The following is a 288358-nucleotide window of genomic DNA, read 5'->3' as shown; positions in this document are numbered from 1 at the left end:
CAGCAACTCCTGATTTCCCCAGCAAGGACATTGGGTCCAAAAGCCAGTGGTTATCAGCGGCTGGCACTCCTTGATTCTCCATATTCCTATCCACAAAGCTGCTCTGTGTGTTTCTGCAAAGGCAGACCTCAGTGGAAGGGCTGGGTTGAGGGTAAATTCCTCACAATGATAACCACTCCGATTGTCATTTGTGTAGGATTTTGTATCCTCCAGATCCCTTACGCAGGGTCTCATTCAGTATTCATCACAGCTTCCTCTTCAGCTCCATTTTACAGATGAGGAAACTGAGGCCCAGAGAGGCAGAGCGACCAGCTCAAGGTCACACAGCAAGTAAGTGGCAGAGCCAGGGTAGGGACCCAGGGCTGTCTACCTGCATGCTCTTAACACTCTTAGGACTTTCTACCCGTTGACCTCTCTCTCTCAGGGGTGAAACTGCACTTAAATACAAGTTGGGGACCAGAGGGGAAACAAGGCCACAGGCTCAAGACGGAATGAGGCTGACATTCCTTTGAGTTAATACACATCACTTCACAGGGCTGACCTCATAAATATCATTAGATCCCGCAGCCTCCACCCAGCCCGACAGGCCCCTGGATGTGAGGAACTCTGTATCCTGTTCCCCACCACAGCAGGTGGAAATAGTGTGAACTAATGAAATATCACCACTGAAGCTGACAGCTGAATGCTTGTCTCCTGGCAGACGGCAGCTAGCAGACTGCTGACCCACACACACTGGCCTCCTTCTCTTCACCAGCTGGGAGGCCAGAGCGGGCTTTGGGAACAGCACAGGACAGGAGTGGAGGCAGACAGACCAGACTCTGGTCCCTGCCTGCTGTGTGACCTTGGGCAAGGGACTTGACCTCTCTGAACTTAAGCTTTTCCATCTGTAAAAGGAGGTTGTATGAGTGCATGCTGAGACACTTCAGTCATGTCTGACTCTTTGCAACTCTACGGACTGTAGCCCACCAGGTTCCTCTGTCCCTGGGATTCTCCAGGCAAGAATACTGGAATGGGTTGCCACGTTCTCCTCCAGGGGATCTTCTCGACCCAGGGATCAAACCCGAATTTCTCATATCTCCTGCACTGGCAGGAAGGTTCTTTAGCTTGGGAAGCCCAAAAGGAGGGTAATGGGATCCATTTCAGTAATGTGTAAGTGGAAGTGTTCAGCTGAAGGCCAGGCACAGTTTCAGAGATGAAGGGATGGAAGAGGTGAGGTCAATGTGGGAATGTGACATCCATATGTCCTACTCATCTACCTCATTACTGTTGAAAGAAACCCTAAAGCGAGGAGAAAATGCCATTGGGCTCTGCTGCTACCTTTAAGCATAGGCCCAAGGGGATGGGAGTAGCTGCTTGTTAGGCCTCACAAGGGTCAAGATGGAGATGGAGATCTCAAGTTCAGAAAGGCTGCTTTAGGCTCCAGAGTGAATCATTCTGGAGAAGTTCAAAAGTATACTGTCATCAAACTCACCAAGGACTTGGGGCATAAACCTCCCGAGTGCCTGGCACACTTGGGCATCCTCCCACTCCGAGACTCATGCAGCGAATGGTTCATGGCTTTGACCACCCAGAAGCCCCACCTCCTCCACGTGCAGTTCCCTTGGGTAGTCTTGAAGGTGCCTTGCAGTCCAGGCCTCTGCAACCTCTGCCACTGATAGTGACCTGTTTAAGGGTCGTGGGCAACCAGGCCAAGCTAATCGCAGTCGATGAAACTCAGTCCTGGGAATACTGATCAAGATTTTAGGGCAGTAGACTCCCTTTTCTCCATAGGGCTTGGTCCTGAAGGTTTACAGTGCTGCAGGGAAAGACCATCTTGTAACCTTCAAGGGACAGTCAGTCTGAGCAGGTATCCAGTGCAATACAAGGTATTTCTGAGAAATAGAAACAGCATTCTCATGGCAGTTGTTGAGTTCTGGGTCAAGATATATGTGAACCTTCTTGGATTTACCTGTCAAATGAGTCAGTATTCCCCCTTTTGCCATTTTTGGGCATAGAATGTTTCTTTCTTTTTTTTAAATTGAAATAAAATTAACATACATTATGTTAGTTTCTGGAAAAGGGCATGACAACCCACTCCAGTATTCTTTCCTGGAGAATTTCATGGACAGAGGAGCCTGGCGGGCTGCAGTCCATGGGATTGCTAAGAGTCAAACACCAGTGAGCAACTTCACTTTCACTTTTCACTTTCATGCATTGGAGAAGGAAATGGCAACCCACTCCAGTGTTCTTGCCTGGAGAATCCCAGGGACAGGGGAGCCTGGTGGGCTGCCATCTATGGGGTCGCACAGAGTCGGACATGACTGAAGCGACTTAGCAGCAGCAGCAACACCTTTTCTCTGTGGAATACGATGAGAGATGTTTTAGATCCCGCTTTTGAATCTGGAAAGGGACTCGCTAAAAAGGAAAATAAAAATGAAAAAATACCAGATAGAAAAGAAAGTGGGCCTGAAAGGTACCTGTTGAAAAAGGCAATGAAAATGAAACAGTACCTGATAAAAAAGAAAATGAAAATAAAGAGCCCATACATACCTATCAAGAACTAAGGACTATATTAGCTGCTATGAAAACCAGCAGTCATAAAGATGAAAAGAAAGATCAGCTTTCCCCTCAAGATGAAACAGCTTTAGAGGAGGCAGCAGCTCAATATCATTCTGATGAGGATCGGCCTCTCCTAGCAGAACACATCCCTTAAAAAGTAAGAGAAATATCCCCAGTCAGGCCATCCGCTCCTGAGAGCTTTGGAGAAACATTCCCAACTAGACCATCTGTAAGATCTGGGTATCAGACAGTCAGGGGATCTTCAGAACAGGAGAGGAGATGCTCCCACTCTCCCATTCCTCCCCACCCTTATGGGAATAAAAGGCCCCTATCAGGAATTCCCCAGAGGAGGGTCCTCTCGGGCCCTGACGAGGAGATTGATCTCCACATTGAAGCCTGTTTTCCGATAGTGTATGATGCACATGGTACGGGAAAACCCCTTTACTGGAAACCCATTCCAATGAAAATGATCAGATCAGATCAGTCGCTCAGTCGTGTCCGACTCTTTGCGACCCCATGAATTGCAGCACGCCAGGCCTCCCTGTCCATCACCAACTCCCGGAGTTCACTCAGACTCATGTCCATCGAGTCAGTGATGCCATCCAGCCATCTCATCCTTTGTCGTCCCCTTCTCCTCTTGCCCCCAATCCCTCCCAGCATCAGAGTCTTTTCCAATGAGTCAACTCTTCGCATGAGGTGGCCAACGTACTGGAGTTTCAGCTTTAGCATCATTCCTTCCAAAGAAATCCCAGGGCTGATCTTCTTCAGAATGGACTGGTTGGATCTCCTTGCAGTGCAAGGGACTCTCAAGAGTCTTCTCCAACACCACAGTTCAAAAGCATCAATTCTTCGGCACTCAGCCTTCTTCACAGTCCAACTCTCACATCCATACACGACCACAGGAAAAACCATAGCCTTGACTAGACGAACCTTTGTTGGCAAAGTAATGTCTCTGCTTTTGAATATGCTATCTAGGTTGGTCATAACTTTCCTTCCAAGGAGTAAGCATCTTTTAATTTCATGGCTGCAGTCACCATCTGCAGTGATTTTGGAGCCCCCAAAAATAAAGTCTGACACTGTTTCCAATGTTTCCCCATCTATTTCCCATGAAGTGATGGCACCAGATGCCATGATCTTCGTTTTCTGAATGTTGAGCTTTAAGCCAACTTTTTCACTCTCCTCTTTCACTTTCATCAAGAGGCTTTTGAGTTCCTCTTCACTTTCTGCCATAAGGGTGGTGTCATCTGCATATCTGAGGTTATTGATATTTCTCCCGGCAGTCTTGATTCCAGCTTGTGTTTCTTCCAGTCCAGTGTTTCTCTTGAGGTACTCTGCATGTAAGTTAAATAAACAGGGTGACAATATACAGCCTTGACGAACTCCTTTTCCTATTTGGAACCAGTCTGTTGTTTCATGTCCAATTCTAACTGTTGCTTCCTGACCTGCATACAAATTTCTCAAGAGGCAGATTAGGTGGTCTAGTATTCCCATCTCTTTCAGAATTTTCCACAGTTTATTGTGATCCACACAGTCAAAGGCTTTGACATAGTCAATAAAGCAGAAATAGATGCTTTTCTGGACCTCTCTTGCTTTTTCCATGATCCAGCGGATGTTGGCAATTTGATCTCTGGTTCCTCTGCCTTTTCTAAAACCAGCTTGAAATGATATGAAAGCTTAAAATGATATCATTTTATGAAAATGATAAAAGAGCTTAAACAAGCTTGTGCTACATATGGGCCTACAGCCCCTATACTATAACACTGTTAGAGGCCTTAGCGGCCACTGACACCTCATGATTGGAAATCAGTTGCTAAGGCTTGCCTATCTGGAGGGCAATTTATGCTTTGGATAGCTGAATAATCTGATGCTGCCCAACAGCAGGCTGATGCCAACCGCAGAGATGACCTGAGTCATATTACCAAAGATATGATAGCAGGAACTAATGCATTTGGAACACTGGGAGATCAAATGGCTCTAGACACAAGGATTCTAGATCAAGCGACAGGCTGTGCCCTTAAGGCCTGGCGATCACTGTATCAAGGAAAGGAATCAACATCTTCCTTTTCAAACATCACACAAAAACCAGAGGAGCCATATGAGGACTTTGTAGCATGGCTTATGGAAGGAATTCACAGAGTAATTTCTAGTAATGAGGCAGCTGACATATTGATAAAACAATTAGCATTCAAAAATGCTAACTCTACTTGCCAGGCTATCCTACGTCCTATAAAAAAATATGGAACACTGTCAGATTTCATCAAGCAATGTGCAGATGTAGGGCCAGCAATGATGCAGGGTGTTGCCATAGCAGCGGCCATAAAAGGAGATTCTTATCAGCAAGCAGTTCAATCGTTTCTTACAGGGAGGAATTCCAATAATCAAGGCCGGAATGCTGGCTCATCCAGAGCCTACTTTTCTTGGGGTCACAAGGGGCACTTTACACGCACCTGCCCCCAAAGAACAGCTAACTCTTCTCAGCCAAACCCTGCCTCCATGGCTATGATTCCTAATCTCCCTAAATCACTTTGTCCTCGTTGTCAGAAGGGATATCATTGGGCTAAAGACTGCAGATCAAGATTCCATAAAAACGGAACCTCGCTAGTTCCTGACCAGCAGTCGGGAAACGGGTTGAGGGGCCAGCCCCAGGCCCTGATAACGACTGGGGCAACGACAACAACAATGAACCCATTCATACCCTTCGTCCCATCACAGAGCTCATCAGAGCAACCCCAGGCAGCACAGGATTGGACCTCAGTTCCACCACCTCAACAATATTAACACCAGATAGTCCCACTATAAAAATCCCTACCGGGATTAGAGGCCCATTACCAACAGGCTTGGTGGGAATTGTATTAGGCAGAAGCTCTTTAGCCACGCAAGGACTTATAATTGTGCCTGGAGTAATTGATTCAGACTATACAGGAGAAATTCAAATAATGATTTCACCCCCAACTAAAACTATACAAATTCATAAAGGACAAAGAATAGCACAGCTTTTACTTTTACCTTATCACGCTGCCATAGGGCACGCTGCTACTCAAAGTGAGAGACAAGAAAGAGGGTTTGGGTCTAGTGATATGGTCTTTTGGGTAACAGAGATTACTCAGAAACGCCCTATGAAAACTATCTTGGTTTCTGGCAAGTCTGTTGTGGGGCTGTTAGATACAGGGGCAGATGTTTCCTGCATTGCTGGGAAAGATTGGCCTAGTTCCTGGCCAACGCATACAACTGAAAATGACTTGGTGGGAATAGGGAGAGTCCAGGCAGTAGCTGAAAGTGCAAAAATATTAGATTGGCAGTTTGAGAATACCTGCGGAACTTTCCAGCTTTATGTAGTTCCTTCACTCCCCTTTACTCTATGGGGAAGGGACATGTTATCTCAAATGGGAGTGCTACTTTTCAGTCCCAATGAAAAAGTGCCCTCTCAAATGCTCCATATGGGCTATGATCCATCCAAAGGATTAGGTAAACAACAGGAAGGAATAATTGAGCCAATTTGTCCAACCCCTTGACAGCTATGCACTGGATTGGGATATCCAAATTTATAATGGAGGCCATTGTTTTTGCTGCCGACCCCATTACATGGAAATCTCAAGACCCAGTGTGGGTAGAACAATGGCCTCTGCCTCAGGAAAAATTACTGGCAGCTAAAATGTTAATTTCTGAACAACTGCAATTGGGACATTTTGAGCCCTCCAGTAGTCCCTGGAACACTCCTATTTTTGTTATTAAGAAAAAATCTGGCAAGTGGCGACATTTACAAGATTTAAGAGCTATCAATGCCACTATGGAAGATATGGGGGCCTTACAACCCGGGCTTCCTTCCCCAGTAGCTGTCCCAGAAGGACATAATATTATTGTAATTGATTTGCAAGACTGTTTTTTCACCATCCCCTTAAATGCTGAGGATAAAAAGCGATTTGCCTTTTGTTTACCATCAGAAAATTTTAAACAGCCTCATTTAAGGTTTCAATGGAAAGTGTTGCCCCAGGGAATGAAAAATAGCCCTGCTGCTGCTGCTAAATCGCTTTAGTCGTGTCCGACTCTGTGCGACCCCATAGACGGCAGCCCACCAGACTCCCCCGTCCCTGGGATTCTCCAGGCAAGAACACTGGAGTGGGTTGCCATTTCCTTCTCCAAAAAATAGCCCTACTTTATGTCAAAAATTTGTTAATGCAGCTATAGAAGATATTAGGGCTTTAAATATGAACAACTGTATATGATTCACTATATGGATGATATTTTAATAGCTCATCCTGATAGAGCTCATTTACAAACTGTCCTCCAAGATTTGACTTAGGCATTGACAGCCAGAGGCTTAAAAATTGCCCCAGAAAAAATTCAGGTCAATCCGCCCAGAACTTACTTAGGAAGGGTTATCAACTCAGAAACCGTGACTCATGCTCCTTTACAATTAAGAAAAGATCACCTTGTTACTTTAAATGATTATCAAAAACTTTTAAGCGATATTAATTGGATTAGGCCCTATTTAAAATTAACCACTGCCGAATTAAAACCTCTTTTTAACATTTTACATGGGGATCCTGATCCAACTTCTAAAAGACAATTAACTGCTGAGGCACGGGAGGCCTTAGACAAAGTAGAAGCAGCTTTATCTGATAGCTATGTAAAAAGAATTGATTTACAAACAAACTGGCAACTCCTCTGCCTGGCTACTCCAACAGCGCCTACAGGAGTTTTATGGCAAAATGGCCCCCTAGAGTGGATCCATCTTCGCGCTCAAGCTAAAAAGGTAGTGGCTTCTTATGCAGGTTTAGTGGCTACTTTAATATTAAAGGGGAGAAAGCGGAGTATTGAATTATTTGGTAAAGAGCCAGCAGAAATTGTAATTCCATATAATAAAGAACAGCTTGATGCTCTTCTAATGTTTGATGAAAATTGGCAGATTGCTGTAGGAAATTATTTTGGCCAAATTCTGCATCATTTACCTTCACATGTTTTGCTAAATTTTATGTCTAAACATCCAGTTATTTTCCCTGTTAGATGTGAATACTCCCCCATCTCAGACGCTCTAATGGTTTTTACTGACCGGTCAGCTAATGGCAGAGCTTCTATAGTTACAAGAGATCAGTATAAAGTTTTACATATGCAGGAGACTTCGGCCCAGAGAGCTGAACTCACAGCTGTTATAGAGGCTTTTGTTATGCTTGCAGAGGAGGAATTTAACCTTGATGTCCTTTTCATTATAGGGGACTGGAATGCAAAAGTAGGAAATCAAGAAACACCTGGAGTAACAGGCAAATTTGGCCTTGGAATAGGGAATAAAGCAGGGCAAAGACTAATAGAGTTTTGCCAAGAAAATGCACTGGTCATAACAAACACCCTCTTCCAACAACATAAGAGAAGACTCTATACGTGGACATCACCAGATAGTCAACACCGAAATCAGATTGATTATATTTTTTGCAGCCAAAGATGGAGAAGCTCTATACAGTCAGCAAAAACAAGACCAGGAGCTGACTGTGGCTCAGACCATGAACTCCTTATTGCCAAATTCAGACTTAAATTGAAGAAAGTAGGGAAAACCACTAGACCATTCAGGTATGACCTAAATCAAATCCCTTATGATTCTACAGTGGAAGTGAGAAATAAACTTAAGGGCCTAGATCTGATAGATAGAGTGCCTGATGAACTATGGAATGAGGTTCGTGACATTGTACAGGAGACAGGGATCAAGACCATCCCCATGGAAAAGAAATGCAAAAAAGCAAAATGGCTGTCTGGGGAGGCCTTACAAATAGCTGTGAAAAGAACAGAAGTGAAAAGCAAATGAGAAAAGGAAAGATATAAACATCTGAATGCAGAGTTCCAAAGAATAGCAAGAAGAGATAAGAAAGCCTTCTTCAGCGATCAATGCAAAGAAATAGAGGAAAATAACAGAATGGGAAAGACTAGAGATTTCTTCAAGAAAATTAGAGATACCAAGGGAACATTTCATGCAAAGATGGGCTCGAAAAAGGACAGAAGTGGTATGGACCTAACAGAAGAAGAAGATATTAAGAAGAGATGGCAAGAATACACAGAAGAACTGTACAAAAAAGATCTTCATGACCCAGATAATCACGATGGTGTGATCACTCACCTAGAGCCAGACATCCTGGAATGTGAAGTCAAGTGGGCCTTAGAAAACATCACTACGAACAAAGCTAGTGGAAGTGATGGAATTCCAGTTGAGCTATTCCAAATCCTGAAAGATGATGCTGTGAAAGTGCTGCACTCAATATGCCAGCAAAATTGGAAAACTCAGCAGTGGCCACAGGACTGGAAAAGGTCAGTTTTCATTCCAATCCCAAAGAAAGGCAATGCCAAAGAATGCTCAAACTACCGCACAATTGCACTCATCTCACACGCTAGTAAAGTAATGCTCAAAATTCTCCAAGCCAGGCTTCAGCAATATGTGAACCATGAACTTCCTGATGTTCAAGCTGGTTTTAGAAAAGGCAGAGGAACCAGAGATCAAATTGCCAACATCCGCTGGATCATGGAAAAAGCAAGAGAGTTCCAGAAAAGCATCTATTTCTGCTTTATTGACTATGCCAAAGCCTTTGACTGTGTGGATCACAATAAACGGTGGAAAATTCTGAAAGAGATGGGAATACCAGACCACCTGACCTGCCTCTTGAGAAACCTATATGCAGGTCAGGAAGCAACAGTTAGAACTGGACATGGAACAACAGACTGGTTCCAAATAGGAAAAGGAGTTCGTCAAGGCTGTATATTGTCACCCTGTTTATTTAACTTACATGCAGAGTACATCTTGAGAAACGCTGGACTGGAAGAAACACAAGCTGGAATCAAGATTGCCGGGAGAAATATCAATAACCTCAGATATGCAGATGACACCACCCTTATGGCAGAAAGTGAAGAGGAACTCAAAAGCCTCTTGATGAAAGTGAAAGAGGAGAGTGAAAAAGTTGGCTTAAAGCTCAACATTCAGAAAACGAAGATCATGGCATCTGGTGCCATCACTTCATGGGAAATAGATGGGGAAACATTGGAAACAGTGTCAGACTTTATTTTTGGGGGCTCCAAAATCACTGCAGATGGTGACTGCAGCCATGAAATTAAAAGATGCTTACTCCTTGGAAGGAAAGTTATGACCAACCTAGATAGCATATTCAAAAGCAGAGACATTACTTTGCCAACAAAGGTTCGTCTAGTCAAGGCTATGGTTTTTCCTGTGGTCATGTATGGATGTGAGAGTTGGACTGTAAGGAAGGCTGAGAGCCGAAGAATTGGTGCTTTTGAACTGTGGTGTTGGAGAAGACTCTTGAGAGTCCCTTGCACTGCAAGGAGATCCAACCAGTCCATTCTGAAGAAGATCAGCCCTGGGATTTCTTTGGAAGGAATGATGCTAAAGCTGAAACTCCAGTACTTTGGCCACCTGATGCGAAGAGTTGACTCATTGGAAAAGACTCTGATGCTGGGAGGGATTGGGGGCAAGAGGAGAAGGGGACAACAGAGGATGAGATGGCTGGATGGCATCACTGACTCTATGGACATGAGTCTGAGTGAACTCCGGGAGTTGGTGATGGACAGGGAGGCCTGGCGTGCTGCGATTCATGGGGTCGCAAAGAGTCGGACACGACTGAGCGACTGATCTGATCTGATCTGATCTGACTCTCAGTATGGTGGTCAGACTGTTTCCACACATTGAGACTGCAGTTCTGCCTGAGAACAAAACTGCAATATTTCACTTGCTAACTAAACTGCAGCAGCAAATTTGGAAATGAAGCCGAGCATATTTTATCGGCCACATTCGGGCTCATTCTGGATTGCCTGGACCTTTAAATGCCCTAAATGACCTGGCAGATTCACTAACTAAGGTAACAGTGGCTTCTGCTTTTGAAGAAGCCCGGGCTTCTCATTCACTCCACCATCAAAATGCTACTGCACTAAGATATCAATTTCAGATTCCTCGAGAATCTGCTAGGGAAATTGTTCATTCCAGTTCTCATTGTCCCACTGCTGTAAATAGTTTACCTATGGGAGTTAACCCTCGCGGTCTCAAACCTAATGCACTCTGGCAGATGGATGTAACTCACATCTCTTCATTTGCAAAATTGTCTTTTGTTCATGTAACTGTGGATACCTTTTCTCATGTTATTATTGCAACTGCTCGTACAGGGGAAGCAGTTAGAGATGTAATACAACATCTCTTTACTTGTTTTTCATATTTGGGCTTGCCAAAAGCTTTGAAAACTGACAATGCTCCTGCTTACACTTCCAAGTCTTTTCAGGAATTTTGTCTAAAGTTTCAAATTAAACATAATACAGGCATCCCTTATAATCCACAAGGACAAGCCATTGTGGAAAGAGCACACCAAACGTTAAAAATCCAAATTCAAAAATTAAAAGAAGGGGAGTTTAAATATAGTTCTCCCCATCACATCTTGCAACATGCTCTTTTTGTAATAAATGTTTTAAATACTGATTCAGCCGGAATTACCGCAATGCTTCTCCATTGGTGCCCAGAGCAATTGAATACAAAACCATTAGTTAAATGGAAGGACCTCCTTTCCAGACAATGGAAAGGTCCCAACCCATTGTTAACCAGCGGTTGAAGATATGCTTGTGTTTTTCCACAGGACTCAGATTCTCCAATTTGGGTTCCAGATAGATTGATTTGCCATGTCTCAACCCCTTGGATACTGGATTCCACGGCCGCCGCGACCCCAAAAGAGGAAGGGGCCTCCTCTACCTCCACTCCCTCTGCCAACACGGGAAGGCCAGCTGGTCCTGAGACGAATGACGCCAGAGATCCTGGATGAACAGGAGGGGGAGCCACCCACCAGACAGATGTCACAACTCCGCATAAAGGATATTGTTCCCCCTAAGTCTTTGCCTTACAGGAGTCCACCAGGACGCCCAGCTCGTGCAACTCAACAAGCTCCCATACCTACCTGGGGACAGATTAAGGCGCTCTGTCACCAGGCACAAGGGATAGCTTCCCCGCAGGGCTCTCCTGCCTCCCCTGAGAAGGTGTTTATTGCTATGCTTGCCTTATTATCTTGCCAGGTAAGCGCCTACTCCCCCACTCCTGAAAAGAAATGGGCTTACTTTCTAGATCCTCCAACCTTTCAAGTAGTTACTTGGAACGTGACCCTGAAAGGTTGTTGTTGAATCACGCGAATACACCAGGATTCTTGGCCCCCGGAGGAGAAGAATTCAATCCAGGGCCAGAGACGAGGCTTGATCGCTCAGAGCTTTTGTGTAATAAAGTTTTATTAAAGTATAAAGGAGATAGAGAAAGCTTCTGACATAGGCATCAGAAGGGGACAGAAAGAGTACCCCCCTGCTAGTCTTTAGCTGGATGTTATATAGTCACTAGCAGTCTGTTAATGAAAGAAAGGAATGTCTTAAAATTCAGAATGGCACCAGGCCCCTCACCCATAAGATGCATTTTGGGATAATCTTGGCACCAAATGGTTTATCCTGGGCCATAAAATGATTAACTTGAATCTTGAAGAAGGGCAGACCACCAAACAAATAGTTTCATTTACATAGATTAGGGGAACAATATCCATACTGGTTTGTCAAGTAGGTTCTGGGCCAAGAGGACTTGGAGACAGAGTTTGGGGTAAAGGCATAGTACATTAGCATAGCTTAAGACAAACATTTCCATAAGAAAAAGGCATTGGTTATCTCTAGACTCGGGAATAGCTAACTTCAGGAGAAGCCGGGTGTCATTATGGCAACACAATATTTTAAGAGAAACCTCCCTTTAAATTTGTATAGAGAAGGAAAAAATATTGCTAGTTTGTTTCCTCCTGCCGCTTAAGAGAGATAAAAATGTCTGACACTTGCAGGCTATTTCCTCTATTTGGAGACCCCTGGCCTTCCTGCCTGTTACCCTCTCAACCCCTTATGGATCCACACAAACCAGCCTCAGTTACTGGGAGGGTCATATACTTCCCATACAACAGATAAATATCCTATTAATTTCAATTTTACCTTCAGGGGATTAACAGACGATCTTCCTGTTTGCTTCAACTTCCCCAACTATATAGAAAGCTTTATTACTACCCCTAAGGAAGGACGTATTGGAGCCTCTAAAAAAGCAATTCTGACCCGTTCTCCAGCCTCAAGTATTGAACTTAGAGAGCGTCTAGCGGTTTGGATGTTGCAGGCTCGTATGCCTGGGGCCCTTGATCCCCACAAAACTGTATTCCATAGACCCCCTCCTGGATATCCAAGTTGTTATAACACCAAGCCTTCAGATATCATATGGAACACCATAGATGATCGTACAGGATATCCGATTTGGAGATCTTGTACTTATGATTCGAGAATTGATTATAGAATACCAGGAGGAGGAAATTACATGATTCAAGACTGGAGTAACCCAGACCCAGGTACGAGCCCATTGTTCCTTGGTGACTTTCTCAGTAGATATTATAATTGGAAGAAAGACTTGGTTCCTTGGCCATTAAGTATCACTAGATGGCATAATAATGAATGTGCTCCTCCTATATTGTCTTATACAACTAAGAACAGAACCTTTCAGCAGCCAGAAATTTGGAGGGCCCTTGCTGCCACTGCTCCCATTTCCTTATTCCGTCCAGATAGCAATTCTAATTATTCTATTTTAGCTTGTCTACCCTCACCTTATGTTTTTCTCTTTACTAATGACTCCAAGAGACTAAATGTATACATGAATTATTCAGGTGGACCTAATATAGTAACTTGTGAACAATGTATGCTTTCATCTTGTTTGAACCCCCAATATAATGTTTATTCTCTTGTGGTATTGAAACGTCCACCCTATCTCATGATACCTGTAACTGTGCCTAATTACTGGTATGATAATTACAGTTTGGCTGTATTACAACAACTACAGGATTTGATGTGAACACGATGGTTTGTGGGCTTACTTATCTTGGGAATAGCAGCTTTAATAACTGCAATTACTTCTGTTACCGTGGCAGCAATATCATTGACTCAGCAAGTACATACTGCTCAATATGTTGATACTATGTCCAAAAACGTTTCTTTAACATTGGCAACCCAGGAAGCTATAGACAGGAAATTAGAAATGAGGGTAGATGCCCTAGAGGAAGCAGTAACACATATTGGGACTGAATTGCAGGCTTTAAAAGTGAAAATGGCATTGTCCTGTCATGCTGACTACCGGTGAATATGTGTAACACCCCTGAAAGTAAATGAGACAGATTATGATTGGGAAAAAATTAAAAACCATATTTCAGGTGTCTGGAACAGCTCTGACATTGGTTTAGATTTAGGGAAACTTCACGATCAAATAGCAACCATGGAATACTCCCGATTAGATTTTACTGCCGCTGGAGCAGCAAATGACTTCTTCCACACTTGCTCTAACTTCATTTCAGGAAAGAATATTCTGTCTACTGTTTTTAGCTATGTTGCTCTGGCTGCTTTAATTCTGCTTCTTATAATCATTCTTCCTTGTATTGTCAGAATTCTTCGACAGAGCACTCAGAAGCTCGCGACTGAACTGCATCTGGCTGTTTTAAGAAATAAAAAAGGGGGAGATGCCGGGAGCCAGCACGGGAGTCCCCACCCATAACAAGGTTATGTGGGAGAGTTCTGGTGGGCAAGGCAAGCCAGAACTCAAGGGGTGCCCCTCTGGGCCTGCCTGAGCATCTACCCCAAAACCAGAGTCTGCCTGCTTTACTGCTTTGTGCTCTCACCTACACCTCTGACTTTACGGGGGCCTGTCCCCCACCACCATCTCTCTCTCTGAAAAAGAGTTAACTTACAGCTCCAGTTAATAAAGTTCCTGGGCATAATAGGAGTATTTAACTCCAAACCCCTCAGATGGCTCTCTAACTTGTCTGACAAGTTTAGCCGGACTCCTACAGCTATGCATTCGATTGTTTACAGTCTCCCAGCCTCAAGAGGCACGGGAAGCTTAAGATATTCAAATAGTTTAGAGCCTCTCGGAGAGTTAGAAGCTGTCAGAATAAAACTAGAAGAAGATTTCATTGATGAGCCAATGCTTGCTGCCAAGTTTCCACATCCCCTGTATTGTATCCTTGGAAGTGTATTAATTAATATAGTTGGTATGTAGAAAAAATAAGTGGTGGCCTTGGTGTTAGCAACTTTAGACCCTTAAGGTAATAAATTCTTTCCTTTGTTGTAAACCCATTGCACCTCTGCCCTATAGGAATGCAACTTTATCTAACACCTTTGGAGGATGGTGCCAAACTTTAAAATAATTACTCTTAGAGAAAATAAGTCTTATGGTTGACAAACCTTTGTCAGAGTCATAAAATGTTAATAGCCTTCTGGCCAGAAGATGATGTAAACCACCTAAACCATTTGTACACGATAAGTTTGCAGAAAAGAAACCCTGGTTTCGATAAGGATCAAAGACTGCTGACTTTGCATGATTTCACACCCCCTATTATCCTCTATGTGCAACTTATGGTATAAAAGCCCCTGTTGAAAATAAAGCTATGGGCCTTGCTCACCGAAGCTTGGTCTCCCTGTGTCATTCTTTCTTGTTTCCTTTTCTTCCTTTTCTCTTCTGTTCTTCCTTCATGCCAAAATAATTTGGAGTGCAGGGGTCCTCTGCAACCACTTATTTGCCTGGGCTTCTAAGAACCACTTGAGAAGGTACCTAAGGTGGGGCACCTTCCGCTATTCGAGAGGGTGCCTGTGGCCTCCGTGGTCAGAGCAAGTTTGGTGTCACGAACTTTATTGATTTCCCGTGTAAACCAGTTATTATTGAGCATCTAATAAATCTCTCAGCCTTTGCTATCCCTTAATTGCCAATGCCATCATCCTGAGGGAATCCCTGGATCCAACCGGGGCTAGACCCTGGCACTCTGTAACCTTAGGCAAGTCACCTAACCTTGCTGAGCCTTGTTCCCTCATTAGCAAAATCCTGAAGGCAATACCTACCTTATAGGGAGAGTTATGAGGATGAAACCATGATGCAGTGTACACTATACCTGGTATAATATTCAGCAAACGAGTGTGATTACTTTCCCAGACCCCAGCCGGGGATCTTTCTCCATGGCTGGTCCTCAAGATGCTGCATCCCCCAACCCACTGCCCCAGGGCTCAGCCATGCCTGTGACTTCAACTCCTTGACCTCCCCAATGACCACCACAGCTCTATGTCCAGTCAGCCCTCTCCAAAGTTCAGAGCTCCTGGGCACATTCCACCAGAATGTCCTCCAAGCATCCCAAACCCAGCACAAAGTCCTGGTTCATTCACTACTCTCTACATGATTTGGGTCTGTCATCTTGGCCTTGGTTTCTTCACCTACAATGTGAGCAGGTTGTAGGAGGTCACTATGGAAGATCTCTGAGCTCATCTCCAACTATCATCTCCCCAGCTTGGTACCACTTCCTCCCCAGGCTTACCGCCTTCAAAAGCAGCACTGCCAATCTCTAGTGAACCCCAGCTTGAAAATTGAGAGTCAGCTAGGACTTGTCCAACTTGTTCCTCATAGCCCTCAAGCCTGCAAGAGTCTCCTCAGAGATGCTATCCTATGTCTACATCCTTCCTTGATACCATTACCATCACCCTAGTCCAGACCCTTAGCACAACACATTCAGGCTCCAGAACCAGCTTCCCCATCCAGTTCACCCTCTGCTCCTTCCATCCATGGAGTCAACTGATGGTCAATGAAGGACCAGTACAGCTTCCCTCCAATCTACCTCGCATGGAGACTGGGCCTCCTAACACCACCATCAGGAACTGGAACGTCCTGTTGACAATGTCAGCATCCTGGAAATTCTTTTTAAGGCTGGGGATGAGAAAAGGAAGCTTTCATGGTGTTCATACTAGACACTCAGTAAATATGTGTTACATTCATTCATGCTTTTCAAAGCACACCCCTTGGATGGTCATCTCCAATCCAAGACAGACCACCCCAGAGATGTCTTAGTGAATCTCCTGAAAGCTGTGGGCCCTTGCTTCACAAAAGAGCACTTGCATGTGATTTTGGGAATACAATTTCAGGGGGTTCTTCATCCCCTGGCCCATCTCTAGAGCCAAGTTTGCCTCTAATTGAACTCATTTTACAGACAGAGACTGAGATGCAAAGTGAGGAAGGAATTTGTCAGAGAACATGCAGAGCATGTGTTTCTAGGAGGCACTAGGTCATCTTATGAAAATGCTGGGTCCACTCCCTGCTCCAGTCCACAGCTTTGAGTAGTCAATCGCAGAACCCCTAGCCTGTCTGTTTGCCTCACTCATGCAAGAGCAAGAGGGAGACAGGCCTGTACTGCAAGGCTGGAGGGAGAAGACTGAGTAAAAATAGGAATCTAACCAGCCCCATGCATGGAAGACAGTTCCTATTCCATCCCTCTGCTCGAGTGCTGCCTTCCTTTCCTTGTGGAATTTTGGAGCCTGGCGATGTTACTGGCATCTAGAGTGTTCATGGAAGACTTCATGGAAGAGGAGAGCCCTGCTTGAGCCTCAGTTTTGGGTGCTGGAGGGAGGCAGGGACTAGGGGTTATTAATAGGCCTGGCTCGAGGGGCCCAGGGAGGGTGAATGTGATACAGACACCCAGCACCGTGGTTGGGAAGTACCTGACACCGGAAGGGGAGGGGGCTGGGAACAGAGGGGAGCGCCACCTCCCAAAATAGCCAGAGCGGAAGCCTATATAGGTGGCCATCCTCCCCCAGGCTCACTTCCTGACGGGATCTCCCACCAGCCAACCTTTCGGTCCAGGTTCCAGCCCTCCACCCCACACCTGAGGTGAGTGGCAGCCACCGGGGCTGGACGAGGATGGAGGGGAGGAGACGCGGGACGGCCAAATGTCCCCTTCCCTGCCAGAGACACAGGCTAGGCTGGTGACACAGGCTGAGGCAGACAGCCATGAAGTTCAGGGTTGAGAGTACAATTCCTGGGGTTTCCATCCTAACTCGTGGTGTGACCTGAGGCAAATTCCTCCCACTGGCTAAGCCCACCTTACAGAACAAGATGGGTGGAGTCAGACATCTATGGACTCAGGTGAGGTGGCCCTTGCCTGGGCAGAGGACACAGGAGAAAGGGATATGGAGGGCTGATGGGCTGACCTAAAGACATCATCTGATGCTCTGGCTGGGTGGACTATGGTGTCTAGTTAATGGGAAGCTTCTGCAGCAGGGAGAGTTGGAAGAAGCAGGGAGGGAAGGATGGGGCTGTTGAAGTCCAGCCTCTGCCACAGGGGTCAGTGTTCAGGGACTCCTCAGAAGCCGATCTGAGGCTGAGACATGTGGGACCTGATTGGTATGGTCCTGGGCGCTGGCAGAGCCCCATGCAGTGGATCGCTGGACTTGACGTTAGTAGAGCCAGGGGTGGATCCCTCTGAGCCACTGCCTTGCTGTGTGTTTTTATGCCACTCGTTGACTCTCTCTGGCCTCAGTTTCCCCACTAGTATAGCATAAGGATCCCTCAGCTGGGGAAGCAGATTTGCCAACAAGGCCCCTGAAGTGAGCTGAGCCTGGGGCTTGAGATGACAACACAGAAGCCCAGCATCTCTAAGTTAAAAGGCCAGTCAGAGCAGAAGCAACAGGGGCAGCTGAGGGGTCCACGGATGGCTTCACACGGTGAGAGATCAGGACAGGAGCTGCAGCATCAGTGCCTTGGAGACCAGCTGGCGGGCTGTCCCCTGAAGGAGCTGACTCACAGAGAAGGGGGCCCACTGGAGCCAGCAGCATCCTAAGGTTCCCAGGAAGGGCAGCCGTCCAACACCAAGCTGAAGGAGATAGTGTCAACAGTGAGTGCCAGGGAACCTGAGCTACAGGGTAGCCGGGCTGCTGCTGCTGCTGCTGCTAAGTCACTTCAGTTGCTAAGTCGCTTCAGTCGTGTCCGACTCTGTGCGACCCCACGGATGGCAGCCCACCAGGCTCCCCTGTCCCTGGGATTCTCCAGGCAAGAACACTGGAGTGGGTCGCCATTTCCTTCTCCAATGCAGGAAAATGAAAAGTGAAAGTGAAGTCGCTCAGTCGTGTCTGACTCTTAGCGACCCCATGGACTGCAACCTACCAGGCTCCTCCATCCATGGGATTTGCCAGGCAAGAGTACTGGAGTGGGGTACCATTGCCTTCTCCATAGCTCTCCCTAGCTCCTCCACCAAGGCACACTGTCTCAGCCCCGCCCACCTGCCCACACCTGAAGTCAGAGTGTTGAGAATCCACCACAAAGGACCACCCACATACCATCAACAAAGTGGAGGGAGACTGAGGCCCAGGGATGGCGAAGGTCACAACCCAAGGTGACATAAGGACTTACTGCAACCCCAGATCTTGAACCCAGGACTCTTGACTCCTTGTCCAGTGCTCTGCACACTTTGGAGACAGCTGGTTGCAGCCTGAACCCTCGGGGAACCCTGGGAAAGACAGCAACCAGTCTCTGGCTGCATAAAGATCAGGTAGTGTCATGTTTCCCAGAGATGAAGTTGGGGCCATAAAACCTGTGTCTCGGAAGTGTGGTCTGAGGGTGGCACCAGCTCCCCAAGCGTGAGCCTTGAAAGTGCAGAGGGCAAGTACCTTCTGCCACCCTCCCCTCCCCCATACGGTTTATAGGGGCAGGAGGAGTCCAGACCCGCATGATACTTTGGCTCAGGAGACCTGGAAAGCAAGTAGTTAGTGGGGATCCAAGAAGGGTTCTTTGAAAAGTCAGACTATGAAAAAAATAAAATAGGTTTCTGTATTCCGAGTTCCTGACCAGATGTGGGATGGGGCACCCGCAGAGGGCCCTAGCAGCACCGGCCTATCCCTGCCACCACCTCCCGGTGGGTCAGGTTTCCAGACCTCAGAGCTTAGATTTTGCAGCATAAATTTGCATCCAGGACAGACAGCGGAGGCAGAGGTAGGAGTGGAGAGAGAATGGGAGTAGGGCCAAGGGGCCCACGAGGATGTAGACCTGGCCCCTGTCGGTCCAGTATACTCCCCGAAGAGGCCGGACATCCTCGGAGGTGCGCGGATCCCAGACCCTGCGTCGCACCAGGCCGGCGCTTCCTGCTTGCCCTTGACGGCAGGAAAACCCTCCAACTGGGAACGCGGGAGCCCTTTAAATTCCAGGGTTTGCCCCTTCCCTTGGAGCCCTGGCTGCAGCCCCTGGAGTCCCAAGGACCCCCGGCAGGGCGGGGCGGGAGCGGCGGCGGGACCGTGCGCCCGCCGGCTAGCCCGGTCAGCACAGATCGGCGGCTCCGCTGGACTGAGCCGCTGTGGCTGCGCGCCGAGCCCCGCGCCCCCTGGCTCTGCGCCAGGCCGGCGGGCGTGCGCCCGGCGCGCGGCACTGCAGCGCAGGTCATATGAGCAGAAATGATGAGAAAAGCACTTTTTAATCTTTTCGCACTTGCTCTGCCCGCTCAAACAGTTGCAGGATGTCGATGACAGACTTGCTCCACGCTGAGGACATCAAGAAGGCAGTGGGGGCCTTTACCGGTGAGCAGCGCGCTCCCCTCCGCATCCCTGTCCCCTCATCCATCTCCCTGGCCCCTGCACCCCCGTGGGTCCCGCGGCTGGCCAGTCTTCCCGGCGCTTCTATGCTCACGCTTCCGCCGGGCGCTAGCGGAGCGTGGAAGAGGGTCCACGGCACTACCCAAACTTGGCCCCGCCAGGACCTGGCGCAGACAGCGAGCTAAGAGGCCGGGCGCCTGGCCTGACAACCGAAACTCTGGGGCGCCAAAGGCTGGGTAACCGCGCTGCGAGGACTCAGGTCCCGGACCAAGGGCGAAGACCGGGGTGGAAAGCGGGACCTCTGGGTCCTTGTGAGCGCTCGGGGCTTTTCAAGGCACTTGGAGGGGCCATAGGTGCGCATGCTTCTCTCCCCGCGACCCCTTTCCGGAGAGGGCTCTTTTCGCCTAGCTACTGCTTGCTGGTTTCCTGAATGTCCAAGCCCCTTCTCCGGGGCTCAGGGCCCACCCCGCTCAACGGATCTGCGAGGGAGCGAGATGACCTTCCCCAAGCTGGCGCTCTGCTTTGCTCAGCGCTGCGCGCAGAGCATCCTCCGCGCTTGCAACTTCCAGCCTCCTCAGGCACCGAGAGAGGGGAACGGACAGTCTCATGTCTCTGAGCTGCCCTGGACTTGAACGCTTAGCTGCTTAAGTTCCTCCTCCCTCCTGTCCCCGAGATGGGGAAACTGAGGGAGGCAGAGGGTTAGAAACTTGCCCAAGGTCACTTCGCAGGGCAGAAGGGGGATGAGCACGGGGGTCACCTCCAGGTGCTGTCCCCATCCCCCTCCATCTAGTGTCTGAGGTGGACAGAGCAACTTTCCTCCCCTCCAGCCAGGGAGGATACCTTGACTTTCCATGGGATTGCCCCTACACCACCCCACCACCCCCGACACACATGTTACTTGGTCTAAGGTCGTTTACTCTCCCAGATTGTCCTTAAAAAAGAGCTCAGGGTACAGAATATTGAAGGGGGGCTCCCTTCCTTTCTGCTTGGCACTCCATCCCCTGGGCATGAAGCCTCCCTCCCAGAGCCCTGCGATAGCCCACCCACTTCTCCTTGACCCGTCTTGTCCCTCTGAGAGGAAACCTAACTGGGAATTCTTGGGGAGACTTCCAGCACCCACCCCCACTCCCACCGGAATGGCTTTCTGCAGCAAAGCCAGGACTTCTGTGTCCTCCCCCCGCTCCTCCTACTAGGTGACCTTGAGAGAAACTTGTCCTCTCCGTGTTGATTTTCTGGCCACACAATCCATGGCCAAGAAAAAGGTCGACCCTCCTCCCCAACAACAGACACACATCATATTCACTCTTCCTTCAATTCCCGTGCCCACCCCCACTCAGCCACCACCCAAAAGGCTTCATGGAAACTTCTCTGCCTTCAAATGCTACCCCTACCCTTAGCGAAGGGTATAGTCGAAGGTGGAGGGAGTTGGGGAGCCAGGGAGATCTGGGTGCAATCCTCCCTCTGCCACCCATGGCTGTGCAACCTTGGTCCAAACCCCCTTGCCTGGCCTGGACTCCCTCAGCCCTGCCACGGAGGTGTATCTCCTCCATCCCCCAGGACTGGCCCAGCTGTGACACCCCCATTCTCCCACCTTTTCCCAGGACCCTTCTCTGTCCTCATTTTAACACCCTCCTCTCCATCTCCCAACAGCTGTCGACTCCTTCGACCACAAAAAGTTCTTCCAGATGGTTGGCCTAAAGAAAAAGAGCCCGGAAGACGTGAAGAAGGTATTCCATATCCTGGATAAAGACAAGAGCGGCTTCATCGAGGAGGAGGAGCTGGGGTAAACTGAGGCCTGCAGGGACTATCTTCTGTGGCTCTGGGGGAGGGAGCAGGGTGGGGGTTGGGACACTTGCTTCCAGGTTCTTTCTGCCTGCCCTGCTCTCTGCATCCGTCACAGAAAAGAACCATCTGCTGTTGCTTCTGGAAGAATAAAATCCTCTGCAGAAAGTGCAACTAACTAGGTTAAATTATAGCCATTTAATATTGCTAATGGAATGATGCTACTTAATAATTTAATACAAACTGAGAGGCACTTTTTCTCATTGCCTAACACCATAGCCAAGACAGAGAGCGCTCCCTTGAGTATTTCATTGATTTTCATTCCTCTAAAAGCCACTTTCCGCCATCCCACAGACCCTTGCCCTTCTGTACCATGATGGTTAGAACAGTTTCTGGGCATGTCATGGGGTGCGGAACCAGCTTTGAGGGGTCAAGAGTCCTGGGAGCAAGGCAGAGAAGGTTATGACTAGGAAAAGGCAAAAAAATGACATCAGCAAAAATCCTCCCACCATAACCCCCTCGGCCACCTGGCCCAAGTCTGCCAATCCAGCTGTGCTTTATGTAACTCTCTGGCCAAGACTGCCTCGAATTTTGTCAGGAAGAGAAGGGGGAGGGTGTGGAGAGGGGCCTTTCAAGTAGAGACTTCCCCATCCATCCTGTCTCTCCCCTAAACCATCTCACAAGGGTACCCTTTGTCTAGATCCTGCGCCTCTACCTTCCCATGCCCAGTGTGTATGCGCACGCGCACACACATGCAAAGTCTGACTTCTGTTTATCCTCTAGGCGTCACTTTCTCCAGGAAGCCTCCCCTGACTCTTCCCTCCCCTTCAGTGGGATGGATGCACCATTCAAGCAACCGCTTTCCACTTCCCACCATTGCTTCCATCACACTGTGTGGCATCTCTTGGAATACTTGACTTCCTCCCTGTTTTTCAACTTGGCTTCCAAAGACCAACTCTATGCCCCCATTTCTAGCATGTCCCTGGCACAGAGAAGATACCCTGGTATTTGTTTTGTTGACTGAATAAATAAACAAATTCAGGTGCCCTAGCAGAAGTGAGGGCAACCCTTTGCTGAGGACAGCCTGTCCTCTGCACACCCATCCGTGAAGCTTGGCCATGGTGGGGCTACCTGGCCCAGCACAATGGCATGCATGTTCCCTGCTCATCCTCCTCTTCGAGCCTCCTGCTTCCCCTGTGCAGACGTCAGCCCACCATCCACAAGGTGACCCTCACCTGATTCCCTCCCCCTTTTCTCCCTTTCCTCCTCCAGATTCATTCTGAAAGGCTTCTCCCCAGATGCCAGAGACTTGTCTGTTAAAGAAACCAAGACGCTGCTGGCTGCTGGAGACAAAGATGGAGATGGCAAGATTGGGGCTGATGGTGAGTACCCGTGACCTGGGCACATCGTGGGTCTGGGATGTTTGGATGCCAAAAACTCAGAGCTATGTCCCTCCATCATGAGCAGGGGAGGGGGGAGTCCCGCAGTCCCCAAGATACGAAGAAAAATGGCAATCCGTGAGGTCTAAGAGCTCTGTCATGTAAGCCAGGCAAAGAAAAAATTGCTATTTTTTCTAGATTTGAACAACCCCCAAGGAATAGATCCTCTCTTTCTCTCTCTCTCTCTCTCTCTCTCTGTTGTGTAAGGAATCCAGGAGAATTGGGGATATTTTCTGAACTTTGTCTGCACTTCTGCTTGGGTTCTGGTCGCAGCTCTGCCCAAATGGGCTCTGTGACCTTGGGCAGTCTCTCTCCTACTCTGGGCCTCAGCCTCCCATCTGTAACCCAAGGAGATGAGGCCAACTGATCCCCAAGGACCCTACTGGCTCTCACATTCTCAGATTCCAAGGATGGAAATTCTTTCTCTCCTCTCCTCAGCATCTTGTCTTGGGTATCCTGTAACTTCAAATTTCAAAACCTGTTTTGGCTTCACTCAGGTATACCATTCCAGCACTGTAGGAGAGCCAGAGAGGGAAAAAAAAAAAAAAAAAAACCAGCCAGGGATCAGCTGGGAATTAGGAAAAGAAACATCCAGCCTGACCTTGCTTTTTGAGCTTTGCTTTCAGGACAGGCAAGGGGTTGGTGGTCCACCATCCCACACCCTTCTCCATTCAGATCTATCCAGCATTCACATCCCAGCATCTTTATCTTTTGTAGCATCACAACATCCTTAAGAATCATCTCCATTTTGCAAATGGGCAAACTGAGGTTGAAGGTGCTTGACCTGCTCAGGGAGGTAGGACATAAGTGGGGAGTGAGGATTCAGAACCACGCAGCTCTTTCCAACATGCTACACCACATCTGTGCCAGTCCTAATGATGGTCCCTTCAGCCAGTTTAAAAGGAAACTGTATTAAATGCTTAGGCTCTGGGCCCGTGCTGTCTGGGTTCAAATCCCAGCCCAGCCACTTTCTCACTGTGTGATTTGGGGCAATTCAAGTAACTTCTTAGGCCTCAGTTTTCTCATCTCTGAACTAAGCATAATGATGCTTCCTATCTCATTGGATTGTCAGAGGATTACCTGTGTTAATGAGTGATGTGTACAGAACAGTGGTACAGAGAAGTGCTATATACATGCCTGTTTAATTTTTTTAATAGCAGCTAGGTTACATTCATCCTTTTATACTCAGTGTCTAGCCCACACCCAGCCCACACTTAATACACATTTGTTGCTTGAGTATGAAATCCAGCCCCCTATGCTCTCCTTGCTCTCTGCTCTTCACCAGTTGTGACCTTGACCATCAGCTCTCCACACCTAGGTTCCTGCATCTGACAAACGGAGTGCACAGTTTTATCCTAAGACCTGCCTGGGCTCATTGTAAAAATTAAGTGGCTGGAGACACAAAATTGCCTTCGGAAAGGTACAAGGATTCTGAACATGGACATAGTTTATTAAAGTTTTATGCCAGAAATGAGAATGGAGCAACTCTAACAAGGTCAGAAGCAATGAGTCGCCTGGCCTCCCGTTGGCAGCTGCCCTTCCTGGGTCTGGGAAAGAGGGAGGTGGTTTTAAAAGAACCAGAGCAGAGGGTGCTAGAGGGAAATGGGTGGCTGGTTCAGGTGATTGCAGTGAATGGCACATCTCCCCACACCCCCATCCTCACCGGGTCACTTATCAGACAGTTCCACCCAGAACCTGGTTCCTGTCATGACCCCAAGCCAGGCCTTTGGACCTCCTTCCCATTTTTATTTGCAGAAATATGCTACAGCTCAGAAGCCCTAGGCAGGGTCTTCATGGCTGGCTGCCCACAAGCAACCTACACAATGAAGAAAAACCAGGCCAGATCCTGGCCTCCCTCCTTTTCTCCCTCCCTCCTTCCCTGCCCAACTCAGATCTTAAAGCCCTAATTCAACTCTTCAATCAAACCAAAAAGATATTTACTAAGTAGCAAATATCTACAGTACCAGGCAGTGGAGGAGGCAAAGAGGAATTAGACCCACAACTTCCTGGCTGGGCACCTCTGAGCCCTGATTTCCTGACATGACACCACATAACTCACTGGGATTTTGTGAGGATTCTATGGCAGTGCGGAGTGCAGAGCACTGTAAGTGCTCAGTAAACAGTGGCTGTCATACTATTGCTATTCTATCTGTGCAAGGCTCACAGCTCTATGATACAGACACAAACACAGGGTAAATACCAGGCAGAGGCCGGGAGGTGCATACGAGCTCTGCAAGAGGGAGACAGCGGGCACTGGTGCAGACTAGAGACCATGGGCAGGTCTGCCACAGGCCAAGGGGCAAGTGGAGGGAGGTCGAGGCGAGGGCTGGGTATCAGTCAGCAAAGGCACTAAGGCTGGGAGGTTTAGGGCATGTTTAGAAAGGGACTAGAAGCTGATTTGCTGAGGGTGGGAGGCAAGAGAGAATGATTACCAGGGTGAACGATGTGTGTCCTGTCCGAAGCTGCACTCTGCACACACGTCACCTCACGTGACCTCGGGATGACAGAGGACACAGATGCAGATGCAGGAAGAGCGGCTCCAGGGCCCAAGGTGACACTGGGGCCAAACCCGGGTCTGTCTGCCAGCACAGTCCAGGCTCAGCCAACCTGGTGCAAGTGTGGGAGTCAGGGCAGAACAGAAGAGAGGGGCGAGAGATGAAATGGGCAACAAGAACAGGTCACCCTGAGGTGGGGGGCCACATCTGGTACTCTGGAGATGAGAGGATGAAGACACGCATCCCCGCTTCTGCCCCCGTGCACCATACTGTTTCTGGAGGGCGACGGGAAGGATGGGTGTGATGGAGCCCAGTAAGCAGCGGGATGGAAGAAAGAGCCCTCCGTGGGCCCAGAATTTTCTATTTTAGGCTCTCTGCTTTGCTGCCTACTCCCTCTCAAGGCCAAAGAATCTAAGCCCTGTCCACCAACTGGAGGACGCCTTCAGCTCCCGGTGGGACTTGGAACAATTTATGGAACTTGTCCCTGACCCTCAGGTGCCTGCTCTTAACATTAGCAGTCAGATGACTGGCCAATCCTGGGGTCTCTTCAATCCCTGGGACTCCCCAGGTGCCCCAGTGCATACACCCCTAGACAGAGGGCCAGGTTGCCAGCTAGCTCAGCTGTGTGACCTGGAGTAGGAACAGCAGTGACATCTAACTCCAATGTGCCCCCTTGCGCCACACACTGTGCTTAGCATTTTACTCATTTCATCTCCCCAGCTTCTTTTGAGGGTACTACTCCTATACCCATTTTACAGATGAGGACACTGAGACTCAGAGAGGCTAAGGGTTTGCCTAGGAAGAGACAAGGTCAAGATCTGAGTTCGGGTCTGTCTGGATCCAAAGCAAGTGCTCTGGGCTGCCTGCTTTATCCATTCATTCATTCCAAGTCAAAAGGCATCTACCATAGATGACTTTATTTATTGACTTATTGCGTCTCTCTTCCTCTGGGATGGATGTCAGCTCCACAAAAGCAGGAACTTTGTTTGGTTCAACTCTGACCCCAACACCTAGAACAGAGCACATAGTAGGGGTTAAAAAAAAAGTTCAATGAACGAGTGAATGAATGAATATGTGTCCAGCCTGGGGATACAATGACGAGGAAGTGTGGTATATAGGGAGCTGTCCTCAGGCTAAGGGTGGAGACCCGTTTTTGGCTGCGGGCTTGCATGTAGCAGGTGCCTGGGGTTTCCAGAACCAGGGGTACTGCCTCCATCTCTAGCTGCTTGCCCTTCTGCAGATGAGTGATACTTACCAGGTCCTTAAGTATCCCAGACTGATAAGAGTGGGTAGAAAGACAAAGTTCTAATTATAACCCTTTGCTTTCCTGTCTCTCAGGGAAAGAGATGGGAAAGTAAAGGAAGCTTCCTTACTTCCTGGAAGCTCTAAGACTTTTATAGATGTGGTCAATTGATACTCGACAGCCACCTTTGAAAGCCTGTTGCAGAGCTGGTAAAGGGGAGAGTTAAAGTAGGAAAGGAAGAAGAAGCTGACCAGAAGGTGGAAGGTGCCCCCAAACCCAGGCATCAGTAATAGGCAAGACTAGGAAGTGTCAGGTTCCTTCTCAAGTACTTGTCCTCCCCCACCGTGGGTCTCCAGCAGCACCCAGCCCACAACACAGATGGCTGGGCCCTGTCCTCAGGGTTTCTGCTTCCTTAGGTCCAGGGTAGAGCCCAAGCGTTTGCATTTCTACTGAGTTCCCACGTGGTGTTTATGGTCTGGGGACCACACTCTGAGTACCACTGTCTTATGATCATCCTAGAAAGTAGATGCCATCACTCTTCGGTTTACCGATGAGGAAACTGAGGCACCCAGCAGTTAAGGAGCATGCCCAGGCTCACTCAAGAGCAGAGTCAAAACTGAGACTCAGAGATCCCAGCAGAACCCTCTGCCACCCTGCATGTGTCCACAGTCTGGGTTCTCTGTACCCAATCCCTGCCCACATGGACGGGCAGGCTGATGAGAAGAGTAGGCACCATTCGTGGGCACTTCCTCAGGCCTCACAACAGCATCCCAAGACGTGCTCTCACTGTACAGACAGGGAAGGGAAGGGAGTACAAACCAAGGCCCAGGAAAGTGGGTGGCTTACCCACGATCACTCAGCTACTCAGGACTGGGGACCTGCTGCAAGCCTCCGCACTCTCACCAGCACTCCCCCACCCCACACTGTAAACAGGAACTGCACGCCCCATGTACACACACCCACACACAGCAATCCTTGTTAGTTTCCTGAAACCTGATCCCAGTGGCAGATCCCATTTCCTATGCCTCAGGCCTGGTCCAACTCAAGAGCCCATGGTTTGCTTTTTGCTTCCATGGCTGAGAAATTTAGTCACAACGATTGCCTGACCCTTGCAGTTGGTTCCATGTGCCTGAAGGCATTTGCCTTTTCTGCTTCCTTCTGGCAAAAATCTGTTCTCTTTTATCCTTAAGTAGCCTATTTAATGGGAGAAGGCAATGGCACCCCACTCCAGTACTCTTGCCTGGAAAATCCCATGGATGGAAGAGCCTGGTGGGCTGTAGTCCATGGGATCGCGAAGAGTCAGACACGACTGAGCGACTTCACTTTTACCTTTCACTCTCATGCATTGGAGAAGGAAATGGCAACCCACTCCAGTGTTCTTGCCTGGAGAATCCCAGGGTAGGCTGCCATCTCTGGGGTCCCACAGAGTCGGACACGACTGAAGCAACTTAGCAGCAGCAGCAGCCTATTTAATGTGGGAGGCGAGAGGGAAGGAGTAAGCCCTCAGGCTGGAACTCCTGAAGTCAGGCAAAAAACACAACCTGTAGAGTGCGAGTTATCGGCAGTGTGAATAGTCAAACCTTCTCCCCTCTCTGAGCATCCATGTCCTCATCCCAAAGTAGGGATAAAAATAACCACTTTCAAAAACCGTTGCGAGAGTTAAGTGAGTACTCTGGAAATGATTCTTTTCCTCGTTTCATGTGCTTTTTCTTGTGAGTGCTAAGTCGCTTCAGTCATGTCCGACTCTATGTGACCCTATGGACTGTAGCCCACCAGGCTCCTGTGTCCCTGGGATTCTCCAGGCAAGAATACTGGAGTGGGTCAGCATTCCGTCCTCTGGAGGATCTTCCCAACCCAGGGATCAAACCTGCATCTCTTATAAGCTACCTCAAAATCCTTTGCAAATAGTGGAATACCCACCCTCAAAGGAAATGAAACCAAGTCTAAGACAGGAAGACAGTGAGAAGGACAAAAGGAGAATCCTGCCGCCTCCCTGTAATTCCAGCCCTCCAGCCCCTATGGGGTTTGATTTCCAAGGCAGGCAGGAGGTGCACACCAGGGCCAATCCGCAGCCTTTATGGCAGAGCCCCGAGGCGTGCAGTGTTTTGTCCTATTTCATTGCCTCCTCATCCGGGCTCAATACAGTCTAGGGGACGGAGTCTGTGATCCCCAGTGAGAGATGTGAAAACAGGCCCCGCAGATGTGAAGTGTCAAAGTCACACAGCAAGCCCTTGGCCGAATGGAACCTGGGTGTCCTGACTCTGCCACTCCCTCCAACAGGCTGAGCTGGGACATTTGAGTTATAAATGGTTTCTGTGCTTAGCAAGATGCTTGCTTTTATTCCCGTGTGGACTCTCCCTAACTCCCAGCCTTATGCTGCACTAGATAAGATTTAGCCAAGGGAGGGCAGGCAGCACTTCTTATATAACCGCCCTCCTGCCAAAAGGAACAGCAGTGAGGGGAGAAAGAAAGATGTCCCCTCTTCTGGCCCTGGAGGTTACAGCTTAATTCAGCACTCAGGGCCTTTCATTTCCAACCTCTGAGAAAGAGACGCATCCTACCATGAGCCAGGCCTAAATTATAATCTTCCTGGCTGAGTGGCGCTTGGCCTCAGTTTCCCTGTAAGTAAAATGGGGATAAGAAGGCTGGTAAGGATGAAGTGGGACGGATCCTAGGGTGGTGCCTGGCTCAGAGGGCACCCCCATTACTGTTCACCGACTCTTCACTACCTTCCGCCTTGACCTCGAATGACCCAGCCTCCCCGTCCTCTGGGGTGGGAAAGTGATCCCTGTTTGCAATACCGATTTATAAGAAACCCAGCCCAGGAGCTATTTAGAGGCGAGGTGATAAACCAGAGGCCTGCCTTCATCCTGCTCCTCACGACAGAGGGGAGGAAAGCGTCTTCCAGGCGCTGACTCAAAGTTCGTTCGTCTCACTTTCCCCTCAGGCTATCAGCGGGTGCTGCGCTCACCTGTCAATAGCTTCTAATTTTGTCCAACCCCCACAGCGCAGGGACCTGGGACAGACCTAATTAGGCTAATTTCAGTTTCAGAAGGGAAAGGAGAGGACTGAACCCGCCCATCCTCTGACCCTTTGCCTGCTCCCTCCTCTGCTCACCCCCCACCTTTCCTCTCTTCCTGATCAGATGATGAGGACACCAGCCAGGTGGCCCCCAGGGGCCTCAGGTGAGGTTTCCTTGGCGAAGGTAGGGATGCACCTGAATCCCTCTGGGAGGAAGGGCTCTGAATGTCCCCCCGCCCAAGAACCACTGTACCTTGTGTAGTCCTCACTGTCACCCTACGAGGAGATACTCTCAGTGTCCCCATTTTACAGATGCAGAAACTGAGGAGCAGAGAATGAGTGTCTGTGGACAGGCACATGAGGGATGGGACCCTAACTCGGATGGGATAGACAGTGTCAGAAACATGCATCACATCAGTGATTTGCTCTTTGGGCTTCCTGTGTCTTCTGTCTGTTTCCATCTTCCTATCTTAGTCTCAGGATTTTTGTGATTACGGTTGTTATTTCAAAGCCCCAACCTGTCCCAGTGGTGCTGAGGAGATCCAAGGAACTAACATTTATTTATACACCATCTCCTATATGCCAGGCATCTATCTGTATTTTCTCATCGGGTCTTCCCAAGAGCTGTGTAAGTAGACGTTATCATACCCATTGTACACATGTGAAAACTGAGGCTCGGAGACGTCAGGTAGTGACCTACGGCCACCCAGCCCAGGCAGGATGCGATGGAGCAAGATTCAGACCCAGCTTCCAGGATTGTTGGAAGGTTGTCAGCAGGTGCCAGACAGGACAGGAAATGGCAGGGGCGGGGGAGGGGGGGGTGGGGCAAGAAATAAAGGTGATGGGGCCATCTGTGGTGTCACCCACCCCCACAACACCCCCTCGCCAGGCAGCAGCCAGGCATTTCATGGGTTTGGTGTTTTTTTTTTACGTTTTTTTTTTAATTAAGTATTTTATTTTTTTACAATATTGTATTGATTTAGCCATATATCAAAATGAATCCGCCACAGATATATACATGTGTTCCCCATCCTGAACCCTCCTCCCTCCTCCCTCCCCATACCATCCCTCTGGGTCGTCCCAGTGCACCAGCCCCAAGCATCCAGTATCATGCATCGAACCTGGACTGGCGACTCGTTTCATATATGATATAAAATGTTTCAATGCCATTATCCCAAATCATCCCACCCTCTCCCTCTCCCACAGAGTCCTGAAGCCATAGAAGGATACTTTTCTTTTTCCCCTCCGGGTATGTGGGATCTTTGTTCCCCAACCAGGGATTGAACCAGCACGCCCTGCGTTGGAAACCTGGAGTCTTAACCACTGGACCATCAGGGAAGTTCTTGAGCTATAGAAACATCTTGATAATAACAGCTACCAAATGCTGCATGCTAGCTACAGATCAAGCCAGTGATAAGGGCTTTAGAGCTGCTTCCTCTGAACAGCCCAAGGAGCCACACTTTACAGATGAGGAAACTGAGGCACAGTGAGGTGAAGCACCTAGTCCCAGGTCACAGAAGCAAGAAATGGGAGTTGAGGGTTGACTCCCAGCTCCTGTGCTCCACACTCTGGAGGGGAGCTGGAAAGGTGTCTTCTAGACCCAAGGCTGCACAAATAAGAAAACCCAGACCTGGCAGGGTGAGGTGTCTGTCCAGGGACATGAGTAAAGGCAGAACCAAAACCAGACCTCCATCCGCTGCTGTCCAACCCCCATGCCAGCCTCCTACTGCCAAATCACTCGACCTGGACTTTACAGAGTCTCTGTAGGTTTGCTTGTTTGTTTTTTTCTCAGGAGAGACCTAGACGTTTTAGAGGAGACATTTTGGTAGGAAGGCTATTAGTTAATTGGCTGGTTCCTAAGAGCTCTGCCCTGAGAGAGGCACAAAAGGAACAGAAGCGGTGACCCCTGCCCTCGATTTGTCTCCCAAGTGCCCTGCCGCCGGATCTGGGAGGACAAAATTAGAATCCTGTGTTTTCTGCAAAAAGCCAGGGCATGTACTATTGTGACACCCTGACTGCTTCATGGGGGATCCCAGAGGTCTGTTTTTAGAGGCTTGTGAAAACCTCACAGGTCGAAAACACCTCCATAGCTCCAGAATGTCAGACATTCTACTGCTGGAGGGTCCCATGGTCGGTGTCCCCTGGTCCCCTTCACGCTGACTGCCCCAAATGCCATCTGGTGTGAAGGTAATAGTCAGGCTCTTTGCTGAGGAGCAGCCAAGAACGTGTCATTTCTAGGGTGAAGGTTAGGGGTGGCGTGGATGGAGGTCAGGAAATGGAAAGGACCAATTACCCCTCTTGACAATTACCCCATGAGCAGGTGATGGTGGACAGACTCATGTCTCCTTTATCCCAGAAGAGAATGACTCAGTGCCCAAGGACAGTCTATGCGGGCTCCAGCCAGTTTTTCAGATCAAATGGCAGGTTGAAGCTAGAGAGATTTCATGTTTCCATCTGACGTGAGATACTAGCCTTCTCAGGAGCGGCCTCTCTACCTTCATGTAGGGGCTGTTCCTGAGACCACAGCCAAATCCCTGCTCCTGTCCCTTCTATGCTACATGACCTTGACACTTGACCTCTCCAGGCCTCCACTTTCCCCATCTATAAAATGGGAATCATCCCACTCGCCTCCTGGGGCTGTCGTGAGAATTATATGCAGAAAGTCAGTACTTGCTGAACACCTAAGGAGGACTCATGAGCCATGCCATCCATTCATCCATCTGTTCACCAATTTGGCATTTGTTTACAGGCATCTGCTGGGGGCCAGGTCTGTTCTGTTGCTTGAGAGTTGTGAGCAAGAGAGATAGTGCCCCCTGACCCCTGGGGTTTACAGTGTGGTAGGGGGAGACTGAAAGAAATAAGCAATTACACGAGTAAGATCATTTCAGAGAGTGATAAGTACCACGAAGTAAATAAAAAACGGCTAATATGACAGTCATGGGGTGGCAATATTTGAGCTGGTGCCTGTGTCACTCTAGACCCAGGTCAAAGTAGGTTGGAAACCTCCAGGGTAAAGAGGGAAGTTTGAATCATGTCCTCTGTGCGATCTTGGTCATGCAACTGGACTGCAGCCTCAGTTTCCCCCCTTATAAAATGCAGACAAAAGCCTCTCTCCCATGGAGGAAGTGAGAACTTAATGAGATGGTAAATGCAAAAATGCTTCCCACAGAGGCAATAAAAATAAGAATTTTTAAATTCTATAAAAATGGGCAATATTAATCAAAGTACTAATGGTAAAAGATATCTTGGGGCTTCCCTGGTGGTCCAGTGGTTAAGACACCTGCGCAGGGGGCACAGGTTCAATCCCTGGTCAGGGAACTAAAATCCCACAGGTCTCATTGTGCAGCCAAAAAAAAAAAAAAACCATTTCAAAAGAACCACCTGCCTTAGTGGGGTGCTGTAGGTTCAGAGGAGCCCCTGGTGAGAAAGCGGACGCTTTGATGCCTGGACTGTGGGAGGAATTTTTAGTGTTTGATGATGGGTTCCATTCCTGACATTCACTGTGATCCCTTAGCCCGCCACCCTGAGGGTTTTCAGGACGAGCAGGAGAACTCTCCCCTCTCTCACCTGGATTTGATCCCCAGTCCCCCACCTCCAGGCCACCTGACTTTCCTGGCCTCAGGGACTAGCTGGGGACAGGAAAGGGTGGCGTCCATCTCCCAGGTCAAATCCCGAAAAGATGAGGAGCCCTCCACCCGGCGGGGTCACTGGCAGGTCACTTCCATGATGATTCCATGTGTTGTTTAGGTGGTTTTGTTTCTTCACTTGGTGATTTCTTAAATCCTTCTAACTTCGTAGGTCCAACAATAGCCCAGCATCCCCACTGATAACATTTTACATAACCATGTGCATTGAAGAAATTACCCTGGGAGGTTTTCACAGTATGTATCATACCAAGCCTGGGGAGGACAGGATGAACCTCAGGGGAGCCCCAGATACTTCTTGTGGCCTTTGCGAAGCCACTTCACATTCAGTTTTTTGTTTGTCTCTGACTAGGAATTGTTACTGCCCTCTCCCTTCACTCCAGGGCCAGATTGGGGAGCGGACGCCCAGCAAACAGGGCCGGACTGAGCCTCGAAATCTAGTTCTCAGTCCCCCCCTGTGCTGTCCCCACATCACACCTGCGTTTCCAGAGGTGACGGGGCCTTACCTGAGGGTCCCGCAGTGTCTGGCAGGCTGGGGACATGGCATCTCAGAGACACATATTGGAGAGGGTGGCCGACTCCTTCTGTCTTCTCTCGTTTCTTGGAGAGAAAAACAACAGGGAAGACTCTCCTAAAGTAAATCTTCCAAATAAAGGTCTCAGAAGACCTGACTGCTGAGCAGAAACCCTACTGACCAGCACATGAGGACCCCACAGTTGAGAACACGTGGAGCGGGGAGGGTAGAGGAGCTGCCAGAAGGGGCTGAGGCCTCCTGTGCATCAGCACCTCTCTTCTGACGGCCCTGAGTCAGAAGCAGAGCTGTCTTTTACAGAGGATGCTAGTGGGGCTCAGGGAGGCTCAGCGCCTTGTCTAAGGTCACACAGCCCACAAGGGGAAGAGCCAGATTCGGGGGCCCAGGCCTCTCTAGCTGAGCTCATCTTACATGCAAGAGGCCAGCCCAGCACGACTACTGAGTCTTCCCCAAATACACACCGTTGCTTCCTGCCCTCTGAGACTGGACCTCTCCCTCTGCTTTCTCCTGTGGGAATCCTGCATCTGCCTATATGCCTATATCAAAAGCCACCTTTTCTTTGAGGGTTTTGTTGATGCCTTAAATAGAAGGTACCTCTTCTTGCTGGGAACACAGAGTCTCTGTGCCTCTCCCATCTTTTCACAAACACATGTGGTCCCCTCGGTGTCAGATGCAGAGCCAAGAGGTGGGACGGAGGAAACAAAGCCTGAGAGGGTCCAATGCAGGAAGCAGACAGCAAGTAAATAAGCAAGAATAGACTCAGAGGTATTCCGAGTGGGAGTGCTGTGAAGCTAATAAATAAATGGTGATAGCAAAAAGGGTCTCAGTAGGGGTGGGTCACTGCTTGTACCAGAGGGGTCAGAGAAGGCCCCTTGAGAGGTGGTATTTGAGCTGAGACCAGGTGAGTGAGAAGGAGCCGGCCATGAGGCAGCCTGGAGAATGTACCAGGCAACGAGAATGGCAGGTGCAAAGATCCTGGGGTGTGAATGCCCTCGGCACGCTTGAGATTCAGAGAAAAGGCCAGCAGCACAGAGCACTTCCTGATAGCATCTTCTTCCAGAAACTCCCATGGTGCGGGGACCATCTTGGACTCCCCTGCATCTCCCCTCACCTGGTTGCCCCATCCTTTGTTCATTTTAATGGAGTTGGATTCACTAGAAAGATGTCTGATTGCCCCCTGGTGCCAACACTGGTCTCTCTCTGACATCCTTAATATTAAGGCAAAGCAGGGCCAATGTACACGGCTGGGGAAGGGGGTGACCACCGTGGACTGGCAGGCAAGCCCACATGGAGGGTCTGGATCCCAGAGCTTGAATCCTCAGCCAATTACTACCTGAAGTCACTGAAAAGTCACTTCTGCTCTCTGGTCCTCAGTTTGCCTCTCTGTAAAATGGGGATAATAACTCCTGGTTCCCTAGTGTTTGTGATGATTAAATGAGGAGCTGTGTGAGACAGGGGCTTCCCAGGTGGAGCTAGTGGTTAAGAACCCACCTGCCAGTGCAGGAGACATAAAAGATGCAGGTTTGATCCTGGGTCAGGAAGATCCCCTGGAAGAGGGCATGGCAACCCACTCCAACATTCTTGCCTGGAGTATCCCAGAGGAGTCTGGCAGGCTACAGTCCAGGGGTTGTAAAGAGTGGAACATGACGGGAGCAACTTAGCATGCATGCATGTGAGACAGAGCCCAGCTCATTCTGAGCACCAGGACACACTCATCCCCCTGAGCTGTGTACAGAAGTCACATGGTCGGTCTCCTCTAGGGCCTGGCTCGGTCCCCCAGAGGAGGAGGAGCACACAGCTGTTTCTGAACTTGGCTGTTCACCAGAATCACCTTTTGACAAATAAAATAACTCATCCCTCCGCAGACCTTCTGAGTCAAAAATTCTGTAGCAAGGGCCTGGGGCTTTGTGTGTTCTCAAGATTCTGCTGGTGACCCTCATGAGTTAAACCAAGGGGCTAAGAAATAGCTCAGAAGAGGAGCTAAAAACCAAGCGCTAAAAGAAAGAGATGTGAAGCCTGGCTGTGCTTCTTCCTAGCTGTGTGACCTCATAGACCTTGCTGGACTCTGAGCCTCTGTTTCCTCTCTGTAGAATGGGAATAATGATAAAATGCACATCGTGGGATTTTTGTCAGTTAAATACGATGTTGTATATAAAGCACTTAGAAAACTGACTGGTATGTGATAAACATTCAGAAAACTATCAGGGCTGTTAGCATTGTAGTTAGTATTACTAATAATTTGTGGGTGACATGACATCATGACACAAAAAATATGGTGGGTGCATCATTTCCCATCTCACCTCATTCATTCACTCCTTCATTCACTCATCCCCATGCTCACTCCCTCCATCACTCTAGCTCTCTCTTCTGCAGCATATTTGAGAATCAAGAAAAAACACCATGCAGTGGAGCTGGAGGGGGGTGTCTCCCCACAGTCAGGTCCCAGCCAGTGTCCCAGGCCACGGTCCCCCTCTGACTCACCTCTGTCGTTTTCTTTTGCAGAATTTTCCACTCTGGTGGCTGAAAGCTAAGAGGCTCTGACTGCCCAGATCTGGCTCTTCTCTGCCCTGAACGACCCGATCTCAGCCCCTCTCGCTGCCTCCTGCCTTTCTGTTTGTTTATGTTATTTTTTACTCCCCCATTCCCTGTGGCCCTCTCATGACACCAATCTTCTGGAAAATGACAGAGAAACAATAAAAGCTGTACCAATCAGATTCTGCTGCTGAAGGAGCAAGGTCTGGTAGGGCGTGGATCCTCTTTTGACTTTCCAGGTGGGGGTGGGGCAGGATATAGACAGAAAAGATGAAATGGAAGTGAAATTTACTGAGACCCTCCTCTGCCTTTGGTACATGGCTTGCCCATTCATCGCTGAAACCATCCATCAAGTAATTGATGAAATTACCATTTTACAGATGTGGAAACTAAGTCCTGGAGAGGAAAGTGATGTGTTTAGACCACAGCTAGGACTTGTGGATGGATGGATGGATGGATGGACAGATGGATGCTCATTATGACATTTTTGGTTGCAAATGATAGAAACCCAACTCAAAACGATGCAAGCAAAAAAAGAAGAAAAAACAAAGACTTGGTTATGTTCCTGAATAGTTCAGAGGCACACTTTCAGGAACAGCTGAATCAAGGAACTCAAGTGATTTCATCAGGATTCATTCCTTCTTCCCCCATCTCTGAGCTCTGGTTTTCTTTGTGCTGAATTCATTATCAGGCAGGCTTTCCCTCCTGATGGCAAGATTCCTCCAGTAGCTCAAGGTGTACATTCATAATATCAGTTTTTAAAAAAGAGCTTCTCTTTTACAATCACTCCATCAGAAGGCCCCAAATTTAGTCCTATTAATCCCAGCAGCTCGTATTTACTGAGCACTGATTCTGTGCTGAGCCGTTTACATAATTCTATCTGTACAACAATTAAGTGGGGACCATTATTCTCTCCATTGTACAGGTGAGGAAACTGAGGCACAGGGAAGTTATTGGGTTGGCCAAAAAGTTCATTTGGGTTTCTTCTATGACATCTTATGGAAAAACCTGAGCAAAATTTCTGGCCAACCCAATACATGTTTGCCTAAGATCTCAGTGTGAGTAAGTGGTGGGGTCAGGACCCTAAACCGGCAGCCCCCTCCAGAGCCTGCATCCCTCCTTGGACCAATCATCACAACCCAAAGGATGGCAGCCCTGACTGGCCCATCCTGGATGGGCCTCCAGCTCATGGCTGGAGAAGAATCAGGAGAGAGGTACCAGTGGAAGTCAGAAGAAGGGAGGGAAGCTGGGTGAGCAGACATGGCGGTGGTCCTGCAGAGTGGCTCTGCTCTTCCCCGCAACAGCCTTGGGGTGGGAACCGCGGCCATGCTCTTGCCCGTGTCAGGTCTCCAGACCTGGTACCAGTGGCATCTGCTGACCCTTCCCCTGGGCCCTGCATTGTTGCCCTGGGCAGGGCTGTCAGGGAGGGCTCTCACTGAAGATGGGGCACAGGCAGGCCACCCATCAGGGTCCAGGCTGAGAGTCAGGGACGGGTGATGGTGAGCTGCCTTCCATAGTACCAGTGGGCAGAGGCAGCACACCCAGGCCTAGAAGAGGCCAGAACCAGGAACTGCGCCAAAGCAGTGGCAAGCTCCAAAGGGCCACCTTACCAGGGGCTCAGCCTGGGGCTGAGAAGGCGGACGCTGAGGTCAAATGGCTGGAAGTGGGCCTGGGTGAGCCAGAGTGTGTGAGAGTATGAGTGGGCAGCACATGTGCACACATGCTCATGACAATAGTCATGACCTGGGGGACCCAGGTTTCTATGTGAAGTCTGACGGGGCCCAATTTTGGAGCCTGAGGACAAGGCTGATGAAGAGGGGCCCCCCTATACATCACCCATGTGGAATGCAGGAGCGGGGGTTAGGGAGTGGAGCATCTCCACAGAAACCAGTGCAGGGCTCCATGAGAAAGACACTTGAGTCAGGAACAGTGACAGCTGCCGCTGCCCGCTGGCCTGGGTGGCCTTGAGCGCCTCTCACCCTGCACCCAGATGACTGCCCACACATCACAATGCCCCCGGGGTGTCACGTGGTGCAGCCGCCAAGCCTGTCTTTTTGACCCTCTTAGGGGACACAGGATTTTGGCTCCAGGGGCCTGTCTTGGAAACGATTTGCTTGGAGCCTGAGCAGGACAAGGTCAGGACAAGGTAAGGGTACCCTGCGGGGTCAGGAGGGAATGGTGTGGTCAGAGGTGTCATGACAAGTGACGCTGACCCCCATCACTCCTCTCCCTCCTGCTTCTGCATCCGTCTTGGTTTGGCCCGTATCCATTGCCCTGGCAGCCACCGCCTCAGTCCGGGCTTGATCACGGGCATGGCAGGACACGACTCCGTGGAGCCACGTGGCCTGATTCTCACACTTATGAAAAGCCTCTGGTCGGCACGTTAGGCATCTCTTCCAATGACGCCATTCTTCCAGTTGCTGTTGGTAACTCAGGTGTGGCATTTTTATAGCAGGGACCTTTACTGTACGAGCTGCTCTCAACAAGACTCTGAGAGATGCTGGTGGGAGCTGCTCTGGCCACTGGATCCCTGCACAGCCTCCTACCCACTCTCCTGACCTCCTCTCCCCCTCCCCAATCCATTCTCCACCCAGAGCCCCCAGGTGCCCTTACCAAGCCAGACCAGGTTACATAGTTCTGCTTAAAACTGTCCAGTGACTACTCCATCTATTTTATTTAGATTTTTGTAATATATTTATAATAAAATATTTCACAAGTCATTTTATAAAATAAGAAGCCCAGCCCAGCCATCTGTGCCCCCAGGGATGGCCCAGCCTCCCACTCCCCACCCCTGTCCTCCAACTTTGCCTCTCCCTCCAAACTGGTCCCTCAGCCTGGACCATTCTGCCCTCCTTGCCCCTCTTTCCCTGGCTTTCCCCTCTTCATCCTCAGGAACACCACCCAGACGATGCCCCCAGCTGGGATCAGAGCCCATAAACTGCCCGCATTACAGGTGTAGAGGGGGTGGGGGGAGTGTAACCACCTAATTCACAGCCAAGTGCCCCAGAGATTGTAAGATGTTGAGAGTATGTCTGTGGGGTTTCCTGCTGGATCCCAGGGCCTGGCACACAAAAGGTGGCATGATGTGGATATGGCCACGTGGCCAGTGACTCACTCAAGGCCTCACAGAAGTGCAGAGCAGAAAGAGGACTTGAACTCATCTCCCACCTTCCCACCCTTCCACGGTACCTCATCCACAAGGACCTTCCAAACGCAGCAGGGAGGGAGGAGCCAAGTGTAAGTCCTCCCTGCTCAGCATCCTCCCGGTCTAGGCTGAGTGTCACCAGCCTCCAACCACCCATCATCCATAGCCCCAACATCTCATCGTCACCCTCCGAGCTCCCTTTCTACTTTGTTCATCGGCTGAACACAACTCCTTTCCTTCATTGTTATGCTCAGAGGAGCCTCACTCATTATCTCTGTCTCCCTTCTGTCTGGGAGAAGCTGGGAACAGGTAGGGAAGGAGCTCGGGCTGGGAGGAGGAGCTGGCCAGTGGGTTCCTGAGTGCCTTTTGATAACAGCGGGAGCAGCCTGCACCTGGGCAGAAAGCTGAATGATGGATGGAATGTCCAAGTGCAGGGAAAGGATGCAGATGAGGGGTGAGGGAGTGAAGAAGGACCAGAGATGGGGAAGGATGCATAGGGAAAATTGGAAGTCAGGGCTCAGAACTCTTCTTTCAGTCACAAACCTGGAGAATATGACTGTGTTGGGCTCCAGTTCTGGGGCTGGACAAGGCCACATTTGCCTCTTCCTCTGTTGAGTACTTACTATGTATGCACCAGATGCTTGTATATAATATACGCTGCCGCTGCTAAGTCACTTCAGTTGTGTCCGACTCTTTGTGACCCCATGGACTGTAGCCCACCAGGCTCCTCTGTCCATGGGATTATCCAGACAAGAATACTGGAGTGAGATACCATTTCCTTCTCCAATATAATATATGAAAGTGAAAGTTGCTCAATCGTGTCAGACTCTTTGCCATCCCATGGACTACACAGTCCATGGGATTCTCCAGGCCAGAATACTGGAGTGGGTAGCCATTCCCTTCTCCAGGGGATCTTCCCAACCCAGGGATCGAACCCAGGTCTCCTGCATTGCAGGCAGATTCTTTACCAGCTGAGCTACAAGGGAAGCCCAAGAACACTGAAGTGGGTAGCCTATCCCTTCTCCAGCGGATGTTCCAGACCCAGGAATTGAACCGGGTCTCCTGCATTGCAGGTGGATTCTTTACCAACTGAGCTATCAGAGAAGCCCATATGTAATACATGCCATCTCTTAATCCACACCATGACCCCCCAAGGGTGACATGGATGAAAAACACTGAGGTTCAGAGAGGTTAGGTAATTTGTCCAAACCACACAGCCAATAAAAATGAACATAGAAAATGAAAATTAAAAGCATACTCATCTCCTCCACAAATGATTTTTGGATGATTACTTGCTCCTTATGCAGCTAAGCACTTCAGAAGCATCACCTTGTTGAGTCATCATAGTAACTCTGAGAGCTCTTCCCAAAGCCCTCAGTCTCCTTCCGACTCTGCCCCTAGAGTAAAGATGCCCCAGCCCCAGTGCCCCTGCTACCACTCTGCAGGACATTAGCCTGGGAAGATCTGAATCGGGTGAACCTGACATTCAGGCTTGTATAGGCATGAGGAGGTCGTTTGTGAGGGGCATCCTCCTCCATCAGTGCAGCCAGAGAAGGGCCTGAGCAGCCCGCCTGGACCCCAAACCGCATCTCAACCAGCTCTTTTCTGAATTACCTCCGTTCCCACTCTGCCTTCTCAGGGAAGTGGTAGAAGGTGTGTCTGCATTTGGGGCTTTATGGGGATCAGATCTGAGACTCCCAAGGGCCTAGGGCAGGCAGCCCCATGTTGGGGGAGGGGAGCGGTCACCGCGGCTCCTGCAGGGCCTCCATCCCTCACCCTGATGACCCAAGACTCTCTGTCCAGTGGGTTTTTGTTCCTGGCTGTGGACATCCTGCCCCCGCACAGGGCAAGGCGGACGTACGGAGGGTCGCAGCTGTGCAGCTCCAACCAGGGCCGGATGTTGGGGCGGATAAGTACCTGCCAGCTCCCTCCGTGGAGCTGGGGTGACTCCAGCTCCATGCAGTGTCCCCGAGTCTCCATGGGGCTAAGCTGCCCTCCGCAGCAGTTCGCTTAGTGCTGGGCCCTCCCAGAGGTCCCCTCCCCGCCCTATCTCATGTCTCCACCCCACTCCCCAAGTAGTACTTTCAGGAATTGGTTCACCCTAAAACACTGTGCTGACGTCCTTGGGCAGGGTCTCCTGGGCGAACTCCAAACTAAAACCGTGTAGGAGTCAGGCCCACCCCGGGTTTATCTGACCCCAGAGCCCATGCTGAGACCCACTACAGCTGTCTGTCCTACGGGGTAGGTAAATGATGTGCATCCCATATTTAGGAACACGAATTAAAAAGTGGCTAGTTGGGACTTCCCCGGTGTGGACCACCAGTGGTTAAGAATTTGCCTGCCAGTGCAGGGGACATGCGGTTCCATTCCTGACCAGGGATTTCACGTGTCACGGGAACAACTAAGCCCAAGAGCCACAACTACTGCGCCTGCGCAGAGCCTGGGAATCACAACTACTGAAGCTACGCTCCCTAGAGCCCACACTCGGCAACAAGGGAGGCAACAGCAATGAGCAGCCTGCTCTCTGTAACTAGACAAAGCCCATTTGCAGCAATGAAGACCCAGCAGCTATAAATAAATAAATAAATTTTTTAACTACCATTGAAGTCCCGTTTATTATTCTTTTTTAAATTGATTTATTTTTTATTGAAGCATAATTGCTTTACAGAATTTTGCTGTTTTCTGTCAAATCTTAACATGAATCAGCCATAGGTATACATATATCCCCTCCCCTTTTGAAACTCCCTTCCACCTCCCTCCCCATCCCCTGCTTCTAGGTTGATCCAGAGCCCCTGTTTGAGTTTCCTGAACCATACAGCAAATTCCCATTGGCTACCTATTTTATATATGGTAACGTAAATAAATTTTCAAAAAATAAGTTTCACAAAAAAAAATTTAAGTAGGTAACCATCTGCCACTGGGAGGAGAATGCAGCAGGGAAGCAGCAGCCAAGGGACCAGCGTGGAAGGTGCTCTGATAACGGAGGCCCCTGAGCGTGTGAAAGTGAAACTGTTAGTTGCTCAGCCACATCTGACTCTTTGCGACCCTGTGGATTGTAGCCTGCCAGACTCCTCTGTCCCTGGGGTTCTCTAGGCAAGAATACGGAGAGGGCTGCCATGCCCTTCCTCAGGGGATCTTTGCAACCCAGGGATCAGACCCAGGTCTCCTGCATTGCAGGCAAATTCATCACCATCTGAGTCACCAGGGAAGCCATGGAGGCCGTTAAACTTTCTAGCTTTTTCTATATTCACCACGATGCCAATTTGGATGTGCTCCAGTGAGAAGTGGCCCCTCTCACCACAACAGCTTCTCCAGGTCCCGGGCCACTTGTCACCCTCTCCTCTAAATCTCACATCTGTTAACTCTCAAGAAATGAGCAGAGGGCAATCGGTTAGGCAGAGCACTTCAGAGACAATTCTGAGATGGTTGTGAGACTTATGGGAGCCAGTGCCAGATGAGAAATTACTTTGCTCCAGCAGTTCTGCAAAATTCAAAGCTTCTTGCTGGAGCAGAGGGTCAGTTATTGAAAGGCTTCTTGCATAATCATCACAAAAGGCCCGCTTGTCAGCATCGCCAGAGAGATGGTCAGGGATGGTCTACACTGGGAGGGGCAGCCCTCAGAGAGAAGGTCAGGGATGGTCTACACTGGGGGGGGGGGGCGGGGCAGCTCTCAGAGAGATGGTCAGGGATGGTCTACACTGGTTGGGGGCAGCCCTCAGAGAGAAGGTTAGGGATGATCTACACTGGGGGTGGGGGCAGGCGGCCCTTTCTCTGCTTTAGGAAGGATCCTTCAAGAAGGTTAATGATCCAGAGGAAGTAACGGGCAATTCTGCCACCAGACATGACTCAGTTCAGTTGCTCAGTCGTGTCCAACTCTTTGCGACCCCATGAATCGCAGCACACCAGGCCTCCCTGTCCATCACCAACTCCCGGAGTTCACCCAGACTCACGTCCATCGAGTCAGTGATGCCATCCAGCCATCTCATCCTCTGTCGTCCCCTTCTCCTCCTGCCCCCAATCCCACCCAGCATCAGAGTCTTTTCCAATGAGTCAACTCTTTGCATGAGGTGGCCAAAGTACTGGAGTTTCAGCTTTAGCATCATTCCTTCCAAAGAAATCCCAGGGCTGATCTTCTTCAGAATGGACTGGTTGGATCTCCTTGCAGTCCAAGGGACTCTCAAGAGTCTTCTCCAACACCATAGTTCAAAAGCATCAATTCTTCGGCTCTCAGCCTTCTTCACAGTCCAACTCTCACATCCATACATGACCACAGGAAAAACCGTAGCCTTGACTAGCTGGACCTTTGTTGGCAAAGTAATGTCTCTGCTTTTGAATATGCTATCTAGGTTGGTCATAACTTTCCTTCCAAGGAGTAAGCATCTTTTAATTTCATGGCTGCAGTCACCATCTGCAGTGATTTTGGAGCCCCCAAAAATAAAGTCTGACACTGTTTCCACTGTTTCCCCATCTATTTCCCATGAAGTGATGGGACCGAATGCCATGATCTTCATTTTCTGAATGTTGAGCTTTAAGCCAACTTTTTCACTCGCCTCTTTCACTTTCATCAAGAGGCTTTTGAGTTCCTCTTCACTTTCTGCCATAAGGGTGGTGTCACCTGCATATCTGAGGTTATTGATATTTCTCCCGGCAATCTTGATTCCAGCTTGTGCTTCTTCCAGCCCAGCGTTTCTCATGATGTACTCTGCATATAAGTTAGGGCCTTTATTTCCATGCAAAGGAAACTGCCTTCATTTCTTTGGTTTCTAGAAAGGAAAGCTTCCTAGGCCCCAGCAGATGGCCAAGGTCCATTTAAGTTAATCATTCATTCATTAATAACAGCGTATCCTAGAGTAGTAAAAACCACTGGTATTTGTTGGGTGTTTATTCTGTGCCTGCATCAAATGGTTTACAGGAATTATCCTGTTTAATTCTCACAGCTCTCTCTCTCATAGGTCACTAGTCCCATTTTACAGATGATGAAACGGAGGCTCAGCTGAGGTCTTGAGCTCTCCCAAGGCCACCTGACCAGTAAGCAGTGGAGCTGGATGTGGAAACAGACGATATGAATTCTAATCCCACTCTACCTTCTCATTAACCATGTGATGTCAGACACGTCTTTCAAAGCATTTAACTGAGCCTCTGTTTTCTCCTCTGGAAAATGGATGCACTGTTAAAGTTTGAGAAAACAGGAAAGAGCTTTGAAATGTCAGCCCTTTGAGAGAAATCTCCACACGACTTGGTATCTATTCTTCATTTCAAATATCCCACAACTGTTTGCTTTTCCCTCTTGAGATCTTAAAAATCTTTCCCAGCAAGCGAGACATCAGAACTCTCTTTGGGGAAACAGAGGGGTGTCTCACCTACAGGGGGAAACAGAACCATCTTTATGTTAGATGAGACTCTGAATCCAGATCTGTTGACTTAAAAGTTTGTCCCCTTGTCCCTCTGGTGCCACCAGGCACACAGCCCCCCAGTGGGAGAAGTCAAGATGCTCTGGGCAGCTCATGTCCTGTCAGCTCCCTCAAGTAAATGTAGAGAGGGTTGCCAGGGTCTCCAGGCAATCACGCCTGTTTACAGGGACCAGAGGCTTGGCAAGCGGGCCTGGAGGCCTCCCTGTTGGGCAACATGCCCACCAGCCCCACTGCTTCCATCTGGAAAAGGCCCTTGACTCTGCATTCTAAAAGGTATTCCCAGTCTGTTCAAAGGCTGCCAGATGCCAGCCCACAGATGCCACATTCATGTGCTTATGACACGCCCCAAGAATCCTTGGAGCAAGAGATGGAGAACCAGTTTCAGAAAGAAGTCGATCTTGGTAAACCTGACAGCCTTAAACTTTGTCCAGCACTTTACAGCTTGCAAAGCATGCCTGAGGCAACAGGTGGTATCGGTTTTGAGCTTCACAGGAACTCTGAGAGGCTGGGGTGAAGAATTGTTCCTTCAAGTCCAGCCACATCAAGTGGCCTACAGTGGGAGTTAAGTCATGGCCAGAGCATACTCACCAGGGAGCGCCTGGAGGGCAGGCTGATAGCCCTGGGGGCTACCATCTCACTGCAGGGAGGACTCACTCCACCCATGCATTGGAGAAAGGCAGCCTGGGGGTAGGCGGGGAGCCAGGAGAAGAGGTGTCACTGAGCGAGTCGGAGTGAGGGCCAAGAGGCAGCAGAGGCCAGCCCTGCCTACTTGGCAGAGATGCTCCGTTGGAAACAGCACGGCAATGGCTCCTGACGCCAGCTGGCATGGGTTCGAATCCTACCTCACCCTGTTTCAAGTGTATAATCTAAGCACGTTGCTCAACTTCTGTGTGCCTCTTTTTTCTCATCTCAGTTTCAAAGATATCCTTCGCTGATAGATAGAAAACGCAAGGAAGCCGGTCAAGAACGGACTGAGGGAAATTATGAGAGAGAAATAGATTTAAGGGCCTAGATCTGATAGATAGAGTGCCTGATGAACTATGGAATGAGGTTCGTGACATTGTACAGGAGACAGGGATCAAGACCATCCCCATGGAAAAGAAATGCAAAAAAGCAAAATGGCTGTCTGGGGAGGCCTTACAAATAGCTGTGAAAAGAAGAGAAGCGAAAAGCAAAGGAGAAAAGGAAAGATATAAACATCTGAATGCAGAGTTCCAAAGAATAGCAAGAAGAGATAAGAAAGCCTTCTTCAGCGATCAATGCAAAGAAATAGAGGAAAACAACAGAATGGGAAAGACTAGGTATTTCTTCAAGAAAATCAGAGATACAAAAAAAAAAAAGAAAATCAGAGATACCAAAGGAACATTTCAGGCAAAGATGAGCTCTATAAAGGACAGAAATGGTATGGACCTAACAGAAGCAGAAGATATTAAGAAGAGATGGCAAGAATACACAGAAGAACTGTACAAAAAAGATCTTCACGACCCAGATAATCACGATGGTGTGATCACTCACCTAGAGCCAGACATCCTGGAATGTGAAGACAAGTGGGCCTTAGAAAGCATCACTACGAACAAAGCTAGTGGAGGTGATGGAATTCCAGTTGAGCTGTTCCAAATACTGAAAGACGATGCTGTGAAAGTGCTGCACTCAATATGCCAGCACATTTGGAAAACTCAGCAGTGGCCACAGGACTGGAAAAGGTCAGTTTTCATTCCAATCCCAAAGAAAGGCAATGCCAAAGAATGCTCAAACTACCGCACAATTGTACTCATCTCACACACTAGTAAAGTAATGCTCAAAATTCTCCAAGCTAGGCTTCAGCAATATGTGAACTGTGAACTTCCTGATGTTCAAGCTAGTTTTAGAAAAGGCAGAGGAACCAGAGATCAAATTGCCAACATCCGCTGGATCATGGAAAAGGCAAGAGAGTTCCAGAAAAACATCTACTTCTGCTTTATTGACTATGCCAAAGCCTTTGACTGTGTGGATCACAAGAAACTGTGGAAAATTCTGAAAGAGATGGGAATACCAGACCACCTGATCTGCCTCTTGAGAAATTTGTATGCAGGTCAGGAAGCAACAGTTAGAACTGGACATGGAACAACAGACTGGTTCCAAATAGGAAAAGGAGTTCGTCAAGGCTGTATATTGTCACCCTGTTTATTTAACTTATATGCAGAGTACATCATGAGAAACGCTGGGCTGGAAGAAACACAAGCTGGAATCAAGATTGCAGGGAGAAATATCAATAACCTCAGATATGCAGGTGACACCACCCTTATGGCAGAAAGTGAAGAGGAACTAAAAAGCTTCTTGATGAAAGTGAAAGTGGAGAATGAAAAAGTTGGCTTAGAACTCAACATTCAGAAAACGAAGATCATGGCATCCAGTCCCATCACTTCATGGGAAATAGATGGGGAAACAGTGGAAAACAGTGTCAGACTTTATTTTGGGGGGCTCCAAAATCACTGCAGATGGTGATTGCAGCCATGAAATTAAAAGACGCTTGCTCCTTGGAAGGAAAGTTATGACCAACCTAGATAGCATATTCAAAGGCAGAGACATTACTTTGCCAACAAAGGTCCGTCTAGTCAAGGCTATGGTTTTTCCTGTGGTCGTGTATGGATGTGAGAGTTGGACTGTGAAGAAGGCTGAGAGCCGAAGAATTGATGCTTTTGAACTATGGTGTTGGAGAAGACTCTTGAGAGTCCCTTGGACTGCAAGGAGATCCAACCAGTCCATTCTGAAGGAGATCAGCCCTGGGATTTCTTTGGAAGGAATGATGCTAAAGCTGAAACTCCAGTACGTTGGCCACCTCATGGGAAGAATTGACTCATTGGAAAAGACTCTGATGCTGGGTGGGATTGGGGGCAGGAGGAGAAGGGGACGACAGAGGATGAGATGGCTGGATGGCATCACTGACTCGATGGACGTGAGTCTGAGTGAACTCCCAGAGTTGGTGATGGATAGGAAGGCCTGGCGTGCTGCGATTCATGGGGTCGCAAAGAGTCGGACACGACTGAGCGACTGATCTGATCTGATCTGAAGACTCTGGACTGCAGAGTTTATATGGGGGTGGGGGTGGGGATGGAGAACAAGGTAATATTGGGCATGAGTGACAGGTACAGCTAGCTGCTTGGGGTGCTTTCTGGGACGGGCATTGTGTCACTCAGGTAAGCGACAGGATGGGGTGCGGTGAGCAGAGGGAAAAAGGAATTTAGAAAAACAGGAACCAGTTTAACTTTGCCACAGCACAATTTGCCCTAGGTTCAGACTGAGCCATCCGGAAATGGGCAGACATGGTAAACGTAGAATGTTCTAGAAAAGCATCTCTAGGCTCCTGCAGATAAGCTACCATGAGCTGTTAGAGGAAACCTCGGGTGGCTCTGGAAGGATGATTTGCTCAACTCGGAATACTTGCAGGCTTGAAAATTAAAACAGCAAGGTTTGGCTCCCTCCTGCAGCAGCCAGCATTTTCCCAGCTGCTACTGCCCCCTGCTGGTCGAATCAGGATATGGCAGTCTCTGTGCAACTCGGGCTCCAGCTCAGGGCTCCACTTTGCATTCCCTGCGCACAGAAGGTGAGTCAGTCACATTTCCTCTGCCCTTTACTGGGGTGGCCACGGCCAAGTACTGCATCAGCGAAGGCATAAACAACCAGGCCCACGTGAACAGTGAAGAACTCAACAGCAAAGGTCATTACCATGAGAAGGCAGTGTACCAGAGGCAGCTATGACACAGTGCATTATGCAAATAATTGTAAAACAGACGCCACCGCTGCTTTATAGATCATCCTTGGGGGCTTCACCGCCATCCCAATGGCTGTTAATGAGAGTGGTGTTCACTGAATCTTAGGACTTGTCAGGCCCCCAGTCTAGATCCTTTACTTGTTATGTGTAACAGCTGATCCTTGTCGCACCCAGAGATGCAGGAATGAGGAAACAGAGCTTAAAAGGCAAAGAAGGGTTCAAACTTACACAGTCTGAGTCCCGATCCTTGCAGATTTCCATTTTAAAATCAATATGCCCTACACATTGAGTTCATACATCAGTGGTCCTCATCCATGGATAATTTTGGCCCCCAGGGAACATCTGGCAATATCTAGAGGCATTTGGGCTTTCATAATGAGGGAGATGATTCTGGCATCTAGTGGGTAGAGGCCAGAGGTGCTGCAAACAGTCTACAATGCACAGGATGGCCCCCACAACCCAGAAATAGCCAATGCAAAATGTCAACAGTGCGGAGATGAAGAAATCCTAATCTAAATATGTAAGATTCCTACCAATCCACTGGCCCTCTCTTTTGCATTGTCCTCTGCCAGGAAGGCATTAGGGAGAATCTGCTTTAATGTACCAAAGGTATTCTTCCTGAGGATTCATGCTGGATAACTCTCAAGAGGCCTTTCCCCACTAATTTCTCTTAAAGCCTCTTATGTCCCCAGCAGGACTGTTTTGCATCCAACAACCCTGCTAATACACTCCACAAGCACTGGGCTCTAAGGAGTGGCCCAGGCAGAGCAGAAACCCCCTGGAACCACTGCAGTGGGCACGGTCATCCGGGGCACCGTGCGTGGAATACTGCGGCTGATGCTGGCACTCAGCCGCAGCTCAGATGAACGCTGCTTGTCAGAGCTGTCGGAAAGCATTCAACCCCAGGATGATTGAATGTTCCCTGAGAACAACTTGTCAGTAGCTGCCTCTCCACCTCCTTCTCACCCGAAGTCCTAGCTTCCTAATCAGCCCAGTCCTTGGTTTTGGGAAGCAGTGCTATTAACTCCTCCTTCTCCATAGAGCCCACAGAAATGGAGGTTCTGGTGCATCCAGAGGTTCTTTGTGTCTGGAGCTAGCTGAGTGTAGGGGGAAGGAGGGGCGTGAAAAACCAGGCATCAGGCTGCCCCTGTCCAAATGGCCATGGAACCCCTTCCAACAATAAGCCCATTACCTCCACAGGAATTGGTGCTTGTTGAACGAATGAATGACCCGAAGGGTAAACCCGAGGAGATTCATTCATTCATTCAAAAGTACTTCCTAAGTATCTCACCATGCTGGGCACGACCTGAGATGCTGGGAGGACAAAAAAGATCACATCCCTGTTCTCATGAAGCTTATCTTCTAGTGGATGGAGACTGATACAAGGCAAATAAATAAATAAACATGGAAAACAATACCAGGTAGTGTTGAATGCTAAGAAGAAAGCACAGTAAGACAAGGAGTTGAGTCTGATAGATTGGGAGTAATTCTTTAAACCAGCCACTTGGGAAGGCCTCTCCAAGGAGATAGGGAGGCCTTTATTTGCACAAAGAGCTAAAGGTACTGAGAAAGTCATGCAGCCATGGTGAGAACAGTCAGTGCAAAGGCCCTGAGGTAGGAAGGGTCTTGGGGAGTTTGAGAAGCCATAAAGCAATTGGAGAAGATGGATAAAAGTGGGTCCCGGCATGACCTAGGAGCAGTGGTTCCCAAATACAAGCAGGCACCAGAATCACCAGAAAGGCTTATGAGAACACAGACTGTGATTCCCACCCCCAGAGCTCAGTTGGTCTGAGTGGGGCCTGGGGATGTGCATTTCTGACAAGTCACTGTATGACGCTGATCCTGCTGATCCAGGGACCACAGAATACTTATTCTTAAAGCAACTAGTCTTTTCCTACTCAACACTGACCATAAGCAGTCACAGATAACTACTGTTGATTATCTGCTTCCCCACTGGGCTGGATGCTCCCTGAGAATAGTCACTATGGTGGTTTGGTCCCTGGTGCTTAGTAAGTATGGTTGTTTAGTCTCTCAGTGGTGTCCGACTCTTTTGTGACTTCATGGACTGTAGCCCACCAAGTGCCTCTCTCCATCAGATTTCCCAGGCAAGAATACTGGAGCAGTTGCCATTTCCTTCTCCAGGCAATTTTCCCAACCCAGGGATTGTACCTGCATCTCCTGTGTCTCCTGCACTGGCAGACAGATTTTTCACCACTGGGCCACCAGGGAAGCCCATTTAGTAAGTAGTACCCAATAAAAATATTTGTTGAATGAATCCCTCAGAGAAGGTTCTATGCCAGGCCTTGCCTCACTTTCTTTTGCCATCCTGCTGTACATCTGGCTTCAAGCAAAGGCCTGGGTCAGACTTATCTCTTACCAGTCTCCCATTCAGCCCTAAGCACAGCATGTCACCTGCCATCCTCCAAATGTTCAGCTCCTTCCCACGACTCCATGCCTTTGCATGTGCTGTTTCATCTGCCCAGGAAGTCCTTACCTCTATGTCCACCTTGTAAATTCCTACCCATTCTTCAAGGCTCTTCTTCCAGAATATCCTTCCCAACTCCACCTAACCAGGGTTAAGAGTGCTCCTTGGGGTCCTGTATCTACCCTTGTCATAAGATTTATTCACACATCTGTCTTTCTCAACTAAATGTCACAAACGGGCAGCCCCCAGAGAGAACCAGACAACAGACGTGTTCAACTGCAGCTGCTGCAGTGTTTTAAACTGAAGTTCATTGCCAAAATTTGAGAGTCAGGGGGAATACACACACAAAAGAAATCCAGATTCCTGGCTCCTCTAGAAAATGCAGGGTTCCATATGACTGGGCCAGTATTCCCCCATAGCCAACATTTGCCAGAGTTGCCTGGGTCTCTGGCACCTTCATTTCGTGACCCAGCAATCAGCACAGGACCTGGCCCAGAGCAGGCACTCAAGAAAAGCTTATTAATGAAAACAGAAAGAGTACACCAAGCAATGGAAAAAAAAATTGGTCCCAAGAGCAGGAGACCTGAGGTTGGTTCTGATTCTTCTTGCATGAGCCTGGGCTCTCTGTGGGCCTCAGTTTCCTTACCTGAGAAATGGAAGGAATGATCCCTTCCACTTCCCAGAGTCATTGCATCCTATAAGAGAGAAGATGTGACGTGTTTAGCACATGTCTGGAATATCTAATGCTCAATCAGTAGGAGCTATTAGTGCAAGGAACTCAATCAATATTTACTCTTTAGGATGGAAAGAACTGAGAGAGGATTAGAGGCAGGAGAGGTCCCAGTAAGGGCCAAGAGGTTGATGGTCTACCTGCCTTCAGTTCTGCCCTTCACCAGCTTTGTGACCTTGGGCATCTGATTTCACCTCATTTGGGCCTCAGTCTCCCTGTTTATCAAACAGAAATGATACACGCCTCACAGGGGTTATTGTCAATATCAAACAGGAACATGAATAGTAAGTTAATGAATTCTTTACAGCACTCAAACTGAGGCCAGCACTCAGTGTGGGCTTGGCAAATGCCAGCTCTGTTATAGTGGCTCAAAGAGGGGTTAGACTAGAATATCTCAAGCATCCTTATGGCTCCCAAACTCTCTGATCCCCTAAATCCCAGTGACAGTCATGTGGCTGTTGTTTGATCATCAGTAGTGTATAGAAGGCCCTTGGAATGCGGGAGTGAGGTGGGAGAATTCACCGTATGGGGTTTACCACCTCTGTGTGTGTGTGTTAGTTGCTCAGTCATGTCCAACTCTTTGCAACCCCATGGAGGCTCCTCTGTCCATGGAATTCTCCACACAAGAACACTGGAATGGGTTGCCATTTCCTTCTCCAGGGAACGTTCCCGATCCAGGGATTGAACGCAGATCTCCTGCATTGCAGGCAGATTCTTTACAGTCCTGAGCCACCAGGGAAGCCCCTCTGGGAAGATACAAAATGCTCTTACAACAGTATTGACCAAAATCACACCCAGGAGCAGGAAGGAAAGGGCCAGGGCAGATGTGGTGCTGAGGAGGACAACCCCATAAAGGAGGTGCAATTACTACCCCCCACCCCTTCACAAATGAGGAAACTGAGGTTCCCAGAGGTATCACCCCCAGATGGATCTCAGCATCTGAGCCCCACGGAGCTGCCTCAGGAGGCTGACTCACTCAAGAGGTCCTTTAAGGGATTAACAGGACAGTCTGGAGGCGGAGGCAGGAAGACCAGGAGAGGCTTTGTGACTCACCGAGACCTGGGGTGTCTGAGACAGACTGCATGATGTCTCCCAAGAAAACAAGTAAGGCGGAATGCAGGAGACAGGTCTTAACCATAATACCAGGAATGACAGGCAAGGAAAGATAATTCCAGACAACTTGCATTGTTTCAGTCCTGATTCAAGCCTGAAACATTTGCAGCAGTTTGTAGAACATGTGTGTGTTCATTGTCCTGCGAAAGATTGGCAGCCACAGTAAGACACCCGGCAGGTGAGAGAGGTTCCATGTAAATGAAAGGCATGTGTGTGTGCATGCTCAGTCATATCCAACTCTTTGCAACCTCATGGACTGTAGCCCACCAGGCTCCTCTGCCCATGGAATCTTCCAGGCAAGAATACTGGAGTAGGTTGCCATTTCCTATTCCAGGGGATCTTCTTTACCCAGGGATTGAAACCACGGCTCCTGTGTCTCCTGCATTGGCAGCCAAATTTTTTATCCCAGTGCCACCTGGGAAGCCCTAAATGAAGGGCATATGATAGCAAATTCTGGAGGCTGCATCTTCCCTGAGGGGCTGTTCTTCCCTTTTAGCATCAGCCATCCCAGAGGAACCGGCAGGAGTGAGAAAAGGGGTGCAGGCATCTGGCCAACATGACGGTGATGATAAACCCAATCTGTTCAGTAAATCTCTTCTCATTCATCCATTCATCACTGCTGAGCACCTACTGTGTCTCAGGCACTTACAGTCTCAGGACAACCGAAGAAGGTGGATTCCACGAGCCCCTTTTTAAAGTGAGGAAACAGACTCAGGGATGAGGCCACTTGCCCAGGTCAGGAAGACGACAGTGATTTCAGTCTGGGGTCCCTGACCGCAGAACGAGAGGGGCCTCCCGGGAAAGTCAGCCTCCTTGGGAGGTGGGTGGGGAGCGGGGAGGGGAAATATCCAGGATGCTGGCTTTCATTCCAGGTGTGGTATATAATACGTTCTCCACTTCACAAGAGGGGCTGGGCTCAGAGGAAAGTACAACTTCAAATTCCTGAGTCCAACCGCTCCTCCACATCCTCCACTTCTCCTTTGTCCATAGACATCACTTTTAACACTTTCGTGTTTAAAGCGCATAACATCCCTGGGCTTTAAGGAGCCAAAGACTGGATTTCTTGATGCACTTTATGTCCACGCTCCCTGGAATCTGGGACTTGGAAAGGCGAAAAGCGCTGCTTCAGCGCTGGCTCAAAGCTCGGCCTGAGCAAGCGCACCTCGTCCAGTGCGCCAGCGCCGCTCGTCTCCCGCGCTCGCGATCGGCCCCCTTCATGGGCGAACCCACTTCCAGAAGGGCAGGAGGGTACGGCGATTCACCATTCCTCCCAAAGATAGGCCTAGCCAGCCTCTGACCAATCAGAAAGCTTGTTTTATCGCCGCTTCTGGATATACAAGGTTGGAGCTGCTTTTCCCTGAACTTTCAAGCCGTGAGGGGGCGGGAGGCGGAAATGATTGACATCTTCTGCAATTATTAGTCAAGCGAGATAAACTTGAAGAGCAGTTGCTGCTACGAATTATCTGGGGGGGAAAGGCTGTTAGCCCTGCCCCCTTCTCTCACTGGTCTCCGTGAGCCCTGGGCGGGGGTGGGATTTTTGATGGCAGCCAATCGATGGCCAGCAAGGAGGAGGCGGGGGTGGGGGATGAGGAGGCGGGGCAGGCGGGCGGTGGTTGCTCGGACATCACAGCCACAGTGGGGCTGGGGGCCGGAGGATTTCTGGGTCACTGTTCCCGAACCACACTGCCGGGGGCTGGACTGGGTTCGGGAGCCGCATCGCCTCCCTGGGACCTTCCCGGCTGCCTTCTGAAGAACTTGACCCCTTCTGGCGCTCCTCCGCGCCCCACCGGGACCCTAGCGCCAAATACCGCCCCACGGGCTGCCCGAAGGGTCCAGGCCCCATTGTCCCGGTCCCCACTGTGGCCACTGGCCCCTTGAGCGCCAGTTCTCCCTACTCCCCTTCCCAGGCAGGACCACCAACGCCTCCAGCAGCCGCTCTTCTCTTGTCTGGTCCGTGGAGGTGGTTGGTTACCATGGTGAAGCTCGCAGCCAAATGCATCCTGGCAGGTGAGTCTGAAAACTTGCGGGCGAATACAGTGTCCGAAATCCAGAGACTTCATAAATTGTTGAGAGCTTTTGTTCACGTAAATTATCTACCGTCTTTCCCTTTCTCTCTCTCAAAGGCGAGTTAATGCAATTACTGATATAGTAAATTCCATCAGGCATGGGATAATTATCTTCCAGAGCACACTTGTAGCTGCGGCTGGTTTCCTTCGCTCCCTGTCATACTCTGAGACCACCGTTACCAATTGGAGCTGTATTCAAGAGGAGCAGACTGGTTTTTAAAAAAAGCAGGCTAAGCACACCATAAGTGCTTCAACTAAACCATGTGCTGTACTCCAAAGTTAGGCATCAGTGACTTAGGTGGTCCTTACTTACGGGAATTTTTTTCCTTGACCCTATTCTTCTGAAAACAGGGATAGGAGACAGTAATGTCCAGCTGACCAGTGTTTGCAAAAATACCATGTATGTTGTCTTTAAGACCCAAAGTTATGGTTGCTGCCCCATAAGTTTGAGGACATAAATGTTGAATCCCCCAAAAGTGGGTATCTGTTTTGCTGACTGATACATCCCAAGCACCCAGAACATACAACTGGAACATAGGAAGTATTCAGTAAACATTTGTAGAATGAATGCATATGTGGCATGCATATTTATGGTGTTACTGCTCAATGTTACTCCAGGTAACATTTGCCTGGATTATGGACCTGGGACCTCAGAGCACAGATGTACTTTCCTGAGTCTTTGCTACATTGCCAGGCACATATATTTCATTTAACCCTTTCACAGTAGGTAGCACCCTGGAGCGGAGAAGGCGATGGCACCCTACTCCAGTACTCTTGCCTGGAAAATCCCATGGATGGAGGAGCCTGGTGGGCTGCAGTCCATGGGGTCACTCAGAGTCGGACACGACTCAGCGGCTTCACTTTCACTTTTCACTTTCATGCATTGGAGAAGGAAATGGCAACCCACTCCAGTGTTCTTGCCTGGAGAATCCCAGGGGCAGGGGAGCCTGGTGGGCTGCTGTCTATGGGGTCGCACAGAGTCAGACACGACTGAAGTGACTTAGCAGCAGTAGCAGCAGCACCCTGGAGTAGGGCTTCCCTGGTAGCTCAGCTGGTAAAGAATCTGCCTGCAATGCAGGAGACCCGAGTTCAATCCCTGGGTCGGGAAGATCCCCTGGAGAAGGGAATAGCAACCCACTCCAGTATTCTTCCCTGGAGAATCCCCATGGGCAGAGGAGCCTAGCGGGCTACAGTGCATGAGGTTGCAGAATCTGACACAGCTGAGCAACTAAGCACAGCATGGCACCCTGGGTTAGATGCTGAATTGTTCTGACCTCATTGAGGACTGAGATGAAGTCTGTTGCCCAAGGTCCTAGCCGGATTCCCACCCCCCAGATCTGCTCACCTCCATAATTCTTAACTTGTGTTACTGTTGAAACCTGTGACCTTTCCAGGTTTTTCTGACCAATTCAGGAAAGAAGCAGTGAGAGATTATATAGAGGAAAAGGAGATTATTTTCCTTAAATTCTTCTCTTTCAGACTGAAAGGGGTGGTGTTTGTAATGACTTTTCCAGTTTGGAAGTAAAAGAGTCACACAGAAAGATGACTGATCGAAGTCACTCAGATCATGCTGGAGCAAAAGAAATGAATGGTCTTCAAAAGCAGTGTCTAGTTTCCAGAGCACCAGCGGGGGCAGTATTGTGCAACAAAAATAATTCCACAGATTGGCTGTGTCCTCTTGGACAAAGCACTTCTCTGAGCCTCAGTCTCCTCATGGATAAGATGGAGATGTTTTTCTCTGAAGTTAGATTTTTTTTTTTTTAATGGGCTTCTCTCTCTGACTGTTCTTTCTCCTATTTCTTTTTTAAATCAACTTCTATCACGAGGCAACTTACTGAGCATCATCTTTGTGCCTGCGCTGTGCTATACCCTCAGCACAGGTCATCTCAACAGCTCTGTGGGGTCAGGATTATCGTCATTCTCCTCTACAGATGGGGCAGCTGAGGCCCAGAGAGGTTGGGGCATTTGCCCTGGGTCACACAGCTGGATTTGGCTGAGCTGGTATCTAGACCCAGGTATATCTGATTTCCAGGGCTTGTTCTTAGCCCCACAGGCTACCATCTCAGGCCTTGATTCTAGACTCCTTGTCCTTTATACTCACACTCTCAAATACTAGTTTTACCTGATTTCATCCATGGCCTTACAAGTTGTTCCTAAACTCCAACCTAGCCCTCAATCTGTAGCCTCTTTTTGAGGCCTTAAGAATATCTATCTCATCTTGGAAGTTTCCAGGGACAACAGACCTCAGTGCAGTGAATCGCTATGCACAGCCCATCTCCACCCCACCCCCACCACACGCACCTCCTCCCGCACTGACCAGTTGTTTAAATGGAGTCAATCTACGTCTGTTCTCTCACAGAACTAGCTACCAAAGGTCCTGATGACTCAATTCAAGTGCTTATTCAGTCCTCATATTTATTGAACACCTACTATGTGTAAGTCACCACACAAGGTGCACTGGGAATCTCAGGATGAACCCAGCCCACTCCCACACTGAAGGAAACCCTGGGTTGCACACAAACACTTATAACGCAGCAAATACCCTTTGTGTGCCAGCTCCCAGAGGCATACCTCAAGGCACGGCTGCTAATTGTGCTGCCTCAGATGAAGAGAGAAAGCAACACTTAACATTTATCTGTGTTTTATGTGCTTCCAGATCACTTAAATATTACTTAATATATGTCAGGCACTGTAGATGTTAACTCCTTAAATCCTCATAATGATTCTCTGAGATGGATATTGTTATTCCCCATTTTGGAGATGTAGCAACTGAGGCCCAGAGAGATTACAGAACCAAGGTCACACAGCTCATAAGCCTTGGAGCTGGAATCTGTGCCCTGAGTACCATGTACTTAGTGCCTCCTGACAGACATGGGGGTGATAATTGTGCCTCCCTGGAAGGTTGCTCTGACAAGTCTCATGCCACCAGCAGTGAGCCACAGTAGCCAGGCAGGTAAAGACAGGACCGAGGGATGACCTTCAGAGGCTGGTCATCAGAAGGACATTCTTTGAGCTTTGCCTGGCAGAAAATTGAGCGGGATTAGGATTTGTATTAGGGAGACCTAGAAGAAGATTTTCTTCGAGGAATTTTCAGGGAGTAAGAGAATAGGAGGGTAGAGCCCAGATCTTGTGTAAGGGATAGTCAGAGACAGGGTTGGAAGGTGGAGAAGGGTACACAGTGGAAAGCATCTTTGGACAGGCTCTGTGAGCACATCACCAGGGGAAAGCTCTGCTTTATGAAGGCCTGTCTGTTGATGCCAAACTCAGGGTGAAAGAAAAGCAGCAAGGAAAAACAAAAAGGAAATAGGGCCAACTGGGAAGTTTTTGCAGTCCAGATCTAGTCAAGAAAACAGAAGATACATTAGGCATTTCAGCAGAGAGGTTTTAATGTATGGAATTGGTTCATCGGGTGTCAGAGACTGAAAAACCCAGGAGACAACATTGTCATGACACTGAAGGGGTAGGTAGAGATCAGCGTTGTCAGAAACTTAAAGAAGAACCTCCCCCACCCCCCGAGCCAGGATCCAGATTTCCAAGGAGGGGACACTGCCCGGCTGGGGTGGTACCCAGTGTGTGATGTCAGCACTTGTCATAGATCACTAGGACCCATTGCCCACTAGCCGGGAGCTCAGTCCTGGGTTTAGGGAAAGACAAGTCCAGCCCATCCCAAGGGGCTTTGTCTTAAGATCACTTCTGTTACTGAGTGCTGCATGAGGTAGGGTCCAGGCAAAAGCTGAAACTGCACTCAGTGTCTAGATAGTGAGGATTTAGCATGGGATGTTCATTAAACACCTACTGGAGGGCGGGGAAGACAAATGGGAACAGCGAGGCAGCACAGAGGAACTGCAGGAAGGAGCCTCACCCCAGGGCTGCAGGAACAGAGGGAAGATGGCTGGGTATCAGAACCCCGAAGCTCAGAAGGGCCTTGGAATTGAGCTGCAGATCTCTGAGAAGGGGACCCTACCCACCGATGCTAATGTCTCTGAGGGGGTATACTCAGGCCGGCCCAGAAGTGCAGAACCACAAACAACACAACTGAGGCAGCAGCCGACCTCTGCTGCTGGGGTGAAGGCCATCACTAGGAGACTGCTAGGAGAAACTGCAAAAGAGGAGAAGGAGCAAGTCCCTCTTCCTACCCCCGACCAGCCTTCCACATTGGAAGAGTTCTTGAACTCACATTGGCAGAGCCTGACAGGAAGCCCCTGAGTGTGACAGGAAGCCCCTGGGAGACAGAGAAATGTGAGTGCGGAGCCCCAGCCCCCAGCATCACAAGGCAGACCACGGATGGGTGAGTTTGGGGCTGAGACAAGAGACCCAGTTGAAGTTCAAGGTAACTAGGGCAGTGTCAGCCCTGACAACAAAGGAAATTCGGGCTGGAGACCCAGTGAAGGATGTAAGGAATAAAGAGGAGCTGCCTGGGCGTGGGAGGAAGGAGGTGAAGACTTCAGAGGCAACTGTGGGTGAAGTCTAGGGACAGTGAGAGTGAATGGTGAACAGAACAATGAGACGGGGGCAGGACCACTCTGGCCCCAGTGTGGCTGTGGACACACTTGAGACTGGGTGAAGGCCCCACGTTGCAGTGAAGACACCCGCAGGTTGTTGGAAATGCAAAGCTTGGGAGATGGATTGTGGCACGTGAAGTAACAGCAAAGGTAGCAGGAGTAAATGGGACAGAGTGGATGGGGACTAAGGATGGATGCACAAGAATGTCCACATGGGGGAGGGGGAGGAGCAGCGGGAAGACCAAGCCAGTGCAGGCTCACCAGGGCCAGAGGGCTGCTCTGACCCTGGTGGAGGAGAAGGGATGCTCCTTCACGCTGACATCTTTCAGAGACGTTAAGGAGCATGAGGACTGAGGGAAAACCACTGAACTTGGCAATTACGAGGTCACAGGTGACCTTGCAGATGGCACCCTCTCCATCAAGCAGTGCACCCGTCGTCCCCTGTCCCCACCATCACCCCTGGGTTCAGCTTCCTCCAGGGAAGTCCTCCCTGCTGACGAAAGCCCTCATCAGCTTCTCTCCTCCCTGCGCCCTCAGACATCTTGGCTCTCAGCTTGCATTATTTGAACTTGCACTTGTCATCTTGTTGCTCTGCAAACGTGTTTATCGGCTGGCTCCCCTTGCTGCTCATGCTCAGATCCTTCCTTAGCCGACACTGGAGGTTTTCCAGAAGTATGGGGAACTCTGACTGACAGTTGGAAGCAAGATATATGAAATTAACCAGAACAAATCTGTGGGGAATTTCACAAGCGGGAGGAGTCAATTTCCAACTGGATGCAGAAACAAAATTGAAGTCGGGAGGGTGGATACAGTCATCTCCTGAAAGGCTGCAGGGATGAGGACCCGCAAGGGCAGTTTAGAAATGGGCCAGAAGGGTCCCTGAGCTCTAGGAGAGGGGTGGACTGGCAGAAAGAGTATGCTACTGGAATCCTAGGCAGATTACTTAGCTCTCTGAGTTTCAGTATCTTCATCTGTCAAGTAAGGGGCCTGGGAAGGAGTGAATGAGTTTGTATCAATGGGTCCATAATGGAGGCTCAACCCATGTTGGTTCCCTTCTAAGAAGTGGTAGCAGATAGAAAAGCAAGACCTCACTAGCTCATTCAGACCCAGAGAAGTCAACGTGAAAGGAAATGTCACAAGTAGTCAAGTAGTTGTCTCACATGAGGTGACAGAAGTCAAAACTGAAAAGTGAACAGAGCAGCAGGCTATCCAGGAGTCAAGTAAAAGGAACGTTGAGCCACCCATGATGTGGATTAAGGTGAGGATATGACATCAAAGGATGCAACTAAGAAGGCTGTGAGCTTGATGGCGATTTTGCTGAGGATCAAAGGGGTGAGAAAGCAGGAGACAGGTGTTCCGCCAAGGTGCTGGGTGATGGAGGGAGAGTCAGTGTGAAGCTCAAGGTGGAAAAGATCTTGCAAATGAAAACAGCGTGGTATCAAAGGAGGCCACGCAGAGCCACCGGTGGGGGTGTTGGGAGGGCACAGGGGAGTGAAGGATGAGCCCTGAGAGTCTCTAGCACCCCTGGGGGCCCGGGAGGAACTCCAGAACAAATTGCCCCTGCCACCTTTTGAAAGGTCCAGGTCTCAGACTTGAAAATGTGACATTAACTTTTAGTTTGGAGGTACCAATTTATGGGGCTGTCCACTGACAAAGTTGAGGAGATGGACCCGGTAGGTATAAGATAGACTTAGAGGAACCAGTGGCTGTTGCTGGAGGAACCAGTGGCTGTTGCCAGTAGACTTGGAGGAGAGGCCCTGGGAAGATGGGTCCACAGTGGTTGCAAATGGGTACCAGGAGGTGGAAGTGGAAAATGTCCTTTGGAAATGGGTTTCAGGTGGCACATGTAGTCCCTGACTCTCTGTCATAAATATGGTCCCACCTAACTCTCACCCCCTCTGCCCCTCAGTAATTATGCAGGATTCTAAGGATGAATGCTCTAGCTCAAAGTGGTTTAGTCACCTGAACCCATAAGTCTGTGCCTGGTCATACCTCCTTGCCTTCAAGTGTGTTAAGTCACTTCAGTTGTGTCCAACTCTTTGTGACCCTTTGGACTGTAGCCCACTAGGCTCCTCTGTCCATGGGATTCTCCAGGCAAGAATACTGGAGAGGGTTGCCATGCCCTTCTCCAGGGAATCTTCCTGACCCAGGGATTGAACCCATGTCTGTTACATCTCCTGCATTGGCAGGTGGGTTCTTTACCAGTAGTGCCACCTGGGAAGCTTTTTACCTTCAAGACTTCAAAGTAAATTCAAGTTTGTAAGGAACAGGTTTCCCCCATCAGGTATGTTTCAGTGGAAGAGTCTCAGTTCTGTTTCCAGTGCTCAGAAGCTCTCCTTCGACTCTGTTACCTTCTGGGTCCGTTTTTGCAGATGAAGGGATTAGCCCGGAAGAAATGAGGCTGGTTTGGAAAATGGGTCTCACAGACCCATTGCCCTGCCAGCAACCCCAGGGCAATTTCCCATGAGAATCAGGCACGTTTTCTCTGAGAACTCATTGAAGTTTTTCGGTTTCCAGACTAAGTTTCTGGAGTGGGAGATCCTTGAGTCAAATCAGCGTGAAAGCAGTGTTTTTCTTCTACTCTGACCTCACAGGAGACCCCACCGTGGGCAAGACCGCCCTGGCACAGCTCTTCCGCAGCGACGGGGCCCATTTCCAGAAGAACTACACCCTGGTGAGATGTGGGTGTCGTAGGCCTGGCAGAGGCTTAAAGAGAAGTGATCAGATAACCCTAAGGGAGTGACTTTCCCAGTGTCCTTAAGAAACCCTCAGAGACCTGACGAATGGCCACAAGCCACAGGGTGCAGAGCCGTATGGAGCAGACTAGCCTGTGGTCAGCTGGTCACCACATACAGCTTGCTCGTGGGCAGGGGGTTGGACGAGACTAGGTCCTCTCTGACTTATGCACAAGAAGTGAGCCCAGAACACACACCGGAGCCAGGGACACGCCTCCCAGGGTGGGGTGCTCTTCCTGACAACACACCCCGTGGGGCCCCCTGACGTGTGTGTTCTTCCTTTTCCTCCGCAGACAACAGGGGTGGATCTGGTGGTGAAAACAGTGCCAGTCCCTGACACGGGGGACAGTGTGGTGAGTGGTCCCCTTGCTCCCCCTGAGGGAGCTCAGTGCTGCCCCAGCTCTGCCTGCGGACTCCGGGGGTCACTGTCCTCCACTCTGGGAGAGAAGCAGCGCTATCCCTGGGGAACAGTGATTTCCTAGCTCTCACCTTCTGAGGGAAGGACTTCAGTGGAGAGACATAGGGCAGCTTTTTTTTTTTTTTTTAATTGGATGTAGTTGATAAAGTTGTATTCGTTTCAGGTATACAGCAAAGTGAATCATATATATATATATATACACACACACACACACATATATATCTCAGTAGTTGCTCAGTTGTGTCCAAGTCTTTGCGACCCCATGGACTGTAGCCCTCCAGGCTCCTCTGTCCTTGGAATTCTTCAGGCAGGAATACTGGAGTGGGTTGCCATGCCCTTCTCCAAGGGATCTTCCTAACCCAGGGATCAAACCCAGGTCTCCTGCATTGCAGGCAGATTCTTTACCATCTGAGCCACCAGGGAAGCCCCCATATATATATGTGCGTGTGTGTGTGTGTTATATATATACACTCTTTCAGATTATTTTCCCAATGGGCCATTATCGACTATTGAGTGGAGTTCTCTGTGCTATACAGTAGGTCCTTATTAGTTATCTGTTTTATATATAGTAGTGTATATGTGTCAATCCCAATCTCCCAATTTATCCCTCCCCCTGCCTGTCCCCTGGTAGCCATAAATTTGTTTTCTATATCTGTAACTTGATTTCTGTTTTGAGGATAAGTTCATTTGTACCCATTTTTTATAATCCACATTTAAGCAATATCATATGATATTTGTCTTTGACATAGAACAGTTTTAAGTAGCAATAGTTTTATTAAGCAAAACAAGAGTATCCTCTTGAGAAAGAACAGGTTGTTTGGAAATCAGAAGCAGCCCCTCAGTGGTGTACAGTTGGGGTCTTTAGAGTGGTGGTCCCTCGCTATGCCCTGCATCATCTGACTGACAAGTTGATTGACAGCTTTAGGTTCTAAGAATTTTTCTCCTCATGCACAGTCACCCATAAGCACCCAAGTGTAACCCACAGCAGGGGAGGGGGCAGAAAGTGCAGTGCTAATTTATTACAAATACAGCATAATGAACCCCTGGTTACTTTGAGTCACCATTTAGGTCTTGGTGTGCCTGTGCCAACCTGTGCTGGAGGTTTTATCTTGCTTAATTTTGCTAAGGCTGGAAATTTAGCAGTAGTCCTTGACTAGGAGAGGTGGTCAAGGACTAGGAGAAGAAGGATCTCTGGGCATGCTCTGGTCACCAGCGTCCAGGTGGGAGAAGGAAAGAGGATCATGTCCAGGATGGAGCAGGACCTCCTCACATCTGACTAGCTACCCAATAGTGCCAGGACTTGGTCTAGACCTGTCTGAGCATTTGGGAACAGGATGAGAGGGACATGGGAAGCACTGTAGGGAAGGGATGAAGAAGAGGAGGTGAGGCCAACAATTGCCAAAAGAAAAGAAGACTAGGAGCTCAGAGGTACATATTTCAGCTGTGACGTTGCCATGGCCAGGTTCCCTCCTGAAACAGTTAATTGTTGTTGTTCAGTCACCCAGTCCTGTTCAACTCTTTGCAACCCCATGGACTGCAGCATGCCAGGCTTCCCTGTCCTTCACTATCTCCCAGAGTTTGCTCAAACTCATGTCCATTGAGTTAACAACCAGGACCTAATTATATGACTGTCTCTACCATACCATAGTTTTGTAATGATTTGAAGAAAAGAATAAAGCAATATCCTGATTTTCAGTTAGCAAAAGTGAGGGGATATTTTGTAACAGTATTTGGTGACTTGGGCTGCCATATATTACGTTATTAATAAATAGAAGTCTATATTCAGTTAATAAAATCTATAGAGAAAAAGAAGAGGAAGTGAGAAAGACTGGACTCTGGACCTCACCCTTAGAACTTCCTGAGTATCAAAGTTCCTAACCCACATCTCTCTGTGGTAAAGCTCAACCCTTGAAATTGAATTCCAAGCTGTTACGTTTGCCTGTGGGCTTCCCTGGTGGCTCAGTGCTAAAGAATCAGCCTGCCAATGTAGAAGATCCCTGGGTCAGAAATATCCCCTGGAGAAGGAAATGGCAACCCCCTCCAGTATTCTTGCCTGGGGAATCCCATGGACAGAGGAGCCTGGCGGGCTACAGTCCGTGGGGTCACAGAAGAGTCAGACACGACTTAGCAACCAAACAATAATGTTTGCATGTACTTTCCTGGAGAGAAGGTTTAAGAATCGCCAGATTGTCAAAGCAGTCCATGAGCAAAAAGCAATTTTAAGTACCCGAGATGCAGTGAGAAGGGATAAAATGAACGCAGCTATCGCCAATGTGCAAAGCAGAGGATGCTGCTGACCTTCAGACAGCGTGTGCTGGTCACCAGAGCCAGTGGGAAATTACAGGGACACTGGGGGAGACTTCCTGGATGGCAGCAACGGGGAGGGGCTCTCACCTGTGCCGGCGAAGGTTGGGACACGGGCAGGAAGGGTCATCCTGAGCCCTCCGCCAGCATCAAGCCTCAGCTGTCCAGAACCCTGACAGACTGTCCTACTTTAAATGCCTTCCCCAGGCCTCCTCCGTGACCTCCTTTAAACAGGATCGTTTTTCAAGATTTGAAAATCAATTTGGTTAACAAAGTGCAGAATGACCTTTCGGAAACCAGAGCACTTGTCAGCCTGTTTAGCATTCTGTTCTGCCAGGTGGGGAGTCAGCTTGTTCCTGGTATTTTTGCACTCGGGGTTAGAAGAGGTGAGACGCCACCCAGAAGGGGCTGCTTGGGGTGGGAAACAATTGTACCTGAGTTCGTTCCTCTTGCCATCCTCTTCTGCCTGCAGAGGGCAAGAGATAAATGTATGTGCACGTGTGCATGCATGGATCACCCTGAAGGTGAGCAGGAGTCCTATCCACGGGTGCAGCCAGGGCTTTCCTCAACTTTCTGAGACCTGCCTTTCTGATTCCAGGAACTCTTCATTTTTGACTCGGCCGGCAAAGAGCTGTTTTCTGAAATGCTGGATAAATTGGCAAGTATCAGTCTTTTTTCTAACCTCCACCTCCCTCCAAAGATTTGCCCCTTAACAATGCCACTGCACTCTAGTCGCCAGGAAAGGTGACCATGGCAACACTCTTTAAGGGTCATTCCTCCCAACCTTGGGGCTTGTGGCCCCTTGGCAGGTAAAGCAGCTTTTGCTTGTGATTTGTGTTTGCCCCTCCCCCCAACTCTGGACTAGCTGGGCTCCCAATGTGCAGAGTACCCTCCAACTTTGGTGACCCTCTTCTCTTAGGCAACCCCCTCCTACGGATGTTTTTTTCAGTCCTCCTCCTGCACTAGTAGTAAAGAAGCTGCCTGCCAATGCAGGAGACTTGAGAGACTCAGGTTCCATCCCTGGCTGGGGAAGATCCCCTGGAGGAGGGCACGGCAACCCACTACAATATTCTTGCCTGGAGAACCCCATGGACAGAGGAGCCTGGCATATAGTCTATGGGGTCACAGATTCGGACATGACTGAAGCAGCTTAGCATGCATGCTACCTCCTAGGCCTGGAGCAAAGATTTCCTTCCCCACTAGGGGGTGCCCTCGAGGTCCCATAGCGTGACTCCCCTTCCAGTTCAGTTCAGTTCATTCAGTCATGTCCGACTCTTAACAACCCCATGGACTGCAGCACACCAGGCCTCCCTGTCCATCGCCAACTCCCAGAGTTTACCCAAACTCATGTCCATCGAGTCGGTGATGCCATCCAACCATCTCATCCTCTGTCATCCCCTTCTCCTCCAGTCTTCAGTCTTTCCCAGCATCAGGGTCTTTTCAAATGAGTCAGTTCTTCACATCAGGTGGCCAAAGTATTGGAGTTTCAGCTTCAGCATCAATCCTTCCAATGAATATTCAGGACTGATTTCCTTTAGAAGGGACTGACTGGGTCTCCTTGCAGTCCAAGGGACTCTCAACAGTCTTCTCCAACACCACAGTTCAAAAGCATCAATTCTTCAGCACTCAGCTTTCCTTATAGTCCAGCTCTCACATCCATACATGACCACTGGAAAAACCATAGCTTTGACTAGACAGAACTTTGTTGGCAAAGTAATGTCTCTGCTTTTTAATATGCTGTAGGTTGGTCATAACTTTTCTTCCAAGGAGTAAGCGTCTTTTAATTTCATGGCTATAGTCACTGTCTACAGTGATTTTGGAGTCCAAAAAAGAAAGTCTGTCACGGTTTCCATTGTCTCCCTATTTGCCATGAAGTGATGGGACCAGATGCCATGATCTTCATTTTCTGAATGTTGAGTTTTAAGCCAACTTTTTCACTCTCCTCTTTCACTTTCATCAAGAGGCTCTTTTGTTCTTCTTCACTTTCTGCCATAAGGGTGGTGTCATCTGCATATCTGGGCTTATTGATATTTCTCCCAGCAATCTTGATTCTAGCTTGTGCTTCATCCAGCCCAGTATTTCTCATAATGTACTCTGCATATAAATTAAATAAGCAGGGTGACAATATACAGCCTTGACGAACTCCTTTTCCTATTTGGAACCAGTCTGTTGTTCCATGTCCAGTTCTAACTGTTGCTTCTTGACCTGCATACAGATTTCTCAGGATGCAGGTCAGGTGGTCTGGTATTCCCATCTCTTTCAGAATTTTCCACAGTTTTTTGTGGTTCACACAGTCAAAGGCTTTGGCATAGTCAGTAAAGCAGAAGTAGATGTTTTTCTGGGACTCTCTTGCTTTTTTGATGATCCAGCAGATGTTGGCAATCTGATCTCTGGTTCCTCTGCCTTTTCTTTTTTTTTTTGGTTTTCACGCATTTATTGGGGCCATCGGGGCGGGGGCTGCTCCCTGTCAACAGAGGCGTTCACAGTCTCTTCAGCCACTCCAGGCTTGGGCCCTGGGGGTCCTGGGGGTGGCTGGGCACGTCGGGCATGTTCCCGTCGTCTCGGAGGGGCACTGGGTAGTTGTAGGGTGTGGCCCGGTTGATCATGAGCGAGTACTTGGTGTAGGGGCTGAGTGTGGGCAGGATTACAGCGAGGCCCGCAATGGCAAAGGATGCCACTAGCACCGGTTCCTTGGCCCAGACATTCTTGAGGAAGGCTGCGACTCCTGTAAGGATGGGTGAGGAGGGTCACCCTCGAACTTGATGCCCCCGGTGACCTCTATTCCTCTTCCGTCAGCACCGCCCTGGAGGAGCCCCCTCGTAACCTCCGCACCCCTCTCCGGCCCAGACCCCACTGGCTCCACAGGGGCTCCGCGTTGCCCTAACCGCTGCACCACCCGGGGCTCCTAGAACCAGCTTCACGCGCCGGCCCTCTGCCTTTTCTAAAACCAGCTTGAACATCTGGAAGTTCACCTACTGTTGAAGCCTGGCTTGGAGAATTTTGAGCATTACTTTACTAGTGTGTGAGATGAGTGCAATTGTGCAATAGTTTGAATATTCTTTGGCATTGCCTTTCTTTGGGATTGGAATGAAAACTGGCCTTTTCCAGTCCTGTGGCCACTGTAGAGTTTTCCAAATGTGCTGGCATATTGAGTGCAGCACTTTCAGAGCATCATCTTTTAGGATTTGAAATAACTCAACTGGAATTCTATCACCTCCACTAGCTTTGTTCGTAGTGATGCTTCCTAAGACCCACTTGACTTTGCATTCCAGGATGTCTGGCTCTAGGTTGGTGATCACACCATCATGTTTATCTGGGTTGTGAAGATCTTTTTTGTACAGTTCTTCTGTGTATTCTTGCCACCTCTTCTTAATATCTTCTGCTTCTGTTAGGTTCATACCATTTCTGTCCTTTATTGTGCCCATATTTGCAAGCCCACCCCATCTAGGTTTGCTCTGGGACCCGCCCCTGCTGCCCAGGCTCCTCCAGCCCGAACAGCGTTCCTCTTAGGATCCAGTTTGCTGTACCTTCCAAGGTAACAGTTCTGCTAATCTGGGCCAGTGAGCTAATTAGAAGGTTTGAGATCTCCAGAGCCCCTGCCTTTCCAAGAAGAGCTACATTTTAATAGAAATTTTTGCTGCCCCCCTCCTTTTTTTTTTTTTTTTTTCTTTTTTTTTGTCTAAGAGAAATAGATCTAGTGATGGTAATTTCACACAGGGCTGGACTCACGCATGAGTTCTTGGTGTTTTACCACGTGCCTACGTAATGGCCAGCGCTGCCTGGCGGAGGGGATAAAGTGTCTGGGGACGTCAGGGCCACCTGCTGCCCATCCTGGGTCCACTCACTGAGGCCTGGAAGAAGAAGGTCTCTCCTGCATGCTCACAGAGGTGGTCAGTGTGGCTTCAGCTAGACTTCTTGAATTAGTCTGTGAAGTGAAGGTGCAAGGGCATCATCAATTTAGTCTAAGTTCCTCCCATCCTAGAGGCCTGCAGAGCCAATTCCAGGCTGACCTTCCAAGGACAGCTAAAAGGAAAAGGCTTCTCCCTCACACCTTTGGAGGTGATAACACCTTAGAAATAAACCGGTCTCTAATTGTGCATAATGGGGGTCCCCAGAGACCAGGACGAGTATCAGCGCGGTCCCATAGCCTGTGCCAGGCAGCAGGTTGGCCCAGGACTCTGAGCAGCCCCAGAAGGTGCCGGCTCCTGAGAGCTTAGCCTTGGTTCTTAATTGGGACCATGAACCCTGTACAGTGGCCGATCTGGTTTGGATTAGGGCTGACATACTGCTGGAGAAGCAGAACATACCCTTTGCATTTTAAAAAGCCGACCCTTATTAAGAAGATGTTAGCAAACCACCTTCCAGCAACTGGCTAATGAAAAAAAAGGATGCGCTTTCAGGCCTGCAGAGCAGAAAAGCACATCAACTTGCATAAGAGTGGGCCCTCGATGAGAACAAGTAGCAGAATGAGTTCATGGAACCGAGGCAGACAAAGCGTTTCTGGGTAGAGAAAGGCATCAGCTCCACCCTGGTGTTTGAATCCCATGTGACCTGGGCAAGTCAGTTACCCACTCTGAACTTACTACCTTCAGCTACATGATAGGGATCTTCAGACCAGCCCTGCAGAGTTGGGAGGTTTCATAGTGACACACAGAAAATGCCCAGCAGAGAGCCTGGCATGGATTCAAGCTCTCGCCATCATGGTCACTGCGCAGGCCTTCCCATTCATACCTGTGGATAAATCGTTTTCATCCATGGGTGTGGCTCAGTTTTCTGGCTCATATCCCCTTTTGGATTTTTCATTTCCCTGCACTCACGTGTCCCTTCCCTTAGAAGGCCACATTGCCTCCCCGCCTAGAAGTCACTTTCTCTGTCAGTGACGTGTTCGAATCCTGTCTGCCTTGCCTAGTGGGAGAGTCCCAATGTCTTGTGTCTTGTCTACGATGTGACCAACGAGCAGTCCTTCACCAACTGCAGCAAGTGGCTGGAGAAGGCTCGATCTCAGATTCCAGGGACCACCCTCCCAGGTAAGAGCTGCAGGCATCCAGGGTTTCCAGCAGCTCCTCTGTCCTTCAAATTCAAGGGCACAAGGTCACTGCAGAGGTACCTGTGGGTGCAAAAACAAGATGCTCTGGGCTTTGGGTGTAGCAGTCTGGACTATACCCTGGCTCTGCCCCTTTGGAGCCCTTGCAACCTCAGTAAGTTGCCACACCTCTGAGTCTGTAAAATGGACCTGGTGATGCCCATCTGGCAGGGTTGTGGAGCAACTCAAACATACTAAGGGGAAGGTGTTGGGATATGAATGCGAGTTGTTTCTGGAAGGCTCACCCCAGGGAAACAGCCCTCATTTTCTCCTGTATGTGGGGCACCAGGAAACATGCAAGGCCCGCTGTCACTTCTGAATGCTCTCAATCAGTTTATTTCTCATCCCTATGTGAGATCAACAAATTCTCCTCATTAGAGACCAAGGAAAGCAATCTCCAGAGGCAGGCTCAAAAATTAGCTGCAGCGGATACAGCTGGCAACAGAACTAAATTACCTCTGCATCCCTGACTCCAAGCCCAGCCCTCAGATTAGTATTAATGACCGTTTTGAAAGTTTGCTCCATGCGCTAGAAATGATCACAAATGCTCACATCGGTTTGGTCCTCGCCTTCACAGCACTCGGAGCCTTAAGGAGACAAGGCAGGCAGGTACCTTCAAGATCTAGAAAAGGGGTTGAACAAAAACTGCAGGTGGAAGGGCATGCTGCCCACTCTGCCTCGGCCCCTGGGGCCCAGCGCAGAGTCTGCTGGTGCTCACCACCTGGGGTCAGACGGCCTCTCTCAGATGACATTTCACACCCCTCAGAAGTAGGCTGCTTGCTGTTTTTTCTCTCTAGCTGTCCTCCCAGACAGCCATGGTTATAATGTGATGCTCTGATTGTCTCTTTCGAGTAGGTGTGCTGGTGGGGAACAAGACAGACCTGGCTGGCAGGCGAGTGGTGGATGTGGCCCAGGCCCAGGCGTGGGCACTGGGCCAAGGCCTGGAATGTTTTGAAACATCCGTGGTAAGTACCGCTGCTTGCGCCATAGCCCCAGTCTGCAGCAGGGCCTTGGCTGGAAGCAGTTTTTCACGTGACCTTGCGTGCATCAAGTTGTTACCACACCATACGCAGATTTGGAGCTGATGTTACATCCTTCGCCTGAGATCTCATCTCAATATAGCAAGAGTCACTCGTGTGTTACAATGAAGCAGATCAGCCAGCCAGCCCTGGGAAAAGCTGGATACCAGTTAGTAAGGAATACAAACGTGTTGTGTCCAGCCACAGTGCCGCCGGACGTCTGCAGGAGGCACGTGGTTATGGCGTTGTTGGCACATTATTTTATAGGCCCTCAGAATCAGTCCCCTGATCCAGGAGCTGTCCCACACTTCCTACTTCCTGATGGGGTGACGATGCACCAGGACTGGGACCCCTGACTTCTGGTTTCCCTCACTGCTCCCAGTCGCCACCTTGCTGCAGCCCCAGAGTGACTCCAAGCCACAGGAGCCCTCAGGAATTGGGACAGAGTGGTTTGTTCCCAGCACTTTCAATGCGAGATATCATGATTTTGGCGTGTTCACAGTGTCACGTGAAGCCCCTCCTGTATGGGGAGTTCTGAGTTCCCAGCCTCCCTGCAGCCAGGGTGCAGGCATGTGACCCAGGCTATACCAGTTGGATGAACGTTTGTGCGATGATGGCAGGGAATCAAGTGAACACTGCCCCCTGCAGGAGCCACCCAGAAACATCCACTTCAGAGCCAGTAGGGGCCAGGGGCCAACCCCTTCCTGGGGCTCCTGGGTAGACTCGCCACGCCTGGCACAGCCTGAAACATCCCTAGTGGTCATTTGGACCTCACTCCCGGCCCTGTGGCCTCCGGCCTTGATTCTTTGGTTCTCTCAGAGTCAGTGGGCTACTTAATAAATAGCCCTGAGGTCGTTTTCTGCTCAAACTCCACTTAAGTTACAGGTACTCTTGTTGCATCTACAAAACTCGATGAGTGCTGCTGTTCAATTCCTATATGGCGGTGAACTGTTTTTTTTATTTAGCTACATCGGGTCTTGGTTGTGGTACATGTTGCACTGTCATGCGGATCTTCCATGGTGGTACACAGACTCTCCAGTCGCAGCACTGCGGTACGTGGGGGTCTTTGTTGCACTGTCACGCGGGATCTTCCGTGGTGGTACACAGACTCTCCAGTCACAGCACGCAGGCTCGGTAGTTGCAGGGTGCAAATTTAGTTGCCCTGTGGCATATGGGATCTCAGATCCCCAACCAGGGGTCGAACCTGCATCCCCTGCATTGCAAGGTAGAGTCTTAGCCACTGGGCCACCGTGGAAGTCCCTGGATGTGAACTTCTTAAACACCCCAAAGCAGCATGCTTTCCTTAGGGAAAGTATAGCAAGTAAAATCGGGTGCTCTGTCCTCTGATGGTGAATAGAAGCCCTATCTGTGGGCCCCTTGAGTGTTATTTAACCTTTTGTGCCTCAGGTTCCTCACCTATTAAATAGGGATGATAAAATATATTCCTCATTGAGTAATAAATATGAGAATTAAGTCAGATGGTGAATATAAAAACACTTAGCACAAAATCTGGGGCACAGTAAACGCTCTGTCAATATTAGCTTTTTTTAAGTATAACTATTCCCCCCAGTAATCTCATTTATACTATTATTACTCACCAAATCTTTGTATTCCTAGACTGTACGGAGGTAAATGTCAGTCTTGCCTCTGGTCCAGTAATCATAAATGCTGCATTAATGAAGTTCCAGTTAGTGAGCTTTTACTGTATGGAGGGTTACCCATGTTGTACGCAGCACGCCTTTGAGCAAAGCAGTAACTCTTCCACCCACAGCAAACAATACTTCATTTTCCCTCCTCCTCCACTCACATTCATGAAATTGCCTCCTCACCCTAATATCCCACGTTCTCTGGAATTCTTGATAGAACTCAGAAATTAACCTTCACTCCTAGCTTTCATCACGAGAGGCCACTGGGCTGGACGTTCAAGCTCTGGTCAGGTGTTCGCCTCTGCACGATTGAAATGGGCGGGTGTAAATGATGTCTGGGGAGGCTGCGGCTCACACTTGATATTAACCGTGCAGGTTAACTAGTCCCCCCTGAGCTGATGCCAACGAAGCACCACCAGCAGCGCGGTTAAGAAAGCTGTAATTAAAAAGGAAATACAACCAAATGCCATTTGAGACTTAGCCAAGCCCATCTCTTCCTCTCTTCTTACTAAATGCAGCCACAGTTGTCTTACATGGCCATTTATTTTGTTTTATTTTTTATTGGAGTGTATTTGCTTTAAAATGTTGTGTTAGTTACTGCTGTTTGATTTTCTTTTTTCTTTATAGTTCCATCTTCACAACATACTCATTTTAAAACGGGGGGTTTTGTACCCTTTGATCACCTTCACCCCTTTCTCCTGCCCCCACCCTCACTGCCCCTGGCATCCACCAATCTGCTCTGTTTCTGAGTTGTCTTTTGTTAGATTCCACTTATAAGTGACAACATAGCAATATTTGTCTTTCTTGTCTGGCTTATCTCACTTAGCATAATGCCCTCAGGATTCATCCACGTTGTCACAAATGGCGGAATGTCCTTCTCTTTTGTGGCTGAATAATATTCCTCTGTGTGTGGCCCGCATTGCCTTTATCCACTCATCAGTGTACACTTATGTTATTTCTATGTTGTGACTGTTGTCGTGGATGAAGAAATCTCTCCAAGATAGTGCTTTCATTTCCTTGGTTACAGACTCAGAAGTGGGTCTGAGTCTGAATCACATGCAACTCTATTTTTAATTTTTGAGGAACCTCCATCCTGTTTTCCACACTGGCTGCACCAGTTTTCATACCCAGCAACAGTGCACACGGCTTCCCATTTCTCCACATCGCCACCAACACTTGTTATCTCTTGTCTTTTTGATGATGGTCATCTTCACAGGTGTGAGGTGACATAATGTGGTTAATTTGCATTTCCCCGATGGTTAATCATGTTGAGCGCCTTTTCATATACTTGGTGGTCCTTTGAATACCTTCTTTGGAAAAATATCTGTTGCTGATCCTTTGCCCATTTCTTTCCATCATAGTATTTATGTTTTTGCTGTTGAGTTGTACGAATTCTTGTGTGTTTTGGATGTTAATCCTTTATCCGATGTGTGGCTTGCAAGTACGTTCTTTCCTTCCGCAGGTTGCCTTTGCATCTGCTGATGGTTTCCTTGGCTGTGCACATGCTCGTTAGTCTGCTTTGGTCCCACTTACTGATTTGTGCCTTCGTCGCTTGTGCTTTTGCTGTCATATTCGTAAAACCATTGCCAAAGCCAGTGTCGAGGATCTTTTCCCCAGTGTTTTCTTCTAGGAATTTTATGATTTCATGTCTGTAATTCATTTTCAGTTAATTTCTGTGAGTGGTGCCAGTTAGGGTTCTAGTTTCATCCTTTTGCATGTGAATATCTGGTTTTCCCAGCACTGTTTACTGAAGGGACTGTCTTTTCCCCTTTGAGTATTCTTGACTCCCCTGTCAAATATTAGATGGCCATATCTGTATATGGTTATATCCAGGCTCTCAGTTCTGTTCCATTGCTCTTTGTATCTGTTTTTAATGTTAGTGTCATATTGTTTTGAATACTGTAGCTTTGCAGTATGGTTTGAACAGGAACTATGATGCCTCTAACTTTGTTCTTTCTCAGGATTGCTTTGGCTATTTGGGATCCTTTGTGGTTCCTCTTTGACTTCCTGACACCCCTCAATATTTGGCCTTTTCACACCAAAAAAACTTAAAGCATTTCTTTAAGCAGAAGTTAAAAAATTTTAATGCATTGTTTACTGCTCTAAGAAGTTGGGCAATACTAAATAAAAGAAAGTTCAAGAAAGATCCATAGGGATGGCTCCTCTTGCAGAAAGAAGAGAGGAGGGGAACTGGTGTTTGCACCGTGTACCAGGTGTTTTGCACACATTATCTATTTGGGCTTCCAGCAGCCCTGCTGCTCTCTTTATCTCACTGTTGACAGACTGAGAAAGACTGCGTAGCTTTCTCTGGTCACCCAGCTAACAAGCATAGAACCAGAACTAGAACACAGCCCTGCCCAGCTCGATAACCTTCTCGAAGGGGCTATGGCCTCCCACAGAGCCCACTCTGGGAGTCTCTAGGGGGAGAAGAAATGGCAACCCACTCCAGTGTTCTTGCCTGGAGAATCCCAGGGACGGGGGAGCCTGGTGGGCTGCCGTCTATGGGGTTGCACAGAGTCGGACACGACTGAAGTGACTTAGCAGCAGCAGCAGCAGCAGCAGGGGGAGAATTCTAGGTCAGATTAAGCACTAGTCTGACCCTGCTCTAAGGATTCTTCATGCAAAGCAGACCTACTCTACAGGTGTCCAAAGATGTCCGTGAGACTATGATTTGTCATTTAACAAAAGGACTCCTGTCATTGGCAAGCCCTCCTAGTGCATTTGGAAAATGGTTCCGTTTACATCTGCTACTTCAGGAGCACTCCATGTGTATAAAAAGGCTTGCCTCCATTGAATTCCCTACTTTTTATGTTGCGTTTTCCCTAAGATCTAGCTTTTAAGAGCTTTCAGGTTCATTTAGAAATCCTCGAGTGTGTGCTTTGCCGGCCTCATTCTCTTCCCATTTGACACTTAACTACATTTTCAACCGAGGTAATGTTTTGCTGTTTGACATGTCCTAGGATGTTACACTCTGTACAACCCAAAGCACCTTGCAGATACAACTGAGTTATTCCTCTTGGTCTTGCTGGAGAGTGACAGCCTTCCGGTCCTTGGTAGTTGTGAACTTAGTATCGACACTTGTCTGGGCCGCCAGCAGTCCTCTCATTCCTCAGCCCCCTCTCCACACTGACACCTCTGGTTCTTCTGCTGGTGACTTGTCTCTTCTACCTTGGGACTTGCCTTCCCGGAAAGTCCAGTAACTTTCTCTGCAGGATCTGGTTTCACATACCTGTTTCTGTCACCCTGTCTGGCAGAGTGGAAAGGCTGCTCTTCTCATACTTGGAGCCTCTGAATTATAGACTGGGCTCTGCCTAAGCCAGCTGGGCCACTGCACGCCTGGCACCCCAGACCACTGTAGAACAGAGGCTCTGAGCTTGATAACGTTGTTACATACTTTGGTTTGGAAATCCTTCCATTTTAGTGGGACTATTTCATTGTCTCTTCTCAAGACTGCACTTTTGCCAGCAGGCAAGGATTGTCTGAAAACAAGTACTCATGAATTCATAGTTTGAGCTACTGTCTTGAAAGTAGTGGGTGCTTTCTTCTGCCAACTTATTTCTTTAAAAAAAATTTTTTTTAAATACTCATGGGCACACACATAGAGAGTGACTGCTGCTGCTGCTGCTAAGTCACTTCAGTCATGTCCGACTCTGTGCGACCCCATAGATGGCAGCCCACCAGGCCCCGCCGTCCCTGGGATTCTCCAGGCAAGAACACTGGAGTGGGTTGCCATTTCCTCCTCCAATGCATGAAAGTGAAAAGTGAAGTGAAGTCGCTCAGTCGTGTCCGACTCTTAGCAACCCCATGGACTGCAGCTTACCAGGCTCCTCCGTCCATGGGATTTTCCAGGCAAGAATACTGGAGTGGGGTGCCATTGCCTTCTCCTATAGAGAGTGACAAATGATAGCTAAGTGGAGAGAGTATCATTTTCTTTCCCCCAGAGCTTGTCATGCTCACCCTATAGGGCAGGTTCTTCCCACAGGATGGAGAAAATCTAGGGCAAGTTCCAGAACTTTAATCTCTCAGATAATAAAAAATCCTTTGGGCACCTTTAGTCACAAAATTATTCATTGTTTCAGTTATAAAAGTAGCCAGTCCTGAGTGACTGTCAAAATTCTTGATTTAAAGTCAGCTCCACCCCCTGAGCCTGCTGTGGGAAGCAGGACTGGGCTTCTGCGTCTGTGTTTCTACACCTGTGCTTCCCCTCCAGCTCTCTTTGCTGGGACCTGTTCTGGCCCCTCTGGACTTGCCAGGTGTCTGAGATGCCCTCCCTACCCACATAGGGGGCGCTCGCTCACCTGCAGCTTCCGCCTCACAGGTGACACCTGCTCACCTTTCCTGCAACCTCCGTTCCAGGCCATCCATTGGTGGTGGAACCCATCACCCTCCTGGGGGCTGTCCCCGGGAGGTCCCTTTAGGACAGCTTCACACTGGGTTCTTGCAGGGCCTTCTGCTGGTCCAGGGAAGCACGGCTGCAACCCCAGTTTGACAGAGGAGGTAGTGCAGACAGTCTTTCCTGTCCTGCTCAGCCATCCAAACAGCCAGCCCCAGCCTCACCTCAGTGCTTTCCAAGCCTGGGCCCAGCACCTTCCTAAGTCCCTGGGCTGTAGGCTTCTCTTGGGACCCTCCCACTGACCTCAGGGTGAGGGAAAAGAGAAGCGCCCACATTCCATCCTTGGGGAAATACCACAGCACACACACACCCCCGCCTCCATCCTGCTTGGTCCTCCCTCCAGAGCATGCCATCTGTTGTTTTGCTTTGACCTCTGGGACCTCAGGCAAAGCTAAGTAAGAACGAGTCTCGTTTTGATGTCCTGTCACACAGAGTGAGACTAGCTAAAAGCACAGGCTCTGTGGGAACATGTCTAGGTTCAGACCCAGCTCCATCACAGGCAAGTGTGTGGCTTTCGGCAAGCCATCTTCATCTCTCTGCATTTCAGCTGCCTTCTTGTAAAACGGGCGGAACCGTAGTAGCTGCCCCGAGTGCTGGGAAGAAGAGGTTGGGTCACAGGTCGGAGCGCCTGATGGGAGGAGGGGATGGGGAATGCCAGCTGTCTGTGACATCCCTAAAGCCAGCCAACCCTTCTTCAACTTGTCTCTCCAGAAGGAGATGGAAAACTATGAAGCCCCCTTCCATTACCTGGCCAAGCAGTTTCACCACCTGTACCGGGAGAAGCTGGAGGTTTTCCAGGCGCTGGTGTGAGAGGCTGGCCATACCGTTCCCTGCGGTGGAACCCAGCCCTGGGCTCCGTCTCCTCAGAAGATGGGAGAAGGTGGAGCTGCCTGGCACTTCCAGTCTATTGTGACAGCTTTAAATAAAAGGAGAAAATGGAAAAGCAGCAGCTCGTTCCGTTCTTGGCCAGGGCAGCCCTGGAGCCATTTTACACATTGGCCGCTGCTCCCAGAGTAGCACCAGAGCCTCCAGTGGTGGCAGCTGGCCCTTGGGACAGTGGGCATCCTGCCCTCCCCGAAGGACACTCCCCAACAAGAGCCCACCCACAATTTGCCACAGTCGAGATGCTCAGCTTGGAAGTTGCCGCCTGGCCGCGAGGCTGATGGCCCTCTCCTTGTTCTAACAGACTCAGCTTTGCTGTCTGTCTGCCCGCTTTCCAGATGCCAGAGCTCCCTGGTGATGACTACTGTCCCTGGCAAAATAGTGCCCTCTGCCGGCCGCCCTGGGTGCCTCTTCTTGATAAAGACCCAGCCCCCTCCCAGCTGCCAGGAACCCTGAGCACCCAGGGAGCCAAGAATGAGGCCACTTTCCTTTAATGACCCCGCCTCTCAGCGAGCCGGGCAGCAGTCGTAATTCTTTGCACTGAGCTTGACTGTTTTCCATCCTATCTCTGCTGCCAGATTAATCTTCCTAAAACACCACTTTCATCATTTCACTCCCCTGATTAAAGACCCACGCAAATTCCTCAGTGCCTCTTACATCAGGGCTATGGGCCGAGGTCTGGTATCACAGCCCACCTCCGACTGTCACCCTCACACCGGAGTCTTGGCTTCTTTCTGTTCCAGTGCCCCAGAGGGTCATAGGCCTCCTTCAGTCCCCCACTGGGTGGGAGTGGAGATGTCCAAGCACTGGCTTTGCGGGTAAACAGACCTGGGTCTGTCCCAGGGATAGAGATGAGAATGGAAATTACTCTCATTCCTGTTTATGACCTGCCATGTCTCTACATGAGCTGAGCATGTTACACGTACTAGCTAATTTAAAATTCACAACGTGGAGTCTTTTTCCCACTTTTACAAATGAGGAACCGAAGTCAGGATCACAGACTCCAGAGCCCGGCGCACAGCGGCCACCCTCTCCTGAGTCCACCTGAGCTTGACCAGGAGTAGGAGGCGGTGATGGCTAGGCTGCCCCTGAAGGTTATTTCAGAATAGCATGTGAAGGGCATCTGACACAGTGCCCACCACCTCAGGCCCCTTCCTCCCCGTCCTGTTACCTCTCAGCACAAACTCACTGTAGCCACAACCGTCCTCCCACCAAGACATCCTTTCAGAGGGTAGGGGCCTGCGATGTGCCAGACATTTCTCTAGGCACTGGTCATTTCAAGCTGTTGGTCTTTTGGCCCATGTTGCAAGGATGGGAAGATCTACAATAAACAACCAAGGAGACATGGAGGGGACGTTTCCAGTTGCTCCAAAATTCATTACCCAGACCCACAGCTGTGGCCAAAGATGCTAAGAAACCCACTTCCTAAAGAGATCACAGAAGGTTGGAGCCAGGCAGCTTCCTCAGGGGTGTCCTGGAGGTGGCAGAACTGGCCCTGCTGCCAGGAGCCACTCCAGCCCCTCAGCTCCTCGTTCTTTCCTGTTTACATTAGAACCTCAAGTCGTTTAGAGGAGGAGGCAGTGAGAGTGGATGGTGTTGGTGAATGGGTACCACTCCCTCTCCAGCCCCACCCCCAGAACTAGGCAAAGGAGACCCCCCACCACCCAGGAGAATCCTAAATCCAGACAGAGGATGCTGCCCAGAAGAGGAGGCTGACATCTTGCTCCCCAGCTGCATGCTTGCGGAGCTGCAGGAGCCTGGTGCCAGCTGCAGGGATGGGCTGTTGAGGGCGTCCTTGGGGGAGTTTGGCACGCATCCTCTCAACTTGTGCAGGGCTCCCTCCAGGGAGACTGGGGAGAGGGGGAGAAACCTGCCGGCCAGCAGGGGAAACCAGTGCCCCACCTCCACCGCTCAGGGACCCCCAGGGCTCATGTAGGGAGCCACATGGAGGGTGGGACCCTCCATGTGGCAAAGGGCCCCTGCAGGAGAGGGGCTCTGGCTCCCCCCACCACCAAAGAAGTTGGCAGGGGGTGCCTGTTCCATTGGCAGGACTGACCCCTCCTGGGGAAAAGCCAGCCACAGAGGAGGCTCTGCCCCCAAGGAGCCAGACACCCCATCTCCAGAGGGATTTCAGCAGGTAGAACCCAACCAAGGGAGGGCCTGAGAGGAAAGAAGAGGACCCACCCTCTGCCCTTCTATTCAAGTTGCCCAAGAGAGACGGGGAAAATCTTGTGTTCCCCCCGGCATTCCAGAAAGGAGCTTTGAACCAAGACTTGGAGTTTTAAACTGGCCTGGTCTGAGTTTTAATAGCTAGGAGAGCCTGAAATGTGCTGGAATGCCCCCCCCCACCCGCATCATGAAGACCCAGTGGGAAGCAGGACTTGGCAGAGCGTGTCAGGATGAAGCAATTAGAAAAAGTAAGATGAGTTAGGCTTGGAGCCCACTGACTTGAGATTCCCCAATCCACTGTGCTGTGCTGTGCTTAGTTGCTCAGTTGTGTCTGGCTCTTCGTGGCCCCATGGACTGCAGCACTCTAGGCTCCCCGGTCCTTCACTGTCTCCCAGAGTTTGCCCAAACTCATGTGCACTGAGTCGGTGATGCCATCCAACCATCTCATTCTCTGTAGCCCCCTTCTCCCACCCTCATTCTTTCTCAGCATTTGGCTCTTCACATTAGGTGGCCAAAGTATTGGGGACTTTGAGGGTATAGCAAAAATTCCTCCCCTCAGGAAGCTTACATTCTAGTGGGATGATAAAAAGGTTCACTTGAACAGAGAAGTCCTGCAGTCTGACGGATGGTAACAGAGCAGGGGGCACAGAGGGTATGCCAGGGAGAGGGTGGCGATAGGAAAAGGAGTCTAGAAAAGATCCTCCGGAGAAGGGGATTTTTCAGCAAGATCTGAACGAGGGCAGAGCATCTGACCCCCTCTCAGTGTGGTTGGTTCATGGGCCCTTTAGAAGTGGAAAGCCCACTTTCCACTTTCTTTACCTGATGACTGACACTGGGACTCAGCTGTATGCATGGACTCCTGGGAGACCTGAAGATGAATGGGACTCAGCGTCTGCCCTGGGATCAACTACAAGCCATAGGAGAGAACCATGAGCCAGCGCTTCACTTCTGAACCCCAGTGGGGCCCCAAAGCACCAGCGCCAGCTCCCCCAGCAATGTGAAGGAGGCGCGCAGGAGCTGAGCACTTCTCCCAAGGTCTTTGAGACATCCCCTCCCCTCCACAGTTTCCTTCCTTCTGCAAGGAGTGGGCTGGGGGCAGGCACCCGGCCTCTTTCTATTCACTTCTGGCTCTGTGAGGCTGACCCCTCTATGGTAACTTTTGCTGACTGCTGCCATCGCTTGGGTTCCTACCAAGAGGGCAGAGAAGCCCAGGTGCCTGGAGGGTGGAAACACAGCGGGGCCTGTCGTGTTTTGGGGTGATCATTTATAAACATAGACCCCAGTTCCAACACGGGCTCTCAGGCACTTTGCCTGCCCAGTCCTTTGTTGGGGTCCCACCATGGACGGGTTCCCCATTCAGATATGGATGGGATGGGAGGCAGCTCCAGGGGGTGTCCCTGCGCCCAGTGGTTCACCCCCTGACACGGACACATGAGCACCAGCCCGTAGTTTCCTATGGTTAGGAAAATGGCCTTCGTTAGACGGTCTTCTGCAAAGAGACTCAGAGAGCAGGAGGCTACCTGCTGTAGCTAAAATACGTGCATTCTGATGCTAAAATGTGTCTTTTTTTTAGGTTTCTTCTGTTTAAAAAAAAAAAAAACAACACACATTTTGGCTACACCGAGGCTTGTGGGATGTTAGTTCCCTGACCAGGGGTCAAACTCCTGCCCCATGAGATGGAAGCGTGAAGTCTTAACCACTGGATCACTAGGGAAATCTCAGGACGTGTATTTTAAAATGATATATTGAAAATTTAAAATTTCCGGTCCCAAACAGAGATAAAAATCAGCACAAATTTAGTGGAGCCCAGGAGGGGAGCTGAGAATCATGCCAACCCAAATCTCTTGGGGGAGTTTTGTGCATCCTGAAGCTGCAGAGAGAAGCCTTTGGTTCTGCACCTGGATCCCTGGATCCATCTCAGTGTAGGGTCCAGGGTTGTGTACTGGGGATGTCTGAGGTTGTGCTTTCAAGGAGCTCAAGACTTATGGGCAAGAAGTGTTTCCAGGGACCTTGCAGGGAAACACTCGATGCTAGCCAGGGAAGAGCATTCTGGAAAAAGGGAAGCACACATGCAAAGGCACTGAGGCATGAAGCAGGGTCCCCCTTGTGGAATCGTGTGGGAAGCATGAGTGAGGAGCGAGGGGCACCCAGCAGGTGAGAGGCCGGAGAGAAGGACAGAGCAAGAGCATGGATCATTTATACACAGACCCAGAAGTGGGAAACTGGAAGGTTTTTAACACAGTTGAGTCACCTGGATTTCCACTTTAGAAAGATCAGCCTGGGGGAACTGGAAGAGGGAGTGGGAGAGGAAGTACTCTTAAGGAGACTGGGTCAGAGATGTCCCAGTACTCTGGCCAAGAACTGATGGTGAAGACATGGATACAAGGCTTTATCTACCTCCAGCATTAATAAAAACTTCATATTTTCAGCCCAACTTGGAGCTGTCTTCCCCCATGCCCGCCCCTTTTCCTCAGAACACCAATTGATTTTTTTTTAAATGTGTTATCCTTTATTTACTTTAGAGACAGAGAAAACGCAGAGAGAGTGACTTCTTTGGTTTGCAAATAGTTAGTGATGGAGCCAGGATTAAGAACTCAGTCTTGCCGGCCCTCAGTGGATTTTATGATATTTATGTATACGATGCCCGCTCACTCTTCCGCTCTGCCAGTAAACAGAGCTGATAAATATGAAGAGGACAGCAGCAGAGAGCTTACTTCCATCCTAAAAAGGCCAGAGGACTGGGAAGGCTCATTAGGAGAAAATATTGAACAGCCAGTGTTTGAGTTTTACCTGTGATGTGAAGGGGAAAATAGTGCATTTTTGTACTATTTTGTACAAAAAGCCATTATGTAACTGTTCTAGGGGTGGACGGGGTGCCTCCAGAATGGAGCATGGAGGCAAGTGACCAAGAGAACAAAGACAGTGTCGGTTCCTAGGGGGCAGGAAGCACATTGGATACTGCCGTGGGTCCTCTAGAAGCATCTGCGGTTTAGTGGAAAGGGCACTGGTTTCAGAAGAGCGGAATTAGAATTGCTGCTGTGTGTCTGTAGGCACGGCACTCACCCTCTCTGTTGGCTAGTTTCCCTATTATCAAATGGGGATGATAGCATCAACCTTACCTATTATTGTGTGCAGATTAAGATCTGTAAACCTCCTTCTACAAGGCATGATAAAAAAAGTACAGGTGATTTCCAAAGTTTCTTTAATGGCTTTTTTATGAGCATAAAAGTAATGTATGGAACTTACCTGGTGATCCAGTGGTTAAGACTTCACCTTACAATGCAGAGGATGCACATTCGATCCCTGGTCCGGGAGCTAAGATCCCACATTCCTTGAAGCTAAAAAACCAAACCATAAAACAGAAGCAATATTGTAACAAATTCAGTAAAGACTTGTTAAAAAAAAAAAGGAATGTATGGTTACTGCAAAAAAAAGTCCAAAACTACTAAAAAGTATAAAGAAGAAAATGGAAATTACTCCCAACTCCTTCTATCCAGAAATAGCCACCATTAACATTCTGGTGTGTGTACTTCCGTCCTCTTCCCTTTGCTTATAAAAATGCATACATTTTTTTTTAAACCAGAGATGTGATAATGCCGTATATGCTATTTGAAATGTTTCTCTTTTTGCTTAAAAATATCTTGTGGACATCATTAAAAAATACAGTTTTATGTGATCATTTTATTTCTTTTTAAATCATGAAAACGTTAGACACAAAAATAAAGAGAACAGTGTAATGGACACTCATCTACCCATCCACCAGATTCAGAACCTGTAAGATTTTGCCTCCATTGCTTCATCCTTATCCCCCCTTACAAGCCATTCTCTTATCCAGGGGATCTTCCTGACCCAGAGATCGAACCCAGGTCTCCTGCATTGTGGGCAGATTCTTTACCATCTGAACCACTAGGGAAGCCCCTTATTATTGCTGTTAACAGTTTAAACCAAATACCTACCCTCCTGCTGTGTGTCTCTAAACCAATCTCTAGGTCATTATCACACTTGACAGAATTAACGGTCGGTCATTCCTCACAAGCACCTAATGCCCAGTCAGGATTCAAATTTCTCCAATTAGCTCCAAAGGGTTCTTTGCCAGTTGGTTATCACATGATCCTTTGTAATGACCCCCTGTAGCTGGAGACCAGGTCTCCAAGTTGTCGCTCATGAAAAGCACGGAGGGCGACATCTTCTTGCACATATTCGTGGACCCCTGTCCAATTATTTCTACAGGACAAATTCCTAGAAGGGGACTTTCCAGGTCAAAGCCTTTGCGTTATTTTTAAGGTTTTTAATAGCATTTGACAAATTGCCCTCCAGAGAAATTGTACCAATTGACACTCCCACCAGCAGGAACTGGCACCCTGGAAGGCCTTGTGTTGTTAATGAAAGGAAATTAAGGGGGGAGAAAGCAGGTGGGGAGAAAAAGGGGGAAAGGAGGAGAGGGCTGGAGTGAGAGCTTGCAGACGGTGCTCTTGGCGGTCCCTGGGGACTAGCCCGCCTGCTCCTGAGAGCAGCGGAGGCAGGCAAGGGTCCCAGCCCACCAGTGACTCAGCAGATTAAGTCCTAAAGCAACGATTCCATCGAGACTGAGAACAAAGCTGGAGCAAAGACTCTTCGATCCATTCTAATTAGGAGCTGCCTTTCCAGAGAAATCGGGAACAGGCTGCCACGGCTGAAAGCAGAAAAAAAAAAAAAAAGGAAAAGGAAAAAAAGCAAAACTGCAGCCCAGCTGTGCTTGTCTATTTTCCGAAAATCCCAAGAAAGAGCTCCATCCGCTGTGCGCACAATCCAGGGACCCCGTTCTGAAGGTTATGGAATTCAGTTTGGGCCAAGGATCTCCATCCCCAAAGGGTGGAGGGGGAATACTTTCTATTCTTGCCCTTGCTAACGGCAGAGGAGGACAAGGAAGTGTAGGCTCTTACCCTGCTTCTCCTTCTTTTTTGCTGTTGCTTAAAACCTACAATCTATTTCAGGTTTGAGAAGAGGAACTAAAATTAAGATCACATTTGAGGCCTGGCTCTACGTGCAAAAATGGAGACCAGGCTGCTTCTGGCTCTTGCAGGCTGGGTTACACTGGAGGTTTGCTTTGTAGGCAGAGGTCATGATGCTCTGCTTGCCTTTTGCTCTCCCCTTCCTGTTTGCACTGTGCTCTTCCCACATGGAGTACACGCCCTCAAAGAAGGACTGGTTCAAGGGTCAGTGCTAGCCAAGCTCCAGTGACAAAGCCATTCCAACTGTCAGCATGGAGCATCCTAACATCAGGACTGCGGCAGGTTCATGGTTCAGAACTTCCTGGGGTGCTGTTTCATTTGTAAGATAGTGTTTATTTTATTTTTTCTAGTTTTTAAAGTATTTACTTATTTATTGGCTGTGTGAGGTCTTAGTTTGGGCATAAGAGAACTTTGTTGCATCTGTGACCTACTGGCTTAGTTGCCCCAGGGCATTTGGCCTCTTGGTTCCCTGGCCAGGGGTTGAACCGTGTCCCCTGAGGATGCTTAACCACTGAACCACCGGGGAAGTCCCAAGATGGTATTTAAATTAAGAGCACACGGGATCCAGACTATGGTGGATTCTTGCTGGTATCAAAGGATGTTTTCAAGCAAACATCGACAAGCAGCTTTATGAATAACATATCGGCAATTCACACACATCACCATCTTATTTTGTGTTCCCACTCTGTGAAGCGAATGCTTTGCACCCAACTTCACATGAATGTAACATGACTCCTGGCTGGTAGGAATCACGTCTTGAACCTGCCTTTCCTCCACTCAGGCCTCTTTCCATGGTCTTGGGCTGCCTTCTCAGAATCTGTGAGCCTTGTCTACCCCATGCCTCACCCCAGACTCCAACAGCAGCTCCCTTTCCCAAATGTGCCAGGGCTCAGGAGCCAAGAGGAGGGTCTGGCGGGGAGACAGCCCTGTGAGGCCCTCTTGGTGCCAGGACCCCCCAAGTCCCCTTCAAACCTGTTTCTTCTCACCCGACCTTCACACAAGGCAACCCAGGAGGACGAGGCAATCTTCCAGTTTCACCGCGGAGGACACAATAGGCCTGTGACCTTGGTTTTGAATGCAGCTTTCTAGGAACATCCATAGCTGCTTTCGGGGACCTGTGAATCTCAGAATACACCTTGGGGAAGCTCGGGTCCCTCCCAGCCAGCTCCCTTCAGCTGTTCTAACAGCTCCCTATTCTAACAGGCAGAAGGTGGTAACAACTCCCAGAAGCAGAGCACGGGGCCAGGCACCTGCCCACGGCATTCTAGGCTCTGGAGTCAAACGGCTCTGGGTTCAGGTCTCCACGCAGGCTGCTTGTCACAGAACAACCTTGAGCAAGTCACTTCACTGCTCCGGGCCCTATAACATCACCTCCCTTGAATGGTTGCTAAGGAATTTCTGAAATGCTTAGCCCATGTTGGGACAATCCCTGTTCAGGCTTTACTGTTATTGTGGCTGCATGGTCCCCATTCGGTGACACTAGTGGTAAAGAATCCACCTGCCAACGCAGGAGATATAAGAGATGCAAATTCGATCCCTGGGTTGGGAAGATCTCCTGGAGAAGGAAATGACAACCCACTCCAGTATTTTTGCCTGGGAAACCCCCTGGACAGAGGAGCCTGGAGGGATACAGTCCATGGGGTCACAAAGAGTCAGACACAACAGAAGTGACTTAGCATGCACACAAGGTCCCCATCCTGAGTCATCACAAGAAGTTGAGTCTGCTGCCCTCCACCCTTCATCCAAAGGAGCTCTGGGGCTGAGAAGCCTGGGTCCCCTGTAAATAACCCCTGGGAAGTGGTTTGCCATGGCCCAGAGAATAGTGGATAGAGAATGGATGAGGCAGCAGGAGACCCAGGTTCAAGTCCACCTCTTTCTCTCACTGAGAGGGCCTTTGCCCCAGAAACTTCTGTAATGACAAGATTGGACTAATGATCCCTAAGAGTCTTCACTGTTCTAACTTCTTTGGCTCTCCTTGTCCAGCAGGCAGAGAAGAAGGGCTCAACACACACTCTGGACACAGAGTGGATGCATCTCGATCAGCCCTGGTCTTTTGAGCACCAACCACATGCCAAGCCCTGTTTTAGGTGCAGGATCTTCAAGGCTGAACAGGAAGACTTCCCTGTGGTCCAGTGGCTAAGACTCCCAATGCAGAGGGCTGGGGTTCAATCCCTGGTCAGGGAACTAGATCCCACATGCCACAACTAAGAGTTCACATGCTGCGACCAAAGATCCCACATGCTGCAGCTAAGACCCTGTGTAGCCAAATAATTAAATAAAAATGCACATTTTTTAAAAAGTTTGAACAGGAAACATGAGGCTCACCTCATGAAGCATACGATCTAGTAGGGTAGAGAGAGACTAAGCAAATTAACAAACAAGTTGTAAAAGCTGCTTGAAGGAAAAGACTGGAGCCCTCTGAACAAGACTGCAAAGGAGGCTTATTTTAAATTGGGGAGAAGGTTGTCTGGCAAAAAACCCTCTGTTGAAATATGAAGAGATATGAAGGAGTAGGAGTTGTGTGTGAAACAGGGAAATTGCATGTCAACCAGCGGGAGCATGTTCAAATGTCCTGAGGCAGAGAGGAGTAGCAGTTCCAGTCCCTTAGCCCTTCTCAGCAGAGCTTCCTTCTTGGCCCTCACTCTCCCAAGGTTTCCACGTGAGGGGACTCTCACCCCTAAGAGAGTGGGAGGATACCAGATATAGGGGAACAGATGTTCAGGTATGGGCCTTGAGCTAAGGCAGGGGTGCCCACTCTTTCCTTTTGGCCTGGGCAGCCCTGGGGCTCTGCACAGGATGGACCCATCACCAGGCCCATCTACAGGCTGCAAAATCAGGCCTGAGAGAGGCCTCCTCCAGTGGGAATGAAAAACAGAGACAGAGAGAACCATGTGGAGCAGGAGAGGTTCCAAGACCCCCAGACTATAATTGGGCAGGGTGGAGAAGCACCTTCCTCTGCCTGAAGCTCCCACTGCATGGATGGAAAGATAATACAGGAACCGGATGTCCTGCCCCACAGCCGAGCAGTGCACAGCCACAGGCAGCCTACATACCATGTAGCCCCCCAGTGGGCAGAGTGTGCCCATTTGAGGGCTGAGGACACCAAGGCCCAGGGAGGTGAAATGCTCATCCCAGCCCCACTGTCAACCTGGGGTGGGGGAGGCAGAGGAGCCCCTCCCTAGCACCTCCCCTGTGCCTGGCCTCTCCTATTCTTCATCTCTCTTAACCCTCACCACCACCTTTTCAGGTGGGCGTGTTTTAGCTTATTTTTGTTGTTGTTGTTGTTCACTCAGTCATTCCCAACTCTTTGTGACTCCAAGGACTGCAGCATGCCAGGCTTCTCTGTCCTTCACTGTCTCCCGGAGCTTGCTCAAATTCATGCCCATTGAGTTGATGATGCTGTCCAACCATCTTATCCTCTGTCGTCCCCTTCTCCTCCTGCCTTCCATCTTTCCCAGCATCAGGATCTTTTCCAATGAGTCAGTTCTTTGCATCAGGTGGCCAAAGTATTGGAGCTTCAGTATCAGTCCTTCCGATGAGTATTCAGGATTGATTTCCTTTGGGATTGACTGGTTTGATTTCCTTGCTGTCCAAGGGAGTTGCTGTCAAGAGTCTTCTCACGTGGCTTATTTTACAGGTGAGAAAACAGGCTCAGAGAGGTAAAGCCAATGACTCAAGTTCAGTCAGAAAGTGGAACGCACCTAGAACCTGTGCTCTTTTGGTCACTAAGAAGCAGGCCAGGTGGGTAAGCAGGTACCCAGGAAGGACACCGTGGGCAGGAATGTTCGAGGACAGCCAGCAGGGAAGCTGCCTTGGAGAAATTGATCCACATAATAAACACTGCAGATTGTTAATCAGCTATACCCCAATACAGGCTTCCCTGGTGACACAGATGGTAAAGAATCTGCCTTCAGGAGACCCAGGTTCGATCCCTGGATCAGGACAATCTCCTGGAGAAGGGAATGGCCACCCACTTCCCCAATACAAAATAAAACCTTAAAAAAAATAAAAATAAACACTGTGGGCTTTGGGAGTTGGAGAAAGGCCCCCCAGGGAGGATGAGGTAGGGATTATGAAGTGGTAGGGGTGGGGGGACAGATAATAGCCCAAGGTCATATTGACAGGACCTGGCGCACAGAAAGCCTTCAAATGTGAGTTCCCTTGACCTCCCCGAGGGAGGTCCTGCTGCCACCACAGGCCACCCAGTGAGGGCCTCCCTGTGCGGTCAGGCACTCCCCTAGGGTGCCCTGCACCCCTCCCCCAGTCTCTCCTGATACCCTCCCACCCTCCAGTCCTGTGTCAGCTGCCCCAGAGCCCCCGGGATCCACGTCCCACACACCCAGCGCTCCTGCGAGCCTGGCCCATGTCGCCTCACACCTCACCCTGCTGTACGGCGCCCCTGGCCAGCCAAGCTTGTCGCCTTCTCTGAGACAGTAGCAAGGGCAGCGGGACCCAGGGGAGGCAAAGATGAACAAAATGGGACCGGCAGACCCTCCAACCCCGTTCAGACCATGCTCACCATCTGCTCAGCCAGGCTTGGGCCGCACAGGGCACTGGGGCAGAAACAGCCAGCACCAGGCTGGCCACGTGCTGGCCTCCGGGGCCTGCCCAGTCAGGAGGCCTGGCTGGCCTTTCCACTGCAGCTGCCAGCCCTGGCTGGGTTGTAGGGGTGCCAGGCTCCAGCCCCAACCCTCCCCAATGGATGTCCCGGGGGTGGGGGAAAAGAGTGACTCTGTGGCCTGAGTGGGTGGGAAAGGGAATGCAGAGGGTGGAGCTGAGACCGAGTGTGTTGTTCCCCCTGAGACGAACGCTGCAGACTAGGGGTAGGCAACAGAGCCCTCTCTGATGCCCCAATACTCCCTGGCCTTAAAGGGGTCCCCCAGAGCTCCAGAGACCCATGAGAGAACTCAGTGCCCCAGAATGACCACCAGAGCCCCCACCCTTGCCCCGGCATCCGCTGGAGCCCCTCTAAACCTGATTGGCCTCCAGCACCATGGTGATACAGTCCGTGCATCAATCAGAACATGTCACCAATCTGCATAAAGCCCTTTGAAGTCCTCCTATGTCCCTAAGTTAATGACCCAAATCCCTATCCTAGCCTACACACCTGTCTCACTTGTCCCATCATATCCCATCTCAGACACACACACACACACACACACACACACACACACATACACACCACGCTTTGTGTTTCAGTTTCAAAGACCTTCTTTCAGTTCTGTGTTTGCAACTCTTCTGTGCCTCAGTTTCTTCATCTATTAAATGGACTACTTAATAGTGTCTTAGTTTTGGTTAATCCAAAAACAGCCACGGAGACAAATGTTCAGGAGCAAGTACTTATTTTCGAGGTGAACTCAGAAACATGGTGTGGGGGAGGCAGTGAGAGAAGGAGGAGCAATGCTGAGGAAGTGCACACTGATGGGGGTACCCTGTGGCATGGGCCCTCCGAGTCGCCTGGGAGCCTCTGAGAGTCAGTCTCCAGCTGCCTCGGAAATGCCCGCCAAGGGAGAGGAGCGGGGATATTTATCCTCCAATTCCCATCAGTTGTTGGTGAGGGCAGTCCTGGGAAGTGCAGACTCTGGCACGTCCAGCCAGCAGAAGCTACCAGCAAGTATGTGAACTGTCCTCACGGGTCCCCTGGGGTAGGCAGAAGCTATCTGGGCAGGGCATTCATGGCTTCTGCAATTTGCGAATATCCCTCTCATGGTGTTGTGCAAACTAACTGACATAATACATGTAAAATGCTTAATACAGTGCCTGGCACATAGTGGGTACTGAGTCTGAGCTATAGTGATACTAATGTTATTTTGTTTTGTCTTGACTGACATAAAGCTCTCTCTGATCTCAGGGCCTTTGCCCAGGCTGTTTCCCCTGCCTGGCACACTCCTCTGCTCATCCTTCTTCTACCTGGTTATGTGTGCCTTTGCCTCAGGTTACAGCCCAAACGTCACCTCCTCAGGGAAGCCCTCCCTGACCACTGGATGATATCAAATCTATCCCTGAGATGTGCTCAGAGCTGCTACTTCACCTCTTCTTTCAGGGCATTTAATAATGGTGTCACCTTAAATTTAGTTGCATGATTGTAATTCTCTGACTCTCTGCTCATTTCTGGTCTCTTCCACTCAACTGCAAGCTCCCTGAGGACATAGGCTGGGTCTGTTTTGTTCACAGAGACATGTCCAGGGCCCAGCACAGGGTTCCTGTACAGGAGATGCTGGAAAATAAACTGGAGTAGAGAGAGGAATCTGAGTGGGGAAACAGGCTCAGAATGAGTAAAACACAGTGATGTCAGTGCCAGATCAGAGGTATTTACAAAGAGCTCTGGGAGCATGCAAGAAAGACAGGTTCATTCCTTTCTTCACTAACTGTCTCTAGAACATCTATTCTGTGCTATGCACAGACGCTGTCACAGCCCTCAGAGAACTTATCATCTCATGGGAGAATGGGGCCACGGAGAGAGATTCAAGCAGGGAACAAAGCCGAGGAGGAAAGGAGACACAAAGCTGTGTGCCAAACCCACCCTGCTTCATCTTCCTCCTGAGCACCAGAAAGACTACATTTTCCAGCCTCCTTGCAACTCGGAGGGGTCACGTGACTGTCACCAGTAGAAGGCGAGGTGCAGCACTTCCAGGCCCAGCCTGTTGAAACCTCCCCACAAATCTTCCCCATTCTCATCATAGGCCTACAGAACCCCAGAGCAAGAATCAGCAAACGTTCTCCATGAAGACTAGAGGACAAGCATTTTAAGTTTTGTGGGCCAACCAGTCTATGGCAGCTATGTAACTAATGGGTGTGGTTGTGTCCCAATAAAACTTTATTCACAAAAGCAGGTCCTAGTCTGCCAGCCTGTCTTCCAGGATGGTAGAACCACCAGACAGAGGAACTGAACTCCCCTGTAACCAAATAGAACAGAGCTCACCTACCTCACCCTTATCAGCGTGGATGCAATTGTGCTCTAACTGAAAACCTGCTTGCCCTCTTGTCAACCACTCTCCAGCCCTGAGATTTTGTGTACTCGTTCTGTTTCGTGTTCTCTGTTTCCATGTTCAACAAACAGCCAATTCGATTTCCCAGGTGGTCTATGTCATTCACTTTTTATTTCGTTGTCCCCTTCACCCCATTCTTCCTCTTTCACCAGCTTTCTTCCAGGACTTTCTCTCTTCTTTGTTCTATCCATTTACTGTTGTTTCTAAGACTTCCATTTGTTCTTTTCCACATTTTAGTCCCTCTAACCCTGTTACCTCCCCCGGATCTCTTTTGCTAATTTGTCTTCTCTGCCCTGTTTTGGCCTCTTTCCTTTTCCTTGCCCATTTCTCATCCATCTTTCTCATTTCATCCACTCTCACTCTTTCAAATGTGTGAACCTCTGTCTCCCTCTCTTCCCCTCCCAGCTCCTCCCTGCGTTTTCTCCTTTTTTTTCTCCCTCAAACTGGGTTGTAAATGCCGTTCGCCTTGGAGCAGGACACGCTGTAAAGCTGAGGTTCCCAGAGGACCAGGTTGTGATCATTTTATTTTTACAACGTCCTTGGATGGATCGAGGTGTTTGTGCAGGGTGGGGTCGCGTGCTGGGTGGGAGGGGACCAAGACAGCGAATAGCACTTGCAATTAATATAGGTCAGTTGCTGAGCAGTGTCCCAGGGGTCCCAGGAAGAAGAGAACCTCGTCATCTCGGACCGGCTCTGCAGAGGTGGCCATGGTGCTGTCTCCGGGAAGCTGCGAGAAGGGGACCTGGACCCATGGCATGAGAGGGAGACAGGAGGGTTGCTCTTTGGGAATCAAAGGGGCTCCTCCTGCTTCCTCTTGGGTCCTGGGAGCACAGGAGGGCCTTCTAGGGCCCAGCTCTTCAGACAGGAGGACCAGCCCCTGATGACTGCCTGGTGGAGGAAGCAGCCAGATTTCACACGACACACAGAGCATCCATCTCCTGCCCAGCTCCGCTGCTGTGCTCTTGGACCAACTGCTTAACTTCTTTGGTCCTCAGCATCCTCATCTGTGCAATAGGAGAACTGTCACCCCCAGAGCCATCAAGCACTTTTGTAAAAGGGGAAGAAGCAGCATTTCATTTATATCCTCACTCTTCCAGGTCCTTCCAAACTTTGCCACATCTCACCTCCAGCCTAAGAGGCAGCCCAAGTTACCCTGCTTTTTCACAGATGATGAAATCAAGGTTTAAATGTCCTGAGGGCTGAACTAAGTGAGATTAGAGATCTGAAAGGAGCTCTAGAACTCCTCCTGGTTGACAACTGCTTCAGGGGCAGATTGCTTCTCCTGGGCTCTTTCTAGCTCAGGCCTGGAAAGGGCGGATTCGGGCAGCCTGGGGACACGGCAGGAAACATCTTCATTTGTTTAACTGGAACTGTTGCATCAAGTGCCCTTTGTGTGCTGGGCACTGGGCAGGGAACCAGGGATATGATGGTGGGCAGAGCAGACAGGGTACCTGTCCTTACACAGCTGACATTCTCAGAGGGAGACAGACTCCCAGAAAAACCAAACTTCATACACACGTGAAATCACCACAGCAGATTGTGCAAGGTGGAGAAAACAGAGTGTTGCAAGACAGTAAAACCAAGGGACCTAATTTAGAGAGGAGGCAAAAAGGAGCATCCCAAGAAAGTGTGCGTTGCAGTCCCAAGGAGGGGTAGGTGTTGCCCTGCTCATTGCCCTGAGTGAAGAGCATGAGAAAAATATGTTCCAGGTTGAGGAGTGAGCATATGCAAAGAGGCAGGAAAGAACACAGGATGGTGAAGGAACTGAAAAATGGCCAGGGGCCTGAAGAGAGAAAGCTAAAGCAGGGGCAGCAGCAAAAGGGGGGCCTAGGGGCACAGGCGAGGCCATGTCACACAGCAGACTGGGGACCTAGTTTTAAGTAAGGACTTGACATGAACTGACTTCCATTTCAAAAAAAATCCCTCTGGTTTCTGTGCGGAGAAGATACCACAGAGGAAGGAGTAAGAGAAAACAGAAGACCCCTAATAAACATCTAAGCAAGAAATGATAGTAGCTTAAATAAAGAAAATACTCAGACCTTTACAGTGTGTAAATCTCTCTCACTTGTCCCTGGGAGATCAACATGATTGTGCCCATTTGACAGATGAAAAAATTGAGTCTTCAAGAGGTTAAAATGGTTCTATAACATGACTCATCTAGTGAGTGTTAGACTCTGGATTGTAGGCTCATGTATTCCCAGGCCCAACCCAAACCTCTTTCCTTTCTATCATATGGTCCTAGAAGAGTTAAAGATGTATGCCAAATGAGAGTTCAAAAAAATCAGTTGTGGGACCTCAGAAATGTGCCATCTGTGGGCATCCTCCTCATTATTTTCAGATGTTAAGCTTCCTAAGTCTTCCTAAATCTTGATTTAATCTGTGAGATGGGGACGATGACCTGCCCTTCCTTCCAGGGCTCTTATGACAATTCAGTGATAATGGAGATAAAGTATTTAGGAGAAACTCTGGCACACAGTAGGGACTCCATCACTGTCAGGTTGTCAGATCTCCTTCCCTTTGAAGAGGACAGAGGGTCCAGCCTACCCAGCTTCAAGAGCTGGTGGCATATGCCCACTGTCACGCCATTGACTGTGGGTGATGAATTTGACAATCAGGCACGCGGCATGCCCAGCACAGGCTCTGAGCACTGGCAAGAAGGCTGAGTCAGTCGTCTGGGTGAGTCCCCATGCTCTGGCCATGAATTTATAGAGGAAGAGCCAGTCACACAGCTGCCCTCTGGCCAGGATATCTCCGCACAGCTTCCAGAAGCAAGACACCCATGGCAGATTCCCGATTCCCATCTCCTTCTATCCACATGCCCAGTGCAGCCAACCGGCAGATCCTTCCTGGGCCCAAGAAATGTGAGCATATGAGAGCAGGAAGCTGTCCCTACCCAATGTGACTTCCTCATTATCACATGATGAATCCAGGCTTCCATGGAGCCTCACTCCCCTGGAGAAGGGAATGGCAACCCACTCCAGTATTCTTGCTTGCAGAATTCCATGGACAGAGGATCCTGGCAGGCTACAGTCCATGGGGTCACAGTGAGACACGACTAAGCAACTAACACACACACACACACCCACACACACATACACACGGAGCCTTACAACAGAGTCTAAGGCTACAGGCTAGGTCAAGGGCTCAAAGCCACTTGACTCGCCCTGCTTTCTACTTCATACTCCTCATCCATGACACCCTCCCTCTCTCTCCACCCCCACCCCTGTCCAGAAGAACACCCCCCCACCCCTAACACAGAGCCAGGGTCAGTGACAGCCAGGTGAAAGGAGCCTGTGTCCCTGGATGACCAGAGCGAGCAGAGGTCTCCTCCCCCAGTTACTGAATGGACCCTGTGCAAGTAAAAATGTTCTCTTCTGGGCCTCTGTAATAACCTAGAGGAGTAGGGAAAGCGGGGGGATGTGGGAGGAAGATTCAAGAGGGAGGGAACATATGAACGTCTATGGCTAATTCACGTTGCTGTACAGCAGAAATCCAACCAGTGTTGTAAAGCAATTATCTTTCAATTAAAAATAGAGAAATTTTCATAAATGTTCTCTGTGCTAAGTCACTGAAGTTTGGGGGGCTGTTTCTAGAGTTACAACCCCCCTCACTAATCCTAGTAGCAACTGCAATCAGAGGCTGCAGAGTCAAAGTTGGTCAAGGAAAGTGGGTAGGTGAACAGAAAGGGGGTCAGGGAGGGGATCCCGGGGAGCATGGGTGCTTATGGGATGTGCAGGAAGATGAGCTGCCTGCAAGGGAGGTTGGGAGGGAGGAACCCAGAGGTAGAAGGAAACTTCTAAGGGAAGCAAAAGGTTTTAGGAAGGAAGAAGCATCAGAAGGTCATGCTGCCCTGAGGCCAGGGATTGAGGTTTGAAAGTGTTTGTTGGAATTAGTGACACAGAAGTAGCCACTGTCCTGGCTGAGAGCAGGTTAGTGGAGGGATGAGGAAGTGGATCTGAACTGAGACAATCATTGAAAGCCTGGCTTGAAAGCACTAGCTGCCGAGGGAGACAGACTGGCAGGGGATTTGGGGGTGGTCTTGTGCTTTAACTGGGGCACATTTACACGCCAGTGAGCAAGAGTCAGCTGGAGAAAATGGAGGTGTCGTTTAAGACGCAGGCTTCATTTTTGCTGTATCTGTGCCTTTCATCTCAGGCTGCCTCAAATCCTATTTGAAAGTAGAGTATAAATAAATGATCAAATAATAAGACATTGTTCATCCCTCGCCAGCTGGTGACCTTGAAAGGGTCTTCAGAACTGTTTTTATCCTTATCTGGCTTGTTTTGCTCCATCGTTTGCAGCAAACAAACACTGACCGGGCCACCACCACATGCCAGCCCCTGGGCCAGCTTGGGATACAGGGCCAAGAGCTCAGCCTCTGCCCTCAAGGAGCACACAGTTTGATCGTGCAATGGCCATAACCCCAGGTGACAATGAAACATGAGCCTTGAGAAATGCACTGGAGGTACAGAAGTCATTCAGGAGAAGGAAGGAGTCTCTTAGGACTTAGGAGAGTAGGAGGATAATAGAGGACCTCAGGGAAGAGGCAACACCTAACGAGGACTTTGAATGACACCCAGGAGTCCATCAGGCTGAAAGAGGCGCCATATGTGCAAAGGCCCTGAGGTATGACACAGCAGAAGCATTACGAGGGCTTTGATATTGGAGGAGCCTAAAAATGAGAACCAGAGTAGTTGAGATGAGCTTGGAAGTGGAGGCATGAGCCAGATCAGCAATTTCCCCTGCAGGATCACTTATTTCCTGGAGATTTTAACAATACCTTGTCCAGTAGAATGAACTGATGCTCTCCAGTCTGCAGTTTCAGGGAGAAAGTTAAGGATCAGAGGAAAGGTATAGGGATTCATTTTTCCCTTCTATCCTCAATCTTTCCCAGCATCAGGAACTTTTCCAATGAGTTGGCTGTTCAGATCAGGTTACAAAAATCCTGGAGCTTCAGCTTCAGGATCAGTCTTTCCAATGAAGGTTCAGAGTTGGTTTCCTTTAAGATTAACTGGCTTGATCTCCTTGCTGTCCAAGAGACTCTCAGGAGAAGAGTGTATCAGAGGATGAGATGGCTGGATGGCATCACTGCTGCAATGGACATGAACTTGGGCCAACTTCAGGAGATGGTGAGGGACAGGGAAGCCTGGCGTACTGGAGTCCATGGGGTCACAAAGAGTCAGACATGACTGGGCAACTGAACAACATGGATTCATTCATAGAGGGGCCAGTCTGTGCTAAGCTGTGTTTCAGAAGCAAACAGGCAAGAAGCTTCACCCTGGAGGAGTCAACTTGCTGGTCTCAGGAGTCAGACATTAAGTGGCAATCCTAATTCACCTGAAGTAAATTGTATAAGATGTCAGAGGGTAATACTTGCAATGAAACCAAGAAAAAGTAGGACAAGGTGAGGAGGATTGGGAGTTAGGGGTGCAGATGTGAGTGATGCGATGGAGTATGGCCAGGGAGAAAGGGGGCTGTCCAGCAGAGATACAAAGGAGATGCGGGGTGAGCTATGTGGTATCCAGGGCAAGAAAAAGTGGCCAGTGCAAAGACCTTAAGGCAGGAGTAACCTACCCGTAGGGCTGAGTATGGAAGACAGCCGGGGACTGTGAGATGGGAGGGGAGGTCACTGGCCCTGGAGCCCACTTCAAATCTTTTATTTTACCTGGAGTGAAATGGGTAGTCACCACCCAAGCTCGAGCAGAGAGATGACACAGTCTAACTTATGTCTTCGAAGAAATCATTCCAGCTACTGTGTTGGGGATGATGGAGATAGAGGCACACTGGGAACAGGGAGATCAATCAGGAAGCTAATGGGATGATCCAAGCAGGAGAGGATGATGGTTCAACCAGGGTGAAAGCAGAGAGAAGCGATCGATTCTGAATATAGGATTTCCTAATGGATTCGATGTGGGGTCTAAGAGGCTGGACCAGCAGTGACTCCAGGGCTTATGGACAGAGCATGAGAGGATGGAGACATTAGGAATCAAGGTGAAGGAAGCTGCAGGAGAGGCAGAGTCGGGGATGGAGGACACCCAGGGTTACTGTATGGAGTTTGAGGTGTTGGCCAAGTAGCCCAGTGGGAAGATAAGCCTGTGGGAAGGAAGGGTCCAAAGTGCAGGAGACAGCTCCGACTGGAGGTGGCGTCATCCACAGATAGAGGGCATTGGTGAGGAGAACACTTTGTCCCCATAAGATTCAGATGTGATCCAGGGAGGAAATGAAGTCCCCGTTGGTATCACAGAGTCAGGATGATTTTTAACAAGAAACGGAATCAAAACTGTATTAATAGGAAGGTGTATTTCTAATATAGCTTAAACTGCTGTCTATAGACAGATGAAATACTTCCTTTGCCTTAAAGGAAATCAGAAGAAACCACTGCTGAGGGAGAGACCCAGGTGGGAATCAAGCACCATCACATCTCCCCAGCAACATCCCTCAGCGTCAACTTACTCATCTACAATATGGGCATACGCCTCCTCATAGGAGTTTCTAGGAAGAGTAACTATGACAATGTATGTTGCCATTAATTTTATGATTAGCACTGTCCTCTCATTAAGGGTCTGGCACATAGTAGGTGCTCAGAGCAGCAATAATCGCTGCTATTAATAACCACACTGAGGATAATGTTGGTGACGGGGAGAAGGGTGAGTCCCTGCCTTCTCAGCTGGGTCTGCCCCAGCAGAACTGGGGGACAAGACAGTCAGTCCACAGCCTGGGGCCCCTGGAACACAGCAGCAGAGCCAGCTTCCTACCAACATGCCCACCTGCCAACCACCTGAACCCACTGCTTCGCCGTAACCCGGTCCATTAATGCCAGCTGTGGTGAGCGGTCATCTGATGTGACACAAGCATCTGCCTGGTAGGAACCGAACCAAGATCTGTCAGCTGAGCCCGCGGGAGGCTCACCAACAGCCCCAAGGCCTGGGAGGGCCAGGCGTGGCCTCACACAGACCAGAACCCGAGAGAAGAACAGTAATAAAAATGCCAACGGGCATTTGCTGAGTGACAGCCTGCACCAGGCCCCGTCCTGAGCACTTTATAAGTCAGACCTCATTGAGACACAGAAAATAGAGGGGTTCAATCAGGCAAAGAGGGCTTTCCAGGTGGCTCAGAGATAAAGAATCTGCCTGCCAACACAGGAGATGCAGGTACGATCCCTGGATCAGGAAGATCCCCTGGTAAAGGAAATGGCAACCCACTCCAGTATTCTTGTCTGGGAAATCCCGTGGACAGAGGAGTCTGGTGAGGCTACAGTCCATAGGGTCGCAAAAAGAGTTGGACATGACTTAGCGACTAAAAGGCTTCCATGGTAGATCAGCTGGTAAAGAATCTACCTGCAAGGCAGGAGACCTCAATTCAATTCCTGGGTCAGGAAGATCCCCTGAAGAAGGGATCAGCTACCCACTCCAATATTCTTAGGCTTCCCTGGTGGCTCAGATGGTAAAGAATCTGCCTACAATGCAGGAGACCTAGGTTTGGTCCCTGGATTGGGAAGATCCCCTGGAGGAGGACATGGCAATCCACTCCAGTACTGTTGCCTGGAGAATTCCCATGGACAGAGGAGCCTGGCAGGCTCTATAGTCCATGGGATTGCAAAGAGTCGGACACAAATGTGACTTCCACTTTCACTTTCACTTTAACGACTAAAACCACATCGGCAATTAGGCAAAGAGTCAGACCCCTAACACCACAACACTTAGGGTATCAAACAGTATTATTTGATTGCAAGCAATGGAAACCAACTGCGGTTGAACGGAGCAAATAAAATGCGGAGTGGAGGGGATTTAGTGGAAGGCTAGATTGCTGAACTGTTAGGTTAACTAGGGGTCCAGAAAGGGCTGGAACTGCAAAGGTTTCAGCACCCAGGAAGACTGAGCTACTCAACAGCTCGTCAGACCAGTACTGGGATAAATAGACCCAGCTCTTCTATATCGTTTGTCTGCTTTTTTTTTTTTTTTAAGGCTGGAAGCTGTTTGTCACTGCACCTCTGTTCTAGCCTCAAGATCTGGACAGAGGATCCTACAGAGTTGAGTTTGAGTCATGTATCTAAAGGAGGGCAGCTGTTGTTGTTCAGTCACTCAGTCATGTCCGACTCTTTGTGACCCCATGGACTGCAGCATGCCAGGCTTCCCTGTCCTTCACTATCTCCCAGAGTTTACTCAAACTCACGTCCGTTGAGATGGTAATGCCATCCAAGCATCTCATCCTCTGCTGCCCCTTCTTTTCCATTCAGTCTTTCCCAGCATCAGGGTCTTTTCCAGTGAGTTGGCTCTTCGTATCAGGTGGCCAAAGTATTGGAGCTTCAGCATCAATCCTTCCAATGAATAAAGGCAGAGGGCACCTGAATTGATAGGGCCCCCAAAGAGTGTACCCAGTGGGAAAGAGTATATTGCTCTCAAAGAAATAAGTGTGCTGTGACCAGAGAATGGGGAGTTGATTCTGAGTGACTCTAAGTAACCAGCACCTACCCCTTCTGGGCTTTGAAGATGGGCAGACCTGGATTCAAATCTCGCTTCTCCCATATGCTGCCAATGGCAGTTCAGGCAAACCCTTTTGGTTTTGAGCCTTGGTCACCTCACCTGTAAAATGGGGATAATGAACCCACTGGGAGGGGTGTGAGCAGCATCAGCAGATAATGCTTAATCAAATACCTGAGAGTACCTGCCTCAGTCTGGGTGCTCCATGAATAGGACTGCGTGTAACAGGATACCATGAGTCTGGGGACCCCCCAGCCCACCTCTTCTCCTACTGGTGGGCTCCAAATGAACATATGACTAAATTCTCCAGGGCTGTCTCAAAAACGGTCTGATTCTTGGAGTCCTCAGACTTCCCATAGTCCCAGCGGCAAGAGACACCAACCTGGTAGGGTAGCATTTCCTAGTGAGAGATGAGAGGGAGAAGTCTGGGCTTGGCGTGCTGAGTGCAGGTGCCTGAAACTGATTCACCTGCCCCTCCCTGGGTAAGCAAGTCTCCTCCTCTTACTGTTATGAGCCATCGAACCTGCCACACATCTCGTGCCTCCAGGTTAGACAGCCCCCAGGTGCATGAAGAAAGGGACAGAGGAGATGGCAGAGAGGAGAGTGCCCAACACTGGGTGCAGCAAAGACTCTCAGGTATCTGTTGGCTTGAATGGACATCAGAGTGGGTGGGCAAGTCAATGTGCTAACCCACTCCCATGATCCAGAGCCCTGAGATTCTGAGCTCTAAGACAGAACCCCGGTTGCCGGGGAGAACAGAGACAAGGAGGGAAAGTCTTAGCCCGGGTTGCATCTGACCAGCACCTCCTCGCTAGAGAGCCTGCCCTTGGGTACCAGCCTCACAAAGGGAGCTGAGCTACTGTGCATTGGACAGAAATACATTTGAATCAGTTCTAATGAGGTGGATGAAACTGGAGCCTATTATACAGAGTGAAGTAAGCCAGAAAGAAAAACACCAATACAGTATACTAACACACATATATGGAATTTAGAAAGATGGTAACGACAATTCTGTATGCGAGACAGCAAAAGAGACACAGATGTATAGAACAGTCTTTTGGACTCTGTGGGAGAGGGAGGGGGGATGATTTGGGAGAATGGCATTGAAACACGTACAATATCATATAAAAAAATAAGAATTTACCTTTAAAAAATCATTAAATATATACTTTAAATGGGGGGAAAAAAAGAAATATAGGCAAAATCATGGTGTGTGTGTGAGTCTGTGTGTGACAAACTCACCATCTCTGGCACAGGGTTGTCTGCAGAGGGAGCAGCAGGTCTGAGCCACCCAAGCAGACACAGCCCACTCTCCATTTGCAATCATGCAATCACAAGATGAGGTGATGTTCAGACAATGCACACACACACATGCATATGCACGGGCACACAAACACATGCATGGGCATGCACACACACACACACATACGCATACACACATGACCCAAGGGGGAAGCACCAAATTTCATATGAGATTGACAGTTTAAAATGAACAAGATTGAGTCTTAATAACCAAAATTAAATTATTCTTTTTAATAATTCAAAGTGATTGGAAAGTTATGGAATGGGCCTGAAGTGTCTCCTGAAGGAAACCAGCAAGAAAGATGAAGCTCAATAGAGCACAGTGGGAGCAGTTATTAGAAAAAAAAAAAAAAGGGTATAACCTTTTCTGCTTATGTGGCAAGCCGAAGCTCCTCACACAAACCAGCTTTATTCATTACTATCACTCCATTTCAGGCCGGGAAGCTTTCTTGCAATCCTCCCAGTACACGGACAAAGCCTCCCTGAACTTGGGAAGCTGAAGTGTAGACCACAAAATTGGTGATTACGCTTTCTCGCTACAGTCTAGCTGTTTTCATATCGCAAAGCAAGTTTACCGAGAAGTTCACTTGTCTAAAAGGTCTAAAGAAACTTCTATAACCAAAGTACAATAGTCCTCTCTTTATTCCAATATGCAGTATAATATAATATTATTCCTCCACTATTCCCAGGCCTTTCCATTTCCTCCCAAATTAAGTGTAGCATGAGAAGGAACTGGGGACTTGGAGAAAGCAGATGCAGATTGGAGGCTTAGTTTTGCCACGTACAAGCTGTGTGACCTGGGAAAAATCACTGCCCCTCTCTGATCCCTGAGACCTCACCTGCCATGATCATAATGCCCAACTCAATGAGTCTTTATGAAAAGCAAATGAAAGACTGTTCAAGAAAGCCCCCGGTGCATGGTAACCTGTTAGACCTGTGAATTACCAACTTTAGAAACAGTTTCAGGACTCCAGTTTCTCACTCCCAACCAGAAATCAGATTTGATACTGTAGAAATCGACTCATTCATTCATTCAAGATCAGTGGAGGCAAATGACAGATTTTACCCCCATCTCCTAAAGAAACAAAATTCTGCCCATTCAACCCTAATAAAAGAATCTTTCAGTTTTTTTTATTTTGCAGGCCCCTCTTTTGTGCCTGGCTCCTACCAGCTGTTTAGACACCCTGTTCTGGGGACCCCTGTGATAACAAATACCCCACTTCCCAGTGAGTATCAGCAGGGTTGCTCCAACAGCATCTCTGGGATCTGAGCTCAGATCTGTCTGCTCTGAGCCCAGGAGCGCTCCCTCACCTCCCTGGTCTGGTTCCAGACGTTAATAGGAGGGCGGAGTTCTCCACTAGCATGATCGTGCTCTCTCTGAAACGGACTCTGCTCAAAGGACGTACCACTCAGACATTTCCTCCGGTTACTGCAGAATGAGTCTTCCCCATTCACTGATTCTCCTGTCCATGAATCAAAGGTAGACTTTTTTCCCCTGCTACCAGCCTGGAGTTTCCGATTTCACCACTAGCTCATTGAACGGTGGCAGCGTTCCCAAGTCTCATTCAGGAAGACTCCATCTTCTGCAGGACGCAGAGGGAGAGCAAGGAGGCAGAGCCCAGGGGACTAGAGCAGAGTCAGAATCAGACAGTCCCCCCAGGGCCACCCCAGACGCAGAGCCCAAGTGTGACTTGCTCAGCTTCCACATCCTCATCTATGAGTCGAGGGTCAGCATCCCCAAACCCCAGCAGACATTTCACGATGCATAGGCTGTAAAGCACTAGAGGAGAGTGTGGGATAGATATGTACCGAGTAGGATAAAGGACTTCATATGCTGTGAAGTACTATACCCATGTCAGACATTAGTGCTTTGGCAAACCCTGGGATACTACTGCATTCTGCCTTTCATGATGTCAAGAAAATGCCCCCAGTAAGGACCCAACCTGTGAGAGTGAGACAGCCGGGTGATGTAACTATTTCAATTTTGAGGTCAAAAATATCAGGGAGTGTCTCTGGAGGCCCTTGGATCCCCTACTGTAAGTGTTGTTACCAAATTAGGTAATAATAATGATTATGATTACCATTTGCCCTGCTAAACACTGTGTATGCTTTGTCTCATTCTGTTCCTACAGCAACACTGCTCTAGAGGAAGTGGCATCATCCTCTCCATTTGACAGATGGGCAAACTGAGACCCGGTGAGTGAGACAACTTGGCCAAGGTCACAAAACTAGGGCATGGTGACAGACTCAGAGCAGCTGGCTGGCTCCAGGGAAGCCCCCTTAACCTCTGCCTGGTGTTGCAGAACAGCCTAGAGAATGAGGTTCTCTCTGCTTCCTGTATCTTGGCTTGGGGGACCAGTGTACAGCTCAAGTGAAGTACAGGAGTTTTGGAATCCTGACTCTGCTGTGCCTGGGGCTGGGCTGCAGACAGGAACAGGGCTACAGTGACCACAACAGACGGTGGCAGTGGGCTGGAGAGGAAGATGCGTACTTGGGAGAGGTTAAGAAAGCCCCAGATGCTTCAACAGAAAGAGTCCAGTCACATGACACTAGACAGCCTAATTCCATGTCCCTCTCTTGGGCATCCTCAAGGCACATGGGCACAGGTAAAGCATAAAGTCCCACAGCCCTTGGAGCCTGTTGAGTGCCCTTTAACACAGGTTCCCAAACTTCATCTGCCACTGAACCCTCGTGTTGTCACTTTCATTTGGCACCCTAGTTAACGTGCAGTTCCACAGAACTTAACTATGAGGAAGTAAACTATGGGAATAGACTACTGAGCAGAGTGAACACATCGTTCCAGGCACATGCTAAGTGTTTGTATGAATGTTTGTTGGATGGACTGACGGGCACAGGTGAAGTCACTGATCACCTGCTGCTGGGTCCAGGGCCCTGTGAGAGGCTTTTTGCCACCTCCTCCCCTCTGGATCTTTTTCACGTGGCATTCATTCATGGTGTGCCATTAGATGTCTGACATTAAGGGTAGAAAAGTCATTTTTGCACCTGGGATCTATGTTCTGAGAGCTGGGGAAACAAACCCAGAAGGACCAGCGATTTGGCCAGAGACACAGGGCAGAGCCCACCAGGTTACTCTCTCCCTGAAATTCACTGTGATTTTTACTTCTAGGAATCTACCTAAGACAAAACCCAGAAACCATTTATGCATGAAGATGTTCATTGTTGTTGTTGTTCAGCGGCTAAGTCATGTCTAACTCTTTGCAACCCCATGGACTGCAGCATGCCAGGTTCCTCTGCCCTCCACTATCTCCCAGCAGTTTGCTCAAGTTCATGTCCATTGAATTGGTGATGCTATCTAACCATCTCATCCTCTGCCACCCCCTTCTCCGGTTGCCTTCAATCTTTCCCAGCATCAGGGTCTTTTCCCATGAGTCAGCTCTTCGCATCAGGTGGCCAAAGTATTACAGCTTCAGCTTCAGCACCCGTCCTTCCAGTGACTATTCAGGGTTTATTTCTTTTAGTATTGACTCCTCAGCATTAATTATAATCATTTAAAATGCAGACATCCTTCTTGTTTTGAGTCATTGAGAATTAATTTATTTTGGTTTCCTATCACTGTGATTTTAGAGATTTTCTAAGGTTATTTTAAGCTTTTAAAGATAAGACAATGGCTAATGAACTCCCTTGAACTCATGTTAAATGTTTGTAAACTTTACTGTGCACTCTCACTTATTATACACAACATTTTTCTAAGTTGATGTAGAAAATTATTAACAACACAAAAAAAGAAAAGAAAAAACTCAAACCTAAAAATTAAATAAATAAAATGGAGACATCCTTAATGCCAACAGTAGGGAAATTAATCACTTTTTTTTTTCATAACTACACATATCCTAGACTTCAGGTCCTTAACCTGCTCTCTTCATTTGGAAGACTCCTTGCCATTTTAAGGATCTATGTTTTTGCCTAACATTCCCTTCCCTTTTTCTCTGTCTGTAATCTCCTATCCACCTTTCAATGCACAGTTCGGGGACTTCCCTGGCAATCCAGTGGTTAAGACTTGGCACTTCCACTTGATCCCTCTTCAGGGAACTAAGATCCCACATCCCCCATAGCATGGCCAAAACACACACATACACACAGCTCAAAATTACCTACAAAGATGAATAGAATTACCTACAAAGATGAATACCTGCACCTAGCTCAGACTTGGCAGATAGACAGAACTGCTCACTCAACCATATATTGAGTGAAGGAAGGGACCATCTCATAAAGCAAAGCCTAATAAGTATGTCTCTTGACTCTATCTAGAACTGTTTTTTTCTGACTTTTTTGCCCAAGACCTAAAACCAAAAGAAAAATTCTAGTGTCTAAATTTATAGTTTGGCATAAACTTTCCACAAATTTTTGGCCAATTCACCATCTTTTCAGAGCAGCTTTCCCCAGTACCCACTCCTCTGAGCGCGGCAGCCTTGTTGAAACCATGACAGAGGTGGTCCAGGTCACAAAGAGGTGTTAGAGCCAAAGGATCAATCCAGCAACCAAAAACTCAAGATGACTCAATATGACTTAATTATGTTTCTTAAACACTATAAAAGGGACACATCATTTGCCATAATATTTCTTAAAATCCACTTTTCCACTCCCATCTGCCTCCCTCATGCCCCCTGAAGTTCATTCAACAAACTTTCCTCCAACATCAAGAAAAATTGCCTCAGAATCCCTAGTGGATGGCTCCTTGTCCATTTCCCTCCTCCCCTTTATTGCAGTGTGTGAAGTGCTGCATGCTGAGTCATTTAGTTATGTCTGACTCTTTGCGACCCCATAGACTGTAGCCCACCAAGCTCCTCTGTCCATGGAATTTTCCAGGCAAGAATACTGGAGTGAGTTGCAATTTCCTTCTCCAGGGAATCTTCCTGACCCAGGGATTGAACCCACATCTCCCGTATCTCCTCCACTGGCAGATGGGTTCTTCACCACCGCACCACCAGGGAAGTCCCACAGTGTGTGAAGGCTTCACTACAAATGTGTGTATCACCAGCATTTTTCAAGGGAAACATTGTGTTTGGGACATTTTATCTACAGAATCCTTTGAACTTGTTGTCAGATACCTGCAAATTCAAACTAGCAGAGATCATGCAAAATATTAAGTACACACAATATGAGTTTGATGCAAGCAGTTATCACCATCTGTACTCTGAGAATCTGCCTTATGGATGCTCTTCTGACATTTGAACTGTTGGGCCACAGGTAAATTCAACTTATCAGAGGTCATCAATGCCTGCTTCCCACCCTGGTCCCCAGAAAGCAAATAGTTTTCTGTCTACTCCAGCTATCAGAAGTCACTAACCACTTACTTCCTACGCTCCCTGTTGATCTGGCATTTTATGAGCAGCATGGATCCATTGGAAAAGTGAATTATCCCCAGTTAGCAACTAATAATAAGATAATAACGTTATAACCATCCAAAAAAGTGTGTAGGAGCTGGAGAAAATGTGGCAAGAGCAGAAAAAATTGAATCAAGTTATGGAAAAAAATATCAAAAGTGGGTGACTTTGGGAGAAGGCAAAGAGCGGTTAATTTGCCTTTGGAATTAAATTATCCTTCTGTTATAGATGAATTTAGCACTGCAAAATGTAGGAAAATGTATTTAAATGATCACTGTGCTAATAAATCCAATAAATCATTTTGATCTTACTGAGATATTTTAGCTCTTTTGTTTGAACCTATAAATAGTGTTTTACTACAGTCTGCAGTAAGATCTGGTCCTCCACTTGCTTTTCCAGTCCTTGTCCCCATGGGCTGGGCTCCAGCCCCACCAACTTTCCTATTTTGGTCTCAGATCTTTGCTTTTTCCAGTCCCTCTGCTTGAATGTAAGGCTTCCCTGGTGGCTCAGACAGTAAAGAATCTGCCTGCAATGCAGGAGAGCTGGGCTCGATCCCTGGGTTGGGAAGATCCCCTGGAGGAGGGCATGGCAACCCACTCCAGTATTCTTGCCTGGAGAATCCCTGTTGACAGGGGAGCCTGGCGGGCTACAGTCCTTGGGGTAGCAAATAGTCAGCCATGACTGAGTGACTAAGCACAGCACAATGGCTTGAATATCTGGCCCAGATCTCCACACAGCCTCCCCATCTTCATCCTCACTGAAGAAAGTCCCCACCCTCCGCATCCTCAGTCCCACCTTCTTCCACAAGCAGTCTTTCTCTCTCCCCAGTCTTATTTTATAACTTTCATAGCCCTTCCTGATACATGAAATAACTATATATATATATATATATATATATATATATATATATATATTCATTTAAAGGTTCATTGGAATGAACAGTAGATGTAGAAGATGTAAAAGTAGGACATAGAGTTTGAGAGCAGGGCCATGGGACCAGATGGCTCTACCACTTACTATGATCCTGGGAAAATTACTGAATCTTGTGGGGCTACATTTTTCTCATCTTGGATGATAATATCTACCTCATAAGGCTTAATATAGACTGAATTGTGGCTCCCCCCAAATTCATGTGTTGAAGCCCTAACCCCCAATGTGATAGTATTTGGCGAAGTCTCATGATGGAATTACTATCCTAATAAGAAGAGATCAGGGCTCTTTCTCCCCATCTTGACCCCCCCACCCCCTGTATGGTGAGGACACAGCAAGAAGATGACCATCTGTGAGGAAGATGCTTCTCACCAGAAACCAAATCTGCTGGCACCTTGATCTCAAACTTCCCAGCCTCCTGAATTATGAGAAATAAGTATCTGTTATTTCAGCCACCCAGTTCACGATATTTTGTTATAGCAGCTCAAACTGATCTAAGACAGGGCTATTTTGAAGATTTGATGAATTAATAGATGAAAGGCAATTAGAACAATGCCTGAAACGTAATAAGCTCTGAATGCATTTTTAAAGCATTTTTATTACGGAATATTTCAAATATAGATAAAAGTAGAGAGAATAGCATAATAAATCCTTATTAAACCATCACCGAGCTTCTGTAATTATCAATTCACAGCCAATCTTGTTTCATCTATATTTTCATCCATTTCTCCCACTCTGAGCTTACTTAGAAACAAATTCTAGACATTATATCTGTAAATATTTCAGTATCATCTTTAAAAGACAAGGACCCTTTATTTTGACATAATGAGATAATGACAGTATCTATCACACTGAAAAATAATGAACACAATACCATTGTCACAATCTAAAAATCAAACTTGTGTCTTGTCTTTGGTCACCAGTATATCCCCAAACCTAGAATAAGATCTGGTATACAGTAGGTGTTCAAGAAATAGCAGGGAGCTCAGCTCAGTGCTCCGTGATGACCTAGAGGGTGAGGTGGGTGGGCGGGAGGGAGTCACAAGAGTAAGAGGGCATATGTATACTTATAGCTGATTCACTCTGTTGTATGGCAGAAACCTTTTCATACTGTTCATGGGGTTCTTAAGAGTCCCTTAGACTTAAAGCAGATCCAACCAGTCCATCCTATAGGAAATCAGTCCTGAATATTCACTGAAAGGACTGATGCTGAAGCTGAAGTTCCAGTACTATAGCCACCTGATGCAAAGAACTGACTCATTGGAAAAAACTGATGCTGGGAAAGATTGAAGGCAGGAAGAGAAAGGGATGACAGAGGATGAGATGGTTGGATGGCATCACTGACTCAATGGACAGGAATTTGAGCAAGCTCTGGGAGTTGGTGATGGACAGAGAAGCCTGACGTGCTGCAGTCTTTGGGGTTGCAAAGATTGAACATGACTAAGTGACTGAACTGAACTGATGGCAGAAATCAATACAACATTGTAAAGCAATTATCTCCAAATTAAAGACATATTTTTAAAAAAGAAAAAGAAATAGGTGTTGAATATAGGAATGACATCTCTTTGCTTCATGGATCTCAAATTTGACAACCTTCCAAGTGTCTCAGTATCTCTGAAACTTTCTCTATTTAGTTAGGTTTGTCTACTCTGTACACATTTTCATGTTAACTACTTATGGACTAAATATTACTATCCAATACCTCTTCTAGTCCTGGTGGTGGATGAATAGGACACATTAGGGAAGGAAAAGATCAGCAACAACATTCAACAAATATCTCCTGTTCGCCAGTGGAATAGCTTGACTCCAAGTAAGTTGCTGAGATCCTGTGTTGACGACGACACCATTGAATAAAATTATTTCAAAGTTGGTGGAGAAGAATGAAGACACAGCAATAACCAGATCCTATGAAGGAGAAGAACATTGGGGAAGAATGTGGCTTCTTAGAGATCATCATTAGAACATAGTAAGGCCTCTATAATCAAATCCAAAAGCTGTCAGCGAGGAAGCAACACACAGCCCAGTGGAATAGGACAGAGATCAGAACTGGATCAACGCAGCCACGAGGACCTATTATGTGGAAGAGAAGGCATTTCCGTGCAATTGGGAAAAGGGAGTGATGGTTTAATTAGTGAAACCTACACAACCAGCTAGCTTTAAAACAAAATAACCATTCATCTAGCTGTACCATTGCACATTTAGACCCCTGGTCTAGTATCACGTAGAGGATGTTGCTCCATCATCTCTTTGCATCAGACTTTTATTTATTTACATATGTGGCTGTGCCAGGTCTTGGTTGTGGCATGCGGCATCTTAAGTTACAGCATGCAGACTCTTAGTTGCGGCGTGTGGGATCTAGTTCCCTGACTGGGAATCGAACCCAGGTCCCCTGCATTGGAAGCACAGAATCTTAGCCACTAGACCAACCCAGTCTGGGAATAGGCATATGGGTAGGTACGGCTGTGTGTTTACCTGTGAATATTATCTGCATGCATTTTGTTTATGATTGTATGAACATGTAGAAATCCACAAGTTGTTAACCTGGGGATCAAGGGGCTGGGAGAGTGATCTACATAGGTAGGGAGGAGGGAGACAAGCGAAAAAGAAAGGTCTGAAAGAGAGCTGACATGTACTACTTTATCCCAGTTATGCCCTTTTGCTGATTATTTCCAGGTGAATCCATGTAGAAAGACAAAGGAGAATGTGGGAGAATGGATAACATGAAGATCATGGCTTGTCCAGAGAGAGAAGGGGAGTGTGGTTGGAATAGCGAGTATGCGGAGATGGGGAGAGAGGGACAGAGGAGTGGGGTAGGTGAAAACAATGGAAGAGATTGGAGGACCAGGCATCAGGACTCACAAACTGTGTGTAGACTCCATTACAGGTTTGAAGCAGGGAGATGCTACCATCTCACACCTTTCCTGAGCATTTATGTACCACACAGTCTTGGGCGTGCGATATGAATTAGCCCATACTCTATTGAAGGCATTGGTATTAGTTTCCCCATTTACCAGATGAAGGAATCGAGGCTCCTAGAGCAAAGCATTTTCCGAGGGTCTCTGGGAGTCTAACCCATTCTTCTCACTCCAGACTCCATATTCTTTCCATTACCCCTTCCATTTGGCTCACTCCTAAATAGAACCCTCTTAGCAGAAGGGGTGCACCTAGATGTGAGCCCAGAAGACACCAGAAAAAAGAGCTTAGTAAACACCTACTTGTCACTGAGGCTCAAGCAAAAGGGAGGAGGCAGCTGACCCGCAGAGCCCCTCCCCATCCTAGGATCCTGATTACTTACTAGCTGAGGCTGTGTAGATAGGCAGAGCTGTGTGCCAGTCGTGAATCAGCTATTTGCTGGCTGGCTTGGCATGTTTACCTCCCGAAACTTCGGTTTCCCCAAGGTTTCTGCAGTTTTAAGGGAGAAAGGGGACCTGGCCCACGATAGGCAGTTAAGCACCCATGGTTTGTTGGAGAGGAGAATGTTCTGGGAGAACGTGACACTCTGCAGAACCAATCGGGGTCAGTAGACAGAGTCATCTTCCACCCCCATCGTGTATGCTAAGTCTATTCAGTTGTGTCTGATTCTGTGTGACCCCATGGACTGTAGCCCACCAGGCTCCTCTGTCCATAGGATTCTCCAGGCAAGAATACTGGCATGGGTTGCCATTTCCTCCTCCAGGGGATCTTCCCAACCCAGGGATTGAACCCAGGTCTCCTGTGGTTCCTGCATGGGCAGGAGGGTTCTTTACCATGGAGTCACCTGGGAGCCCTCATCAGGCCTGGCCAAAGCAGAGCACCGTGCTGGGCCCCATCCTGTAGGCATTCAGAATCTGGCTACCCCATCCATACCCCTACTCCCACCCCCACCCCCAAGGGGCCCACAGAGCCCCTTCAGCTGTTTTGATCACTTCAGTAAGGAACCAGTTCAGCCACACCTACAGAATTGGTGGTGCTCTTGCAGAACATAACAAATCACTCGTAATGAAAACGTACAAAAGGAGAGACTCCTTGCCCCCAACTCAGTCCTCACGACTTCAACAGCCACCATGACACCCATTTTATAGATGAGCAAATGGAGGCACAGAGTGGTAAGTAACCTGTCCCAAGCTCACATGGCTTGGGAAGAAGGGGTTAGGATTAGGGCCAGGATTCCTGGAGACCTTGGCCCCACGGCCAGCTTGTCAGTCCTCCTCACATTCAGGTCTTTTGATCTTTGGGTCTACACCTCCACATGATGCCAACTTCTTCACTTGTATCACAGACCTAGAGAAGGAATGATGCCAGGCTCAGAATCCTTTGCTATGGAGCCACCCTCAGGTGTGACTATGGGCTTCCCTGGTGGTTCAGACAAATTTGTCTGCAATGCAGGAGATCTGGGTTTGATCCCTGCATCAGGAAGATCCCCTGGAGAAGGGAATGGCAACCCACTCCAGTATTCTTGCCTGGAGAATCCCCATGGACAGAGGAGCCTGGTGGGCTTTTGTCCATGGGGGTCACAAAGAGTCGGAGTCAGACATGACTGAACAACTAACACTTTCACTTTGATAGGTAAAAGTGACTAATGCCCCTTTAAGCCTACAAGGTTGGGAAGTTTTAAAGCCAGGATGGTGAGCTTTGGGACTGCTATTCAATTGAAGGGGCAAAGGTCACCTCCCCCAGGAAGACTTCCCAGCCTTCCTTTTCCATGCTGTGCTCCTGTCACCCCATGGACTTGCCTCTATCACTCCGCATTCAGTCCTTGGTTCCTGCCAATAACAGACTTGGTTTTGTTCATCTTTGTATCCATTACACAGAGCTTGGCACACAGTAGGTAATGTGCTTGGTGCAGAGTTCTCCCTGACCTGGCCCACCTCTCTTTCCAGCTTGATCTCTGCCAGCGCCTCTGGGCACTTGAGCAAAACAGAATTACCTGTAGCTCCCAGAAGTGCACTGTGATTGCAATTAAGCAATCAATTGTGTAATCAATAACTTGATGTCTGCCTCTCGGGCATGTGTGATCCTGATGGCAGAGACTGCACCAGGTTGTATTCACTGAGGTGCCTTAACACATAATAGGTGCTCAACAAATTTCTGTTGATGGAATGTTCACATCTGCTCTACTGTTCCCTCTGCCTAAAAAGCCCTTCCTGGCCATCCATGTCTTCTGCTTCTCCTTCAAGACCCAGTTCAGCTGTCACCACCTCCTGGAAGCCCTTGCTTAATTCCCCAACACCTGGGGAGGGGGCATTCCCTGCCCTCCTGGAGGTGCCCTGAGTGCCTCCCTCCACTTGCAGGCCTTTCTTCACTCCTCTGATTGCTTCTGAGCAGGGCCCACATCTTTTTCATTTTGCAGTTTATTCAAAGCACATAACACTCAGTAGGTGCTCAGCATGTCACTAATATTTATTTACTAAATAAATAAACATTTATTTATTGAATATATTATGGAGGAGGCACTCTAAGTATTTTTTATTTCATTTCATGATCAGAAGAGTACCTTGAGGCTAGCCTGCTGCCCCATTTTCCAGACAGTGCAGCTGAGACTTGGGAGTGTTTGGTCACTTGCCCAAAGTCACACTGCTATGGCATCAGAGCTGGGACCAGATCCGCTGTGGTTCAGCCCTGCCACCTCAGTAGTGCCTCCTTCTCCATCCCCTGGAATCCACATGGGCACCCTTTTCTTTTCTATTTGTTACCTCTCTAGGTTCCATGTTGTCCAGGAACCTCTGAAATGCCACCCTATTTTTCTGAGAAACCTCCAGCATCTTCTTCTGAAGATATTGTCAGCATCCTTGTGTGGAGTTCCAAGCCAGCTCTCCCCAGATGTCCCAGCCAAGTGGTCCCCATTTCCTTCTTCCTCTTGCCTGCATGAACTTCCGTGTCCCTGACCCAGGGGTTTTACTGTACAGTCCATGCTTATTTAACGAGCACCTACTATGTGCCAGACCCCATGTGAGAGGCAGGGAATATAATAGCAACGCAACCAAACCCCTACCCATACACTATAAATAAGAAAATACATATGTGAGGGGAAGAGGGCTGTAAAGGGTTAAGGAGAGAAATTAAACAGGTAAGAAATGAGGATGATGGAGGAGGGGCAGGTGGGCCGTTTTGTATCCAGTGGTCAGTTGAGTAGACTCCTGCAGGAATAAAGGACTGAACCAGCTGCCAGGAGATGGGCATTCCAGGCAGAGGGATTATGATACAAAGGCCCTGGGGTAGGCGTGGGGCCGTGGAATCTGGCATAGGGGCCTGGTTGGAGGAGAGGGAAGTAGGGAAGAAGAGTGTGAGGTGAGGAGAGGCCGTAAGGTGGCTGAGCCTGGTCACATAAGACATTCAAGACCCGTTCTCTGGCGCCTCTCAAACTTACCCAAATGCACTGCCTTCGTCTCAACTTCTCCATCCACCACTGGATCCTTCCTCCCCTGAAAGCCACTGGAAATCCTTTTCTCCCTCCCCAAGCCTTTAACATTCTGTTTCCTGCTTCTCCTCTGCATCCTCATGTGTCCTCTTTATTTTATTCTGTGACATTATCAACTTTCTATCATGATTTTCCTTGCTGTAGCTCAGCTCCTGGTGAAACCCTACACCAGCCCCAGAGGTGGGGAGTAGGGGAAGAAGCATCAGACTGATTCAGAGCTCAAACTGGGGTTGGAGTCTCCATGAGAAAGCTACTTCTCTGTGGGAATTCTTGTCATGTGCACCTCTACACGTGGATTTTCAGCTTCTGGTTCTCACCAGGTTCAGAACTCACCATGCAGCTCTGCCCCACTCTCCCAGTCCCTCTGGCAGCAGACGCTGGAGGCTCCCTGAGGCTTCCTTGGCTGCTCTCTGCTCTGCAAGGAGTAAAACCTGCCACGTCTTCTAGCATCTCCTTTCGTCCCAGTCCCAGAGCCTGATGGCCCCATAGGAGCCTCTCTGCTGCTGATGCTCCAACCTGGAGCTAAATAGCTAGGTGGACTGGAAGCTTCTGGTGGTCCATGGTGGGCTGGATGTGGGGTCAAGAGAGCAGACGAGGCCTGGGAGGCGCAGCATGGGAAATGAGGCCAGTGCCTGCCTGCAGGTCTGACTCTGGTACTGCCCCACCCTCTGTCCACTCCCAGTCCTCCCACAGCATCTCAGGGGCCACCTTCACCTTTCCCAGCTGCCTCCTCACCCCACCCCACCTGCCAAGTGCCAGCGGCTTTCAGAGACCTGCCCTTACTATTTGCCAAATGCTTATATCTTATTTTATCCCCATGAAAGTGTTAGTCATTCGGTCGTGTCCAACTCTTTGCCACCCTATGGAATGCAGCCCACCAGGGTCCTCTGTCCATGGGACTTTCCAGGCAAGAGTACTGGAGCGGGTTGCCATTTCCTTCTCCAGGGGATCTTCCTGACCCAGGGATCAAATCCCAGTCTTTTGAACTGCAGGCAGATTCTTTACCATCTGAGCCACCAGGGAAACCCCATGACCCTAACCTTATTCATTCATTCAAAAACCATTCACTGAGCACCTACAATATTCCAGGCCCTTTAGGCATTGGGGATACTGCAATGAATGAGACATGTGTACTCTGACATCCCAGGAGGGTGGGGGGGTGGGGGAAAGATTTCAGATAATAAACAAGAGAATGTCAAGTTGTAACAAGCATGGTGATGAAAACAAAGCAGGTCAATGTCATATAGAGTGACATTTTAAATTATGTGACCAGCAGTGCCTCTCTGGGGGTGATATTTCAGCTAAGACCTGAATGATGAGATAGGGGTCTAGCCTTCAGAGAGGACAGCATCCAACAGAGGGGGCAGCAAGTGCAAAGGACTCCAGGCGGGAACAAACGAGGCATCTATCACCCCATTTACAGATGAAGAAGCTCAGAGGAAGGGGTTAAATAACAACCCGAGGTCACGAGGTCACAAGATCACGCAGCAAAAGTTGAGATCCAAACCCAGGTCCATCTGACTCCATGGCCTATTCTCTTCCCACTGCATTGCCCCTGCCAGGTGAGGACAGCGATTCCCACAGATGGCTCAGCACCCCACGCACAGCATCTCTCTGGACTCACCCCAGCCTCCCTGTCCATCCCCATCAGTCATCCCAGCCTCCTTGGGATTCCTGATCCTGCTTCAGATCTTTGCACTTGCTCATCCTGTTCCCCTGCTTGTAACACCCTCCTCTATTCCTTGACCAACTGTGACCTTTTCTCCTGGCCTTCAACCATGAGCTTGTCACCAAAGCCTTCTGGGACACTAAAAAGTGAAAGTGAAGTCTCTCAGTCGTGTCTGACTCTTTGTGACCCCATGGACTGTAGCCTACCAGGCTCCTCTGTCCATGGATTTTCCAGGCAATAGTACTGGAGTGGATTGCTATTTCCTTCTCCAGGGGATCTTCCTGACCCAGGGATCGAACCCGGGTCTCCTGCATTGTAGACAGACGCTTTACCATTTGAGCCATCAGGGAAGTCCAACAAGACAGAAATAAATGGTTTCTCATCCTGGGCTTTCACAGCACATGCCTGCTAAGTTGCTTCAGTCGTGTCGACTCTGTGCAACCCTATGGACTGTAGCCTGCGAGGCTCCTCTCTCCACAGGATTCTCCAGGCAAGAATACTGGAGTGGGTGGCCATGCCCTCCTCCAGGGGTTCCTCCCGACCTAGGGATCAATCCTGGGTCTCTTGTCTCCTGCACTGGCAGGGGGGTTCTTTACCACTAGCACCACCTGGGAAGCCCATAGCACATGTCTCCTTTTTGTTCATTCATTAATCAAATACATACTGTGAACTCACTATGTGCCAATCCTTAAACAGAAATTCCAAACCCAGAGAGAAGTGCCCAAGAGAAGAAGTGCGGGACCTGTCAGCACACATAGGAGAGAGTACCAGACACCCTTGATCTTCCGGGGCCTCGGTCACACTGCCTTGGAAATTCGCTGTCTGCTCGACAGTCTCCCTGATTTGGGTGTTTTGGCAGATGATGAAGTCGCTCATCTCATCTGCCTCCCTAGCACTTCAGCACATTGCCTGGCCAGAGCAGGCACGTGAAAAGAAGTAATTTGTTTTTATAAGACGGCTGCTCTGTGCTAGGCACTGTTCTACGTGTTGGAAATATCAATACAAGGAGACCCAGCAGACTGAAATTCCTGCCTTCCTGAGGCTTCGTTCTAGTGAGGGTAGAATGTAATTGAATGAATGATTTCCATTCCTGATTAATTCATTCACATGCTGAGAAGAGATAGAATGGGAGCAGGAGTGAAGAGGCGGTAGTATGAAGCGAAACTGTGCACGTGACCAAAGCAGAATTCTCAATCTCCCCTGCTCCCCGCAGCCCCCACAAGCTCCAACCTACTTTTTCCTCAAAGTAACGCATCTCAGTCGCGTACACCAATATTCATCAGTTTTCTCCCCAACACCCCCAAAACCCTCATTTCTTTTTTCCCCATTGCCACTTCCTGGTCCAGGCCACCATCATCTCTTGCTTGGATCCCAGCAATAGTGGCCCTGCTGTCTGCCTGCCTCCAGGTTTGCTTCTCACACTTCCTACCGCACCAGCCTCCTCAGAGTGGCTTCTTATGCTTCAGCCAAACTTCCATGGCCTCCAGTGAAAGTGAAACTGAAGTTGCTCAGTCCGTGGGACTCTTTGCAACCCCATGGACTGTAACCTACCAGGCTCCTCCCTCCATGGGATTTTCCAGGCAAGAGTACTGGAGTGGGTTGCCAGTTCCTTCGCCAGAGGATCTTCCCCACCCAGGGATGGAACCCAGATCTCGCGCATTGTAAGCAAGACGCTTTACCGTCTGAGCCACCAGGGAAGTCCTACAGGCTCTTAGCCTAAAACATTCCCCATCATGGTCTTTAAATCACTCGGCATCTTTTCTCTAAAACTAGCCAATCCTCTTTTCCCACTTGCACACACTTCTGCACCTTGGCGTATGCTGTTTCCTCCGTCTGGAATGCCCTTCCTCTTTTCAGCTCCCCCGCACCCTCCCACTCCCATCTCAGCCTAGCTGACTTTGAGTTAATCTCAATTTAAATATCCTGTCCTCCCAGGAGGATGTCCTGCACCCGCTAGGTTGGGTTAGTCTCCCTGCTCCATGGCCCCACAGCATCCCTCACCTAACTTCCTCTTCCCTTCAGTGTGGCTCTTCCTCCCCTGTCTGCTCCTTCTGCTTGTCTATAGGCACTTGGAGGGAGGGATCATGTCTATCCTACTCAACTTGTCCAGGAAATCTATTATACATACCTGACACATAGTAGGTACTTGATTTGTTGAATGAATAGATGAACAAATGAATAACTATGAGACTTGGATCTAGTAGAATTTGAAGCAATGCAAAATGTTCAAATCTCTACTCTTCCACTTAATTTGATATGTGACTTTGGGACTTGATTTATGAACTCTCTGACTTTCTGTTTCCTCGCCTGTAAGGTAAGATAGTGAGCGATAGGCATTTGCAGAGTTGTTGGAATTGCAAGTGTGAGAAATTGTGTGAAAACACCTGGCACCTAGAAGTTACTCCCTTAAATCCTTGCCAAATCTGTAGTTGAGAAGCAAATAACCTTGGTGTGATATCCTTATTCAGAAAGCTTATATCTTGAGTCCAGACACAGAAGTTAAGATCTAGGCCCCCTGTCTGGTACTAGGTTAGACTTTCAGCTCTGCCACTCACTCACTGTCACTCACAACCTCAGGCTAGATGCTTAAACCGTTATGTGACTCAGGTTCCTCATCTGTAAAATGGTTCCTTTATCATAGGATTGTTGTGGACCTCAGCTTAGAGCAGTGCCTGGCATGTTAGCTATGGTCATACTATTTACACACAACACTAACAACCACACTGTAAGGCCCCTGCCAGTGGTCCTCCTTGAGAGATGAAGAGAGATTTCCAGAGAGGTTAAATGTCTGCCCAAGGTCACACAATGAGGAAATAGCAGCCTTGTGCTTCAAGGCCAGGTCTGCTGTGCCCAAATCCCATGTTATTTCCACTCCATCAAAAAAGGAGCTCAAAATAGGCCTGTGGCATTTCAGCTAATTTCCTCTAAGCCCTCACCAAGTCACCAACTGCAGGCTTACAAAGCTGTTCCCCTAAGAGCATCCATTCAGCAGCTGCTAAGTGTGTGTGCCTGGTGGATCCAAAGCATCTACCGGGCTTTGCACCAAGCCAGTTCTTCCTGGGTAGCCTTGCCTTGTCTGCAGAAGGGACCTCCAAACTAGAACTAGGTTAAGGGGAGCGGGAGGGGAGTGGTACATGAGTTAGATGGAAAAAGAAGCTGGAGACCAATCTGGATGTAAATGGTGGGGAGGATAAATGAGAGTCAAGCCACATTTACTGAATGCCTACTAATTATCAGGTACACCATTTAAAACTCACTGGTATCACTTAGGCTTTATTTATCAAGTATGTATTAAGTATCAAGCCCTGCACTAGATGCCAAAGATATGATGGGGAACAAGACACAACTATTGACCTCAAAGTGTTCACAGGTCAGCACAGGCAGTAGGAGAGCTGACACAGGCACTAAATAAAGTGTTACAAACGGGATGGTAGAATCTGAGCAGGGTGGCAGCTGTAACTGGGAACAACTTAATGTGCTCATTTCACATATGTTAAAACTGAGGTTCTAGGAAGCTGACTTGTTTGGATCACGCAGTTATCAAGTAGCAGAGGCTAGCGTTGCTCCCAGGGTGTTCTGTCTCCAGAAGTGTCTGTTCCCTCCACACCATCAACCTACAGCTGTTCTGTCCCCTCTTTCACCTCCTGACTCAATGATTATCTGGCTAGAAGATTAATCAAATGTTTCTAAAGCTGCAGCCACTGTCAGTGGCTAAGATGTTAGCTCCTTCTGTGGATAAACAGAAGCTTTTGAGCCTCTGTTACTAATTCTGTTTGAGCAAAAGATTCAAGGCTTGATCTGAAAAGAATGGGGGAGCGGTAAGAAGGAGGGGTCTATTTCCAGTTTGAAGGGACTTCTTAGGTCAAAAGCAACCAAGATGAGAGACGTAAGTGAGAGCAAGCCTCTCAGGTTCCTGTGGCTACACCCACACCTCCCTCCGCTCCCCTCAAAAGGCCTAGCCTGTTGAAGAGGATTTCCTACTTGCCCCTCACTTTTTCCTGAAGGAAGGGAGCCAAGGAAATCACTCACTTGAACACACTGGCTGAACTTGCTAGAATCCCAGCTGAGTGAGGTCAGCATACCATTGCCTCTCCCATCCCAACTGCCATCCCCAACCAAAGGGCAAGAAAACAAATGGAGAATCCTCAGTTTGAAAAAGTAGTTCAGGCTATACCCTAAAGGTATCTTAGCAGAGGTAGCTGAAATCTTGGTCCTGTTCTCCAGACACCAGGACCCTCTTCAAGGTGACAGGAGCCCAGTGACTACCCATCATAGGAGTTCTTTCCTTCTGAGAAGGGAAGAGAGAGTGAGAGAAGGACATTTTATGGAGGATGGAGAAACAGGTAGTTTTTCTATACTGCCCCCCGCCTCTACAGTACTGGCCATATCTGCAGAACAATTCTGGGCAAAGGGAAAAACATTAGACAATACCCAAGAAAGTCTGTTTTGAGTTCAGTCATCTTTTGTATACTCTTTGATAATCACCAGATCACTGAGAAATTGTCAAGCAAATTATCTCCAGACAAAAACGGAAGAACAGAAAACAAAGTACAGAATAGGTGAGCTATGAAATGGAAACATCTCTAATCCTACTGACCCATCAGAGGCAGGCACAACTCTCTCTAGACTCCTCCCCCAACAAATTAAAACTGCATCTACATCATGCCTCATGTGCTTTCCCTCCCCTAACAGGGAAACTGATCAGAGAGAAACATAATCACTACCAGCAGGAATCTGATGAGCTTCTTTTTCCAGGGGTCACATTAAGGAAAACTTGCACATATAGAAACAAGAGATGATGCTGTAATTAACCCAAGATAACAGTTCTGCTGAGGAAAAGGGGAGAGTTATAATGTGTTTCCGTATTCACAGCAGGGAGATTTTATCTCTTTCCACCCAGCTTACGAATGACACGGGAAACTTAGAAGGACTCACATTTCACCCATTTCCCCTGCAAACATATTTATCCTTGAGATGAAAATCGTTGCCCAAGCTCTAGCCGCCAGTCACCCTTTTGCACCCTTTTCCATGAATATTCTTTCCAAAATGTCTGCTTGTAGGAGCAAGATCCAGGATTTCTACAGAAAACTACAGAGAGACACACACAGTGCACTGCACATCCCCTGTTAGCCAGAAAGAGACAGAGAAGAAAGAGAAACGACCAAAAGGCAACACAGCGAATAAAACAAAACAGATCCCCCAAACGGCAAAGTGCAAGCGACGATTTAAAAAACACATAGAGACCGTGTTTGTAATTACCCATCCAGGTTATATTTTCAGGGCTTCCAGGCAAAGAACCGGCTGGTTGAAGTTTTGTGCCCCTCTGATTGTGATGGGAGGATTGTATTTGAAGCTCTGGGCACGTAGAGATGGAATGAGAAGGAGGCTGAGCTGGAAGAAACACCGAGGGGGGAGGGAAAGGGAGAGAGTGTGAGAGAGAGAGAGAGGGAGCAGAGCTATCTCTAGCTACGCCTTCTCTAAGCTCCGGGAGCCCAGGAGAGCGCTCGTTTCAGGATTTTGGGAGAGGGGTGAAAAGAGGAAAAGACAGCCCCCGCTCTGCCCCAGCCTTGCTGCCCCCGAGGGCAGGGAGGATTCCGGCCCGCGCCCCCCTCCTGGCGGGCCGCCCTGGGAGCCTGGGAGCGCGCGAAGCCGGCGGCGCAAGGAGCTGTCCAGTTCAGCACCACCCGGTAATGCAGTAGGTGGGAGCGCCTCCTCCCGGGGCCGAGCCGGCCGGGAGTGGGGTGGGGGGGCAGGCGGGCGGCCCATCCTGCAGCAAGACGCCGGCACCCCAGTTTCCAGGAGCTTTGCAGATAGGGGGAGGGAAACCCGCCTCGATTCTCCGGGAGGAACCCCCTCCCTCCCCCACTTCGCCAACACTACCACCGCCACCAACAACAATAACCGCCGCCGCTGCTCGTCCTGCCGCCGCCGCCGCCGCCGCCGCCGCCGCGCCTGCCCGCCCTGCTGCTGCCGCTGCCGCTGCCGGGGCAAAACCATGGAAGGCGAGACCCCCGCACCTGTTCAGCTGAGATCAAGGGCTTACAGAATACTGGGAAGTCTGGTCTGAAACGAAAGCTCCCGAGACCCCCCAAGGAAGAGAACTGGCGAAGCAAAGGATTTTCATGGCGCAGGCCGCAGAGCCGAGAGCGAAGACGGAAGGTTGCATCTCGGCTTTTACAATCTCTAACTGTCTAGGTCCCGACCATGAGAGATTGTGTTGAGAATGCGGCTGTTCCCTGGTTCACTGTGGAAGCCATCTCCAAATTAGCTATCACATATGGAAACTGGAGACCAGAATTTTAGGAAAAGAGATTAAGGCATCTCACTTGGGGGGGTGGGGGGTGTCTTTTTATTTTTTCCTTTTTTTTTTTTTTAATCACTGCAACTGGAACAGTTTCTGATCTCAAAAGGCAAGCCTCTCTTCCCGTGTGATCTTTATAATTTACACTCTTTTCCGTGAGCTTTTCTTACCTCCCTTTTTTTATATCTCTCCACATCCTCTGTTCACACATATATCCATTATATTAGTAGTGGAATTATTTTTATTTTTTGCTTTAGTACTCGCACCTTCACACACACTCTCCCGAGAACCCGAAGTCGGTTGGGTGTTTATATAATGAAGAATTATGGGGCTGTTTGATCGAGGTGTTCAAATGCTTTTAACCACGGTTGGTGCTTTCGCTGCCTTCAGTCTGATGACCATTGCTGTGGGAACCGACTATTGGCTCTACTCCAGAGGGGTTTGCAAGACCAAAAGTGTCAGTGAGAATGAAACCAGCAAAAAGAACGAGGAAGTTATGACCCATTCTGGATTATGGAGAACCTGCTGCCTAGAAGGTATTTGATTTCCCATCTCCTCCCCCTCCCCACCCCCTCCCCTTCTCACTCCCCCTTCCCCACCCGCCTCCAAATAAGTCCCCTTTACATTCCACCATTTTCTTACTTCACTCCTTCCACCACAGATCAAGGCTGGTTGGGTGAGTTTCAGAGGAAAGAAAATCAATAAGCAAAAACCATACTCAACTCTCCAGCCTCCACCACCCCCCTTTCCTCAACCTTCTTCATTGGAATAATCTATGATATGATGAAAACAACAACAAGAGATTGTTTTTAAAAAGTCAAATGTGCTCCACCTGCTTTGGAATCATTAGGATTTGCCTTTTGATGTAGTATGCCCATCTATGAGGGTATAAAAAAACAATTGCCTCTCTCAACATTGCTCCTCTTTTCGTAATGAAGAATTCCAAAATGTTCTTCCTTTCCCCTTCTCCTCCCCTTACTCCCCAAAAGTCTAAGACACATCATCATCTGCAAATCTCCTTTTTTTTTTTTTTTTTTTTGGAAAAAATCTGTTGTTTCTAAGAAGCCTTATTTGGTAAATCCTAATTATTCCAGGATCGCAAGCTGAGTTCAAGAGCATTTCGTAACGTCTATGAGCCACACATATCATTCGAGGCGACTGGCTGAGTGTGTATGTGTGTTTTAACGTTTACAAAGTCTAAAAATACATACGTCTCTCACAGGAAACAAACCCAAGTTCTAATAAACAGCAATTCACTTGCAGGTTAGGCTGAGAACCAATTCACTTCCACGCAGAGTGACATGTCTGTTATTCAGAAGCGTGTAGAGTCAGCATTGCAGCCAGCTTGGGAATCAGACATTGTGCAGGGAGGCCGGGAGGGAGGCAAGAGCATGGGGAGGTTGTGAGGGGACAAGAGGGAGCTGTGGGGCGGGGGGAGGAGTGTCAGCTGTTTACCTTGATCTTGCAGGGTCATTGGGACATGTGTGCCCGTGTATGTGCTGTGGGCAAAGCGGTCCCACAGAGGATAAGCTGGGAGATCAGGGTATGGATGAAAGCATGTGCTTCTGAGACACATTAATAAACATTGGGAGGGGGGCAGGAAACTCCTGCAGGTCATACAACCTGCATTTAGCAACAGACTTTAATATAAGGGGCTGCATGTGAGTGGCTATCTGTGTCTGTGTGTATAAGCTACAGCCACCCATAGAAAGACATACACAGAGAGATACGTGTTTCTGGGTGGAAAGAAAAGCTGATGTGCTTTGCTTCTGATATGAACCAATACGGAGGCCGTTTGAGCAGCGCTGGGAAGCGGGGACTGCAGGACTGTTTGTTAAGCTCAACATGGGATGGTGGTGCAGGGAGTTGAAGCCAGGAGACAGGGGAGAAGAGAGGGAAATGGACTAAGAGGGAGAGAACTGATGTGGTCTCAGAGTCTAACCCAAACTGAGCTCTTTGGGAAATGAGTATGCCTGGGGAAAGAGCACCAATTCCGTGCCCCCCTCCCAACAATCTTGGTGCAAATCGTTGAGTGATGGCTGAACATGTTTTGAATAGCTAAGTGACTTCATTGAGCGATGGTCTATTTGACGCATACTGCATTTGGTGCCCTTTCTCAATCCAAACCGCTGCCTTGAACATAGTCTGCAGAGGAGCTCTATGCTGAATACTATATGCTCTTCCCCAGCCAGAGAATCAATATCAGGAAATTAATAGGCGCTGTTTTAAACACACCCCTCCTTTAAAAAATGAATAGCCTTTCATGCAGCTAGTCATTAACAGTGGAAAGACTTCCATTTAATTAAACATTTATGGCAGACTTTAATTCCAAAAGAGAAGAAAAGCAAAGTGAATGAGGGTTGCTTTAGGGAACACGATCATAGAAGCAATTTGCCTTGCTTGGATTTTAGTTAGACGGACGAAGATATACAGCCAAGAGATTAAAGACAGGACATGGTTTTAGAAGAAATATTCCCAGACATTAGTGACTTGGAATAGATATACTTTCTTATCAGGGTTTTGTTTGAAAATTCTTAATACTATGATCTTTTAAACATTTTTCTAATTCCTGTAAGGGAAAAGGACTAGAGGTGGCTTGGAATAACTTGTGTGTTAAAAGGCTTAAATATTTTCATTAAAATTCCATCTGTTTGGTGTCCACATCCCCAAATGTGCTGCCCACTCCCTTCAACTTTCCCTCCAAGCTGTAACCCCACCTCGCTCCCAGAATCATCCCTTAAAGGGTTAGTATTACAACATGTCCCAAGGATTGTGTGATGCTCCCAGAAGCCCTGGGTTTGGCTCTTCTCCCCAGGATTGAGGCCTCCAGACAGTGGCAGGTCGGGGGCTGGGCCAAGTTGCCTTGGGGATTGCTGTTCCATTTCCACTTGTAGCCCAGGCAGGAAGGGTTGGTACTCAGGGCTCCAGTTCAACCTGGCCTTTAATTTCCAAAACCTCTGTCCATATGGGGTTTCGTAGGCCTGAGATGCTGTACCCCCTCCCCTTAGGAAGCTGGGCCTTGGCCACTTAGGATGTGGTTTGAAGGTGTTAAAGATACATATTCTCAAAAACTGCACTGATTTCCGAAGATTATAAGTGCACTTATTTCTGCAGGTTGGCATAGATGGTTCTTGTGGGGCATTCCTGTGCTTGCTGTTTTGAACATTCCAAATAGGATCAGCCTTTATGGAAACCAAGTTGTCTGGTTTTCCCAACCTCTGTTTTTGGTGAGAAACTGTACTTTCAGAAAAGATTTCACATCACCCCTTTGTTATGTTTCCTACTTGTACCCAAAAAGTTGTGAACAGATTTCTAGTCTTCTCCCCAAGATGCTGCTAATGACTCCAGGTGAAAAACCGCCTCCTGTCTTCTGGTCTCTTTGGCTATCTGGTTTACGTTAAGGCTTTTTGTCCCCAGAGATGATTTTTTTCTGTTCACTTCTTGGTGAAAATAAGAATCAGAAGACATTTCCTTGCATCCATGACTGTTTTTGAAATGAATTCGTCTGTTGAGGCATGAGAAGGGGACAGGACCACCTGTTAGGGGCCGACACAGCAGGAGGGGGAGAGGAATCGAGAAGAAATCACAGCCTTTCTTCTCTCCCTCTGCAGAGTGAGCAGCAGGAGTGTCTCTGTGTGTGAACTTGAGACCCTTGGCAGGCTAGTGTCCTTACTGGGATTTGAGGATGTTGGGGGCAGGTCTGTCTGCTCATGGATCCCATGTAAATGGAGAGTGATAGGAGAAGTTCTTGAACTTTTCAGGAAAGCTACTTTAAGGGCCTCCAAATGGAGAGATGAATTGGCCCTTTCAGAGAAGAATTCAATAAAATCTACAACAGGACACTAAAACAGCTTGCTCCAAGCATGCTGTCTCTGGGCCACATGGTGGATATTAACCTCTGTTGTCACCAAAAGGAATCATCGTCTCCAGGGGCAGCAAGAAATTCAATCTTTGTGTTTGTTCTCTCCTGTACATTTCTCCCCTCTGTCTGGGCTCCATGTCTTCCCCAGAGGATTCCCAGCCCTGCAGAGGAGGAGCTAGCAACAGTACACTGTGGTCCTAACAGAAACGCCCCCTTCCTTCCCACTCCCTCTCTCACCCTTTTCCTTGCTGAGGCAGAGCAGTAATCTTTCTCTCCATCCAGACTGTTTGGTTCCCTCTGCTGAATTTCTGAGCTTCTCTTCTTCTTCTCTTCTCCTCCTCAAGCTGCTTTCTCACAGGGGCTCCGCCGTCCATTCTACATCCCCATTCTCTCTGCATAAGAAGTCGCTGGGTTTTCTTGAACTATTTTTTCCAAGTTCATAATTTCATAACATTTGCTTGGCCTGCAAGGTGGCGAGTGCCCCACACTGGGTTCAGCCACGGCTCTCTTGTTCCACAGAAGGAAAGTATATCTCTTTTATTTTAGGAATGCCAGCTGCCTTTCTTGGACACTTTTGCCTTTAAGGGTGGAAGAGTTGAGTTTAGAAGTTACTAATGGGCCTACATACTGTGTACATATCACTCCATAATTCCCAAGATATTTTGACCTTCTAGGTACTTTGCACACAGTCGGTACAGTAAAAATAGGTATCAATGGATTGATGCAGAAATTCTTAAAATTATTGAAATTAATTCAAAAATCATAAGGACATGTGTGGCAAGTTACTGAGAGAGAGGAAGAGAGGGGAAGGGGTGAGGAAACCAGAACGATTTGTTTGCTCTTCCTAGAATTTCTTTTCTGTTTAATTTTTATGTCATATTGGAGTGTAGTTGATTTACAATGCTGTATTAGTTTCAGGTATACAGCAAAGTGATTCAGTTATACATACACAGATATCCAGTCTTCTTCAGATTTTTTCCCATATAGGTCATGGGATTTCTTTTTTTAAAAGAATAATAATGAGTCATGAATTCATTGTTGTAAAATAAGAACATTCAAAAGGAGTCAGTCACCAGGTTGCCCAGCTACTAATTAGCTAAAGAAAAATTGTCAGTACACTCAGTCTCTACAGGGAAGAAAAAAATAATCCATTGATTTTCTTCCCTTTTCTGTTTAAGGTATGCAAAAGCCTAGTTTGATCCTAATACTCACCAGAACAGACACTTCAAGCAGAGAGCAGGCATCAGAGACCATCCCCATGTAGCTTCCCCAAAACCTTGCCCAAAATTCTTTATCAAACTTCTCCACCCAGTTCCCTAGACCTCAAGAACTTTGCCCAAGCTCTTAGCTTCTGACTGGCAGTTTTCCATAGAGGCAGGTCTCACGTTCCTATTCCTTCTCACCTTGTAAGACAAGTCTGACTCCTTTACTGAGGAACCAGCCCTGCAAATCCCAACCCATTCACGCTGCCCTCCTGCCTTCACTTTATAGGTGCTAGGTGTAACACTGCACCACGTAGGCAGAGCCAGAACTTGAATCCAGGCCTCTTGTTTTCATCCTGGAAACTCCAAAGAGCTCTATGCACGGATCCTGGCCTCTGTGGCCTTATGTTCACATTCATTGTCGGCAGCTGATTCTATTCTGTCTGCATCCCACTGAGTATCCTCATTGAGCGCCCGACCCAAGCATGTCAGGACACCGGAGTTCTGACCTGCTGACTCCCTGACATGCTACTCCTGCTGGCTGCCCACACCTTACAAGGTGACAGCCCTGTCCTAATCCCCTCACTCCCACGAGGCCAAGGAGACGCAACACTGAACTTCAGGCTGGACCCACCACATGCTTCTTTGGTTTCGCCCTTTTATTTTGGAAGTGTCTCAGTGTAAACTCTCCATGGGTTTTATGTTGGCCAGCATTTTTCAGAAACTAGCAGATTTATGTTCCCTGAAGTGACGGAAGTTTTCAGAGGCAGCTTTGTGGTGTGTGATGCAGTTGACACAATTTTGCAGCCACACAGACCTGGGTTCACTTCAAGTGCTGCAGCCTTCTGAGCTGTGCAACTTGAAGCAAGTCATTTTACCTCTCCAAGCCTCAGTTTCCCTTTCCACAGGGTAGCTGGTTGGAATGAAGCCTGCAAATGTCTCTCACCATCTTTCCTGACCACCTGGTATAAAATTACAGTCAACAACCTCATACATTGTACTGCTGGCTCTGTTTTATTTTACTTTTTTTACAGACTATGTCCCACCTTCTAGCACACTATGAAATTTTACTCATACTACTTGTTATCTATCTGCACCATTAGACAGTCAGCCCCACGAGGGCAGGGATCTTTGTTCTGCCTCTTGCTGTAACCACAGCAAGTATGATAGCACGAGACATCAACCTATCTTAGGTGGCAAATGAAGACGCAACCACCGCCTGCCACAGGATGGGCATTGAGGAAGGGTGGTCACTTCCCATCATCAAAGGATGGTTCTTTAAATTGGACACTAGTGGCGATGGCGGCTGAAACATCTTTTTTTTTTTTTTTTTTTGACATTCTGAAAATAAATAATAGAGTCAACACAGAAAGAAGAGGGAGAGAGGGAAGGAGAAGGAGTGGGAGAGAGTTTCAACACACAAGGGGCAATAACAAAGAAAGATAATAAAAAACAAAGTGCCTGAGAAGGAAGTGCTGGGGCGGGGTGGGGGTGGGGGAATCCTCTAAATAGACACTGGCCACGTTTTCCTCTCTGTTCATCATCCAGAGCGTTTGTCACACAGGTCCTCGGGGAGAGCTTCCCATGAGTGTTAGCTTTCAGGTCAGTGGGGGAGGAGGCTATATGTACTCAGACTGATCATGCAGGAGATTGTTAAATAGTTCAGAATTCAATGGTCACTTTTAGACTTGAATATTAAAAAAAAATCTCCCATATTCAGATGAAATACGTGTTTTAAGTTTCCAGGTTAGTTTTCAGTGACAAATTAAGCAATTCCTTCATTCATTTATTTTATTGGTTAAATCTTTGATGAGTCCCTGCAACTTGCCAGGTGCTGGGTCAAGGGTTGGGGTCATGGTGGGCAGCAGCTCCCTTCAGGGTCATTGCCCTCAGAGCCTTCTGGAAGAGACAGATGCTATTTCAAAGACTCTCCCAAATATATATATATATATACATATATTCATACATATATATATATACACACACACACACATATATACATATGCACATGTATGCTAAGTCACTTCAGCTGTGTCTGCCTCTTTGCAACTCTATGAACAGTAGCCCACCAGGCTCCTCTGTCCATGAGATTCTCCAGGCAAGAATACTGGAGTGGATTGTCATGCCTTCCTTCAGGGGATCTCCCCAACCAAGGGATAGAACCTGTGTCTCTTATATGTATGTATTTTACAACTATGATAGTGCTCTCAAGGGGAGTCACATGAGACTGTGAGTTTATGATATGAAGATAGATCTAATCAGAGAAGGCTCCCCTGAGGAAGTGAGATGTAAATGGCTATCTGAAGGATGCATCACTGGGTGAAAAGAGGAGGAAGGAACATTTCAGGTTGGAGGGCAGCAAGTACAGAGAGCAGTGAGGGAGAGAAGGGGCAAGTCCTGGACGGAGGCCAGGGTGGCTGGAGGGTGCAGATGGACTTGGGATGGGGGTGGTGATGGTGCTGGATGGAGTTGGGGGGTGCAGAAGGAGGACCCAACAGTGCGGAGCCTCGCTAGTCTCGTTAAAGACTTTTGCCTTTTGACTTCTGGCTTCTTGTTTAAAAGCTGTGTGACCTAGAGCTAGTTAATTCTGTCGGTACCTCCTTCACCCCGTCCATCTAAGGGAGCTGATGATGCCTGCCCTAAAGTTGTGAGGATTCGAGCGCCACTCCCTTCTCTTTGTCATGCTCTTCCCAGTGTGGCTTCCCTTGTGGCTCAACTGGTAAAGAATCTGTCTGCAATGTGTGGGACCTGGGTTCAATTCCTGGGTTGGGAAGATCCCCTGGAGAAGGGAACGGCTACCCACTCCAGTATTCTGGCCTGGAGAATCCCATGGACTGTACAGTCCATGGGGTCGCAAAGAGTTGGACACAACTGAGTGACTTTCACTTTCTTCACTTTCCCAATCCCACCCAGATCTGAGTGTGGTGGGCTCTTTGGCCTGAAAACTTATGACAGCCCAGAGAAGGGAAGAAATAGACTGATTCAACTCCAATCAAAGAAATTCAAAATATGCTTAGTGGAGGTGTTGATGGTAGGTGCCAATCCTGCAGTGGACCCAGGGAGGCAGAAGTGAACAAGACCCACCTCCTCCCCTCAGGAGCCTATGGGCAAGTCCCATCAGGAAATCCCAAAGAACAAGCATCTTACAAAATGACTCCATTTCACACAAGACATGTGACATAGCCTGCTGACACCTCAGCTTATCACCCTCCCACAAACTCAGAGAGATTCCCTGAGTTTCTCTGAGACGTCTCTAGCAATCAGTTAGGATCATCGAGGATTTGAGCTGGAATTGGAATGAGGCTCAGTTAAATCCTCCAGACTTTTTGAAAATAGGAATGAGACTAGAAAGATGCGAACTGTGCTCCCCAAGGCCAAGGAATGCATGTCAGCCCTTGTGGGATCGCCAGTGAGCTCTCTGCCTTCGCCAGGACCCTGGTCCTTTTTCCTGGGGGTATAAAGGGCTCTGATCTCCCAGTTCTGATGCCATTGGTTATAAAAAATGACCTAACTACTTAAACAGCTTTAAGGGCAGGGGAAAACAGATCTAATATAACACCAGTTGAAAACACACTTTAATTTCAGAAACCTTAAAATTTAAAATATGTGCCTTGGAATCAAAGGAAGATGGTATGGCTGCCTTGCTGGCAGAGAGAAATGCAGGCAAGGTGTTGGGAGAGCCCAAGGGACTTCTCCAGTGCCCTTAGTGCCTGTCCTGTGACTCAAGAAGCAGCTTGGAGAAGTGTGTGGTCTTACGAGCACATTTTTTGACAAGGAAAAGGGTGATTCTTGATCTCTGCTCTACAACTGCTCCCTGAGTCCTTGCCAGGTACTGTGTGAGCTGCTAGGACAGAGGCAATAGCACCATCTACCCTCAAGGAACTTCTAATCTAGAAGAGAAAACAGACCAGTGAACAGACAATGATGACGAAGCAGCATGAAGCCTAAGCTCAGAGCGTTCTGGGAGCACAGAGACTGGGAAGAAGGGGATCCAGGGATGACCGGGGTTCGGAAGGATGCATGGGAATGTGCTAGCTGGGGAGAGGAAGCGTACCTCAGAAGAAACGGCAAGTGCAGAAGCACAGACACCTGAGCAGCCAGTCCTGTGTGGCTGGAGTGTAGAAAGCTGGGACTGGGGAGTGTGGGGGGGGGGGGGGGTGGGCAGAGGAGATGGGACCCCACAGGGACAGAAATGGCTCTTGTGGAATAGTTTATGTTTCATCATGTAAGGAAAGGGGACCCAGAGAGATGGTAAGCGAGGGATGGTCACAGGTGGCTTTGCTCATTCGTGAGATCGCTGGCCGTTGTGACCCTAATGGATGGGATCCCAGTCCAGCGGAGCTGGTGAAATTTAACTGAGAAGGGCAAGCACAGCAGAAGGTCTTGGCAGAGTCCAGATGACGCACCCTAAGCTAGCTGTAGTGAACAGAGAGAAAGGGGGCACAGAGAGAAGATTGTAAATGATGTATTGAATACAATCAAGGTGCTTCAAGGCCCTGCCTTCCCAGCAGCAGCACAAGCTTTTACTGGGCTGGGCCCTGGGGCTACAGGGATGCAAAAAGTCTCTGATCAACATCACCTTCTCCCTCTAGGGGAGTCTTCCTGACCATCCCATCTAAGGTAGCCTACCATCCTGTTACCCGATTGTATTCCCTTCTTCGACAATTTAACATTGACTTTTCTTTTTAGCATTTACTTGCTTAGGGCTCTGTGTCCCTCTAGAAGCCTGTGAGCAATGTGAGGGCAGGGGGTGTGTCAGCCTTGGCACAAAGAGTGTTTAGGAGCTAAATGTTGAGTAAATGATTAAGGCAATAGTGTCTACCCTCAGGGACCTCCCATCAGGGGAGGCTGTGTATATATGTGTGTGTGTGTGTGTATGGTGTGCATGCACATACAATCAGTCCTTCCAATTCTTTGTGACCCCATGGATTGCAGCCCACCAGGTTCCTCTGTCCATGGGATTTCCCAGGCAAGAATACTGGAGTGGGTTGCCATGTCCTACTCCAGGGGCTCTTCCCCAACCCAAGAAGCGAACCTGTGTCCCTGCATTGGCAGGTAGATTCTTTACCACTGTGCCACCAGGGAAGGCCACAGGGGAGGGAGATGGACTTTTAGAAACTCCTCTTGACTCCTCCTCTTGACAGTCATCTCTCTGAGGTTTGGCTGAAAGGCCCTTGAGAACAGGCAGGGGATTCCCACACACCCCGCAACCTGGGATGCTCTTGGAGCACCTTCGGGGCCACAGCTATGCCACAAAGCTTCCGGAAGCTGACAAGCCACCACGAGCCTGTTCCCTCCTGGGCGAACAGGAGGGAACCTTTTCTCAATCCAAAATCACCTTTTCTCTCAATCCAAATCCTCATATGCTTATCGCCTGGCTCAGAGGTACCAACTTAGCAGCCCTGAGTTGGCCTCAGAAGAGCTGCCTCCCCCTTCTCCTTATGGACACGATATTCACTCTTTCCTGAACTTCCTTGACCTTGGGTAGTCTTCCAGCTGCTAACAAGAATGCTGCAGATTAGGTGCGAGATCGCAGGTGCGCTCTTGCCGTGGCCTCAGTGAACGGCTCAGCACCTTGTCTGCCAACCATCCGCTGTGCAGCGTACACACCCCAGCACCAGTCTCTCTCTCGGCCTTTCCATTGGGCAAAACTCGCTGGTGACCAGCTGTTGTTGATCCCTGGACCTTTCTTTATCTCAGTTTTGCCCCATTCTCTCTTCTTTCACTTTCCGGGCATAAAGGATCATTCCTGCTTTTCTGCCACATTTTCCCCTCAAACTGTTATCTCTGTCTGCACAAGTCCTTTTCTTTATCCTTCTTGAATTTTCCCTAAAGCTGAGACCTTTCTTCCTCAATTTTGCAGAAGAAAGTAATCCTGAAAAACAACTCCCTGGCATCATTTTCTCACTAATAACAACAATAATACTAACTAATCATTCCTGCAATGCTTCCTGTGTGCTCAGCATTATTCAGATGTTTCCCAGGGCTGCTGTTATTTAATCTTCACAATTCTGAAGATACATGTTATGATATCCACTATCTCCATCTTAAGAGAATCAGAGAAGTTAAGTGACTTGTCCAAGGTCACACAGCAAGTGGCAGAGCTGGGATTCCAACCCAAACCTGTCCAATCCAAAAACCTGTGCACAGCCTTCTATTACACTAATTATATTTACAATTTTCCCCTGGCCCCCAAATCTGTAAATAAATTACTTTGAGAAGTTGAAAACAAGGCTAAGCAGAAATTGCTATTTGTAATTCATGCATGATGAAGTGTTCAAAACTTTGAAGCTTAAATTAGCATATGCTTATTACCTGGGGCAGAGTGGGGAGAAGTGGAGGGCCTGCCAGGTTTTCCCACTGTTTAGAGTACAGAAGGATGCCTCAAAATGCATATACAACCCCGTTTCTAGTTCATAGAGGGGGAAGAGGTGAAGGCATACATATATTCTTTCTCCCCACCCTTCTGCCTAGAGGGCCATTTCCAACCACATCCCACTTGTCTTCCTTCAGGGCTTAGCTCTGCCACCTCCCACCTTGCTCCCACCTGGTTCACACTCCCTCCCTCTTTCCTTCTTAGGCAGCTCTGCATGTCTCCGATGCAGCATCTTCCATCTTTTCTGTTGCCTGTTTCCATTTCTACCTCCACCTCCAAACCATGAGTCCCCATGTCCGTTTCTTCAACAAAATGTACTCAGTCACGGCTGTGTGTCAGTTACCCGCTACGCTCTGGGTTTACAAAAGTGATCAGATACCGCCCCTGCCTTCAAGGGGCTTATGCCCCAGTGGGGGATTGGAGGACCCAAGCAAGAATACCCAGGAGTGGAGAGATTGTTTCAGGAAGAGATGTGAGAGAGCATGGGGTGTTTGGGGGACCACACGAAGATTCTACTATTGCTGGAGGAACAAGTGTGGGAGGGGAGGTAGGGGAAGGTATTAATACTGAGGTTTGACTTTAGACAGAGACCACATCATAAAGGGATGGTTCACTTGCAAAGAGGTCTAAGAGGAGAATTTTCCCAAGGGAATGATATAATTAGATGTGCATTTTAGGAGGATGGCTCAGGAAGTTGTGTGATGTAAAAATGGGAAGAAGAGGAGGATGGAACAGGGAGTCCAAAAGGAGAAGGCTGCACAGCCCAGCAAGTGATGACACGGGTGACCTCGGATGGGGAGGGCAGGGGTGGGCAGGGGGGCTGGCGAGCAAGGGAACAGACATCAGAGGATCCATAGGACTCAGGACTGTCACTTGCATTGAGTAAAGTGTGACAGTGAGTGACCTTCACTGAGATGGGGCGAACAGGAGACATTTGCCCCAGGAAGAAGGTGATACCTTTAATTTTGGGTAGACTGATTCCACACCTGTGCTTCCAGGGCCTGGCACATAGTAGGTGCTCGATTTTGTTATGTGTTGAATCTCAGATTCCCCCTAGCATCATCATAATGAACATGATCAGCATTATATTGTAACCAAGCCTGGAGTTTGTGCCAGTTCTGGCATCTGACAGCCTGGGTTCAAATCCCAACCTTGTCATTTACCAGTTCTGTGTGACCTTGAACAAGGAATGTCCCTTCTCAAGGTCAGTTTCTCATGTCTAAGTGGGGAAAATTGTATCTCACGCTTGGGCTGGTTGTGAAATTTTAGTAAGATGCTCCATGCAAAGTGCTTAACAGGCTGCTGGCACATAGTAAACACTCAATAAACCCCGGATGCTGTTATCACTAGGGTGTTTATTATTAATGATACCAACAGTTGCAAAGAGTGACCTGCAAGTGAGTTGTGTTTGGCCCTCAAAATGTTCTACAAATCAAGACTTTTCCTATAAAAACAAAAACAAAAACCTGTCTTTGGCCTTCCTTGAGGAAAACAAAGACAGAGTTTTGTAACCCTGGGCCCCCTTCCTGCTTGGCAACAAACAACAGGAGCAGGGCAGCTGATGTCTCTTCAGATTCAGCAGGTCCTCTGCGGTTCCCCAAAGTCCCTGCTGCTCCCAAGTATCTTCTGAGGCTACTGGGCTGCTTTGGCCCTCCTCTGGCCTCTGTAGGCATCCGAGTTTGTAAAGGCTCCTCTCTGCCAATGGGAAATTACAGGCGGAGTCTTTGTCTTCCAAAAATGTATACACAACACCACCAGCCTAGGCTGGGTATAGCAGCTAACAGAGTGAATAAAGCCATGCATCTGGAAATAAATGCATAAACACCCAACATTCCCGAGCAGGGCTTGCTGATAAAACTCAGATGGAAGGCGAGCCTCATCTACTTCCCTTTACTCAGCATCTCTAGAAGTTGTTGCTTAAAAAAAGAGATCCTCACCCAGTTCACACCACCCTTGGAGTTTCTGTTTCAGAGGCTGACATTTTCTGACCTTGACCCCAGTTCGGGAAATGCACCCCGTGTACCAACCACGTGGTGTGCTTTATTCAATAACTAAATGGCAGGCGCTGGGGAGACAGTCCCGTGGTCCACGCTGGCTGAGGAGAGAGGGGTGGTGGGGGCATTGCTGGAGGATGGGAGATTCTCTGCTTTAAATTTTTAGCTCAGAAGACTTTGTAGGGAAGGGAGGAATGTCACAAGTTTCTTGGTATGAAAAAGATGGTCTAGCAGTTGCTGGGAAGGGACATGAACTTAAAGACGTGCAGTTTGATCTGGGAGAATGCTCAGATCTGATCCTTTCTGACAGTTTTTGAGTGCTGGGCATGTCAGGCTCTGTGCTAATCTGTGGGGCACAGAAACAAGTCAGCTTCTATGGAGAGTGGTCTGCCCGGATTCCCCCTGGCTGACAGCATCCATCCACTTCCTAGTCTCCCTTTCTTCATGTTTTCTGAATTTGTCTACAGTGTATGTTACTTCTTTCCCAACTAGAATGTAAGCTTTGTGAAGCCAGGATCTTTTTCTGTCCTATTTTCTGCCATAACCCCAGGAATAAGATCAGCACCCAGCACTTAGTAGGTGCTTAGTTAGGGTTGGTTGGATGATAGAAAACATACCCCTTCTCTGAAGATCAGAAGAGACAAGCCGGTATTGAGACCATTACCAGTGAGCTCAGGCACTAGAAAGGCCTATGTGAGGGCCAGACATAAGAACAACTCTATTTGCCGAGATCTGGAAGGGATCCTAAGGAAGTGCCCTCTGCAGTGGGTTTTGGAGGATGAATAGGAGTTGGCCAAGTAGAACAGAAGAGAAAGGCACAAGGCAGATGAAGGAAATGAAATCACCTGAGGCTGCCTCCCAAAGAGTAAGGTCAAGGAGAGAATAGAGCACTACTGCAGGAGTCCCCAAACTCTAGGATCTAATGCCTGATCATCTGAGGTGGAGCTGATGTAACAATAATAAAATAAAGTCCACAATAAATGTAATGCACACAAACCATCCTCCCCAACCCCGGTCCATGGAAAAATTGCTTTCCACAAAACTGGTCCTGGTGCCAAAATGTTTGGGGACTGCTATACTACTGGGTCTAGAGCAGCACTCCTCAAACTCTGATGTGAACCTTGATCACCACAGATCTTAATGAAACACAAATCCTGATGCAGGGGCCCAGGTGGGAGCTAAGCCTGTGTTTCTAGATCCTAGGCAAGTCTCTGATGCCACACTTTAAGAAGCACAGCTTTGGAGCACGGCCAGTGGGGTCTGGTGAAAGTGAAAGTCACTCAGTCATGTCTGACTCTTTGCGACCCCGTGGACTATAGTCCATGGAATTCTCTAGGCCAGAATACTGGAGTGGGTAGCCTTTCCCTTCTCCAGGGGGCTCTAGTGAACATGGGCTAAATCCTACTTCTGCCACTGGCCAACTGGGCCTGTGTCCTCACCTCTGAAAGGTGGATGACAACCTTCCTACCAGGCACTGAGTCAATTCAGAGTGCCTGGAGTTGGTGAAGCTCTTAGCTCAGGCCTGAGCACTTCATATCAGTATGTTTCAGGTAGGATTGTCATTAATGGCTAAAGAAGATTGTATGGCAGTGTCAGAGGAAGGGATGATTTTCCTTGTGGGATAATGTTGTTTGAGAGCCGCCTGTGTGGTGGGCCCTGTCCTAAGGATCACTCAGAGGTCACCTTCCATAAGCTGCACAGCACTGTATAATATGGGTGCCATGTGATTCTTCCTTTGCCAGTAAGAAACCAGAGTAAGTGCATTCATTTCCTATTGCTCCTATAACAAATGACCACAAACTTAGTGGCTTAACATGACACAAACTTGTGTTGTGATTCTGTAGGTCTAAAGTCTGAAATTGGTCTCCCTGGGCTAAAATCAAGGTGTCAGCAGGGCTGTGTTCCTTCTGTAAGGGAAAAATCTGTTTCCCTGCCTTTTCCAGCTTCTAGAAACTGTCCACATTCCTTGGCCAGTGGCCCCTTCCTGCATCTTCAAAGCCAGCAGCATCACATAGTCTTTCTCATGTTGCAACCATCTGATGCTCTTTCTTCTGCCTCCCTCCTCCACTTCTAAGGATATTTGTGATTACATTGCCCAGGCCTGAATAATCCAGAATAATCTCTCTATTAAGGTCAGCTGATTAGCAACCTTAATTCCATCTGCAACTTTGACTGCCCTTTGTCATAATATATGAAACATATTCACAGGTTAGAGGAACTGGGATGTGGACATCTTTGGCAAGTCATTATTGTGCCTAGCACAGGGAGTGGGTGCTTAAAGAAGTCCCCTAGTATCACAAGCTCAGAATGGCTCCCCTGGAAAGAATTTTACTTGCTCTTTATTTTATCTATTTTTGGTTGTGTTGGATCTTCACTACTGCTCTGGGGAGCTACTCTTCATTGCAGTGCACGGGCTTCCATTTTGGCGGCTTCTCTCATTGCAGTGCACAGTCTCCAGGCACTTAGGCTTCAGTATTTGCAGCATACCGGCTCAGTAGTAGCTGCTTGTGGGCTCTAGAGCACAGGCTCAGTAGTTGTCACACACGAGCATGTGGAATCTTCTCAGACCAGAGACTGAACCCATTTTCCCTGCATTGGCAGGCAGATTCCTATCCACTGCTCCACCAGCAAAGTCCCTGGAAGGAATTTTAGAGCTTGTATCAAGAAGGATTGGATTTGACTACAGCAACAGGAAAAGAAAATTAACAGTGCCTTAAATAAGACCAAAAGTTCATTCTCTCTCAAGGAAACCAGTCTGGAGATATGAAATACAAGGCTGGTCTGGAGGCTCCACAAACGGGTTAGCAATGCAGGCTCCTACCAGCTCCCTGCCCCACCATCCAAAGTATGGCCTTTGACCCCACAGTCCAGTGTGGCTGCCAGAGATCCAGCCACTGCCTCCACATTCCAGGCATCAAGGTGGAGGATGACATCAAGATATAATGACAGAAGTCTCCTGTTACATGACTCATCAAGAGGTTTCCTGGAACATATCACACAACATTTTGGCTTTGGTATTATTGGCCAGAAGTTTGTCATGTGACTACATGTTAACTATAAAAAAGCTTGGAAAATAAATGTTTATTTCAGGTGGCCACATGCCTGTTGAAAAATGAGAGGTTCTGTTACCACCAAAAAAAAAAAAGGTAAGAAGGAAGGCAATTAGCGGTATATCCAGGGAGCTCACCCAGTCCAGACCCTCACCTCATGACCCAAGCATCTGAAGCCCCGACAGGGAAGGGACCTGGTGCAATGGAGCCAACTAGCAACAGTGCTGGGACTAAGACCCACACCGCCCAGTCCTGGTCCAGCATTTAGCCTCAAGCACCTGGTGGCACCAATGGTAAAGAGCCTGCCTGCCAATGCAGGAGACATCAGAGATGCAAGTTTGATCCCTGGGTCGGTAAGATTCTCTGGAGGAGGGCATGGCAACCCACTCCAGTGTTCTGGCCAGGAAAATCCCACGGACAAAGGAGCCTCATGGGCTATGGCCCATAGTGTCCCAAAGAATCGAACACAACTGAAGCGACTTAGCACACACGCACCTAGCACAGAGCCAGGCACATGGTAGGAGCTGAGTTATGCTTATGGAACTGAAGGGACTTTGCTATCCTCTGCACCAAACATTCCCCTCTGGACCACACAGTCTGCTGCCGATGCTTTAGAGCAGATGAAACTCTGCCTTTACAAGGCCCATCCGACCGCATTCCTGGGTCTCTTTATCCTCCTTTCTCCCAGCTTACATCCCTGCTTGTATCCTTGGATAAACTGTGGGCTTCTCTATCTATCCACAAAGTCACGTGAAAGGGCGGTAGGATTTGGCCGAAGAGAGGCCTCAGATAGCACTGAGACGTGGAGGGCTTTTTTCCTTTCCGGGATTTTCTCTATGACAGGGAGACATCTACTTAGAGATGGAGCTTTATATCTGTGGTGGATTGTGGCAGGAAACCGCTTCTATTGTCCTGGTATTTCAGAGTTTTCTTTTTGAACAGTGAAATGAGGGACGGGGGCTGGTCAAAGCCAGGAGACATGTGGCAACTCTTAACTTTTTCCACGGGCTGTAAACACCAGAAGAGCTCCACTGTCAGGCCCGTGCCACCCCGGCCAGTTCAGACAGACAAGATTTGATTCTCTCTTGTACTTTGTTTTCAAATCTTGGTCCCTCGAAACAGGCAGTAAGGGTCTTGAGACCAGTGTCGGGTTTGCCTCTGTGCACCTTGCCTGGCGTGGTGCCTGGCATGTGGTGGGCACTTGGATAAGAAGTGATTGGGGTTGGGGATTTCCCTGGCTGTCCAGTGGTGGAGACTTTGCCTTCCAGTATGGGGTATGTGGGTTCAATCCTTGGTCTGGGACCTAGGATCCCAGATACCTTGCAGTCAAGGAACCAAAACATAAAACTGAAGCAATATTGTGGTAAATTCAAAAACGACTTTAAAAAAAAAAATGGTCTACATCAAAAAGGAAAAAGAAATGAGGAGTTGGTCGATTAGTCGGAATGAAGCCGCTAAGGCAATGTCTGGCATTGGTGGGCTCTCAGCAAAATTTTTCAGGGAGAGAAGGAAGAAGAGGAAAGGAAGAAAGGACAAATGGAGGAAGGGAAAGAGGGAGAAAGAAATCGGTTTGAGTCTTGGCTGGCTGTGGAAGCAGCGGCTCAGAGAACAGGCGGCTCTCCCGGCCTCAGTCCTGGAATAGAGAATCCCTCCCGGCAGGATGGAGTTCACAGGAGAACCAGAGAACCTGGCCCGGAAGTTCTGTTTCAAAGGGCTTCCTCTCCAGCCCCAGAGCGCTGTGCCTTTCAGGCTTCCCAACGGGCCTCCGCTGCCACGGTACCTGGTGCCAGGGTTACAGAGATGTGGCCAGAGGCAGAATGGATGGGAGGGAGGGCTGGGGTGAGGGAAAGAGGGATGCAGAGCGAAAGAAACCCACCCCCACCCATGCCTGAGCCAATGGCTTTTCCAAGCCCCGGGAGAGCAGGAGACAGGCGTGGGAAGGATGACGGAGGCAGAAGCTCGGCATAACCAGGTTAGCAGGGGGGAGGGGTGAGAACTTGGAAGGGATGCGCCGAGGCTGCCTGGGCACTGGGGCTGCCGTCCCCTCTCGGAGCAGTTGGAAACAAAGGCCACAGAGACCATGGCAGTTGGGCAGAGGGAAAAGGAGCAGCAGCAGAAAGTGGGGAAGAGCCTACCCCTCCCAGGCAGAAACAGACACCCCTCGCAGCCCCAGAAACACTGTTGGAAGGATCACTCAATGCAGACCTGGAGACAGAAGGGAGCTGCCAGGCAGGGGAGTAAATTCTTGTGGACTGAGCGATGAAGCCATAGAGCCTGTGGCCAGGACTCGGGCTAAAATTACAGGCCAGACGACGGGACCATAGGTCGGAGCAGACGACAGGACCATAGGTCGGAGCAGCCTAGGACCATAGATTTTCCCTAGAACCCAACCACTCTCTGCCCTAGTTTCTTCCCCAGTTGACTGGGCAGCAGGATCCAGCAGAAAGGGCTCTGTTTGGACATAAGAAAGGTCTGGGTTTGAATTCCAACTAGCTCTGCATCCCCAGGCAGGATGCTTAATCTCACTAAATCACTGTTTCTTGTCTGCAACAGGAGTAACAATGCTCATCAAGAAATGTGTTGTAAAAACGCAAATAATCTGTATAAAGGATTTGCACACAGAACAGGGACTCCAAAGATGGTGGATGTTGTTTTAAACTGAGATTTCTCATCCTTCAGCACTGGGGGTACTATCTGTATTATTTTTGCCATACCCAGGGACTACCTACATTGTTATGAATCAAACACATATCTTTAAACTGATCCCATTTTAGCCTCATCATAAGCAATAATATCTAAGGAATCACTGGTTAAATACACTGGTTAAAATTTTGACACACATTGATAATACTCTGTTTAAATTCATTTAAACCTTCATCCTTACACCAATGAAATATAAATCCATCTCGATAGCACAAAAGCCCATCATTCACTTTGCAGAAGCACCATTGTGACTAATAAACCATCCACCGTGTTTGAAAGAGATGGAGAGACTGGTGTCCCTCCATCCCCATTACTCATCAGTTTCCTTCTTTAGATGATAAACGGGCAGTGGGATGAAAAGTGAAGTGAAGGTCAGGGGCCAATCCACAGAAACTACTTGGACTACAAGAGCTGTTCTGAGGCATCAGCAACCCTCAGTTCTTGGCTGCAATTTGACCGATTCTTCCATCTTGAAAGGACAATGGTGTGAACAATGGCCCAAGGAAAGAGAGATCTTGAGTGTGCCTCCCCAGTGGACATGCTGGTTTGAGCTGGAGGGTTTTCTCTTGATCTTCCTGCAGGGTTTTCAGGAGATGCCACTTCCCGAGACCACTCCAGTATTCTTGCCTGGAGAATCCCATGGACAGAGGAGCCTGGCAGGCTACAGTCCATGGGGTCACAAAGAATCAGACGTGACTGAGCAACTAACACTGTAACACTACAACTAAGACCACCAGAATGAACACAATTAGCTATTTCCTCTGCATCTACCAAAGGGGAAGGGATTTCTTTTTCTGTGCTAGATAGTTTTTCGAACATAGAAGGATTTGCCCCTGGTATGAAGTACTGTGAGATTTCTCAGTAATGATTATACCCCGGGGCAGAGGTGGTCGGGAGTGGGGAAGAAAAAAGAGCCTTTTAATAATAGTACAAACTATCTCCCATGACTGTAATGGCAGAAGGACTTGGGGAAATATAGGAAAGGTTTGAAATAAGGCAACACGCAAGCCCAAGAGTCTCAAAGGTTAGGAATCCAGGTGTTGGGTCAGAGCAGAGAGACATGACTATTTTCTTCCATATCTTTGGTCCTGACTTCATCACTGTGCTTTATGGGCTTCACATCCCTCATCTGCAAAGCGTACTCTGAACTGGAAGCCATATATTTCACCCCAAGCCTGTTTATTGTGAAGATCCAGCACTGTCTCGTTAGAGCCTCGACTGCTGAGAAGAGACATTTCTTAAACAGTCAAACGAATCAACACGTTATTAGAGATATAAACTAATTTCTGGGTATTAACGTGGGGAACTGGAAATGAATCACAGGGTCTGTGCAGCGAAGAATGGACAGCCCAGGAAAGGAAGGAAGGATGCCTCAAAGGAGGACTAGGGAGCAGCAGGCCTTCCCTTTGGAGGGGCCTGGGCCATCATGAACTCATTGGCTCTGAGAGCCCCCTTTGGGATGGCAGGCATGGGGGAAGTAAGCGTTCTCGCAATGAAGCTGATGGGATTTTAATAGCCAGACAGATGGTCTGAGAAAAAAAAAGGAAGATTTTTTTTAAAAAAAATAAGGGAAAACACTTCCATAGCCTCCCTTCAATGAAAATGAAGTGAGAGCCCTCCGTACTGGGAAGATGTATCACCATTATTAGTGTTGTCAGTTTGGAGGTCTTCTTTTTAATAATTGCATGATTGAGCATCAATAGTAAACTAGGGTAGTGTTTTCAAACAAATCAGAGAGTGAATCTGTCCACTGACTTTGAATACAATTAGTATTATTTTGGTTTCATTTGATCTCACAGTTTAATAATTATCCCCAATAATTGTGCTGTGCTTGTTTAGGTGATCAAACATTTATCACTTACTGGATTTTTTCAGTGCCCATTCTCTTAATGACTGCAGGTTCTATATAAGCGACCCATGAGTAGCCAGCATTTCTCAAAATCTGTACCACAGAACCTCAGAAGAAGAGGAAATAGATAAAAAAGGAAATCTTCAAAAAAAAGAGGGCAGAGAAGGAAGGAAAAGTAGAAAAACAGCATCTATTAAGCACCCTGTTGTGTGCCAAATGTTTTTATTTTATCCTCAGAACAACATGCAGAGTCTTTCTTAAGATCCCTATGAAGCCAGTGAGGAAACTTGGGAGCTGAGAGATTAATACCTTGTTCACAATCACAAAGCTACCAGGTGCAGAGGTGAGAGTCAGGTTCAGAACTTCTCTTTTGCCCTCTTCACTCCGGCATGGGGCTTCCTTCTCTGAGTACCACCAGGCTGTGGGAACCATCCCCATCCATGGAGACAGGCTGTCTCACAGGGCTCCTGCACTGAGTAAAAGGGCAGCAAATTCACTCGGGAATTTAGCCTCATGGTCTGCCTATGTCACTCGTCCTTCCTAAACCAATTATCAAATTCTCCTAATGGCTGAGCATTGTGTAGATAAACTGATTGTAGAGGGAGAGCTGATTCCCAGGAACATGTAACCCAGACATCCTTTTGCTGTACCAGAAATGGACGCCATAGGGAGAAGAGGAAGTGATATTTCTCATGAAATGTACACGTACCAAGCACACACCTCCCACGCGTTGAACACACTGGGAGCTACTGTATAGACCATATTTCATTCCATTTCCACAACATTTCCTGTATGGTGTGATTTACCATTGCACAGACGAGAAAACTAATACTAAAAGAAGTCACACCATTTTTTTCTGGCTAATTGTTGGTGGACTTGGGATTTAAACCCTAGTCCACCCAATGGATTCCAAATATTAATGGTCAATTTTACTTCAGCTAGATCATGAATTTTGATAAGACAAAAAGAGGTGGGAGAGATTAAGGATAGGGCCTGAAAGACTGAGAATAAAGGTGACCCAAGGGACCATGGATTTAATTCCTTTCCTGTCTGAAAGCTGACACTCAAATTCAATTCAACAAGCATTCTCACGATGTCACCAATGTGCTCATAACAGGGCTAAAGCAGCAGGAGCTGATCAAAGATTTGGATTTACTGTCTTCTTTCATTTTAGAAACCTTTTTTCTGAATAGAGTTGTACTCTTTCTCCCACATAAAGATAAAGTAATTTAGTTGCTCTTCACCATGGTGTTTTCAAATAGGAACAGTCTGGTATCTCTACTAGGGTGTTGTGAGGCATTTTCTATAGTCTCAGCCGCTGCAGCAATTACTTTAGGCTCTGAGAGCTAAACCAACTGCAAATGGTGGTGGAGAAATGAAGAAAAGGAAAAGCAGAGTCTCAGAAATACAACCAAAAGTAGAACGAAAATAAGATAGATGATAGACAGATAAATAGATAATTAGATAGATAAATAGAGGAAGGTTTTGAGCTTCTAACTAACTCATGAAGAAAGATAAAAATTCATAAAATAAAATAGTAAAGATAGGAATGATGCTTTTTATTTTTGACTCTTATTCTTTGTAAGGATAAATTCATAAGTAAGGAGGTTGCCAGGAGAAAAGAATTTAAGGGATAAAGATGAGGATCGGTTGTTCACATACGGTGGTGGTGATGGCTGTAGTAACAACGAAGGTGGTGGTGAAGATGGTGGTGGTGCTGGTGGTGCTGGTGGTGGTGATGACAAACGTGATTGTAATTGTCAGGAAACTGGTGGTTACGGAGCTGGTGGTGATGATGGTGATGGTAATAGGGATTGACATCATAACAATGGCTAACATTTGGAACATTCTTCACAGTACCCAAAGCCTTTCAACTTGCACTGCTTCATTTTAGAAGAAAAAACTGTTCACAAGAAGATGCTAGATTTTTCAAAATAATAGCTGTTTCTAATCTTAGTTCCACTCTGAGTGTCATCCCATCTCCACCAAGTCCAGAGAAAAAGGAGTGCAGTGGGCTTCCTCCATCAAATGTAAGTGGACAGTTAGACAAGGATAATCAGACAGTTATGGAAACTAGGGCAATGCTGCAAAAGCCCTCTCCAGTCTTCCCTCAACCAATCGCTGCTACCCCAAGGTTATTCATCCAAATTAGTGCCCAAAATTGATAGTACAAAATGCCCTTGTCACCTGATAGCTGCTTAGTAGCTTTTATAAAATGCATAAATGATTGTGGTCTGGTTCCAGTGGATAAGTAAAAATCATTTGCGATAATTGACACATATTTACTTTTTAATTAGGTAGCAGCTGAGAATGAGGAGTCCACAGAGAGCCATCTCCCGTAACCTCTTAAGGAGTTCTACTGACATAGCGAAGGGAGTATTCGGTGGCTGATGCATTTATTTGCTCTTTTCCACATTTTCCTACAAAGGCCTTTAGCCCCTGACTGTCAGTCCGCCCCACTTGACCGGAACTATTCACCCATCATAGTTTTGCAAAAAAGAAAATAGAAAATGCTGACAGATACGCTGTCAACAGAATGATTTCTTTAAAAATAACCTAATGACTGAATATCAGATTAAGGCACAGGCAGCTGTGTAATTTCCTCTGGCCATGCCAGGTGCCGCAGTAATTGCCGACTCTGGGTTGTGCTACAAACTTTCACTGGGGACATCGGCTGTGTCAGAGGGCTGGAAATCCCGGCAGTGCAATGACCACATGTCCTTGGGAAGAGGAGGTGCAAGGAAATAGGTGACCTGAGTAAGGTTTGAGAAGTGGGAGATCGGGTCACATCACATCCCTGCGAGGGTACCTGGGGAGAGAAAAGGTTGCTGTGCAGAACTGAGCTTGTGTCTTCAGTATTTTTAGAGAAGGGGCTGATGACCCATGTGCAGGAGGAGAAGGTAATGGGTCTGGCTTCAGTCCATTGGGGTGGCGGGTGGGGAACAGGTGTGAATGACTAGCATGGAGGTAGAAATTAGGTCAGATCTGTAGTGTGGGGAGGTGTGGGGGGAATGTTATCGCATGTGCATGGGGAAGGATGGAGGCAAATTGGGTCACGTCTTTGTGGAAATGATGAGCAAATTGGGTCAGAACTGTGGGGGAGAAGGCTCAAGAATTGGGTCGAGTCTTTGGATAGAAGGGGGAATTGGGTCAAGTGTGAATGTGTGTGGAGAGAGGGTAGTGGAAGGTGATATGGAGAACGGGCTGATTCTCCAGGACCCGAGGGGAAGGGGCATGAAGAAGCAGGTTGGACCTACATAGGGGTTAAATCTTGAACTTCTCTGAGTTACACTCATTGCCTCTCAGTTCCATTGACTTCCTTCAAGTAACACTAGACAAAGTAAAGCTTTCCTACTCCAACCCCAAACTGAGTGTCTTGAGTCTCCTCCAAGACAAGGTGTAACAACTCATTCTTCAGCACTTTGCAAGCCAACCCAGATTGGCATTTGGGAAGGCAGCAGTTCCATAACTTGATGTGGCCTCATTTTACCCAGGACGTAAGCCCAGTGAGCAGCCATCTTCCCTTTGGGTTTTCACTCAACAGACTCAACAGCAATTCTCTTTTTCCCAACCACTGGCATCATTGTATGATCACCCCATGACTCGGAGCCTCAAAATACATTTAATAAATAAGAGCTGAGTAATAAGTTCATTCGAGTGGCCTTCAAACTGGCCATTGTTCAAATCTATGCAGTCATGGGGCAGTCAAATCACAGCAATACTCAAAATTGTACTGAAAAGGAATGTACTTTTATTAATTAACTGTGCTCCCATTGGCTACTTGGTTGAATAGAACTATTCTCAAAGCCAAAACAGAATGTGCAATTCACAGCTCTATCTGCTGTGACACTCTACAGAGAAAATTGATTAAATCCACAGAACTTTATTATGATTGAACAGAGCCACAGGGCTAGCATACACCAGTGTATATTTCTCTGATCATTTTAGCTTCATTTATGCCCATGGGGGTTAAGCAGGGTTTCTACGGAAGCGCACAGTATACCCGTGACCTGCCATGTCCCCTGGGGACCTATGCAAGGAGTTATAATGAATCTGCTCAAGGCCACATTGGTTAAATCTGCATTTCAGCTTCTTCTGAGAATTCCCTTCTATTGATACGGATCACAGTGATTAATGGGATAAGCTTGTAATAGGCTTCTGTGGCATATGGACCACTCTGACCCATTGCAGAGGAAGATGCTCGTGTAGGCAGTACAGTGGTGGGGAGACCACATCATTCCCCATGGACCAGAGAAAGCCTCAAAGAGAGACTAAAACATCAATTCCTTCCTATCACCTTCCTATTCTTAAGGTGACATTGGTGGTATTTTGGAATTACCAGAATAGATACCTAACATACACACTTTTAGGTCAAATAATTTGACTCTGGTTTTTCTTGACTCTCAGAATCTTTGGATGTAGAAGGATCTAGTATATTCTGAAAGCCTTTGCCAGGAAATGAAGAAAAAGAAGAACTAAAAGGGAGTCATTCCCTCTGCAATTCAAATCAAACCTTCAGTTTCTTCAGCAGAGTTATTTTAAGTCATTCATTATTATTTTTGCTCTGAAGCGGAGGCTGTTTGATACTGTAAGATTGTTAGAACCAGGGAAAGTAAAGAGGACACTGAAGTATTATTCCTGCTGCAATTTCAGATGAATATGGTGCTGACAGAAGATTTTTTAAATACACACGTGTGTGCATGCACACACACACACACACACATACACTTTATATTACAAGAAGCGGAAAGAGAGACAAGTCTCCCAACAGGCTGTGGAGGGAAATGAGGTCCCTGCCATCTTTCCAGGGCGCTCACCCAGGCTGGCCCAGCAGATGTTCCCAGCAGTGGGATAGAAGAGGTGGCTCTGGAGGTGAGGGCAGAGAGTCTGGGCTAGAGGCGGCCTGTGTCTTCTACTTCTGAGGGTGATGATCTTGATCGAGGCTCTTCACCACTCCAAGTCTCCATTTCTTCCTCTGCAAAACAGAGGGAGTAGATCCACTTAACGTTTCAGATGTCAACACAAAGCTCTAAGACCTGGCCTCCACAAAGTGGATCTGAGAATCAAATGACTTAAAAGAGGGGCCAGCTGGTAACCTTAGGCCAGTGTTTTAGCCTTGCTGCCCCTCACATTTCTCATTTGCAAAATGAGTGCAGTTGCCGCTTCCTGAGATCCTGAACCAGGATGTATGTCTGTCACATAGTAGGGACTAATAAGTAGCAGTCATTTGTATTAGTTACAGGTGGCAGGTGCTCTTCTAAAGAGAGGGCCATGGTAGCCACCAGAGAAGAATCTGCTGCAGCCAAGACAGTTATCGTAAAAGGAGGTCAAGAGCAACTCTGTGAAAATGCATAAGGGGCGGCAAATATTCTGTCTGGCCTTCCCAAGAGCTAGCATGGGACAAAGGAGTAGAGATACATGGTGGCCTGGTGTCCCAGACGCCGAGTGTGACTGCTGAGCCCAGCCCTGTGGACACAAAGCTCTTTCACCCCTTTGACTCCTAAAATTAGGGGTGTGGCCACGCCGACCTCTTAGGGTCATTGTGAAGACTCAGCTTGATCTTGCCGATGGCGCACTTCCCCATAAGAGCAGGGGCTGCTCCTATCACCCTGCTATTATTGTTGATAGTCACTGTTGTTGATGGTAGTACCAGACTATTAAAACCAGCCTTTCTCAGCTTCCCTCTATCTCTTTCTCAAATATCTCCCTACAGGGAGAGAGGAACAGGATGCTATAACAACACAGGAACAGGTTGAAGGCGGGAGGGCGGCACAGCCATGAGGGAGCCGTAAGCTGGGCACTTTAGAGCCCTGACACCACTGTGACAGCTGTGTCTGCCCCTGGCAGGGTGATACCAGAAATTTAAGGTAGCCTTGCAGGTCCTGTGGTTGTTTGATGGGATGTAATTCCTACTACCATTATCCATACAGTGAGATTCACCATCTTGGAAGTACTCCCAGCTCTTTGAAAAGAGTCAATATAAAAAAGTGGAGTGTGTGTGTCATGGGATGAAATTCCCTCCTGCCTGGCTTCAGAATCTGACCAGAGGTGACTTTTAGGGTCTGAGAAGGAGGAGAGGGGAAAGGGCTATTAAATTTGATCACCCATCTCATAAATCTATCCCATCCTCCCACCAAGCCTATGAATAATGAGTGAGAATTTATTGAGCACTAATTCCAGGCACAATTCTAAAGGACTTACTTATGGCACCTCATTTTAATCCTCAGAACAACTTTTTGAGATGCCTATTTAATTAAACTTGTTTTAGAGATGAGGAAACTAAGGCTCAGAGAGATGAAGTAACTTGCTCAAGGTCACACAGCCAATTAGCAGGGAGCTGGGATTCAGGTCTGGCTCCAGAGGGCCCACTTGGGGCCTCTGTGGTCCCCTCTCCCCTGTAGCACAACGCAGCAGGTCAGAGCATGGTGCAATCCAGCTCTTTCTGTGTCCTGCACTAAGGTTTCATCACAGGCATGGTTTAAGAATTAAATGGAACGAATGAGTGTATGACAGGTTTACACTGAGGAAGCAGGAGCTGCAAGAGGTGAAGCTGGTTTTCCACAGTTGCCCCTCCCCCCACTCATAAGTGATGGACCCGGGAACACAGCCGGGCCCAAGCCCACCACTTGACACCATGAGCCAAGACCAACATTTGCTATCCGCGACATTTGCTATTTGCTAACTGGGGAACCAATCAGGCCATCTTTTCCATCACCAGGGCTGACTCAGCCAAACATGGGCACCACCAGCCTCTCTTCTACTTGATCCTGACGGAGGGATGGCCAGCAGCTGCCCCAAGCCCCAGGACCCACCAGCAACCAGGTGCAGTCTGGGAACTCACGTGGGACCCTGCCTGTTACCAGGTCACCCTGTCCCTCCTACTCCTGAGCATGTCCACCTTCTGAACGTGTCTCTGAATGCTGCCACCTGTCTCATTTGCCTGAGTGTTTTCATCTCCTGAAAATGAAAAGCAGAGAGGATATAGGCAAAAATTCTGTAAGCTGTAAGGTGTACCACTCATGTGCCGTCAGAGCCTGGAACCTCTGGATGAAGGCCATGCCCTTCTTCTGCTACCTACTCTCACCTTTCTCCAGTCTTTTCAGCAACAGTGTGGCAAAAAGACAGTCTCCCCCATCTGCCCTCTCCCCGGACTTGAGACCCAAACCTCTCTTCTCTCCCCTACTCCTGCCTTTCCATCTGCCTACTCTGCTCTGGGCTGTTCTTTCCAGGGGAATGACCCTTCCACGGAGACAGGTTTTTGCAACATTTAAGAATTTGTAAGAGAGATCAATATGTGTGTCCTGCAGGATGGCTTTCTCATAGACAGGCTACCATCCACATAAAAGTTTTACCAATAGTTCTGATTTTATTAGAGTTCAGAGAATCTGGCTTCTGGCCTTCTCTCTCCTCTCCTAATCCTTGCAGCGTACTCAAATTGATTGATCCCCTTCTTCTCTTCCCTACATCCCCTTCACCACCCCCGTCATCCTTGCTTCTGCAGAGATTCATGAGCTCAGGCCTTCAATGCACATCTCTTAAGGTCCCTTTGCATATCCAGCCTTATGTTCGGGACCAGAACAGTCAGCATGGTAGATGTCACTCTGCGCCCACACATCAAGCTTACAGTCCTCAAGTTTGCCTCTCAGACTTCGCTGTATCTGAGTTATTGCGGGGTTGGGTTCAAACACAGATTCAGGTTCATTGGGTCTGGGGCGGGGCCCTGCTGTAGGGAATCCAGTAATGTACAATGATGGTGAGGACATGGGAAGCAGAGAGTCTGGGAAAGGAGGACTGATCCTGAAAGCTGAAATTGCTTCCAGGTTCAAGGTCAGCCCAACAAGCTGGGGAATCCAACATCTTAAGATCCATCTAATTCGAATAGCCACAATCTGCACAAAGCCTGGCTGAAGCCAACCTGTGGAAGAACCCTCAGCCCCCTCCCGCCCTATGCAGAAGGTGGTCCCACGTGGTACCCCTTCCTGGTTTCCCTTCCACGCTTCCTTTTCAACAGGTGTTGCTTCACGGCCTGTTGTCACCTTGTATTTCTTACCTTGTTGTTGTTGTTCAGTCGCCAAGTTGTGTCTGACTCTGCAACCCCATGGACTGCAGCACACCAGGCTTCCCTGTCCCTCACCATCTCCCAGAGTTTGCCCAAGTTCATGTCCATTGAATCAGTGATACCATCCAACCATCTCATCTTCTGTCACCCTCTTATCCTTCCACCTTAAATCTTTCCCAGCGTCAGGGTCTTTTCCAATGAGTCAGCTCTTCGCATCAGGTGGCCAAAGTACTGGAGCTTCAGCTTCAGCATCAGTCCTTCCAATGAGTATTCAGGGTTGATTTCCTTTAGGATTGACTGGTTTGATCTCCTTGCTGTCCAAGGGGCTCTCAAGAGTCTACTTCAGCACCACAGCTGGAAAGCTTCAATTCTTCTGCACTCAGCCTCCTTTATGGTCCAACTCTTAGGTCTGAGGGAATTCTCCCTTTCTGAGAATTGGGTGTGTTTCTTTCTTCCGGGTTTTCCAGGAAGCCCAGTAGTAAAGAATCTGCCTTCCAAGCAGAAGATGCAAATTCAATCCCTGAGTCAGGAAGATCCCCTGGAGGAGAAAATGGCAGCCCACCCCAGTATTCTTGCCTGGAGAATCCCATGGACAAAGGAACCTGACGGGCTACAGCCCACAGGGCACAGAAGAGTTGGACACAACTGGAGTAACTGAATGGCAGCAGCAGAAGCTTTCTTCCCATCATTCCCCAGAGCCCTTCTTCATTCCTGTCTGCTGAGGTCACCACCATCTTACTCCCTCCTAGCCCCTCTTCCCATCCTTAACTTCTTATCTCCAGAAATATACCTCTTTTCTCTTATCTTCAAAACACCTGGCCACTTTGCCCACTAGTAGAATTTTCTATCCTCAGCAAGCGGCTGGGAGGAACTAGAGTCCCTCTCCTTAGTAGCAGGAGATCTGAGTCCCAGTGGGCCTGGAAAGGTGACAGGAGTCCTGTCCTTGAGGACAGGGAGGCAGGGGCTCCACGCAGACCCTTACAATCCACAGCTCCAGCCAGATCTGTAACTTAGAACACAGATGTCTTCAGGTGTCCCAGGAAACATGGTCCACCCTCTCCCTTGGTCACAGGAAGACTGAGAATACACATATATCCCAGAATATCCAAAATTTGTTTTACAGAAGGGTGAGATCTTAAGAGAGATTTGCCTTAAGATGCTGGGGAAGGTGACAGTTAGTGTCTGTCTCTGAAACACATCAGCCAGCAATCTCCCATCAGTCAGAACCCTCATCAAGCAAACGCCAACTCCAAGCGATAGGCCTCATGAAAGGCTGTGAGTTATTTAAATGAATCAGCTGCCAATGAGTGGAACAATTATGGGGGTTGACTCCGAGGGGAACAGAGGGGTATTTTTCAATCTGCTTAGAGATTGTCAGATTAATTTTCACTTATTTATTTCTGGCCTTACAGAAAATGTATGACTACAAGGTCAAAATATCTCTCTAGCCCTATAATTTTAGAACTTCAGAAGTTGAGAGATAGAAACCAATAAAGAATATAGATTTGGGGCCTAGCCTGCCATCTGGCTTCCCTGCCGCTTGGGCAAATGGTGTAAACTCACGCGAGCCTCAATTCCCCTTTCAGAGTGATGGGTAGCAGAAGACCTGCCTTGGGAGAGTGTTCTGGACATTAAACACATTGTATGTAAAGCCTATTTTAAAAGTTCAGTTATATGGCTAGTGTGATAATTATTCTTTGCCTCATAGCCCAGCAAGACTGTCCCGTTATAAAGATACAAGCTTAAGAATAGATCCCTCCTAACAAGCCAACTAATCAGAAAATGCTAAGCTGTATAATCTATATTTCTATTTCATATTTAATTTTATTTGTGACTGACTGACTGTATCCTTTGGTGTGTTAGGTAAAATTTGGGATTGTGAAGGTTTGGGTTGCAACAAATGCATTGGCACTAATATATTAGATTTTTCTTAATTCTCTTTTCACATTTGCTCATTCATCAATAGTCAATTAGAGTCTAGCCCAGCCCAACAATGCTGGTTGTGGTGTCTGGTATATAGTAGGTGTTTAATAAATGTTTGCTGTTGATTTTTTTAGTATTTATTTATTTGGCTGTGTTGGATCTTAGTTGCAGCATGAGGGATCTTTCACTGAGGCACGCAGATTTCTCTAGCTGTGGCTTGAGGGCTCAGTAGTTGTGATTCAAGGGCTTAGCTGCCCTCTGGCAAGTGGGATCTTAGTTCCCTAAGCAAGGATCAAACCCATATACCCTGCACTAGAAATTGGAAGGTGGATTCTGAACCACTGGACCACCAGAGAAGTCCCTTGTTTTTTTATTTTTAATGAATGAGATCCATAAGGAGTAAGATTAATGTTCTGTTAGATCTATGTTCTGTTGAGGCTAAGAGGCAGAGAGAAATTTGACCCCTACATTCTTATACTTTATAAACTCATATGAAAAGAAAGTGATCCTACAAACAAGCACACGTGCACGCTTATGCAGACCACCCGTGGGCCACCGAACATTAAAGCAGGTGATTTGGACCCCAAGGGCAAGGGGAGTATAGAGAAAATTTTCACGCAGAGTCTAGACAACGTCTTGGAGGCTGCATCGGGGGTACAGACCGGAAACAGGCAGGCATGGGGGCAGGGGTGGGGGGCGGGCAAGAGCATAGGGAGGCAGGAACCTGGATCACCATAACCCTGGAGCCGGGTCTTGTGCCTGGGAAGAAGCCACGTGCCCTGCCTGACCAGGACAAGGAGTCAGGGTGGGGCCTGGGAAACAAGGATGGGGAAGGAGGGGGTGGTCTGAGAGCCACGCAGAGGTGCCAATGGCCCCGAATCAGTGAGCCTAGGTGCCCCGCCTGTAAACTGGAGATAATGATATCACCTGCCTCCTAGATTGTGCAGAGATCAGAAGAGCCCCAGGGCTACTTAGAACAGACCCCCGGCACCAGGCAGGAGCTGGGGCACTGGCTGTTTGGTGGTACAACCCAGTTTCCTCCTTGAAGTTCTTGAGAAGTAACAGCGTGGATGAACTGTTTTAGGAAGCCGAGTCTGGCAAAGCAAAAAACCAAGATAATTACCAGATATTTAGGCCAGAGGAGAACTGATTAGCATAGCTCTGTAAGGCACACTTAACAACACCCAGTGACCTAATTTCTCGAAGGAGAAACACGAACCCTCGCTTTATTCCTCTGGGTTCCAGAGGCGATGTGCAGGCAAAGGCAGGCCTCCCTCCCTTCCCCAGCTCATTCGTCTCAAAGGGTTTCAACCAGGGAAATAATCTGAACAGCTTTTCAAGGTTCTGTGCGGACTCAACATTTCCCCGTCACTAAACATGTGCCTACTTTATAATAGCAGGTCACGGAGGCCCTTCTGGCCCTCACCCTCTCCTCTTTTAATGGCTAAATCCATTCAGCAGCCGCTGACTAAAGCATGGTGCTAAGCGCTAGGCAGAACAAGGAGTTCAGAATCAGCAGAGCCTGGGCCCTAACTGTTGAGTGGTGGGTGCAGTCATGTGAATGCAATCATGGGAGGACAGGCCAGAACCTTGGGAGGGCTTAGTACAGGCACAATAGAGACAGCGGTGAATTTCAGGGTGGGCGAAAGGTTCAGAAAGTTCTCTCCAAGGTGGAGTGTTAATATTAGTTGCTCAGTCATGTCTGACTCTTTGCCACCCCATGGACTATAGCACACCAGGCTCCTCTGTCCATGGAATTCTCCAGGCAAGAATACTGAAGTGGGTTGCCATGCCCTTCTCCAGAGGATGCTGCGTCTTAAAACTCATTCTGTATTGTATATGGCCAGGGTTAAGGGATCCTTGCAGAGGAAGAAGTACCAGTAAAACCCAAAGAGTGAAAAAGCAAGGTGTTGGCAGGAGCTATTGGTCATTGAGTCCAGTAGGAAAGCAGGGATGGACAGCGAGGATGTGATACAGAGAACTACATGGGCCAGCAAAGGCCAGATTGCAAAATCCCTCAAATGCCAGGGTTTTCTCTGAGGACAACCAAGAACTTCCACCCAAGGTCTCTGGAAAGGGTCTACTATACACAGATTTAAAGCAATGAGAGCTCCTCACGTTAATCGAGCATCTCCTGCATGCCAGGCACTGTTCTAAGTGTTTCGTGGTTCATTCAGGCTTCATGACAACCATGAGTCTGGCACTATTTCAGCCCTCACTTAGAGATGAGGAAATGAGAGTCCAGAGTGGGCAAGTAGTCTGTCCAGGGTCACACATCATCGGAAGGGACACACTGGGCTTCCGAACTAGGCAACTTAGCTCCAGGAGCCACATGCTCATTACCCCTCTCTACTGTTGCTAGAAAAACCACTCTGCCTACCTGTGAAGGTGGACACTTGCAGAACAAGCTGGAGGCGGCTTAGACTGAGTCAAGGAGGTGTTTGAAATAAATCCAGCAGGTCACCCAGATCCCCATTATTGCTTGCCTCCACCCACTCTCCTGCCTTTTAACAATTTTCTCCCCATCAGCCCCTCTGTTCCATCCTGGTGTGCTTCCAGGGGGACTTCCCTCCGGGCACCAGCCTGGCTTTTCATGGGGTGCCAGCCTCTCAAGTCACCTGCATCCTCTCATCAGAGCTGAGAGGTATAATCAGGAATCTATTTCTTCTGGGTCTTTTCTCTGTACATTTCAACCTCCAACACATGCTTTTCTCCCTGGAAATTCTGATCTTAATTTTGCTTTCTTGTTCTGTACACATGAGGAGTTGATGCTTATGAGAGAACTCTGTTTTATTACATTGCAGTCTTGCAAACATAATCGAATTAGGGGATGCCTTATTTGAGCACACTTCAGCCGCGTTCTGCCTCCCGGATGGCATCGTCCCTCTCAGCTCAGCTTTCTTAGTCGGCTTTGAGCAACGAGTAGAAAGAAAAGGTGTCTGGAATCTAGAATCAGATTCCAGGTCTACAAGCTTGAACAGGCTGACCTCCCTGAACTTAGAACCTTTGCTCAGAAAGTGGGGGTTCAGGTGGCCTCCACCTCTTTTGCATGGTAATGTGGCTTTCATGAGATTAACCCTGTGAAGTTCTGGCTCCTGGAGAGACTCTCCCTCTAGAACACTGGAATGAGTTTAAGTTCTAGGGCAAAAAGAACCTTGGCGATCCTGTCCATTGCTGGATCCCCAGTGCCCAAAACAGTGTCGAGTGCTGAGTGGGTAATTAATAAGCATTTAAAATGAATGAATGTCAAAATATACCTCTCCATTTCTCAGTATGTGTGTAGGGGGATTAGGGGGAGAGAAGTGACCTTGCCACATTCCTGGCTCTTGAGTCCTTATTGTAAACCTTTTCAAGATCGCCTGGAGGAGGGCATGGCAACTCATTCCACTATTCTTGCCTGAAAAATCCCATGGGCAGAGGAGTTTTGTGGGCTACAGTCCACAGGGTCACAAAGAGTTGGACACAACTGAGCATGGAAGTGACGGAGCTTGCAAATGTATGCTCTCCTGAAACTACCTTGCAATTCCAGGCTCACTAAGTCAGTAGAATGAGGTCCATGTGATATCAAGTTATTTTTTTGGCCACCCTCATGCCATGCCCAGCCATAGGGAAGGAGGCGTGGGAAGGAGCTTTTAGTCAGGCAGTGAGGAGCAGAGCTGTGGGTGGAGACGAGGGTATGCTCCATACTTAACTCAGGTGTGACCCCTTCTGGGCATGTTCTGTGCTTGCCCCTGCAAGTGACAGCCTGGTTCCTTCTGAGCCTCTTCAGGGCATTGGTTAGAAGCAGGCCCATGTGACCAAGACCCATGTCCTGAATTTCTCCTGTCTTCCAGCCCCCCACAGATGGGAGCTGGGTTAGAGCCGCCTTGTTCTTGCCCAGGACACAGCAGGTCCCCGTGACGTGGCCCTGCTAGACTCTGAACAGTATCAGACAGTCATCTAAAGCACCCAGGGATGCTGAGGACTGTGAGTGATGCAAACTCTTTGGATGTCTGCTTCCCACAGCTTGCGGGAGAGGCTCCCTTGTGACACATTAATAAAGATTAAAGGTCCCTCTAGTCCCTGTGATCTTCACCATGTCAAAGGGAAAGAGTCATTTTTCTAGCCTTCTCTCTGTCGTTTATTAATATTGCAGGGTTTTGCTCTAAAAAGGAAAAACTCAGGATGCCTGGAGAAGATGGGTATTCGGAGCACTGTAACTTTCGTATCACTTTGTCATTTCATTTCTTGCTTATGTGTGCAGCAGTCATTAGAACTCCAATTTCTCTGACTTTGGGGAAAGCAGGGTTCACCCAACATACCCCTTGGCATAAAACAAAGAACTTTGGGCTCAGGACCCTCAGAATAAACTGGGTCCACAGAGAGCAGAATTGTCTAAGGTCTCACGCACGAGGGAGAAATCCACCTGTCAACTCCATGGGCTTCCCTGGTGGCTCAGACAGTAAAGAATCTGCCTGCAATGCTGGAGACCCGGGTTCGACCCCTGGGTCAGAAAGATCCCTTAGAAAAAGGGAATGGCTGGTCTATGTTTTCTGAGCACTTCCTCTGTGCCAGGCACTGGAATAAGCCCCTTACAGGGCTTACCCTCCTCATGAGAACTTGTCTTAAACCAGCGAGGAGGTTGGGAACCAGGGATACTTAATTGAGATCTGCTTTTTAGAAAAACTATGATTATTCTAGAAATGCATCACGAGTGTTCAGGATTCATTCCATAACTACTGTGGGATTCATTCCATAACTACTCCATCTCTATGTGATGTCTCACAAAGATACCTCCTGGAGAAATATTGTTATGCCCATTTTCCAGACAAAGAAACTGAAGCTTGGAAAAGTTAAGGGTCTTGCATGAGGCTCCACAGGGAGTGAGGGCAGAAACTCTTCAAATTGAGTCACTCCAAGGTCCAAGCCCATCAAACCACTTTGAGTCCAAGCACAGAAGTTTCATCCTCTGATAAGTTCTGGACTAGGTCCTCCAGACCCAGGGGCCTTCAGTTTGGTGTCCCTTTCATCTGAGGGCATGAAATGGAGTTAGTTCCAAAACAGCTCTGCCTTCCCCTGGGGATGCCATCACCCTTCACGTAGGAGAATTCTGGAATGTCAAGATGAGAGCATCACTGGTTAAGGTATCAGCATCACTGGTTAAGGTAGCTGTATCACTGATTAAAGCAGTAGCATTTCTAGTTAAGGCAGTTGCATCACTGGTTAAGGCAGCCATATCACTAGTTTAGGCAGCTACTCTTAGGAACAGAATTCAATTTTAAGTTCCCCTCAGCCACTTTCTAAGCCCCTGACACAAAAGACCACGCCAAATCCCTCTGACTCCCTTGATGTAGGTGCAGTTTTCAACCCAATTCACAGATGAGGATGTAGGCATTAGAGAAGTTGAGTCCCCTGTCCCAGGTCATTCAGCTCAGAGGTGCAGAGGGGTGATATCAACACTACACTTTTCCTGCTTCATCTTGTAATTTCCAACTGAGTAGGCAATGTGTTTCCCTCTGAAATATGTTCTCAGAAGCCCAGCATTGAAATTATTCTTTCCCAATTTAATGGAAGGACAGGAGAGAGCCATGCCTAGGCCAGGAATGCATCCGGTCCACATTCTAGCCCAGCCTCTCGTGTCATTCCTTAACTCTGGAGACTTCATCCAACTTTGTTTTCCAACTGTGCACCTGGGAAGGTCCAAGCACGAGGGTGATTGATTGCACAGTCACGGGGCTTAGGACTGAGGAAGATAGTTCCCTATGAAGGCCTGAGTTCAGAGAACACGTGCTGATGCGGATACAGGCATCTCAGCCAACAGTTCCTGAAAGCTCACTGCCCACCCAGCACAGTGAGTGATGTCACCAGATCTCTTTGTGAGGAGGAGAGTATGAGGAAATTCCCTATAGTTTTATTTAAAAAATGAAAAAATGGAATAATAATCATTTAAAATCATGTACTTAACATTTAAGAATATGAAGAATAGGATCTACATAAATGGGGGTAAAAAGCAGCTTACAATATAGAACATACAGTATTGTTGTAAAGTATATAAACCATAAATATGCATACATTTTAAAGACTATAAGATAGAAAGCAAATATCAATAGTGATTCTCCCTGGGTTAAAAGTTGACAAATTTTATTTCTTTATGCTTTTCAGTATTTCGCATTTTTATCAATAAACATGCATTAATGTTATATCAAAAATAAATAAATGTTATACATTTTTTGAATCGACAGTTTATTTTATATTTACAGTGATGCGTGACCCCATTGCATTATAAATATCCATTACATTTCCATGCTTTCCTTTTGGTCAAGTAAAGTAATTTTTTGGCACCATCCTACCATCATGCTAGCCATATCTCATTCGGTCTTCATAACCATCTTGTGCTATGACATCTCCATTTTCCAGATGAGGAAATAGAGACACGAAGAGAGTAGGTTATTTGTTCCAAGCCACACGGTGAATGAGAAGCTAGAAAGAGGCCTCAGGGGGCACGAGTGGGAATCAGGATGTGGAATCAGGACACATTGTGATTGATGGGGATATTCCCACCGGGCAACTCACGTCCATGTTTATTTCACAGCCTGCACCTTCCAACCCTGAGTGTACCCACCATGGGGCACCATGTGGGTGAAAACTGGGCCAGCTGGGCACACAGGCCACCACCTCTCTTCAGAGCAAGGTGGCGGGGGTGGGGAGGGGGCCCAGGCTGGCAGAGGGAGGGAGGCCACAGAGCTGGAAGTGGCAATGTCTTTGTGCGGGAACTCGAGGCCATGTGCTCGAGTCTGTTTGAATCGTGTTGGCAAGAATTCCAGGAGCAGCGTGGAGTTTCCTTGTGATTTTCCAAGACAGAAAGTGAGAATGGGCTGGAATAAAACCAGCAATTGAAAGCATCAGAAGGAAAACAACGCTGAAATGTGGCGGATGCTGATGTGTGCTCTGCATGGAGTGCTGCATCCCCTGGGGTGAGCACAGCTCACAGACTGGGTGGTCAGGGAATGCTGTCTCCACCGGGATCGTCCCCACGCAAGGATGGGAGGGTTTCCTGTTCGATTCAGAAGGGAATTCAGCAAATACTTGCTGAGCAGCCCCTACGTTGAGCCAGGTCCTGTCATGGGCACTGGGGACAAACAACTCAGGTGCATTCCAACCCAGCAAGAGCTCACAGTCTAATGAGGGAGGGTGACACGTTAATATATGATCACATATGATCAAGTGGTACAGGTGTGTGCTGGGTGATGAGAGGAGACCTGGGAGGCTGAGGCTTCTGCAGGTACCAGGATCAGAGTCGTGATGCGATTGTCCCGGTCTGTCACCCAGAGGAGGCTGAGCGGTCAGACCAAGCTAGGAGGTACCGGGGCCACTGGACCACTGTCCTGCAGCTCCGGTGGCAGGGAGCCACAGTAAATGAGTCAGCCTCTTCTGGGGGACTGCAAACTCAGGCCTCCGAAGGCTAGAGGATCTGTGGGGGCCTCCTCTTGGGGTGGCAGCCTAAGGGAGCAGCAGCAGGAGAGTTGGGCTATTCCAGCTGCTCCCTTTACCTGCTAGATTCCAGCAGCTGACACAGGGGTGATTTGAACACGGGTCCATCTGATCATGAAAGCAAAGCCCACCCCAGTACACCAGAGTTGTCCCCTCACCACTCCCTCCCTGAGAATAACCCCAGGTTCTGCTTCTTCGGTTCCATCCTTCCCCCACCCAGCTGATCTGCTTGCTGCGCCCCAGCCTGATTCACAGGAAAGAACACGGGTTTGGAGTTTGAAAAACATATGTACTCTTACTAGCTGAGTGATCTCAGGCAAGTTACTTTACCCTCTGAGCCTCAGTTTCCCCACCTGTAAGGCAGAGCCAGGAGAGCCCTCTAGGAAGGAAGGCTCCTGAATCAGGTAACATGATGTTCAGGGTGGAGAGGCTTCAGCCATGTTACCTCCCCCTCCCCCACTCCTCTTCCAGTCCATGAGAAATGCCTTCAGCATCTCCACTGTAGGTGGGCTCCCAGCCACACATGGCCCCCATTCCCTACCCACTCCCTCATGGCTTCACCCAGCTTGTCTCTGATCTGGGGTCAGAGCTTGTGCTGTGGAAAGACAGGGGATGGCCCAGGATCATCCACCAGAGGACCTCGGTGGGCTACAGTCCATGGGGCCACAGAGTCCAACACACGGCCCCCACCCCCTACTGAGTACTGAGTACAGGACTTTTAAGTGCTCTCATGTGTGAAATTGTTAGTATGTACTGTGTGCTTCTTTCTTCTCATCTTCCCTCTCCCACGTCCCTTAACAGTGTCCAGCAGTCTGTCCCGTGATGCCAAAGATCCCTCCCTTATCCTTTCTGGTCAGGCAGCACGTTCCCTTAATGTCAAGGGAAGCTTCTGCCCTGATGTTGCTTCTTGTCCTGGTTTGAAATTCATAGCCCAGGGCCTGCCTTTCTCCCAATCCAGCTGAGACTGTTTTCCCTTTACCCTGCCCACCTCAAGTTCCCCAGCCATTTTTTCTTCCCTCACGTGGCTTTATGAGGACTTTGTTCATATTCGTTGCCCTGTATCCATTCGAACAACTTCGGGATTCCCACAAACCTTGCTGACAGCCCTGCTGCAAACCAGTACCTGCTGTAATACTCCGTGGCCATACACTTACCTATGACAATCCAGAAGAATGAGCTGGACAGCCCTCTAGAAATGACAAGTCTACAGATTCATCCTCTGAAACAAAAAGTCCCTGCCGGCCTGCTGTCTCACCAAACCTCTCTGGCCCTCTGCACGCAGAGCAGTTGGAAGTGGGCAAGGACTGGAGGATAGCTTTGTGCCCTCAGGCACCAAAACCATGCCATGATTGTGCCACCTGCCTGGTTCTCTAGGGTCCTGGAGCTCTCTGTGTCTGCTTTTATATGCTGGACTCAGAAGTTTCTACTCCCTGGGTTGTGGCAGAGGAAACACACAAACCTCAGGACCTCCTTCTTCATGACAGCCCTGCCTGTTCACAGGCCATTTTTACCACATCCAGTAAAAAAAAAAAAAAAAAAGTTTTAAGATTTATAAAAATAAAAACTTTATACATGTAAAAAAATTATAGGCAGAGTATAAACCCAGTGTCCAGCCCCATCCAACTTAGGAAACAGAATCTCCATCCAGGGATCTACTACACTCCTCATCCAAGTAGAGGTGATTCCAGCCTCAGGGTCCCCCAACCTGATTTCTAGAGCAGACTTCATACCCCTTCTCCTCCCTGCAGGCAGAGGCTTCCTGAGCCTACGCCAAGCTTCTCTGTCCTTGACATGTGAGCTATGTGTGTCTTCCAGGGCCAGTGTCTCTTTTCTTGTATACCACTGAGTCTAACCACAAAACATCACCTTCACTGGTCTTCATCTCCTACTGAACTGCAGACATGGAAGCCTGGGTTCCCTTTTGCTCAGCTCTCCTTCCATGCTCAGAGCTGCTTGGCCTTTCCAGAAGAAAGCAAAAAGGCAAGAATGAAACATTCATCCTCAATAATTAAGCCACAGGCATTCCACTCATATACACAATCATCTCTGCAGGATCATAGCAAACATCAGAAACCAAGGCACGTGCTGCATGGAAGCGACCACCCATTGCCTGGGAGAGCGCTTGGCATTTATTTCACAGACAGAGTCAGGCACTGCTTTGTGTCAGGCACCATGCCAGGTGGACAGAGTGGATAGAGCAAGCACAAGTCCTCACCCTCGTGAAGGGCCCTTGTTGTACTGAAGACAGATAGTCCATACACAAATCAAAAAGCCAAATGTAGGTCAGATGGAAGTAAGTGCTATGAGGAAGAATTCAACAAAGAAGGGGGCCAGGGAGGGTGGGCAGAGGGGCTGCAGTTTGACCTGGGGATGCCAAGGGAAGAAGTGAAGGGAAGAGCCACAGTGGTATCTAGACCATAGCCTTGCATGGAAGGAGGAAAAAGGAGGTGCTCAGTGCATCTGAAAAGTGGTTAGACCAGTGTTCCTGGAGTTGAAGTGGACAGGGAGGCTGCAGGGACAGATTGAAAAGACTTTCTTTGACTTTTGTTCTGAGCACATTGGAAGCCATTGGAGAATTTCGAATAGAGGAAGGTCATGATCTGGTTGTTGGGTGGGGAACAGACCCCAGGGGCCAGAGTACAAGTAGGAAAACCACTCAGGAGATCATTGCAACAGTTCAGGTCAGTGAGAATGTGGCTTGGGTTGGGGTGGTTGGGAAGGGGTGATGAGAAGTGGTTGGATTCTGGCTATGTATGGAAGGCAAGGCTCACAGGAATTGTTAGGGACTGTTGAGGTTTAGGAAGGAAGATAGGAGTCAAGGATGAATCTGTTTGGGGGCCAACTTAGTATCACTGGCAGACTGACCAATGCGTAGTCTCTCCTTTCCCTGAATCATTTATAAGAAATGTATTTACAAGGGCCCAACACTGGCCTGAGCAACTGGAGGGATGGAGCTGCTGTTTCCTGAGAGGTGGGAAGCTGAGGGAGGAACAGATGGGCAGTTGGAGTGGATCGGGAGCTCAGTTGAGGACATGTCAAGTTTGTGACCCCTGATGTGAGGATGTCCAGATGGAAAGGTCCCAAAATGGTGACCGTAATAAAATGAGAAAGACAAGAACCAACACACGTAGGGCTTGGGAGGTCCTGGAGGGGAATTTGAATATTTTTCTAGGTGAAATCAGAAACCACATAAGAGTTTCAAGTACCATCTAATTTACTTTCAGAAGACACACTGACCGTGGAGGGAAGAATGGAGAGGTGGGGTGGAGGCGAGAAGACCCAAGGGGAAACCTCTGCAGAGATGATGGGGGTAACAGTGAAGACTATGGAATTGGAGAAAAGGGACAGATTTGGGACAAGATTAGCTAGTGGATGATATATGACTGCTTCTGGAGAGAGAAGGAAGAGGTAAAGATGATTCCCAGAGGTCCATCTTGAGAAAACGCAGGGGAGATGGAGCCAGTTACTGAGATAGCAAAGGGGAAACTGAAACTTCAGCTGGATATGGAAATGTTTTAAGGTGTTACTTGGGTAGAAAATGATAAAAAGGATGTTCACCCAGGGGATCCTGGAGATTGAAGGGTAAAGAAGAGGAAGGAAAAGTGTAGATGATTTGAGGCAGAGGGAACAATGTGTTCCCAGTGTGGACTTGTTTGGGACCTCTGAACAGGCTATGCTAGAATATAAGATGTGAACAGTGGATGACAAGACAAGCTAGAGATGCCAGCAGGAGCCTGGCGAAAGAGAGTCATTTATTTCATGTTACCCAGAGCTATGGGCTTCCCAGTGGCTCAGTGGTAAAGAATCTGACTGTGAATGCAGAAGGAACAGGTTCGATCCCTGAGTCAGGAAGATCCCCTAGAGGAGGAAATGTCAATCCTCTCCAGTATTCTTGCCGGGGAAAATCCATTCATGGAAGAGCCTGGAGAGCTAGAGTCCATGGGGTCAAAAAGAATCAGACATGACTTAGCAACTAACAACAACACAGAGCTATGGGTTTCAAGGACACACTATACCAGTGGATTCTTTGTTATCTATTTCATTGATAAAAAAAATCATCATTGTTTGATTGTATAGTATTATATTTTTCTGTTGCTTGATTTGGAAATCATACGGTCTTTTCAAATTTTTTATTTGCATTTCATTATGGCATCCTGGACACTTGCCATAACTTAATGAAATTATATTATAAAGGGCTAAACTTACACTGGGAAAAGAATTGCATCATTTCTCAGGTTGATACCAAGGACTCACCAATAGTAGAGATGCTGTTACCTGGGTAATGCACACCTGCCTGGCAATTGGAAAATAGGCTTTTGAGTATATAGATTTCTCCTCTGGCTCTTGCTTTGTTAGATAAAGATCTCAAATTTATCCCAGAGTTATTCGTTTATTCATTCAACAAAAATATTGTAAACCCCTACTTTGCTCCAGGGGAGCCTGAGCTCTGAGGATAGAGTGAGGACCAAAAGACTGAACCAGTTCCTACTGTCGTGAAGCTTAGACACACACACACACACACACACACACACACACACACACACACACCTACAAACTGTGCTAAGTGCTGTGAAGGAAATGTACTGGGAGTTAAGACAGTGTGTAACCAGAGGTTTTGTTGGCCTGGGGAAAGCTGAGCTTTAAGGGCTGATATGGTAATTAGGTGAAAGGTAAGGAAGAAAAGAATGTTTCAGGCAGAAGTAACAGCATCTGCAAAGGTCCTGGGGCAGGAGAGCAAGTTGAGACAATTAAAGACCAAACCCTGATGCTGGGAAAGATTGAAGGCAAAAGGAGAAGAGGGTGGCAAAGGATTAGATGGTTAGATAGCATCACTGACTCAGTAGACATGAACTTGGGCAAACTCTGGGAGATAGTGAAGGACAGAGGAACCTGATGTAGGGAAAACTGGTTAGAATCCCAAATGGAATTTAAAAATCCCAACACTAGAATATCTAGGAGGACAGTGGTTTGACTGGGGCTCAAAGTGTGGAATAATAAGAAAATTATCATTATTCCAGATATGAGTTTTACATTTTATTCATAAAAAAGAGGTAATTATTTGCTCCACTTTCCAGACTAAAATTGGCCTCTGAAATTTTATGGGAGTTTTAAAAGCAAATATAACTGATTGCAAATCAATTTTTGTAAAGCTATGGATAAACTTGGCTGAGGAACTGCTAATATCAGCAATAATAGGATTCTTTTCTGATTCAGGTTTCATCGCCACTTGAACAGCTCCCAGACAAGATCTTACGTTCTTACCCTGTGTAGGGCTAAATTTTACTTCCAGTGAATTTTCTTTTTTCAGCATGCCAGAATTGATGTAATTATCTCAAACTTGAGTAAGGAAACAGATTCCTTAAAGTAAATGAATAAGTTTCATCTAACAGTGGCCAACTGTACCTATAAAATAGATATATCCCCATAAAACAGAGGGAAATAGATAATAAAGAAAAAAGCACGTATAACCATGGAAAGCTTTACCTGACATGTAAAACTTGCTATTAGTCATTTCACACTTTTTTTTTCCACAAAATCAAGCCCAAGTTAACATATTTTATTCTTTTCAGGATGAAAAATCCAACATATAATATTAATTGTTGGAGATTATATTTGTTTCTGCTTTATTTTTTTCAATCTAATGTTGCTCAAACTTAACCATAAATTAATGGGAGGAGTGTTCTATTGAAAAAAACTGATTATACAGGAAATTTTATGTAGAAATATGTATTTGGGCCTCTTAGGTTTGGATACACATGGTTGCTTCTTATAATGTTTCCTTTCACATTTGTTTTACTGTGAAAATAGGAGTTGAATAAGGGTTGGGGGTGTGAAAGTGAAAGAAGAAATGCTTTGTGTATTTCTCCCATTATGAGATTCCTGTAGCTCGAGAGATGCAACATCTCCATAAAGCGATTTAACATTCATAAATGCCGATTGACAAAATCTTATCCACTGCCATCAAGGAAGAAATATAATCTCCCTCTTTCCCTACCCAATAAGTAAACTTTGAAAACAATTACAAGTACATGGAATAATAACACGGCATCTTGCATTTCTATAGCAACTTTCACTAGAGTATTTCTCAGTATTTTGCAAACAGTAATTAATTAGACCCCCTAACATCCCTATGAGGGAGCCAAGAGATGTGGGTTCACATCGAACAACCCCCAACACTGACTCGCTGTCACCTCTGGGGTGGATGAACAGCTGTTGTTTAAAAATTCTGTAGCAAACAGAATTCAACATTTTAGAAAATTATTGGAGTCAGAATTCCAAGAGGCGACATAAAATTGGATTTGGTGCATGTTTTTTGTCTTGTCGTGTAAATGTGATAAGAGGGATGAGAGCAAGATACTGTTTTCTGTGTTATCTGCCAATGCTGCATCCCCGAAGGCTAGATTTACTTCTTGGCAGGAAGTAACCCTGCCAGGTTTATCATCCCAGAGATGACCCCATTACCAAGCAATTGTGCCTTAAGGAATGCAACAAACTTTCTTAACAAACACATATATAGGACTTTTTATTTGCCAGGCACTGTTCTAAGTGCTTAGTAACTTATAACTCATTTCATCCTCAGAGCAATTCTTTGGGGGATTGTTGTTGTTACCATTTTACAGGTGAGGAAACTGAGGCATAGAGGTTTAAGGAATTTGCCGAGTCACTCAGCATGCGAATAATTGAGCCAACATAGTCTGGTTCTGTGGGGACTGCCTTTACTCCAGCAGTCTCCAACCTTTTTAGCACCAGGTCTGGTTTCATGGGAGCTTCCCAGGTGGTGCTAGTGGTAAAGAACCTGCCTGCCAGTGCATGAAACATACGAGACTTGAGTTCAATCCCTCAGTAGGGAAGATCCCCCTGGAAAAGGGCATGGCAACCCACTCCAGTATTCTTGCCTGGAGAATCCCATGGACAGAGGAGCCTGATGGGCTACAGTTCACAGTCAGATCACAACGAGTCAGGTATGACTAAAGTGACTTAGCACAATCACATTGGTTTCATGGAAGACAATGTTTCCTCAGACCAGGGTTGGAGGGGTGGTGTGGGATGATTTCAGGTTGATTTTCATAAAGAGTGCACAACCTTGCATGCACAGTTCACAGTAGGACTCGAGCTCCTGTGAGAACCTAATGCCACCACTGATCTGAAAGAAGGCAGACCTCAGGCAGTAATGCGAGCAATGGGGAGCAGCTGTAAATACAGATGAAACTTGACTCACTCGCCCACCACTCTCTTCCCCAGTGTCCTGGTTCTTAACAGGCCATGGATTGGTACCAGTCTGTGGCCCAGGGATTGGGGACCTCTGCTTTACTCTATACTACCTCTCAAGTTTGGTATCACTGGAAGTAAACTTGAATTCTTGCAAACAGACACATTTTCTCAACTTGGTCATGCAAGTTGTATCTTTTTTCAAAAAAGTGTTTCTCTCCCCACTCCCCATCCCTACCCCAATCACTCATCTGGTTACCAGGCATAGTGATTCAGGCAAGAAACCAACATGAGAAAAAAGAAAAATAAGCTCAGCTTGCTTCAGAACCTTGGAGAGAACCTTCCAACTATTTCCCCTCCCATACAACAGCTCATGAAATCTGACAAGGTTCCGTGATAATAGGGTGAGCCTGAGTACAGGCAGGAGACAAGCTAATGGGTTTTTGTTTTGTTTTGTTTGTTTGTTTGTTTGAACTCTTTTCTCTTACTAAGATCATCATTTTAAGACCACAAGATTGCCAGGCCAGTTTAACCCAGGTCATTCTGACCCTGGGACCTGGGATCTCTGATTTTCCCATTCATGGACTATTGGGATGTTTTGAGCTTAAAAGCTGATGAATTTCATACTTAACATCCAATTCTCCCACTGCACATGGATTTACTTCTCTCCTCTTTATTTTTCATCCCCAATCCCTGGCAGGAGACTATCTCCCCGGACAGTTGGGCTTTTGCCCAAAGAACCTTTTATATACTCTTTCAGGTTACCCTGCAGAAAAGGCAGTGAAATATATGGTTAAGAGCACAGGCTCTGAATTTAGGCTGCCCAAAAATTCATTTCAGCCCTGCCACTCTCCAGTTGTGATTTCTGGCAAGATCCTTAACTTTTTTAAGCCCCAGTTTTCACAACTGTAGAATGGGGCCAATGGTGGTCACTGTCACACAAGATTGTTCTAAGGCTTAAATAAGGTAACCTGATTAGATAACGGAATTTATTTTGAGAAGAAATAGGGAAAGCAGCAATGTCCCTTTCTGCACAATGAGATTCATGTCACTGACATACTTTTCCTCTCCATCCTGGCTGTCAGAGAACGTTGAGCCAAAGTTCCCACTTAGCACGGACAACTTTTTAGGACTTTATGAGCCACCAATTGACATTTCTTTTCTTCTCCTCTGGTGCTGAAATTGCCTTCTGACTGACCTATCCTTTTATCCTGATTCTTTTTGCAATTTTATCGTCTGTGTCATTTCAGGTCACGGCATGAGATGGATAGATAGATGTGAATCATTTGACTATTAGCCCAAGTGAGCAACGAGTTTTGCCTGTTTTGTGAGTTGCTATACTAGAACAGTACAAGGCAATCACATTTGTGCATAATTAATGCTGAGAACAATCCTTTTACTTGGATTTACTACAATCACTAACCCAATAGCTTTGCAGTGGTGCTGGGTTAGCTAGCTGGTACAACTTCACTAATCATCCATGATTTCACAAGCCCTTGCCAGACAGACAAGCTGCAGGAGATGTTTTAGTGATGATGCTATTCATGGTACAGTCTGTCTTTCCCCAGTTGTATAAGGACATTAAATGAGGAAGCAGAGTTGGAGGCTGGTTATAGAAATTCCTCTTTATCAAGATAACTAATATTGAGATTTCAGCTGGAACAGGCCCCTCCCCTCAAAAGCTAACAAGATTTAACCAATGCAATAGAAACAACAGTAGTAAAATTAGTCGCAGCAAAAGCATGCCCTTCTGACTCAGAGACCCAGTGTGTGGGTGGAGATGTGCCGTGTCTGTGACGGGGAGATTCCCCTGGGAAGGGCTGGATCCTTCCTTGTGACATAGCCAATGGCTTCACTGCTGCTTCTATTTGGAACAGATTATTAGGCAACATGAATGTATGGCAGGGGTGGGAGCTGGGAGGGGAGAGACATGGCCAAATCCCCATCTACATCATAGCAGCTAACACAGCCTCCAAACCCTCACCAGCTAAATTCAACTCCAACTTGAGGGATGTTTCGTGAGTGCTTACTTTGAGCTGGGGTGGGCCTTCCCAGGTGGCTCAGTGACAAAGAATCCACCTGCCAAGCAGAAGATGCAGGTTCAATCCCTGGGCTGGGAACATCCCCTGGAGGAGGAAATGGCAACCCACTGCAGTATTCTTGCTCCGAGAATACCATGGACAGAGGAGCCTGGTGGACTACAGTCCATCAGCCCATGGGGTTGCAAAGAGTCAGATCCGACTGAGTGACTAAAAGCAGTGTGCTGGGGCTGGGAACTGCTGGATGTGGCACATGTCCAGGCATTTGGTTTCAACAGTAAGGACTGGGGAAAATGCTCACACACTTCCCTCTCGCTTCCACTTCCTCCCCTTGGTCTGTCGGCCTTGGTCTTAAGATATTAACACCCTTCCAAGTTGAAATCAGCTTCCCTTCTGATTTCTGGAAGGAATCCAGTCTACCCTCTTCTCTCTCTCAGCAGGTATTGTACACACAGCAATTCCAACCAGGCAGGGGATGGCTCCTCTTTCTCCTCCTTCAGGAAATCTTCCAGTTCTTGTCTTGTTATAAGAATCTCACATTTGAAGTCTTGCTGGGAATAAACACACATTTCTGATAACTCCAAAGATTAAGCCAATGAAATAAAAATTCATTTTTGAGACATCACTGTAAATGACCAGGATTATTCACGGAAATATTGGCAGTTTGGTAGAGGCACAGCGGCCCTCAAGTTGACAGTAATTTGCTGCAATGTGCCAGGCAGTCCTGAAGTCGTTCAATACACAAGACATCATCAAATACCACATCTGAATTCTGTTCATATTATTAGAATGAAAAGGGTAATGCAATTCAATTGCCTGGAGGATCATCGTACACACAGACATAAACAGAGCAGGCCGGAGGCAAAATTGCTTAGCGAGTGAAGTTGGTCTGCAGAGCCCCTGGCTTGCCTTCCTTTGCCCTCTTAACTCAGGCCTCCCTTTTGCAGGAATCCCCTGTGAATTTAAATCAGTGTGCTGCCCCTTCCATGGGTATTTGTTTTTTTAATGTTCTTTCTATTTTGATAAAGAAGGGAATTAAGAACTCTCATTTATCACAGCACCTACAATGGACCAGGCACCTTTCCACAAACAATGTTATTTTTGGTTGAATATTATGCAATCACTCATTCAAAAAATACTTATAGACTATCTACACCAAGCCAGGCACATGACTGATTACTGGAGATCCAGCAGAGATTGAAAAGTCACAGCCTTTCCCCATGAGCTCTACACCCTAATGGGAAGGAAGAAGCAATAAAATAATGAATGCACAAACATTTGTCAGAGGATGATAGGTGTTAGGCAGAAAAATAAAGAGTAGAGAATGTTGACACAAGTTCAGTTCAGTTGAGTTGCTCAGTCATGTTTGACTCTTTGTGACCCCATGGACTGCAGCAAGCCAGGCTTCCCTATCCATTATCAACTCCCAGAGCTTGCTCAAGTTCATCTCCATCAAATTGGTGATGCCATCCAATCACCTCCTCCTCTGTTGTCCCCTTCTACTCCTGCCTTCAATCTTTCCCAGCATCAAGATCTTTTCCAATGAGTCAGTCCTTTGCATCAGGTGACCAAAGTACTGGAGCTTCAGCTTCAGCATGAAAATTTAGGACTGATTTCCTTTCGGGTTGGCTGGTTTGATCTCCTTGCTGTCCAAGGGACTCTCAACAGTCTTCTCCAACACCACAGTTCAAAAGCATTAATTCTTCAGGGCTCAACTTTCTTTATAGTCCAATTCTCACATTCATACATGGGTACTGGAAAAAACATGGCTTTGACTAGATGGACCTTTGTCAGTAAAGTAATGTCTCTGCTTTTTAATATGCTATCTAAGTGTGTCATAGCTTTTCTTCCAAGGAGCAAGTGTCTTTTAATTTCATGGCTGCAGTCACCATCTGCAGTGATTTTGGAGTCCAACAAAATAGGTCTGTCACTGCTTCCATTGTTTCCCCATCTATTTGCCATGAAGTGATGGGACCGGATGCCATGATCTTAGTTTTTTGAATGTTGAGCTTTAAGCCAACTTTTTCACTCTCCTCTTTCACTTTCATCCAGAGGTTCATTAGTTCCTCTTCACTTTCTGTCGTAAGGTTGGTGTCATCTGGGTATCTGGGGTTATTGATATTTCTCCCTGCAGTCTTGATTCCATCTTGTGCTTCATCCAGCCTTGCATTTCACGTGATGTACTCTGCGTATAAGTTAAATAAGCAGGGTGACAATATACAGCCTTGACATACTCCTTTCCCAATTTGGAAGCAGTCTGTTGTTCCATATCCAGTTCTAGCTGTTGCTTCTTGACCTGCATACAGATTTCTCAAGAGGCAGATCAGGTGGTTTGGTATTCCCATCGCTTTCAGAATTTTCCACAGTTTATTGTGATCCACACAGTCAAAGGCTTTAGCGTAGTCAATGAAGCAGAAGTAGATGTTTTTCTGGAACTCTTGCTTTTTCGATGATCCAACAGATGTTGGCAATTTAATCTCTGATTTCTCTGCCTTTTCTAAATCCATCTCGAACATCTGGGAGTTCTCAGTTCACATACTGTTGAAGCCTCACTTGGAGAATTTTGAGCATTATTTTGCTAGCATGTGAGATGAGTGCAATTGTGCAGTAGCTTGAACATTCTTTGGCATTGCTTTTCTTTGGGATTGGAATGAAAACTGACCTCTTCCAGTCCTGTGGTCACTGCTGAGGTTTTCAAATTTACTGACATATTGAGTGCAGCACTTTCACAGCATCATCTTTTAGAATTTGAAATAGCTCAACTGGAATCCCATCACCTCCACTAGCTTTGTTCATAGTGATGCTCCCTAAGGCCCACTTGACTTTGCATTCCAGGGTGTCTATCTCTGGGTGAGTGATCACACCATCATGGTTATCTGGGTCATGAAGATCTTTTTTGTATACTTCTTCTGTGTATTCTTGCCACCTCTTCTTAATATCTTCTGCTTCTGTTAGATCCATACTATTTCTGTCCTTTATTGAGCCCATCTTTGCATGAAATGTTCCCTTGGTATCTCTAATTTTCTTGACGAAATCTCTAGTCTTTCCCATTCTATTGTTTTCCTCTATTTCTTTGCACTGATCACTTAGGAGGGCTTTGTTATCTCTCCTTGCTAAAGGAAATGCTAGATGAGATAGGGTGGCCCTGGAAGGCCTCTTAGAGGAGCTGACAATTGAGCAGAGTCCTCAAAGGAGATGAGTGAATGAGCCATGTTGGTACCTGGGCCAAACAGCTTCTGGGTTGAGGAAATGGCAAGTCCAAAGACACTGAGATCCTCCACATGTCCAAATGGAGGCAAGTGGAGAGAGCAGATTGAATATGGGGGAAATGAAGGGAAGCATGATGGAAAAGTGGAAAGAAGTGGATGCCAGACATGGAGGTGCTTGTGGACTAGAATGAGGATTTCACCTGGAAGATGTTGAAAGCCCTTGGAGGGTCCAAGGAAAGGGACGACATTAATTCTCTTGGGTTTTCAGAAGGCTGCTCTGGCTGCTGGGTGGAACACAGCCTATATGGGAACAAGCATAGAAACAGAGACCACTTAGGATGGAGTTGCAGTAACCAGAGGCCCCATCAGGATGAAGTTGCAGTAACCAAGGAAAGAAATGAAGGCAGCCTGGACAGGAATGAACCAGGGAGGTGATGCTAATCAGGCAGAACTTGTCATCTGATGTGTAACTTTTGGTTCCCATTCCTGCAGGTAAGGAGACGGAAGTACAGAAATATAGGTAATTACTTGTGGCCAGTTGGCTAATAGGCAGCCAAACCAAGTCCTATGGGCTGCCCGGCTGCAAAGGTTTGACTCCCTTTAGTCTCTCACAAACTTCTCTGTTACCAGGTGATGAAAGGCAATGATTCTTGGTGAAGACATTTTACTCAATATAGAACAGGAAGAAGAAGGATTTGGGGAAGCTGGGGATTCTTCTGGGCCCTTATAATCTCACTCTAGCCCTTGCTTTAAAAGGGTTCCACCAAAACCCTGATGCCAGGAAAGATTGAAGGCAGGAGGAGAAGGGGGTAACAGAGAATGAGGTGATTGGATGTCACCACCAACTCAATGGACATGAGTCTGAGCACACTCTGAGAGATAGTGAAGGACAAGGAAGCCTGGCATGCTGCTGTTCATGGGTGTCGCAAAGAGTCAGACATGACTGAGTGACTGAACAAAAGCAACAAAAAAGAGACAGTAATAATAGTTAACACTTATCAGGCTATTATGATGTACTCAGCAGTGTTCTCTGTGCATCCCTTGTTACTGCAAGTATTCCTCACAGCAGCTTGCACAGAGGAACAATTATCATTCCCATTTTACAGATGAGGAAACAGAGACTAAGCTATGTTAACTGATTCAAGGTGATAGGGTATGGATGTGAACCTTGGCAGCCTGGTTCCCAGAACCCTTACTCTTGAACATCATACTATTTCTTCCTCGAAGATATATTGACTTTCAAGTACTTTTGTACTGAAATTTGGACTTGGAGACTAAAATTCACACTGCTGCTGCTGCTAAGTCACTTCAGTCGTGTCCGACTCTGCGCGACCCCATGGATGGCAGCCTACCAGGCTCCCCCATCCCTGGGATTCTCCAGGCAAGAACACTGGAGTGGGTTGCCATTTCCTTCTCCAAAATTCACACTAGTGATACACATTTGAGCTGACTTCCACTGACATGGGCTTGGGGGTCATTGGAAAGTGTCCAGGCAGGGGTTGAATGCCCTTCCTCAGAAATGCTGCCAGGAGTTTCCTGTCCAGGGTGAATGCTGGATGAGATGGCCTCAAGGTCTCCATCCATCTCCAAGTTGCTGATAAATCTCCTCATGTATCACTGGCTTGTCCGTCCTGCGGCACATATCTTCCAGATGTTGGGAGAGAAGAATTGAGTAGTCATTAATAAAACCACAGCTGCCAACTCTCAGTTTTATTTGATGGATGACAGAGATATTTCCAACTCATCTTTCTTCCCAGTTTTAAGAGAAGAGGGATAATGAGGTACAGGCTAATGTGGGGAGGACAAAGATGGGAACAGGGTGAGAGCCAGGGAGGAGGAATGGACGGGTGAGTGGGGGATACCCAAAAGACAAGCAGAACAAATTCTGGGAAAAAGAGAGAGTGGCATGTGCCCTTCAGGGAGAGGGAGAAATGGAGAAATGCTAATTCTCACAATACCACAATCCCAGATCCCCCAAGAAGTCCTTCTTTGCTCTCACTCCAAAAAACCTTTCCTTCTTTATCTACCTTTCCTCAAGGACATTAACTCATTTATAAGAGCTTCCTTAATCACCCCGCTTTAGGTAGAATTGACCTAACTCCTCTTTATGCCCTATCCAAGTAATAAAAAACAAACAATAATAACAACATTTTCTCTGTATTTAGCTTTGCTTCTACATATTTATCTCATTCAATTTAGTATCAAAACAGCCCTGCAAGATGCATATGATTATCTCCATTGTACAACAAGATGCTCAGGGTTCAAAGATATGCAGTCACTTGCCCAAGGTCACACAATCAAGGAGCTAAAGGATCAGTGATCCAAACCTGGAGACTTGACTCAGACTTCACTCCAAACTTGACTCAGCCCTTTGACTGCCCATGTTTCCACATCTACAGCAGTCCACCCCCAACTGAGTTACTGAAGGGCTGGCACTTTTTCTCATTTACTTTTGCATCCTCAGCACCCAGTTGGTACCAAGTAAATACTAATGGAGATGACGCACGTATGAATAAATGGATGAAAACAGAGTTACAATGAACTGGCACCTATAAATATGCTCATATGCATTTACATTGTCAGAGACAATGCCAACAGTTTTTGAGAACCATTGATTCATTTGACAAATTTGAAAAGTGCTTATTGGAAATCCACTGCACACTGGGCTGATGAGATTGTGCGGAACAGAACCATCCAGGTCCCTAACCTTGAGTTGCCCATAAAATAAAGGAGGAGAAAGACCAAAAACAAGCTAACAGCCAATGATATCACAAAGGAAAAAAAATATTTGCAAATTGATAAAGAGAGAGTATGGGGGTACAAATGGGAGGGCTGTAGTTAGAACATTCTCTGAGTAAGAAGTACTTAAGGCTGAGTAAGAGTCATCCAGGAAAAAGTGAGGGGAGGCGGAGAGTTAGAAAGAAAATGAGGATAAGAGGACCAGCATCCCAGGAATACTGTCATTAAATGAGACATGTAACCATGAAGAATGTAGTGACCCTCCCCCAACAAATAAGCATCCCATTTGCCACCTCCAGACTTTGGAAGTCTGACTTCCCAACTGCCTTCATTGATTATTGAGCTTTACTGCCCTGCTAAACATGTTTAAGGAAGGAATGAATCCCCATATACTCCATGCCAAAGAGAAAATGCAGGATGGCCTTGCATTGGCCTGCCAGCCTCGTGCCACTAATACTTGTCATGACCACAGCCTCTCATCGCCTTAACAGTAACTCAATTACCAGTCCCTGGGCTCCTTCAGGCACAAAGCCTTTCCCATGGGTCCTCATTGTTTTCCAGAGAAGCCCAGGACACAAGTCAATTTCTTGGCCCTAATGAGAGCTTTTCAACACCTGTCAGTAGCTATCGAACATGTGCTAAGTGCAGCCCTAAGGCCACCCAAGCTGCCTCCCTAGACAGAGGTCCTGGCCAGCCAGGGGGTGCAACGGGGGTTCTGGCATCAGAGCCTCAAACAGCAGATGTTGCCACCTTCAGTGGTGGCCCAATTATGATGTTAGCACCCTGGACATTAATCCCTGGGTCCTTGCCAGCCAGAACCTGCTCAGCTCTCTGCTTTAGTAACACAAGTCCTCTGGTGGGGGCAGGGGGAGGGGGAAGGCATCAAGGAAAGGTCTTGGGAAAGCCACACTTTCAACTGCTCAGATTCAAAGCCCCACTTGTCCTCAGCATCACGTTCAAGGCCTGAAGATGCCCAAAGATTTTAGCAGCATGAATGCCAGCCCCAGTCACCACAAGGCAGTCATCAAGCATTGTTATTGCAACAGAGACCCAGAAAATTAAATGTCTTTCTCAAGGAAATAAAACACATTCACAAGAGTTCCCTGAATACAAATTTGCTTTCCTGAAATCCAGGTTTTTGAAATGTGTTAAATAAGTGGTAAGTTACACAAGAGTAGGGGATATAGCATAGAGTAGTGTGGGGTCTGGCACATCATAAATATTTTTGGCTTAAGTGACTCACCCTGATTCAAATTCAATATCAGAATTCTGCTCTATGGCTTGACACTGAGTTGTATAAAGGTAGGATATCCACTCTGTATTATCAGCAATAAGTGTTTTTTAGCATCTGGCTCCTCACCATCCAGAACTCCCCAAGCCACCTTTTCCTTTTCCCCATCTGTATAAGCTATGTAGTGGTGATGGTGCTCAGTCATGTCAAACTCTTTGTGACCCCATGGACAGTAGCCTGCCAGGTTCCTCTGTCCATGGAATTTTTTAGGCAAGAAGACTGCAGTGGGTTGCCATTTCTTTCTCCAGAGGATTGTCCTTACCCAGGGATTGAACCCGTGTTGCCTGCATCCCCTGCCTTGGCAGGCAGATTCTTTACCACTGCACCACCAGGGCAGCCCCATATAAGGTACATAGCAGGTCCCAAAGGAACCTGACCTAGATGCAGAACCATGTACAGCATTTTTGAAGTGACTGAGTCTATGAGATCTGGAAGATATGTACACATGACCTGCAAGAGTGCATTTGGAGGCGGAGGAGTGGGTTTGAAAAGTGAATTCTGAACAGAAAGTATAGCTACGCTGTATCCTATAGCAGGATTGCAGAGAAGGAGGTGGAGAAGAGTAGAAAGAGATGAGGATGGAGAGACAGGCAAGGCTCAGACAGTGAGGTATTCCATGGGCCATGTGAAGAACTTGACAGTCATTGTGGAGTTTTGGGGGGTGAGGAACAGCAGGAGTGAAATTATGAGATGTGACCTTGAAGATTGGAAAGGAACCTGGGTTGCAGATGAACAGCTAAGCCACAGTCTGGATGGAAGGAGATGGTGGTTTAGACCAAGGAGGCAACAGCAGAGATGAAGAGGCGAGCATGGATTTTAAAGATAGTTAGGACCTAATAGATTGGATTTGGAGATGAAAGAGAGAAAGATCCAGGATGATTCCCAGAGTCCTGACTCTCACAACAGGAGATAGTGAGGCAAGAGATGCTGGAAGAAGGCAGCTTGGAGGGATGGAGAAGGAGTGTGAATCATAAGCTCAGGTTTGGGAACACTGAGTATGAGATGTCTTTGAGACAACCAAATAAAGACATCCTGTAGGTAGTGAGAGATAGGGAGTGGAGTTTGGAGAAGTCAGGGCCAAAGTCACAATGTAGGAGTCATTCTGTGCAGGTGGTAATTTAAACTGTGAACTTTGATGGGATCCTGGAGACAGATTACTTCTGAAGAGTATACTGTGATTTACTTAAGCATTCTCCCCGTATTGAACATTTGTGTTGTTTCTGATCATTTGGCATTATAAATGTCCTAGTAATGAGCATCCGTGTCCTAATTTATCACTTTTTCCACATTCTGGGTTAATTTTCTAAATAGCTTTCATTGCTAACATGGTTAGCAATGGATAACTGCTAAGAGAATAAAAATATCATGTGTCCAAAATGAAACAGAAATTCTTCTTTGATTGCCCACTATTTGTGGCAGCCTACATAACTGCTTTCTTCCAATATTGATGATTTATTGTCTTCCCTAACTAGCCCAACCAAAAGTACCTTCTTCCTCTGAATTCTAATGATCCATCCTAGAGACACTTTGTCCATTCTTGTCCTTCAGAGGCTTGACATTCTAGGATACAGGTACACCTGAAGGGTAATTGTCTTCCACACTATAATTTTCTGTAACTGGAGACCTGGAACTATATTTTACATTTCTTGATATCTCCTTGGGGTCTAGCAAAACCATCTCAGGGTCGATGTGTAATGACTATTGTAGATTAACTAACAAGAGGATAGTAAGAACCAATATCTATTAAACCCTTGCTACATACCAATTTCATGCAGCCATGAAATTTTTCCATGGAAGGAAAACTATAACCAGTCTAAACAGCATATTAAAAAGCAGAGACATCACTTTGCCAACAAAGGTCCATATAGTCAAAGCTATGGTTTTTCTAGGAGTCATGTACAGATGTGAGAGTTGGACCATAAAGAAGGCTGAGCACTGAAGAATTGATGCTTTCAAATTGTGTTGTTGGAGAGGACTCAAGAGTCCCTAGGACAGCAGGGAGGTCAAACCAGCCAATCCTAATGGGAATCAACACTGAATATTTATCAGAAGGACTGATGCTGAAGCTCTAATACTTTGGCTGCCTGATGCCAATAGCCAACTCATTGGAAAAGACCCTGATGCTGGGAAAGATTGAAGGCAGAAGGAGAAGGGGGTGACAGAGGATGAGATGGTTGGATGGCATCATTTGACAGAGTAGTGGGGTCTGGCACATCAGACCAATCTCATCATGAGTTTGAGCAAACTCTGGGAGATAGTGAAGGACAGGGAAGCCTGGTGTGCTGCATTCCATGGTGTCTCAAAGAGTTGGACACAACTTAGCAATTAAACAACAACATACCAAGATATTCTGGGAGTTTTCAATTAAATATATATTAACCCTCCCCCCCAAAATCTTTATCTTCATATTTACAAAGGTATTAGGGTAATGATATCTGATATACCAACTAAATACTCAAATTCCAGTGGCTTAGTACATGGAAGTCTATTTCTCACTTGCATTTGTTTTTTTCACACTTAAAGTCCAAAAAAGGCAGCTTTCCTCCAAGCACTGATTGAGGGACACATGCCTTTCCACCTGTGGGTCCACCATCTTCAGCACACGGGACCAGGTTCCTCTGCCTCAAACCAGAAGGGGAAGGGGCATGGAAGATGGCCCAGGAGAGGTTCTAATGGTCTAGGAATGGAAGTGACACACATCACTTTCATCACATTTTACTGGCCAGAACACAGTCATGGGGCCATGCCTAACTGAAAGGAGGGCTGAGAAATGCTGTGAGATTGAGTACTAGACTACAGGGAAAGCAGGTTTGGGTGATCATTGCAGTCTCTGCCAAGCTGAAAGAAGTTAAAGTCCAGAGATGTTAAGTAACTTATCTGATGATGCCCAGGAGAGCTAGGTCTCCAACTCCAGCCTGTATAACTCCTAAGTTTATGCTTTTTCCACCACATCCTATTGACTGACAACAATCATTGTGTTCTGTACTTCCAGGGTCTCTGAGATGCATGTATTTGACTCACCTTAGCAATTTTTGATTTCACATATAACCCAACTTCAAATTGCAATGAGTGTGACAGATTCACGTTAAATCCAAGTTTCAGGTGTATCTTGCAGATGCAACCTCTTTTACTTCCAAACATCTTACCAGTGTTCTCCTTCAACGAGTCAATCAACTCATTGACATGCCCTCACATTAGGTAGGCACGTATTCCTCTTCCAAAGTCTCTGCCTTATAAACTTGACATATTCAGATGCTATGGCTTTTATCATGAGTAAATTAAAGCTCTTAAAATGTCAGAATGTTTTTGTTTCATTTGACATTCACCATAGGTCAAAACAGACGTGTCTAAATGGCTGTCTAACCATATTGCTCAGGATGGCTTTTTAGGAAGTCTAGGACATCCAGGAGTATGGTGATCTGAGGCTCTTTAGTATCAGTAATTTAGCATAGTAATTCTGTTTGTATCTGTTCCCATGTAAGCAATTTACAGAATATCCACTGTGCTACAGATCCTGGGGTAGGGAAGCTGAAAGGAATCTTGGGAAGTTTCCCTCTTCCTTTACAGGTATAAACCATAGTATCTTAAAGCTGGGGAAAATAATGACATTAGTGGTAACAGTAGCCATAACCCTCAATGAATATATTCATTCAATAAATATCTACTGAGAGCTGACTTTGTGCCAAATACAGTTACAGAAGCTGGAGATAGATCTGTGGTAAAACAACATCTCTGTTCTCTTGGGGCTGACATTCTAATGGGGGAAACGCATAGATAAACACATAATGCATTGAGTGGTGCTAAGAGCTATGAAGATAGATTAAGGAGAGAGAATGCAAACTGATAAGGTGGGGAGTCGTTGGATTATACAGAGTGGCTAATGATGGTGTCTCAGAAATGATGACATTTTGAAGAAAGACCTGAAAGAAGTGAGATAGTGAAAGGTTGTTGTTGAATCACGCGAATACACCGGGATTCTTGGCCCCCGGAGGAGGAGAATTCAATCCGGGGCCAGAGACGAGGCTTGATCGCTCAGAGCTTTTGTGTAGTAAAGTTTTATTAAAGTATAAAGGAGATAGAGAAAGCTTCTGACATAGGCATCAGAAGGGGGTAGAAAGAGTACCCGCTTGCTAGTGTTAACAATGAAGTTATATACTCTCCAGTGAATCCAAAGAATGTCTGGAGGTTGTAAAGACCTCATCAGACCTACTCCCATAATTTACATTTTAAGATAACACTGTCCTCAGGCAAGATACATCCTTGTAAAGACCAGGTCTACTCCCATAATTAACATTTTAAGATAACAGAAGGTTGAATCCAAAGACTGTCCTTAGGCAGGATACATCATTGGTATATAATCCTAAGGAATGTGGAGAAAGAAAAAAAGTTTGTCCTTTCTTCCTCCTTGAGAATTCCAGACCCCTCTCTCCTTGGGGACCCCTAGACTTCCTATCAACCTGCCTAGGAAATGACTCTCTCAATAGTGAGACTTTAGGAAGAGGGCATAGTAAGTGAAGAAGCTTGAAGGGAGAGTGTACTTGGCATTTTCCAGCAACAGTAAGGAGACCAGGTGACCTGGGAGAGTGGTAGGAGAGGTGGCAGAGAAGATTGGGGAAGGGGAGAGATTGGGTAAAGCTATATAGACCATGAAGAGGATGTTGAACTCTCTACTTGCGTTGGGGTAAGGAGACTTCAAGCATTCCACGGTTCATTTGGGGACGATAGGAAGAACCAACAAAGAGCCTGAGAAGGAGTAGCCAGTGAGTTAGGAAGACAGCCAAACAAGAGGGTGCCTGAAGGCAAGTGAAGAAGTTCAAGGAGAGAGTGCAGATCAAATGCCACTGATCGGTCAAGGAAGGTAGGACAGAGACCTAGCCATCAAATGTGACAAGCAGAGGTGCTGAAGAGGAAAACCTGAAGGTGGAGAGATGGAGAGAGAATGGAAGAAAGACGCTCTAGTGCTTCCTCTCTCTTTCCCACCTTTCCTCCCTCCCTTTCTCACCCTTACCATTTTCTGGGCACAGTACAGGATTTTTCTAAGCTCCCCAGTTTCACTCATAGGACCACTTTCCCCTCTGTTTTACAAAAGAGACTTGGGGAGACACTACAGCTCCAAAGTGTGGAAACTGGACTTGGCCTTTATGTATGCCAGATTCCAAAAGTGCCCATCCTTTGTCCTCTCGGCTAGCTACGTCTCTTAGAGGTCATCAGGGGCAACCAATACCAAATGAATTCCCACTTCTAAAAATCTCAGAAAATAGGTCATTCAGCTTCTCTCTGAACACTGTCTGAATCATTGCAATGATTAGCTTCTCTCCTTTAGATTTTTAATTAAAGAGCTTCCATAATCCATCCCTGTACACCACCACACCATGGAACGTGTTCTTCAAGTACATTCTTCCCTTCATTACTCCACCTCCTTGGTTTTTTTAAAAAATCTTATTTGAATAGAAAAGCAGTTCTATTAATAACAACTCTCAGAACAGTGGGAGCAGCGGGGTACTTTGTCCATCTCACATCACAGCCTGATCTCCAGGCCTAGACAGAAAGTCCATGTGCCTGCTGGAGATCTCCACCAGGGGGTCCCACTGGCCCTTCTATCAGTTTAGATGCTTTGAGCTGCAAGTAAGAGAAAATCCAATTGGCTTCACAATATGGAATGGGCTTCTCACATAACTAGGTGGTTCCAGCCTGTTTGCCTGTTTCTCTCAATATCCTCAGGATGGTAGTGAGACAGCTACAGTGATTTAGGGCTACTGCTGCTGCTGCTGCTAAGTCGCTTTAGTCGTGTCAGACTCTGTGCGACCCCATAGACATCAGCCCACCAGGCTCCACCGTCCCTGGGATTCTCCAGACAAGAATACTGGAGTGGGTTGCCATTTTCTTCTCCAATGCATGAAAGGGAAAAGTGACAGTGAAGTCGCTCAGTAAGTGTCCGACTCTTTGTGACCCCATGGACTGCATTTAGGGCTACACATCCTCAAAGGACAACACCCAGAGAAATCAAGAGGGTTATTTTCAGGTGCTCTTGGGTAAAAACAAGGAAATTGCTTTCCCAGAAGCACCCAAAAAACCTCTCCTCCTATCTCAGTGGTCCAAGTTAGTCATATGACTGCTCTCATGTTAATCATTAGCCAGTGATGGGTTACCTGCCCAGACACATGAACCATCCCTGGAGCTGGGGGTGTGATCAACTTCCCCTGAAGGACATGACTATATGGATGAAGGGGAGGAAGGCAACTGTGAACAAAATCAGTGTTCAGTGAAGCAGGAGGGAAGGGCTGATACCTGGGGAGCAGAACATGGTATCCATTACACTGGAGTCCATAACCACTCTCCTCTTTCTCAACCTTCCCCATGCTCTACACTGCACTGCAGGGAATGGAAACACCATCCACGAACTGAGAAACCTAGGAAATAAGCGCTCACCCTCTCCTTCATCTCACATGTAACAAATCTCTACATCCTGCATCTTCTACCCACCTAATAGCTCAAGAATCTGCCCACTTCTATTCAGTCCATCTTTCTTCAGGCTATCAACTCTGCCTGGGCTATTACAACAGCATCTTAAGTGGTCTCTCTGCTTCTGCCACATCCTTCCAAACAGACATCTGCTTTGGAAGCACATCTCTCAAAAGATGAAACCAGATAGTGTTGCCCTACTTTGTAAACCCTTCATCGACACACGAGGCTTCAGTGTTACATCTGACTCTCTCATGGGGCCAATAGGATCCTCCATGACCAAACCCTGCCCCTCCAGCTATCATTTGTCCCTTTCTATAAACTGGGGTTTATGTTACACTGAACCATCCATATAGATCCTCAAATGCTTGCCAACCACCCCCACCAAAACCCAAATAACACCAAGTTTCTCTCCCCCACCTCTATAAATGGCTACCATCTACTTGCTGCTTGGACAAAACTCTTAGGAGTTATCCTTGATTCTTCTCTTTCCTTCTTCCATCACAACTCGTGCTTCCATAGATAATGTTGATTCTACCTCCAGAATGTAATCTCAAACTATCATCTTCTGTCCATGTCCACAGCTACTGCCTTGGCCCAGGCCACCAGTAGCTGAGCAAGTGGTCTACTTACCCACTCTCATTCTTTACAAACAATTCTTAAGGTCTTCACCACAACCCACAGGCATTCTGTGATCTGCATCCTGCTTACCTTGACCACATCACCTGCCTCCGCTACCCCTCTCACTCACAGCCCTTTCTTCTGATCCTTGAAGACACCAAGCTTGTTCTCATCCCCAAACCCTAACACTTGCGGTATTCTCCACCTGGAGTGCTCTTCCTCAGGTCTTTGCACTGCTGACTCAGGGTGTGGCCCCCTACATGCCTACCACACTCTCAGGTCACATTATACTTTCATTCTTCACAGCACATCAGTAGTTGAAAGCCTCTTCTTTGTCGATTTGTTGGCTTACTTATTCATTATCTATTCCCCTAGAAGGTCAACTCTCTGAAGGCAGAGACATCATCTGTCTTTTTCACTTAGTTCTTGGGACAGTGCCTGGAACGCAGTAAGAGCTCAATATATGTGCTGAATGAATGAATGAACACATGGATATTCTATCTGACTTACAGTCTTATCCTTGGGCCCCCTTTACCTGCCTAATTCCTTCACATCCTTGAAACTCAAATCTGCCAATCATCAGCTTGTACACATGCACACACATACACACACACACAGAGTTGCCTTTCTTCTATCTCCCACAATAGTAACCAGCATTTACCTCTAGCACTATATGTAACACCCTGAATTATAGCTATAGCTCCTCCCTCAGTGCTACAAGCTCCTTGGGGATGAATCTATTTCCCTCCATTCTGCATCTCCATCACCCAACTCACAGCCATTTCAGAGAAGGCACTCAGTGACGGTCTAGTAAATGAAGAAAAGAAAGTATTCTTCACTAATGGTTAGGGCTTTGATTATTCCTTAAGAGATGAACTTAGACCCGTATAACTCATTTCTCTCAATCAGCCTCCAAGTTTGAGATTTGGAGGAGGAGGATAGCATTCTAAATCCCCTCCCAATGTCCCTTTAAGTCTTTACTCTTGCTGTAACAGGCCAACACTTCTCTGAGTTATTTGGGAACTGGAGTCTCCCTTGACGTTGTATTTCTGATCGGTTGCTATTTGTTTTGACAGCTGTGGGAATTTTTTATTTAGACCAAGCTCTCTCTGGGGTTTCGTTTACTGGATCTTCTCAATCTAACACCTAGAAAGAAGAGAAAATGACTTACCTGTAAATCTTTTTTTATTGAAGGTGTACCATAAAACAGACCTTCTTTCACCTCTCCACTCTCTCCTGAGATTCAAGGATTCTTGGTTTTTATTGTTGTCTTTACCACTCATTTGGAAAGGACAGAGCAGTGGGAGGCTGGAGAGGCATATCAGCTCTACCCAGGAGGGACTGGGGCTCCCAGTCTCTCTGCCAGTGGACCCAAACAGAGGGAGCTTTCAAGGGAGTTCTTGACAGTTTCACACTAGAAACACCAAGCTGAGGAAATTTACTAGATGACACACATCCACAGAGCCAAAATTACAAGCCATTTTTCCTACCTGTCCCTTTTGTTTTATCTCTGGCAGATGTTCATGGGCAAAGCCATCAGTTTTCAATGGGAAAGCAGAACCCTATCGATAAATGAAGACTTTCGGGGTTCCTACAGGGAGAAACTTTTGCTTGGTCATTTTAACTGATGTTACCACTCATAAGCAACAGTGCAGTTTTTAAGGCATTTGTAGGAAAGGAAACTCAAATGAACACCCCCTTTGCCCATTACTCCTGCCACCCACTCCCAACATCCATCCAGACTAGAATGTTGATTAAGGTCAGCAGGAAATTGCTTAATCCTAGCAGTGACTGCACAAGCTAGTCACCAAGTATCTCAAAAATATCTTAGTCCCAAACATCTATCTTTTTAAAAAATAGCAAGTATTATTCTTCGACTGTCTAAGCAGAACATGCTCATTATAAAACTTTAGCAAATACAGAAAAACATAAAGAAAGACAGTTAAAATAATTCACCCAGAATAAACATAGATAACATTTTAGGAAAAGCACTAAATTTCTATGTCTTTTTTTCTGTGAATGAAATATATAGCTTTTTTATTGAGGTATAGCTGATGTACAGTATTATGTAAGTTTCGGGTGTACAACATACTGCTTCACAGTTTTTGAAGGTTATATTCCATTATGGTTATGATAACATGTTGTCTATATTCTTTGTGTTATACAGTACATCACTATAGCTTTTTTTATATATGTAGTAGTTTGTACTTCTTGATTCCTTACCCCTATCTTACTGCTCCCACTCCCCTCTCCCCGCTGGTAACCACTAGTTTGTTCTCTATTGTAAATATATATCTTAATCAAGACTCAGATCACATTGGATACATAATTCTATGTTCTTTTTTTTCTTAATATCATAACAAAACTTTCCCCATCTCCTTCATCTTTGAAAACATGACGTTTAATGGGCTCATTTTCTTTTGCTAGCTTTATAATTCATCTTAGAGAAAATAAGCCCAAAGAAGTTATCAGGTGACAACAACCCAGCTACCTCAAAGTGACAAGTGAATCCAAAATTTGAAAATCAGAATTACTGTTGTTAACTGTTTTCTGGAGGTCTCCATGGCAACTTGCCAATAGGCAAGACCAAAGTGAGTTTGAGGTAGCTAAACCTTATTGTAGAATTCAAAGTCCAGCTGTGGGTCACAATTATCTCTAGATTAGGGGATAATAGGCTGTTTTCACATTCTTTTTTATTCGTTTCTGTACAGACTAAATCTGTTACCACAAGCATGCCTTGCTTTTAAAATCGGAAGTAAACCATAATGTTATTTTCATTTTGGAAATAAACACCACTTAATTGTATATTTACCCTGGTTCTCTCATCCTCATTCTCTCTCTCTCTCCACAAACACACAGCCAGGAGCCCCATTTCACCTCTCATTTTTCAGACACACAACCTCAAGCCCTCTCCCTCTCCCTCCTCCCTCTCTCCCACCCCTCTGGGATTCGGACAAGCAGTGGGAGTAAGGGGCTTCACTTGATCCCTCTGTCTTATCCGAGGGATAAAACCATGGCTCCAATCCACTCATCTGGAGCCTGATGCCAGGAGCCAGTATTGCTCAGCAGAAAGAAGACAAACTTTGATGGAAATAGGCTTTTGATGTCAGAGGGCTGTGTCACTTCCTGTCTGTATGGCCCTAATCAAGCCACTTAACCTCTCTGAACCTCAGTTCCCTCATCTGCAAAGTGAGGATAAGGATATCTAGTTTGGAAGATTATGCCACAATTTAATGATGCAATCTCTTTATCAAACTAAGTGCAGTAAGTCAGAGAAAGACATATATCATATGTTATCACTTCTGTGTGAAATCTAAAATATGACACGAATGAGTTTATCTACAAAACAGATTCAGAGACACAGAGAACAGACTTGGAGTTGCCAAGGAGAAGGGTGTGGAGGATGGATGAAGCTGGAGTTTGGGGTTAGCAGATACAAACTGATATGTACAGGATGGATAAACCAGGTCCTACTGTATAGTACAGGAACTATATTCAATATCCTGTGATAAACCATAATGGAAAAGAATATAAAAAAGAATGTATGAATATGTATAACTGAACCACTTTGCTGTGCAGCAGAAATTAACAACATATTAAATCCACTATGAAAGTGAAATTGTTAGTCACTCAGTCGTGTCCGACTATTTGTAACCCCATGGACGATAGCTCACCAGGCACCTCTGTCCATGAAATTCTCCAGGCAAGAATTCTGGAATGAGTAGCCATTCCCTTCTCCAGGAGATCATCCCAACCCGTGGATCAAACCCAGGTCTCTCACATTGCAGGCAGATTTTTAATCATCTGAGCCACCAGGGAAGCCCCAAGTCCACCATACTTAATTTTAAAAACCTCTGACAAAAGCTTGCAGCAAATAAATGCCCTCATCATAGGTTCACTGATCATCTCTTGGGCCTTAGTTTTACTCTAAACTTGTCCATCCTTCCTCTAGCCAAGGCTGAGCCCAAGACCACCTTAGCTAGAGCTCCTAATCAGTCAGGATTTTTCTGCTTGGAAAACCAGATACCTTTTTTTTAATTTAATATTTATTTTTATTATTTTACTTGGCTGTGCCAGGTCTTAGATGCAACATGCAGGATCTTTAGTTGGGGCATGTGGGATCTAGTTTCCTGACCAGGGATCGAACTTGGGCCCCTGTGTTGGGAGCTCAGAGTCTTAGCCACTGAATCACCAGGGAAATCCCAAAGGGATGTGTTTTAACATTGGAGCTGGAACTCTCACAAAGGGCTGGGAATCAGGTTTTAGAAGCAAAATATGACTTGACTCTTAAGAAAACTCTCTCTCGATTGGCTGAGGTTCTCAGCTTGCCTTTGCCATGAAATCCACGAAGCTCTTCCATAAATATTATCTTCATTGATAAAGAACAGAACAAATCAACAAAGCCCTGACATTTTATCCAGTTGAATAGTAAGAAAGAGGAAGAGAGGTAAAGGAGGAGAAAGAGGAAGGAAGGAGGAGGGGAAGCGAGGAAGAATGATACGGATTGGATGAGTCTTTAAAAAGACAAAAATGTAGAGAGAGAGAAGAGAAAGAAGCAGTGGCATGAGAAGGAAGTGGGTCGGTGCTGACATCCTTTGCCTAAAGAGCAAACTGGGGCGGCGCATTCACGCGACTGGTTCAGAGGCTAAAACAAGTCAAGATGAGAAATAGCATTAGAATTTGGAGCTTTTCGTTGGTCTGCAAGTGACACGGATTTTAAAGATGTCAATGAAAATATATAACCAGATTTTAAGACAGTGTGCTCACTCTGCTACATTTTTCCTGTCTGTGACTTTAAATTCCCAAGCAGCATTGCCTGTAACTGAGGAGCATTTGTTTTCATTGTTTGCTTTTCTCCAAGAAAAATGACTAGAGGTAGAAAACCCCAGATTGTCAAATTACTTTCAGAAGGTTTTACTAGAAATTATTTTTTTCAACTGTAGTTAAAGATAAACACAATGTCTCCGAAGCTGAGCTATTTTATCAAGTCAGACAAAACAGAATACAGTTCCTTTTTAAGAACCCAGATTAGCTGCTATCGTGGGTGATTATCTGGATGTAATATGCTACCATGTGCAGAGTGGAACAGCCTACTAGATACACTGAAGCACCACTCATTCGTTCTACAGTACTGACTGAACACAGAATTTGTGAGTAGCGCTGTCTGGCCCCTGGAAACACTGCCCAAGGCAGAGAAGGGGTACTGGTGTCCTCCTGGGGGGACCCTGTCCTCCAGCATGGGGGTGGGCAGGTATACAAGCAACTGGAAGGCAGGATGTGATCTCCAAATTATAGAGCCAAGAAGAATCATCTCATCCAAACTTCATTTAAAATGAGGCCCAGAGAGGGGGAGTGACTTGCCCAAGGTCGTACACAGTGAGTTGCTGGGGGAGTCAGAGTGAGTTTTCAGACTGAATAGCTAGTGTTTTTTCCTCTATATAAAGAACAAGTTTGAGTTTAATTTTTGAAATGTGCTACAGTTCCCACATCTGGGATTGTGCAAAGTCTAATGGAGTTGCAGGACCTCACTTCAAAGAATGTTAGATCCAGAAGGGACCCCAATGATCATCTGGCCCTGGGGTCCATGGTCAGGAGAGCAACTCAAACCAGAGCTACCAAATCAGTCTGGGGGTTGAGTGTCTTTGCTGCTTCTTAGTACCTTGAAGGTGCTTATCAGATCTTTCCTGGGACACTAAGAGCAAATTCAGAGAGGGACCGGCACAGTGAAGGGACAACTAGAAATCAGGAGAAAGAGGAAGAAATAAACACGGAGGGACGGTTTAGGGTGGTAGTCACTAACATGGGCTTCATACACAGACAAGCCTGAGTTCAAGTCCTGGCTCTGATCCTCATTCTGAGTGGCTTTGGATGAGCAGCTTGACTTCCCTGGGCCAGTTTTCTCATCTAAAGAAGGAAACCTTTCCATGCCCCTCCCTTATAGGCTCTCTACACAGGCTGAGAGAGCCTACAGGAATGCGTGTGTTACCCAGCAAGTGGGTAAGAAGGGTCATTGCTCCCACCACTGAGTGGGCTGAGAAGGTGCCAGAAACTTCTGCCTGTTTCACAGCTTCACCTTGGCCATCATGCCACCTCCCACACAGATGCCCAGCAATCAAAAGTACTACATGGTTTGGGAATGATTCATGAGGTGTCTTGAATTCCAAATCAGGAATTCTAGGGAACTTTTGATGCCTGAAGCTTGAGGGAGAGGAGCTCCCAGCTCTGGGGATCACAAAGCTGTAAGAACTGATGTGTCTTAATGATACAGGCTGAGGAGTCACCCGGCAGGAGCAGCACAGCCCTTAGAGACCATTGAGGCCACCCTCCGCCCCCCTGCCAGAGGCCGGAGAGGCCAGGCAACTCGCCCAAGATCACACAGCATGTTGACGAGGTCAGGTAGAGCCTCGGTCTCTTCCTCCTGAAAACAGAGGTAATAACTGGGATTACCAGGAGGACTCAGTGAAATTTTGCTGTAAACCATTTTGCTTATGTCTGGCCTACAAATATCTCAATAAGAAATACAAATATACTGTATTATCCATGATTATCATCAGATTATTGTTGCCATGTTTAGTTGGTTAGTTTGTTTTGTTTTCTGGGGATTTTTGTTTATGCGCTGGGTTTTTGTTGCACACAGGCTTTCTCTAGTTGCAGAAAGCAGTAGCTACTCTTTGGTGCAATGTGCAGGCTTCTCACTGTGGTGGCTTCTCTTGCTGTGGAGCACAGGCTCTAGGCTGGCGAGCTCAGTAGTTGTGGCTCAGAGGTTCCAGAGCTCAGGCTCGGTAGTTGTGGTGCATGGGCTTAGTTGCCCAGCGGCGTGTGTGATCTTCCCAGATCAGAGATCAAACCTGCATCCCCTGCATTTGCAGGCGGATTCTTAACCACTGGACCAGCAGGGAAGTTCTTCCCATGAGTTTTTAAGCAACTCCCCTAACTCTCAGTCCAATACCCTTTCTGTGGCTGGAGCCTCACTCTTTCAGTCTTTCTGTACTAACTAACAATTAGCAAAGTCAGTGACAAACTCTGGACCAGGCACTGCCATTCTAAGTCACTTGACTCTCACGGTGAACCCTGTAAGGTAGGTCCTCCTAGAACCCCATTTCTCAGACTGGAGACTGAGCACAAGGTGGTTACATCATCTGCCCAAAATGACTCGACCAGGAAGGGCACAGCTGTGATTTTTACTGAGTTGGTCCAGCCCCAGCATACAAATGCCAAATGCTATATCACTTACCACTTCAAAACCTTCTCCAAATTCATGCCTCTGTGACTTCTCCACATTGTAAAGACTGAATAAGGAAGATGCCTTGCCTTTGAAGTAGCTTAGTGTCAGAGCAGGGCTGGCACATAAGAAGGGTCTACAAATTGTTCATTCTCCCCACTTGAGTTCCAGAGATGAATTTCTGTTCTCACTGGGCATTTTTTTGGCACCAGCCCAGTTCTATAGCTTGTATCTCTATACATTGCTAACAGTGCTTTTCCTCGTTAGGGACAGGCCACCAGCATCTGAGATTTTCTGCCTTCATCCCAAACTCACTCAATCAGAAACTCTGGGACTGGGGTACAGCACCCTGTATGTTGACAAGCCCTCCAGGACATTCTGGGACACACAAAGGAGAGCCACTGATGGTGTGATTAGTACCATGCCTAGAGTGTACCCAGTGCATAGCAGGGGTTCAGGAAACATAGGCTGAGCCAGCCGGCAAGCTCTGAATCCCCGCCTCCATCCATTAGTTAAGCAACCGTGGGCAGGTCACTTCACTTCTCTATGTATCAGTTTCCCAGCTTCCAAACAGGGAATGGTAGTAGAGCCTGCTTTGTAATCATTGTTTGGAAGGTTAAATGAGATCACAGGCATAAAGTAAGAGTGAGCAGCAGATAGTGAGTCCTCAGTAAATGTCACCCGCTGTTTAATTGCTGTTGTCGTTGGCAAATACATGAACCAACATGCATATTTAACAGGATGGAAAACAGTGTAGCTTGCCTCGCAAACCTGCAAGTTTGTCTTAAATGGCTAGAGTACCAGTTGTCTCTTTAATTCAACTCCATTCAAGAAATAGTTACTGAGCATCTATTATTTGCCAGTATCTTTTTGTTTCTGTGATGCCTGGTTGAAGAAGACACTGTCCCAGGAGATAAATGCAGCTGCGCTGTGGGAAAAGCAGAGGGACAGGCATGTGTCCTAACACCCACAGTGCATGGAGCAAAAAGGGGAAGCTCCTGTGGGGCAGGAGGTGTGTGCATACGTGCACATGCCTGCACAAACTCTACTTAATCTTCGACATTTTCATTAAAAAGGACATGGGGCACTAGTGATAGAATTAATTCTCTTCTTACTTCCCCTTTGTCTATTTCAAGAATGATTTCAGTACCTATGCCATATCAGTATTCCTCATTAAGTTTAGTCCAAAAAAGTCATCTTTGCCCTCAAATTGCTCCTACCTCATAAGATGTGAGACTCTTAAAGATAGGGCTTCCCTGGTGCCTTAGTGGTAAGGAATCTGCCTGCCAGTGCAGGAGACGTGGGTTCAGTCCTTGGACCAGGAAGATCCTACATGCTGTGGAGCAACTAAGGCCAAGCGCCATAACTATTGCACCTGTGCTCTAGAGACTGGGAGCCACAACTACCGAAGCCAAGGCACCATAGAGCCTGTGCTCTGCAACCAGAGAACCATCGCAATGAGAACCCCGAGAAACTAAGGGAAGCCCCCACTCACCACAACTGGAGAAAAGCCTGTGCAGCAATGAAGACCCAGTGAAAAATAAAAACTTTTTTTTTTAGAAAAGTCTTAAAGATAAAATTTATGACCGGAACAAACAAGCACAGACTTGGTGGCAAATCCAGCAGCCAGGAGTGGACTTGATGAAGACATCTCTCCCTCTCTCTCTCTCTCAGCTTCTGGAAGTAGGGAAAACTTCCTAGAGGAGGTGCAACCCAATTCAGCCTTCTTGAAGGATAAGGACTGGAATAGCAAATACCATATTCCTCCTTTCTGGAGCTCTTACTGGCCTCTGGCCAGGTGCAAGGTGGTGAATGATGCAGTGTGATCCTGCACTGGCTCATGGACTCAACGATACAAGACCAAACACTGAGTATTTAATATAATGCCTCATATGAGTTCCATAACAAACCCTGTAGGTGGCCACACAGTACCAACGGCACCATTTTACAGATGAGCAGAAAGAGGCACAGAGAGGTTAAGTAACTTGCCCAAGGTCATACAGCCAGGAAACGATGTTGCTGGCATTCAGATCCGAGATGCCTCCCTCCTAAGTCTATATTACTTTCAAACAGTCCACCACATCATAGAACAAAGGAACGGGCAGAAGAAACCAGAATAGATTTTGTAGGTAGCAACTGAAGGAAAAGGGAAAAAAACTTCAGTATCTTTTCCCTCCGAGGGCATCCGTGGGAACACACTTCTTCCCATACTATAAGCCTCGCTTTGCAGCGAGAGTTGTGCCGTCACTTGGCTGAGAGTCATTCAATTGCCTCCCAGAGGACCACCTGCCTTAAGTTTTCCTGCCAGTAAGAGAATGCTTCTCTGAGCCACTTGCTTTCTGCAAACAGATTTGGAAGATTTGTGCTGAAAGGTGACTGTCCCATCGCTTGTCTTTGCTCATCTAATCTGAGGACAGTCACAGAGGGCAAGGGACGATTCCCCAGAGTGTAGTATTGCCTGGGCTCACGGTCCATGCTCTGTGTATGTGTGTGTGTATGTGTGTGTGTGTGGCCACATGCGTATGCATTTTCTAGTTGATGATAATCTTTTAAAATCCACTTATGCATAACTGGCTTATACGGATCTTTGAACACCATTCAGTGCTGGAGCTTGCCTTTGTGTTCACGCAGAGCAACCACCCCCAAGTGACAGCGTTTAACTTTTAACAGGTTGATAAACATGTCCAACTGCCACTGAGGTGGCAGGTATGTCCCACTTTCAAGTGACAACAATCGGCCCTTGGGTTGCAATCTTTTACACGACAAAGATTGAACTTCTCTCTTGCTGTGGTTGGTGGCAGTGGGAAGTCAGACTTGTAGAACACCACTTTCACTTCTTAAAATATTTGATAAATTTAATTTTACATCACAAAAGTAGTAGCATTCAGCAAGGAATTTACTGCCTTAATTGTCACAGGCTAAGGAGAAAACAAAGAAGCAAAAGTGGATGACAGGCTCCTGTAAACTGAGGTCAAATGACATGTTGGCAGGGTCTTTTTTTTAAGTATAGTTAACTTACAATGCTGTGTTAGTTTCAGGTTTACTGAAGCTAATTCTACTCAGTACTCCGCGGTTACCTAAATGGGAAGGAAACCTAAAAAAAGAGGGGATGTATGTAAACATATAGCTGATTCACTTTGCTGTACAGCAGAAACTAACACAGCATTACTTGGCTGTACACCCAAGTAATTCAGATAGTTATAATCAATGTATATATTTATATGTTTGCATACATATTCATATGTATCTTCCTTTTTAGTTAGTAGTGGTATTTATCTGTGAGGGTCTTGAGATAATTCAAAGTGAAAACATTGGTAGATAAACAGAGTAATCACTTGGCATGTATTGGCCAAAGCATAATGAACTCAAAAGAGGCTCCAGGAAAACAACATCACTCTTCACATTAAATCAATGTTGTTCATTTGAATTCGATTAATACTGCCCTTCTGTACTTCCTTGGTAATTTTGTTTATGGTTTATAATTGTATAAGAGCAATAAGCTCATATGCTGTGAGCATAAGACATTCGTTTTACATTTTAAACATCAGAATTTTTAAAAATCTGTCAACCTACAGAGCCATAAGAGTTATATTCATTTGACACAGACATAGAGAACAAATGTATAGACACCAAGGGGGAAAGGGAAGAGGATGAATTAGGAGATTGGGATTAACATATATACACTATTGATACTGTGTACAAAATAGACAACTAATGAGAACCTACTGTATAACACAGGGAACTCTACTCAGTACTCCGTGGTTACCTAAATGGGAAGGAAATCTACAAAAGAGGGGATGCATGTAAAAATAAAGCTGATTCACTTTGCTGTGCAGCAGAAACTAACACAACCTTGTAAAAGCAACTATACACCAATAAAAATCAATTTAAAATAAACAATAATTTTTTAAAAGAATTATATTCACTTAATACCCCCCTAAACACTACTCAAGTTTGAGAAATCATGATGCAGTGGGTTGAGCATAGAGCTGGGAGTTGGACAGGACTGGGTTTAAATCTTGGTTCTGGCCCATGGCTTCAGTGTAATCTTGGGCAATCCCTTATCAATCTTTCTGATTTCCGAATGTTTGGTTGCAAGACTTTTAAAAGATCTTTTATGGAAAGTGCCAGGCGTGTAGTAGGCACTCACTAGAAGCAAATTTCCATCCCTTTTCTCTAAGTTCTCTCTGCATGCCATTCTGTTGTTTCTCTCCTTCTTTCAAAACTGGAGGCTAGTTCTGGGTGAGCAGCCACATCCACTCTCAGAGACACCCCTTGCTTTTTCACGCCCACTTCACTCTTTCTGGCTCGTCAGGAGCAGGGCCAGGCACGCATCAGAGGCCAGCAGAATGGCAGAGAGGTGGAGGGGAACCAAGCACATATAGCCGCCACCTGTCTGCCCAGGAAGGGGAAAGCCAGTCACTCATGTGAGGGCAGAGAGAGACCTGGCAGCAGATCGGGGCAGCCTCCAGCCTGGGATGTGGGCAGGAGAGCAGCTGCCTCGGAGGGGCCCCTGCAGGCACGCTTGGCTGCTTTCCCCCGGGTTCCACCCAGGTTCCAGGCCAGCTGAAGTCACGGCCATATGGCAGCAGGCTCCTCTTTGGGAAGAAAGGGGAGGTCAGTGCTTCCAAGACCCAAGGGAGCAAAGTCACAGAGGAGAGGCTGGCAGTGTCCCGGACCCAAGTCCTGGAGCCCATTCAAAAACCACCAGGTGTCACCAGCACACAGCTCAGACTTCAGCATCCACCCCTCCCTTCTGCCCTCCCTCTCTGCCTAGGATGGAGTGTGTGTGCGGGTGTGCTCGGTCATGTCCGACTCTCTGTGACCCCAGGGACTTTAGCCCGCCAGGCTCCTCTGTCCATGGAATTTTCCAGGATACTGGATGATACCAGAGTGGGTTGTCATTTCCTACTCCAGGGGATCTTCCTGACCCAGAGATCGAATCCCTGTAGCCACATAAAATCAGAAGCAGTCGCTCAGCATGTGTTAATTTGTCAGCTACTATGATCAGGTGGACTCTGCAAGTCACGTTTATACTCTTGGCAAATGGCTAAAATGTGTTGGGCTTCTGAGTTTTGGATCGATGGCTAACTGAGTTACTAGACTCTAGAATGGGGCAGGTGTTAAACATAAATTATCTGGATGAATCTTCTCAGAAAGCCTCAAAAGCAGAAGCTATTAATCCATTTTACAGGTGAACAAACAGGCTCAGAGATGCGAGGAACACAGAGTTCAATCCTTATCTGATTCCCACGCCCAGCTCCTTCCCACCACACACATTGCTTTTTGAACTGAAGAGGGATGGGAGATGGATGTTCTGTGGAACACCTACTAGATAACAGAGATAGGGATTCTGCACAGATTTCTTCCTTTTACCTTCATAATGAGCCTATGAGGTAGATATGATTACACACCTTTTTTTGGATGAGGAAACTGGGCCTCAAATGAGTTGTGAGTGATAAAACCAAGATTCACACCAGATGTGTTCACTTCCAAAAGCCGTGAACTTCCATGCACTTATGGCTGTGAACACATTCATTCAATTCATTCATTCCACAGAACACCTGGTGTAAGCCAAGGCCCTTGCTGTGCACTGGGAATATATGGTGAATAAAACCTCTGCAATACCTGCTCCAAGGGTGGGCATCATTTAATGAGGGAGACAGGAAGTAAACCAAATCACAGTGCCTGGCGACAAAGACCCTTGCTGCCAATCTGGCATCGATCCAGGAATAAGAGAAGGCACAAGAGAAGTTGGGAATGGAGAAATCAGTTCTGCCCCCAGGCACCAGAGCCCGCTCCCTCCCTTGCAGTAGACCCAGGCCATATGTCAGTGCTGCCAATTCCACATCACAACTGGTAATGGGCAAATGGATTGTTGCAAACCACAGAAAATCCCCAAACCTCATTTGAGTCAATAGTTGCAATCTCTTCTCCACAAGCCTTTCACTGGCTCCACTAACTCAGCAAAATTGATTGTGGCTTCACAGTCTCCACTACCTGTTATCCTCAATACCCTGCTGGCTCCCTGGGGAGAGCTGACATGGTGCGTGGGCATATCTGGGGATTCAGGAAGGAAGGTGGGCAGGCAACCTTTCACCTAAGGACATGAGGGTAAGCACAGCAGTTTTTTAAGAGGCAAGGAAATAGGCCAAAGCAGCGTGTCAAGATAGTGTGGGAAATGCTACCAAATGGATGAGCATGGAAGGCTGTAGGAAAGGAAAGAGGGGTCAGCCCATTCTCTGGGGTGGTGTGTAAGGAGGAGCAGACTTCAAGGAAACCTTCCTAGAGGAATTGATGAGTAAATTGAGAGCTGAAGCACAGATAGGAGGCATGGAGATAGGGCAGAGAAGAGGGAATTGTAGGGAAGAGAAGGGATGCAGAAAGGATTTGGGGAAGTTCAAGATAGGAGCAGGACAAGGAGTGGCTCACAGGAGGCAGGGCAGCTCAGGGTGGCTGGGCTATGGCTTCTGGAGAGAGGTGAGGCTAGAGATTTAAGAGGCAGTCAGACTGTGCTGAATCAGGGAGGCCTTGACAAAAAGACCCATCCTGTAGGAATAGGGAGCTGAAGGTCTTCAAGCAGAGAAGGGAAAGCCCAGATTTCACCTTTGCAAATCACAGTGGCTACAGAGTGGAGAGTAGATTGGAAGTGGTTGGATGTGAGCAAGGTGGAGGGTGCTGTGATAATGCACAAAAGTCAGGAGTGGTCTGGACTGAGATATGAATGATTCAAGATGTTTTAAAGAATTGGCAATTAGGTGAGAGTGAGGGTGGAGAGGTAGAAATCAAGGATGACTGATATTTGCAGCTTGGGAAAACAGCTGGATGAAGGGCATGGTTTATCCAGAGAGAGCCTCTGAGAAGAGGGTTCAAGTTGATGTGTAGATATCTGTGGGATGCTTGTCAGAGGGGAGAAGCCAGTGCACCATTAAGTCAGAGGTAAAAAGACAGTTTTGGGTTAGACATAGAGATTCATGGATCATCAGTATGCAGATGAAAATTGAAGCTGTGAAATGAGATTCTTATAAGAACTTACATAGAATGAAAAGAGAAGAGGGTCAAGGGGAGAGCCCCAAGGACACCAAATGAATGAGATAATCAGCGGAAAAGGAGCTTGCAAACGAGTCTGAAGATGAGCAGGAAGAAAACCAGGCAACTCTGGGGTCTGAGGCATGAAGGGAAGAGGATGTATCAGGGGACAGGAGCACTCAGCTGGCTCAAATGATGCCAACAGGGCACAGTGGAGGCAGGTGGGTAGTGTAGGGACATGTGTAAAAATTCCTCCCACGCTAGTGCTTAAGGAAAAAAAAAGGTGTTGGAAACCTTTGTACTCTACTTTTTTCATTACCCTCTGCTCTGCATAAAAGTACAGGTGTAAAATACAAGATTAATTTAGTGCAGTGTTTCCCAAAGGACAATGCAAAGAATCTGCACCCGAGATGAAACACACACACAATTTTTGGAAAGGTTGTGCACTGTGTTCCCACAGGTGAGTCTGACAATGCAATTAGCATAGTAAAGGCTCAGAAAAGCCCTACAGTAAAGAAACCTATTTAACCTCATTTAGCCCAGAATTGCTCCAGCTTAATGGAACCATCATGGTGTATCCCTTACTAGCATCTCTTGGGCTGGCAACAGCAAAACACACTTTGGAAATCACAATATTCATGCATTTCTAGCTGATGAAATGTCTGCCATCAGTAAACCACAGGTTAAAAACTTCGTCTCTCATGAAATAATGCCATTTGCAGCAAACATGGATGGACCCAGAGATTGTCATCTTGGGTGAAGTAAGTCAGAGAAGAAGTATCATATGACATCTGTGATATGTGGAACCTAAACAGAAATGATACAAATGAACTTACAAAACAGAAAGAGACTCACAGACTTAGAGAACCAACGTATAGTTGCCAGGGGGAAGGATGAAGGGAAAGGATAGTTAGGGAGTTTGGAATGGACAGGTACACCCTGCTGTATATTAAATGGGTAACCAACAAGAACCTAGTGCATAGCACATGGGACTCTGCTCAGAGTTATGTGGCAGCCTGGATGGGAGGGGAATTTGGGGGCAAATGGATACATGTTTATGTAGGGTTGAGTCCTTTTGTTGCCCACCTGAAACTATCACAATATTGTTAATCAGCCATACCCCAGTGCAAAATAAAAAGCTTGAGAAAAAAAATCCTCTCCCAAGTTTAGGATGAAAAACTTCCTTGATCTGAATTCCTTCAGTATTCATTGATCTGAAATTTATTGGATGCCCACTAAGTTGCAGCATAGCCTGAAGGATAATGGACATGGTACATTTGGGGAAATGAAGATTGGGGAGACATGGGGGAGGGCATTCTTTCAGCCTGCATGCTTGTGCTGATTATATCACAAGCCAAATAAACAGGCAGATGCAGACCAGTTGGAAAGGATGAGAAAAGAAGCATCACCATGAGGTGGCCTTCCCTTCTCTTAAAAGTTGTGAGGTTTGGAGGACCAAAACCAGGATAAACCATTGATAAATATGATGAAGTATACTAATAAAGACCATTTTCAAAAGTGGTTGTAAGCTGCTACCATTTATTCAGCACCCATTCTGTGCCGTGTATTTACATAATAATAATATAGTAACATTTACTGAGTTCCTACTCTGCACTAGATGTTCTCCTCAGTCTATTAGCTTATTTATACTTCTAACAATTCCACAGATATTCATAAAATCATTTACCAGATAAGGAAATTCACTGAGAGGTAACATTTCTTGCCCAAGGTCATCATGGTTAGTAAGTGGCAGAGCTGAGATTTGAACCTAGACAATCTGCTCCAGATATTATACTCTACACTCTACATCCTTTAAAAACATCCCATTGATACTTGAACTTAGATTGCTGGAGTATGAATCTAAAGTGCTAACCATTACACCCACCCACATTGTTTACATTCTTTGATTTTTTTACAACAATGTTTTGATGTAGGTGTTATTAACCCCCTTCACAGAAGAGGCTCAGAGTGCTAACACAGCTCATAGCTGGCAGTGCAGAAGCGACAGAATTCACTGAGGTCTGACTCTGAATCTCCTACTACTAGGTCTATAACCTCTTGCCACCAAGACTGCTGCCACTTTTAAGGCTAGAATTGGAGGGAGGGGCAGCATGTTGCATGGCTACCGACTATGGTGCTGGAACAGCATCTTGGTGACACCCTGCGTCAGGCTCCCTCACTTTAGTAGCTGGTTGCAGGAGCAGTACAGGAGATCCTGAAGGACGGGCCAATGTGGCCATGGCAGTGGAGAAAGGGGGAGTTGGGGGTGCTTAGACAGCATTTGGGGAAGGCAATGGCACCCCACTCCAGTACTCTTGCCTGGAAAATCACATGGATGGAGGAGCCTGGTGGGCTGCAGTCCATGGGGTCACTAAGAGTCAGACACGACTGAGCGACATCACTTCCACTTTCACTTTCATGCATTGGAGAAGGAAATGGCAACCCACTCCAGTGTTCTTGCCTGGAGAATCTCAGGAACTGGGGAGCCTGGTGGGCTGCCATCTATGGGGTCGCACAGAGTCGGACATGACTGAAGCGACTTAGCAGCAGCAGCAGCAGACAGTGTTCACGTTACTAACTCACATTCAGTTCAGTTCAGTCGCTCAGTCATGTCCGACTCTTTGCGACCCCATGAATCGCAGCACACCAGGCTTCCCTGTCCATCACCAACTCCCGGAGTCCACCCAAACCCATGTCCATTGAGTCAGTGATGCCATCCAACTATCTCATCCTCTGTCGTCCCCTTCTCCTCCTGCCCTCAGTCTTTCCCAGCATCAGGGTTTTTTCCAAATGAGTCAGCTCTTCGCATCAGGTAGCCAAAGTATTGGAGTTTCAGCTTCAACATCAGTCCCTCCAGTGAACACCCAGGACTGATCTCCTTTAGGATGGACTGGTTGGATCTCCTTGCAGTCCAAGGGACTCTCAAGAGTCTTCTCCAACACCACAGTTCAAAAGCATCAATTATTCTGTGCTCAGTTTTCTTTATAGTCCAACTCTCACATTCATATATGACTACTGGGAAAACCATGAAGTGAAGTGAAGTCCAGTCGTGTCTGACTCTTTGCGACCCCGTGGACTGTAGCCTGCCAGGCTCCTCTGTCCATGGGATTCTCCAGGCAAGAATACTGGAGTGGGCTACCATTTCCTTCTCCAGGGGATCTTCCCGACCCAGGGATCGAACCCAGGTCTCCCACATTGGAGGCAGATGCTTTAACCTCTGAGCCACCAGGGAAGCCATAGCCTTGACTAGATGGACCTTTGCTGGCAAAGTAATGTCTCTGCTTTTTAATATGCTGTCTAGGTTGATCATAACTTTCCTTTCAAGGAGTAAGCGTCTTTTAATTTCATGGCTGCAATCACCATCTAAAGTGATTTTGGAGCCCAGAAAAACAAAGTCAGCCACTGTTTCCACTGTTTTCCCATCTATTTGACATGAAGTGAGACCACAAGTATAGCTGTATCAGTGTGTGCATGCTAAGTCGCTCAGTCGTGTCTGACTCTTTGCAACCCTATGGACTATAGCCCAGCAGGCTCCTCTGTCCACGGGATTCTCCCAGCAAGAGTACAGGAATGGGTCACCATGCCCTCCTCCAGGGGATCTTCCTGACCTAGGGATCTAACCCACATCTCTTACGTCTCCTGAATTGGCAGGTGGGTTCTATACCACTAGCACCACCTGGGAAGCCCAGCTGTATCAGTACGTATCTGCAAAATGTGAGCCCTGGCTAGGATCAAAAACATGATTGTCAACCAGTGTCCAGCAGCTGCGACCTTCTCTGCCCCTAGGGTCAGGGGCCAAGTGGACTTGAAGGCAGCTCCCCTGTTTAAGGACTCCTCATTTGACTTGGGGTTATAGCCTTGAGGTTCACACAGGTTAGGGATCCTTTGCATCATTCTATGGTTATGCATTCCAACCCCAACCCTAGAAGATGTAGATTTCCACCCACTGAGTGAGCTAAGACCCTACATTAGCTCTCCTAGAGCTGCAGAAAGCAGTGCCCTTGAACTAGAATCTGCAGACAGCAGGCCTCAGGCTCAGAGGAGCCATTGCAGCCCATGCAGCCCCTCCATAGTGCCAGAGATTTATCAGACCAGACCCTGAAATGGGTCCTAATTAAAGGCCCTGCAAAGCCCTCTGTGCACTGTGGCTCTAATTAAGTTTTGACATTATATCAAATTGAATCCTTTTATTAAACATTTATCTTCAGATTCCAGAGTGTCACAACACCACATTGTTTTAAGTGACAGAAAGGCAAACAGCGTTTGCCTTCCCAACAGCAATAAAAGTGCTCCTTTAGCAGCCAACTGTGGTCAGAGGCACTGGCAGGCAGGGCAGGTCTTTCCAGAGTCTGTTCTTGTTCAGCTGGGGGGAGGGGAACAGAGGTTTTGGTGGTCCCCCAAAAAACTTGCTCCATTTCTTCAGCTCACACCTGGCAACTGGTACAACCATCTCCACCTCCCTCCTGATCTCCCTCCTCGCTGAGCTGTGTGGATCAGCTGCAATTCCTCGCAGTAATTTTCCTTGTCCCTCAAGAACCCCTTCCCTCTCTGGGATTGTAGTGAAGAGGCAGAAGGCAGCCTGGCTGTCTCTCAACTCCCCTTTGAGCACAGCCTGGCTTTGTGGGGCTGGTCCACCAATCCCCCAGACTATGAAGGCTTCACAGCAAAGATTCTGATTTTTCCATCCTCATCTGCTAGCAGAGTGCCTAGCTCACAGAAACCTGACAACATGTTTTTAATCAATTAATTAATGAATGAATGAAGACAAAGACTCGCCCTCAGCTTTGTAGTTTTGAAAATGCTTTTTTGAAGTTTCCCCAAAGGTGAGCGAGTTCTGTGGCAGTGAATCTTGTCAGTTAGACTCATAAGAGATCCACATCTCTATGTCTACAAATGGCTCCTGGCAGGATTCTCTCCTGGGGAGAGGGACAATTCTGAGAAAATTCACCAGCGCTGTCGGTGACTGGCCTGTCTTCCTATCTGGATGACTGGTCCAGATCTATGCATGCATCTGGAAATACTAAGACTCACATTCTACTCATTCTCTTTCCTGTTATTATGAATAACGATGACAATAATAATAACAGGTAATGTGCGTGGAAAGCTCAGGAAATGCACTATTCTAAGAGTTTTATGTGTATGTTCACTTATTCAACTCTCATAAGAACCTGTGAAATCAATGATGTTATTATCCCATTTTAAGGTGAGGAGACAGAGGCACAAAGCCCTTAGGCAATTTGCCCAAAGCTCCACACCCAAACAGTCTGATACCTTCAGTCTTGCATTTCCATTTTAAACAGTAGCTAATATCCGAATCTGAATATTAATTAATGAACTAATATTACTAATAACTCAGCAAGCCTCCAGTTTCTCATCTATAGAATAGGCTCATTAATAAGATCTACCCAAGGGGTTGATGTGATCATTGAATTAGGTGAGATATAAAGTATCGGCACAGAGGGGATTTTAAATAAACATTAGAGAGGCTCTCATATCCACTCAGAGAGAACGGAAAGTGTGAAGTTAATCCTCGTCCTCAGTGCGTGTGGAACGCTATTCAGAAAATGACACATACACTCGTGAAATTTGAAATGAAAAGACAGCAATACAAGAGCTGTCACGAGGCAGCCTGTGGTTAATTGCCAGATGAGTGATCTTGGAGGTAAATGCAGAGTTGAAAAGAAGGATAGACAGCCCTAAGCTGTGGGATCAGGGAGGGCTCCATAAATCCTAACTTCCAAAAGATGGAAGACCTCAGAAGCGCCTACTCCACCTCCCAGCTAATACACAAGTGCCCCCTTCAACAACCCTAAGAGGCAGCTGACCACCTTCTGCTTGAACCCCTCCAATGACAAGGAGCTCACTACCTTGGGAAGCAGTTCTGAAAACATAACACCCACCCAGGTACCGATCTGACATCTCCCCTTTATTGGGCCAGGCTAAGGGCAAGCTGAAAAACTGAAGAAGATGCTCCCTGAACCCGCACCACCCTGAAGGTGAGCACATCCTGAAATTTGGACCCTAGGCACTTGATCTTAGTCCTGGTCCTACTTGTATACTGCTACCCTCTGGAGTAAAACAGACATTGTTTCAGACAGGGAAGAGAGGAGAGTTTGATTCTGTGAGGAAGGAAAGTGTAAGTAATGAGGAGGAAAGAAGAAGGGGCAGATGCTTTTCTTTTTTAATTTGTTTATTTATTTGGCTGTGCCGGATCTTACTGATAGTTACACCAAATGGGATCTAGTTCCTTGACCAGGGATGGAACCCAGGCCCCCTGCATTGGGAGCACAGAGTCTTAGCCACTGGACCACCAGGGAAGTCCCCATATGCTTTTCTGAGTCCAGCATAGCTGGGAGACAAGAGTCAAAGCAGATAAGGTGGGAAGCTCTGGTTCCAACTGGGCATGGGTGGGAATCTGGTCCTAAAGATATCCGCCCTTTGTGCTGTAGGCAATGGAAGACAAGATTTCCAAGTTTTGTGTTTGGCTTGGAAACAAGAATGAAGTTAGATAAGCATTTCCAGGTATACAGATCCTCGTCCCATGAAACATGTCCATCCTTGTGGGTCAGTGGCTTGGGTGGCATTTAACCACTTTGGACTGGATCTCTGCCATGAAATTGAATGTACTTAAGCAGATGAAAATGAACCAAAGCAGACTCAGGGAAATTGGTGGTCAAAAATTTAAGGCAGATTCTGCAAAGCAGGAAAGGCCATTGACGTCTTCTCGTTCCTTGGAGGCATCTAGACAATATGTCGGTGACTTCCTGAGATGCTGGCAGGAATGAGGGTCCCTCAAGTGACAGTGCCTGTGGGACACCTCCTGGCAGCCAGGCCCCATGATCTTTGTACACAGAGTAGTGCAAGAGACGCTAGCCCTGTAAAGATTTTTATTTCCTAGCACTTCCTTGGTGGCACAATGTCAAGTACTCTGCATATTATTTTATTCATATTTGCAACAACATAAGGAGAAGATATGAGTTTGAGTGATCTCCAGGAGTTGGTGATGGACAGGGAGGCCTGGCGTGCTGCAATTCATGGGGTCCCAAAGAGTCGGGCACGACTGAGCGACTGAACTGACTGACTGACTGAAGAAGATAGAAGCTTAGAGAAGCGGAAGTGACTAACCCAAGGAGGCACAACTAATGAATGTTAGAGCAGCAGTTTGTCCAGAGAGTAGGAAGCGTATCTGGAGGGAGAGTTGCATCTGGCCCCGTCTCATCCCCAGTGGCTGCCTGGGCTAAACAGCCTGCACCCCTGCACAGGGCTCTGCAGCTTACCAAGTGAGTTTATTAGCTCTCAATTTTATCTCATTTCATCTATTCAATCACACCCTCAGGGAAACAGGACTGGCCCATTTCCCCATATTACAGATAAATAAATCTCAGCTGACTTCATACACACGCAGGTCTCTCCATCGTCACTGTCCCCACCCTGCCTGAGCCACCTCCATCTCTCACCTGGACTACTCCTGTTGCAATGGTCCAGGCAAGAGATGCTGGTGGCTTGGACTGGGCTCATGGCTTCCAGGCTTGTCTCTCCAGTCCACGCCCCATGCAGCCACCAGGACTATCATCCTAAATCACAAGTCTGGCCACACCAACCACCTGCTTAAAAAATCCTTGGTTGCTCTCCACTGCTCTAAGTTTATACTTCTAATGGCTTATTAGGTCCTGAATAATCTAACCACAACTACTATCTCTCAAGACTGGTTACACACACACATGCTTATATCCAGCCCAACCATCTGTCCTTCAGACAGACCAAAACTCTTGGTGGCAGGATCCCATCTTCTTTCTTTGGTTAACCTTTGCTCTTCCCCCCAGCACCTCCCTGCCCTTCCATTCAACTGACAATTTCTACTTATCCCTCGTGGCTCATCTGAGATGGAGCTTCTTCCAGGAAGCCTTCCTGACAATTCACCACCACTCAGATGAAATGATGCACCCTCCACCATCTTGTCCTCTGCAGTAACAGTATCACTTAGTGGTTCACCAGAACCCCACTGTTGTTCAGTCACTCAGTCGTGTCTGACTCTTTACAACCCCATGGACTGCAGCACACCAGGCTTCCCTGTCCTTCACCATCTCCTAAAGTTTGCTCAAATTCATGTCCATTGAGTCAGTGATGCCGTCCAATCATCTCATCTTCTGTCGCCCCCTTCTCCTCCTGCCCTCAATCTTTCTCAGCATCAGGGTCTTTTCCAATGAATCAGCTCTTTGCATAAGGTGGCCAAAGTATTGGAGTTTCAACTTCAGCATCAGTCCTTCCAGTGAATATTCAGGGTTGACTTCCTTTAGCATTGACTGGTTTGATCTCCTTGCAGTCCAAGGGACTCTCAAGAGTCTTCTCCAGCACCACTGTTTGAAAGTATCCGCTCTTTGGCCCCACTGCCTGGGGTCAAATCCCAGCTATTTGGCTCACACTGTGAATCCTTCAGTGCATGTCTTCATCTCTCGGTGCCTCTATTTCCACACCTCTAAAGTGGAGAAAATAATAGAGGCATTTTTTTTTAGGATTGATTTTACCTTCGTTTACCTTCATTTACCTCCCCATTGATGTACAGTGTTTAACCCAGCACCTCGCTCCTGACAGTTTCTCCAAGGGGCCCACGTGACCACCCTGCCCTTGCTGTTGTTTTCACCCGGGGCCAGGTACATTGACTCTGTGTCTCAGTGCCTCCTAGACACTGTTCCAGGGGTTTAGGGAGTCCTGCTGTACTGACCCCCTCTCTACCACGGTGCCCAGCTCAATCACTACAATTAATGGGCATTCAGTAGAAATGAGGACTGGCTGAAGCCCTGAATGAATCCTGAAGTCAGTGACTTGCCCAAGATCACATGGTTAAGACACGGCAGAAAGACGGTGCAAGCACCCACTGTCTCACCAAGCAGCCCGGCCATCTTTCCACTGCGCCGCCAGGCTCTCAAGATGAATGTAGAGCTGTTGGCACACAACAGTGCTTATTCATTGCCTGCCCACTCCTGGGGTTGACAGAGCCATTTGATCAATCCTGTTCCAGAGGGTCTATGCCTATCAGCTTCCCGTCCTCCCTAGGCCTGCCTCCCCCTGGGAGCAATCCTGACATGGAAAGTAACCACTACTCTCCCCGACTAGTCCCGCAGCTTCTTGAGAGCAGGGACTGGGTGATCCATCTGCACCCCCAGCATGGGCCCCAGACAGTAGCACCTGACACTTTTTGAGAACCTACTGTGTGCCAGGCACTGTGCTAAACCCTCTCAGTGTAGGGTTTTATGCAATTCTCACAGCCCCAGTGAGATAGGTCTACTGTCTCCCCACGTTACAGATGAAAAGACTGAGGTTCAGAGGGGCTTTGTGGTACAACTGGGCTATGAACCCAGGTTTCCCACCTCCAGACTCTGAGACTAACCACTGACCTTCCCTGCCTCTCTAGCAGCAGGAGCTGAACTAAGAATTGTTTTTGAGGAAGGTTTCACGGCTTTTGACAACACTCAAACATAAAGGCCTGCTTTATGGAGTACATTTTAGGTTGACTCGTTACCTCTGCGGAGGGTCTTAACCTCATTGCGCAGGGCTTTCAATCACATGGTGGTACTTGAGGGCATGACGTTTTCCTGTCCCTGGGAGCCTGCTCCAGCGTCAACACTGTGGAGTGAGGGGGACAGAGATACAAGGTTATGATGAAGGGGCATTGAAGTTCAGAACCTAGATCCTCCCAAGTTCTCATTCTTGGTCAGGTCCACATAATCCACCAGCAAGAGTACCCCTGCCTGCGACACACAGAGCTCCCAGTGTAGGGCCCTGACCACCACCTTGGGGGCCTGTCCACAGTCTCTAAGCACTGAGGATCCTGGTTCACTTATCTCCACCAGGATCCATTCACTCCTCCTGTGTGAGGTCAAACCCACTCTCTTCACCTCCTTCCTGGCTCCCTTGTCTAAGGCTGACTTGCACCCCAATTCTCAGCAATGCCCCTGCCCATGTCTTCCCTTAGTCATGGCCACAGCCGGCACTGAACTGGAGAAAAGTGTATCCTGAACAAAGAGGTTGTGAAGAAGACTGAGACAATTTCTAATTCATCCTTTTGCTCAATTATTCTGTAGATACTTAGTGAGAACCTGCTCGACGCAAGCACTAAGTGTTCTTTCAGTTCAGCTGCTCAGTCGTGTTCAACCCTTTGCGACCCCATGGTCTGCAGCACGCCAGGCTTCCCTGTGCATCACCAATTCCCAGAGCCTGTTCAAACTCATGTCCATCGAGTTGGTGATACCATCCAACCGTCTCATCCTCTGTCATCCCCATCTCATCCTGTCATCCCCTTCTCCTTCTGCCTTCAATCTTTCCCAGCGTCAGGGTTCTTTAAGCTAAGCTAAGTCACTTCAGTCGTGTCCGACTCTGTGTGACCCCATATACGGCAGCCCACCTGGCTCCCCCATCCCTGGGATTCTCCAGGCAAGAACACTGGAGTGGACTGCCATTTCCTTCTCCAATGCAGGAAAGTGAAAAGTGAAAGTGAAGTCGCTCAGTCGTATCTGACTTTCAGCGACCCCATGGACTGCAGCCTACCAGGCTCCTCCATCTGTGGGATTTTCCAGGCAAGAGTACTGGAGTGGGATGCCATTGTCTTCTCCGCAGGGTTCTTTAAAAAGTATCTAATACTAAATACATATAAAAGACTATTTCAACATGCATGATTACACTGATTACAATTAGGTTTGGCAACAAGGGTTGTTTTTTAGCTAAAAAAGATAGCTTATTTCTCTCTCATCACCCAACTTTGGAGATATGACATCTGGGAGATAAGACTCTCCATTGATGACATGGCCCAGATGTCTTTGATTCTTCCATCATGCAGCTCTCCATCCTCAAGGTTGCATCACAGTCCAAGATGGCAACTGGAGCTCTCTATTCCATGTGCCCAGAGGAAGGGGCTGAGAAGGGCACATGCCATCCCTTGAAGGATGTCGCTCCCTCCACTTCCACTTCCATCCCATTGGTCAGAGCTTGGTCACACGGTCACCTCTAGCTTCAAGAGCAGCTGGTAACTAAAGTCTATATTCTGGGAAGCCACCTGTCCAAGCAAAACATGGGAAGATGGAAAAGATGGGACATTAGGAAACAGCCAGTAGTCTCTGCCATAGTGAGGCACAGAGAACAGCAATAGAATGAAGACCTGTGAACTGACCACCAGGTTAAGAAATGGAGCATCCCAGCACACTGAAGCTGACCTGTCCCCTCCCTTACCCCTTCTCCCTCGGGTCTGGTCGACACCCTCTTGAATTCTGTGTTTATCACTGCTTGCTTGACTTTACAGTTTCACCACAACCACGTGTTTCCTTTGTCTTTCCTTTTTCATTATTTATCTATGTATGGCCGTGCTGGGTCTTCGTTGCTGCACTCAGGCTTTCTCTACTTGCAGCGAGTGCAGGCTACTCTTCTTTGTGGTGCTCAGGCTTCTTACTCTGGTGGCTACTCTTGCTTGGAGCACAGGCTCTAGGCACACGGGCTTCAGCAGTTGCAGTTCAGGGGCTCTAGCACGCTGGCTCAATACCTGTGATGCCTGGATTTAGTTGCCATGTGGCATGTGGGATTTTCCTGGAGCAGGGATTGAACCCATGTCCTTAAAAATCTATTGTCCAGTTGTACATGTTTAACTTTGTGTAAATGGAATCATACCATATGTATTTATCCATGGCTTGATTTCTGTGTTCAGTATTTTTAAAATTTTTGTTGAAATATAGTTGACTTACAATGTTGTGCCCATTTCAGATATACAACAAAGTAATTCAGTTGTATATTTATATGTATGTGTGTGTGTGTGTGTGTGTATATATATATATATATATACACATACACACTCTTTTTTACATTCTCTTCCACTATAGGTTATTATAAGATATTGCATATAGTTCCTTATGATACATAGTAGGTCCTTGTTGGTAATCCATTTTCTATACAGTAGTGTGTATATTTTAATCCCAAACTCCTGATTTATCCCTGCCCCCTTCCCCTTTGGTAACCATAAGTTTGTGTTCTATGCCTGTGAGTCTGTTTTTGTGTGTGTGCTGTACAGTATCATGTGTGTGGAATTCACCGGTGTTGACAAGTGTAGCTGTAATCTACTCCCATTCATTGCTGAGTCATATCTCATTATATTAATATGCTCCAAGTTCTTATCATTCTTCTGATGAGAAAAATGCAAGTTGTTCCCAGGGTTGTGTTGTTTCAAGCACTGCTGTTAGGAACATTCTCATATACACCTCCTTATGTATACAGGCAAGGGCTTCCCAAGGCGAATTTCTAAGGGAAATTGCTGGGGTTTGGGATATACACATACTTTGAGACTGTCAAATAGGCTTTTAAAATATTTATTTATTTATTTGGCTGTGCCAAGTCTTAGTTGTAGCACATGGGATCGATCTTCGATACTCATTGTTTCAGGTGGGATCTAATTACCCAACCAGGGATCAAACCCAGGCACTCTGCATTGGGAAGCATGGAGTCTTAGCCTCTGGACCACCAGGGAAGTCCCTCAAATAGGCTTTTAATAAGAGAGCTACAAAAGATCCTGGTGCTCCAGGGATTCTAATAGTTGGCATAATGTTCATCTGTTCAGGAGAATGGAAATGTATAGAATACTCTCCGCGCACATAGACACACGCACACAGATTCATTTGTTTATTTGTCCATTCGTTCAATAAACACTTGTTGTGTAGCTATTATCATTAATTGTAAGACACACCATCAATGTAATAATGATTTTTCGGGGAAAGAGAGACACACAGCAGTAAATGAACCCATCAATTGTAAGACACATCCCAATTTCACTGAAATGTGCATGGAAGTTCTTAGAATCAAGGAAATTCTGCCCTTGAGGAACTTACAGATTTGAAGCCATTTTTTCCCTGAACAATGATACCAGAGCACAAAATACGATTAAAGCAGATACAAAGTATTCAAAATCAACCCAAAATATAGTCCACCAGGGACCCTGAATCACAACACTGCCTTTGAGCTTGCAAGAAATACCAAGTTTCAGGGTCTTCTCCAGACCCACCGAGTCAGCAACTGGTTTAACATGATCCCCTAGTGACTCCTATGCCCATTAAAACCTAGTCGCACTTCAGAGGGGCATAGAGGAGAAAAAGAGTCTTTCCAACTAAGGCCAATCAAGAAAGGCTTCTTGAAAGAGGTGGCATTTGAAGAAGAGAGAGAAGGAAGGATTACATTGGTTGAGTGCTGCTCTGAGTTAGGGACTGTACAAGGGGCTTTCTCACTGAGTCCTCAGAATCACCCCCACAGGGCAAGAATTTCCTTTTTACAAAGAAGGAAATAGGCACAGAGAGGTCACATGACTTGCTCAGGGCGGCATAGCTGATAGCTAGCAGAGCTGGGCTTTGAGGCTGGGACTCTCTGAGTCTGGGGTCCAGTCTCTTCCCCATATCACACTGAAAGAACTAAAGAAGCAGCTGACAAGAATCAAGACAGGATAGTCTCTGATGGCTCAGATGGTAAAGAATCCGCCTACAATGTAAGAGACCCAGGTTCCATTCCTGGGTCAGGAAAAGCCCCTGGAGAAGGGAAAGGCAACCCACTTCAGTATTTTTGCCTGGAGAATCCCATGGACAGGGGAGCCTGGCAGGTTGCAGTCCCTGGGGTCGCAAAGAGTCGAACACGACTGAGCAACTAATACTTTCACTTTTTCTTCCTCCCAGAGATGTGTGCAAAAGTGCACAGTGCTATACCCAGGACTTCCGAAAGGTGGGCTCTCAGGGCACACCTGGAGACGGATTCAGGAAAGCAGGCAGGCAGGGCAGTCTTCTTACTCCACTCTAACCCCAGCCAACACCTGCATAAGACCTAGCATGCAGCAGCTGTTGAAAACAATTCAATGAATGAATGAATGAATGGGGAGAGAGTTTTTTTTCAAACCTTCCAGCAGCCGCCAGTGCCAGCACTGCTTAGGGGCTGAGGTTCCCAGAGAGGTGGGCGAGGCCGACCTCGCCCACCCGCCCCAGGGTCTCGTTAATCCCTGCCATCAGGGAGGGCCCTCCCAGCACAGCAAAAAGCCAGGAGCAGAAAAGGTTTAAAACACAGCGCCAGCAGCTCCCACCAAACCCTTCATTTGCTTTACTTAAAAAATTACTTCACCGACTTCCTACCCGTGCGTCAGCCAGCTCCCTCAGCGTGGCCTCCAGGTTCTGAGCTACTCTTTCAGCCTCTCCTGAATATGTGGAAGAATAAAACAGCGCTTGTTCAACACTTAATGACCAGGTTTCTGAAGAGGTTATTGTATCTCAAAGAAACAAGACAGCAGTTGGTGTTGTGAGATATTAATGTGCTTTTTACAAAGCTGATGAAACCTCCTTTTAAATTACTTAATACCTGCAAGCTGAAATTCTCAGACTGAAGCGGGGAATTCCTGGAGGCGGAGCTGTGGCAGCCTAAGACTCAGCCCTTGGCCTTCCCTCTAAGGCTTGGCTTGAGGTCTCTGGGCTCTGGGGTTGGCGCGACATCGTTGGCCCTTCTGGAGTGGGGGTTCAGTAGAGATTTCACAGTTGTTGGTCCCCTTGGCAGAAAAATCCTTTACAGTTCATGGTGGGAGTGTGTGTGTGCTAAGTTGCTTCAGTCGTGTCCTACTCTTTGCGACCCCATGGACTGTAGCCCACCTGGTTTCTCTGTCCATGGGATTCTTCAGACAAGAATACTGGAGTGGGTTGCCCTACCTTCCTCCAGGGGATTCTCCCAAGCCAGGGATCAAACTCCAAGTCTCTTATGTCTCCTGCATTGGCAAGTGGATTCTTTACCACTAGAACTACCTGAGAAGCCCTCATGGTGGAAGAATCTCCCCCATCTCCTCATCCTCCAGAAGCTCAAAGCCACTGCTTGTGGGGGGAGTGGGCGCTGAGATGCCCCCTCCTCACTTCAGCCTGGAACACAAGCCCAGCAGGATCAGATCCCTGCCTACTCCCCAGCCATCTCCTGCCCTCACCCTCACCCATCCAACCTTCTTGTTGGGATCAATCTTTCTGTAAATCTCCACTCCCATGAAGATGTCGTGTCTTTGCACCAGCCAACCCCTCATATGAGACTGCCCTGCATCTGGGGGTTTGCTGGTAAATGTTTACCAGCTGGCTCTCTGTGCAGGGATACAGGACCTTGATTTGTAGTGTTTTCCAATGTCCGTGGTGCAAACACTTGCACTGTGGCTGATTTCAAGCTCCTCATGTGAGTTATGAAGAGACACTAACAATCAGCTCCCAAGATGTAAGCCAGCCCCAGCACAGTGCGGCCTCCAGATTTCCCTCTTACCCCCAGCTCTGCCCTGGAGGACTGGCCTGGCGCCCTGAGACACTCTGCCCCTTCCTGTGTGCCCAGCACTCCCCTGACCTTGCTCTTCCCTGACTTGCCTCTTCCTAGAATCCCTTCTCACCCTCCACTGCTTCCTCACATGCCCCAACACACACACACACACACACACACACACACACACACACACACCCTTACCTACCTGCTTCACCTGGCTGACTCCTCCACCTTCTGAGTCAGGAAGCCTGTGTCAACACTCACGCACGCCCACATCTGAATCTGCAATCCTCTGTGTATTCTCAGACACACCCTGCTTCGTCAGAACACACATCCTGCTACCCCACAGCACCTCCTCCCTGTCTCCCATAGATGGCAAGCTCTGTGGGGACAGAAAGTTGATTTTTTTCCTTTGTGTCCTCAGCAGATCACACAGAACATGGCATACAGTCTGTGCAACATACACTTTAGCTGAACAACTATGATCCCATAAGGCTTTGTGTTCTTACTGTTGTTGTTTAGTCACTAAGTCATGTCCAATTCCTTTGTGACTCCAGAGACTATGGCCCACCAGGCTTCTCTGTCAGTGGAATTTTCCAGGCAAGAATACTTGGGTTGCCATTTCCTCCTCCAGGGTATCTTCCCCACTCAGGGATCAAACTCACATCTTCTGCATTGGCAGACGGGTTCTTTACCACTGAGCCACCAGGGAAGCCCATAAGGCCTTGTTGCTATTGTTCAGTCATTCAGTCGTGTCTGACCCTTTGTGACCCCATGGACTCCAGCACACCAGATTTGCCTGTGCTTCACTGTCTCCTGGCGTTTGCTCAAACTCATGTCCATTGAACTAGTGTTGCCATCCAACCATCTCATCCTCTGTTGTCCCTGCCTTCTCCTCCTGCCTTCAATCTTTCCCAGCATCAGGGTCTTTTCCAATGAGTCTGCTCTTCCCATCAGGTGGCCAAAGTATTGGAGCTTCAGCATCAGTTCTTCCAATGAATATTCAGAGTTAATTTCCTTCCAGATTGACTGATTTGCTCTCCTTGCTGTACAAGGGACTCTCAAGAGTCTTCTCCCACACCACAGTTCAAAAGCATCAATTCTTCAGAGCTCAGCTTTCTTTATGGTCCAACTCTCACATCCATACATAACTACTGGAAAAGCCACAGCTTTGACTAGAGGGATCTTTGTCGGCAAAGTGATGTCTCTGCTTTTTAATATGCTATCTAGGTTTGTCATAGCTTTTCTTCCAAGGAGCAAGCGTTTTTTAATTTCATGGTTGCAGTCACCATCTGCAGTCATTTTGGAGCCCAAGAAAATAAAGTCTCTCACTGTTTCCATTGTTTCCCTATCTATTCATCATGAAGTAATGGGATCAGATGCCTTATATCTCTCTAATATAGGATGTGAGATATTACATTCTAGTAAATTCTGTGCTATCTATTTTCCCCCAAAAACTATGCATCCCTGAAAGGCAAGGATCAGGTCAGGTTTCCCTCCACCACCCCAGAGCCAGGCACTTAGTCATCCCTTAATGTCTACCCTGGGGAGAGAGGAAAGATGAACAGAGATGGTGAGAGACACCAGATATTTGAGCACTTGGATCTATCTGTGCCTGAAGCTGAATCAATCCCTGGACTTGATGGCCACCAACCAGAAAGAAATACACCAGAACTCAAGGCTGGCACCCAGAAAACAAGATGATACCCCTCTTCACTATTAGTAGTAATGTCTGCAGACATAGATGTTCTACCAAACTTAAATTCTACCAATAACAGTGTGGTACCACCAGGGTACTGCTTCATGAGCCTAAGCACCGCCTTAGTCAGTCAGACTGAGTCCTAGGCCACAGAGCCCCCAGTGCTCCTGGAGACCCCTATGCTCCAACCAATGTTCACAGCCTCATCATCACCATCAACCTCAGAGACCACTGGGATCAATCCCACTACAGCCTGGGTCCCAGTTTACCTCAGTCATTCCTCACCACTAATCTTCTGTCTCTCAGTTCAGTTCAGTTCAGTCACTCAGTCATGTCTGACTCTTTGTAACCCCATGGACTGTAGCACGCCAGGTCTCCCTGTCCATCACCAACTCCTGGAGCTTGCTCAAACTCATGTCCATTGAGTCGGTGATGACATCCAACCATCTCATCCTCTATAATCCCCTTCTCTTTCTGCCTTCAATCTTTCCCAGCATCAGGGTCTCTTCCAGTGAGTTAGTTCTTCACATCAGATGACCAAAGTATTGGAGCTTCAGCTTCAGCATCAGTCCTTCCAATGAATATTCAGGACTGATTTCCTTTAGGATGGACTGGCTTGATCTCCTTGCTATCTAAGGGACTCTCAAGAGTCTTCTCCAACACCACAGTTCAAAAGCATCAATTCTTCAGAGCTCAGCTTTCTTTACAGTCTAACTCTCACATCCATACATGACTACTGGAAAAACCATAGCTTGGACTAGATGGAACTTTGTTGGCAAAGTAATGTCTCTGCTTTTTAATATGCTGTCTAGGTTGTTCATAGCTTTTCTTCCAAGGAGCAAGCGTCTTTTAATTTCATGGCTGCAGTTACCACCTGCAGTCATTTTGGAGCCCAAGAAAATAAAGTCTGTCACTGTTTCCATTGTTTCTCCATCTGTTTGCCATGAAATGATGGGACCAGATGCCATGATCTTAGTTTTCTGTCCCTCAGAGGTTAGTAGAAAACTCTCTACACTGAGACAGAATGACTCTTACTCTAACAGAGAAGGGCGAGAAGCATCTGGTGTGGTTCCCTGTGTCAAATCTCCATCCAGACAGGGCCATCATTTAGCTTGTAAAAGACTCATCATCAAAAGATCACACCAATAATTTCTAAAAACCAACCATTGATTTGGGGCCTATTAGAATAATTGGATGAATCATTTGCACGTCAATGTTTAACTTGGTAAGCAGTTTTATAATATGTATTTGATGTATATAGGAAATAAAAGTGAACATTTAGTTTTGTCTTTATATAGAAGTTATTTGGTTTTATCTTGTATATTATAGGCTAGTATTATCTTGTATATTATAGTTTGGTGAAAAAGTAATTGCAGTTTTAGACTGTGAATTTTAAATCATTTTAACTAGGCTCAAGCACATCTTTATTAATCAAAATAGGAACCATTAAAATCAGCACATTTTTGCCAATGAGAAATAAGTTTGTTTATTCCTGTAGCATAAAAATCCATGCTTCGGGATTCGACCGACTTCTGGAAAGCAGTTTCTGCCTCCTGCTGGTTGTGGGAGCATTTTCACTTCAAAAAGCTGAGATGCTTGAAGAAGTGGCAGTCAGTTTGTGAGAGGTCAGGTGAATATAGAGAAAGAAGCAAAACTTGTAGCCCAGATCATTCAACTTTTGACGGCTTGGTTGTGTGATGTGTGATCGGGCATTGTGTGAAGAACTGGGCTCTTTCTGTTGATCAATGCCAGCTGTAGATGCTGAAGTTTTCAGTGCATCTTATGGATTTGCTGAGCATACTTCTCAGATGTAATCATGTCATCAGGACTCAGAAAACTGTAGTAGATGACACAGGCAGCAAACCACCAAACAGTGACCATGACCTTTTTTTGGTACAAGTTTAACTTTAGGAAGTACTTGGAGCTTTTTCTCCATCCAACCACTGAGCTGGTTGTCACTGATCATTGTATGAAATCCACTTTTCATTGCACATCACAATCCAATATAGAAACGGTGCATTGTTGTTGCATAGAATAAGAGAAGATGATTTTTTTGATTTACAATCAGCTCATGAGGCACCCACCTTCCCAATTCGTTTCAAATGCTGAACAACCATAGAATGGTCAGTGCTGAGCTCTCCAGCAACTTCTCTTATAGTTGTAAGAGGATCAGCTTTGACGATGCTCTCATTTGGTCATTGTCAACTTCCAATGGCTGGCCACTGCACTCATCTTCCAGGCTCTAATCTCCCCTGAAAAACTTCTTTATCACCACTGCACTGTACATTTGTTATCAGTTCCTGGGCCTAATGTGTTGTTGATCTTGCAAGTTGTCTCCACTGCTTTACAACCCAATTTGAACTCAAATAAGATAATCACTCAAATTTTCTTTTTGTCTAACATCACTTCCCTGGTCTAAAATAAATATAAAATAAACAGCAAGTAATAAGTCATTAGCAAAAAAAAAAAAGCAAGAAATGTGCATTAAAATGATGTAGGCATGTGTGCGTGCTAAGTCACACACAGTCATGCCCAACTGTTTGTGACACTATGGACTATAGTCCGCCAGGCTCCCCTATCCATGGGATTATCTAGGCAAGAATACTGGAGTGGGTTGGCATTTCCTTATCCAGGTAATCTTCCCATCCCAGGGATCGAACCCACATCTCTTAAGTCTTCTGCACCGGCAGGCAGGCTTTTTACCACTAGCACCACAAATGAAACAACAAAGTCCAACAAACTGCAGTTACTTTTGCACCAACCTAAATAATTTGTCTGAGCTTTGCTAAATATTTTCAATGGCTTCCCAACCTCCACCTGACCCGAGCCACCCAGTTCATGGTCTTATCCTTCACCCTGAAGTTACCAACAACCATGCCCTTCCACAATCTCAGCCTCTCTGACTCCCTCGCCCCACCCTTCCAGCTTACTCCCCAGAGCATCTCCCCACCCCCTCACCCCCACCAGCAATTCCTTGACCCTCACCTTATGCTTTCAATGCACTGATCCCACCTTCTTTTCACTGGTCCCTTTACCAGCTTACAGTCTGATCCGTCTTCATAATCTGGAACAATTGGGTTCATCAGCCCTATTGTTCCCCCTGTGTTGATGTCGAGCCTCCTTCCTCATGACCTTTGCCATGGGCAGAGCTCCTCACGCTGGCTCCTGGCAATAATCTACTCCCTTTCCGCCTCCCCTTCTTGCATTCATCTCACAGACCTTCATCCTGGTTAAAGGCAACCCTCCAGCTGGACTGTCCCATATCCTAAATGTGTTCAGAAAAAAGTACAGAACCTCAGGAGGAACTGTCAGGCCACCAACACATATACTTCATGTCTCAAGCCTAGCCCATTCCTTCTTCACTCTCATGGAGAAAATTTTCACTTCCTTCCTCCCTTTCCTCTCAGTTGACAATTCTGTTTCCCATTTCATTCAGAAAGTAGAAGCAACCAGAAGAGAAGTGTCACAAGCTTCCACCATGCCCACCCATCGCCTGCATCCGCCTCCACACTGCCAGCTCCCCACAGTGCCGTGGATGGACCAGCATCCACGTGAGGCTGGCCTTGCACTTGTGTCCCAGGCCTCCTCCCCCTCACAGTGCTCCTGTATTGTCCCACCCCTCCCCGGGTTATCAAGCATTCCCTCTCCGCTAGAACATTCCCACCGGCATCACTCATGCCTTGAGCCCTCCCCTGACCACAGAGCAGCCAGAGGAGTGGTAGATCCCACACTAGCACAGTGCGGGAGGACATAGAGACATCGAGGGAGGGACAACAAAGGAGACGGTGGGGGCACAGGAGGCTAGACCAGCATATGCAAAGGCCCCATAGAAGGAGGGAGCATGGCGGGAAGGGAGCTGGGACTGCAGGTGCGATGAGACAGAGGTTAGACCAGACGGCGGTTGGGCCCTGTTAAAGATGTTGAAATTTTCCCTAAGAACATCAAGAAGCTGTTGAGCACTTCAAACTGAAGATGGCTTGAACAGATCTGCATTGTCAAAGCTTCACTATGATCATTCTGTAAAGATGGATAAGAGTGAGTACAAAATGGCCAGTGGGGAGGCTACCACAGTCATCTAGGGAAGCAAGGAGGGTGGCCTGGCAGTGGGTATTGCTCTTGTTGGGGAAAAAAAATCGATGGGTTTGAAAGATTCTGAGAGCCGATACAGACAGGATGTCGTGATGGATGGAGCCTGCAGGGAAGAGGCAGAAATGTTGGCAATGATGGCTGGGCTCAGGCTTGCATGAGGCAGCAACAGAGAGGCCTTGGCTGACCTAATTGTTGCCTCCAGAAGACCAGGCTTCAGGGATAGATCATGAGTTCCGGTTTGGACCTGCTGAGTGTACAATGCTTTTAAAATATCCACCAAGAGACATCAAATAGGCAGTTGGATCCCCAGGTCTGGACCTCACAGGAGAGGTCTGGGCTGTTGATACTTTGACACAGCCTCTCTACAAACATCTCTGGAGCCCTTCTCCTGTGCAAGGCACTGTGCTGGGATCCAGTGGTCCAAAGATGATGGAGGCAGGGGCTGGGGCCAGGGTGCGTGGGGAGCAGCTGCACTAGAGGTCCAAGCCTGAAGGGTGGGGCCCTTAAAAGAGAGACGTGGAGGCACCACCTGTGGTTGGGGGTTGAGCACAGTCCCCAATTTGTCAGGAGCCATGGGGCACTTCAGTACCATTCTCAGCGCCTCACCTCCTGCACAGATTCCTTATAAAGATGCCTGGCACCAAGTTGGTGCTGACGAAATACTTGTCAGACTGAATTGAGAGAAAAGGAAAGTGCTTTGCAAAGTGGTTTTCAAATACACTGATTTGTAATTTTACCAATGGGGAGGTAAATGTTATCCTCTTAGAAGCAGAAATGAAGACTCTTCTCCGGAAAAAAGTCTGTGGTTGGATGGGGGATAAGTCAGGAGAGGTAGGGGAAGCCTCTGGTTAATGCATCAAGATGCTGAGAGCAGGGTGGGCACATGTTCATGACCACAGAGGAGGGGGAGACAGCAAGGTATGAGGTGGGGAGGGTGCCAAGCAAGACAAGACATGGTCCAGCACACACAGAGAAGATACCTGCCCCACTGGGAGCATTCTGAGCCAAATTCTGTCTACCTGGAGTCCTCATATGCTCTGGGGAATCTCTCTTCTTGCAGAAGTTGGGAAAGGAAGTGAATTTGGCAGAGATACAGTTAAGGGGAGGTGAGGGTTGTAAGGTAAGGATCAACCATCTTCTCTGTTATATGTAGTACAGAACTACCTATGCATGCATGCTAAGTCACGTCAGTCATGTCCAACTCTGCAATCCTATTGTAGCCCGCCACGATCCTCTGTCCATGGGATGCTCCAGGCAAGAATGTTGGAGTGGGTTGTCATGCCCTCCTCTAGGGGATCTTCCTGACCCAGGGATTGAACCCATGTCTCCTTTGTCTCCTGCCTTGGCAGGCGGGTTCTTTACCACTAGCACCACCTAGGATCCCCAGTGTTACCTATACATATTATAATAGCTAGAAACACAATTATGTAAGCATACCTGTACCGCCCACAATGCAGGAGACCTGGGTTCGATCTCTGGGTTAGGAAAACCCCCTGGAGGAGGCATGGCAACCCACTCCAGTGTTCTTGCCTGGAGAATCCCTGTAGACAGAGGAGCCTGATGGGCTGCAGTCCGTGGGGTTGCAAAGAGTCAGACATGACTGAGCAACTGAGCACATTCTGTATATCCAGCTGTATGATATATCCGGCTGTGTATATGTGTAATAATGACTTAATATTCCTAAATAATACCTATGGTGCATAATAAAACCTACTTTATGGGCTACAAGGCTCAGGATCTTACAAGAAAATAAATTGTTCACACATATTAAGGACTGTATTAATTAGGTGGCATTATCTTCTATCACAGGAAAATCCTGAATGTCAGGGTCTAAATGTAGCAAGGTTCATTTCTCTCTCACTCAATACCCTCAGCACATTTACTAATGTGCCAGGCACTGCTCTGAGTGCTTTAGACGTGTTACCTTATGTCATCCCCACAACAATCGACAAAGGAAGAATCGCTATGATCTCTGCTTTCTGATGAGGAAGCTGAGGCATCTCCGTGAGGCTGAACGAAACCCAGGCAGGCCAGCTGCAGAACCTGCCTCTCACCCACTGTCGCCGTATCTCCCTGCACAGTTTCGAGTGTCCAGTCATTCAGAGAAAGTCAGGCAACATCCATCGTGCCTGTGCTGGTGCTCGGGACACAATGGTGAATGAAACAGACAAAAGTCTCTGTTGTCATGAAGCAGCCATGCTTGTAAATTCTATTCTCCACATAAGTGTTTATGAAGATCGCATTCAGTAGTTCACTCATTCATTTAGGGATCACTGCTGGGGATCTGCTAGACACTGGGCTAGGGGTTCTCATCTGAGCTGGCTCTCACCTTCTCAGCAATCACCAAGGAAAGTTTTAAAACCAAAAGGTCTTTGTTTGAGCCCAGATTCCATCATTTCCTGGCCATGAGGACTTATTCAGTTATTTGAATTGGCACAGAGACAGTTAAGGGAGGTTTGTAGGGTAAGGATCAACCATCTTCTCTGTAATATGTAGTACAGAATTACTTAGCTTGTATTAGCTTGAAATACCTAAAATAGTTATATAAGCACACTTGTATCCAGTCTCCCTGAGCCTCAGTTTCTTCATTTATAAAATGAAGATGCTATTACTCCTCTCACAGGTTGAGTCATACTCCACAAGTCTGGCCAGTGACCCAGGCCTGGGTGGGGTGTTCAACCCTAGGAGTATTGCAGAACTTTCATAGGCTCCATATAGTGAATTCCATGCAATTGCAGATGGGAAAATGCTTTGCAAACTCATCTAAAGGGCTGTGGGAATGTTTGTCAGCCTCGGTCTGGGGTCTGCCCTCTTTGGAAAGCGATCAACTTTCTCGCATGTAAAACACGAGGTGACTCCCAGCCGAGCTGGGGCACAGAGGCAGGCACGCTGGTATTCACCAGTCTCCTCCGTGGCAGTCCCCAGCCCAGATTCAAACCTCCACCGCCCGCCAAGCCTCAGCTAATCCTCAGAAGCCTCGATGCAGAGATGGAAGGCTGGGTTTTGAAGTCTTAAGCCTTAGATCCTCTCTGCAGCACTGCGGGTGTGTGTGTTTTGATTCACTGGGCAGATGTCCAAACAGACAAAGCGATACCTTCCTTGAGGGGGGAGGGGGGAAGTGAGGGAGAGGACTGAGCCAGCTTCAGAAGAACAAGAAGTCAGGAAGAGGCCAGTGGGCACTGAGTCCCTGGAGATTTGGATGTCTCACAAGCACTTTCTTCCCTTGTTTTCCAGGGAACTTCAAAGGTCTCTGCAAGCAAATCGATCACTTCCCAGAGGATGCAGATTATGAAGCTGACACAGCAGAATATTTCCTCCGTGAGTGGATGCAATTTTTTTCTCTCTCTCCTGGTGATGGGTCTTGCCCTTCCATCCTTTAAGCGCCAAAGGCCAGAACTATCTAGAGGTCTCTGTCACTGCAGAGGGCAGGAAAAAGCTGAGCCTTCTGTCTTCCCCCCTTTCCATGGCCAAACCTTCAGGTGTGCTATTTCCCTCTACCCGCAACGCCCTTCCTCCCCTCTTTGTTGGCAAGATCCTACACATTTTCCAGGTTTCCGGTGAAACAACACCTCCTCCAAGAAGTCCTCTATGCCCCTGAAGGGGTTCCCAGAGCCTAGCATCTTTATCATGCTGCTGGGTCCATGTCTGTTTGAGCAACCAGCTCCCTGACAGTGTTGCCAATTCCACTAGAACTCTGATAGAACTCTACCTATCTCATTCATCATTATATTCCCAGCCCAGTGCCCGGCACATAGAAAGTACTCCGTAGATATTTCTTGAACAATCCAATGAGGAGACTCACCAGGCAGTGCCAGACTGGAACTTCTACTGAAACAATGAGATTTTTTTTTTCTTTCCCCACAAATCAAGTCAAAGTTAAATCCTGATGTAATAGCTGTGATCTTAAATCCACCTGAGACATAGTATCAAGAGAAAGCATTTTGAGACCCAAGGAAAATCTCTCAAGAAGCAGCAAAAACTAACAAGGTAAAATGTTCCAGGAGAAAAGGATTTCCAGAAGAGAGGCTGAGGGTCCTTAATGCATGGGACCGCAAAGCCACCCCAGCAGAAGTAGCTGAAAGCTCTGTACGAAGCTCTCAGACAGCACTTCTGAAAGCAGTTTGCTCTCCTCCCAGGAGCACCCCTCCCTGCCCCCGCCCCCATCCGCTCTGCTCCCAAGTGCCCTTCCCCAGCCAAAGCCTCCCTCCCATCCCCCACAGCAGTGGTTAGTATTGGATCATTTCTTTGAAAAATGTAGGAAGCATTTTATTATATGGATCACCCCTGTCACTTTCAATAATTACTCCTCGCGTCAAACCCAACTCTCAGGTCAGCCTGAAATCTGGGTTTCATTTCAAAGCCCGTGGAACATGAAGCCACCCAGGCAGCAAGAAAAAAGAAGGGGACATCAGATCACTCATAGGTCTCTTTTTAAAGGAGAAGGGGCAATATCTTACTAGGCTCGTCCTTTCCCTTTATGAATTCCTAAACGACACTGCTCTCAGATGGAATTCCTGAAGGATCGTTTGTTCTTCCTCTGCATTATGAGGTCCGAAAGTGAAAGTGTCAGTTGCTCAGTCTTGGCCGATTCTTTTCGACCCCATCAACCACTCCATCAACCATAGCCCACCAGGCTCCTGTGTCCACGGGATTCTCCAGGCAAGAATACTGGAGTGGGTTGCCATGCCCTCCTCCAGGGGTCTTCCCAACCCGGGGATTGAATCTGGGTCTCTCTCATTGCAGGCAGATTCTTTACCATCTGAGCCACCAGGGAAACCCCTATTACCTGGTCTAGGGCTCTCAAAGGAGCCTGGCGAGGGCATAGAAACAAATTGAGCACCTTCTGTATGTCAGAGTCTGCACTGAGTGCTGGAGAGTTCCAGAGGAATGAATGAGGCACCGTCCGTGGCTGCAGGCAGAGCACAGCCTAGTAGGTGGATCCTCAGAGAAACAGCAGGACTTGGGAGGCAGGGGCCTGCAGAGACGCCCCCAAGAGAGAAGATAGAAAGGGGAGCCACGTGGGGGTCTGCGCACAAAGCCACACTGGCTGAGCCCAGTGAGGGGGCGATACTTTATCAGTCAGATGCCCAGTGTTGGGGCAGGACCCTTGTCTCATTCATTATTCTACCAAGAACAGTTCCTGGAAGACAGAAGGTGCCCAATAAACACTATTTTGAAAGGAAAGACAGGATTCTTCAGCAGCTATTCCTACCTACTGTATACCTTCATTTCCTGAATTTTAAAGAAAGAATTGTTTAGTGTTTGGTTCATTTTGGTGTCTCTAGACAGAAGACTTGAATGCAAATTAGCAGCACAGGTTTCTGGGAGTCTGACTTGAGTTGACTTAATCCAAAAATATTTTTTAATCATCTATAACAAATTCGCAAACCTTTTCTGAAAAGAGACATTCCAAGCTTTGTGGGCCATAAAGTTTCTGTCTCAACTACTCAACCTTGACCTTGTAGCACAAAAGCAAACCCGGAAGCAACTGAGTATGGCTGTGTTTGCTCCCGTGCAACTTAACTTCACTTGCAAAAATAGGCAACAGGCCTCATTTGGCAGTTTGTTGACCTCTGATCTGTAATATGCTAGTCTGGGGTTAGACAACAAAAGTAATTATTTAAAGCTGGAAGATGTGAATTCCCATCATTCTCTGTCAACCTCTAACCTGACTGGCTAGAGAAACTAGAAGACAGAAGTCATTCTTCTAGAAAGACTGCCTGCCCTAGTGTGGTGGGCAGAGCTGGTGCCCAGGAAGGTGGGCGGAGCTTCTCCTGAAGATGGGCTTTTGGTCCAGGGAGATGGGCGGGGCTGCATTTGGGTGGGTGGGGCCTGAGTCAACTTACCCCGCCCCCCCCGACCCCCGCCCCGTTCTGGTCTGTTAAACCTTCAGCTCACCTACTACGTGGGTTGACAGGCCCAAGAACCTAACCTAGATGCCTCAAGCAGGGAAAGAATGTGATCCGGGGTGCTGAGGAAGCCTGGTGCCTAACCCAGCCTGGAGGCCATCATTCCAAAGTGTTCCCTAGAGAAGGTGGCACCAATGCAGAGCCTTGGACTCTAGAAGCATTCATCCATTCATTCATTCGCTCAGGAGATATTCACTACCACTATGTATAGGGCACTGTTGATGGTATGGGGACTCAGTGTGGACAAAATAAAGAAAGTTAGCGCCTTCATGAAAGTTACACCCTGATGGAGAAAACAAGCAAAAAACAAGGAGCCTGTTATGATCAATCATCTAGACAAGAGATGACAGCAGCTTGAACGCAGGTGGTGGCAGTGAAGGAGGTGGGAAGGGGTCAGAGCCTCAAAATATTCCCAAGGGTCTGCATATAGGATCTTCTGAAAGGTTGCATATGGATTTCCAGGGACAGGAAAGGATAAAGGATGACTCCAAGGTTTGTGCCCATGGAGGGGGCAGGTTGGGATGGGGAAGGATGGATGCTCAGTATCGGCCACAATAAGTAAAAGAGGCCCACGGACTCCCTGGGGAGGTGACATGGAGTCTGAGACTCACAGGGTGGGACCTGGCCGGAGTCAGGACTCTGAGAGAGGTCAGAATGGGGACGATATTTAGCACCATGAGACTTGATGACAGCACCAAGAAAGTGGTGCAGAGAAAGAAGAGGTCAGGATCTGAGCCCCAGGGTTCGGAGGCCAGGCAGAGGAGGAGCCCCAGGGAAGGAGCTGAGGATGGGTGGCCGGTGAGGTGGCCTGGGTAACCCCTGCCATCCTTGATCCACCAGTTGGATGGAGGATCTGGAGCAGAGAGGGAGGCGGAAGATGCCAGGAGGGCATGACTGGCCAGGGGCACAGAGCTCATCTCCTGGACTGGCAGAAAAGGTGGGACTCACTTGTTTTCAAGCCAGCAGACCAAGCTTCAGGCAAGCTCAACACCACTTGAAGGACGGGGCAGAAGGAAAGCACTGAATTAATATCTGATGGGACAAATGAATGAGTGAATGAATGAATGCTTTTACTGCCCAGTCTCCGTGGGTATTCAACGGGATCCCCAGCTTCTCCACGGCCACAGAGTCCAAGGAGGGACAGACTTAACTGGTCCCAGTCATCATCCCGAGTCATTGGACTTCTGGGCCCCACAAAGGTGCGGCTAATACAGGCCTTGCCCACCTATCACTAACTTACCCACAAAGTCATGGTAACCAGTCTGTTTTTTCCAAGCAGCTCCATGGGGCTGTCAGCTGGGTCTGCTGTGTGGCACCTCCTTAGCCCTCTCTCTTCTTCTTTTTTAAATATATATATATATATTTTATTGAAGTCTAGTTCAGGTGCACAACAAAGTGATTCAGTTATACATATACACATATATTATTTTTGAAATTATTTTCCATTATAGGTTATTATAAGATATCAACTATAGTTCCCTGTACTATACAGTAAACCTTTTTTGTTTGTTACATATCTATTTTTTAATTAGAAATCTAGCATTCTATTCACACATAAGTCAAACAAGTAGAATCAAAATGTCATAAATTTTTTAGTTAGGCAAAAATTCATATATTTTCTAAAATATATATATTTTTATATATGTATACAAAAGTTTTTCTACTATGCTTGATAAAGGCTTGAGAAAGAACATCAAAAAAAAAAAAACAGAAGAGATGGAGAAATTGGAAAACACAAACTAAATGAAATGGGAGCACTGAATATGAAATAGAAAAAGTGAAACAAACTAGGTAAAAGTAGATCATCATATAGTCCAGTTGTCCTTAAAATATTAGCCCTCTCTCTTCTTGCCAAAGCTGCCTACCTCAAGCTGGTGAAGAAGAGGTGGTGGTGACCAGGTGTGACTTCCTGTGACTCTTACTGTGTGTTGGTGTGTCCACGTGTCTGTCCTGTGCCCAGGGGCATGAGTGTGTGCTGTGCGCTGTGTCTTTTGATGCCTTCGTGTCTGTGCATCTGAGCATCTATCAGTTTGAATATAAGTGCCTGTGTGTATGCGTGGGTCTGCTTGTGTGCACATGGGTCTCTTCATGGTGTGTGTGTGTGAGTGTGAGTGTGTGTGTGTTGTGTCCAGGAGATGGGAGGTGGCCACACAATGAGGCTGAGGGTGTGAGCTGTGGATGGGAAGCCAGACTAGGGCTTGGGGGCCTCAGCTTCACTCTGAGATGAGACCGTGAAAAGGTTCTGAGCAGAAAGGACTGAGGTCCAGGCTAATGGCACTGTTCCGCTTCTCCTGGAGAACTGACTCCGGGGTCTCAGCAGGAACAGGGAGACCAGTAAGAAATGACAGCCATGACCTAGGCTTGAAATACATGGGGCTTGGATCAGGGAGGAGGTGAGGGAGGTGGATGAGAAGGGGGACTAGTTCTGGAACCAGCAGGAATTACTGGCATCCTGCATCGGGGTGGAGTGGGGAGGTGAAAGAGAGAAGACTCAGGTGACATCTAGGTGTCCCGTCTGGGAGATGGTGGACAGTGCAGCCCTCCTCTGAGGCTGGGGATGTGGAGGAGGCTGGGTCGCAGGAAGGTGACCACTCTGTTACAGTCTTCTTTCCCACTGGATGCTGAAACAGCTTGAGGACACTGAAGGGAGTAGCTGCAAATAGAGTTCGCTCCCACCCACCCCGCCCAGTGCAGGGCCTGCCCTCAGTCAGGCCCGGGAGAGATTTGCTGAATGAATATACAAGGAACCACTCTCCCTAGAGCCGCCTAACACATTCCTCCTCTTCCCAGAATGAGGCTGGAGGGGCTCCAGCTGAGCCAAAGCCACCCATCCCAGCCTCAGAAAAGCCCGTGCTCTCCCCTGTTCCCCCTTCTCCATGTCCCTCTGCCAGTCCCAGCAGGCCCTGAGGACCAGGGGGCGGGGGGTGGGGGGCACGTCGTTGTGGGGGATACCAGGTGTCAAGGCTTGAGCTTGGGACTTGGAATGAAAGGGCCTGAATTTAAGGTGAGCTCTGCTCTGTGACCTTGGACCAGATACTCACCTTCTCTGAACCTCAATGTATACCAGTCCAGGTGAGGGTGAGGGGCAATTCTGAGGATACCATGAGACAAGGGTTAGGGCGGTGCTTTGTTTGGGCTCCCCAGCTACCCCAGGGGAGTGCTGAGGGAAGTGCACTGCCCCTCCTTGCCCCCTAGAGCTTCGAAGTTCGGGGAGACAGCCTTCCATCTCCAGAAATGCTGAAAGTAGACATGCTGTGAGGGTCACCAACCCCACTCTCCCATTTTACAGAAGAGGAAGACACTGAGGCCCAGAGAGGGACAGTGACCGGCCCCAGCCCAGTACAATTCCTGGGACACCACCTGTGTGTTCAGTCACTCAGTCATGTCTGACTCTTTGTGACCCCATCGACTATAGCCTGCTAGTCTCCTTTGTCCATGGGATTCTCCACTTTCTTGTCTGTAAAATGGGACTGAAAATCAGAACGCCGTCTACCATAAAGGGTGCCTGCTAAGTCACTTCAGCTGTGAAGTGACTCTTTTGCCTCCCCATGGACTGTAGCAGCCTGCCAGACTCCTCTGTCCATGGGATTCTCCAGGCAAGAATACTGGAGTGGGTTGCCATTTCCTCCTCCAGGGGATCTTCCTGACCCAGGGATCGAACCTGGGTCTCCTGCATTGCAGGCAGATTCTTTACCATCTGAACCACCTGGGAAGCCCTGGGACACCACCTGCCTCCCTGGTTATCCAGGCCACATGTTCCTGTCCACTGCCCGGGAACTGCAGCCCTTTTCAGCAAAATTGTCATGAGGGACGTCCCTTTCAGAGGTCACTGGGGTGGGGTGACCACATCCTGCAGTCAGGAATATCTAAATTAGAGCCCCTACTAACTCACATCCAGGCAGCCAGAGCGAATGCTTCATGATCAGCACCTCCGCCTCGCACCCTCCGCCCATGGGGATAGCTTCTGTTCTGTCCTGGTTCACTTATTAAAGTACCCAATGCCACCCTCACCACACTGACTTCACGACCTGTACTTTAATAAACATCAGTCTAGGTAACCCCAGGCCCGTGAGAAACAGCAATAATACTCTCTGCCATGTAAGAACTAACATTTCCTGGCGCTTGTGGGTACCAGACACGGTTCTCATTTCTTCAGACGCGTTGACTCATTGCCCCTTATTGTGGCCCTGGGAGCTGGGTGTGTCCTGCAGCAGAGGAGGCCACTGAGCCTCGTGGGGTGGGGGCAACATGGGATGCGCTCAGGCCATCTCTCCTGAGCCAATCACCGACCCCAGAGACCACAGAAAGTCAGAAAGCCTCCATCACCTGCACAGCTGGCCCTCCCAGAGGAAGCTCGCTGGGGTCTGAAATTCCTTTCCTATGTCAGTAGATAGAGCAAACTTTCATGGAACACTTGGCCTGACACACCATACGTTACCCTCATTCATCTCACAACAACCCTAAGAAGTAGGTACCGTTGGTGTCTCCATTACACAGATGAGAAAACTGAGACAGAGAAGCCACACCGCCAGTGGGAGACCAGGGGAGTGCAGGATGGGACCCCAAGCAGCCCACATCAGGAGCCCACGCTCCTAACCACCGCTCTGAGTGGCTTTCCCTCCATCCCTCCCTCCCCCTGCCTCTTCCCTCCTCTCCTCCTCTCTCCTGTCACTCTTTCTCACACACTCACTCTCTCACGCTCACTCTCACCTGCATTTACAGCAGCTCATCCCCTTTCACAGTCACTGGCTCCTCATCCAGCACAGCATGCAGGAGGAGATGGCGAGAGATGCCCCGGAGCCCAGAAGCTCCACCCAACCCAGCACATCTGTGTCCTGTTAGAACACATCAAATTCCAAAGGGAATAACAGGCATAAAGAGTTTAACACCATGCCAAGAAAATAAGGAGCCCCGGCTTCCCCTATACCTGATCATGATGACTATTTTGATGAAAGGCATGACCAGCACCTGGCCAGCCTGGCTGAATGGTCTCTGATGGAGGTCTGCGGGGCACAGGACCACCAGGGATGTATGAAACCTTACAAGTCATCTGGTCCCACCTAATCAGAGCCAGACCTGAGACCCAGAGAAGGGAAAACCCACAATCAGGCCTCAGGACAAGCCAGGCAAAGAGTGGGCACTAGGCAGAGGTCCGCCCACCTCCCTCCACCCTACACACCACTCCCCTCCTCCTCTGCCAGACTGAGTATGGAAGCAGGATCCCCAAGTGCAGCCATCTACTTGTCCTCCAGCTGTGCCCACCACAGGACACCATGGGTGCCAGGCTCACAGGGCACTAGATTGGAGATGATCTGTCTACAGAACGTGGCCAAAGAAAGGGTGAGTGAGGGATTTATGGCTGAGCCTACCTGCTCCCAAAGGCTAGATGATATTCCCTTCTGGGTGCTTATGACACTCTTCATTTTCATCACTAGCATAGAAAACAATAATACACTGTTCCTAGTTTACCCAAGGCTCTGTATTTTCAAAAGCTTCCACAGTCTTCTTCCGATTTAATTACTGTCACCCTGTAAGGTGGGGCTTCCCAGGTGGTGCTAGTGGTAAAGAACCCATCTGCCACTGCAGGAGATGTAAGAGAGGAGGGTTCGATCCCTGGGTTGGGAAGATCCCCTGAAAGAGGAAATGGCAACCCACCCAGTATTCTTGCCTGGAAAATTCCATAGACAGAGCCTGGTGGGCTACAGTCCATAGGGTCACACAGAGTCGGACATTACTGAAGTGACTTAGCAGGCACCCTATAAGGTAGACAGATTTCCAGTTTTCAGTCCCATTTTACAGACAAGGAAGTGGAGGCCTCAGCAACACCAAGAGATTGGCCCAAGGTCTTCCCAAGCCAGTCACTAAATACTGGGGCTCCCCAAGCCTCAAGGTAAACCCCCTACTCTTCCATGCTCAAGCTCTGCTGTGCTCACCTCGGAGTCTGACTCCCCATTTACAGCTTCAGCCTACACTGCGCCTCTGTGCCCCAGTCTTACACATCCATCTCCCCGCTCCATGCTCCCCATGCATGTCCTCAGAGCACCTCAGCCTTCACGTGTCCCAAACAAACCTTGATTTCCCTCCTTACCCCTTGATCCTCTCCAAGCCCCATAAGTGGTTTTATCTAACCAGCCAGCAAACTCGAGACCCAGAAGTTATCCTTAACGCCACCCTCTTCTCCACACATATCCATTCATCACCAAGCTTTACTTCACCTCCTAAACACCCCTCAAATGCACCCTCCCCTGCTAGACTCTTTGCATCTGCCCTGGTCCAAGCACCACTATCACTTATGCGGTGAGAAACAGTCCTCCTCCTGATGCCCTATAGCAACCCTGGACCCCTTCTTAATTCATTTGCTTCTGAAAATGCAAATCAGGACTTCCCTAGTGGTCCAATGATTAAGACTCTGTGCTCCCAATGCTGGAGGCACAGGTTCGATCTCTGGTTGGGGAAGTAGGATCCCACATGCCCTGGGTGTAGCCAAAAAAAATATTTTTAATTAAAATCCAAATCAGATTGTGATGGCCCTGCTAGCTTTAAGACCTTTAAAGGCTACCTGTGAGTCCCCGGGTGGCCTGGGCCCGGTTGCTTCAACTCCCTTAGAGCTCCCCAAGGCCCCGCTCTAGGTCTCTGTGACCAGCCCCTTCAAGTTCCCAGACGAGCCATGCGTCTTCCAGCCCTTGCTCATGTTGCATCCTCTCCCTAGAACGCCCTGCCTCTATTCTGCCCACTTAGCTTCCCCTTGTCCATCAATCTCAGGAAAGCCCTCTCCAATGCCCATGTGAGCCATGAGGATGCTCTGAGAGCCGGGGTGCAGTGGTTTGGTGCACAGCCTAGAGTCAGACTCCCTAGGTTCACAAACCCAGCTCCTCCATTTCCTCCCTGAGTGGGCTTGAACAAAAGGCTTAATCTCTCTGTGCCTCAGTTTTAGTCTGTGTGTGATGGGAGTAATTATGGAGTTGTAAATGAGAACTAAGGGTTCACACAGATCCACAGTGTGTGTGTCCCCAGCACACACTGATCCTTCAGTCAGCATCAGCCATCTACAGATGACACTCAGTTCAGCTCAGTCGTGTCCAACTCTCTGCGACCCCATGGACTGCAGCATGCCAGGCTTCCCTGTCCATCACCAATGCCCAGAGCTTGCTCAAACTCTTGTCCATTGAGTCAGTGATGCCATCCAACCATCTCATCCTCTGTTGTCCCCTTCTCCTCCTGCCTTCAATCTTTTCCAGCATCAGGGTCTTTTCCAAGGAGTCAGTTCTTCATATCAGGTGGCCAAAGTATTGGAGTTTCGGCTTCAGCATCAGCCCTTCCAATGAAGGGCTGATTTCCTTGAGGACTGACTGGTTTGATCTCCTTGCAGTACGTTAGACTACCACTTGCCTTCATGGTGCCATATGGGTAATTTTCTGGCATAGCACTTCATCCTAATTGTTAATTACATGTTCATCTGTGCCATATGTCCTTCATGAGAACTTAAACTCAATGAAGGCATGGACCAGGCCTGATTTTGCACCCATAAACCTTCTATGCTCAGCCTGGAACCAAGCATGGTGACGGCCACATAGTCAAAAGAAAAACATCCCTCCACTCTGGACCACACAGCTTTTCCCTAGTACAGGGCACTATGTGGGCCAAATTGTAATAGGCAGACCAAATCTGGCCCACCATTTTTCTAAATAAAGTTTTATTGGAACACATCCACACTCATTGCTGATGGCTATTCTCATGCTACAAGGGCAGAGTTGAGTAGTTACAGCAGGGACCTTACGGCTGCAAAGCCAGAAACCTTGATTACGTGTCCCTTTACCGAAATATGTTGCCAATTCCTCGAGATTATTTGTAATATGCAACCAAGACTCATACCGTCATGGGGTTGGTAGAAGGTTTAAGTGGGTTCACCCATGGGAAGTACTTAGTGGGGCCTGGCATGTAGGAAGAAACCCAGAAATGGTGTTGTGCAGTTTCATACGCTTACTTGTAGATCAATAAATACCTGTGCATTGAATAAATAAGATATTCTCTTATCCTCATGATAAGTTTTAGCATTAATAGTAATGCTATTCTTTGGCATTGCCTTTCTTTGGGACTGGAATGAAAACTGACCTTTTCCAGTCCTGTGGCCACTGCTGAGTTTTCCAAATTTGCTGGCAAACTGAGTGCAGCACTTTCACAGCATCATCTTTTAGGATTTGAAATAGCTCAACTGGAATTCTATCACTTCCACTAGCTTTGTTCATAGTGATGCTTTCTAAGGCCCACTTGACTTCACATTCCAGGACGTCTGTCTCTAGGTGAGTGATCACACCATCGTGATTATCTGGGTCATGAAGACCTTTTTTGTACAGTTCTGTGTATTCTTGCCACCTGTTCTTAATATCTTCTGCTTCTGTTAGGTCCCTACCATTTCTGTCCTTTATTGAGCCCATCTTTGCATAAATTGTTCCCTTGGTATCTCTGATTTTCTTGAAGAGATCTCTAGTCTTTCCAATTCTATTGTTTTCCTCTATTTCTTTGCATTGATCACGGAGGAAGGCTTTATCTCTCCTGGCTATTCTTTGGAACTCTGCATTCAGATGCTTATATCTTTCTTTTTTTTTTTTAATCTCAGAGAACATTTATGTTTCATATTAGAAAAATTAAAGTAATATAAATTTTATTCTTCTTTGGTTTCTTTTCTGGATTACATTTTTTAATATAAATTTATTTTAATTGGAGGTTAATTACTTTACAATATCGCATTTAGATGCTTATATCTTTCCTTTTCTCCTTTGCTTTTTGCTTCTCTTCTTTTCACAGCTATTTGTAAGGCCTCCTCAGACAGCCATTTTCCTTTTTTGCATTTGTTTTTCTTGGGGATGGTCTTGATTCCTGTCTCCTGTACAGTGTCACATACTTCCATCCATAGTACATCACGCACTCTGTCTATCAGATCTAGTCCCTTCAATCTATTTCTCACTTCCACTGTATAGTCATAAGGGATTTGATTTAGGTCATACCTGAATGGTCTAGTGGTTTTCTCCACTTTCTTCAATTTCGGTCTGAATTTTGCAATAAGGAGTTCATGATCTGAGCCACAGTCAGCTCCCGGTCTTGTTTTTGTTGACTGTATAGAGCTTCTCCATCTTTGGCTACAAAGAATATAATCAATGCGAATTTGACGTTGACCATCTGGTGATGTCCATGTGTAGAGTCTTCTCTTGTGTTGTTGGAAGAGGGTGTTTGCTATGACTAGAGTGTTCTCTTGGAAGAACTCTATTAGCCTTTGCCCTGCTTCATTCTGTATTCCAAGGCCAAATTTGCCTGTTACTCGAGGTGTTTCTTGACTTCCTACTTTTGCATTCCAGTCCCGTATAATGAAAAGGACATCTTTTTTGGGTGTTAGTTCTAGAAGGTCTTGTAGGTATTCATAGAACTGTACAACTTCAGCTTCTTCAGCATTACTGGTCAGAGCATAGACTTGGATTACCATGATGTTGAATGGTTTGCCTTGGAAATGAACAGAGATCATTGTAGTTTTTGAGGTTGCATCCAAGTACTGCATTTCGGACTCTTTTGTTGACTATGATGGCCACTCCATTTCTTCTAAGGGATTCCTGCCCACAGTACTAGATATAATGGTCATCTGAGTTAAATTCACCCATTCCAGTCCATCTTAGTTCACTGACTCCTAGAATGTCGATGTTCACTCTTGTCATCTCCTGTTTGACCACTTCCAGTTTGCCTTGATTCATGGACCTGACATTCCAGGTTCCTCTGCAATATTGCTCTTTACAGCATCGAACTCTGTTTCCATCACTAGTCCTATTCACAACTGGGTGTTGTTTTTGCTTTGGCTCCATCCCTTCATTCTTTCTGGAGTTATTTCTCCACTGATCTCCAGTAGCATATTGGGCACCTACCAACCTGAGGAGTTCATCTTTCAGTGTCCTATCTTTTTGCTTTTCATACTGTTCATGGAGTTCTCAAGGCAAGAATACTGAAGTGGTTTGCCATTCCCTTCTCCAGTGGACCACATTCTGTCAGACCTCTCCACCACGACCCAGCCATCTTGGGTGGCCCCACATGGCATGGCTTAGTTTCATTGAGTTAGACAAGGCTGTGGTCTGTGTGATCAGATTGGCTAGTTGTCTGTGATTGTAGTTTCAGTCTGTCTGTCCTCTGATCCCCTCTCTCAGTGCCTACCATCTTACTTGGGTTTCTCTTACCTTGGACATAGGGTCTCTCTTCACGGCTGCTCCAGCAAACCACAGCCTCTGCTCCTTACCTTTGATGTGGTCAGCTCCTCTCGGCCACCGCCCCTGACCTCGGGCCTGGGGTAGCGCCTCTCAGTCATGCTCGTGCACCTTCACAGCCCCCCCCCACGCTCGTGCGCCGTTGCAGCCACAGTGCACAATTGCACTCATCTCACACGCTAGTAAAGTAATGCTTAAAATTCTCCAAGCCAGGCTTCAACAGTACATGAACCATGAACTTCCAGATGTTCAAGCTGGTTTTAGAAAAGGCAGAGGAACCAGAGATCAAATTGCCAACATACACTGGATCATCGGAAAAGCAAGAGAGTTCCACAAAAACATCTGTTTCTGCTTTATTGACTATGCAAAAGCCTTTGACTGTGTGGACCACAATAAACCGTGGAAAATGCTGAAAGAGATGGGAATACCAGGCCACCTGACCTGCATCTTGAGAAACCTGTATGCAGGTCAGGAAGCAACAGTTAAAACTGGACATGGAACAACAGACTGGTTCCAAATAGGAAAAGGAGGACGTCAAGGCTGTATATTGTCACCCTGCTTATCTAACTTATATGCAGAGTACATCATGAGAAACGCTGGGCTGGAAGAAGCACAAACTGGAATCAAGATTGCCGGGAGAAATATCAATAACCTCAGATATGCAGATGACACCACCCTTATGGCAGAAAGTGAAGAACTAAAGAGCCTCTTGATGAAAGTGAAAGAAGAGAGTGAAAAAGTTGGCTTAAAGCTCAACATTCAGAAAACTAAGATCATAGCATCCAGTCCCATCACTTCATGGGAAATAAATGGGGAAACACTGGAAACAGTGGCTGACTTTATTTTTCTGGACTCCAAGATTGCTGCAGATGGTGATTGCAGCCATGAAATTAAAAGACGCTTACTCCTTGGAAGTAAAGTTATGACCAACCTAGAGAGCATATTAAAAAGCAGAGACATTACTTTGCCAACAAAGGTCAGCTAGTCAAGGCTATGGTTTTTCCAGTGGTCATGTATGGATGTAAGAGTTTGACTATAAAGAAAGCTGAGCGCCGAAGAATTGATGCTTTTGAACTGTGGTGTTAGAGAAGACTCGTGAGTCCCTTGGACTGCAAGGAAATCCAACCAGTCCATCCTAAAAGAGATCAGTCCTGGGTGTTCATTGGAAGGACTGACGTTGAAGCTGAAACTCCAATATTTTGGCCACCTGGTGCAAAGAGCTGACTCATTTGAAAAGACCCTGATGCTGGGAAAGATTGAGGGCAGGAGGAGAAGGGGATGACAGAGGATGAGATGGTTGGATGGCATCACTGACTTGATGGACATGGGTTTGGGTGGACTCCGTGAGTTGGTGATGGACAGGGAGGCCTGGCATGCTGCAGTCCATGGGGTCGCAAAGAGTCAGACACGACCGAGTGACTGAACTGAACTGAGTAATGCTATTACTATTAATACCGTAATACAGGTTAGTAGGAAGTCAGGATAATTCATAAGGAAACTGTGTCTGGCATGAAAGAAAAAGGACATTAAAAATAACAAAAATCACTATCCTTTACTGCCCTCCCAGTATCAGAAACAAAACAGTTATTATCCAATTTAGTTCTTGCAATAGCACGTCTCAAACATTCAGGCACATACTAGTCTTGTTACAAAGATATTGTTAAAATGTGGATTCTTTTCTTATGTATTTTTATTGAAGTATAGTTTATTTACAACACTGTTAATTTCTGTACAGCAAAGTGACTCAGTTATATATATATATGCTTTTTCATGTCCTTTTCTCTTTTTTGGCCATGCTGTACATCTTACGGGATCTTAGTCTGACAACCAGGGATCAAACCTGGGCACTGGCAGTGAGAGCACTTGAGTCTTAACCTCTCGAGAACTAGAGAATTCCCCATATTCTTTTCCATTATGGTTTGTCACAGGGTATCAGATATAGATCCCTGTGCTCTACAGTAAGACCCTGTTGTTTATCCAAAATGCAGACTCTAATTCAGCACAGTTTAACTAGATGGGGTGGGGCCTGAGAATCTGCATTTCTGCTAAGCTCCTCTCATGATGCCCTCACTGCTGGTACTCGACTGCCATTTGAGCAGCAAGGCCTTACAACACTCCTATGAACAGGAGATTATTATGACTCTTCCCGTTTACAGGACAAGGAAACTGAGGCTCTAGAGAGGTAAAGACCCTTGCCCAAGATCACAGTTATTAAGTGGCAAAGCCAGGCTCTGAACTTAGGTGTGCTAACTTCAAAATCCCTCTGTGACATTGCCCAGCCAGAATGACCTCCTTCAGAAGACTGTTTCAGTGTGGGGGTCCCTGCCAGCTCGAAACCAGCTTTCTACCAGCCTGGATCTATGTCTTGAGGACTTCAGCCTTCCTAGGCTGGTACTGTTTCCCAGCTGCCCCATCACCTTTTTTCTGCGTAAAGAGGCCTCTTCCAAGGGAGGCTGGTGTCTGAGCTGGCTCTGCTGGAGTAAAGAGGCTTCTGTTTGTTGCCTGCTTGCTTTTTTGTTACCTTGTGAAGTGGTCCTGTTTTCTCCACATTGGCTGCAACATAGCAAACGTCTCCTTCCAGCCGGCCCACTCCCCTAACCCAGTTCACACACACATACACACACGCGCGCACACACGTGCATGCAGACACACACAGCATCTCATCTCCCTTCACAGCTGGTGCTCTCTCTGCTGGCAGAAAAACGGAGTTGGGGCATCCAGGCTCCCACAGCAGACTGGCTGAACCGGAAACGTCAGGCCCAGGGCTGCCGTGAGGCATGAGCTCTGAGGATGCAGACCTAGCCTGCCAAATGCAGCACACTGCGGGCAGGAAGAGCCTGCTTCCTTGCAGAGAGAAGGCCAGAGATCTTCCTCCATCCTGCTCATCTGAGCAGCCGCTGCTGCCCCTTGGAAGTCACCCCAACCTCTCTATCTTTCTTTATACTGTCGTCCCCATTTCCAGCTGGTCAGAAATCATATCCACACAGATAAGGAAAAGCATTAGAAATCATCTAATGGTCCACACCCATGTTAAACATGGAGAAACCAGAGGGGGCAAGGTACCTGCCTCAGCCACACAGCAAGGAGGGGCAGAGCTGGGACCAGAACCCAGATCTCTGAACCCTGCAGGGTGCTTCCTGGGCTCTTTAAAAACCCCAGAGGAAGAGTCCAGGGTATCCAAAAGTTGGACTGATCTGGGCTTGAATCCTGACTTACTAACTGGGTAGTTTTGAGCAAGCTACATCACTTCTCTGAAATTCAGTTTTCTCATCTATAAATTGGGGCAAAAAATACACCCTGCAGAGGTATTATGAGGATTAAATTGTACCATGTATGTCAGACGCAACGCGGTGTGGTTGTTTAATCCATCCTACCTCTTGTGAGCTGGGTCTTCGATATACTCTCGCCATCCTCATGTACTTATGGAGATGGGCCTCCAGGTAGCTGTGAATGGGCGCATCTGGCCATGCATTCCTGTATGGTGGGGGTGGCATGTGTCAATCCAATTGGGGATAGAGATATCATCTCAGAAAAGACCTGCAGGAAGAAAGCGTCCACTCAGGTTTGGAGAGGAGGCAGCCCAGTCCTTGCCCGCCAGGGGAGAGGGCTACTGGATTGCAGAGTAACCCAGCTGCCCCTCACCCTCTTGCCCCTGCTTCAAAATGAGCAGCTCAGGTGTCTCCAGCTTGCAATACAGAACTCCACCCTTCTTCAAGTCCCCCCAGAATAATCCATTCATTCAATAGCATCATGAGCAGTGTAGACTGAAGATCCACCAGGGAAAGAAGGGTTTTATATCACATGTCACAGTAAATGGCCTAAAACTCTTCTTAGAAAAATTCCTAAAGTTCTATATAGAAAAATTCTCTTCTTCACAGATCCTTTGTGGTCATGCTGCCACCAGAAGGAACAGGGATGGGCCAGTAGGGCAGGCACTTCCCCTCCAAAGCATACACCCCAACCACCCTCTGGACCGAGCTAAAGGGTTCTCAGTCTAAAAGGACTTAACTTCCTAGGTTGCCATTCAAGCCACCCCAACGTGTCAGGAAGACATCGTTTTCCTTATAATAGCCACCAGATACCTCTGCCTCCTGCCTGGTCCACACAGGCCGGGACATGGAGTCGGAGATCCTGAGGTCACTCTCTGCCATTTGAATCTGGATAGAAAACAAATATTTTAGTTTCCAGACACACTGCCAAAGACTCCACACCTCTGGGGCATCTTTCAGACACAGTCCCCCTCATATACCTCCAACCACCTTCCTTCCCCTGCCCCAGCCATCTGTGCCTCTCTCTCATCCTCCTCCATGCTGGGGTAAAATATTCACAAAAATATTCTTTTCTTCTCCTGCCTGTTTGTTCATCCTTCCTTCTTGTCTTGAGAGGTTTTTTAAATTTGCTTTTGCTTTTATTCTCTTCTGTTTTCTTTGCAATGTGTCAGTTTCTTCCTCTTTCCGGACCACCTCTCCACATTGATTCACAAGGCGAGCTTGTATCGGGGGCTTTCTGTATCTCTGGCTTTGAATTAGGTATTGAGGACAGAATGAATGAAGAGAGAGAACTAAAAAAAAAAAAAACAACTACAATCTTGTCTCTCATGGGATCCCATGACCTATGGTGGATGCATATATATAAACAACTATTTACTATAATAACTATCTGAACAAGTGTTTACTATATGGCTTCAGAGACCTATCTTAAGTACATTATCAGAATTAACTCATTTAGTCCTCACAATAATGTTAAGAGGCAAGAACTATCACCACACCCATTTTACAGGTAAGGAAATTGAGGCATGAAGAGATGAGATGACTTACCCAAACTTTTACAGCTAATAAATGCTAAAGCCAGAGTCCAACCACCCAGCTCTAACCACTATAACACACTGCCTTTCTCTGTGCCCCAAGTGCCCCAAAGTGCCGAGGAGAAAGCTAATAAGTTTGCCTAAAGAAATCAGGAAAGGCATCATGGAGGAGGGGACTTTGAGCTGGGCTTTGATGGATGAATAGAAGTTGGCTGAGTGAAAAAGAGCAAGAAAGACATTCTAGGAAGAAAGCTCAGTAAGGCAAAAGTCAGAAACGTGCAATAATATGTCATGGGAAGTTTGTTGTGGCTGGACAGAAGGGAAGGTGGGGCTGGGGAGAGACCAAGTCTCACAGGGCCATGTGAGTCTCATGAAGTGCTGGGGTTTGATCCTTGAAGAAGTGGGGAGCCCCTGTGAATTGAGCGGTGGCATGCTCCCTCTCTCTCCCTCCCTAGTATTTCTAAGCAACCTCCACTCTGGTCCTGTGTCCATAAAACTCACCCAGCCCCCACTCCCGTGAGCTCCTCCCTCTCCTCCCTCTGACACACCACCTCTCATCTCACAGCCATGGCATTCTCTCTCCCCACCCACTGTGTTCTCCAGGGGCTGTGAGGGCCTCGAGCATCTTCCCGATCCTGAGTGTGATTCTGCTCTTCATGGGTGGACTCTGCATCGCAGCCAGCGAGTTCTATAAGACTCGACACAACATCATCCTGAGTGCCGGCATCTTCTTCGTGTCTGCAGGTAAGAGCTGCTGCGCCAGGCGGCCCGAGGCCAGGCCCACCAGCAGGGAGGAGGCTGAGGTTGCGGGGCCTGGTGACTGGAGGGGCCTGGCAGAGAAAGGAGGGGAGAGAGGAGAGGGATTTCTGGACCTTCCAACAGGCCAAGTCGCACAGAAGGCAGGCTGTGCTGGGCTCCCGCGCCATAGCCAGGCCTGAGCCCTCCACTGAGTCCACCGGGATTGCCCCCACACCTGACCTTTAGCCCAGTGACTCACCTTTCCCCCACCTCCTGAGAGAAGGCCCCACTCCCAGTGCTGGGTCTATCCTCATCACCCGCTTCCCTCCCTGTCCTACCCAGGTGGGAGCAGGCAGGCATTCAAAACCACATTTCTCAGCACAGCTACGTGACAAGTCACACTGGCTTCAGATGCCAGAAGAACATGGGTTGTAGCATAAGCCATTTAATAACGACAACTAACGTTTAAGCAGCACTTACCACATGCAGACTCTTAACAGCTTTCATGTGTATTAACTCACATGTAGTAGTAACTCATACGTATTCATGTGTATTAATCTTCCCCCAACCTAAAAGAAGCAAGCACTATTATTATATCCACATCACAGATATGGAAACTCAGATGATGGTTACCTTGCCAAAGGCTTTGCATATAGGCAGTCTGGCTCCAGGAACCAGACTTAACCCCTTGCCTGTGGTTCTTATTTAGACTCTAAGTTGTGTCCGACTCTTTCATACCCTATGGACTGTAGCCCATCAGGTCCAGGCAAGAATACTAGAATGGGTTGCCATTTCCTTCTCCAAGGGATCTTCCTGACCCAGGGATTGAACTGCAGTGGCAGGCATTGGCAGGCAGATTCTTTACAACTGAGCCACCAGGGAAGCCCTAACCCCCTGCTACAGCAGCTTCAAATCCCAATGCAGCCTTAAGCAACTTACTTAACCTCTCTGCAATCTGTTTTCTCATCTGCAAACCCTTTGCAAAGCACTCAGCTGTGAAAGCAGGTAGTAAATGCTCAATAACTAATATTATTATTACTCAGTATATTGTAGAATGCCCCGTTGTTCTCTCCCTTCTTCCCGTATCTGTGATTCTGTTAGCTCTTCCCTTTCTGGCTCTCTCCAAACAGAATGATAGGATAGTAAGGTGATGCTTAACTTCCCCCTATATCAGCCCATCCATTCTCCACAAAAACGGCTGGACCAGGGAAAGTACATCCAGGTGTCCGCCTACCGCCATCCTGCCCAGGGCCTGGCATCCTCCTTGGATACTAACCATCATTATTTCTGCTTTCCCCTCCACCCTGCCTCCTCTCCACACCCATCCCGCCCGCAGGTCTGAGTAACATCATTGGCATTATAGTGTACATATCTGCCAATGCCGGAGACCCCTCCAAGAGCGACTCCAAAAAGAATAGTTACTCCTACGGCTGGTCCTTCTACTTCGGGGCCCTGTCCTTCATCATCGCCGAGATGGTCGGGGTGCTGGCCGTGCACATGTTTATCGACCGGCACAAACAGCTGCGGGCCACAGCCCGCGCCACGGACTACCTCCAGGCCTCCGCCATCACCCGCATCCCCAGTTACCGCTACCGCTACCAGCGCCGCAGCCGCTCCAGCTCGCGCTCCACCGAGCCCTCACACTCCAGGGACGCCTCCCCCGTGGGCATCAAGGGCTTCAACACCTTGCCGTCCACGGAGATCTCCATGTACACCCTCAGCAGGGACCCCCTGAAGGCCGCTACCACGCCCACCGCCACCTACAACTCCGACAGGGATAACAGCTTCCTCCAAGTTCACAACTGTATCCAGAAGGAGAACAAAGACTCTCTCCACTCCAACACAGCCAACCGCAGGACCACCCCTGTATGAAGCCCACGGGGGCCTCGCCGGCGCCGCCCAGAGCCGGGAGGAGGGGCGCGGCCCGCGGGATGGGCCGGGGGGTGAAGGGAGGGTGGGGGGCGGGGACACCAAACCATACCAGGGGGGACAAACCTTTCAAAAGGCAAGCAAAAAAACAAAAACAAAAAAACAACAAAAAAAGAGAAAAACATAACAAGTAAATTAAAAAAAAAAAGAACAACATATAAGAGGAACAAAGGCAAAACAATAAATGTGCAAAAATATAAACGAGGGAAGGAAAAACAAACTTTAAAAAAAAGCGAGAGGATAAAAATTAAAAATAGAAAATAAATCTAAATGAAAATGCATGATTTCCCATGTACCATTATTTTAACATTTAATAAAAACTAATTTAAATGAAAACATACAAGGGAACCAAGATAATATTAAAGCAAAAAAAAAAAAAATGAGAAGGAGCAGAAAGGAAGGGAAACGTTCTTTGCATTTATCAGGGGTTTATGTTACTTTTTTTTTTTTTTTAACGCAGGGAGAGTTACTTTTCTGTTCCCTTTAACCCCAAGCGGGCTCCGCCTCCCTGGGAGAGTGGGGGAGGTGGAGACTCAGGGGCCCCGGGGCCAGGTTAGCCTCTTGGTCACTGCCAGGTCCCTGGAGCCTCAGGATGGGTGCCCCAGGAACGCTGGGCAAGCTCGGTGGCTTGCGAGCTGGCTCCACCCAGCATTGATGGGGCAATTGTAGGCCTCCAGGTGACCCAAGAGTCCTTGGTCCCTCCTGTCCGAAAGGTGCCTGGAGGGGGGTGCATCTGGGGCTTGCCCAGCCCTGGGGTTCCCAGTCCTTATGGTCCTTAACCCACTGTGATGACTTCCTAGGCCTTGAGGGAAGGGAAGGAGAGGGGATGGCTGCTAGTGGCTTGCTGAGATGCCCGGAAAACCCCGGAATCCTCAGGGTGAGCCTCTTGGGGTCACCACCCCAAGCTCCTGTCCTTGTGGGCAGGAGATGCCCACCCCCCGGGGGGATATAAAGCATCTCTCCCTCCTCACCCCTCACCTCAGGGCCATGTGATGACCCTGGGGCGATGGCGGACCCCCAGACTCATCGGCCCCCAACCCCTTGGGAAGGGGGCTCACTGACCCTTTGGGGGTCCTTGGACTCGCTGAAGCCCCCTCAGGGCCCAGCGGGTCCAACAATGACACTGCAAAAAGGTTTCTTTTTACAAAAGAAAAAGGAAAAACAAGTGGTGATTTTTTTTTAATAAAAAAACCACAGACTATAAATAAATGTAAATATATAATAAGTGGATTTACTTGCAAGAAAATCAGATAGTATTTTTCTTTTAATTCTTTTCCAGCTTTAAACTGTGAAAACAAACAAAAAAAATGGGGTGGGGTGGGGGACTTAAAATTTAGCAGGGAACTTGTAAAGAGAAAACAGAAAACAAACATACAAATCCATTTTAAAAAACCAACAAGCTGTTGTGAGAGATGAGAGCTGGGCTTCAAGCAGGAGGGGAAAGGGAGAGGCCCCAGGGAGCCACAGGGGCTGTGACAAAAGATGTCTTTCCTTCCTCCGGGAAAGTGCTGCTCATATGAAAGAGAGAGAACCATCATTGAGAATCTGCTCCACACAAGGGAGATAGCACACCCATTCCCACACTCACACACACACACACACTCACAGTCCTCGAAGCCCAGCAGTGGAATCACTCATGGGGACACACACTCAGTCCAAACCCTTCCATCCAGTTCCCCAGCCAGTAGCAGGATTCAGAGAAGACTGGCTCATGCCCTCCAAAGCCATTGACGACACAGCTCCATACTGGCCTTTTTGTTCATGCACACCCTTTCACCACACCACATGCACACACACACACACAACACACACTCACACAGTTTGCATGCATGGAAAGGGCACTAGTCTGGAATCCCGTTCTGGATTCTGGAATCCCCGGCTTTGAGGCTTCCCTGGGCCTCAGTTTCTCCCTGTATAAACATGTGGATTGGCCCAGATGAGCTCTGAAGGCACATTCTCATGCTTGGTGTCCATGACTCTTAAGATCTGCCACCTGCCCAGAGGAGGATGCCAAGGGATGACCAGAATGGCTGCCATCCAGCCCCCAGACATTCCCAAATCATCAGTCAGCCACTCAGATGCTCAGCCACACACACACACACACACACACACACACACACACGCACGCACCATATGCCTCCTCACTGTGCTCCCAACCCCCTGCCCCTACATCCAATGTCAAAGCAAAAATACACACGTGAGCAAATGTATTCTGCCGTTCAGACAGAGAGGGAAAGGTCCCAGAGGGCCCCAAAGCCACTCTTTGTTTTGTGTCCCCTTTCTTGACTTCCATAACCCGGTCACAGAGAGCAGAGGGGACTTCCTTGGAGGAAGATCAGCCACCAGGCTTCCCCCATAGTGTTTGGGGGTCAGGGGAAAGGAGTTTCCCCTGAGGTTTGCTGGGACAGGTGAAGGCTGAGAGATGGAGAGCAGAGCTTTACACAGTTGGTCCCAGCGTGAGGAACAACCCCAAAGCTAACCTTAGACTACAGACTAAAGTTTGAGGGTGTCCCATGTTGCTCCCCTTTCTCCCCAGAGCAGCAAGGCCCATTCAGAAGGAAAGAAAACCAATCGCTTTCCCAAGCTTGAATTTCAGCCCAGCCTGCCAGTTACTGTGCTGAAGGCAGGGGCCCCTCCTGCCCCCATCAGCATGGCTTGGTTCGTCTCTTTCTGGACATTGGCCTGGCCTTCTCTTAAGTTGAGCTCTGGGGGGTTGGGGGAATGGCTGGAAAAGCTTCAGGGGCTTGCCCACTCCCAGCTGCCCTTCCCATCCTTTGTCTGGGGAAGGAAAGCTCTTTTCTCAGATCAGTAGCAGCTGGAACCCTAAACCCAGCCTGAGCCACAAGACAGAATATCTGCCCGCCAACCTGGAAGTTCCCTGGAGGCCACGGGGGCTCCAGGACAGAATCATGGCAGCCAAAGCCAGGGGTGGGGGCCACCCAGTATTTCTCAGTCTGAGCAGAAGTCATAATCGCTCCCTTCCCACCTCAGCCTTGCCCACTGCCCCCCCAGATTCCAAACCTGAAAGGATCAAGTAGGAGAGATAAGGGAGAAGCCCCAAGAAAACAACAAGTGGGCACTGTCCAAAGAGGAAACTTGACCCCAGTTCTCTGAGTCCTGGCAGAGTGTCTGGGATGGCAATCAGCACTTTTTCCTGGGCCATGAGGCCTGGGGCCTGGGTCCCCTTGAAGAAGGCCATGCAGGTATAGGGTGAAAGGGCTAGGGGGCCTGGAGGGAAGGAGCTGGGTTCAGGACCGTGAAGGCGCCACTTGCCAGGGTGGACAATTGCTCATGTCCAGCTCAAACCAGTTCAAGAAACCAACCTCCATTTTATTTTCTTGGTGGGTCCTTTTTTTTTTTCAGACTGTTAACAGAAAAAAATTTTAAAAAGCTGAAAACTGAAAAAAGAAAAAAAAAATCCTGGTACATGAAATAAAGATTTTTTTTTATAGCTTGGTCCTCATGTCAGTGGATTTCTTTCATTGCTTTCCCAGCTCCTAGCATCCCATTTAAGATCATTCTAAAGCTGAAATCTGAGAACTCAGATTGTCAGACCTGAGTTGAGGAAGAGGAGGCTTAGAAGCCACACAGTAGAATAGCCCTACTCCCCAGGTCATGCGATTCCTCCGAAATATCCTTTACTGATATTTACACACCTCCAGCAACAGGAGGCCCACCTACTTCATAGGCAGCCCCAGCCCATGCTCATTGGTAAAAGTCTCCTCCCCACATGCATTTCAACCCACCTCTTCCATTGACCAGCAGCAATGAATGAATCCCTTCCCTTTGCAGCACAATAGTCCCTCAGATATTTGAAGGCCGTGAACATAACATCCTTGAGTATTCAGCTTTAGAATAAATCAGCCTCCATCAACATCCCAACATCACTCCAGGGTTTCAATTTTCCCAGTGAAAGTGTGCAGCCTGGAATGGGCATGACCCTGCCAGTGTACTTAGAGGGTCCGCTGTACAGGGGTGCTCTTCAGAGGGGACTGTGGATTGGGAGACAAGTAGGGAAGGTCTAGCAGGGGGACCTGGGACTCTCCAAATGTGAAAGGCAAGACGAGATGTGTCTTAGTCTTCTCAGGCTGGTATAACAAAGTACCATAAACGGGATGGCTATTTCTCACTGTTCTGGAGTCCAGAATGTCTAAAATCAAAGTGTCAGCAGATTCGATTCCTGATGAAAACAATCTTCCTGCTTGCGGACGGCCACATTCTCACTGTCCTCACACAGCACAGCCAGCCTCTGGTCTTCTTTTATGATAAGGACACTAATCACATCATGTGGGCCCCACCCTTATGACCTAATCTAAGCCTCATTGTCTTTCCCAAGCCCTGCCCCCAATACCATCATGTCGTGGGTTAGGGTTTAAATACATACATTTTGCGAGGGACACAAACATTCAGCCTGGGGCTTCCCAGGTGGCTTAGCAATAAAAATCTACCTGCCAGAGCAGGAGACGTGGCTTCGATCCCTCTGTCAGGAAGATCCCCTGGAGAAGGAAATGGCAACCTACTCTAGTATTCTTGCCTGGAATAGGCAGGAAGCGACAGAAGAGTCTGGCGGGCTACAGTCCATGGGGTCACAAAGAGTTGGTCACAACTCAATAACTAAACAACAACAGCAACAAAATGTTTGGCCTATCAAGGCTAACCTAACGGGAAAATTTGACCCTTGACATTAGAGAAAGGCCCCGTTTGAAGGCAGCTCAAAAACTAGTCCACCAACGTCTGGCTCTATTCTAGTTAAACTGCCAGGGTCAATTATTTGAAGGAAGGATGTAAGCACTTCTCCAAATGCATTAAATACATTTCATTTTAGTTCATTTGGACTTTAAAAAGACTGTCGTGTGGAATAGGATGGAAAGAAGTTATTTCAAAATCAAACCAAGATTTTAAACACAGACCAAAAAAGTCCTCTTCTGTTGGCAAATTGTAAAATGGTTCTTCCCCTCCCCCTCCTTACAGGGGTTTCCTGTGCCCACCTTTCTACCACCACCCTTACTGAATTATTATCCTTGACTCAGAAAAATAATAAATGCCATGAAAAACAGGGGGAAAAAAAGCTGACCAAAGCTTGTTTAAAATAAAACATTATGATACATTGCTCCAAAAGGAGAAAAAAGCTTCATTCTGTCCTACTAACATCTACAGTGGCAGACCAGAAAAAAAAAAAATGGTGGTCTCTTTCATTATAATGGCTGGGATTCACTAGCCTGGTCATCTTAATATTTTCATGTGGAGAGCCAGAAGGGTGATCTATGAGGGGTCACCAGGTCAACCTGGAGACAGCTGTAACAGGATCTTCCCTGGCAGTCCAGTGGCTAAGACTCTGCACTCCCGGTGCAGGAGACTTGGATTCAATCTCTGATTGGAGAACTAAGATCCTGCATGACATGCAGCGTGACCAAAAAATAAAAGAAAAAGAAACCATTATAACAACGAACAGTGATGAGGACCAGGGAGTTCCAGACATCAAATCCCCAGTTTGGACACAGACCAGGACTTCTTCATGAGCTTCAGGAGGTAGGGTCTCTGAGAGGCAAGACACTGTCTGAGATGCAAGGGAGGAAGCTTAGTCATTGTACAGCTCTTCTTAAGGCTCAAGAGAAAAGAGATGGCATGCAGAGGTCCTCTGAGTCACACAGACTTAAGAGAAAGGCAGCCCCATAACCTGGGGCCCCGGAAAACTCCCCTTAAGAATTGGTCAAGACTCATGACTCCACTTGGGCCTGGCTGCCAAGCTTCCCACCCATCTCAAGCATCTCCTCCTCCAAGCTCACCCCTGACATTCACTGGTCCCAGGGCAGGAGTACAAATGGCCTCCATACTGTCAGTCAAAATGTTTAACAGCTACAAATCTGACTAACTTTAAAATATGTTCTATCCTTCTATCCTGACAAGTCAATCTTCACAATGACCTAAAATACAAAGTTTGAATTTAGAATTCTAAACCTCCTCTGAATTCTGCTCCCCAAAGTGGTACAGGGCAAGCCCACCCTGGGTCTGAGCCCACTGCCTGCCCCACTCCCTTCCCTTCCAATCTCCAGCTCCACTTAGCATGCCCGGGGCCTCTAAGGGGGTGCCTACCCCAGCCTGCCCATCCAAGTTCCAGCTACAGTCACCTGAAACATCGACTCCTTGGGCACTGCTCAGGCCAGTTTTACCTCAAGACAGATAGTGGCCAACCATGGAAGCTGACTCTGGAGACTTTGGATAGAAATTCTAAAAAGCAGGCACCAGAGAAAGAGGGCTTCAAGAGAGGTGTGGGCTCAGGGTGAGCACATGGCCTTGGTCTGTGGACTCTTCCCCACCATGGGAGGGGTGGGGTGGGGGAGGGCCAGAGCAAGGTCCCCTAACGCCCCGCACCCCTCACGCCCAGGTCTCGGGGCAGCTCAGCCTCTCTCCGGCTTGTGAATAAGATCTCATGGTCCAATACAAGGGTTCTGAATCCGGGCAGGGCAGGGAGGTGGGGGCCAGGTAAGAGGCCATATAGGTCAGAAGACCTATCCCCTGGTGGGGAGGAAAGGCGTTTTAGAGTCCAGAGAAAGCAAGCAATTTCCAAACCAGACCTGCAGAGTGAATTGGCTTCAAGCAGGCTGCCTGCCCTAGAACCTGACTTCTGACATCCCCAGCCAACAGTTCCTGTTTTATTTTTTTTAAAGGGTATTTATTTGTTTTTTAGGTCACATCCTGCAGCACACAGGATCTCAGTTCCCCAAGCAGGGATCGAACTTGTGTCCCCCGCATTGGGAGCTCAGAGTCTTAACCACTGGACCCGTAGGGAAGTCATCCCAGCCACCCCTTCTGATGGATGGTTGAAGCTTTTTTTCTCCCTTCTCCACTCATACTCCAAGCTTAGAGAACCCTCCCTGGAGAAGTGCTGAGCTCACCAAACTCCAAAAGCCCTGAGAGTGTCTGCAGGGGTGAGAGAAAGCTGCTGTCTCCGCGAGTGTCTAGCCCTACATCACAAGGAGCAGCAGTTTGGACCGGCTTCCAAGCCGATGCTGAGAAAGCTGCCTGGTAGCCAAAGACTGCCCCACTCCCCGGCACACAGGCTCTGGAAAGAAGTTGTCTGTGAGCCAGCTTGAAGGGACTCCTCCCAGTCCAGGCTGGAGGAACTGGGCCCTTCCTTTCCCTCCCCCTCACGCTGTCACAGATGGAAATTCCCAGTGTATGCCAGGGCTACCTCCTACAGACTCAGGCAAACCCACCATGTGCATCTCCTCTCTGCTCTGCATTCACTGACACCACACTGGCACCCTGAGATTGGCTGTGCTGGAAGTATTTACAGCACAGAAATGGGCAGATGCTATCAATACAGACCAGGCAACTTTTTAAAATAGAGAGCTGATTGTCAAACATCACTGTACCACTGCATAAAGCTGTAGCCATGATGTGTGTTTATAAGTTCACTCAAGCACGCCTCTGAGGCACATTCATAGCCCTGACAGTGCACGTGCCTATGAGCATGTGTGCATGTACATATTCTTATGTGCAGGCCTGTATGAGCACACACGAGCGCACAAACAAACACTCACACTTATGGAATTAGATCCACTCACACAAACATATCCATTTAGTCTGCCGCCTTTTCTTAACCACACCTGCCCCGGCAGGTCTTGGCCTTGGTCTCAAGTGTGCAGACACGACCCAGACACAGACTCCCCTGTGGGAAGCACTCAGGAGAGACAGGATCATGGACAGGAAAAGAGAGGCTTGCACCAAGGCGTGGCAAGGGGGGTGAGCTAACACGGGGCGGGCACACAGAGTAGCTGGCGCTCCAGTGAGACGTGCTGCCCACTGCACACACTTCTCTACAGACCTAAGCTTCACACACTTGTAGCCCCACCTGTGCATCTACAGGCACAGGGAAGCATGGAGGTATATGACGTCACAGGAGCCCGCCCCTGTAGGGACTCATGGAGCATATGTGTATGGGAGTGTGTGCACAGGCTCAGAGCATCAGTTGGAACCAGGGAACACCCTACTAGGTGAGATGGCCCCTTTGTGTCACCAGGAGGACCCACCCCTGAAGCAATAAGCCCAGCTTTCCTCTTCTCTCTTTCTCTGTCAATCTCTCTTTTGACCTCCCTCTCACCTTCTCTCTTTCTCTGGCTCTCCTTCCCTATCTCTCCCTCGCTTTCTCTCCTTCCTTCATCTCCAGCCGAGTTACCAGTCTGGCTCACCTCACCCACATGGCTATGAAAAGGACCCCAAAGGAAATAAGAAGCAAATGGGAAGATCGCCCCAGGCACCTCTCTCCACCTCGACTGCTCAAACCAGAGAAGGAAAGAGGCCCTCAGATGGGCTCTCTGAGGCAGCCCTCTTCAGTGAGCCCAACAAGAACAAGAATGTCTGGCATGAGGGGGAAAAGGAGAATGGCTCTTCCCATTCCATTCAAGTCAGAAGTCTGGGATGGCCTATCCTGATGCTTACACAGTTCAGGATCTCACAGGCTAAATGTGTTTCTTTATGTTCCTCTCTCACTTAAAACCTTCAATGCCTCTCCAGTGCCATCACAGAAAAGCCTTTGATGCCCTCTTTGGCCAGCCTCCTGATTGTCTGTCTTGCCACAGCAAACTGGAACTTGGGGGAGCCTACAAGGGGCCAGGTGGATTTTCCTGATGGCTCAGTGGCAAAGAACCCGCCTGCGATACAGGAGATGTGGGTTCAATCCCTGTTTCAGGAGGATCCCCTGGAGAATGAAATGACAATCCACTCCAGTATTCTTGCCTGGGAAATTCCATGGACAGAGAAACCTGGTGGGCGACAAGTCCAAGGGGGTCACAAAAAAGTTAGACACAACTTAGCAACTAAACAACAACAACACTGGGCCAGGCACTAGCAAATCACATTTTATTACAGCTTAACAATACTTTGGCCACCTGATGTGAGGAGCCGACACATTAGAAAAGACCCTGATGCTGGGAAAGATTGAAGGCAGGAGGAGAAGGCAATGACAGAGGATGAGATGGTTGGATGGCATCACTGACTCAATGGACATGAGTTTAAGCAAACTCCAGGAGACGGTGAAGGACAGGGAAGCATGGTGTGCTACAGTCCATGGGGTCACAGAGAGTTGGACATGACTGAGTGACTGAACAACGACAAGCAAGTGTTATCACCCCCTTTACAGACGTGGAAACTGAGGCTCAGAGAGGCAGAAAGTTCTGGCGTTTAAGAGGATGAGCTCTGGAGTCACACTGCCAGGGTCCCATCCGGGCTCAGGCCACTTATTGCCAGCACAGCTTTGGGCAAGGTCTCTATGCCTGTTTCCTAATCTGCAAAAGGGAAACAATAATAATGGAACCCAACGCATAAGGTTGTTACATGGAGTTAATGAAAAAAGAGTATTAGAGGGCTGTGTGCCAGAGCCTCCGACCAGCCCACCCTGAGTTCTGGCTTAACTTCTAATGGCCACACTGTGGCTGCTTTACTCTTGGGCCTGAGGCCTCCTGCAGCCAAGTGCTCCATTCACAAAACCAAATCTGAGTGGTTTAGAGGCCAGAACTGTGCCCCCTGAGTTTTGGGGGGTGAGAGGTCAGGAACCCAGGATAACAGCAGAGGCCACCCCTTTGTGGGGTCAGGCCAGGACCCTGGGGTGAGCAGGAACCCCCCCTTGTGGGGCATGAGGTCAAAAGCCTTTTTCCCAGTCTTCCCCGAGATCCCATCTCCCTCCAAGCCCTCTTGAGGCAAGCAGGGGTCCCTGGTGTTCCAGCAGTGTCCCAGGAGGCAGGTGCCTGGCCACCAAGGGCTCGAGCAGGGGCGAGGCGCAACACTATGCAATTCCTGGAGTGCCAGTCAGGATGGAAGCCATGCCCCGGGCCGAGGTTGGGGCAGCAGGTCAGGTGGGCCCGGGCCCAGCCCTGCGTTTGGTGAAGTGATTTGTCCTCAGTACCACCTGACCTCTGCTGGGAGGAGCAGAGTCCAGGAGGAATCCTTGGGCCCCCTCTATGTTCCTCCTTTTACTCTGAGCTGTATTTTTAAACCTGTACACACAGCAGTTCTTCTGAAACAGAGCCGATTTCATCAATTGTCAGTACCGACCCTGTAGAGTGATTCTCCACTGGTGTCCAGACTCAGGCTCTGGTGGATCAAATAAAAACATTTTGTTTTGTTAAAAAAAAAAAATTAAAAAAGGAGGAAGGGAGGCATTAGAACAATGTCTGGTGCATGACAACAACTATGGAGCACTTCCTATTTAAGTGAACTCAAGAAACAAAGCCATGACTCCAAGGTGTACTTAGGATGTGGCAGAGCTGGGGTTCAAACATAGGGGTCTCTGAGTCCAGAGTCCTCATTGGCACCCACTGCTCTGCCGCACCTCCATCACCTACACACGCAAATGCACACAAACGCACGCAGAGTCACAGGAAACTTCCCAGAGGGCTGTACAGGGCACAGAAGAGCAAGAAGAAGGGAGGGGGCAATTCTCCCTGGCAAGGGCCTGGGGTCTGGGGTGCAAGGATGATGCCTAGAGAGGCTTCACAGTTCTGAGTTAGGACATCCCTTGGGCTCTGAGGCTGAGCCATAACCACCTCCTTCCTGGCTCTGGCCAGCCCAGTTCTCAGGAACACTGCAGGACTCTCTGATGTTTTTCATTCACTCATTCATTCAGCCCCTCTCACAGGCTGTTCTATGCACTATGCTGGGGGTAGAAGTGATCAAAAAAGACCGTTTCAGCCTCCTGCAACTCATGTTCCAACGGGGAAGAGGAAAAATTAGCAAGTTAAGAATCAAATAATAATCACAAATCTCTCTGAGACACTGACTTGCAGCTGAAATTTCAAGGGTAAAGAGGGAGGGCCAGGAAAACAGAGGATGGGAGAGAGGGAGAAGTTCTGGGCAGAGGAAAAAAGCATGTGCAAAGCCTCGTGTCTTGAGGCAGGAAAGAACTTCGCCTGTAAGCAGATCTAAAAGATGATCCAATTGTTATCCCAGGTGAGCAAGGGACAAGGAGGAGGTGGAAGAGGGGGGCAGGGGTCAGTCCTCATGGAGCAGAGTTTTAAATTTTATTCCAGGGGCAGTCTTTGAACTGAGCTTTCCATGCAAGATTCACTGAGCCAGAGCCATTGCTAGACACAGTGGGAGGGACAAATATAAGTAAAACAAGTCCCTTTCCTGAAGTTCACAGTTTCATTTGAATTATTTACTTGTGATTTGCAATTTGCCCTTTTCCATTCAATTAACATCTATTTATAAAGCTCTTCCCAAGAGCGGAAGACCTTACACCAAAAGCTCCATTAAAAAAAAAAAAAAAGGATGTTAGGAACTTCCCTGGCTGTCCAGTGGTTAAGACTTCGTACTTCCACTACAGGAAGCATGGGTTTGATCCCTTTGGGAACTAAGATCTCGGATACCATACAGTGCAGCCAAAAGAACAAAAAGAAAAAGAATGTTAAAGGTAGAGATCCAACCCATACAAAGGAGAAGGAAGCCATATGACAAAAGTTCAAGCTTCCTGGCAAGCAAGGCGAAAAGGGAAACATAAATTCTGTCATTTTCATAGTCAAAGTCAACACTTCAGTTGCTATAGAGAAGAAAAATTGCTCTCATACTGTCTGGAAAAGAGAGAAAACACACATGAGACAATAAGCAACAACTCTAGGTTAAAAGCACAGAAGGTCAAAAGATGCTCCACACAGAAACTGAGATGAAAGTCTTCCAATCCTTGCATCTCAGAGCATGCACCCCTTGGAAGGCAGCAGAAGGGCAGGAAGGAGAGCATGGTGAGTAGAGTTCAGTTAAGTCACTCAGTAATGTCTGACTCTTTGTGACCCCATGGACTGCAGCACACCAGGCCTCCTGTCCATCAGCAACTCCCGGAGCTTGCTCAGACCCATGTCCATCAAGTTGGTGATGCCATCAAACCATCTCATCCTCTGTCTCCCCCTTTTCCTTCTGCCTTCAATCTTTCCCAGCACCAGGGTCTCTTCCAATGAGTCAGTTCTTCGCATCAGGTGACCATAGTATTGGAGCTTCAGCTTCAGCATCAGTCCTTCCAGTGAATATTCAGGACTGATTCCCTTTAGGATTGACTGATTTGATCTCCTTTAGAAATGCCTATACTTGAAGCCGAGCTCCATCCTTCACCAGCTGTGTGATGTGAACAAGAGACAGCCTCCCAGGACTTTCCTAGAGGTCCAGTGGTTAAGAAGCCACCTTGCACAGCCTGGATGGGAGGGCAGTTTGGGGGAGAATGGATACATGTATATGTATGGTTGAGTCCCTTCACTGTTCACCTGAAACCATCACAACATTATTAATCCACTATGTTGCTGTTGTTCATTGGCTAAGTTGTGTCCAACTCTTTGCAACCCCATGACTGCAGCACACCAGGCTTCCCTGTCCTTCACCATCTCCCAAAGTTTGCTCAAACTCATGTCCATTGAATCAGTGATGTCATCCAACCATCTCAACCTCTGTCACTCCCTTTTCCTCCTGCCTTCAATCTTTCCCAGCATCAGGGTCTTTCCAATGAGTTGGCTCTTTGCATCAGGTGGCCAAGGTATTGGAGCTTCAGCTTCAGCATCAGTTCTTCCAATGAATATTCAGGATTGATTTCCTTTAGGATTGACTGATTTGATCTTGCAGTCCAAGGGACTCTCAAGAGTCTTCTCCAGCACCACAATTCGAAAGCATCAGTTCTTCAGTGCTCAGCCCAATGCAAAGTAAAAAGTTTAAAAACAAACAAACAAAAAGAATCCACCTTGCAGTGTAGGGAACTCGCGTTTGATCCCTGGTTGGGGAACTAAGATCTCACATTCACAGAGCCCACGTGTCACAACTGGAGAGGCCATGTGCTGCAAGAAAGAGCCCACATGCCACTACAACACAGGCAATTGTTTTTAATTAATAATAACAAGCCTTCATTTCCTCATCTGCAAAATGAGTTCAATAATCTCTACATAATAGTGACTAGAACGCTCTGAGAAGACACTGAATGTGAAAGCTCCTAGCACAGGGTTGAGACAGCTGGTACTCAGCGAAGAAGAAAAATCATCATAGCCAGAGTCTGTGGAGCTTTCCCTTGGTGCCAGGCATTCACTGAAGTATTTTCCGTGCTAATGATAAGAGCTTCATGATGAGATGGATCCTATTATTATCTCCATTTTACAAACGAGGACGATGAAGCTCAGAGAGACTAAGGTGTGTGCCCAAGGTCACACAGTGGGAATAGGTAGAGCCCAGACCATAAGCCCAGCAGTCTGTTGGCTCCAGAGCTTCCATGTTCACCATTTACTTTTCCAGCTGCGATCACCTTGCCCTCTTCTCCTTACCTCCATCCCCCAACACACACTCACTCACTCACTACTGGAGTGCTCAGGGCTGAATGGAAGCCCCTCCCTCCATGATAATCCCTGCCCCACTGGCTCACCTCCCTCTCACTTCCTGCCCACACTCTGCCTCTCCCCTTGCCTTAGTGCTGGTCTGTGGAGCTTGTGAAAACCAGACTAAACTTTCTACCACAGACCAGCCCTTTAGCGTCAACTGCTTCTGCTCAGGGGACTGGCAAAGGGTTAACGGAAGTGAGACTCAAAACTGGCCATGAAGGGTGAAGACTCTTGCCTGGGCTCCTTGACAACAGAGACATGACTCACATTTCACTTGCTTGGCACATGGCGAAACCTAGGAATCTTATAAATCGAATAAAGGCAGAATGAATTGAACTGAGTCGAGCTGAACTGGACTGAAGTGAATTGCAAAGGTGAGTGGATGGAGGGTGGGTGGTAGCTAGAAGGATGGATAGATAGATAGATTAATGGATAGGTGGACAGATGGATGATTGAATGGGTTGATAGATGGAGAGTTGTTTCAAGAAATGGAAAAATTGTCAGATTTTTAGATACTAAAATGATAGATAGATAGATGAATGGATGGGTGGGTGAAAGAAAATTCAGTGACCATAGCTGGTAGGGACAGCTGGTAACTGAGGTAGGAATGCCCCAGGAATGTCTTGGAAACACTGAATGAATCTTTGTGACTGGGGCAGAGGGATCATGCCAGGGAGAAACAGAAGAAGAACACACACCCACATTGCCCTCCTCCAGGACGAGAAGGAGGCACCTGGGAGGTGGCTGTGCGAGCTGTGTGCTCCGCGGCGGCAGGACAGTGAGGAGTTAACAGCAGGACGGCTCCCCGGCCAGCTGCGGCCAGGGTGACACTGACAGATTACAGCGTGTCCTCCGCACCAACACTGCAGCGTCCTCCCCCCGCCCCAACAGCCTAGCTCCAGTGGATCAATACCAAAAGGCACACGCTGGAAATCCACAGCCAGCTCCCTACAAGGCCTAGACACTCTAAAGGACTGAACCGCAGAGTCGAAGGGACCTTCGAGACTGGCTCATTCCCTGGACTGGGCCAGGGGTGCTGTCCCATTCACCTGGGGACTCCCCATCCCATCATAGGGCCAGACAAGCTCAGCCCTCTCCAAAAGTTTGCTGAGTGGATGAGCCAGCCTCCTGGCCAGTGCAGGAGCCCTCACAGGATCCTTTCTGTGACCCACGGCCTCTCAGCTTCTATTTGCTTACCTCCAGCAACAGGAGGTTCACCATCTCCCCCAAGCAACGAGAGCCTTCTGTGTGGGTCAAATTTGACAATGAATCATCTTCCCCATCTTGAGTTAACCTTCCCTCCTCTTTATTTGTCCCTGAACTGCTATTTCCTACCTCTTCTTCCTCCCTAGTTTCCTCTCTTCCCCTCTCCCAAACCATCCACTTCCTGGGGTGCTGAAGCCACATGATTAAAGAGGGAGGAAAAAAGGAATCTACACGCACCGAGCACCTGCTGTAGGTGAGAGATGTCAGAACCTACACGTGTCGTCTCTCATAATCCCTGTGGATGCCGTGCCAGGTAAGTGCTCTTATCCCCATGTCACAGACAAGGACCCTGAGGTTCAAAGAGGTTAAGTAACACACCCAGAGTCACCCAGACACCTGGCAGCAGAGCTGCGGCCTGAATCCAGGTCCGTGGGCTTCCGCTGTGTACTGCAGCAGCCCAGGGGCACACAGTGTGAACGTTTCCCACATCTCGTTCTCGGCCTCAGTTGAGTCTGGAAAGGATTGAACTGGTCCTCTAAACTACTCTCCCTGCACGAGGGAAGGAGAGGGACTCGTCCAGAGTCATAAGAGCTAAGGGGCTCTGCCCAGATCAAGGACTCTCCCCGAGATCATCACTTCCCTCTATCTGGCCACCACCCAGGACCAAAACCTCCAAACAGCCCTTCTCAAAGAGGGAACCAGGCTCCTTGGAGAAAAGGCTGATGCCAGGACTGGGGAAGGGACAGCACAAGATGAGTCTGGAACATCTTGTTCTAACAGAAAGCCAGGAAGTTACCAGAGATTCCAAGCGCTGGGTCACAAGGCTCCATGCCCGACTAGATGGGGCTCCCAAACAGGAGAGGTGACGATCAAACAGGATTAGTGTCCACATGTGCTACATGTTATTAACATATTACATGCATATTCGTATAACATGTAACATTCTCTCTATATGCTGGCTTCCTACCCTACCCTATCCCCTGCTCTGGGCATGGGGGACACTCATTCAGGTGCAGCCTGGAAACCTCCAGAAAAGGGTCCTGAGCCTCCAGCACATCCCAGCCTGAAAGTAAAAGTGAAGGTTGCTCAGTCGTGTCCAACTCTTTGGGACCCCATGGACTTCCATGGAATTCTCCAGGCCAGAATACTGGAGTGGGTAGCCTTTCCCTTCTCCAGGGGATCTTCCCAACCCAGGGATCGAACCCAGGTCTCGCACACTGCAGGTGGATTCTTTACCAGCTGAGCCACAAGGGAAGCCCAAGAATACTGGAGAGGTAGCCTATCCCTTCTCCAGTGGATCTTCCTGACCCAGGAATCGAGCCAGGGTCTCCCACATTGCAGGCAGATTCTTTACCAACTGAGCTATGAGGGAAGCCCCATCCCAGGCTGAGCTTCTCCCAAACCTTTCCATTCCCCATCCCTGACCCCGCCTTTCCCTCCATGGTGGAGAACAGCGGGGGCAACAAACTTCTGTGAAGTGCTGACTGGCACTGACTCCTGGGGAGAGAAAGGATTTGCCCAGAGTCCCCTGTGGGCCACTCAGGCCAGGCCTCCCAGGCTCCAGAGCCCAGGGCCTCCCAGGCAGCCCATTGCCAGCGTCTCAACTCTGGTGTGTGACTTGATGGGCTGGAACTGTTCAGGAGTCCACCCGAGGCCTCACATGGGGACCGTCCTGGCCCCAGGGCCACCTCTGTCCCTCTCAGTGCACATCCAGCCCTTGTGACCACCCCTCCACAGCCTCTCTTCCCCTCCTTGACCCCTATTCAGTCTCTCTTCAGCCCCAGCGGGTTCTCCCTCCCTCATCTCCGTGCCATCACCACATCCTCCCCTCAATTCCAGCCCTGCACCATCACACACACACACACTGCCATCCCTGCCCGCCCTCCTGCCCCCTGCTCAAACTATAATTATTGGGAATGCTCTTCAAGCTCAGATGAAAAAGGATTCAATCCCCTGCAGGCTATTCCCAAGCCCACGCTGGTGATTCACCTGCACTTGTCTTTTCTTACCTTTCATGCTTGAGTCTGGATAGAACATCTCTAGAAGAAAACATCAGAAACTAGTAAGAGTGGTCATCTCTGGGGAGGGAGAACCGGAAGCAAGGATTTAAGTGAGACCAACTTCACTGAGCATCTTTTGAGTTTTGAACCATATGCATAAACCATATAACACGAATGAATTAACTTTAGTAAAGGTAACCATTCAAAGGCCAAAAAGACAAACCATGACTCCACCATGACTAGCCCCCTGACCTTGGACAACTGTACTTAAGCACTCCAAGCCTCGGTTTACTCACCTATTAAATGGGAGAGATGATAATATCTGTCTTGCAAGGTAGGTGATAAACCAGTGCTCAGGAAGCACCTAGTACCATGCACAGCAAGCAGGCAGGACTCAGGAAACATGAGTGAAGGTCTTCTTTTTGTCCACCTTCTCCATGAAACTCTTTATTTTTTTTGACTGTGTCACAGGACCCTCAGGATCCTCGTTTACCAACCAGGAATCAAACCAAGGCCCCCAGCTGGATCGCCAGGGAATTCCCTGAAACTCTGAGCTCCTCAAAGTTGGGAACCACAATGCTGCATTTTGGATCCCAGAGTTCAGCACAGCTCTTGGCATGATGGTTAAAAGCCTTGAAATGTTCCCTGACAGCGACGAGACACAGTTCACTGTCCTCAGGATGGGTTTCATGGTCTCTCTCTGGGCGCACCTCTTACCCATCCTCAAATGCAGTGGTCGATGTAAAATAGATACCTAGAGGGAGCCTGCTGTACAGCACAGGGAGCTCAGCTCAGCTCTGTGATGACCTAGAGGCATGAGATGAGGGGGGTGGAAGGGAGGTTCAAGAGGGAGGGGATCTATGTATACAAATAGCTGATTCACATTATACAGCAGAAGCCAGCACAATATTGTAAAGCAACTATACTCCAATTTTTAGAAATAGATCAAAAATAATAATTAAAATGATAAGTTAAAAAATGCTCACTGGTCTTTGACAGTTCTTGCTCCCATGCGCTATCACCCCTGATTCTTGCCTTCCCTCCACCTCCGCACTCCCTCTGCCTGATAATCTACAGACTCATCTCATCCTTCCAGATCCTGCAAAAGAATCCCCGCTCTATGTAGCTTGTCCCCCTGCCCCTGGTGGACTCAGTCACCACCCCCCACCCATGGCACTTGGACCTCTGAGCAGCACCTATCAATCTGTATTGTTCATTTTCTACCCTCTGTCTAGGCTGCTGCCCTTAAAGTTCCAAGAGGACAGGGGCCGTGTTTTTCTTTTTAAATGTATGATAAATTTTCTGTATCCCTAATGTTTAGCAGGATCTTAGGAAATGTTTGTTGAATGGATAAATGAATGAATGAATGAATGAGCCATTCCTGTCCCCTCGGCCACCTGGCAGCTTCAGGGACCCAATTATGGTGAGTCACTCACATCCTGCCCATGGCTCGTGGTGGATGCAGTGACCTCTCTTTGCAGTCTCTTCTACCAGCTCCAGCCTAGAGGCTGCATCTCTCAGCCTGAGAGCATCCAGAGAGCCTTCCGGGCCTGGCCTGGGAGCTGCAGTTGGCCGGCTGTTCGGCACTGCAGCTTCAAGGAGGCTGAGTGGCCTGCAGGAGCCCCCTGCCTCTCCTCTCCCTGCCCCAGAGGTGTGCTGAAGCCCTTGACCAGGCAAAGTCCTAGGAGAGGGGAAAGAAAGGCAGATAAGATAGTCCCTGCCCTCCCAGACAAATGATGGCAAGGAAGAGAAGAATGCCTGGTCCACCCCATTCAACCTGCCACCTATGATTCATCAAGTGCCTGCCACGTGCTACCCTGTGCCTTTATGCCAGCCCTGCCACCTCTCTGTGCCTCAGTTTCCTCCCCAAACTGAGGGGTGGAGAGGCCACCTCATCCAATACAACAGGATTATTCGGCAAATGCAACGTATGTCAACTGCTCGGTGAACTCTGAAAATCTGTACTCATGCTCAGTCGTTCATCTGTGTCTGATTCTTTGCAACTCCGTGGATTATGGCCTGCCAGGTTCCTCTGTTCCTGGCATTTCCCAGAGAAGAATACTGGAGTAGGTTGCCATTTCTTCCTTCAGAGGATCTTCCCAGCCCAGGGAGCGAACCGGCGTCTCCAGTACCAAACTGAAGCTCTCTCCTTAGCAGCCACAGTGACTTGCACACAGTAGGTGTTTAATTAATAGCTGATGCATTGAGATGCAATCCAAGAGCTGGGCAGGACTTTTCATGCCTTGGGGAGGAGCGCCATCCTGTGGCCAGAATTCAGAACACATGGACTTCCTGGTGGTCCGCGGGGATCAGGCTGAAACGGGACCCCTGGAGGTTCAGTTAGGACAAACACAAGGAAAAGTCAGTCTGACGCCACCGAACAAAGAGAAATTTCTTCATCCCCGGAAGTGGTATAGGCTCAGAGTACAATAAACAGGGGCGACGAGAGTCTGAAGCAACACTGGACTATTTCTCTATGAAGAGGTCGTTGGGACAAGCCTAGTCACATTTGCAGGCGGGCTGGCCTGGCCCAGTGAACACTAACCATCTTCCATCTGAGAAGACTTGAACTTGGCTCTGCCACTCACAAGCTGTGTGACCTTCAGCAGATTTCTGCCGTCTCTGGGTTCCAGTTTTCTCATCTGTACAGTGAGATCATAATCCTTGCGCAGGCCAGCTCAAAGAGTTCTTGGGAAGGTCAGATGGGATAAGAAAGAAAAGCACAACTAGTTCATAAGTGGTAAAATCCTATACAAGTATGATAGATGGTTATGACTATTTCTAATGATTTAACAACTGGCAGTTTATTGAACTTCTCACTGTGCTTAACCCTTTACCATACAATCTCATTTAACTTCCACATAACTCTATAAAATAGCTACTTCTAAGAATCCCATTTGGGGATGCAACTAGAGATGGTCATACTAAGTGAAGTGACTCAGAAAGAGAAAGACAATACCATATGATATCACTTACATGTGGAATCCAAGACATTAAAATGACACAGATGAACCTATCTATGAAGCAGCAGCAGCAGCAGACTCCCCAACGTAGAGAACAGACGAGTGGTTGCCAAGGAGGAGGGGGCTGGAGGAGGGACGGAGTTGGAGGCCGGGATTAGCAGATGCCAGCTTTTATATATGGAATGGATAGACAATAAGGCCCTACTTGTCTTTCTTGTATAGAGAACTATATTCAATGTCTTATGATATTTTTAAAAGAATGTATATGTATATATTTGTGTGTCTATAACTGAATCACTTTGCTGTACAGCAGTAATTAACACACTATATCAACCATACTTCAATGAAAATAAATAAAAAGAATCCCATTTTGCAGGTGAGAACACTGAGGTTTGGGAAAGCTTGCAATTTTGCCAAAAGACACACTCAACTAGTATGGAGAAAAGCCAAGATTTGAACTCAGCACAAGGTGACCCCCAAATCGAGGTCATTAGTGCTGTTCTCTCCTAATAGTTTCAGCCACTGACCAGCAATTTCAAGGTTCCCCCAGCTGGCAGTCTTAAAGAAAATTAAGGAATTATTGACATTTCTCCTCTTTTCCCCACAAAATTCTGCTTCATTCCCATCTCTAGCTCAGTACCTCCTTAGACTTTGGCAGCTCCTGGAAGAGGGGAGCCCTGGAGCTCTGCACCCAGAGTCCTGCTCACATTCAAGGTCCGAGAATTCCAAAAGACTCCCATCCTAGGTCTACAGCTGGAAGAAGGCCATGCATGCTGCCACAAGGAACTGGACAAGGCAGATAGGGGATGGGTCCCCTTCAAGGTCTCTGCCGAACAGATGGTGGCAGACCTGTAGGGGGGATGGTGGCTAATTTGCAATAATCGTGATGACCCTCACATGTCAAGAGTCCTCTTGACTTTACAACTGTCTCCCTATTCAGTTTCTCATTATTTGGCCCTCAGGATGCTCCTTTGAGGTCAGAATCCTTAGCCCTTTTTACAGATGAAGAAACCGAGGTTTAAGGAGATGAAACAACTTAGTCAAGGTCATATTGCAAGTAAGTGGCAGAGATAGGCCTTCAGTTCAAGACGTCAGAGTACAAATTCACCTGACTGTCAAGGCCCACAACTATTTTTGGTTGGCAGTCCTGATTCTAGCCCTAGTTGTGCCATCTGCTGGCTGAATGACCTCAAACAGGCCACTTAGCTTTGGTGGCTTTATGTCAGAGATCCCTGCCGGCTCTGCCTGTGTCTGCCTATGCCTGTCCTTGAACCATAAAGATGAGGGTGTTCGGCAGCTTCCGCAGCTTTCAGAGAAAAGCAGCTGTGACTTTGCCTCCCCTGGGAAACTCTTCCTGACTGCCCAAGGCTGAGTTATTGCTCATCCTATTCCCACAACACTCACAGCTTTGCACTGTAATTTATCTGCAAATTCCCATGGGGGGCAGGCAACAAACACACATGAACAGGAAGTAGGTCAGATATGATGCAATGGAGAATAGTAAGGAGTGTGGCAAAGCAGAGAATCCCTGGTCTGGGGGCAGCCCCTACTCAGCACCAGCTTCTTAGCTGAAATCTGCTTTATAAATGTTGGTTCAAAACCCATTTTGTTAAGCATTTCATAGGCAATGTAGCCCCTGAAGCAGTCCCACTTACTTCCTCACTAGACTTTGGGCCACTTGAGAGGAAGGCTAGGTCACTGAACTCTGAGTGACCAGCTCAGGACCTGGATCGCTACCAGTGACAAGCTATTGCTTTTGAAATGTTGAAAGTACTTGCCCAGTCAAACCCCTGCTGGTTTCTGGTGACTATGCCAGTCCAGCCAACATAGATTAAGTGTTTACTGCATGCTGGGCACTGTTTAAGCACTTTCCATGTTATCTGACTTAATTCTCATGACCTACTTACTATGATTCTGTCCTTTCTACAGATGAGGACGCTGAGGCTCAGATAATCCCATGACTTGCCCAAGGTCATGTGGCTAGCAATAACCTAGGATTCAAATTCAGGCAGTCTATCTCCACCAATGCCTGTGTTGCTGTGATACCATCTTGCCCCATGAGACCCCCCACCTTCATTAAATATATCTTGCAGTTACATAGCCCTGATAATGCTCTCTGGGAAGCTGCCAGGCATGGTTTCCAGTTTTAAGGACAGTGGGAACCACAACAAGTGGCACAGAAAACAATGCAAGCACTGCAGAAACCAAACCTTAGCTTCGCAGAGAGATGCTATCCAACACTACACAGGTAGATCAAGCCAGAACTGGTGTTTATCTCTTTTCCCAGAACACCAAATCCCAGTTCCCAACAAGGGAAAATGTATAGGGCAGAGAGGAGCCAGGAGAAGCCTGGTTCTTGATCATCTCATTGAAACAGTCAAGCACTCTCTCAAGTAGCTAAATGGTTCCAAAGGAAATGGGAGTCTATTTTGTCTCCCGTCACCAGGGCTGCAAATCCTGATATATCTCAGGCCACAGCAGAGAAGTGGATGGCTCAGCACTTGGAGATATGCCCGCACTGGCAGGAAGTGGGGTGGGCGAGTCAACAGGCACCTCTCTATTCTGAGAACTGATCCTGTGATGGGTGAGTGTACATCCAGCTGAGATTTTTAAAAAATAAATAAATTTGAATGCCAGCCAACAGAACCTATAGCGAACCTCCCTTTCTTCCGGTGGACCTGAAACATCCTTTGGGATGTTTTAATCCTTCCAGGTTTTCTATTTTTAAAATTTTGCTGGGGCGACAAGGCTCTTAGGAGGCTGAGGTGGGCTGGTGATTCAAAGGCTTCCCTTCCCCCCAGCACACCCCTACAGGATGATAAAAATGCTGCAATTTCACGGAATCTGCCTTGGGTACCACTTCCCCCACCCTCAGTCTTTCTCATCTGTAAATTGGGGGTAGTGCCTTCTGTATCTCTGAGACCAAAAAGTGTGGTACAAGTTCATAGTTCCTGACCTGAAACACCTGGGGCTCAATGTGCTTGTTAACAGAATTCTGTGGACTTCAGAAAGGTTTATATGGTGAGACTACCATATGTTACACAATATGCCCAGCAAGTTCTGGGGCAGAATCCCATAAACCCTTCATAAACTCATTATTCCTATACAGCAAAATGTTTACATATTCATACTAAGTGGGATATGAATGCCTATAAATAACTTCACGTCCAGGGACTTCCCTGGTGGTCCAGTGGTTAAAACGTCACCTTCCAATGCAGGGGATGTGGGTTTTATCCTTGGTCCAGGAGCTGAGATCCCATATGCCTGGAGGCCAAAAAACCAAAACATAAAAAACAGAAACAATATTGCAACAGATTCAATAAAAGACTTTTTAAATGGTCCACATCAAAAACAAAAACTCTTTGAAAAGTAAATAACAACATATCCAATTCGTATCAGGTTTGCCATCAGATGCTATCCTCAACTTCATGAGAAAGCTTGTGGTTTTCAGAGCTTATCTGGACCTGGGAACTGTATGAGATGCCAGCCTGGTTTCAGGCAATCCTGAGTGCATTCCAATTGCACCTTTACCAGCTGGCTGACCTTGGGCAAGACATTCCTCTTGACTATATTTCTGTTTTCCCATGTGTAAAACGGGATGGTAATTCCTGTGTTGGTTCCTGGAAGGCACACAAGGTTGCTGCACTGGAATGGGGCTGGCCACACTGGCAGGTCCCCAAAGGAGGCCTTGGTGAGCCCATCACAGTTCAGGGTAAGTGTGCTAACAAAGCAGGGCTGATGCATAAACAGATGATCTGTCTATTTAATAGAAAGCACAAGAAATACAGCCGCCGGCAGGACCCGGTGCTTTTGTTGGCCTGACCAGCACTTACTTTCCTGCAGTAAAAGCTCTGTGAGGATTTACGATCATGATGGGAGAGAGTCAGAACAAGAGACAGCGTTTTTCTGAAGAAGCATCTATCAGCAGAGGCAACTTGAGGGGGCATTCTGGCCCAGGAAATGGGGGTAACAATTTAGCCCCCTGGACAGCACCAGCTCTGGCTCCTAGACCCTTCCCCTTCTACATCTCCATTCCCTGTGATCAGTTTCCCATGATAAACCATGGCCACATTCCAGGCCTCCCCTCAGCCAGACTTGTTCAGACACTGTCTGGAATTTGATGTGTCCCCAACTCATCAGCCACATGTTTGCAGACAACCAACTAGTGACTCTTAGAAAAGGTCAGCTGACATCTGCGGCAGATTTTCTGCTCCCATGATGATCACAATAGCATCTCCACATGCTTTTCTAGAATCTTGTGCCTTGACTCTGGACAGGCTTGGGACTCACTGGGAACAAAGGGAGGGATGGAACTGGTGCTACGTAACTTCTGAGGCTTCCGAAGTTACTTACGTAACTTAGGGGCTTCCCTAGTAGCTCAGAGGGTAAAGCATCTGCCTACAATGCAGGAGACCTGGGTTCAATCCCTGGGTCAGAAAGGATCATCTGGAGAAGGAAACGGTAACCCACTCCAATATTCTTGCCTGGAGAATTTCTCCTCCTGAGGATCCGGAGGGCTACAGTCCATGAGGTTGCAGAATCGGACACAACTGAGCAAACATACACACACACACACACACACACACACACACACACAACTTCTGAGGCTGGATCATAGAAGGCCATGCAGCTCCCAGCTTATTAGTCAGAATGCGTGCTCTGGCAGTCTTAAGCCCCCTGTGACTAGTCTGACTGGCCTGAAGCCACCATGTCCTGAGGAAACCCAAACTCTCCATGTGAACTCACCACACAGAGAGACCCTGAGACTAAATGGAGAGAAAGAAAAAGAGAATTGTCTAGCCAGCTCCCCGCACCTCTAACCACCTGTCTGAGACACCCAAGACCAGAACCACCCAGCCAAGCCCTTCCTCAACTCCTGACCCACAGAAGCGAATAGAGAATATAAAAGGATTGTTGCCATAAACCACCAAATTTTGGATAGATGTGTTCCACAGCAGCAGGTAACCAGAACAGAGGCCAATTTTATTTCCCTTTCCCCTACGGTGATCCTACCTTCTAATTTGCAAGGAACAGTTCCAGTTTACGGCTTTTGCCTGGCATAAGTATTGATGACAACCCCTTTCTCTCCCCAAAGGGCCCTAAGTTAGATGGTAAATGATATGGTCACCCACATTTGGCCAAGTTCTCAGAGTATACTACAGAGGCTCCTTTCACCCAATAAACATACAACCCCAATGAAAGCAGGGTATCTACTCCACAAACACAGCTTTAAGACAAGCCCAGGGTTCCCCCTCCTTTCCACCATATTGCTGTCTCTATTACCTTCCCATGGATAAATCCTGGAACTGCTGCTGATATCCAGGACAGGAAGTGTCTGAATCAATCAGAGAGACCAGAGGCAAGAGACATGGGAGGAAGGAGAAAAAGAAAACCCAAACCTCAGGGAAGGCTTTCTGCACCATCCTGTAAAGGATGGAAGGGTTTTCTTTTAATCAATTTTTTAACTAAAGGAAATTGCTTTACAGAATTTTGATGGTTTCTGCCAAACATCAACATGAATCAGCCGGAGATGTACATATGTCCACTCCCTCTTGAACCTCCCTCCCGGGATGGGAGTTCATAAGGACACAAAATTGCTCTCAAATCTTGGGGCAGTCATTTGCTCACGGAGCCAAACACCCAATTGCCCAGAGCCTGTTTCTCCCCACCTGCATGAATGTCTCAAAGAACACTTAGAAAGCATAAGAGATGATTGTTTTAAACACTAGCACATTGCCTGGCATATAATAAGTACTCAATAAATGCTAGTTCCCTTTTTAAAACATTGGAGGTTCCTATTAGACAAGGCATTTGTCTTATCTGAAAGGGACAGGACAGAACAGCACAAAAGGCCAAGGAGAAAAGAGTAATAATGGTGCCTCCTGCTTCTAGACATGACATCAGGGTATGAATATGGAGAGGCCAGCAGGCCTACTATGGATCTCCACTTTTTAGTTTACAAAATACTTTTGCAGTCACTCACTCATCTAGAAGAGACGTTCTTTGAAGAATCTTACAATGGATTGTTATAAATACAGGGTCCTGCTGCAAAGTGGTGGCTCTTACAATGCAAGCTGAATAAATGATCTCATACTAATTTTGATCTTTTTATACACTGATTAGTCAACAAGTGCTTACTGGTCACCTGCTGTATGTCAGACACTGTTCTAGCAACTGAGAACACAGGCCCTTCCCTCACCCCCTCAGGTGCTCCACACATGAGTCCATATTGACCCACAGCTGGCCTGGTCCCAGCATCCTTGTGTCTGCTCAAGAGTTATCTCCCCAGTGAGATCATCTCTGATCATCACTTCTAAAACGGCTGCATCTTCCTCCGTCCCTCCTCACCTCTTCCTCTGCTTCATTTCTTCATAATTCTCATCATGTGCTGAAATATTTTTGCTTCCTTGTCTAAGCTCTGTCTCTGCTTCTAGAGTGTCAGCTCTGGGAAGCAGAGGCTTTGCTGTCCTACCTAGAACAGTGACTGGTGATCCATATTTGGGGAATTGTTGAATGAGTGGATAGGGGTTTTGTGAAAATTAAATGAGAAAATGAATTCAGCACATTACCCCAAGCACATAAATAAGGATTCAATTAATGTCAGTGTACTGAATATCAATAGTAAGTTGTAATATGTGCTACACTATAAGGGGAGATCTAACTTTTGCTGGATTGCTTGGATCATGTCTTTTGTTTTCCTCTTCTTTTTTTTTTTCCTGTGGGCCCACAGGCCATCTGCTGCAATCTCGCTTTTGTGTCAGAGTTTAATCATCTTTTCCATTTTGGCCGTGATGTCCCTGCACACCCCAGATGGAGAAGAATTTGGAGAGTCTGTCTTATTCTCAATACTGGGTCCCTGGGCTTAGGTGGGAGATCCTATCTAAATTCCTCCCCCAATGGACACCTTTGCTGCCTCTTTCTGCCTACCCAACTCTTGAGTCTCCACAGGCAGTAGGGATGACCCTCCTTTACATTAAATCAGGTCATGACCTCCCTCCTTCCCTCCCCATTTTAAAATCCCTCAGTAGCTTACTTTTATCCTGAGGATAAAATCCCATACTCTGTTCCATGGCCTGCACATTTCTAAATGGAAACTTCCTTTTTCTGGGTCACACCCAGGCTTCTTCCTGCTTGAGACCTTGCTGCCTGCTGTTCTCTGGTGCCGGGAATACATCTCCCCTACATCTTCACTGCCTGTGTCCACAACCAACCACCCCTCTGGGTAGCCTTGCCCTGTCCTCATTCACTCTCTCGCTTGCCACGTGCCTGGTACTATTCCAAGCACTTAAATTAACTCATTTAATTCTTTCCACAGCCCTGTGGCATTAAAAAAAAAAAAGCATGATTGGGGCTCCCTGGTGGTCCAGTGGTTAAGACTCAGCACTTTCACTGCTGGGGCCCAGGTTCGATCCCTGGTCAAGGAACTATCCTGCAAGTCATGCAGCATGATTGAAAAAAAAAAAAAAAACAGCATGTGAGCAAGAGCAGCTACTGCTGCTGCTACTGCTAAGTCACATCAGTCGTGTCCGACTCTGTGCAACCACATAGACAGCAGCCCACCAGGCTCCCCCATCCCTGGGATTCTCCAAGCAAGAACACTGGAGTCGGTTGCTATTTCCTTCTCCAATGCATGCAAGTGAAAAGTGAAAGAGAAGTCGCTCAGTTGTGTCCGACTCTTAGCGACCCCATGGACTATAGCCTACCAGGCTCCTCCATCCAAGGGATTTTCCAGGCAAGAGTACTGGAGTGGGTCGCCAGTGCCTTCTCTGGAGCTAGAGAAGAGTGAATATAAAATGGCAGGATATAAAGATGATAGAAAGCTAGGACCAGATAGGTCATAGGAAGACTTTCATATTTTATTCCAAGTATATAATGGGAAGCTACTAGAAGGTTGTGAATAGATTGCTTTGATCACCACACAAAGAAAGAACCCTAGAGGAACACAAGTGGACGCTGGGGGCCCAAGCATGAGGCTGAAGATGGTGAGGGCAAGTGGTGGCATTTACCATGGTTCATTTTTTGTTTCATTTCTGGCCATGCTGTGAGGTTGCAGGATCTTAGTTCTCTGACCAGGGATCAAACCCACGCCCCCTGCAATAGAAGTGCAGAGTCCTAACCACAGGGCTACCTGCAGATTCCCTCAAAATGTATTCTAAAAGAATAAAGAGGACTTGCTGAAGGATTGAATGCGGTGGGAAAAGGAACTACCAATGATGACTACAAGGTTTTTCAATAAGCATCATCCACTGGGTACCGTGAACAAAAATTAGGGAAACTGGATGATGAGTGGATTAGAAGAGAATTTATAGAAACAGATGCTGCTGTTAACATTTTCATTTTATACATGAATAAGGTTTCAAAGAGATCAATTAACAAGCCCGAGTTTGTCCAACTGGTAAGTGGAATTCCTATTTTCACATACATATATTTTACCCTCACAGCACCTCCTTTTCTCATCTTCAATTTACAAATAAAGAAACTGAGGCCCAGAGATGTGAAAGCTACACTGCTAAAGTGGCAGAGCCAAGAATAAATATCAGCTCTAACAGCAAGTACATTTTCCAATAAAGGAGACAGGCCAGGAGACTGAAAAGGAAGCCTAGGAGACCAGGTAGTAAAGAATCTTGAGGTTTGAACACAAATCTCGTGCTCAGATTCTTTCAAATGTTTTGAAATTCCCCAATACGTGAACCGTGAACTTCCAGATGTTCAAGCTGGTTTTAGAAAAGGCAGAAGAACCAGAGATCAAATTGCCAACATTTGCTGGATCATAGAAAAAGCAAGAGTTCCAGAAAAATATCTATTTCTGCTTTATTGACTACGCCAAAGCCTTTGACTGTGTGGATCACAAGAAACTGTGGAAAATTCTGAAAGAGATGGGAATACCAGACCACCTGATCTGCCTCTTGAGAAACCTATATGCAGGTCAGGAAGCAACAGTTAGAACTGGACATGGAACAACAGACTGGTTCCAAATAGGAAAAGGAGGACGTCAAGGCTGTATATTGTCACCCTGCTTATTTAACTTCTATGCAGAGTACATCATGAGAAACGCTGGGCTGTAAGAAGCACAAACTGGAATCAAGATTGCCACGAGAAATATCAATAACCTCAGATATGCAGATGGCACCACCCTTATGGCAGAAAGTGAAGAGGAACTAAAAAGCCTCTTGATGAAAGTGAAAGTGGAGAGTGAAAAAGTTGGCTTAAAGCTCAACATTCAGAAAATGAAGATCATGGTATCTGGTCCCATCACTTCATGGCAAATAGATGGGCAAACAGTGGAAACAGTGTCAGACTTTATTTGGGGGGGAGGGGGGCTCCAAAATCACTGCAGATGGTGATTGCAGCCATGAAATTAAAAGACGCTTACTCCTTGGAAGTAAAGTTATGACCAACCTAGACAGCATATTCAAAAGCAGAGACATTACTTTGCCAACAAACGTCCGTCTAGTCAAGGCTATGGTTTTTCCTGTGGTCATGTATGGATGTGAGAGTTGGACTCTGAAGAAAGCTGAGTGCCGAAGAATTGATGCTTGTGAACTGTGGTGTTGGAGAAAACTCTTGAGAATCCCTTGGATTGCAAGGAGATCCAACTAGTCCATTCTAAAGGAGATCAGTCCTGGGTGTTCTTTGGAAGGAATGATGCTAAAGCTGAAACTCCAGTACTTTGGCCACCTCATGTGAAGAGTTGACTCATTGGAAAAAACTCTGATCCTGGGAGGGATTGGGGGCAGGAGGAGAAGGGGACGACAGAGGATGAGATGGCTGGATGGCATCACCGACTAGACGGACATGAGTTTGAGTGAACTCCGGGAGTTGGTGATGGACAGGGAGGCCTGGCGTGCTGCAGGACAAACTCCGTAGGCTGTTTCCAAAAAGACAGCACCGTTGCCATCGTAGGAAGGTGGTTCCTGAGTCGCCACTTCAGAATCACAACCAATTAAAATGCAGGTTTCTGGGCTCCAGCTAAGCCACGCTGGTATAACAGTCTATGGAAGAGGACCCGGAATCTTCATTTTTCAAATTAGCACTCCAGGAATCTTTGTCAAACAAGAAAGTCTGAGAACTGCGGAGCTATGGTTTGAACACTGGCAGCGACCCCCAAAACTAGTAGTCTGATCTACTCAGGTGACTTTGCACCTCCTGGTCTGTTTCCGAAACCGCTGAAGGCTCAGTGAGTAGCCACAAAAACCTGCTTGAAAGACTCGAACTCCCCCTAACGGTGAAACTCGAAACACACGCTCTTTTAAAGAAGGCAGGAACCGCGGGTCATTGTGGGATACAGAGTGGCCAGAGCGGCCCGCAAGGCATTGTGGGACATCAGCCAGTCTCCGCTTCCAACTCCAACTCCAAGGCCGCCACGTTTCATGGAACTTGAAACTCTCGGAGTGTCGCCGGATGCCCCATGACGTAACTATAAACATCCTCCGGTGTCTATCAGCCTCGAAGGCTAAATAAGAACACCGCGAAAAGAACAGTGACGAACTTCCGGATATGCCTTCGCTTTACGACTCCTGCGTTCCGCCGTCGAACCGGAAGGAAGCCAAGAAGCAGTTTACGACACCGTCGGTCGTGTTTACGGTACCGGCCGCTGCGCGCGCATCTTTCTTCCTTTCCCGGTTCCCCGGAGCTCAGGCAGTGGCGCGGTATCCGGCCTAGACTATCTCTCACCATCGGGGCCGGTTACGGCCGTTACAGGTAAGCAGCGTATTCCATACGCTTCCGCGGACCTCCAGAGCAGAGTTGGGCTGCGCCTGGCCTTCGGGGGCCTACCGGAAGAGACTTCCGTACGCCCACTCCTGCCTTTCTGTTCCTGCGTTGGGCGGGGCAGGAATCCGCCTTCGGCCCCCCCAGGTCCGACCCAGTGCGGGGCAGAACCTGTGGTTGAGGTCTCTTTCCCTGGAGTCCGCTTAGCGGCCACCGACGGTCTGTTCTGATGTGAACGTGCCATTAACCCCGCTGAGTCTCAGGGTCTTTTAAAGTGCCCCACGGTGTGGGGTGTGCCAACCTGAGTGATGTTCGGCCCTGCTGTGAGGAGTTCGGTCTAAATGTTTCTTTTCCTTGCTTATGAATTGGAAGGCTGGGATGTAGTTGGTTGATCTCTGGTTTGATACTAACCCCCCAGGAATTGGCAAACGATCTGCAGTGGCAGCGACAACGTGCCCAGTACATGGCCTGCCAGCCACAAGGCTCTCCCTATGACTGTCCTGTTGGTGCCGCCTCATCCTGTATGTGTAGCCAGTACAGCTGTCACTCCGTTTCAACTGAAAGATTTAGTTTCCCCTATTGGTTACATTGTGCTCTGCCTACATTTTATTTTACGCGTTGAAACCCTTCCACCGCTTTTAAAGTGTGTTTGGAGATATCTTATTGTGTTATTGATATGATCTGAAACCCAGGATCTTTTCAGGCTGCTGTCCAGCTGTAAAATAATGGGAAGAGTGTTACACTTAAGACAGAGGACCCTAGAAACCAAGTCTATCTTGAAATGATGAGATCAGCTGCTTGATTTGGCTGAACTGTGTAGTTTTATATCTGAAATGGGGGCCTAGGGGTTTAGTGGTGTTGCATCTGACATGTTGTAGGACCCTGGTAATATATAAGGGTGTATTGTTTTGAGACCACCACACTCTCCCTCAGTCTGCTTCCTGTACTGTAATTTAAGTTCAGGTGGGAGGATGGGGCTTCCAGGTTCATGCCCTTTTGGATCACGCAAGTGTCACCTCTAGGAACTCTCCCCATCATGGGAAAATGAAGAGAGTTTCATAAGTTTAGTATCCTTTGCTCTTTGCTCCCCAGACTCTGGAAATATTTGTGTGGTGAATTTTACCCTGGGAACTCAGCTTCTGGGCATTTTCAGGGGATTAGAATGGATGATAAATGCATGAGTTTTGGGTAGGAATTGTTTGGCAGATACCTGTCTGGAGCCCCTGGTTTTTACTCTTCCTGAGAGGAGTACTGGTGTTACACAAAGTGTGTACACACTTTGTTACACAAAGTGTGGACTCTGAAGCCAGTTTCCCAGGGTTCAGATTTTCATCCATTAGTGTTGTGATTTTAGGCGATTTCTTGATATCTCTGTGCCTCAGTTTTCTTATCTGGAAAATGGGGCTAATACTGGCCCTAACTTGGGAGGAGATTGTTGAGAGGAGTTAATGAATTAATGTGTGGAAAGCACTAACAACATGCCTGGTACTCATAATGTTTATGAACATTGGCTGTGTTCAGCCACTTTCATGACATAAGGCTTCAGGTGGCCTCCTCAACCTTCTGCTGGACTTTCTGCCTGACTCTTATGCCCTGCATAAGAATTTGCACTGACAACAGAAAATTGGAAGAACAACAAAGGAAGGTTGCATTTCAGGATATATTCATGGACCCTTGTTTTTTCTCGGCACTGTGTGTAAATGTATTTTTGTAAGACTGAGTAGTAAGTGTCTTGCATTTTACAATGGAACTATTTCCACATATGTTAACTAATATATACGGTTTTCACAGTGATCCTCTGAGGGGAATAAAACAAGGATCTTATTATTTTTTCAGGTAAAGAGACTGAGGTTTAGGGGAATTAAATATCGTATGTCTGTTGAAGGTGTGAATGAGAACTGGAACTTGGTTATTAAACTCAAAAAAAAGTTAATTACATTTCATCAAATCTGTAAGACATCACTGAATTCAAGAAGCACAATTTCTTCATGTAACACTAAGAAAGAAAAGTTGCCAGATACGACATGACACCTCATCAATTAGAAGGTGCAGGTTCATTTCAGAGATAGTACAGTAGAAAAAAAAAAAACAGTGAGATATGATACATAAATCTGGTTAGCAGTCGTCTGAGTTTTAAGTATTCACAGTATTATTTACAGGAAGATGTTAAGTGGAGAGCAGCTCAACAGTTGAGGCTTCTGTTTTGTGTTTTGCTTTTTTACCTTTATCATTCATGTATTAGCTTACCTCAAATGGAAGACTTGTGTGTTTTTTTGTTGTTGTTGTTGTTGTTTTGAGGCTTTTCTTCATGGAGTTACTTTGTTATTTGTATTTTTAAGGTTTTAAAAGATGGCAAAGTTCATGACGCCTGTGATCCAGGACAACCCCTCAGGCTGGGGTCCCTGTGCAGTTCCGGAGCAGTTTCGGGATATGCCCTACCAGCCGTTCAGCAAAGGAGATCGGCTCGGAAAGGTGCTTGCCTGTCAGCAGGGTCTGAATCTCTTAAAGCTGCAGCTGATGCTCCAAGTTCATTTTAATTTTATTCTCTCAAAAGGATAATGGTTATAAGCTCTGGCTACTTCCAGTAGTCATAGGAGAGCTGGGCTCTTACAAAGCTATCCTGAGCCAGTCTTTCTAACACTTTGTGACACCGTGTCCTCACTTGGGAGGAGGGGGTTTCTGGGTCAACAGAAACTTGCCTGGTTGACGCGTGCTCTCTGCCTTCCCTTGTTGTGCTCACTAGGTTGCAGACTGGACGGGGGCCACATACCAAGACAAGAGATACACGAGTAAGTGTTCTCCGCCTGCCTGCCTACCCAGGTCAGGCCCTCGGTGGATTGTTCGTGTTTCTAGTAACCTCCACCTGAAAGCATTCTAGGATGGGAACGAAATGGTGATAATTCATAATTTTTAGGGGCCTATTATGGACTGTGGAGACAATCCATTTTTTGTAAATAGCCTCAAAAGTTAGACTGTTCAGCATATTATAGTAGGTTTTCCCCCCTACTTTGGGGAGCCATGGCCCCTTTTACAAATCTGGTGAACATATTCCCATTTTGTATTTCATTACTTGAGATTTACTGAGCCTGTAAGGCCAGTCAGTGGATCCCAGTTTTAAAACTCCTGGTTTTAGGATCCTAATAGAAGTTAGTTTTTTCCTCTGTACTAGTCAAGAGAGCTAGGAATGGCTCTCTGGAATACTGAGTCAAAGACGATCTGAAGTCTGAGGTCAGCCAGAAAGCCAGTCCTAGCCCATTAGCCACGTCTGCCTTGGGCGCCAGCTGGTGACAGTGATGACGTGTGTAACCGCCTGCTTGCCTCTCCTGAGAGAGTAAACTGTAACTCCTGTTCTTACAGAAGAAGGCAGAGTGCAAAATGGGCTTGTCTTGAATTCCTCAGACTCTGTCTTGACTTAGAAAGTTCTTTGGATCAGAGCTTTTTAAACTTGAATGTGCATATTAATCTGCTGGCTGCTGCTACTGCTAAATCGCTTCAGTCATGTCCAACTCCGTGCGACCCCACAAACAGCAGCCCACCAGGCTCTGCCGTCCCTGGGATTCTCCAGGCAAGAACACTGGAGTGGGTTGCCATTTCTTTCTCCAGTGCATGAACGTGAAAAGTGAAAGTGAAGTCGCTCAGTTGTGTCCGACTCTTAGCGATCCCATGGACTGCAGCCTACCAGGCTCCTCCGTCCATGGGATTTTCCAGGCAAGAGTACTGGAGTGGGTTGCCATTGCCTTCTCCATAATCTGCTGGGGATCTTATTAAAAGGATGGTTCTTACTCAGTGGATCTAGGGTGGAGCTGTGAGTCTGTACATCTAAAATGCTGCCAGCCGATGGGGTGGCTCCTGAGACCACACTGTAAATATCAGGCTTTAGACTACTATGTACTTAAAAAGTTTGTGGGTAGTGTTACATACTGTCACCTTTGCCTGCAGATAAGTACTCCTCTCAGTTTGGAGGTGGAAGTCAGTATGCTTACTTCCACGAGGAGGATGAAACTAGTTTCCAGCTGGTGGACACAGCGCGCACACAGAAGACCGCCTACCAGCGGAATCGAATGCGATTCGCACAGGTAAGTCAAGAGCCAGCAGTCTGACCATCTTGGGGCTGTCACCTGGTGCTAAAAATGGTACCATGTGAGTACTGATGAGGGGAAAGCATGTTACTATGGGTATCCTAATGAATCCCATAATATATTATGGGTTCCCAGGTCTCCCAGTAGTAAAGAATTCACCTGCCAAGCAGGAGATGCAAGAAACACAGGTTCAATCCCTGGGTCAGGAAGATCCCCTGGTGTGGGAAATGGAACCCGCTCTAGTATCAAGGGAGCCTGGCAGGCTGCAGTCCATAGGGTCACAAGGAGGTAGATACGACTCAGCAGAGCTGAGTGAATCCAAGTAGCTCTTTAGTGACAAACTGTGCTAAAGTAAACGGGTACCATGTCCAGGAATGCCTTTAAACAGTTCAGCTGTCTGTTGACCAGTAGCTAGGACATCTGTGCTAAGGATGGCTGTTTGTGCTGGATAACCATGTGCGTCAGTGTCTGTTGCCTCGAATAATTGCTGTGTCCGGGATTTACTGAGTAGATGATCCAGTTGGGCTGCATCTTCTCACATAAAGAGGCAAACTCAGCAACTCTAATAAGAGCCAGTGAACCTGCCTCAGTAAAAGCATGGATATGAGTCTAAGCTAATTCAAGGTACAAACATTTTTATTGTGCTTCAGTACAAAAAACCAGATAACTGCTTTTTTTTTTTTTTTTTAACAAATTGAAGGTTTGTGACAGCCCTGCATCGAGCAAGTCTTTCAGTTCTATTTTTTCAACAGCATTTGCGCACTTCATGTCTCTGTCATAGCAATATTTCAGACTTTTTTATTATTATCATATTTGTTGTGATCAGTGGTGTTACTAATCGCTGAAGGTGGTTAACATTTTTAGCAATAAGATTTCTTTCTAATGAAGATATATACATTGTTTAAGACATAACAGTGTTGCACATTAGTAGACTACAGTATAGTGTATAGTATTTGTAGCATAAATTATAGGCACTGGGAAAGCAAAACATTGTGTGACCTGCCTCATTACAATACTGACTCTATTGTGGTGGTCTGGGACCAGACCCAAAGTATCTGGGAGGTAGGCCTGTGCTTACTCAACCTAAAAACCCCAGGTGTTGATCCTGTAAAAGCACAGAGTGAAATGTGCAACTGGGCTGCTGCATCCTAAACTCACTCTAACAGCATCCCATTGGGCACCACCAATTATCAGCTGAATGTCCCAAGATTTTAACATGATGTTTTTTCCTGATTCCTAGCGAAATCTCCGCAGAGACAAAGATCGACGGAACATGTTGCAGTTCAACCTGCAGACCCTGCCTAAGAGTGCCAAGCAGAAGGAGAGGTGAGTTGCCCATCCTGTTGGAACAAGTTATTTTTCCAGGACTGACCACACTGCTGTCAGGAAGCCAGAGCAGAATAGTCATCTTCTTCCCCAGTATTACGAAAAACCAAAAAGCCTCCCCAAAGCCAGTTAAGCCACTATTTCAGCCCTGGTGTCGTCTTCCAAGAGCTGGTCATGGCAGAGACCATGGACAGGAAACCGCTTGCACTGGTTGTGAGCACTGACTGACACGGAAACAAAGGCAGACAGGAAGTGACCCCAGAGCTTCACCTAGACGCAGGGCTTCTGTGGTGCAGCTTCCAGGGCCCATTCACACCGGGTCCTGTGAGTCCCTGGAGCTGTGTAGGACAGTAGCCTGCCCGAACTGAGGCTGCCAGAGGACAGCCTCTAGAGGTGGAGTGGTATATACTGGTCATATACTGGTATACACTGGCATATTGGGGGCAATATGCCTCTCCTAGCATGTCTAGTGTGTGCTGTTTTCGTCTTGGTTTTTGTTTTTTCTTAAGCCTCTACTTTCCTTAAAAATCTGTACTGAAAGCAGTTTTCCTATCTTTCCAGAGAACGCATACGACTGCAGAAAAAATTCCAGAAACAATTTGGAGTGAGGCAGAAATGGGACCAAAAATCACAGGTAGTATATCTGTATCAGAATTCTGTCCAGGAATTTGATTTTTTTTGGTTGGTTTTATAACAGCATTATTGAGGTTTTTACTTCTCATACTATACAATTCACCCATTTAAGATGAACTCAGTGGTTCATAGTTTATGCACGGAGTCCTGCAGCCATTACTGTGGTCTGTGTCAGAATGTTTTCATCACTACAAAAAGCCCTGTTCCGGTCAGCCGTTTTCCTCGGCCCTAGACCGCCCCTTCTCTGTGTTCTGTCTCTGGATTAATCTCTCCTGGACATTTCATATAAATGGAACCAGAGCAGAATGATCTTTTGTGACTGACTCCTTTCACCAAGCATCATGTTTTCAAGGTTCCTCCATGTGGTGGCCCATGTCAGCACTTCATCCCTCTTTATTGCCATGTTCCATTACATGGATAGACCACGTTTTGTCTGTCTGTTCACCATTGATAGACATCAGGGTTTTTACTTGAGGGTATTGTGCATGGTGCCACCGTGGACATTCCTCTAAAAGTGTTTATGTGGACGTTGTGCAAGTAGAAGACATGTGTAAGCCAGAGTAAAGGTGCAGTTGTGGGAGTTACATTTGCTGGACTCAGTGCTTGCTGTAGCAGCAAGAATAACCAGGTAATGACATGGGAGAAATGCAGAGGAGCTGTTAGAAAACAGCCAGCCTGTCGTATGACTGTTCTGGATATATTTATTGAATACAAGCCCTTCATACTGTTACCTGCCTTTTGCTTATGTTTCGCGCTGGCTGTCATTTTCCCCCTCCAACGGTTTTTCCTGACAGAAGCCCCGAGACTCTTCGGTGGAAGTCCGCAGTGACTGGGAGGTGAAGGAGGAGATGGACTTCCCTCAGCTGATGAAGATGCGGTACTTGGAAGTGTCAGAGCCCCAGGACATGTAGGTGGCATCTTTTCCTACTCTCCATCATGCTGTTAATGTGTGTGAATGTTGGTGATGACTGTTGGCCTGAGCCCTAGCATTTCCAAAAACATTGCCTAAGATTAGCGGACGAGCTTAAAAAAAAAAAAATGCCTGTGGCAGGAAAAGCAGAAAGAAGTTTACTGAAGCTAAAACTTCAGTTCTCTTTCAACTTCCTGGCATTGTGAGCAAAAGAAAAATTAAATTATAGGATTCTTGTTGGGAGAAAGCAGAAAGAAATTTCCTATTATTAAAACTCTAGATTTCTTTCAGCTTCCTGAAATCCTAAGCAAAAGAGAAGGTTGGGTTCTTTAGCTTTTTGGGCAGAAAGAGAAAGATTGCAGTTCTTCAAGAGAAGTGACGCTTTTCCTGATGTTTCAAAGAACTCCTTATCTCAGAAGGCCAGTGGGTGGACGCAACTTAGCGGGAGCTGGAGCATCAACCAGGAGGCAGCCTCCTGCTGAGGGCTCTGTCACTGCTCCTTTCCCTGTCTCTAAAGTGGGGCGGGGAGTGGTGTCCTGAGCCAAATCACTTGTGGTCACTGTTGGGTGGAGCCACTTCAGGACCTGAGGGGGCAGGCCCTGCATGAGCTCTGAGAGTCCAGTCAGAGACTGTTTTCATCTCTCGTGTTAGACTTGGATAAGATTTTGGATTCCATGGTGTAACAGAGAAGAAGTAGGTAGTCTTGCTCCCCTTGACTTAGCGTGTGTTGTGTGCTCTCCCCTCAGCGAGTGCTGTGGGGCCCTGGAGTATTACGACAAGGCCTTTGACCGCATCACCACGCGGAGCGAGAAGCCGCTTCGGAGCATCAAGCGTATCTTCCACACCGTCACCACCACGGACGACCCCGTCATCCGGAAGGTGGGCACCCCTGCCCCGTGCCCACCTGAGGGGAGCGCTGCAATACCACCGCTGAGGCCTCAGAGAGAGCAGAGATGTGGCGAGGGGGTGGGGGGGTGTATGAACCAACCAGGCCTCAGATGCCCCTGTAGATAAGACTCATGTGAATCAATTTAGGATTAGGTGAAAATGAAGGCACTCTGCTGACCGGACCGTAAGTGTTGGGGTGTAACAGGTGGTCAGGAAACTGCAGTTCCTTGGACCCAGGATACAAATTTGCTGGCTGGCTTGCTGCAGCCTGGCTCAGACAAGCAGAGGTGTAGGTATAGGTGTGAGGGCTCCTTGCAGACAAGTCCTTCACCTCCTGTGAATGGGCAGGTGAGCCCCAAAGTAGCCCCATCTCTCTGCTGTCCTCCTTGCAGCTGGCGAAGACTCAGGGCAATGTGTTTGCCACCGACGCCATTCTGGCCACACTGATGAGCTGCACCCGCTCTGTGTATTCCTGGGACATCGTTGTCCAGAGGGTCGGATCCAAGCTCTTCTTTGACAAGAGGGACAACTCTGACTTTGGTGAGAAGCCTGTCTAGGAACAACACAGAGGCTCTGAGTGTCCTTGTTGGTCCAAAGCCATTCCCAGGTACAGAGAATGGGTAGAAGGTGTTCTGTCTCCCCACGAACACCAACAGCCATGTCAGAATCCCCCTCAGCCTCCTCAGAGAGAGAGGAAGGGGCTGTCACTGCAGTACCCCTGTCAGGCAGCAGCATTCTGAGTCCTCGCGGCACCCCAACACCGTGTTTCCACCCATTTGAGTAGCATCTTCCTGACCTCTGTCATCTGTCCATACCCGCTTTAGTATGTACTTGACCTTTTTCTTTGGACTGATGCCCTTTTTACTTCAGCATATTTATGAAGGAAAAAATGCACATGTACCATACACATGTGTATGTACACACACACGTTGAATGAAAACCAGGTCACTCAAAAATAAGTGTGGTTGTGACAGAATGTAATGTTAGTATCTCAGGTTATCCAGAAACCCGCCCCACCCAGCCGCCCTCAGAAGACCCAGGTTAGCAGATGGCGGTCCTCTAGAGGAAGGGCCTATGTCGTTTGAATCACCACATCTCCCTAAGGGGCCCTACGCCTCTTTGGTGACTGTTTCATGGGTGGGTGACCGTGCTGCCGATTTTGCAGACCTTCTGACAGTGAGTGAGACAGCCAACGAACCCCCTCAAGATGAAGGTAACTCCTTCAACTCACCCCGCAACCTGGCCATGGAAGCAACCTACATCAACCACAACTTCTCCCAGCAATGCTTGAGGATGGTAAGGTCCTGGGAGCACTCAGTTCATCAACCCCAGTTGCTGCCTACTGAGCATGTACTGGGTCGTCAGCTCTGGGTTGTGGGATTAGACAGGACAGACGGGGGTCCCTGCTTGTCACAGAGGAGATCTCAGCTTGAGGTTAGAGGTCAGAAGGCCTGACTTTGAGCCCTAGATTCACCACTTTTAGCTTTGTGGTGCCAGTCATGTTTCTTCTCTGAAACTGTTTAGTTGCTAAGTTATGTCTGACTCTTTAAGACCACATGGACTATAGCCTACCAGGCTCATCTGTCCTTGGGATTTCCCAGGCAAGAATACTGCAGTGGGTTGCCATTTCCTTCTCCCAGGGATCTTCCCAACCCAGGGATGGAACCCACATCTCCTGCACTACAGACAGATTCTTTACCCCCTAGCCACCAAGGAATCTCCTCTGTAAAATTAGAATACTTGAATAATATTTGTCTCATATAGATACGTTGTGAAGATTCCTTGAAATATATGACCAAGACACCCTTGTGCACAGATACAGCTACATTTCTTAGGAGCTGGAGATACAGCAACCAGCCAGCCTAAGTGCCTGCCCTTAGAAAACTTTATAATGGAGGGGGAAAGATCTTCCCTGTAGCTCAGATGGTAAAGAATCTGCCTGCAATGCAGGAGACCTGGGTTGGATCCCCGGGTCGGGAACATCCTCTGGAGAAGGGAACAACAATCCACTCCAATATTCTTGCCTGAAGAATCCCATGGATAGAAGAGCCTGACAGGCTGCAGTTCGTGAGGTCGCAAAGAGTCGGACACGACTGAGCGACTAACACACAATGGAGGAGGAAAGATGGTAAGCTCAGGATACGTACATGTTGTGACAAATGACTGTGTGTACCTTGGAGGAAGACATAACAGGAGGGGGCGCTGTTGCTAGTTAAATAAGAGACTAGAAGCTCGTGTTTCACAAACATGAGCATAGGGTGAACGCGAGCTGTTACCTCTGTTGTGACCCACGGGGTGCTCGCTTGGGCTCGGAAGTGTGCCCAGAGCCCCATCGAGCTCTAGGGACCCAGGCAGGGCTGTGACAAAGGAGAGGTGCCGGGTATGGCTGATTGCCTTGGCAACGGGTTGGCGCTGTCTCATGACACCTGTGTCATTTTTACAGGGGAAGGAAAGATACAACTTCCCCAACCCCAACCCATTTGTGGAGGACGACATGGATAAGAACGAGATTGCCTCTGTGGCGTACCGGTATGCCTCCTCCCTAGTGCCCCCGCCCTATGTGGGTGGTGCATCTGGACCCAGGGCCTCAGGTGACCAGAGGCACTCCTTCTTCCTTGCAGTTACCGCCGGTGGAAGCTCGGGGACGACATCGACCTCATCGTCCGCTGTGAGCACGATGGCGTCATGACTGGAGCCAACGGGGAGGTGTCCTTCATCAACATCAAGACCCTCAATGAGTGGGACTCCAGGGTGAGGCACGCGGGACACCGTGTCCCGGGCTGGCGCCTGCAGCCTGTGTCTCTCTTCCCCTTGCCTTGCTTACAGAGGTTTTCTGTCTTCTGAATTTTCCCCCTACTTAGTTCCACTTTGAGGAAGAGATCGTGTGTGCGGGTGATTACCTTTCCTTTGTGTTTTCTGTCTCTGTCCGTTCCGGCCTCCCGTTGGCTTCTGCCCTCTGCAAGTGTGATTTCAGTCTCTCCTTATGAGCTGGGCTGGCAGCTCTCCTTTTGGACCTGTTATTTCACTTACGGCAGCCCCTACCTGGTTTTCAACCTTTCGGCACCCTTTTTTCAACTTTGTCTCTTACTGAACTCAGATTATCCCAGGTTTGGCTTTTCAGGAGGGGCATCTTGAAAGAAATATGCATCCTTCGTTTTTCCTTCTCTTTCCGTTCTCCCAGGCTAGTGTGCCAGGATGGGGCTGTCATCCTTTCTGAAAGTACCTGGCCTACACACCTGAATGTAAAATGTGTGGCCATGCTCCTGGTCACTGGTGTGTAGAATAAAAGAGTCTTGGTAGAAGGACAGCAAGGCCAGGCCTGTGTTAATGAGGGTCCAGTGAGATGGAGGTCAGGGGCCATTGTGCTCTGCCTGCGTTAGAGCCTAAGGATTAGCATTCTGGGCACCAGGTTTCACTCCTCAGGTGTTCTTTAGCTTCTGTCACCTGCTGAGAGCACCCTAGAAGGTTTGCTGCAAACTCAGCTCTGAACCAGTGGCCTGCTCTTAGCCTCTGACCACAGCGCCCCAGGAACATCGTCCTGTGTGACGGCGCCCTCTGCTGCTGCCATAATCTGGTCCTGCACGCTTCTCAGCTGCCTTCACATTTCCTTTGCTGTTTCCCTCCTTTTTAACCCCCCAGTGGCACCTTCTCTTAGGGTCAGTCCCTTATGCAACTCTTTTGCCACATTCACTTCTTTATACTGTGTGTGGTCCACTCAGATGGTCTGCCTATCTTAAGGGACCTTGATTCCATCTGCAGAATCTCTTTAGACACAAGGTAGCATGGAGAGGGCAATGGCACCCCACTCCAGTACTCTTGCCTGGAAAATCCCATGGACGGAGGAGCCTGGTGGGCTGCAGTCCATGAGGTCGCTAAGAGTCAGACACGACTGAGCGACTTCACTTTTACTTTTCACTTTCCTGCATTGGAGAAGGCAATGGCAACCCACTCCAGTGTTCTTGCCTGGAGAATCCCAGGGACGGGGGAGCCTGGTGGGCTGCCCTCTATGGGGTCGCACAGTCAGACACAACTGAAGCGACTTAGCAGCAGCAGCAGCAGTAGCAGCATGATCCTGGGTACTTATGCTCAGGGTTCCCCCAGACTCTGGGATAGCAGATGCAGCAAGAGCAGGGCCACCAGGGACCATCTTAGATTTAAGCCTAACCCCAGGCCTCTTCCTTGAACTCCAGAAATGATTCCTGAAATCTCTTCTGACTCCTGGTCTATCGTTGTTTTTGTTTTGGAATTTTTTGGTGGTTGTTTTTTCTAAAACACTTTGTCATTCCAGTGTCTTCATTTGTCATTCCCTCTGGCTTGACTGTCCATCAGTGTCATTTCTCCTGCTCTCTTAGGCTCAGAGCCTCAAACATCTCCTCCTCCTCCTCCTCTGCACCCTTGAATTCTGCTGTCAGGCTCAGGCTGTCTACTTGCCCAGCCCTGGGTTTCACTGACATCACCCTAGTTCAGGACCCTACTCATAACGCCTGTTATTTTGCATTTGTCTCTTAACTGACCTCCCTAACTCCCTCTCCATCAGGTCAGACCTACTTGACCTCCCCTCCCTCTGCGGGCTTCCACACTAAATCAGTCTGTCTCTTCCCTGTCCCTCTCAGATCCCCCTAACTCCAGCTTCTGCCAGTATTCTCCACGGGTGAGCTGTCACACTCCCTTGTGAAACTCTTTCTCTCCACACCACATGTGATAAACATTTGTATGGCACTTGTTTCTAACATGTGTGCGTATGTGTCCTGGTCTGGTTGAGACCTTGTAAAGAGAGGAGTTACAGTTTGTTAAGCACCAGCTGTGTGGCAGGCTGTGCAAGAGGGGATGGATGATGTCTTCCTTCTGCTCCACCTGTGGGCTTTCCCCTCCCTGGTTAAGCCCACTAGGGACCTTCTTCTCTACCAGAGGGGCCAGTAGTCCACAGGCAGCATGGTGCCTTGGCACCTGTAACTGGGGCCCTCCTCCCACAGCACTGTAACGGCGTTGACTGGCGACAGAAGCTTGATTCTCAGCGAGGGGCTGTCATTGCCACCGAGCTGAAAAACAACAGCTACAAGTTGGCCCGCTGGACCTGCTGTGCTTTACTGGCCGGATCTGAGTACCTCAAGCTTGGGTGAGATTCCTGCCCAGGAGCCGGGAGCTCATCTTCGGAAAGGAGGGGTCTTCGGGTTAGGAGAACAAGGCTGCCCTTTTCTCCCTTTTCTTGGGACAAGCACGAGGCTGCCATTTAACTGATAACTCAACCCCAGGCACAGCTGTGCCTCTGTGCCAGCGGTCCCCACCCTAACACTGCCACCCGACACCCCCCAGTTGCGTGTCCCGTGCCACATGGTCTGTGCCGGCGTGCCCCACCCTAACACTCCTTCCCCTGGTAGTTACGTGTCCCGGTACCACGTGAAAGACTCCTCTCGCCACGTCATCCTGGGTACCCAGCAGTTCAAACCCAACGAGTTCGCCAGTCAGATCAACCTGAGCGTGGAGAATGCCTGGGGCATCCTGCGCTGCGTCATCGACATCTGCATGAAGCTGGAGGAGGGCAAGTACCTCATCCTCAAGGACCCCAACAAGCAGGTCATCCGTGTCTACAGCCTGCCCGACGGCACCTTCAGCTCCGATGAGGACGATGAGGAGGAGGAGGAGGAGGAAGAGGAAGAAGAAGGTGTGTAGCAAGCCTCCCTCAGAAGTCTGGCGTGAGCTGTGGGCTGGTTGGGGCTCAAGCACTGCAGCCTCAGTCCTCTAACCTCAGTGGAAAACTCCAGGAATTCCCTGAGGCTTCACTTGGTATGGCATTCAGTCTAGTTCCAGGAGCCATTTCCAGAGCCTTTAGAGCACATGATGGGGTTGGCGAGGAGAGTTAGGGCAGGAAAGAAATGTCTAGAGGAAGGTCTAGAAGTCCCTGATACTAGCCAGCGGTCCCAGGGAGGAATGATGCTCCAGGTTCATGCTAGGCCTTAAATCGTTCTCTCACTTGCTTCACTGGTTGGTGACTGAAGGAAATACCTGGTAGTCCTCTGAGGATCTGAATGGTTTCACATCTGAGTGAAAGTGTTGAAAATCATAAGCAGTTCACCAGTTTGATGTAACCTTTGTATCTTTCAGAGGAAGAAGCCTAAACCAGATGGTGATGTGGAACTGGCATCTGTGATTGCTTCGAGCCTGGAGGACCCTGAATACCTAGTGGGATGTGTGTCTGATTCTTGCTCTCTGAAGCTAGGTCATTGAAATAAATTCTGTATAGTCCCTTACCTTCATCTGTGCCTACGTTATGACCGACAGCCCTTCTTCCTTCTCCGAGTAGCCCTTCAGAGAGGGAGGGTGAGACGCAGCAGAGTCTCTCTAGAGTTCATAATCTGGGTTCCCTCCTTTGTTCTCAGCATTAGTGGTTTTACATTCCTGCTAGGAGGTGAATGCCCTTGGGTTTTTTGTTCTTGGAACCCCTTGAAATTATCCTTTCCCAGGAAGTGAGGTC

General features: G+C 47.6%; 6 protein-coding genes, 1 long non-coding RNA gene and 1 other non-coding gene across 12 annotated transcripts; 6 read left to right on the top strand and 2 right to left on the bottom strand.

Annotated features, from left to right (window-relative positions):
• The first annotated feature begins 11155 nt into the window (after positions 1–11155).
• Positions 11156–14104, top strand: LOC132345399 (endogenous retrovirus group K member 7 Env polyprotein-like). Its single transcript, XM_059887292.1, is given in 2 exon segments — positions 11156–11658; positions 12389–14104. Coding segments are annotated over 2 exon segments (2184 nt in total). The 5' UTR covers positions 11156–11190.
• Positions 14105–17179: 3075 nt separating this feature from the next.
• Positions 17180–36814, top strand: PVALB (parvalbumin). 3 transcript variants are annotated; one of them, XM_010805339.4, is made up of 5 exons: positions 17180–17254; positions 19862–19929; positions 21595–21727; positions 22999–23108; positions 36603–36814. In XM_010805339.4, the coding sequence occupies exons 2-5, from the start codon at positions 19869–19871 to the stop codon at positions 36629–36631; spliced, it is 333 nt and encodes a 110-aa protein (XP_010803641.1). In that variant the 5' UTR covers positions 17180–17254; positions 19862–19868; the 3' UTR covers positions 36632–36814.
• On the bottom strand, positions 24222–54787 carry LOC101906435 (uncharacterized). Its single transcript, XR_234665.5, has 3 exons — positions 53148–54787; positions 34075–34168; positions 24222–26670 (listed from the first exon to the last, which is right to left on the bottom strand). It is a non-coding gene; the product is annotated as an uncharacterized lncRNA (long non-coding RNA).
• Positions 54788–54807: 20 nt separating this feature from the next.
• Positions 54808–78316, top strand: IFT27 (intraflagellar transport 27). Of its 2 annotated transcripts, XM_024992217.2 has the most exons (8): positions 54808–55214; positions 62370–62449; positions 62804–62863; positions 65831–65890; positions 70142–70259; positions 71171–71280; positions 72300–72386; positions 78085–78316. In XM_024992217.2, the coding sequence occupies exons 1-8, from the start codon at positions 55181–55183 to the stop codon at positions 78181–78183; spliced, it is 648 nt and encodes a 215-aa protein (XP_024847985.1). In that variant the 5' UTR covers positions 54808–55180; the 3' UTR covers positions 78184–78316. The 2 variants fall into 2 exon arrangements, with proteins under 2 accessions (XP_024847985.1, NP_001069913.1); NM_001076445.1 differs by lacking the exon at positions 72300–72386 and having other exon boundaries at positions 54831–55214; positions 78085–78311.
• Positions 63683–67979, bottom strand: LOC101906363 (NADH dehydrogenase [ubiquinone] 1 alpha subcomplex subunit 3; the record flags this gene model as incomplete). The annotated part of the gene is made up of 1 exon (XM_059887241.1): positions 63683–67979. A coding segment is annotated over one exon (267 nt), but the record flags the coding sequence as incomplete, so codon positions are not given.
• A 44731-nt stretch (positions 78317–123047) lies between the features above and the next one.
• On the top strand, positions 123048–244211 carry CACNG2 (calcium voltage-gated channel auxiliary subunit gamma 2). Its single transcript, NM_001077832.1, is given in 4 exon segments — positions 123048–123364; positions 223445–223528; positions 241768–241908; positions 243239–244211. Coding segments are annotated over 4 exon segments (972 nt in total). The 5' UTR covers positions 123048–123153; the 3' UTR covers positions 243775–244211.
• A 26481-nt stretch (positions 244212–270692) lies between these two features.
• On the top strand, positions 270693–270764 carry TRNAE-UUC (transfer RNA glutamic acid (anticodon UUC)). Its single transcript has one exon. It is a non-coding gene; the product is annotated as a tRNA-Glu (tRNA).
• Positions 270765–273954: 3190 nt separating this feature from the next.
• On the top strand, positions 273955–288134 carry EIF3D (eukaryotic translation initiation factor 3 subunit D). Of its 2 annotated transcripts, none has more exons than XM_059886391.1 (15): positions 273955–274041; positions 276390–276522; positions 276794–276839; positions 277990–278126; positions 279370–279455; positions 280017–280089; positions 280886–280995; positions 281745–281877; positions 282279–282426; positions 283052–283182; positions 284330–284415; positions 284508–284637; positions 286860–287002; positions 287265–287548; positions 287989–288134. In XM_059886391.1, exons 2-15 carry the CDS (start codon positions 276400–276402, stop codon positions 288000–288002), a joined length of 1644 nt encoding a protein of 547 aa, XP_059742374.1. In that variant the 5' UTR covers positions 273955–274041; positions 276390–276399; the 3' UTR covers positions 288003–288134.
• The last annotated feature ends 224 nt before the right edge of the window (positions 288135–288358 follow it).

This window comes from Bos taurus, chromosome 5, assembly GCF_002263795.3.
Source record: "Bos taurus isolate L1 Dominette 01449 registration number 42190680 breed Hereford chromosome 5, ARS-UCD2.0, whole genome shotgun sequence".
NCBI lineage: Eukaryota > Metazoa > Chordata > Mammalia > Artiodactyla > Bovidae > Bos > Bos taurus.
The sequence above is the reverse complement of the archived record's forward strand: the minus strand, read 5'-3'. Positions and strand labels throughout refer to the sequence as shown.

Coding starts and splice junctions, on each gene's coding strand:
- PVALB (XM_010805339.4), top strand. CDS start 19,869: ATGTCGATGACAGACTTGCTCCACGCTGAGGACATCAAGAAGGCAGTG. Junction 19,930..21,594: donor GGCAGTGGGGGCCTTTACCG/GTGAGCAGCGCG, acceptor ATCTCCCAACAG/CTGTCGACTCCTTCGACCAC. Junction 23,109..36,602: donor TGGCAAGATTGGGGCTGATG/GTGAGTACCCGT, acceptor TTTCTTTTGCAG/AATTTTCCACTCTGGTGGCT.
- IFT27 (XM_024992217.2), top strand. CDS start 55,181: ATGGTGAAGCTCGCAGCCAAATGCATCCTGGCAG. Junction 55,215..62,369: donor AGCCAAATGCATCCTGGCAG/GTGAGTCTGAAA, acceptor CTGACCTCACAG/GAGACCCCACCGTGGGCAAG. Junction 70,260..71,170: donor TCCAGGGACCACCCTCCCAG/GTAAGAGCTGCA, acceptor TCTTTCGAGTAG/GTGTGCTGGTGGGGAACAAG.
- EIF3D (XM_059886391.1), top strand. CDS start 276,400: ATGGCAAAGTTCATGACGCCTGTGATCCAGGACAACCCCTCAGGCTGG. Junction 276,840..277,989: donor CCAAGACAAGAGATACACGA/GTAAGTGTTCTC, acceptor CTTTGCCTGCAG/ATAAGTACTCCTCTCAGTTT. Junction 280,090..280,885: donor AATGGGACCAAAAATCACAG/GTAGTATATCTG, acceptor TCCTGACAGAAG/CCCCGAGACTCTTCGGTGGA.